This window comes from Meles meles, chromosome 13 (assembly GCF_922984935.1).
Source record: "Meles meles chromosome 13, mMelMel3.1 paternal haplotype, whole genome shotgun sequence".
Lineage (NCBI taxonomy): Eukaryota > Metazoa > Chordata > Mammalia > Carnivora > Mustelidae > Meles > Meles meles.
The window spans coordinates 6,239,803-6,499,227 of NC_060078.1; the positions used below are offsets into that span (position 1 = coordinate 6,239,803).

Below are 259,425 nucleotides of genomic sequence, written 5' to 3' on the forward strand. Positions count from 1 at the left end.
CATCCCTGCCGTGTTCCTGACCTTAACGGAAAAGCTTTCAGTTTTTCTCCATTGAGAATGATATTTGCGGTGGGTTTTTCATAGATGGCTTTGATAATATTGAGGTATGTGCCCTCTATCCCCACACTTTGAAGAGTTTTGATCAGGAAGGGATGCTGTACTTTGTCAAATGCTTTTTCAGCATCTATTGAGAGTATCATATGGTTCTTGTTCTTTCTTTTATTAATGTGTTCTATCACATTGATTGATTTGCGGATGTTGAACCAACCCTGCAGCCCTGGAATAAAACCCACTTGATCGTGGTGAATAATCCTTTTAATGTACTGTTGAATCCTATTGGCTAGTATTTTGGCGAGAATTTTTGCGTCTGTGTTCATCAAGGATATTGGTCTGTAGTTCTCTTTTTTGGTGGGATCCTTGTCTGGTTTTGGGATCAAGGTGATGCTGGCCTCATAAAATGAGTTTGGAAGTTTTCCTTTCATTTCTATTTTTTGGAACAATTTCAAGAGAATAGGAATGAGTTCTTCTTTAAATGTTTGGTAGAATTCCCCTGGGAAGCCGTCTGGCCCTGGGCTTTTGTTTGTTTGGAGATTTTTGATGACTGTTTCAATCTCCTTACTGGTTATGGGCCTGTTCAGGTTTTCTATTTCTTCCTGGTTCAGTGGTGGTAGTTTATATGTCTCTAGGAATGCATCCATTTCTTCCAGATTGTCCAATTTGTTGGCGTAGAGTTGCTCATAGTATGTTCTTATAATTGTCTGTATTTCTTTGGTGTTAGTTGTGATCTCTCCTCTTTCATTCATGATTTTATTGATTTGGGTCCTTTCTCTTTTCTTTTTGATGAGTCTGGCCAGGGGTTTATCAATCTTATTGATTCTTTCAAAGAACCAGCTCCTAGTTTCATTGATTTTTTCTATTGTTTTTTTGGTTTCTATTTCATTGATTTCTGCTCTGATCTTTATGATTTCTCTTCTCCTGCTGGGTTTAGGGTTTCTTTCTTGTTCTTTCTCCAGCTCCTTTACGTGTAGGGTTAGGTTGTGTACTTGAGATCTTTCTTTTCTTGAGAAAGGCTTGTACCGCTATATATTTTCCTCTCAGGACTGCCTTTGCTGTGTCCCACAGATTTTGAACTGTTGTGTTTTCATTATCATTTGTTTCCATGAATTTTTTCAATTCTTCTTTAATTTCCTGGTTAACCCATTCATTCTTTAGAAGGATGCTGTTTAGTCTCCATGTATTTGGGTTCTTTCCAGCTTTCCTCTTGTGATTGAGTTCTAGCTTCAGAGCATCGTGGTCTGAAAATATGCAGGGAATAATCCTAATCTTTTGATACCGGTTGAGACCTGATTTGTGACCCAGGATGTGATCTATTCTGGAGAAGGTTCCATGTGCACTAGAGAAGAATGTGTATTCTGTTGCTTTGGGATGAAATGTTCTGAATATATCTGTGATGTCCATCTGGTCCAGTGTGTCATTTAAGGCCTTTATTTCCTTGTTGATCTTTGGCTTGATCTGTCCATTTCAGTGAGGGGAGTGTTCAAGTCCCCTACTATTATTGTATTATTATTGATGTGTTTCTTTGATTTTGTTATTAATTGGTTGATATAGTTGGCTGCTCCCACGTTAGGGGCATAGATATTTAAAATGGTTAGATCTTCTTGTTGGACAGACCCTTTGAGTAGGATATAGTGTCCTTCCTCATCTCTTATTATAGTCTTTGGCTTGAAATCTAATTGATCTGATATCAGGATTGCCACCCCAGCTTTCTTCTGATGCCCATTAGCATGGTAAATTGTTTTCCACCCCCTCACTTTAAATCTGGAGGTGTCTTCGCGTCTAAAATGAGTTTCTTGTAGGCAACATACTGATGGGTTTTGTTTTTTTATGCATTCTGATACCCTGTGTCTTTTGATTGGGGCATTTAGCCCATTAACATTCAGGGTAACTATTGAGAGATATGAATTTAGTGCCATTATTAGCCTGTAAGGTGACTGTTACTGTATATTGTCTCTGTACCTTTCTGATCTACTACTTTTAGGCTCTCTCTTTGCTTAGAGGACCCCTTTCAATATTTCCTGTAGAGCTGGTTTGGTGTTTGCAAATTCTTTCAGTTTTTGTTTGTCCTGGAAGCTTTTGATCTCTCCTTCTATGTTCAATGATAGCCTAGCTGGATAGAGTATTCTTGGCTGCATGTTTTTCTCGTTTAGTGCTCTGAATATATCATGCCAGCTCTTTCTGGCCTGCCAGGTCTCTGTGGATAAGTCTGCCGCCAATCTAATATTTTTACCATTGTATGTTACAGACTTCTTTTCTCGGGCTGCTTTCAGGATTTTCTCTTTGTCACTAAGGCTTGTAAATTTTACTATTAGGTGACGGGGTGTGGACCTATTCTTGTTGACTTTGATGGGGGTTCTCTGCACCTCCTGGATTTTGATGCTTGTTCCCTTTGCCATATTAAGGAAATTCTCTCCAATGATTCTCTCCAATAGACCTTCTGCTCCCCTCTCTGTTTCTTCTTCTTCTGGAATCCCAATTATTCTAATGTTGTTTCGTCTTATGGTGTCACTTATCTCTCGAATTCTCCCCTCATGGTCCAGTAGCTGTTTGTCCCTCTTTTGCTCGGCTTCCTTATTCTCTGTCATTTGGTCTTCTATATCACTAATTCTTTCTTCTGCCTCATTGATCCTAGCAGTGAGAGCCTCCATTTTTGATTGCACCTCATTAATAGCTTTTTTTATTTCAACTTGGTTAGATTTTAGTTCTTTAATTTCTCCAGAAAGGGCTTTAATATCTCCAGAGAGGGTTTCTCTAATATCTTCCATGCCTTTTTCGAGCCCGGCTAGAATGTTCAGAATCGTCATTCTGAACTCTTGATCTGACATATTACTCATGTCTGTGTTGATTAGGTCCCTAGCCTTCGGTACTGTCTCTTGTTCTTTTGTTTGTGGTGATTTTTTCCGCCTTGTCATTTTGTCCAGATAAGAGAATATGAAGGAGCAAATAAACTACTAAAAGGGTGGCAAAGACCCCGGAAAAATGCGCTGTAACCAAATCAGAAGAGACCCCAAATTGTGGGGGGGGAGAAAGGGGATAAAAACAGCTTCTGAAAAAAAAAGAAAAAAAAAAAAGAAAGAAAAAAATTTAAAAAATAAAACAAATTAAAAATATATAAAAAAGAAAGAAAAAATATATATATTTAGATGAACTAGTCAAAAAATGTTAAAAAAGAAAAGGGTAAAAGTTTTAAAAAATTTAGCAGAAGAAGAAAAAAGAAAAAAGAAAAAAAAATTGAAAAAAGAAAAAAAAAATTGAAGTAGCCGCAAGACTAAAGAATCATGGGGAGAAAGCCATGAGTTCCTTGCTTTGCTTTCTCCTCCTCTGGAATTGCTCTGCTGTCTTAGGAATTGAATCTGCTTTCTCCTTGATAGATGAACTTCGTCCTGGCTGGATATTTTGTTGATCTTCTGGGCGAGGGGCCTGTTGTAGTGACTCTCAAGCGTCTTTGCCCAAGGTGGGATTGCACCACCCTTACCGGCGGCCGGACTAAGTAATTGGCTCGTGTTCGCTTTTGGGAGCTTCTGTTCCCTGAACGCTTTCCGTAGAGTTCCGGAGGACGGGAATGAAAATGGCGGCCTCCCAGTCTCCGGCCCGGAGGAGCCGAGAGCCTGGGGCCCCACTCCTCAGTGCGCCCCCAGAGGACAGCACCCAATCACTCCCGTATCCCCAGCCTCTAGCCGCGCTCCGAGCTCACCCAGCCCGCGACCAGTTCAAGGTAACCCCGAGCTGAGAGTTCAGTCCTCGGCTCTGTCTCTGCAGCCGGCTTCTCCGTTCTAATACCTGCGAGCTCTCCGACACTCCGACACCCCCGATCCTTCTGTGACCCTGCGGGGCCTGGGGCCCCGCTGGCCCCGCGTGGGCTTCACCCCGGTTTAGCCCCTGGAGCAATGTCCCTCAGTGGAACAGACTTTTAAAAGTCCTGATTTTGTGCTCCGTTCCTCCGCCGCTTGCCGGGAGCCGGCCCCTCCCCCCGCGGTCTATCTTCCCGTCGTTTTAGATTCACTTCTCCGCCAGTCCTACCTTTCAGAAAGTGGTTGATTTTCTGTTTCTAGAGTTGCTGTTCTTCTTCTCTTCGCTCTCCCGTTGGATTTGTAGGTGTTTGCAATGTTTAGATAAGCTATCGAGCTGATCTCCTGCTACCTGATGTAGTCTCAGGCTGCTACTTCTCCGCCATCTTGACTCCTCCCTCCCCTTTATTGTATTTTTCAGCTCAGTTATTCTTCAGCTCTGTGATTTCCTATATTTTCCTATTATTTGGTACATTCTTTTATTTTCCTTTTCTTTGTTAGAATTCTCACTTTATTCATGCCTGTTCTCCCAACCGTGGTGAGCATCTGTATGACCATTATTTTGAAATCTTTCTCAAGTAAACCACTTACCCATTTCATTAAGTTATTTTTCTAAGATTTTATCTTGTTCTTTCATTGGAACATATTTCTCTGTTTCTTCATTTTCCTTGACTTTCTCTGTTGGTTTCTATGCATTAAATAAAACAGCCACCTCTCTCAGTCTTGAAGAAGTGGCCTCTTGTAGGAGGTGAACCTTATTGTTCAACCCTGCCCTAGCTCCTGGCTGTCTCTTTGGAGCTTTGTGATTATCCAGGTGACTTAGTGGTTCTTAGTGGCCTCGATAGTCGAGGGTGGGCCAAGATCAGTGAGTGTATCTAAGGGAGGATCTCAGTCCGCACCTAGATTCAGGCTCACTGGAGGCCATACCTTCAGGCAGCAGCTTTTAAGGTATGCAAATATACTTCTTTCTTTTTTTTTTTTAAAGATTTTATTTATTTATTTGACAGATAGAGATCACAAGTAGGCAGAGAGAGAGGAGGAAGCAGGCTCCCCGCTGAGCAGAGAGCTCAATGCAGGGCTCGATCCCAGAACCCTGGGATCATGACCTGATCCGAAGGCAGAGGCTTTAAGCCACTGAGCCACCCAGGCGCCCCTGCAAATATACTTCTTTAATGGGAAGACTGAAAAATGGGTATTTCTATCTGCTCCCTCTGCACTGAGCCCTGGGGTGTTAGCCAGTTAAGAAGTTTCTTTGTTGCTAATGTCCCATTGAACCCATGAACACCAGCCCCACTAGAACCAAGGGCCCACCTCTTACAGGCGTCCCACACAAATAGGGATGCCAGATATGTACATAATCTCCTTTCTTGGAGACACTGGCACCCTGGGGCAGGGCCGAGGAGGAACATGAAGATGGTGCCTACTGCTCTCCCTGATCTCTGGAGAGGATTGCAGATGTGTTTAATTAGAAGCCTCCACACCCCAACACTGCTTGCTACAGCTATGAAGATAAGCTAGTAGACTCTTTATTAATAAAACCCCCCAGGAAAAGACTGTGGTTTATGCCTGCTGCCTCAGTACTGTGCCTTGAGCGGGTAGCTGGGTAGGGACTATTTCTCCATTTGTTACAGTCCTGTGAGAGCATTGAACAGAAGCCCCACCGGCCACCAGAGCCCATGATCAGGGGTGTTCCCTAGGTGGCAGCTGCAAAAACTGGGGACCCAGACATAAGCACAAGCTCCCGAGAGACACCTGGAGCAAGGCAGAGGGACAGTACAAAGGTGGTACTTGCCAGACTCCACAGTCTTTGAGAAGTATTTCAGTGGCCTCTAGATGTGTGTTACATTAAATGCCTGACAGTCGGGCTGAATCTTTTGAGATAAACACAGAAAGATGTGTTGCATTTCAGTCAGCTGCCTCTACACCGTGCCCCTGGGGTTTAGCCATGGCGAGTCCACAAGACCTCTTTAAGATCTGTTTCTCAGTTTGCTGTAAGCTGCGGTCTTGTGGATGCAAGCCCCATTGTTTTTCAAAGCTAAATGTTTTGGGGTCTCTTCGCTTAGCAGCAGGTCTTAAAATTTAGGTGTCAGGTGTAGGGTTCAAATCTTTGCTTCTCCAGAAGCGGCTCAGGGTTTGGAGTTCTCTGCTATTTGTGGGTTGCCATACTGAGTGTGGTTTATGCTGACATTGTGTCTCAGCCTCTCCTAACCATGTTGGTGGTGGTTGTTCTCACCTCCCCACCCCCTCAATAAGATCTAAGAGTTGCTCCGCCAGTTTTGGGATTTCTTTCACAGGGAATTTTCCTACATGTACGTAGCTGTAGATTCGGTGTAACTGTGGGAGCAGGTGGGTTCAGGAGCCTCCTTTGTCACCACCCTGAACAGGAACACCCTGTAGTTCTTTCTTTGGTTGAAATCCTAACAAGTCATCCAGAATAATGAGAAGCAGATCACCAGGTATGAGCTCTGAAGGGCTCGGATTTCCTTACTCTTCTCTTACCCGGCCCCACCACTGAGCCTGGGACTTGCGCATAACTGGCATTCGGAGAACGCAGTCCAAGGAAGATGTGATCTGAGATTTGCAGGTAAGGGGGGATATTTGGGTCTGAAGCTCACACTGCTAGATGCTACTCCTGAGTTCTTTGGGGGGCAGACACCTAGAAACAGGTGCTCTACTCTTGAAGACCCTTACAACCTCTCAGATGCAAGGCAGAGTAAAAGAATAATTCTGGGGTCTCGGGCTGGTGTTTGTTGCACTCACACACCCCTTTGCAATGCCCGCCAGAGAAGCTGAGGAGTGTGGCTGAGGCTCGCTCCTTCACTGGGCCTGGTTCACTCATGGTGCTGCCTTAGGCAGTCGTAAATGCGTTGTCTGGAAGGCATCTCCCATCCTCACTGTCAGATTTCTATTCATCCCTTTGAACAAAAATTTCACTTTCTCTAGAGGCTTTCCCAGATCCTCTTGGTCTGAACTCGAATCTTCCTGTTATATTTGCTCAGAGGACCCTACACTCCTCCTTAACGGCACTTGCCGTATTGTGTAGCCGCGCACACCGCGGGTTCCTGACAGCATGCTTCTCTCTCCAGCCAGTAACCTCTGGGAGCGCAGGAAACGACTGTGTGCTCAGCACCCAGGGCAGTGCCCGGACATGGCGCATCACACATCCGCTCTCGGGGGTGGGAGGGGCACGTTTTTGTTTTTTTTTTTTAAAGATTTTATTTATTTATTTGACAGAGAGATCACAAGTAGATAGAGAGGCAGGCAGAGAGAGGAGGAAGCAGGCTCCCCGCGGAGCAGAGAGCCCGACGCGGGGCCCGATCCCAGGACCCTGAGACCATGACCCGAGCCGAAGGCAGCGGCTCAATCCACTGAGCCACCCAGGCGCCCCGGGGCACGTGTTTTTTTCTTTAAAAAGTGTGGTTTGACTTGGACACTTCTGTCTAAACTCTATGTAAGGGTATTAAATAAAGCATTGATATAAAGGGTATTAAAATAAAGGGTTTAAATAAAATTTCTCATAAAAATACAATTAAGGGCCCCTGGCTGGTTCAGTCAGTTAAGTGTCTGCCTTTGGCTCAGGTCATGATCCCAGGGTCCTGGAATAGAGGCCTGTGCCCGGCTGTGCGCTCAGTTGGGAGGGCCTCTGCCTGCCTCTCTCCCAGCTCCTGCTCTCTCTCTCTCTCTCTCTCTCTCTCGCAAATAAATAAATAAAATCTTTAAAAAATATAATTAAGAAATGAAAGTTATCTTTTCTTTGTGACATCAATGTATAGGGGAGCTAAAGAGAGAACCTATCTGGGTTACAAAGCAAAAAAGCCACCAATCTGAGCTCTGGTCGTAAATATTTATACTGTATAAAGAATAGGTCTTTAAATCTATTTTTATGAAATTTATTCCCAATTTGAAGTGGCAGTGTATACAAAGATAACAGAGCTTGTGATATATTACAGAAATGTTTACAGCAACATGCACATTATGAAGTGTTTCAAACATATACATATTAAGTTTCATGCTGAATAAATAATCCCCCCAAATTTACTTTTATTTTTACATAAAAATATAATATTGCACTCTTAACAAGACCAGTTATTTTGCATATTTTCTCTTTAAATAAATGATGGAATTAGGCTTTAAAAAAACAAAGAAGACTGAGTAGCAACCCTATTCTAATAGGGCACTAATTCCAAGTTCTTGGTAGAAAAAAATGAAAGCCAGACAGTAGCTGCAATTTTTTTTTTTTTTTTTTTTTTTAACAAAGCAAATCACTTCAACGTGAATAGGAATAATGTCATCTCTGCACCCATCTGGACCTCAGAGCTCCGAGCTGGTCTGGGCAAACCACGAGCTGGTCTGGGCAAACCACGGTGTCAACGTGGCCCGTGAGCCGTTCTGATGGATGTATGCTGTTCCAGTGACAAGCACACGTGGCCACTCGGTTCCTCTTGCCCACATCTCAGTGGCAGAGATGTTGGAATTGTGTTTTATAGTTTTTAAGCAGAATGTTTTAGAAAGTCTGGAAGTTACAAAAGCAGTTCTGTAAACACCATATGAAGTGAATTTCCATAACAAACACGCAAGTTATTCTTAGGCAGGAATACATATTTTTAACCCCATGGCAACATCTTACTGAGCTTATTTTACAGTGTTCTCAAAGCCAATAAGCAGCACCCCAAGTCAAAATAGAGCCGTAATGGCAGAGACAGACTATAGTAGAGATTTTTAGGAATTCTGTCTTCATGGTGTGCAAGTTCTCTGTGGCGTATACCTAGACCTTTCTGATGTTTCCAGAATTCTCAGGTCGCATAGATTAGTAGAAACAGAACAGACACAGTTTCCTTCCAGAATTATTCAGCATCCTGTTAGAAACAGAGTAGGCTGTCTCCTTTCTTTTGTAATTCTGTTTTATGGAAGAAAACATACCCTGCCCATTGGATTTAATGTCTTATCTAGAATGGACTCTCAGTATCTGCGCCATCTTTCTCCACAGTGGAGGCTTTCTATTGCAAATTGTTCAGTATTCAGTGCTCTGTAGATGGCAGATATTGAAATAATTATCATTGTGTTTAAATCTTAGTGACTCAACCAAGGATAGTCAGTATCTAGTGTTATGAATTTTAAGCAGGATTTTTTTAATGCAAAAACAGAATGTATCTGAAATCAAATGTGTGTTTGTGGCTGTCAGAAAGTTCTGGTTCCTCTTTGAACTAAGCAGGCAACTAGAAGAAAACCTGCCAACACTAAGATTCATGAGTAGTTTGTTTTTAGTATTCAGATATTCCATAAAATGTCTGGTGCAGAGGCACCTACTGAATAATTTACTTCTCAAAGAAAGCACTTCGCAAGTTCTAACTTCTTACCCTCTTCTTTAATTTCGTGTGTCTGTGTTGGGGTGGGGGAAGGTGGATTATCTTGGCATAAAACTTTTAAAATATAATTTTTAGAGTATTTTATATAAACAACTTGCTAACCAATTTAAATTCTCCTGGTCTTTTTGGAATAATAGAAAAAAGGAGAGACCCCAATTCTTTCTTTAGAATAACCTTGCAGGTAAACACTTTAAAAATACAATTTTAATTTATCGTGTACGACTTACTCCTTGTTGGTTAGAACATACTCACACAACCCTCTAGATTATCACTAAATTAGAACAAATCTGTTCTCTCGGGACCTTGGGAGGCCGCAGAATGTCCTGCAGATGATCGTTATTGGATGATGTGTTTGGTCATCCATTCCTTCAAGTTCAACCTCCTAAAACTGGTGAGGGCCACACATCTAGTTTGGAGCCAAAGTGCTTTAGAGAAGTGAAGTTCTCCCTCATTCATCCAGCTGCATAGCTGCTAAGGAAGGAATAGAACATTGGCTGTTTCAGGCGTTGCTGGTCCTTCCGACACCAGGCGATCACAGTCCCGTCACTGTTTGCTGTGTACAGATGGTGGCCATCACAGGAAAACGTAAGGCTGTCAAAAGAAACCCCACATGTACATTATCTCTTAAAATTGCATTAGCATTTTGGTGATCATATAGAAATCGGTGTAAAGAAGCGAAGATATCTTCACTGGAGCAGAGAGACCAACTCTCTCTGCAGAAATGACTGCTTATAACTCACTGGTTTCTGGTGTAATTCTAACATAGTTTAATTGCCCTGCTGACAACTTCGTGAAGCTCATTCTAACTAGGGGACACAGAACAAAATCAGAGCGAAGAGATCAGTGCATTCTGTTCCTTCTTTGTACATTTTCTTTTACTACCTTGTTTATGCTCTTATTACTTATCAAATACTTGAGTTTAGGAAAGTTTAGATCATATAACGGGGCTATATTTTCTCTTTATAGAAATAAATGGTGATTATAGGGAGATATTTTATTTCCCTGAAAAAGGAAAAAGGAAAACTGTTAACATTAATAAATAATTAATTGGAGTTCATTAAAATTTTAATTTAGTGCATTGAAAATAAATTTAATAAAGTATAATTTGAACCACTTACTTCCGATTGATTTTTAAAGTCAAATTTGTTGGTGGAACAAAGAGTAACTGATTGTTTATCAGTCTTATCAAGCACATTCCTGCAGCTATCAGTCACCATTATAGTATTTTTAATAAGGAAAGAAAAAAATATAGTTTCTACAATTCAAAAGCTCTCTGGACACTCTCCCAGGATGCCTTCTATCCAAGTAGGAGCACCTGACTCAGATATTAAGCTCCACAAAGACATGGACTGTGTCTCCTTGTAAAAGGTCCGGGTCAACCTAGTGTTTGGTAAGTGGTCAGCTGTTTAGTAGACTCTCATCACACAGTTCAGTCTGTGAGCTTTAATCTCTAACAAAAGTAGAGTCACAAAATATATGATGAAGAATCTGGGGGTGGTTTACCTTACAATAGGCTTATTTGATTTAGGAAATGTGATTTCCCGCACCGGCTTTAGGTCCCATGTACTCCATAACCTAGAGAGGGAAAAGTCATCATCTAATTATGCAAACTAAAATTGCCTTTGCAAAAAACACCTATATATTTATTTGTTAAAAATCATCTGGAAGGAAACACAATAAGCAATTAACAGTAGCTACTTGTGGGAGGTTTGCAAGGGGTAGATATGGGAGTAAGAAAACTTGGTAAATTTTCATATTAATCTTTCATACAATTAATAGACAATATACAATTTCAAAACTACATGAAAGCTAAGTTTATTACTTAAAAATAAAACAGGGATCAGGGAAGAATCTGTATCTGAAGGTGATTTTAAATCTCTAAATATTAAATATGAACACGCCTAGATATTTAAGGCTAATTTTTGCAACTGCTGTGTCCTTATGAATAAGAGCGAACAAAGAGAATCAGAACTCCTCTTACCTTACAATTCCATTTTCTAATCCCCCGGCAATCACATTGATAGACACGCCCTCAGGCTGGTTAGAGAAGGCAACAGAACAGATGATCTCCCTGCAGTGGACATGTCCAACGAGGTCCCCGTTCACTGTCCAGAGTCTGAGGTCGCTGCCTCCACCAGCTAAAACACCGAGATCATCCTACAGGTCACCAGAGTGTGGGTATGTCAGAGCCCACCACCCCGAGTCCCAGAGGGGCATCCCTGCGCACCCAGCTTGATTGTTTCAGTGATAAAAAATTTATATGCAGTCAGGACTGAAGCTGTGTAAATAAAATTGCTATGTAATAAGTCAAAAGGTTCTGCAGATTTATCTAGAGACAATGACCAGTGGGAAAATAAAAATAAAAAGATTAATTTAGAAATCTAGAGCAACAAGGTAAATTAATCATATATCTTTGTGTAATCATATTTTGGCAAAGGAGCTGCCAAGGCTGAATTTGAGAGTACCCAGAAAGTTAAACAATCTCCAAAAACAGATGAAAATATTCTGTGAAACCATCTGTAAGAAGTGACTTATGTAACTTCTGAAGAAAAAAAAATAATAAAACTTAGTGGAGTTAAAAATTACTTCTTAAAGAAAGAAAAGATATCTAATTCCTCAGCATGTCTAAGAGTGAATCTTATAGGTCAGACTTATTAGACTAGTTTTTCCTTTTCAAAGACCACAAGTAACTAAACTTTCTGGAGTTTTCCAGGGGGTGGGAGAGGCAGTAATTGCTTGTCATCTTCTATATTTGGGGCCCCATGATGGTGTGCCTAGTGTTCTTTGGAGAAACATGCTCAAGCTGATAGGACAGGTTAAGAGGAGCAGTAAAGTCTGGGGGTCATGTTACTCCACTTACATTTATCTCTCCATTAGAACGAACAAAAAAAGTGCAAACTTTAACTCTCTCCTTTATTAAGGCAATGAAAAGGCTTCATAGATTTCCTATTTATAGCAAAGAAACAAATTGTGAAAATACTCCTTTATGTCAAGATATGCTAAAGAGGGCGCCTGGGTGGCTCAGTGGGTTAAGCCTCTGCATTCGGCTCAGGTCATGGTCTCAGGGTCCTGGGATCGAGCCCCACATCGGGCTCTCTGCTCAGCAGGGCCCTTGCTTCCCCCTCTCTCTCTGCCTGCCTCTCTGCCTACTTGTGATCTCTGTCTGTAAAATAAACAAATAAAATCTTTAAAAAAAAAAAAGAAGATTTAAAAAAAAAGATATGCTGAAGACCTTCAAATATCCCGAACCCAAATGCCTTCTGTGTTGCAGCATTATTCACAATAGCCAAGAAGTGGAAACGACTGAATGTCCCTCCACAGACGGAAGGTAGAGATTTACAAGGGGCCACTGCTCAGTTGTGGAAAGTAATGAAGTTCTGCTCCATGCTGCAGCACAGGTAAGCCTTAACATGAGGCTGAGTGAAATAAACAGACATCAAAAAGACATAAAAGGACACGGACTGTATGATTCCACTTAGATAAAATATCTAGAAGAGGCAAATTCATAGAGATCGGAAGTAGAACAGTGGTTACTTGAAGCTTTGCAGCAAGGAGGAATAGAGTTATGGTTACAGAGTTTCTGCTCGGGGTGATGAAGAAGTTTCTGAGATCGTGGTCGCACCACATGGTGGGTGTGGTGACGCCACCAGCTCACACGATGTAGAACGGTTGGGATCGCGACTGTAACGGTAAACGTATTTACCACACACGCAGAGAAGAGAAGGTTAACAGATGCTCAATGTTTTACTGAAGGCTTCCCACCAATTAGGAGAGATTACTGAAACAAAACATCAGATGTAGGAGTTCAACATACTAACGAAATGCAACTATACACGATAACCTCCTCTCTTCCGTGAGCTGACATTTCACTCTTGCTTTTGAATTTAATACTTGATAAAAAATTTATAAAATTTATAAAGCAACCGGATGTGTGCTAGTCAGGTTAGAAGGCTTCCCAAAGACACTGACGCAGGGGTTGATCACTGCCTGGAACTGACAGCTACTGCAGGCTTGGTCCTTCAAAACCACAAATCAAAATGTGGGCCTTGACTCTCTGCAATGCGGCACAGAACTCAACAGGCAAAGAACCACCCAAGCAGATTACCCAGGACCTTGGGCCACCTCAAAACCAAGTAACAACTCATCTGCCTAAGGTTGCAAATGTCAAAACTGAGGCCTTCACTCAACACCAGATAGCTTTCATGTGTAATTTAGCATGTCAACTAAAAGTCAGAAAGCTGGGCATTCCTGAAACAAAATTTATTCTTCCTATACATGGTCACTGAAATTAAAATAAATTGGAGAGTCACTGCCCATCCCGAATTTCATAATACTATATTAACTTTATAATGCCATTGGCAACACACAACCAGGCTATGAGCCCTAGTTAAAAGGCATATATTTTGATCCAGTGGCAGAATGATTTTTAAAAATACAAACACTGTCTATTATAATATTCACATAGTTTAATAAATTTCACATCTTATCATTATAAAAATCACACCCCATATGGGCTGGCTAATTATGAGGAAAGAGCTTGCCAGTGTAACATCAGCCCCGACACAGAAATTTTATATCCGTGTGTATAATGTGTATATAGGTGCACACACAAATATATAACATATATACATACACATACATATGTTTTATTTAAATTTTGATTTTAAAGTTACCTGGCTGGTACTCACTAGATGGGTCAAGATGTTTGGTAGGCTAAGCCTGATAACTTTCTTTCCTTCTTGGACTATAAGACTAGGAGGATGAACTCGAGTTTGGGTCACTAAACATAAATTTCACCTCTCTTTAGAAAAATCATTATTTTGGGGCACCTGGGTGGCTCAGTGGGTTAAGTCTCCGCCTTCAGCTCAGGTTATGATCTCAGGGTCCTGGGATCAAGCCCCACATTGGGCCCTCTGCTCAGCAGGGAGTCTGCTTCCCTATCTCTCTGCCTGCCTCTCTGCCTACTTGTGCTGTCAAATAAATTTTAAAAAAAATCTTAAAAAAAAAAGAAAAAATAATAAAGAAAAATCATTATTTTTACTATACTTTCTATATACCCAATTCTTTTTTTTTTTTTTTTTTTGATTTTTTTTTCTCATTTTATTTATTTTTTCAGCGTAACAGTATTCATTCTTTTTGCACAACACCCAGTGCTCCATGCAAAACGTGCCCTCCCCATTACCCACCACCTTATATACCCAATTCTTGTTATGACTCCTCTTATATATGCACCAAGAGGCCTTAAGAAAGTGGAGAAGGCCTTTTTGTTCATATTGAAAAAGAAAGTTCCAGCCATTACTCTATTATACTGTGCTCTCCCCAGGGACACCTGAATACCCTACTAGCGGGTTAGTAATTGCAGCAAAAGTAATTTTGCTTTTGTTCCCATAAGACTGGCTGATATAACATCACAGATATAAATCACTACTGGCAGCAAAAAAGTAATTAACTTTACAAAATTCAGCTCCCTAAGGATCCGTCCTAACTTCCAAATGTTGCCAAAACAAGAAAGTAGAGAACACTATATAAATAATCATTATATTATTCCCCCAGATTCCCCCTTGGTATGACAATACTAAAAGCTGCTAATGTACAAATCATGGGAGAACAATTAGCATAAGTCACCAATCATCGGCCCACACGTGTATTATCAAAGTCAATGGTTCAAAATCTTTCCCTTTACTTACGACAATTAGGAAATAAAAATGTTTCTATGGCACTATTCAATAGTTGGATGGTAAGATTGGCAAATGTCTCACATTTGATACCTTTAAAGAATGACCGAAGACATTACTTTTACAGAATACAAGAATGAATGAATGTTTTATAAAATCAACAACAAAACTCCAAGAGATAGCTGTAGTGTAATAAAAAAATACATATTTGGTCTTTGTCCCAGGTCCCTGGCATACAGCTCCTGAGACCCTTGTAACTTACCACCTTCCGTACGCTAACAAGCTGTAGGCGCTAGATAGCTTCAGGCTGGGGGCCTGTCACTAGACAAACCAGCCATGTGGTTAGGAGGTTAGAATTTACAGTACCTCCTCACCTCTGGGGACGGAGAGAGGCTGGAGATTGAGCTCAGGTCCACAGCTACTGCTTCCATCAACTGTGCCTACAGAAAGGAACCTCAGAAAAACCCCTAAGCAACAGGGTTAGGAGGGCTTGAGCTCGTGAGCACATTCGTGTGTCAGGAGGGAGGCACACTCTGACTCCACCCAGACTGGCCCTCTGGATCTCTCCCTATGTACCTCTGCAGCTGGCTGCTTACTCCTTTTTTTGAGAGAGAGAGCAAGAGTGAGGTAGGGGGAGGGCTCGAGGGAGAAGGAGAGAAAGAATCTCAAGTAGGTAACCTGAGCCCAAAGTGGGCTCAATCTCACAACCCTGAGATCATGACCGGGAAGAGTCAGGAGTCAATACTCAACCGAGCCACCGAGCCTCTGGCTGTTCATTTCTACCCTTTGTAGTAAACTACTGTAGTTAAGTATAGTGTTTTCCTAAGCTCTGTGAGTGTGGTGGCGGGTTGGGCACTCCCAAATTTGCTAGCTTCAAGTAGTTAGTGTCAGGGTCAAATGGCACTGTTGACACCCAGGTGGTGTCGCGGGATTGGAAAACTATTGGGTGTCAGAAAACACCAAACAATATAAAACACGCAAGCAAAGGATAGAGGGCCGCCCCCTACAGCTATGTCAAAGATAATCTATACGGAGTGGGCAGAAAGAGACAATTTTTCGATGCTATTAGGATCCTTAAGAATAGAAAAGCAACAGAAAATTTATGAATTTTCCAACTGTTCTTTCCTGCTGGATATATGTGTGTGTATGTGTATGTGTGTTTAAAAACACAAGTTTTTAAATATGTACTACTTGAAAAAACAAAAACTAAAAGCGAAATCTCTGACGAGGAGGTATAACTTCATCCTGTAAATTTCAAGGCAATCACACCTCCATGCATTATAATGCAGCGTGGTTCTCACGCAGGAACTGGAAAATACACATAGTCAAAGCTGATCATTGGTTTTGCTTTGCACTTATGTCACGGGGAGGTAGTAAAGTTGGTAGTTAAAAAGAAGAAGCCAAAAGAAAAAAAAAAAGAGAGAGAAACAAAAGCTAAGAAATTCAGATAATTATGTAACAATAATTTGCTTAACTTAGATGTGCCCAAATGCAATCTTTCATCTATCAGAAAAGGAGTTAAATGATGACAATATTAACTTTTGCATAAGTTGGCCCCTAAATTGATGACCTTGCTCTTGGACCTTACTGTATTTTAACACGCAAACACGCTATTGCCATGGTATTTAGATGTGGTTAGGGACCTGAGACATGGAATCCAACAGTTTAACCCACGCGGGCACCAGCTAATGACTCTGTGCTTTAGTTCTGGGCTTGCTCACCCGAATCACACACAGTGGCGATGTCCCCAGTAGTTTCGCTGGCAGAGACGGCCGTGACGGGGCTTTTGTGTCCCGCCAGGCTTTGTACATAGCACAACCTGAAAGATCAAAGACAAATTTGCATCTGATCATTAAATATCATTAGATTCTCTTGCATAATTCCTTCCCTTAGTGGTATGGACCTATTATTCATAAGGCATTCCCCACTATATCCCTAACTGATCTTTTGATTTCAATAGGATTACAAACTAAAGTTTGTATTTCATTCTTAAAATGATCATAAGGTAAAGATCTTATTTCAATGCACCTGTTTCACACAGGAAGAACAGAAACATAGAGGCGGTTGTGTCTGGCTGGAAACCTTCTGTACCTGTTTAAATCCCATATGATGCAGGTTCCATCTCTGCTCACACTTATCATTATACTGTAGGGTTTGCAAACAAATAAGCTGGTTATCTCTTCTGTGTGCCCGTACAGATGTATTTGAGACTCCATTTCTATCTCTGAGGGCTGAAATTGAAAAAAGTCGGTGAAGTACAAGATAAAAAGCATGACAAATGTTTCCCTAGTTCTTTGTTTCAAAAAGAACAATAACTCCAGGGACTCAAATGTTCTTCTCAAGCACATCATGTTCAATCCATTGCAGTTCAACTCTTTCCTAAAGGGTAAAACTAATTAAACTTTAAAACATTTTTAATTGTCCATAATTTCAAGAATTAAAATGCTTTTTTGTTTTTTGTCTTTTTGTCCAATCTTTGTCCAAATACATACACAAGTATTTTTATAGTTATGATTATTGCCACCCAAATAATTTTGTATATTGTATTTAAACATTCTCCCATAAGCATTTTCTATTTTTGACATTGTCTTCAAAATGAATTTAATGGTGTTACAATATTCTGTTCAGTTGGTATGCCATAATTTACTTGAGCATTTTTACTGATTAGACATTCAAAATTGTTTCTAATATTTTCAAAATTATAGATACCATAACTAAATACTTCATGTGTGAAAGTTTAGTTCTTCTTCTGAATGGTTTCTTCAGAATAAATTTCCAGAATCCTACTAGTAGGTCAGTGAGTACTAACAATTTTAGAGTTCTTGACAATGTACTTTCCAAAGGCATTGTACCAACTCATGATGCCACCAACAGTGACGTCCTCTCAAAACACCATTACCTGTCCATAGTTACAGACTGGTTTTCTAAATGAAAGGCCGCAAACTGATGTTCCACGGGCCACGCTGGCTCACAGATGCCAGCTGTTTATACTAGGTTTGAGTCTTGATTTCATTAGACTAACCTGTTTATTGTCTTAAAGTATTTCAATATTTCCACTTCAAAGGATACAGCAAAGTAGAAAGAGTAAGTATAATAAAAAGCTGTATGTTGACCACTCAGTTCAACTAATCCCAACATTTTCTACGATCGATTTATTTTTTTAAACAGAGAAAAAATTAAACATTACCCAGTTTGTGTACTGTTCTATTTCCTCTCTCATCAGAAGTTACTACCATCCTGAATTTTGTATTTGTTTCCCATGTGTATAGAACATACGTTCTACTGTATGTTGTCATAAACATGAACAACACACTGTATGGTTTCTCATGTTGATGAATCACTTTCTCTTTTTTTAATTTTTTTAATTTTTTTTTTAAAGATTTTATTTATTTATTTGACAGACAGAAATCACAAGCAGGCAGAGAGAGGGAGGGGGAAGCAGGCTCCTCACTGAGCAGAGGGCCCGATGTGGGGCTCGATCCCAGGACCTTGGGATCATGACCCGAGCCAAAGGCAGAGGCTTTAAGCCACTGAGCCACCCAGGCGTCCCCACGAATCACTTTCTGTAAGTGCTACTACTCTTTAGGTGTCTTTCGCACCTTGCCTTTTTGTTCACCACTGCTTTGGAAGCAGATCTGTGTTGATACAGCAGCGGCCGCTCACCTGTTTTAAGTGCTACACAGTCCAGGGTTTCACTCACATAAAAGTACTTATTTTACACTAAAACAATCAAATGACCATGCAGTACCAGGCTCACAGTCTTTCTTGGAATGACCGGCTGCAGTGGCGTGGCAGGTGCTTCTGTTTAGCGAGGACCCGTGACACTCAACCACACACAGTCACAGCCAGAGATGTGCTTTCACAAGGCCCAGAGTCCCGGGTGTGAGCACCTGCTGTCTCTCTTTGCACTGTGACCCCCTCAACAAGGGGAGGTGTCTGCAGGGCCAAAAGCCTGTGCCCAGAACCCTTTCAGACTGTGCTTCCAGGGACCTGGGACCAAGGAATGCCCTGATGGCAAAGGCCTGAGCCCCTTCTTCTCCTGCCTGAACTCTTCAGCACTGGAGTCCATGACCTACTTCACACTGTAAGTCTCTGAAAATTGCCCAACTTCTAAATGTCAGCGAAGGTTGCTCTAAATCACATTTCTCTTATTATAACCAAGTTTCACTTTATCACATACTCATTTTCTTGCATGTAAATTGTTGTGCCTGGTTTTGTGTATTTGTTACTATATATAAAAAAATTATTTGAGGGCACCCTGGGGGGTTAAGTCGGTTAAGCCTCTGACTCCCCTCTCAGGGGGGAGTCTGCTTCTCTGCCCCTCACCCTCTCTCTGTCCCCCCGCCCCCGCTCGCAAGCTCTCGCTCACTAAAATAAATAGTCTTTTTAAAAAATAAGAAAAAATTGGAAAACCCAAAAGACTCCACTCCAAATCTGCTAGAACTTGTACAGGAATTCAGTAGAGTGTCAGGATATAAAAATCAATGCACAGAAATCAGTTGCATTTCTATAGACCAACAGCAAGACAGAAGAAAGAGAAATTAAGGAGTCAATCCCATTTACAATTGCACCCAAAGCCGTAAGATATCTAGGAATAAACCTAACCAAAGAGGCAAAGAATCTATACTCAGAAAACTATAAAGTACTCATAAAAGAAATTGAGGAAGACACAAAGAAATGGAAAAACGCTCCATGCTCATGGATTAGAAGAACAAATATTGTGAAAATGTCTATGCTACCTCAAGCAATCTACACATTTAATGCAATCCCTATCAAAATACCATCCATTTTTTTCAAAGAAATGGAACAAATAATCCTAAAATTTATATGGAACCAGAAAAGACCTCGAATAGCCAAAGGAATATTGAAAAAGAAAGACAAAGTTGGGGCCATCACAATTCCAGACTTCAAGCTCTGTTACAAAGCTGTCATCATCAAGACAGTACGGTACTGGCACAAAAACAGACACATAGATCCATGGAACAGAATAGAGAGCCCAGAAATAGACCCTCAACTCTATGGTCAACTAATCTTCGACAAAGCAGGAAAGAATGTCCAGTGGAATAAAGACAGCCTCTTCAATAAATGGTGCTGGGAAAATTGGACGGCCACATGCAGAAAAATGAAATTGGACCATTTCCTTACAACACACATGAAAACAGACTCAAAATGGATGAAGGACCTCAATGTGAGAAAGGAATCCATCAAAATCCTTGAGGAGAACGCAGGCAGCAACCTCTTCGACCTCAGCCGCAGCAACATCTTTCTAGGAACATCGCCAAAGGCAAGGGAAGAAGCAAGGGCAAAAATGAACTATTGGGACTTCATCAAGATCAAAAGCTTTTGCACAGCAAAGGAAACAGTTAACAACCAAAAGACAACTGACAGAATGGGAGAAGATATTTGCAAACGACATCTCAGATAAAGGGCTAGTATCCAAAATCTATAAAGAACTTATCAAACTCAACACCCAAAGAACAAATAATCCAATCAAGAAACGGACAGAGGACATGAACAGACATTTCTGCAAAGAAGACATCCAAATGGCCAACAGACACATGAAAAAGTGCTCCACATCACTCAGCATCAGGGAAAAACAAATCAAAATCACAGTGAGATACCATCTCACACCAGTCAGAATGGCTAAAATTAACAAACGACAGATGCTGGTGAGGATGTGGAGAAAGGGGAACCCTCCTACACTGTTGGTGGGAACGCAAGCTGGTGCAACCACTCTGGAAAACAGCATGGAGGTTCCTCAAAAAGTTGAAAATAGAGCTACCCTATGACCCAGCAATTACACTACTGGGTATTTACCCTAAAGATACAAACGTAGTGATCCGAAGGCCACGTGCACCTGAATGTTTATAGCAGCAATGTCCACAATAGCCGAACTATGGAAAGAACCTAGATGTCCATCAACAGATGAATGGATAAAGAAGTAGTGGTATATATACACAATGGAATACTATGCAGCCATCCAAAGAAATGAAATCTTGCCCTTTGCAATGACATGGCTGGAACTAGAGGGTATTATGCTTAGTAAAATAAGTCAATCAGAGAAAGACAGTTATCATGTAATCTCCCTGATATGAGGAATTTCAGAGGCAAAGTGGTGGGTTTGGTGGGTAGGGAAGGAAAAAGTGAAAAAAGATGGGATCGGGAGGGAGACAAACCATAAGAGACTCGTAATCTCACAAAACAAACTGAGGGTGGTGGGGGGGGTGGTTGGGAGAGGGTGGCTGAGTTATGGACATTGGGGAGGGCATGTGCTATGGTGAGTGCTGTGAAGTGTGTAAACCTGGCGATTCATAGACTTGTACCCCTGGGGCTAATAATACATTATATGTTAATTAAAAAAATAAAATAAAAAAAACGTATGAACACATCAAAAAAAAAAAAAAGAAAGAAAAAATTATTTGGAGGGATTCGTCCTTGTTTCTGCTGGATGACCTGGACCACTATATGGGTCTATGCACACCTTAGCTTCATGAAGTCAAGTCTGGAGATCTGGACCACCCAGGGAACTGTAACCCAGGCTGCAATTCCATGCAAGAGGAGCCCCCCTGAACTCACCCTCACTCTTCCGGTGTAGTCCTTCTGTGGCTGGCCTTGGGAGAAGGGCCTCCTCCAGCCTCCTGAGCTTGCTCAGTCCCTGGGTATTAGGTATTCCTTTCACAACGGCTGTCTGAGGACAGTGTCAGTACTCCAGGAGTGACAAATGCCCTCCAGACGAGAGCTCCCCCTGCTTATTTACCTCTCTGGTTTGGGAATTCCTACTAGCTTGTCAGCAATTTGATGCTTTAATTACTACACACACGTACGTGTGCGTATTTTTTTTTAACTCCATGATCACGAATAATATTTATAGGGTAAACACAGTGTAGGATCCCTTTAGTGGTTATTGATAATTTTATAGACTTTACACTTTAAAATGACTGCAAGAGTTAGGGGTACTAGATGATTCCCTGACAGGTCAGAAAACAGTGTCCATGGGCAGAATAGAAACCACGGACTACTTCATTTAAAAATGCTCTTGAGGGCACCTGGGTGGCTCAGTCGGTTAAGTGTCTGACTCTTAGCTTCGGCTCAGGTCATGATCTGATGGGTCATGAAATTGAGTACCGTGTCCAGCTCTGCAGTCACTGGGGAGTCTGCTTGAAGATTCTCTCCCTCTGCCCCCTTCAATCTCTCTCTCTCTCTAAAATAAATAAATAAATCTTCTAAAAAACTGCTCTTGAATGACATACCACTACCTCGTATATACTCTCCGCCACCACCGATTCAGAGAATGGAAGTACAGGTGTTCATGTGCATGAGGACTAGGGGCCATGCTACTTAATTAGTGAAAAAAATGACTCAAGAGCAGCTATTTTAAAATCAGTTATCACTTTTGGAAGACATTCTTCTCTAATATGTAAATGGCTTATAGATAATTCCTTATAACAAATCAACTTATTCATCCTTACCTAGAATACATTTTAGAAGACAATCTTGGGAGACTGAACAGAACTTATGATGTTCAGAGTTAAATATGCTTCACTAGGTAAGGAATGTATTTCCTAAGATCCCCTTGAAAAGATTTTCTGACAGTCATTATTTTGGTCACATCCTACACAGCACTTGGGGAGCCTGTCTTTTGTCTGTGTTAAAGCTACCACAAATAAGAACATAAATACTTCTAGAATGCCGGTGCTCAGTGGGTTGGGAGAACAGCGAGCAGAATATGAGTTGCCTCCTGCTAGCCTCACAGGGACGGGGTCACAACGCAACCTGTGGGATGCTGAGATGGTGAGGTGGTCCTTGAGAAAAAGTTGCAAGAACATCCACGAAAACCCACGGCTCCTCCCCTCAGAGCAAACAGATCAAAGCGCACAGCTAAGATGCACCATGGGACGTGGTTTAACTAGTAACTTAATCTCATGTCTTGATGACCTAATACTATTACACTTAGGAGAAAGAGAAAACCCTCACAAATAAAGCTGAAAAACCTACTTTCAGGCAAATGTACAGCTGTGGGAAGGTAAGCAACATGAGCTTCGCAGGCTTACAAAGGCTTCACCTGTCAAGGAGGCACACATCCTGCTGCGCTCGCACTGTGACAGACGTGCCCCCATCTGGCGAGTCCCGAGCTCTGCAGGGCCCGGTGACTTACGATGACAACTTCATCTTCTCTCTAACCCTACTGCACACTGTGTCAGCGCACACTGAGAATTCTAACCGACGGGAAGAACAGCGCTAAGGAAAACTGGGAATAAGGCTATGCAAAGTGCTGTGAAAAGCGAAAGAAAACAAAAACAAAAGCAGCAGCTCCTGTTTGCAGAGCAGCTGGACGGCACGGTGCGCGACCAGGAGTGTTTGCAGAGCAGTCGGATGGCGCGGTGCCTAACGAGGAGTGTTTGCAGAGCAGTCCGATGGCGTGGTGCGCGACCAGGAATGTTTGTAGAGCAGTTGGACAGCGCGGTGCACGACCAGGAGCACCCACATGGATGGCTGCTCTCGCAGTGGGGATGAGAATGTATTCAGAGAACACAAGAAACAGAGGGTGCGTTTAGCAGATAAATGTGACGTCCGGAGTCAATATTAGAGATGTTTAAGAGTCCAAAGGAGACATTCCAAAGGTTAAGACACTTCCCTGCGGAGACCTTGGCATTCTTTTCATGGTGAAATATGAGAACTTGCCTCAGTCTCCCTCTCTTGCTCTGCTTTGACCCCCGCTCCCAGCATCTCATACTCTCAGCTACACATAAAAGTATCTGCCAGCCCCCAAGTTACCATGTCTTTGTTTCCGGGTTGTGGGTTTCCTGTGCTGAAATACTCTGTCCTCTTTCCTCCACTTCACAAAATGATCCTTTAAGATCCAGCTCAGGTGGAACTTTCCAGGCTTTCTGACAACTGGCCCCAGCTCTGTGCTCTTTGTTCTCAGAGCATACACATCAGTGCCCTGTAATAACTGGTACGTGCCTTTCTCCTGCAAAGAGCCCTGCACCAGAGCCCACCTGGGCCACTATGGTGGGCACCCTTGCCTCCAGTCTCATACCCCCAAGTGCTGTTTCTGGCAGGTGCTAAAATGCTGACTAGATCATATTACAACTGCTTAAGACATTTTGATGGCTCCTTAGGTTAAGAGATGGAAACTCTTATTATTTATACCCCAAGGATCATGGGAAAGAATGTTAATAAGAGTTTAAAAGGGAACAAACTTGGACAGAAAAGTAAGAGGAATACAGCATCATCCCATGCTAGGAAGACTGGTTTCACCCAGTAGAACATATTTAATAATTTCATGGAGAAAACTGTAATGGGGGGAGAAGCAAAAGAAAGTTCTAGACTAAAATAATTATCCTAGTTCTAGAAGGAAAAGATAATTACCACCCTAAATTTGTCACTTATCCTCAACAGCACCATTGAGAGTTGATTCAAGAAAGGAACAACAGTAAATTAAAAGAAGTGCTGCATAATATGTCTTTTCTTCACTAGACTGTCTTATAATTTAATTTTCAAATCCTGGAAATTCAGCAAATGGCTAAAATAAATTTCTTGCAGTAAGTGGTGGAAATCAAGATGGGCTCCTTGGATTTTGCTATAGTCCAGAGACTGTAGGAAGGTTAAATATTAGGTGTTCTAAGCTTCCAAATTTTACAGAATCTTGTAGTGTACTCCTAAGCTTGCAGGCTGACACTGAGAATACAGGAAGCATCACAGTGTCATGAAAAAGTCTAAATACAAAACAGATCATGATGCAAAATACTATGTCTTTGACACCAAAAGACAGGATTGCTATAATTATTTTTAAAATTTTTCATGATCCTAATAAACCTAAAACTAAAGAGATGTGTGACCTTTCACATTTTAAGAGCTTGAGGGAAGAAAAGATTAAAGAACAAAAAGATTGAAGTACAAACATTTTCAGTTAATCTTATACCAATGAATTATACTTCTGAAGCCTTTTCTTATTCTCATGAGCATGAAAATCCCAAACTCTTGACAAAATGAGCCCAGGACCTACCGTGCTGCTGGTAAACCTGTTGGCGTAAGCCGTGATGACCCCGCATTTGCTTCCAGTGAACAGCTGGCAGCTGTCAGGCACCCAGGCACAGCTCGTCACCTGTGGGTGAGGACAAACCAAAGATCATGGTGTTGAAAAGCATGAGAAATGTTTCTACTTCTCTGATGGTTATTTAAAGATATATAACCACTAAATTTAATAAATATTTTACTTGAACTGATTAAAAATGTGCAAGATATGATAACATTCATAATGTTAAGCCAGATGCTTAAGGCTAGTTAAAATGTGTTACATCATAGTCTATGATTTTACACTTTTCTCTACACACACACACACACACACACACACAGACACGTTCCTCAGAAATTGAATGATCCAGGATTGATGAGGTCCAAGGTTGAGTGTGTGTGTGATGTGCATGTATGTGTGTTTCACATCTATCTGATTTTTACTTTTTTTTCTTTTTGCTGCTTTTGGTGGGGAATTGGGGTACATACAAAGAGAGAGCTATTGCTTCTAACAGTTCTAAAGATTGTTAAATAGAAGACAAAGGAAAGATAAACATGGAGGAAAAAATCTCAGATGATTCCTTTGGGACTGTAAACCCTTCAGTCCTAACCATGGAGGTGCTATTCAGGACCACTCAACTCTCCGGCCCAATAAGTCTTCCTCTGGCTCTGGGAGCCCGCTGACCCCCGGCACGGGTCCCCAGCACCTCTGCTCCCATGGGTCACTTCTCCACTCCCACCTGTCCCATAGCCTGCACTCACGCTGCACTGCGCTAAGGGGACAGAGGCCATCAGCCACAGATCTCATCCCCTTCCTTCCTTTGTGCCTCAAGTGTCTTGGTGCTTCTCTTGATTTACAGGAGGAAGCTCCTCTGCTTTTAAGGGCAGTCCCCACCCTGTACCCAGAGTTCCTCCAAACCCTGTCCTTGCTCTTGGACTTTCATCTGTCTCTTGCTGGCTTCCTCCCCCGGACCTGCAAACGCGTGCAAGCGTCTGCTGCGTTAACAACGACCTTCTTTCATCCCGGCTAGTCTTAACTCTTGAAACATCCCCAGAGTCTGCTGGACCCAATTTCATTGCTTGAATTTCTTTCTTGAATAGTTCTAATTATTTGTAAGGATTAATATTTCATGACTTACATTCTTTTTTAGAGGCCTTCCAAAGAACAAAGAGAAAATATGTTTTTTTTTAATTTTAGAATAAAACTCAGTGTCTTAGCATTACCATATGGGTCTACTGAACCCTTTCATAAACCTAAGTTACATTACAGAGTTTTAATAATTTCATCTTCCCTCTGTCTTGAAACATTATGCTGTTTCATCACTGTAGGAATTATGTCATGACTATTTAACGATTATTCCCAACTCTGCTAGAGCAAAACAAACAGGGAAATGCAGAACAATGGATCTCCAGGAAGGATGATGTAATCTGTGAAATAAACCATCATCTTTTGGTTTTCTGATTGTACTGTCCAAAGAGTGGTGTCATCTTTCACGAAAATATAAAGGAAGACTGGAGACACTGCTTCGTACTCTGCTTTTAGCTTTCACTGAACGCAGCTGGGAATTCAGAATTTCTCATGTTCTACAGATAACAGAAAAGAGAATGAAACTGCCAGAGGACTAGTTTCACAATTATGAGATGAGTCAGAAGGCAAAGAGACGGCAGAACTCTAATCTCTAGCGATGAGACTATGATCATAGAAGTGAGATCTGAGTGTGGGTCCTCATATGATAACATCTTGGATGAATTTTCTCAAACTAGAGAACCACAAAGAGGACAATATATTCCTAAGGAAATATATTCCGTTTGGCACAAGTTCTTTATCACAGAGTATTTTGCTAGAAGAATCTGGACAATGCTGTTTTGCTAAAAGGACTTAAGACAGTTTTCTTTCATCTTTATTGATGCTGATGTGTCAAACTTTACATAATGGAAGTAATTTTGCAATGCTCTAATTCTTACTGAAATTTCTAATAAGGTTGTTCTTCACTGTCCTTATGCTTAGTTTTGTTAGTTTACTGATAATCAGATAACAAAAGGTGATGACCATTTTTTTAGGTATATTGAGGGTTAAATGAATAAGTCATTGCCTTCCTTTCCTTTCACTGCTAAAAATCCCCACAAGTGACAGCCTACTCCATTCCTAACACACTCAGGGAATGAGGAAATGTTAGGACACATGAATAGGCAAGAGATATTATGTAGGTAATGGGAATCAGGAAATGCCAAAAGAGTTTCCCATTGTTTAACATACAATTTAGTATGGGAAAAAATTGTGGCAGTATTGTGTGTGTGTGTCCATATAAATACATGCACACATATATATGTATACATACACAAACACAGTATATATACAATTTGAAATATTTTTACAACAGCTTTAGGAGAGAGTAGTGGGGGGTACTATTACCCCAGTTTCAAAGAAGAGAAGAGAACCTCAAGTTTGGAAAGGTTAAGGCGCTTGCCAAAGGCTACAGAGTAAATAACAAAGGCAGGACACTAACATAGATCAGACGGCTTTAGTTGGGCCCGATGCCTTTTCTACCCATTGTGGTGCCTGAACACCGACTCTAATAGCCAAAACCAGGTACAGAGGATTGCACTCTGGTTATAGAAAATGACACAGTGACAAAAGGCAAGTGAACCCTGAGAAGAAAGTGGCGCCGATTTTGTTCCAACACTGCCAGTCGTGAATGCTAAGTGCTTATAACACCATCTCAGTGAGATACTGGGGAGAAGACAAGTTTTGGGGACACAGAATAGCAATAGTCAGGAAGGTCTGAGCACTGTAAACAAGGCCTAAATCCAGCGCCATCAGCTTCCAGACTGGATTAACAGCAGAATATTAAAGACGAGCTGCTCTCAGCCCGACCCCTTTCTAGAGCATCACACTTAATCATGATGAAAAAGTGCTCCAGAACAAGGTTTACCTGATACTGTTGAGAACTTTGTATAAAGTTTATTGGAGGCTCGCTTTGTTTGCTCTTCAGCCTTAAAATGTTATCAGCATATCCCCAGCTCAGGATGGCCGACCACTGAATGTCAGTACTGTTCATGCTTCTCACACCTCCAAAAGGAGAAAGAAAAGTGTCAGACTGCCGCTGCTCAACTGTTATTGGATAGCCCCCCAAAATGGCGGGTTAAGAGCAAAGTTTGCGTGGCAGAACACAGTATCTTTCCAGAGCAAATCATCTTTGTATTCATAAGATGGATGGACTTAAGTTGTTTTATTCCTTTAATACTAATGGGATTCTAAGAGTGGAAACTAAATTCTTTTTCACTCGTGGTGTTTGGTTAGGGCTTATCTGATTTAGCACCAAAATGTCTTGTCCAGAAATTTTTATGGAAGACAATGGTAGTCAAGCTTATTCTGTTCATGTTCTATGACACTTCTACTTTTAAAAATAAATATAAACTAGACACTGTTTAAATAACTTTGTAGCTACCACCTGATGAAGAATCAGCGTGGACAACTATTGACACTAGAAGGAACACTGCCACCCTAGAAGCAACACCTGTCCTGGGAAGGGACCATTTAATCCTGTCAACTGCCAGGGCTTTGCAGAGCAGACAGATTTGACTGTCCTCTTTCTCTTTTTTTCCAACATAGTTTTATGTCTTTTGGGACAAAGATTTGGAGATTTTGATATCCCTTTTCAGTACTATTCATAATCTATGCCTTGTTGGTATGCTGGATATAGCTAATGCAACAGAAATGCTATAACTGGTGCTACCCTGGAAATTTGCACGGCTTAAGTCCCTAAAGGAGAGAGAACGGTCTTTATTTATTCCAGCACCTAGCAAAATAAGCCCACATATAAAGGAATGAAACAAATACAAATTTGTTGAAAGAATCAATACCACAGTGAAAATGTAATTCACAGATTTTTGTCGTCTTTTGTTGAGTATAGTACCAAATGCTGACATCAGTTTTGCAATAAAGGAACTGGAACACACCCACTTAATAAAATCCCCTCTAAATCTAAGCTGCTAGGGAAAGGAACCACATTTCATGAGTCTCAGGGCCTCTCAAATTCTACCATAACACCTGGCATGTAGCAGGCACTTCAATAGCCCGCGTGCTCAATGAATTAAGTACATCTAGTAACTGCCCCCAGTTTCTCATTCTAGCACTTACAAGATGCACCACCTCTTTTTTTTTTTTTTTTAAAGAAAAATAAACTTCTCCTATACCTAGTAGGACAGTGAATCTTAAATAGGCGTTTGCAAGAAAATGGTGTTTCTCGCACGTCTAGGCTTGGACTTGAGTCCCAGAGATTCTGACACAGTGTGGCTCAAATGAGAGCCAGGCAAGTATATTTTGGGAAAAAAGGGATCTCAGGCAATTTGGAGGCACAATTTTTGAGTAAGGATTTAAGGTCATCAAAACCATTGCAGTTACATTGTTCTATGCATGTATAGCTCAGCAAAACCATATGGTTACTTGATAAAGCAGCGCTCAGTACCTTGCAGCTGTAGCACGTGATCTGACCCCCATCTGTAAGCGGGGCTCTCACTCCTAAGGCTGCTATGGGGTGGGTGAGCCCTCCTCTCGCTCCTCTGTAATGTGGTGGGTGCAGCAGTGAGAGCTCACACAGTCCTCAAGGAGCCCCAGGGTGCTTATGGCCTGATGGACCTTTACTGAGCACTTAGGAGAAGTCAGGCACTTGTGCTAATCATTCCCTACATTATTTCATTAAATCTTTATAGTAAATTACTCTGAGGTCAATCCTTTTGTTATTCCTGATTTGTAGATCAAAAGCCAGGATTTAGAAGGTTTACGTAATTTTCTCAAGGTCAAACAGCTACTAAGTAGCAGAGCTGGGATGTAAACTCATGGCTCTGTGCCTCCTGAGGCCAGTGCCTTGTATCTGTTGTAGTATACTGTTGTGTATTATAAACTATTGTATTATAGTGCTTCCCCACACAACCTAGGTGCTGGCAAGCCCAAGTACCTTCTACAAGGGAATAAAGCATAATTTGAATGAACACTACTACTAAGGGCTCTGACTATAGTGCAACAAATAAGATAGGTTGACAATGACATTTGACATATTTACGTTCCATCATGGTAAGTGGTAACACCAGCCCTTTCTCTTCTGCTCAACAGAGACAAACTTCAATCCAGTCTAATTTTTTAAAAGCAAATTACTGACACATTTTGGTACTTTAAGTATTATTAGTAGTAAATTATTTGTCACACATCTCACAACTAATTGCGACACTGATATTAACAATAGTTATGATTAAACAGATTTACCCAATCCTACTAATTCATCAAAATTAAAGAAAATGATAAGCAGCCTTTCTTATTGCTAACAAGTATAAAGGCGATCATTGATTCTATGATATAAACAAGAGAAAGTCTACAAAGAACTGTGGTCCAGCCAGCACACTTAATTTCTCTGAGTGCCCTTTGCTCAGCACAGGTACCGCATCCGTACAGTGCAGAGCTGTACGTGGTGGGAGGGTACATGGACCCCCAAGGAGCATGGTGCGTCAGAAATCATGTTAAACCCCAACAGTGTGAGTGTCAGAAGGCATCTAGTCCACACGCTGGCTTTTAGGCACATCTGCACACGCCTGATACGAACAGTCGAGCGTCATCACTGATTTGAGTGGCCAAGCCCAAGCCTAGGAAGTAGGGAGAGTGCTTTCCCATTAAATGAAATCATTAATTACATTTACCATAAAGTAATTACAGCACTTTTCCATGTGTTGCTGTTAGCGAGTCAGTGTACTGAGGGTGAGAAAAGGATTGCTTTCCAGGCATACCTATTTTTAAAACCTGTTTTCAAGGCTAGCATGACTTCCTTGTTTTGTTTTGTTTGTTTTAATCTCCTGACTATACCTTCTGAGATATTAGCGTTGCTAAATAACTCTGCCTATTCTGCGATTCAAGAGTCTCAAAAGGTACATTTCTCTAAGACGGATACTCTTTTCATCTTGTGAGCCTAACCATTTATTCTTGTCTCTGACTCTTCCTCTCTCATTCCAAATGGCACTACATTTAATCTCCCCCCTTTTCCCCATGTGATGTGCTTAATTCCTACTTTGTACTAAATAGCCACAAATTTGAACGATTTTTCACCATGGACTCAACACTTGCAAATAAAATAGTGGCACGGAGGAGCTGAAAACATCAAATCCCATGAAAAATATACCTAGAGTGATTCTCATTATGTTTTCTTTTACCTTGTTCTTTGCTGTACGTCATCAGAAGACAGAAATTTTGGGACAAACCACAGATGGCTCTGGTGGGCAGAGCCTGAAGGGAACCAAATCTTTCTCCGTGGGGCTGGCTGAAGCAGACCACAGGTACGGGAGCACTTGGAGAGCCTACATACTCCCCCCACTTCAAGCCTTTTATCCAGGACAAAGGACTCTAAAACAGAGGAAAATAAAAAGTATGTTTTTTTTAAAGAAGGTAGTAAATATAGAGTGACTTCTAATTTGAATTCTAAACAAAGAGTAAGCAGCCTGATTATAAGCCCTTCGTAAGCAAACATTATTATATATATATATTTTTATTTCCCCCATACTTAAGTATATGCTCCTTGTTGCTAGACACAGTGATGACAATATAGACAAAGCCCCGGTCCTCATGGAGTTGCCCTCCAGCTGGGAGGAGGGGCAGACAAGAGATAAACAGACACAGGCTCAGCGGGCGCTGCAAGCTCTAGCAAGAGGGAGGAGAGGACTGAGAGCATGGGAGCTGCTATCTTACATTCGGGGTCAGGGAACGGAGGAGAGGATATCTAAGCAGAGACCTGAAGGAAATGAGACAGCAAAATGGGGCTCATCTGGGGACAGGCCATCCTAGGTGGAGGGAACAGTTAACACAAATGTTCTGAGGTGGGAATGAGGCCGGTCAGTACCAGGGTCCCATTGTGAGCGGACACACAGCTCAGATTTTTACACGTACCAGCTGCGAAGTTAGTTAGCACTAAGTCTAGTGTAGATTAAATGGCATTTATTACTTTTTAGGGATGTGTTATTAAATTATTTTGGCATGAAAAAAGAATAGAATAAAATCAACTATGAAAACACAACATTGGTGATCTGGTTTGGGCAAAATAACATTATACTAAGATCGATCTATCTATCTATCACATCATACTGATGTTTGAAATTTGAATTTTACTGGTTATATTGCTCTGGTTTGTGTTTAACATGCGAATTTAACATATGTGATCTCTGAACATAAAGGATTTACATGTCTCCTGTGTTCTACATTTACTGTATTTAGGTAACCTTATTTTAAGAAACAACTGTCAAGACAAGGTCTGTGAAAGCCATTTTCTCTTAAAATGGGTCACAGTTTCGGGGCGCCTGGGTGGCTCAGTGGTTTAAGCCGCTGCCTTCGGCTCAGGTCATGATCTCGGGGTCCTGGGATCGAGTCCCACATCAGGCTCTCTGCTCAGCAGGGAGCCTGCTTCCTCTCACTCTCTCTGCCTGCCTCTCTGCCTACTTGTGATCTCTGTCTGTCAAGTAAATAAATAAAATCTTAAAAAAAAAAAAATGGGTCACAGTTTCCTGCAGTTGGGGATGTGTTGCTTTATTTCTCCACGAAGGTTCTTCCCAACCTCTCTCCTGTGCCCTTCCATTTTCTGCTATTCCTCTCCACAAACCTTTACATTTTACAATTTGTGGTCTCCCATCCTCTGCTGCTTTTATGATGAAGAATTTAGCTGAGGGTTAGAATCCATTTTACTTCTATGGTTTGCCATTTTGTTTTTGTATTTCAAAGTAAAAACTATGCCTACTTTCCAGTTTAAGAGGCAATACTTTTTACTGTTACTATGGGCGGGGCGTCCAAAGACATACGTAAGGTTCTCCCTTCACTGTAGGCCACAACACCCACTTCTGGTGAGTATTTTTGGTGGAAGGTGGCCCAAGCCCTGCCATGCACGTGAGTACAGCCATACCCACGCTCGGACCACTCTCCAGTCCTGAAAGCCTTCTCTCTTCTGGTGGGCAGGTCCCTGTTAGGCCACCGCTCCGGCAGGCTTTCCCTGCTACTAGCCCCCTGGGTGCTGGCCGCCTGAACTGAGCTTCCAAGAGCCCTCCTCTTAGGGACAGGGACAGCCTTTACCACACACAGGACACTGCCACTCACAGCGCGTCTGTGTTCGCTGGCTGCAGTGCACCCTGCTGGCTGGGACCCTTCTGTTCACTAGAGCCTCGTAGGGGGCCTGACAACTATGGGGTTGAGTCAACTTCTGCCGAATTCTATTGAAATTCAAAACAGGAGAGACTGTAGACTCTGAGAAACACACTGAGGGTTCTGGAGGGGAGGCGGGGTGGGGGGGTAGGGTGAGCCTGGTGGTGGGTATTACGGAGGGCACGGATTGCATGGAGCACAGGGCGTGGTGCATAAACAATGAATTCTGGAACACTGAAAAGAAATAAAAGAAAAGAAAATGGGGGAAAAAGAAAGAAATTCAAATGACATACCGGATAGGTGATTTCTTTGACCTGTTCTCGGGTTTCCCTGAAAGCAAACTGCACTAGTAACCCCACAGCGGCAGGAAGCTCTCCTTCAAGGTTGAGCTTGGATCCAGGCCTGCTGGCGTGCGCCGACTGGAACAACTGGCGAGGGGTCTGGCCGTAGGTTTTTATCATGGTTTCCAGCGCTCGCCTCTGAACGGGATCTTCAACTGCGGAGACATCCATTCCAAAATACGTCTACAGGGTGAGAGAGTAGAAGAGAACAAGAGGTTTGTCAAAATCAAGGTTGGCAATGACATCAAAGGGGAAACAACAACTTGTTTTATTCTCTAGATAGTAATGTACTCTCCTCTATTTCAAATGGAAATGGTTTTTAAATGTTTTGATCAGTTAGCATCAGAAACTAAATAATGTTTAATATGTCAATTATACCTCAATAAAAAAATGAGGTTTTTCTTTGGTGTTTTCTTTCAATGAAGACAGATGAAAAAATAAGCAAGATTTTCACTTGAGTTGATTCAAAATAACAAGCAGATTAGCAAGTGGGTGTATTTTTTCTGTAGCTGTCTGTCCGATATTGGTCAGAAAACTAGAGTGAAGGGGTTTGTCAAAATCATTTCAGGGTCAACAAAACTGAACAAGACAATTTCAGTTTATGGCAACATAGAGGCAGAAGAAAAGTAGATGACCCCTGCCCTGCCCCGATTTTCTCAATTTGTACAAATGAGGACTAGAAGTTCAAAGCCATTTGTATCTGGCCTTTAATTATGTGATAGCCAAATACTCTTTTGTTCTTGGACATTAATGTGCTCAAAGAAAGAGTTGGATTACTCTTCTCTCAAGACACAACAGCTGGTTTCAGAGGGTGATTTTCTGTGCTAACTCATGTCGGGGCCAAGGGCCTGCTGCCCAAAGATGGACCACTTTGGCCTATTGATTTTATTTTATTTTAAAGATTATTTATTAGAGCGAGCAAGAGAGAAACAGAGCACATGCAGGGTTAGGGCAGATAAAGGGAAAATGAGAATCCTAAGCAGGCTCCATGTAGAGCCTGACACAGGGCTCTATCTCACGACCCTGAGACCATGACCTAAGCCAAATCAAGAGTCAGATACTTAACCAACTGAGCCACTCAGGCGCCCCAAGCATATCAATTATTTCAAATAAGTTACTTAGGAGACAGCTTGTGTAAGGAGACCCAGACCCTCCTCCGTTCCTCTGAAAGCAGGAAATAAATTTACCATGTGAAAGGTATCCTCCTCATAGCAGAGGTAAAGAGCTATCCTTATGACCAGAGATGGGAAAAGACTGTATAAACAACACTTGTTACTTTTCATTAATTTGCTGTCCCAGCTCAAATTCTGTTTAGAGATCTTTACTAACTGAAGCTCCCAAAGTTCAGTTTTCTTTGTCCTATCAATTTCTCACAGATTCATTGTCTCTCTGTCTAAAAAGTGTAAAAACTGTCTGCCTGGTCATTTCTTGAGGTCTTGATTTCATTATTGACCCTCTGCACATAATTGAACTCCAGTTTTTGTTGTTGTTGTTGTTGTTTTTTCGTATTAATCTGTCTTATGTGAATTTAACTCTTAGTCCAGCTGGAAGATTGTGAAGGGTAGAGAAAGAACTTCTCCTTCCCTTCACTCACACACACCATGTTGGAGATGTCCATGAATATCAACTATTGAGGCATCTATATAGACATTAGTAAGGAGCCTAGATTTTTGAGGTCTCTCTCTCTCTCTCTCTCTTTTTCCTGGGCAGAAGAGTTAGGGATTTGAACACTAGTATCACTGAGACCCAAGCAAAGTTCCTCTGATTTCCATTCTGTAAGCTCAAGACCAACGCATGTCGGCCTTACGCATCCTCAGAGAGGATTATCTGAATCTTGAATTCCTGTCTCTGTTTGCTTTGGAGGTTTTCACATGTGCCGCTAAAACAGAGGAGAAGGTTGGAGGGGAGAAGCCTGTGATGTGCTGCAAATCCCTTCAGCCTCCCTCAGCCATCTTGGTGTTGCTGCCAGCGGAGGAGGCCAGAGGACAGACAGCTTCACCTCCCTGGCGGGAGATGGAAGACTGGATAAGAAACAAAGTCAAAGTATCCCATTTTGACCAAGACACTGTAGGGAGAGGGGTGTCCTCTGTGAAGCACCTTCTTGGGACACAAAGCTGAAGAGAAAGGTGTGTGTGGGAGGGTGGTCAGGGCAATAACCAAACTGGAAGAGGAGTAAAGATTCAGGACTTGACATGGTCCTTTTTTTCCTTCCTCAGCGTTAGAATAAAAAAAAAGACCGTGTATAATGCTAAGTTATGGAAAAAGTCATCTGCTTAAAGTGATTACAGGAAAAGGCAAAAGTGAAGTTAAGATACGATGTTGGTAGGTAGTTCAAGAGAGTACTGTTTAGGTTCTAACAAAAACTGGGGGTGACTCTGAAAAAGTGCGGTGAAAACTGCAAGCTCTTTAAGGTAAAGAGCACCATTACACTCTTCCTCCTCATGTTATCATCCCCTGATGTGCGTTTCCTGTCTGACTTCTACAGAGAGAGTCAGGAGCTGGGTACAGATCTGTCATGTCCTGGGCGTACCCGCTTGCGCAATGCAGCTTTTAGCATTTCATCAGGCAGAGCAAATTTCATTAGGTATCTAGACATAACCTTTCTGTAAATGCCAAAATAAAATCTCAAAGATTCCTTGGAAGTTAAGTAATCTTCAACACTACTCTCCTTGCCACCCCCCGCCCCCCCCAGACTGCCACCACAAGGGATCAAATACTTGTTAGAAATGCTTATGCAAGCACGGTCATTCTCAATGGCTGTTTGACTTGGTATACTAAAAAATTCAAATGAAGATTGGAATAATCCTCCAGCCAGAGCTTTAAAAAATATATTTGAAAATAGTGTTTCTCTACATTCTATGGTATCAGTTTCTATGTGAACCTTATATATGAATAATGAATTATGATCAAAAGGCATTTCTAGGGCGCCTGGGTGGCTCAATGGGTTAAGCCACTGCCTTCGGCTCAGGTCATGATCTCAGGGTCCTGGGATCGAGTCCCGCATCAGGCTCTCTGCTTGGCAGGGAGCCTGCTTCTCTCTCTCTCTCTCTCTCTGCCTGCCTCTCTGCCTACTTGTGATCTCTCTATGTCAAATAAATAAATAAAATCTTTAAAAAAAAAAAAGACATTTCTACGTTCCTTAAAAAGATTAACGTTTCTTATATGTGGTTCTATGGTACACATTATCCTGTATGGGTTTCCTTCCTTATTTAGGAGGTTGGTATTATTGTTCACTTGTACATTTAGGTATGGAGAGGTTAAGCTATTTGCTCAAGGTCACACAGCTAGTGGCAGGGTCACAGGGTGAGGGTTTGAACTCAATTCTGAATTCAGAGACTGTGTAGGTAGCCACTGCACTTTCCTTGGCTCCGTGAATTGTTATCAAATTCCTAGAACAATGGCATAAACGCTATGGTTTTTAAAGTTCTAAAGTCCCAAAGAAACAGTGACAAAAATGGCAAAATGACAATTATATGGTATATTTCAGCATCCAGATACTTTTAATGTGAATTTTACATAAGAATAATTGAAAAGATATGCTAGGATCATAGGCGCAGAGTATAATGAGGTTAATGTCAAAATTCCTAGTTGGTTTTAAAGTTACATTTTAGATCAAATATGAAGGAAGGCCAAAAAGTATACCTGAAGCCTTGCTTTCCTTTATACTACTCTTATGCAGAGAATTATGATTTTCCCATGAAACTGTATTATTCCCCTTTTCCAAAACACTTTGCTGTAACACTTCTTTTATCAGAGTCATAGGTAAATTTGTCTTACTCTGTCTCTTAGACCTTAAGTCTCTTAAGGTATTGAATTTTCTGCTATTTTAGAGGTATTTATTTAAAATAATTACTAAGCAAAATGGACTAAAGAGATTTTTACTTTAAAACTGCTATTCAGGAATGGGTCTCTGGCATAAATCAGGTACAGAGTACATTCTCTGGGTTCATGTGCGCATTTTTGCAGCATTTGTCACAAACGCTTGATGAACCTACTCAGAGAACTGTAGCTAGAGGGGAAGTCCAAGATCCATCCCGCTCTACCTCCTAATTACAAAGCTGGGAGAGCCGAGAGGCTGAACGTCGTATCAGGGGAGTAATAGCTCCTGAGCTGTACTCACTGTCTTGGAGTAGCCCCTAGGCAACACCAGGCTATAGCTTTTTATAATTTGCCTTTTTGCCCCTTGTTCCTTGAGAAATTTCCTTCTAGAGGCCTCATCTGGATCCCACTATCATATCTAGGTAGGCACAACCACCCCAACTTTCCCTTCTCGCCCCGCTGTCCCCAACTGAATCTTACTCACCTTCACACACCCAGAGCCTACTAGGTGAAACGTTTCCTTAATAAATTTCTTTTTTCTTTCTTTCTTTCTTTCTTTTAAAGATTTTATTTATTCATTTGACAGAGAGAGATACAGAGAGAGAGGGAACACAAGCAGGGGAAGTGGGAGAGGGAGAAGAAGGCTTCCTGCTGAGCAGGGAGCCTGATTCGGGGCTTGATCCCAGGACCCTGGGATCATGACCTGAGCCGAAGGCAGACGCTTAAGTACTGAGCCACCCAGGTGCCCCAGATTTCTTTCTTTCTTTCTTTCTTTTTTTTTTTTTAAAGATAGCCTATCTAACAACATCAAAAAGTACATGTGAAAGTGTAACAATTCTACTTCTAAGAATTTACATTGTGCCAAAAAGAGTTAAGGTGGCGGGCCTGAACTGCTTTCCTTGGAAGGGCCTGCTTGCATGGTTGGCCCTTGGCTGGTAGATGGCAATGTGGATTTCAGGAGAGTTCCCACCATTTCCTAAGTGGGTAAGAGTGGCTTACTGTGTCTAAACTGTTTGTACAAACAGTGTGGCTTATACTGAACGCCTTTTCTCCTTCTGGAGTCCTGGGATTTCAGTACATGTAAGAGAGAGAGTGTTTCCACGACCTCCCTTAGTAAAAACCCTGGGCTCTGAGTCTCTAATGAGCTGCCTGGCTTGACCACATCATACATGTTGCTGGAGGAAATAAGCATGTTCTTTGTGATTTACTGGGAGAAGACTCTTGGAAACTTGTGCTTAGGGTCCTCCAGCTTTGTCCTATACATCTTTTCCTTTTGATGATTTTGTATTGGACCCATCACTGTCATAAACCTTCTGTAAGTACGACTATTTGCCGAGTCTTGAAGTCTTCATTTAGCCTGGGCAAGGTCTTGAGGAACCCCCAGTGGATGGCATCTTAGTTATTTTTAAAGAGGTGAAATATAAAACCTGAAAAGTCTTGGGCAGCAATTTAAGCTGTCGCCAATTCTCTTTGATAACTTGGGTTTTTTAAAGAAATAGCCCAACAGCTAACCTTTTATTCCAGTTTTGCCTTATATAAATGCATATTTTTTAAAAGAGTCACTTACAGCAGGATGAAAAACGTTGATGGCTTGAACAGAAGCCTTCCCTTTTTGCTTATACCCGAATACCAAGTCAATCCACTGACAGATGTTCTGGGACACGTAGTCAGACTCTAGAGCCTGTCGATGAATGAGGATAAAAAGACGAGGATCGTTACGTGCCCAAGGAGGGAGGTTGACGTGATTAACCCGTTCACCGTTCTGACGCACACCAAAATCAAAACCTAAAAGAGAAGATTAATATTAATGCTTATCTCCCCAAAGCACACCTCATTTGGCCCACTGAGCAGGTCTTAAGAGTTCCCCAAAACAGATATTATGTGCTATAACCAGGGAAAGCAGAGGCAAAGAGGAGAGTGACATCATTGTTCATCTCCTTACCTACATACACACTGACAGAAGTACACGGGTTAATGCTATCCTTCTTAAACTTGAGATCTTTCAACTTCATCGTTCTACCACTTTATATCATATTGAAAAAACAGCAGAAAATCACTGCCATATAATTTCAATATTATCAGAACTTCGAATCTAGTAAAGTAGTTAAATATCTATTCTATTCAATTATAAACTTGATTACAAAATCAAACTAAGGTGTTAATATCACAATAAATTTAAGACTATATTTAGTAAATATTAGCATTCTGTAGCTTAAATAAATCCAATTAATGCAAAGTATACACATCCTAAATGAACTATTAACTTTATGGTAAGTCAAGAGGTCTGTCCTAACATCATTTCCACTAAGTATTTCTATGGACAACAAATTTATCCCAACACATTGAATTAGAGGGTTCTTTTGTGATCTAAATAAGCTGTTCTCTAATTTTTTCATTTGTCTGCTAGTGTAAACAAAAATCTCAGAAGTGTTTGTTTAAAAAAAAAAAAAAACTGTCCTAAAAGAAATGTTACAGAGATGTTTTTGTGCTACCTTTTATGGGCAGAAAATGTGAACAGCATAACAGAATAAAAATTTAAAAGGCTCTCTTAAAAGCTGATTATACTCCATATAAAATTAAGTTGCTGTCTGCCTCCTTCTAGATCTTGTGAAAACAGTTAAAGGATATTTGCTAATTCTGGAAGTATTCTGAAAGGATATGATGTGAAACATAAAGCAAGGGCTTATGTAAATGAACACGGAGTGAGCGTGGGGGTCATCTCCAGAAGCTCAGCTCATCCTACAGGCAGCTGCAGAGTGATTTAAGACGGACTGGCCCAGAACCCCCAGAGCTCTCTTCGAGCAGCAGGGATCTACTGATGGAACTTCTAAGGGCTGAGCTGGGGAGGGGCTGAGCAGCAGGGGGTCTGTATAAACTCAAATCATTCTCAACTGTCAGATGCTCTGCGGGCATATCACGGGTGGGCACTCTTCACACACAGCAGCTGACTAGAGGACTAATCAAAGGCTTAATGGAATGCCGACAGCAAATGACATGATGTACATGATAGCAAACAGTGTTTTCCAAAAATAGCTATAACAACCGTTGCTGTGCTGCATGCTTTTCTGGAATCTCGCTACTCCCCCATCAAGTAGCAAAGTTTATGCTCCTTCCTTCTGAATGTGGGCAAGGCACTTGTGACCAGAATGCAGCAGGTGTGCCACTCTGTGACCGCCAAGGCGAGGTTTGTAGAGGCCGTGCAGCTTCTGCCCATTTCTCTCTTGGGACACTCGCCTTTCGAAGCCCCAGTTGCCGAGGAGAATGTCCAAGGCCTCCACGCCATGAGGAAACCCAAACTCGTCCACGTGGAGAGACCACACGGAAAACCATGGACACTACATGAGAGAGATGCCTGCCAGCCCCCAGCTGCTCTGATCCCGACTGGTCCAGCTCCAGCTAATCCGAATGCACACCCTGAGCCCAAACCACTGAAGGCTCGGGGCGGAGCTGCTCTTGAATTTCTGACCTACAAAACCTGTAATGATAATCAATTTCTTGTTGCTTTGAGGCACTAAGTGTTGGAGGTATTTGTTATGCAGCCAGAGATAACAGAAACATACATAGAAGAAACCATGGACAGAGAAAACAAGCATAGACTGAAACGAGTCCCAAGCCAAAAGCCACCAGGCAGATACTCCAAAGCACTGGCGCCGACGGCCCACTGAGGCGGTTCTCATCTGGGCAACACCGTGAACTGAGCTCCGGGTGAGAGCCACCTGGATTTATTAACGGTTCTCCAAACAGCTCCAGAGAGGCCAGTTAGCATAGAATAAAATTCTAAAGCAATTTTCCCAACACTAACTTCTCTAAAGATATAGTTATCAATTGCATATATTCCTAAAGGTCACATAAAAATATAAAATTAAGCAATGTAGCAAAATGACCCACAAACATCTCTCAAAGGGATACCTGATCTTCTACTAAAAAATAGGTAAGGTTGGCCCAGACTGTTGGTCATTGGCATTATGGAAAACTGGATTTTATCCTCTACTACCCCTTTTTGGTATTAGAAGATTCTGGCTTGGGTGTTTTATTTCTAAGTTGGTCACTCCGCATAAGTCATTGAGGTTTTGGTTAACTTACATTGTGCTTTCAATAAATTCATGACTTATTTTTTTAATGAGCATATGATAACCTTTGCAATCAAGAAGAAAAGCATTTCTGTAACAAAACTAAAGTACATTTTACAGATACCTTTAATAGGTAAAAGTTACCAATTTCCCACACATATTTAGTCCTATAAAATAGTTACAATCTTCATGCTTACTTGGAAATAAAATGATAGATACACTTGATAAATAAAGGTAATTCTCTTATTGGGGAACTCAAATTATAGGACTTAAAAAAGCTACTCTTATTTTTAGAAAAGTATAAAATAAGTACAGAATTATAAATCAGAAATGATGTACTGTTATACCTTCACGGTTGACTAAGAACTCTGGAAGATAAAAAAACTCTGGGATCAGTTCTTTGACATCAGTCATGGATTCAAAAGATGAAAGGCGCCAAGTTGTATTTGTAGAATGAAAAGTTCTGTCTGGAATGTCAAAACTTTGATCTATAAAGAAAGACAAACAATGCAATTAAGACACAAAGACCTTATTCTGTTTAAAGACTGTTATAATTAGTTTACCTCTGCTACTTTGAAAAGATTAAAATGATGTTCATTTTGGTTTTCAGTTTTAAAGAGGTTATTCCTGTTCTTGAAAATAAATATTTTTATGCATTATTTGAGACCATATTGTAGTATTGTTAGTCTGTATTATATCTTCCTGGTACATAGAAATGGATGAATTTATATCACTTTTTTGTTTAATGACTGCTATCTGTCTACCCAAGCAGAATTCAAGTCCCGTAACAGCAGGGACCTTGGGTATCACCCACAATGAGCACATACTAGGTACTTGATAATGACTTATTTACTGAATGAGTGAATAGTATAGAAGGAAAACTGAAGTGCAAGTGGGTAAAACAGTTTTTTTCCCCATCCGAAAGCAAAATTATTCCTTCACCTTTAAAAATTAAGACTACTTTTTTCTTTTCTTGGCCAGGGGAGCACTGCTTTTTAGATGTAACTGAACTAAAGAATGAAGTACAATTTCCTATAAATGAAAAAACTAAACACAGTCACTCCTCTGTTAAATTTTTCTGCTGTAGACTAATAATTAAGAACTGAGTTTTGACCGGTCTCTTTCCTGTCAACAGTTAGCAGAACATGAAATGGTATCCAGAGGCCAGCCCCTGAGAACACCAGTGGTATATATCGTACTATCTAAAACTCCTTTGAAGTTGCTGAAATTTTGTACTTATCTTTTCATTTAGAGACTGTCACAGACTAATCTCAGCATCAAGCAAGGCACAATTTTAAAAAGATAGGCTAAATTTCTTCCCCTAGTCTGTGCTACCCTGTCCAGCAAAATTTTCTATTATTTTCATTACTTTCTCATCTATTTTGTGGAGTCAGTTAGCTCAGAGGAAAAGTAACCAGTCTAAATGGCATCTAGAAAAAGCAATTCTGTACGGCTATGGCAGATTCATAGTATCTAGAATAGATACTAAGGAACTGTGGCATGAAAGAAGCACACTGCGGGTTCTGTTCACACTGTCAAATTCTGCATTGTTTCTTAACATAAAAAAAACTATTCTACAAATTCCTATAATCTAGAATGTGCGTGTACTAAATGAGGGGTTCTGAAGCTAGTACTTCTGTCCCCAAGCGACATTTAGCAATGCCTAGAGATATTTTTGGTTCTCACAACGGAACTGGTGGGGGAATGCCACCAGCATCAAGTGGGTAGAAGCCAGGGATGCTGCAAAAACAGCCTAGACTGCACAGGACAGCCTTCACAACAAAGAGGATGCGCCTCAAAAGGACTACAAGGGCCAAGATGAGAAGCCCAGGTCCAGGACCCGAGTCTAGAGATAAATTCAAAAGCCAACATAGATCACTTCTAGCTAATCAGATGAAGCTGACAGGACTGCAGTAGCCTCTGGTAGTTTTTGTTTTTAAATCGTGCTTAAATACACCGTGCAGAAAACTAGCATAATAGCAATATATATTTAAAAATTAAGAAATTTTAGCTGATGGGGAGTTTTATATTAATAGATTCTTGAGCTACATGAAATCATGCCCCCCTGTGGAGGGCAGAAAGAGTTCTGTTACCCGCTGCCGCAGGCCCAAACCACGTGTGAAGTAGTCTTTTTTATTCTGAGTGCCACTTTTTAACAAGGGCGTTTGCAAACCAGAACATGTCTAGAAGAATGATCGGAACAGTGACAGGTCTGGAAACCAGAACAAACAAGGATGGCTTCCGCGCTGGTTTTTAAAACTCTTCAGTAAGTACAGAACAGTCTTATTTATATTTTGGATTCCTTGCAGCAGCTGGGATACGACCCTGAATGTAGGAGGCTCTCAACCTGATGTCAAATTAACTAAGAATAATTAGCTCGGGGATAAACAAGACTGAAAGGGAAAAAGGGAACAGGGCAAGAGTCTTCAAATATTTGAACAGCTGTCATGTGGAACATTTGTTCCGTGTACTTACAGAAGCACAAATAGAAGAAAGCCCCTTCTACAGACCAAGCAGAGACAACGCAAAATTCATTCCTCCAAGAGGTGGTATGTGAGTAAAAATATATAAAGAAGTTCAAGCAGGGTTGAGTAAATGAATGGATAATGACCTCACAAAGGATTCTGAGTGCCATGAGGAAAAACTACAGAGTTCATACCACAGTCCTCATTAGAAACTGGGAGGAGAGAATGTCCCCATTTGCACACACATCGGTAAATTCACCTCCAAGTAATCTTCCGGCCTGCCAGCTGCCACTTGAAACACTGAGGTAGAAGATTATTATCATTCTTCTCTTTTCTTTTCTTTTTTTTGAGAGACACAGAGAGGCTGAGCAGGGAGGAGAGGCGGAGCGAGAGGAAGAAAGAGAATCTTAAGACGGCTCCACGTTGGGGGCTTGATCTCATGGGGCTGAGATCATGACTTGAGCCGAAATCAAGAGCCGGACACTCAAGTGAACGAGCCACCCAGGTGCCCCAGAGGCAGAAGTTCATTAACTAGACAGTTACTACGGTGAAGGTGGAAGTGTGGCTCTCTTCTTGACTACTTACAATAAATGACGGTAACATAGTCCCCCTAGAAGTAACTGTTAAATTGAACATCTTTAAAAAGTAAATTGCATACATTTGATAAGGATAAAGTTTGTGTGAATTACATCCTAATTTTTAAAAAGTGAATTGTATTTTTATAAACATACATGTCTAATCTGCAGCTAAAACTCAACATACTAGCAAGATAATCTGGTTCACTATAAATTTTTTGAAAAGAATTTTATTGAAGGAATAAATAGAATTATTTTTCCTGTGGTTTGGTTAGTCTCAATACAGTCTCAGGAAGTATGTCAAGTTTTTTTTTTTATCCCCCTAATGGCCCAATAAGATATTTTAGGTAGTTATAAAATAATTCTTACCTTGATAGGCTAAAAACATTTTTGTGAACGGAGGCATCCTGACCAGGAAGTGTAGCACGGTGCCACTGTTGGAGTAGTGGGAGCCGTAGTGGTAGGGCTGCACGGGGGGCATGGGGTCATCCTCCCGGGCCCCTTTGCGGTACTCCTCCTCCAAGTACTGAAGGGAACAGGCAATCAGACAGTGTTCAGGAGAGAGTGCTCCAGGTATCACTAGTTTTCTTTCCATCTTCTCTACTACTCCCTCTTTCAAAAAATCATAATTTTATCTTATTTTTTTATTTTGAGGGAGAAGGAGCACACGTGGGGGTGGGGGATGGGGTGCAGAGAGAAAGAGGAAATCCCAAGCAGGCTCCACACTTAGCACAGAGCCTAACACAAGGCTCGATCTCATGACCCCGAGCATGATGACCTGAGCCGAAATCAAGACCTGGATCATACCGACTGAACCACCCTGGTGCCCCATCCTACCCCTTTGACACCGTTTTCTATGGCTTGCCCTGCCACCTGTGTTTGGACCGCAACCATCTTTAGTGTCTCCTCCTCAGTGCCCTGCTGAGGCCTGGCTCCTCAAGAAGCATGTCACAGTCCGCACCTCTGCTCTCTCATTCCATCACAGGAAATTCACCTGCTCTGTACCCTGCCTCCCAGCACTGTAGCTCCCAACATGGCCTATCATGTGTAAGCTGATCCAGCGCTCGATAAAGGAGAGCTACTACTGTCACTAGAGACATCTGCATTTTATTTTTATTTTTTTTAAATTTTTTATTTATTTCTTATTTTTTTATAAACATATAATGTATTATTAGCCCCAGGGGTACAGGTCTGTGTATCGCCAGGTTTACACACTTCATAGCACTCACCATAGTACATACCCTCCCCAATGTCCATAACACCCCTCCCCCTCTCCGAACCCCCCCCTCCCCCAGCAACCCTCAGTTTTTGTGAGATTAAGAGTCACTTATGGTTTGTCTCCCTCCCAATCCCATCTTGTTTCATTTATTCTTCTCCTATCCCCCTAACCTCCCATGTTGCATCTCCACTTCCTCATATCAGGGAGATCATATGATAGTTGTCTTTCTCCGATTGACTTATTTCACTAAGCATGATAACCTCTAGTTCCATCCATGTCATCGCAAATGGCAAGATTTCATTTCTTTTGATGGCTGCATAGTATTCCATTGTATATATATACCACATCTTCTTTATCCATTCATCTGTTGATGGACATCTAGGTTCTTTCCACAGTTTGGCTATTGTGGACATTGCTGCTATAAACATTTGGGTGCACATGCCCCTTTGGATCACTACGTTTGTATCCTTAGGGTAAATATTTTCTATTTTCTACATTTTGAGGAACCTCCATGCTGTTTTCCAGAGTGGTTGCACCAGCTTGCATTCCCACCAACAGTGTAGGAGGGTTCCCCTTTCTCCGCATCCTCGCCAGCATCTGTCATTTCCTGACTTGTTAATTTTAGCCATTCTGACTGGTGTGAGGTGATATCTCATTGTGGTTTTGATTTGTATTTCCCTGATGCCGAGTGATGTGGAGCACTTTTTCATGTAGAGAATCTGCATTTTAAAAGTGAGTCTCAAGATACAATGCTATGTTCTTTAAAGAAACTCTCTAGTGTGGCAAAGCAATAGCAGTGGAAAAACTGTGCCACATTACTAAGGTTCTTAGGTATTAAGGCAACATTTTATGACTGTTTTGCAATGTAGTTTCACTGAGATAAAAACAAATACAGTGATTTCTCATGACTCCTGTCTTCCCATCATGACATAGGAAGCTCAACCAAATATTTAATATCTGTCACTCATCTCCCATAACTTCTGTCTGGCTCTGATAACAAAGTCAGGCGATAGTGAATTTCTGGAGTCACTTCTCCTTGATTCCATAGCACTGCCCCACTTTCGACTGCAGAAGAATCAAGGAGTGACCGTTTTAAGACACTTGGAGAGGTCTTTCTGGAACTGTGCTACAAAACATGTGAATGCAAGAAAACTGCTTCGGCTACTCTTACTTTGATACTGCTGTGAAGAATGCAGCATGTGGCTAATGAGTTTTTTAAAAATTTCCAACAGAATTCCATTAATATTAATTTCTCAGAAATAGATAAATTATACTTTTAAACTTCAAAATCTGGTAAATTTCTGCTAATAAACTAATGCATAATTTGCTGAATATGAATAATAAAGAATTATGGTACATTATAAATAGACCGATATTGTTCTATAAATAACACTAGGGGATACAAATAGCAGGATCCTGAAAATCTGTGATTTTTTAAAAAAGGAATATAATTATTTATATATGAACGTAACAATGGATTATTAGCTTCCAATTTATGCCACAACAAGTGTATTTCTTTTTCTGGGAAAAGTGTTTTCAGAGAACTGAGATAGACAACAATACCTAAAATCATATAATGATTTCCAGTTGTTTGTCACTCGAAGCACAAGAAGGTAAAAACAGAAAAGTCAAAATTAGGTAAAACACAAGTCTGCAGAATAAAACTTGAGCTCTCATGTATCAAAATATGAGGAAAAATGAAACCTACCTTGTAGGTGTCCACGTAACGATCTTCTTTTTCTTTATACTGCACGGCTATGGGCTTAGAGAGATTTCTACAAACGAAGAGAGGACAGAAAAAGATGAAGTCTTTTGATACTGTCAAGCTTAAGCTGCCTACATGCCTGCATCCTGTAAGTAAACCTGTGATCAGCAAACACTTGGCCCTTAGTTTTGGTGGTTACACATGTTGCTTTGCAAGATTATGACTGGATCAACTGGTAGACAGTGGGATTTTCCTAAACAGATCCATACCCACCCAGGAGTTCCTGGCTTACGAGTAACCTAGACAAGAAGGGCTGCTGGGGCCCCTGCTCTCTTCGCTTCCTCCATTTCCTCTAGAATCAGAACCGATGCTGCCCAGGGCAGCTGATTCCTGCTGAGCCCTGACATGCCTGTCCCCACTTTCCAGACCTACACCTGTCAGGCGGGGAAGATGGAAGGGCGATTTGGATGGAAATAGGACCATGAGGAGATGTTATAGAATTATTAGGTTATGTACTAAAAATTAATGAAATGACACTTAAGATTTTTTTTTTTTTTTAATTTTAAGCGGACCCCATGCCCAACATGGGGCTTGAACTCATGACCCTGAGAGTAAGAGTCACACACTCTACTGACTGAGTCAGCCAGGCACCCCAAAATGACACAAATTTTAAAATGACCAAGTGGAGACTAGGCGTGTGCGTCGTGAAATCCATGTTTTATTGTCTGACTCACAGATAGGGAGTGACATCTTCGTCCACACAGTACAGCTGTGTCTGTGCTGGTGTTCACACTCTGTCAGGGGCGCTAGAGAACACTGGGATGAATCCTCACTTTTCCAAGCCACAGAAGCAAGCAGCCTCCCTGTGTAGCACTTGGAAGAGCAAGAGGAAAAGATCCTCTGAGGCCGAAGCCTCCTGGGCTGAGGGGCCATCGGGGTAGCGTTGCGGGGCTGGGGGGGTGGGGGTGGGGGGTGGGCAGCCATCTGGAGTTCCAACCTCTGGCTCTGTAACTAGATCAACATCAAGATCTGCCCAAAGCTCAATGGATCAAACCAGGTCTGCTGAGCCAGAGAGTCATATGCCTATATCCTAGGGATACTGAAATTGGTGATAGTAAGCACTAATTTGGTTTCTGAGACCTTTCTATAATCTTAAAAAATTCATTAAAAAGTAAAAACAGTTTTATAGAATAGATACAAATTCACATCTCAAAATAGGAGAAATCATATTTAAGATCCAGGTATGAGTTTTTTTTTCTAAACAGTGTAAATAGGTTTTTTTTTAACATAAATAATACTGTTGCAGTTGAAAAATCAGAAATTCCTGATGAGCAGACACAAAAAAAACCCAAATCAGCTAAAATACCATTATTCACAGGTAAAACATTTTGGCATATACCTTTCCAGTTGTCTTTCTGGTTATCTGTATATGTACATTCATGTTTAAAAATAAAAATAACAGCCTTCCCCACCTACACTAAATATTTCTAAAATACCATTTTTAATGGCTGCAATGTAAAACAGTTAACTCAAACTTGGTGCTCGGCATTGAGGTCGTTTCTAAATTTTAGCCACTTAAAAAAATGATGTAAGGACTGTACATCCATATGGCCAAATTTTTGCACGCGGTGCCAGGCACTATTATCAGCAATGAACCAGACAGAGTTCTTGCCCTCATGAAACTTACTCCCAGTGGGAACCTTTCTGGTAAAGTACATATTCTTAAGTATTCCTAAAAAAAAAGTCCAAAAAGTTAAATTGCTAAAGCAGAGTATACATATTTGAGGAGTCCTTTGGCCATATATTGTCAAACTGCCTTCCAGAAAGATTGGATCTATTTATACCAGTAGTGCAAAAATGTCTGTCCATCAGCAGTGTCTAAAAATGTCTGGAAATAACATGCCACTTGCTATTTTTAAATTGACAAACATATTAAGCTGCATCTGATTTCTTAAAAACTGAGACTACGTCTCAGTAGTTAAAATATTCTAAAAAATATATTTTCTAATAAACCAAGTAGAATATTTGGAGTCAATTTTTCTTTAAATAACCTAAGAGAACTTTTTTTAAAAAAATTAAATAACCAGAATATTTCCTCATCAACCAGGGCTATGTGGTTACTCTAAAAGGCAATTCATTCAAGAAAGGCAGGATAAATGCTTAATTATTTCACTTTAATTGGCAAATGTCAAAGGTAAGAAACTGGTGCCCTAGTTATATCCAGTGGTGACCCAGTAAGTTTGTTTCTGGGGCCTTTAAAAAGCATCATTATTAACTTAAGTGTTTTTTTTTAATGTGTTTTAATCAATTGTAGTCATTATTTTTCCCAGTTCTGACTGTCCTATCTTTGGCAGTGTTAGCCACTTCAAGTTGGCTCCTGAGTCCGTTGTTATTTTTCTTTTTGGATGTGTTAAAAAAAAACACACACAATACAAAATTAATAATCATAACAATCCTCAAATAAACAGTTCAATAGTGTTGACCATATTTACACTGTTGCATGAAACATCTAAAACTTTTTCATCTTGTAAAACTCTACCCCCACTAAACAACTCCCCATTTCCCGCTCCCCTGTTCAACCTCGTCCCCTAGCAACCACCATTCCCCTCTCTGCCTCTAAGTCTAATGACCCTAGATAACTCACATAAGTGGAATGTCACAGTATCTGTTCTGCGGCTAGCATATTTCACTTAGCACAATGTTCCCAAGGTTCATCCATGTTATAGCGTATGACAGGACTTCCCTCCTTTTTAAGGCGGAATGATGTTCCATTGTATGTATGTACCACAAATTCCCCATCCATCCATCCACAGATAGACATGGGCTGCCTCCCCCAGCTGGCTGTTGTGACAATGTTGCAACAAACACAGGTATGTAAATATGGCCTCCACGTCCTTCTGACAAGATGATTAGTTTCCTTGCTTTCCTTTTTTTTTTTTTAAGATTTTATTTACTTGACAGATAGAGATCTCAAGTAGGTGGAGAGGAAGGCAGAGAGAGAGAGAGAGAGAGAGAGAGGAGGAAGCAGGCTTCCTGCTGAGCAGAGGGCCCGATGTGGGGCTCAATCCCAGGACCTTGGGACCATGACCTGAGCCGAATCAGAGGCTTTAACCCACTGAGCCACTCAGGCGCCCCTGTTTCCTTGCTTTCTGACAAAACAAATATACCAGGCTCATCTTGTATGTTTTCTTCTAAAAAATTTTAGAAGAAATGAGGTAATAGGAAATCACCATTTTGTGATCCCTAGTGAAATAAATAACCGACTTAAGAGATAGTCATCAATGACAGAAACAAATTCAGGGGAAGCCTGATACCATAGATCAATGTGAGCATCATCAGAGTGGACACCACGTGTCTCCTGAGTTGTTCAATATGAAGCTCACACCCCCTCTAAAGGATACCTGCCCGAAAAGGCTGACCCTCGGTCTAAGCGAGACTGCAGAACTAGTTTCCAGTCTCTAGGAAATACAGAGGCAGAAGAAAGAAGGTAATACTAACATGGGAATGGGGGATAGCCTACAAATAACTGACCTGCTCTTCACCAAGTCAATGTTAGGAAAAAAGGAAGAGGAAAATGCATACCAACAAACAACGGCTTGCTCTAGATGTATCTTCAGAAACAGAGCAACCAAAGGTGATACTGGGCCTGATACAAGCCAGTCAACTATAAAAAGACATCTTTCATAAATTGGGGGACACTGGAAAATGGGCTGGGTATTAGATGATACCATGAAATTATTGTTAATTTTCTTAGATATGATAGTGTCACTGTAACATAAGTAAGAAAATGTTCGATACTTTCTTAAGAGATGTGTGCTGAAGAACACAGGAATAATATAACAAAATGTCTGTGATTTGTCTTAAAAAGAAAAAAAGAAATGACACAAGTTTGGCAGAAAAATTCATAACTGTCAAGTTGAGGTTATGGACAGATTGGGGTTCATTGTATATTCCTTCTAGATTGGTGCATGGTTGAAAATCCCGATAGGTCTTTAACGAAATAAGGACAGCATATGGACAAAGCCAACAAGTGATACTGTTTTCAGTTACCTGTAAACTGAAGGATCATTGAGGTCAAGGGTCTCACTGACATAGTCAGCAAGTATGAACGGGAACACCGGATACTGCATGAGATCATTGAAGGATCGGCCGGCGTGTTTGTTTAAGTGAGTCAAATACTCAAAGTTAGTGATTTGTCCAGTATACCATAAATTTGTCAGAGCACTGATGTTGCCGTATTCCAGGAGATTAGGGAGGTTATTTGTTAGTATACTGTGGTACACGTCATCACGAACCTGCAAAGGAAGGAGAGAAAAAAAAAAACCCAGATATTCTTTTAGGTTACTGATACTTTTCTCCAAAGTCTCCATATTTTAGGCACATTAGTAACTTCAAGGCCACCGAGAAAATTCTTTTTTTTTTTTTTTTTTCCCCAGGGATATTCATTTTATTTATTTTTTCAGTGTAACAGTATTCATTCTTTTTGCACAACACCCAGTGCTCCATGCAAAACGTGCCCTCCCCATTACCCACCACCTGTTCCCCCAACCTCCCACCCCTGACCCTTCAAAACCCTCAGGTTGCCCCAACCTCCCACCCCTGACCCTTCAAAACCCTCAGGTTGTTTTTCAGAGTACATAGTCTCTTATGGTTCGCCTCCCCTCCCCAATGTCCATAGCCCGCTCCCCCTCTCCCAATCCCACCTCCCCCCAGCAACCCCCAGTTTGTTTTGTGAGCTTAAGAGTCATTTATGGTTTGTCTCCCTCCCAACGAGAAAATTCTTGTTGCCCAAATAACATCCACTGCTGGTGAACTGAGATTCAACTCCGGGGCTTCCTCCGAAGGCTGGACTCTTAAACGTTATGTTGTGTTGCCAGAGAAATCAGCTAATAAGGAGGTAAGAAAATGTCTGTATAGAAAAGTCACTTATATACAGATCCTGAAAAAAAATAAAGGATAAAGAAGAATCTTCATCTAAATAAATGCAACATGGTATTTAGAAAGAGCATGCTTGTCTTAATTAGACAGACATGGCCTTGTTTCCATCTTTTTTTTTTTTTTTTTTTATTTGGCAGAGAGAAATCACAACTAGGCAGAGAGGCAGGCAGAGAGAGAAGAGGAAGCAGGCTCCCTGCGGAGCAGAGAGCCCGATGTGGGGCTCGATCCCAGGACCCTGGGATCATGACCTGAGCCAAAGGCAGAGGCTTTAACCCACTGAGCCACCCAGGCACCCGGCCTCGTTTCCATCTTAAAACCTCTGTGTTACAATTACCACATCTGTAATATGAGAACAATAATATTTATTTCATGACTATGAAATAAAATATCCTATGTAAAGTACGATATTTGATTTTCACTACTGACTGAAAAGCACTAAACTTTTGTGTTTGTTTGGTTTTTTAAGAGATTCACAAAATGTCACAGAAAAAGGTAATCTGATTTTTTCTAAAGTCATTAAATGAGGATTGGTAATAAATGGGAAGAAACAGACAAGCCAAGACTTTATTAAAAACAAATTTGAAATATCTATCCTAAATGCATATGGACTTAAGGCATAGGAATGAGAGCCACAGTTGCAGATAACCAGAGACGGGACTAAAAGTAAATGAGGAAATGGAGCTATGGCTATGGAACAGGCAAGGTCACTGGGGGTTTAAAAATCTACACTACAAACCTGTTCCACAACAATGTGAATATATTTAACACATAAAAATGGCTAAAAGGAAGGCACCTGGGTGGCTCAGTTGGTTAAGCATGGGTCTTCAGCTCAGGTCATGATTTCAGAGTCCTGGGATCAAGACCCACATTGGGTTCCTTGCTTAATGGGGAGCCTGCTTCTCCCTCTGCTTCCCTCCACTCGTGCTCACTCACTCTCACTAATAAATAAATAAAATATTTTTAAAAATGGCCATCTTCTTTTATGTATTTTTTTACTACGATTAAAAAAAAAAATGAATTGGTTCAAGAAAAAAAAACAAAACAAAACCTAAACCTAAATTGGAAGACTGACACCTTCTAAAGCTAAGGTTGATAGGAGTTTATGACAGACTGCATACCAAACCACACAAGAAAAAGGAAGCATTCATTCATTTGACAAATACTGATCAGGCACATTCAAACTGTTGAAGCTATAGCCCTTAACAAAACAAACTGTTTACATTTTATTGGAGAGAAAATGTTGGATGTTATTAAGTCCTATAGAGAAAAACAGAACAAAGGGAAGGAGACTTGGGGATAGGAGTAAGAGAGGGGTTGCTATTTTATTAAGAGTAGTCAGGAAGGTCTGATAAGGAGACATTTGATCAAGGAACCTGAAAAAGTGAGCAAGTGAGTCACATGAATTTCAAAAAGGAAAAACATTCCAGGCAGTATTCCGGAGCAGGAGCAGTAAGTGCAAAGGCCCTGAGGCATTAGTGTGTCTAGTCAAGGAAAACAAAGTCGCCATGGATGGAGTGGAGAGAGCAGGGGATACAATGATAGAAAAGAAGGTCAGTGAGATAACAAGATCATTTAGTGCTTCATTCAGCTATTATAAGGACTGTGGCATTAACTAAGTGAGACAGGAAGTGACTGGAGGGTTATGAGTAGAGGATGACATGATCCAATATACTTTAGCTGTCATGTTGAGAATAGTCTGAAAGAAGGGGGAGCAATGAAAGCAGGGAGGACAGTTAGGAGGCTACTGTAATGATTTAGGCAAGAGATGATGCTGGCTTAGTAGTGTAAGTAGTCAGATTGTGGACCTATCTTGAGGGGAGAGTCAGCAGGACTGATCGAGAGCATGTAGGGCACAAAAGAATAAGGGGAGTCTAGGAGAACCCCAAAATTCCTAGCCTGGGCAATCAGAGAGATCAGAGTTGCCAATTTTTGAAATGGGGAAAATGGCAACAAGATTTTGAGGGCGCAGATTAGAAGTTTGGTTTTGTGCTTGCTCAATATGAGATGCTGATTTGACTTCCAAGTGGAGACGCCCAGGAGGGAGTTAAGTATTTGAGTGTGGCATTCCCAGGAGAGGTTTGGGTAGTGACAAAAATTTGTAAGTTGTTACAATACAGGTAGTATTTAAAGTCTTAAGAGTGGATGAGAAGAGAATAGGTCTGCAGAGTGAACCCAGAGGCATTCCACGCAGCATCTTCGAGAAGACTGAGAAGGAATGCCCTGACGGCAGGAGGAGAGCCAATGAAAAGTGATAACCCAGAAACCTAGTGGAGAAGATTAATTTTTTCTTAAAGATTTTATTTATTTCTTATTTGAGAGAGCGTGGCAGAGGGAGACGGAAAGGAAGAGGCACAAGCAGACTCCCTGCTGAGCATGGAGCCCAATGCGGGGCTTGATCTCATGATGCTGATCATGATCATGACCTGAGCTGAAACCAAGAGTTGGAAGGGCAGCTGCTCCATAGACTGCACCACCCAGGTGCCCTGGGAAGGTTATTATTATTATCATCTTTTTTAAAAAGGAGAAAATAATCAGTGGTGTCAAATGCTGCTGAAAGGCCAAGCAAAATGAGGACTGAGAAATGTGACCATACGGTTTAGACACGGGGGTCACTGAGAACCCCAACCAGAGCTCTAGGTGAAGTGGTGAGAAGAAAACCAGCCAGGAGCGTTTCAAAAGAGGATGGAGGCAGTGAGCACACATCACTTCTCCTTTCTATAAAGGACGGCAGACAAACTGAAGCCGAAGGGATGTGGTGGGGTTTCAGACAGGGTTTGTAAACAATGGAATCTATTCTCGAGTTTAAATTGCTCTTTTCAGGTCGATTATGTATTCACCTACTTTGTACAAATACAGTCACTCTGGAGAATCTGAATTTAACACAGTTTTGAAGGATAAAAATAATTCTAATATAGCCAAGGTTCACTTTAATTAGGACTAAGAAGAGCAATTTTTACTTGATGACAGAAACAGTGAATCAAAGTTTAAGTAAGTTAAACCTTGTTAAAATCAGTTTGAGTTAGTTACACTGGACCCATGATAACTTCAAAAATATGTATCTATTAATAAAGCCGAATTTACCTTGGTGTTATCAAATGCTAACAGGAGTGTTCTACCATTTGTTAAAAAGATCTCTACAGCGTTGTCTCTCAACTGCCACCAACGCTTGTGGACTTCTTTAATTTCTTCAAATGTCCAGGAGAAGGACGCTGGTTCCAATTCTCCCTGAAGGCTCTAAGACAAAAGAAATAAATGAAAGTGTTTGCTTCGTAGGAAATATAAATAATCATTTTAATCTTAGATTTTTTAAAACATCAAAATGAAAGAAGACATCTTCCTTTTGTGGCAATATGGCAGGTAAGATTCCCTGACCTGCCCCACTTCCTTACTACAAACACTTCAAAATGCTGGATGAAATTTAAGGAATTTTTAAAAAGACTTTATTTGTATTTTTAAAGAGACTTTATTTTTTTTAGAGCAGTTTTAGGTTTGCAGGAAACCGAGCAGATAGCGTAGAAAGTTCCCATGTATTCGCTGCCTGCACTCACAATTGCCCTATGATTAACATCTCCCATTAGTGTGAGTACTGTGGTGCCTTTGTAATAATTGTTGAGCCAACACTGAATACATAATTCTTAAGTAAAGGCCATAGTTTACACTAGGGTTCACTCTTGGTGTGACGCAGTTGTCGGTTTTGACTAACGTCTCCGGGGAAACATGTCCACCACCACCACCTCACACAGAATTCCCTCGTGCTCCACCCCCTCCTACCCTCCTGCCCCGAGGACCCCTTATCTTTTTACTACCGCCATGGTTTTCCCTTCCCAGAATGTCATATGGTTACACTCATACAATATGCAGCCATTCCAGACTGACTGAGTTTAAAGCTGAGTTGGCAAGAAATTAAGGGAAAATGAATCCCGGGAACCAAAAATAACAAGAAACGTGAAAAGCAGCCGTGAGACAGAGGTGACATTTCGGCAGCCAGCACATGCTGGGGTCACAGACTAAGTGATCAGGTTGACAACCACTGGAAGAAAGAAGATGAGGCACCGGCTTCTCTGGATCAGAGTAAAGGGGTGAAATTACTTCAGAAATCTAAAACCCATTAAGGGACATGTTCTTGGTTGTGGATAAACACACAAGCCCATCAATACAGAAAGAAGCAGGAGCTTGTCTCTCTTGGCCTGGGGTCTGGGCGGAGAGTGGAAAACAAGTTTTCCCTAAGAACTCAAAACTGTGGGCCTGTCCTCACATGGATTGGGGTTAAAATTCACCTATCTGCATGCCTGGGAGCTCGCCAGCTTGATGCATAGTTCCCATGCCTCCGCATCTCCCAGGAAAGGCAAAGCAGCCTCTGCCAGACAGCCCTGCTGACTGTAAGCTCACAGATCGTTGCCCACCAGATGGCTAAGTTCCTCTCCTATGTGGTCAGCAGAAGGAAGGAAGAGATACAGTGACCACCGGAAGGCTGGACCTTCCTGACAACATTAATCCCAGCCTCCCTCAACAAATCCCCACATTCTTTTCTTTTTTTCTTTCTGTGAAGTGTGTAAACCTTTTTCTTTTATTTTTTTAAAGATTTTATTTATTTTTCAGAGAGAGAGAGAGCACAAGCAAGAGGAGCGGCAGGTAGGGGGAGACGCAGACTCCCCACTGAGCAAGAAACCTCCTGTGGGACTCCATCCCTGGACCCTGGGATCATGACCTGAGCCACTCAGGTAACCCAAATCCCCAATCCCCAAATTCTAGAATGAAGGATTAGGGGCCATAGGTCCTATACTTCTTACCACCACTGGGCCCTTGCCAAAGTACAAGATCAAGAAAACTTTTAAAAACATGTCTAAGTCTTCTGTAAACTGCAACTGAGTGCATGAATTACATTACTCGGTGCTTTTAATAGAAAAATCACGATAAAAGCTTCTACTAAAGTTTTAAACTAGTTAGAATTTACCTCATCAAGTTAACCTGCATCCTATTTTGGTTTGTTTTCATCAGTCTTCCCTTTTGGAAAACTTTCTCCTTTTGTTGGAACGGGAGCTCAGAGCAAAACTTAGAACTCAGTCACATGACCGTCTTACCCCAGGCTCTTCATCCTTCTAAAACCTTATTTGAAATTTTTAAAATTTGACTTGTCCTGTTCCATATGTATTACAGTATTGTACTGGGTTCCAACTGGCTTTTAGAAGTAGGTGTTGGAAATATATTACAAATAAAATTAAACATTTTAATGAAAATCTAATATTCTCATACATAAAACTGAATTCCTTCTTGCTGAGCTTTTCTTTCTTGTTTAACTTTCACTCATTCACTCAACTCAGCAGATGTTAATTAAGTATCTAGGATCAAGGTGCTCTGCTAAGTGCTCTGCATGCAACACATCTGTGTAAGATAGAAAGTGTATAAACATTCAAAATGCAAGACAGCAAATGTCATATGTAAAGTGGGAACAAATGCTAAAGCATGGAGGAGAGAAGGCTCTTTCACTCTTAAAAAAAAAAACAAGATTATTTTAAGGAGAGTTTTAAACGGGGAAAATGGCATTTTTTGGATCCAAAAAACGTTGGCTTATATATCAACTATTAAATTCCTTGGTTGCTAAAAAAGAGACATCTTGAAAAATAGTTAACCATACTTCTACTAGCTAGGATAAATACTGTGGCAACTGCTAGATAAATCCCACACGAAAGAATGCCTACTCAATTTGGGGGGCTATATTAAATATTTTCATATTATGTTTTACAACAAAATTTTATGTTTTAGCTCATTTTTTAAAAATCAACTATGTATTCACTATTAAACCACATGCAATCTTATTTAGTATATCCTTAGCAATTCTTGATTTTAGAAATTTTCTGAAACAAAAAGCCTTATTTCTCTTATTAAAGGGATCTCAAAACAATATTTTAATGGCACACAAGCTAATTCATATGGACAAAAAGTCTTGAAATACAAAAAAAGTGAATTAAGAGTCATTTTTGTTATTTTCTAACAGCAGTACTTCCAGCAGAATAAAAATTATGGTACTAAGGCATGTGAATATCAGGATTACTTAAGTTATTCAATTATACAATACTTTCCTTTCTTTGTGAAGGTAAGTGTACCTGACAGTGAACTGGTAAGAAGTAGTTATTTGTTGCTACTGAGGATAGTGATAAAAAGAATAAATATAAATAAATTAACATAACAAGAATTTTTCTTTCATTTTTTCATTTTTTAAAAATTTTTGTACTTTTCAAGTTTTTATTTTAATTCTAGTTAGTTAACATACGGTGTTGTATAGTTCTAGGGGTACAATATAATGATTCAGCACTTCCCTACATCACCCGGTGCTCATCACAAGTGCTCTCGTTAATCCCCTTCACCTGCTTTACCCATCCCCTACCCACCTGCCCTCTGGTAGCCATCAGTTTGTTCTCTATAATTAAGAGTCTCTTTCTTGCTTTGTCTCTCTCTCTCTCTTACTTTTCTCCCCTTTGCTTGTTCACTTTAACAGGAGCTCTTTGGAATTTGACTCATAATACTAACTGCTATGAGATCAGACTTAAGCCAGATGAGATGGTATGGTCTTCTTTTTAAAAGTATCTTTAAAAGAAAAAGTTTGGAATTAAGACCAATCTATACATAGAGTGACAATACAAGAAGTCTTACAGCTCTACCTGCTCTCTCGTTATACCAAAGTTATACATTTTGGGAATTTGTCTAGATTTATGTAAGTGCAAATTTGAGACTCTACTCACCGAACTTTCAACTGTATCAGAAGCATTATCTTCCACAAAGTACATTCCACATTTACCTATAGAAAGCATTTGGACATTAAGAATATATGTGTACTATTACCATATGTGATTACAAATATGAGCTCTGGAGTCAGTTGGCCTGAATTTAAATCCTAGCACCCAGAAACTATTCCTGTCACTCAATAAACATTTTTTAATAATATCTATGAGATCTTAGGCAAGTTGTTTCTTTTTGTCTTAATCTCCTGATTTAAAAAAGGCTGGAGGGAGGACTTTATTTCACAAGGTTACTGTGGGAATTCAATTAGAATATATGTAAAGCACTTATAACTAGTGTCTGGCACTCAGTGCTAAAAAAAAAAAGTTGGCCATTTATTATTACCAGTACTCTTTTTATATTACTAGCATATTAATTTGCTTTATTTTCTTACTTATTAGCTTAAGTGAACTTGAAACAAATTTTCTAGCAAAAGAGGAATCCTTAATTATTTTTATTTAAACACTCAACACTCAACAGACCTTAAAAGATAGCCCCCAAGTTCTCCTGCTTTATAGGTTGGCTGTGTTAACACATGTCCCTACATCATATATCCAACGGGTAGGAATTTCTCTGGGGCTCGGCCCTGCACGCTGGTCACTCCTGAGCGCTGAGCACTGCTGGCTCAGAGAAGGGCACTATCTCCATGCTCACGACCATGGGGTTCAGTCCACACAAGCTGGAAGCTCTGCCTCTGGAGCCCTGGAGGCTGTAGCTCTAGCGTATAGCAGCGACTCTCAAAGTTGCGGGTGCATCGGAATTGCTGGAGGGCTCAAAGAAGTGCACACTGCTGGGCTCTGCCCCACAGAGTTTCAGCCTCAAGAGGTCTACACTGGAGCCCAAGGATGAATATTTCTATGTAGTTCCCATGTGATGCTGATGTTCTGGATTTGGGGGCCATGCTTCAAGAACTGGCCTACAGCATACACACTGGTTCCTTAAGGGAACAGAGACCAAGTGGTGCAACCTTATTCTTTCATATCTTGAGGAAGAAATGTCTGACCAAATGTAATTATATAGATATCCATGGATGGACAACCTAGAGCTTTCTCTCAGAAGCACAACAGGGAATATAAATTATCAACTGTCTCAAGGTGGATATATTTCTTAGTATTCCAATAATTCTTCACTTAAAAATAAAAAGTGGATATAGGTAAAAGGAATGATAAAATATAAAGATGTATACTTATGAGGAAAGTCAACTTTGTGAAAATTAAAATGCTATTCAATGTGCTTTTTAGTAAATAAGATTGTCATTTCTTCAGATTTGTGGGTCATAAGCACTATAAATAATGTTACGGCAAAATCACCTATGTGATGTTAGAGAAAGTTTATCTGATTTAATGGTATTACAACAAACAATGCTTCAAATTATCCAAGAATAAAGACAGGGTGATTATGTGTAAAAGTCTTTAAAGCATGACTTACCTAATAACAATTCACCAGCTGTCTCTCTAGATGGTGCAACGCTGATACATCTTCGATTCACTCTGTCAAAACATATTTAAAATCCCTATGATTAAATGTTTTGACCAATTTCAGTGAGTAGAGTATAAGCTTTCTTTATATAGTAAAAGATTTTAGCATAGCAGACTAGAGTTTCAAAAGTATGAGAAGTCTTGTCTAAACTCAAATAAAAATATTATCTCAAATTCCAATGCTCTAGCAGAGGAGAAAATAACACTTTAGAGAAGGCTCATAACTTCTATGCCATGTATATAGAATATAGGATTCCATTTTTAAAAAGAAACTTCAGTATTTTATGTTTTCTAGTAATTAAACAAACATTGGATCATGCCTCTGGTATTTTCTTTTTTTTTTTTTTTTTTTAAAGATTTTATTTATTTGACGGAGAGAGAGATCACAAGTAGGCAGAGAGAGAGAGAAATAAGCAGGCTCCCCGCCAAGCAGAAAGCCCGATGCGGGACTCGATCTCAGGACCCCGAGATCACGACCCGAGCCGAAGGCAGTGGCTTAACCCACTGAGCCACCCAGGCGCCCCATCCTCTGGTATTTTCAAAGACACTAAAGAATCCTTATATTCTAGGAAGAACAGAGGATTTAGACTCAGAAAAGACCTACTCTTTTGTCAAGTCACTCACCTTCTTCAAGTCCGAGTTCTTTATCTATTAAATGGGCACAATAATAACTGCCACCACCATAACGAATACTACCAATAGCTAACATATACCGACCCATTTGATACTCAACAATATGCTGATACTTTAGGTATTATTATCTTTCTCGTGTCACAGATACAGACACTGACACAGAGAGGCTAAGTAGCTTGCCCAAGACCAGATAGTAAGACAAGGAACTAAAATTTGAACCTTTAGTCACTGTGCTGGATTGCTTCTTGCAGACATGGCCAGCGTGCTATCTGTCTCACAGACAACTACAAAGATAGACACGTGCGGATAAGGGACAGAGCATGACGCCTGAACCTCAACGGATCCTCGCTATCAAAAATGTCTTTTCCTTCTCGATTTTGGTCATTCAACATTGTCTTCTCTTGAGCCATGAGCAGGACCTTTCCTAAAACCACAGCATTTTCTGAAATAAAATATTACCTAAACACTACAATAAACTATTGAACTCTTTAACTCCTTCAACAAAAGAAAGAGCATCTTACGGATTCACACTTACCTTATAGACTCACTTGCAGCTTTGTCTTTAACAGTCGAAGAGAAAGAAGAATGAGTTTTATCTTCGAACAGGAAAGAGAGTGGTGGTTTGACCACATCTGTTGAGGAAAAAAATATGTATTGTCTCTATGTAATGATCATAGTTATGTGCTACATTTGTATGTTGCGTCAAGAAGTCATTTTTTACCTTCTGATTTTTGTCTGTCCAGAAGGAGATACTTATTTGGAATGGTTAAGTAACACCTCTGTAAACGTCTCCTCTCTCGATTCGGCCCTTCTGTCGGATCCAATTGCCAGGAAGTTGGATAGTAAAGGGGGTCATACCAGGCTGCTCTGCAAGTGAAAATAAAAGAAAGTTTTAAGGAGCAATCTGTAGTACTTATAGCCTTGGATAAAATCATTATAGAACTTGAATAAGGAAATCAAAATTGATCTATTCAATTAAAAAAAAACCCAACTGCTTATGTAATTCCACTAGGAATTATGTAATTAGACTAGGGAATGCATACACATAGTACAGCAGAGTAAGATAAAAAATAAGTGTCCTTCTGCTCCTGAACCCCAGTCTTCCGGTTCCCTGCCTGGAGGCATGCTCTGCCACCAGTTTCTTATACCTGCTAAATTTTTAAAAAGATATATCACGACTATTCTGAATGCTTTAGCAACATATATGCTCTAGCAATACATTGGTTGGACTTAATACAGCCTGATAAGGAAAAAAATTAATTTTCCAAGTTAAGTTTCTGTATTTCTCATCTTGCCTACTATTTAATATAATAAATAAAATTAGTTCATTTTTGTAGTACAAGCCACATTTCTTAAAATGTTGAAAAATAAGTTCATAGTTTATTTTTAAAAAATATTTTATTTATTTGAGAGAAAGAGAACAAGCAGGGGAAGGGAGAAGTAGAAGTAGACTTCCCGCTGAGCAGGGAGCCTGACATGGGGCTCAATCCCAGGACCCTGAGATCATGACCTGAGCCGAAGGCAGGCACGTAACTGACTGAGCCACCTAGGTGCCCCCAAAATAAGTTTATATTTAAATGAAAGAAAATGGTAGAACTACATTGAATATATTTTTAGAAACAGATAAGAGAAAAGAAAAATCACCCTGAATCCTACTATTCTAAACATACCAATTACTGGTAGAGATTATTTTCTTTCCTTTTTTAAAAACATAGTTAGAATTATTATGTATATACATTTCTATATCCTTTCTTCTTTCACTGGACATATTTTTTTTTAAATTTATTTATTTATTTTTATTTGCTTATTTACAGCATAACAGTGTTCATTGTTTTGGCATCACACCCAGTGCTCCATGCAGTACGTGCCCTCCCTATTACCCACCACCTGGTTCCTCAACCTCCCACCCCCCTCCTCCTGCCGCCCCTTCATAACCCTCTGGTTGTTTTTCAGAGTCCATAGTCTCTCATGGTTCATCTCCCCTTCCAGTTTCCCTCAACTCCCTCTCCTCTCCATCTCCCCATGTCCTCCATGTTATTTGTTATGCTCCACAAATAAGTGAGACCATATGATACTTGACTCTCTCTGCTTGACTTATTTCGCTCAGCATAATTTCTTCCAGTCCTGTCCATGTTGCTACAAAAGTTGGGTATTCGTCCTTTCTGATGGAGGCATAATACTCCATCGTGTATATGGACCACATCTTCCTTATCCATTCGTCCGTTGAAGGGCATCTTGGTTCTTTCCACAGTTTGGCGACCGTAGCCATTGCTGCAATAAACATTGGGGTATAAATGGCCCTTCTTTTCACTACATCTGTATCTTTGGGGTAAATACCCAGCAGTGCAATTGCAGGGTCATAGGGAAGCTCTATTTTTAATTTCTTCAGGAATCTCCACACTGTTCTCCAGAGTGGCTGCACTAACTTGCATTCCCACCAACAGTGTAAGAGGGTTCCCCTTTCTCCACATCCTCTCCAACACACGTTGTTTCCTGTCTTGCTAATTTTGGCCATTCTAACTGGTGTTAGGTGGTATCTCAATGTTGTTTTAATTTGAATCTCCCTGATGGCTAGTGATGATGAACATTTTTTCATGTGTCTGATAGCCATTTGTATGTCTTCGTTGGAGAAGTGTCTGTTCATATCTTCTGCCCATTTTTTGATATGATTATCTGTTTTGTGTGTGTTGAGTTTGAGAAGTTCTTTGTAGATCCTGGATATCAACCTTTTGTCTGTACTGTCATTTACAAATATCTTCTCCCATTCCGTGGGTTGCCTCTTTGTTTTGTTGACTGTTTCCTTTGCTGTGCAGAAGCTTTTGATCTTGATGAAGTCCCAAAAGTTCATTTTTGCTTTTGTTTCCTTGGCCTTTGGAGACATATCTTGAAAGAAGTTGCTGTGGCTGATATCGAAGAGGTTACTGCCAATGTTCTCCTCTAGGATTCTGATAGATTCCTGTCTCACGTTGAGGTCTTTTATCCATTTCGAGTTTATCTTTGTGAACGGTGTAAGAGAATGGTCAAGTTTCATTCTTCTACATATCGCTGTCACTGGACATATTTTAATCTTTATTATTGTCACTGAGAAGGGCTGACTAATGCACTGGGTGGGCGTATTATAATGTATTTAACCCTATTACCATGACTATATATTTAAGTTGTTTTTAGTTCATTCACTAGTATAAGTAAAGCAGAGATGTAAACCTTTACATTTATTGCCTTTCTATATTTGGAATATTTTCCCTAGGAGAGAATGACTAAAATAGGGTAACTGGAGCTAGAAATAAAATGCTTACAGAGTTCCTGACATATGCTGTCAAGAGTGTACAATGCCAGTGAACCTCCGACCACCGACTAGGTTACATCTCTTCCTGCTGTGGGTATGTGAAACATAAAAGGTGAAATACGGTATTTAAAGGTTTTACAAAGTTAAATTAGACTCTAGCCATATTGAATATTTTCCTGTCTGTTTATTACTTTATTTGTCTTATGTGGAAGAGTGTATTCACATCTTTTGCTCAAATTCTTGGGATCTTACATTTTACTTTTAAGTTGGCACAAATGTTTAAAACTATAAAAATATTAACTCTTTGATATAGTTGGTGAAAATAAATTTTCATGTTTTGTTGTTGTTATAGTTGTTAAATACACTGGAAAAAATTAAAGCTCAAATCCATTTATTTCTTCTTGGTAGTTTTTTCTACGGTGTTTGAGCTCAGAGAGTTAACCATCTACTGCAGAGTTGATAAGCACCCTGTTTTCTTCTACTTTATAAACTTTTTATGAGTTTATTCTTTTGTTCACCTGGGATTTCCTTTAGAGTCTAATGTTTAGTGCATTTTAGCACCCCCAAGTCCTGCTAATTAGTTATCTTAACCAAATTTACAGAATAATACCTTAATTTCCCCCTTTTCATTATCTGTGATGCATCTTTTAAATTTTATATTAAAGTCTTATCTAGAAAAAGATCTATTTCTCAACTATCCTGTTTTAGTGATTTCTCTATTCTTCAGCAAAGATAATATTTTAAAATTAAAGCCAAGATATAAGATTTTATTATTTGGAAGAGCTAACGCCTCTCTTTTTCATAATTACCTCCTTTATCCCCAAGAATTTAAAGAAAGATTCTTATAGGATTATCAAAGATGAAATAAATCACAAGTGATTAAACCAAAAATATTTAAACTAATGAAATAATGTTATGATCTTTATGCCAAAATGAAAATAGCATTTCACATTAAAATATTCAATAGTAACGATGGACAACCTAAAATGTCCTCCCACTTTGCTTACCTATCATGTGTCAGCTGTTGAATAAGTTCCTGCCAGTGTCTGCTGGCACTCAGATCTACTTTATACATTCCTCTGATATGCTGGATCACCTTTTTTCTCTCAATTCCTTGGGAGAGAGACACTGCCTGGGTGATGTCTGCAGAAATTTTAGATATATCCTTTGATTTTGAGTCCAGACGCTGAAAGAGACTAAGTAAATAAATGAGACGGCCCATAAGTTAAGCCCAAGTGGACTGTTACACAGATACAAAAGCATGATACTGGAAAACTAAAAGTATGTGTGAAGTCGAATGAATTAAAAAAGGCATGACTTTTAGAATATACAAAAACCTACCTTTGTTGATTATTATTAACCGTTTTTTGCCAGGTGGCTTTATTTGTAGCTTCTTCAGTTTCATATTTCTTTTGTTCCTAAAAGATGTGGATAATAATATGTAATATAAAATGTATTATTTATAATTTAATGTTGGCACCAAGGCAAACAAACTAATTTTAAAACCAAGCTAACAAAGGGAAAAAAGATGCTGTCTCCAAGACACCAGAATTTAAAATACAATAACTACTTAAATAATGATATAATTCCCCTTTGTTTCTACACAATTTGGGGCACAGATATGAGGGCAGAATAGTGAACAAGGGTGACAAACCTAAGGGGTTTGCACAGTCGCTTGCTTCAAGGCTGACGCTTCAACTTGCTTGTCACATAAAAATCTGTCCTTCACTGAAAGCTACTGATAAAGGATAAGGATGACTATAACGAATAAAATTCTCCTTACAATGAGCCTATTTATTCTCTCATAGTAAAAAAGCCATATTGGGTAAAAAAAAAAAAATCATCATTTCAAAGTTATCATCCATGATATTCTATAATAAAAAAAATTCTTTCAATCCTCCTTTAACTACATTCGATGGGCTCTCCTAAGAAAACTATGTCTTATGAGTTCACTGACTCACCTCTTTGATCATTTTAATAAGCTCCGCTTTTGTTGCTGCCCTGGGAGGGATGCACTTCTGCCCACACAGTTTTAAAGCATTCATAAGCAGCTCCGCTGTGTCTAGTTCTTCCTCAGTCAATTCATCTTGGTGATTATGTATCAACTCTGACAAATACAAAACTAACTTGGCTCCATGCTTTAAGAGAAAGAAACAATTTTTTTAGTCATATAAAGTTTTTTATTTCTTACATTTAAATTATTTAACAGTAATTAAGTTAAATTATATCACTAGATTTATTTGGAAGAATCTGTTTAGAATAAAGCAGCTAAAAGAGACATTTTGGGAACAATCAAAAAAATTGGATTTTGCATTAGAAACACGGTAACATTAGGGTGTAAGCTAATTTTGTTAGTAAAATAATCTTATGTTACGTAAGACAATGTCTTTGGAAAAAGATTTCTATAATTTGCTTTAAAATACTTCCAAAAAGGAATGACGTCATTATGATAAAAGTATTAACAACTGTTAAATCTAGGTCATGGCTATTTGGTACTCATACTATTCTCTTTTTCTTATTACATTTGAAAATTTTCATTGTAAGAGGTAAAATAAAAAAAGAAAAAGGAAGGAAAGCAAGAGAGAAGGAAAAGAAAAGCAAGCAAGTAAGCTTTTGGGGAAAATTTTTTGGAGAAGATTTGCTAAAGGAATATAGGAAATAGGTGTGGATAAAGGAAAATAATTCTTAGTTCTTCTCATAGAAAAAAATGAACTGGAAGGGAAACTTTCCTTTAAATCTTCCAGGTAAGAGAATTATGCTTATTTCGTGTTTCTCCTTTGATTTCTGCTTGGTAGAATGAAGTTTGTGAAACATCCAAAACAAAACCCTTTCTTTAGATTAGCTTGTAAGCAGTCTTTACTCCCTAGGGAGAGCTAATGGTGAAAAACTCTAAAACCAGTGAAATGTCAGCACCAGACCTGTGCACAATGTCCGGAGAAGGGCTGGGTTAGGCCAGTATTATGAACTGCCCTGTAACCAAAATCAGAATGTTGCTTAAGGTAATGACAACTGTCTTTCATGGAAGAAACCTAAACCAAACTTTGATTCATGATTTTTTAAGTGGCCCTTCTATGCTACATATGCTTACACCTAATTGTTATGTTGTACGCGATGTATTCGTTAAACATTAATTATGCCAGCAAGTGAAACATGCAGAGTTTTACTTTTTAAAAACCTGCACTGATACAAATACCACTGTGTTTGACTTTATGACATTTTAAGCTGTGAATAGTATTAAATGTCAACAAATGAATTTGGAAGCTCTTACATTTTGGATGATATTTAAATTAACACATGGAATCACATCATGTCACTTCCCAAAAGCATAAGATGAACATATGCAATGATGAAAATAGCAAAGCTCATTTTAATGCAACATTTTAAATTAGTCAGGAGACAGCTGCTTCCTGACCAAAAGAGAAAAATGAACAGATACTCTGCAAGTAAAAGGCCTGAAGAGTTGGCAAATAAAGAAAAACAGTAAATGACTAGACTATGTTCTCATGTGTGTTAAAGGTAATGCTCTTGATATAATCTAAAAATAGTTTAGTATTCAGTGACATTCCAAAAATCGTCTTGAAAAGCTATCAAAAATATTTTTATTCATCTCAAATATCAAAAAAACACATGGTTTTCTTAGACACTTAGGTAAAACACTTAGGTAAGACACTTAGACACTGAAGTTGTTTCTAGAATCTCATCTTAACATCTGATCAATACTTTATTGACTGTAGTTCCTGGGACTAGAAAATGTGTGATTAGGGATGAATGCAAAAAAGGGAAAAGCCTTGTTTTCAGCCCTCAAAAAACTAATTTAAGGAACCAAATCTATTACATACAAATCCTTAGGAGATAATAAATGCTAACATGTATGGAAATAACATTTTCAGGGATGCGTCTAAGAAGGAAGAGCTCTGAATGGACTAAGAAAGATAGGTTTTGAAGGGGGGAAAGGGAGCTGGGTGTATGGATAAACTGACAGAACGGGTGTACAGACAGACAAGGAGAGAACGGAAGGCACTTCAGCAGAGGGGAAAGCATGAGCAGAGCGGCAGGTCAGTAAGAACGCACATGATGTGAAGAGGTTACATGAGACAAAGATGAGATGACATTGAAAAGAGGAGTTATAGACTGAGGGATTAATCAGACTCAAGTCATAAAAGCAGAAGAGAGGTGTTGGGCTTTAAAAATCAAGCAGATTACAAACAGAATACAGCTTGTAAAAAGGAGGCACAAGAACATCTCTATATCCTGCTTTGGAATGATCTCTAGGATGTACTGTTAGTTAAAGAAAGTCAATGCAGAAGAGTGTGTACTGTTCTCTTTCTTTGTATTGAGAAGGGGGCGGATAATACACACATGTGTATGTGCACATACATGTATGCATGTCTGTACAGATTTACTTATATCTCTCAAAAAAAAAAGTAATAATAAAAAAGATGGTGACCTACAGGGAAAAAGACATGAAGGGAGGGAAAGAGATTAAGAGCTAGGACATCTCTGAATGAGCCATGTTTCACAGTTTTGATTTTGGAACCATGGCGACATTTCACATAATTAAAAATAAAGTTGGGGCACCTGGATGGCTCAGTCAGTTCAGCGGCTGCCTTCGGCTTGGGTCATGATCCCAGGGTCCTGGGATCAAGCCCCGCATTGGGCTCCCTGCTGAATGGAGAGCCTGCTTCTCCCCCTCCCTCTGCCTGCTGCTCTGTCTACTTGCACTCTCTGTCAAATAAATAAATAAATAAATAAACAAATCTTAAAAAAAAAAGTTAAACAAATAAAAACCCAATGGAGGGTGCCTGGGTGGTTCAGTGGGTTAAAGCCTCTGCCTTCGGCTCAGGTCATGATTCCAGGGTCCTGGGATCGAGCCCTGCATTGGGCTCTCTGCTCAGCCCACCCCCCCGCTGCCTGCCTCTCTGCATCTCTGATCTATCAAATAAATAAATAAAATCTTAAAAATCTCTGCATCTGCTTCTCTGATCTCTCTATCAAATAAATAAATAAAATTAAAAAAAAAACCCAATGGAATCCCTAGAAATAGAAAACAAATGGCAAAAAAAAAAAAAAAAAAAAAAAAAAAAGAACATGACTAGTTATTTGGAAGTTGGTGGCACAAGTAAATACAGAAAATTATATGAAGTGTTTTTACAGTATTTTCATGGTGTGCTCATAATGGTATCCTAAGAACGAAAGAATTAATGAGGAAGTCTTAATCTGTTCACTGGGTTTGTTATTAGTGATAATGTTGGTCATCTTATTTTGAAAATGTTCTATGTATATACATAGAGAGAGAGAGCACACATACAAATAAATACACTAATGGTATCAGGAATCAAGGTTATCGACATTAATGAAAGGAAATACAAATATAAAATCCAAGAAAATGTGAAAATATCAACATGAACTCATGATTCATTTTTCTTTCTAAAAAGATTCATATTCCTTAGCTTTTCCACCAGAAATGCGAGAAGAAATAACAACCAAGTAGAAATGGCTGTCTCTCAGAATCCTAGAGGAGAACATTGGCAGTAACCTCTTCGATATCAGCCACAGCAACTTCTTTCAAGATATGTCTCCAAAGGCCAAGGAAACAAAAGCAAAAATGAACTTTTGGGACTTCATCAAGATCAAAAGCTTCTGCACAGCAAAGGAAACAGTCAACAAAACAAAGAGGCAACCCACGGAATGGGAGAAGATATTTGCAAATGACAGTACAGACAAAAGGTTGATATCCAGGATCTACAAAGAACTTCTCAAACTCAACACACACAAAACAGATAACCATATCAAAAAATGGGCAGAATATGAACAGACACTTCTCCAACGAAGACATACAAATGGCTATCAGACACATGAAAAAATGTTCATCATCACTAGCCATCAGGGAGATTCAAATTAAAACAACATTGAGATACCACCTAACACCAGTTAGAATGGCCAAAATTAGCAAGACAGGAAACAACGTGTGCTGGAGAGGATGTGGAGAAAGGGGAACCCTCTTACACTGTTGGTGGGAATGCAAGTTAGTGCAGCCACTCTGGAGAACAGTGTGGAGATTCCTGAAGAAATTAAAAATAGAGCTTCCCTATGACCCTGCAATTGCACTGCTGGGTATTTACCCCAAAGATACAGATGTAGTGAAAAGAAGGGCCATTTATACCTCAATGTTTATTGCAGCAATGGCTACGGTCGCCAAACTGTGGAAAGAACCAAGATGCCCTTCAACGGACGAATGGATAAGGAAGATGTGGTCCATATACACGATGGAGTATTATGCCTCCATCAGAAAGGACGAATACCCAACTTTTGTAGCAACATGGACAGGACTGGAAGAAATTATGCTGAGCGAAATAAGTCAAGCAGAGAGAGTCAAGTATCATATGGTCTCACTTATTTGTGGAGCATAACAAATAACATGGAGGACATGGGGAGATGGAGAGGAGAGGGAGTTGAGGGAAACTGGAAGGGGAGATGAACCATGAGAGACTATGGACTCTGAAAAACAACCAGAGGGTTATGAAGGGGCGGCAGGAGGAGGGGGGTGGGAGGTTGAGGAACCAGGTGGTGGGTAATAGGGAGGGCACGTACTGCATGGAGCACTGGGTGTGATACCAAAACAATGAACACTGTTATGCTGTAAATAAACAAATAAAAAAAAAAAAAAAGAAAGAAATGGCTGTCTCTAGTCCTTAAATTTATAATTTCTAAATACCATTATCTCATGGAAAGGAAACAGGGTCTTCTTGGGGGAAAAGTCTGGTTCCAGATCCAGGAAGGAATGTGCAAGATAAACCTGGGACATTCTTCCATTCCAGAAAGCAAAGCAGTTAATCATATTAGCTTGTTAAAAATTGGAAAGGCTGTGTTAAAGGCATGTAACAATCTGAGTCTACAGAGGTGCTAATGTGACTATCAAATGGAATAATAACCACAAAGATTTGAAACTACTTTTGTAAAAAATACCTGAATTCATAATGATACCTCAAAAATAAAAACGAATACAAAAATTGGAGGTTGCTAGGGCACCAACTCATTATTCTAATAAACAGGGAAAAGAAACAAGAATTGCCTTTCTTACACAAACTATACTTCAGGGTAGTCAGATAGTGGATAAGGGAATAGTCTTCCGACAGAAGAATCAGAGCTAATAGATGCTGGTGGAATGAGAAACTCTGAGAAATCATTATTTTGCAATTCCTAATGAAAAAAGTGGATCTTGAATCATATCAAAAAATGGGCAGAAGATATGAACAGACACTTCTCCAATGAAGACATACAAATGGCTATCAGACACATGAAAAAATGTTCATCATCACTAGCTATCAGGGAGATTCAAATTAAAACCACATTAAGATACCACCTCACACCAGTTAGAATGGCCAAAATTAGCAAGACAGGAAACAACGTGTGTTGGAGAGGATGTGGAGAAAGGGGAACCCTCTTACACTGTTGGTGGGAATGCAAGTTGGTGCAGCCACTCTGGAGAACAGTGTGGAGATTCCTCAAGAAGTTAAAAATAGAACTTCCCTATGACCCTGCAATTGCACTGCTGGGTATTTACCCCAAAGATACAGATGTAGTAAAAAGAAGAGCCATCTGCACCCCAATGTTTATAGCAGCAATGGCCATGGTCGCCAAACTGTGGAAAGAACCAAGATGCCCTTCAACGGACGAATGGATAAGGAAGATGTGGTCCATATACACGATGGAGTATTATGACTCCATCAGAAAGGATGAATACCCAACTTTTGTAGCAACATGGACAGGACTGGAAGAGATTATGCTGAGCGAAATAAGTCAAGCAGAGAGAGTCAAGTATCATATGGTTTCACTTATTTGTGGAGCATAACAAAGAACATGGAGGACATGGGGAGATGGAGAGGAGAAGGGAGTTGAGGGAAACTGGAAGGGGAGATGAACCATGAGAGACTATGGACTCTGAAAAACCAGAGGGTTTTGAAGGGGCGGGAGGTGGGAGGTTGGGGAACCAGGTGGAGGGTAATAGAGAGGGCACCTACTGCATGGAGCACTGGCTGTGGTGCAAAAACAATGAACACTGTTACGCTGCAAATAAATAAATAAATAAATAAATAAATAAATAAATAAAATAAAAAAAAAAAGGCAGGGCAATGAGACATTCTCTGTTTCCTGCTATGCTGTAATGGAACATGCAAAGTACTCTTAATAAAACAGTCTTAAAACAAACACACACAAAACCAAACAGGAAACCAGGAACTGGAATCTAGGAAGCCTTGAAACCTACAGCCACAAGCATATGATCCGCTCAATCCAGAATATGGGAAATTCTATAGAACAAAAGACTCAGTTTCATAAATAAATAGCTGACATTTAAAAAAATGGCTGGGGAGGGTACTTGCCAGGGATTAAAAAGATTTAGCATATATCAAACCAATGCCATGTGTGGGCCTCGTTTGGATCCAGAATCAAGCAAACTATTAAAAAATTATAGGACTTAGGAAAGTTTACACACTGAGTATTAGACAATGAAGAACTGCCGTCATTATTGAGTGTGACAAATTTTGTACAAGTCCTTGTCAGGCAGAGATATAGACAGGTAAAGGATTTACAGGTAAAATGATTTGATACCTGACATTTATTTCAAAACACTGCAAAGAAAAGTTAAAGTTGGGTAATGGTCAGGTGGGTCCTTGTTTGATTTCTCCCAACTTTTAGGTATCTTTGAAAGTCTCCATAATAAACTTAAAAAAAAAAACAGGCACAGGGGCACCTGGGTGCTCAGTGGGTTGAGCCTCTGCCTTCGGCTCAGGCTCTGGTCTCATGGTCCTGGGATTGAGCCCCGCATCCGGCTCTTTGCTCGGCGGGGAGCCTGTTCCCCCCGCCCCCTGCCTGCCTCTCTGCGCACTTGTGATCTCTGTCAAATAAATAAATAAAATCTTTTTTAAAAAAACCACAAAAACAGAAACCAGGCACAGTAATGTGGTTTTGAGGTAACGACGTTATTGTAGTGATCTGAGCACAGGGGCCAAAGTCTGAACTACGGTGGGGTGGGTAGAAGATAGTTAAAGACACTAAATAAATGACTGGCTTTGGTGATGACAAGATTTATGGGAGAGGAAAAAGTCAGCCGTGGATCCCATCTGCACAGACACCACCGACGAAATGGAGCACCGGAGAGGAGAGCCGGTGTGCGGAAGAGAGGGCTATCAACACCAGCCTGGGTTTCAGTGGATGGCAACTCTGCTGAGATTTATAAAGGCAGGAAAGAACATCCCTTCAAATTCTCCACAGGAGACGGTGGGCTGGATGTGCTTCTGCCTTGGGAGAGGGAAGACAATGGACTGGGGGCATCTGAGGGAATCTTAGTAGTAGAGAGAGCATCACTTCCAAACTATAGCCTTTGGTTCTTAATACCTGAGTTGCCTGAGTATTAAATTGAGTTGCTGGGTATTAAATCTGAGTTGCCTGGGTATTAAAACGGATGCCTGTCTGCACATCTCACCTATTACTGCACTTACAGGGATACAATTTACATACAGGAAAGCACACAGATATTAAGTGTTCATTTCTTTTTTTTCTTTTTTTTTTTTTTTAAAGATTTTATTTATTTATTTGACAGAGAGAGATCACAAGTAGAGAGGCAGGCAGAGAGAGAGAGAGGGAAGCAGGCTCGCTGCTGAGCAGAGAGCCCGATGCGGGACTTGATCCCAGGACCCTGAGATCATGACCCGAGCCGAAGGCAGTGGCTCAACCCACTGAGCCACCCAGGCGCCCCTAAGTGTTCATTTCTGAGTTTCGACAACTGCACACATCCATTTTAGCACTACCCAAAATAGGATGTAGGACAGTTTTATTGCTCCAGAAAGTTCTTAATTCCCCTTTCCAATCAATTCACATTCTCACTTCCCCCTTCCTCATGGACACAACTACTGTCCTGAATTCTACCCATATCTTAATTCTGTCTGTTCTCAGACTTCAGATGAATAGAATCACAGAATGTGTGCTCCTTTGTGTTTGGTTGTTCCTTTTGCTAACATAATGTCCTCGAACTTCGTTCATAATGGTAATTATATCAATAGTCTGTTTCCTTTTATTGCTGTGTAATAGTCTATTACATAATCATATAACATATCGCAATCTGGTTATACATTGGCTTGTTGATTGACATTTGGTTTATTTCCAGTTTTTGGCTATTAGCAAAAAGGTTGACATGGATATTCTTGTACAAGTCCTTTTATGGACGTATGTTTAATTTCTCTTAGGTAAATACCTAAAAATGGAATTTTAGGGTCAGGTTAAGTATATGTTTAATTTTATAAGAAACTGCTAAACAACTCCTTAAACTGGTTGTACCATTTAAACTCTCCATCCATCACTCTTTAAGTGTTAGAATTTATAGACTCTGAAATTCTTTTAAAGATTTCAATGTTGATCATTCCAAATGATTAACACATTTTTAAAAAATTTTAACTTACTATAAGCATTTAAAAAATATATCACATGTACTACCGTTTGAGCTACTCAATTTAGACATCTTATGGATAATGTAATGCTTTTAAAAAGGAAAACACTTGAAGATTTAGTTTAAAAAACTACAAAGGATCTTATAAGAGCTCAGATACAGAATTCTTAATCTCAGCCCTGGAAGAAGGAATGGGAAATAAACAAAGAGGTCAATTTGAGCCTGGTATGGAGCATCTGACGAAAGACTTCAATAGATTTTTGGTAAGAAAACTATGTAGGATGTTTGGCATGAAAATTTATCTTTGGTTCTTGTTTGTTCAGTTTTATACTTCACCACTACTTTTTATTATGAATTACTGAGATACTTACTTGCAGGGATGGGCTAAGACAGTCTCGTAGTATTTCCTGATGATTTGGTTCACGAACTATTTCGAGAATTTGCTTTCTCTCTTGAGAAGAGTGCGCTGGTGACAAAATGTGCGCTAGGAGTCTGCCAAGCTGCATTCGGAAGGTTTCCTTACAAGACCATAAGATTTTAGGCCACTGCTGCTTGGAACCACCCGTTTTACTTGAACCCTTCAATCAGAACAGGAATAATTAGGATCTGACTCCTCAAGCAATAATACACTAACCTCTCTACACAGCCCTAAAGAAGATCACGGGACATGTTTTACTGTAGATCGTTTTTTCAGTAGTAGAAATTAGAATGAAATATATCTCCCTACATATAGGTAGTTAAAAACAATAGACATACACTGACATTTAGAGCAGCATTGTTCAAAAGAGTCAAGAGGCTGAAACAATCCAGATGTCCACTGATGGATGAGTGGATAAACAAAATGTAGTATATACATAGAATGGAATATTATTCAGCCTTTAAAAGGAATGAAGTTCTGATACATGCTTTAACATGGATGAACTTAAAAATATCATGTTAAATGAAATAAACTACATAAAAAAGGATAAATACTGTATGAAATATTGTACTGTAAAACTTATATGAGGTATCTAGAAAGTTAAATTCATGGAGACAGAAAGTACAATAGTGGTTCTCAGGGGCTGGGGGAGGGGGAGTATGAGGAATTATTATTTAATGGGCACAGAGCATTTTGGGATAATGAAGCAGCTCTGGAGATGGAGAGTGGTAATTGTTGCACAACAATATGAATGCACTTAGTACCACTGAATTATACCTTTAAGATGGTTAAAACAGTGAATTTTATGTTATGTGTATTTTACCACACAAAAAAAGAGAGAGATGGGTTAAGAAGCGAAGGTCACTTAAATTACCTAGGACTTAGAAATTTTAAACTAAAAAAAAAAAAAAAGAACCATCAAAAAACAACAGTAGATTGATTTTACAGTATAAAAGAGAAGGAATCATAAGAAAGAATCACTGTTAAAATATGGAGTATAACAGTCACAAAATAGGAACAGCATATAAACTGACCACCAATATTCCATAATAGATTACAAAATAAGCTGCTTCAACTGTGGTCCAGCTAAAGCTAACTCAATCTTGATCATATCTCCTGTACCTGGTTTAAAACTGGAATCAGTGCATTTTAGAATTTATTCTGAGTTTTGGAAATGGCTCTCCAAATTACCACGAGTCCTAAGGGCCCTATGTAAATCATTTAGCTCTAAGTAAAACCCGCAGACACCAAAATCTAGTTTAGATTTAGAGATTGGCAGAATTGTGGTTCATGAGTTCTGCTAGAATGAAATTGACTTTTGGTGTCTATGAAGTGTACTAACTCATTTGCTCCCTAGGGTCAACTATATGTGACCCACAGATACCCAAGTGCACCAGTGATTAATGGAGCCTGATACTTGGTAGTATTCTCTTTAAAATTTTGAAGGTATTAGATATGTTTAAGCCAAGATTAACCTTTATAATAATTCATAATAATAATAATCCAAGAGTAAGTAGACACATAAAACCCTAATCCTTTTGTGCGTATGAACATGTCCCATGCAACTCATTTACTTACAATAGATACTTTGAATCCTTCTATCAGGTATGTGAGTATCTCCTTCTGAAATGGATTGAAAATGGAAGGCTGTTCATGATGAACATCTTCAGAAATTTCAGTCTGGGAAACTGAGATCTTGCTTTGAGTTGCATTTTCTGGAGTACTCAAAATGTCAATAATATCTGGATTGAACTCTTTGAATTAAAAGAAGAATAAACAATTAGTCACATCACTGATGCCTAGCCATTACAAATGGTCATGAAGCTAGTAAAAATATTCTATGTAATTACCAATTCAGTTGTCACAATATATAAATGTGTAGCAAGTGTATTAGGTATAGAAGATAACAATATAATAAATTCACCCAAAACAATGTAGAAATTTATGCCATATAATTCTAAACTAAATATTTTATTAACGAAGGTGAGTTAAATTGCAACATTATTAAAGTCACGAGGTTCTTGTACAAATCAAACCTAAAGACTACATGATATTTACATCAGGTGGATATGCAGCAGTGTTTTAGTGCATGTGCTATCCCATGATATCTGTATGTGATAAATGACTCAATTTCAGAGTTTAGCCTGGGATCTGGTTGACTCAAATACAATCAGAAAAGGTAAAAATATGAGCTTTGGTTGTATTATGCATTTCTAGTGATTAACAATTACTGTCTTCTTTTTCCTATTTTCTTGGGGTTACTTAAACATTCTTGGGGGAATTCCATTTGGACTTACCTATAGTGCTTTTTTTAAAAAAAAAAAGTATTTATTTATTTGACAGAGAGAAAGAGAACATAAGCAGGGGGAGTGGCAGACAGAGGGAGAGGGAGAAGCAAGCTTCCTACTAAGCAAGGATCTGGGGCTTGATCCCAGGACCCTGGGCTCATGACCTGAGCCAAAGGCAGATATTTAATTGACTGAGCCACCAGGTGCCCCTCTATAATGTTTTTGAGTATATTTCTTTGCATACCTTTTTAGTGGTTGCTCTAGGTATTATGTTTCATATATAAACATGTAAGTCAGTAGCCCCTATAAAAATGCAAATTGAACCCACAATATGATATCCCTGTATATCAGAATGGCTAAAATTAAAAACAGTGACCATGCCAAGTACTGGTTAGGGATGTAAGGAAAGTTGCATCCCTCATACATCGTTGGTGGGAATATAAAATTAGACGGTCATTCTGGAAAAGTCTGAGTTTCTTAACAAGAACAAAGCACACAACTACCCTTATTCCAGAAGAACAAAGCTTTATTTTCCCACAAAGCCTACACATAAATGTTTCCAGCAGCTAGCTTTATTTGTAATAACTGCAAGCTGGAAAACAACCCAGATGGTCTTTCAATAGGTGAAGGACTAAACAAACTATGGTGCCTCCACACCTTGGGAAACCACTCAGCAAAAACAAAATAGCAACTAACTGCCGATACCCACAGAAACCGGGATGACTCTCCAGAGAATGACACTGAGGGAAAAGAGCCAATCCTAAAAGGTTGCATACTGTATGATTCCGTTTAACAGAGCCCTTGAAATGATGAAAATAAAGAAATGGAGAACAGATTAGAGGTTTCCAGGGATGAAGGAAGGGGCAGAATGAGGGTGGCTATGAAAAGGCAACAGAGGGGCGCCTGCTTGGTTCAGCCAGTTGAGCATCTGACTCTCCTTTTCAGCTCAGGTCCTGATCTCAGCGTCATGAGATCAAGCCCTGCCTGGGACTCCACACTCAGCAGGGAGCCTGCCTCAGACTTTTCTCTCCCTTTGCTCCTTCCTCCCCACCTCCCACTCTCTCTCTCTCTTTAATAATAAATCTTAAAAAAAAAAAAAGCAACTTAAGGATCTCCTCTGTGATGAAATGCTCGATTTGTTGACTACATCAATGTCTGTACTCTGGTCATGAGCCCGGACTCTAATTTTGCACAACCCATTGGGGGAAACGGGGTGAAAGATACATGGGATCTCTCTGCAGTATTTCTTAACAATTACATGTGAATCTACACTGATCTCAAAAAAAAGGTTAAAAAAATGTACTGGGGGTGCTGTACTGTTTTAAACTCAACGGTCACTCTAGGCCAGCATATAACATATTAAAAATTGGATATTTATTCAAGACTCTTGGTTCCAAATAAGAAATTATTTAAATCGTGTGGATGTTAGGAATGAGCAATTAATGTTGCTTAAAATTTTGAAAACTAATCAGCTTCCTCTTAAATTGTTTTCCTTCTCGTTCCATATCTGACAAGCACAGATGCATCCTCTGGTTCCCACCTTGATAAATAATCCTGTTAACGGCTAAAATGGTGAGCCTCTGCAGCCTCTGCGCCAGCTCCGTCTCGCTCGCCTGGACCGGGTTCTCCTGGCTCAGTCTCCGCTGCATCATCACGTGCAGCTCGTCACTGGCCACCGAGCGCATTTTCATTAGCAGAGAGTCGGTCTGAGCAATGGGAAATTTTCGAGGACCTTCAAGTATATGAATTAAAAACATCAAATGCCAGAGTTAACAGGGATCAAGGAAATTATTTTTTCTTGCAAGCTTTTTGATTATTCGACCATGAAACAAATCTTAATTAATACCAAGGTAATTTACACAAAGGGAAGAGCATGATTCAGAGAAAATGTGGTTTCTCCCTCTTTGATGAAGTGCAACAGTATCTGTGATTTCAAAGTCCAAATAAGGATGTTGAAGCTAATGACATGGCTTTGGAGGACAGCCATCACTCAGCAAAACTGGAGTCTTCAGAAAAACTCAGAATTAGAACGGTGTATGTAAGTAGTTCAGAATGTTGAGACACAATGTTTTCAAATACTGTTTCACTTCCTTGTATGCCAAAATAATCAACGGGTTTTTAAGCACACCACGTTTCAGTAAGAATATGACTACTTCTGGATAATTACCATTGTTAAATTTTATAAAGTAGTTTTGAGAAGTATATATAAGCGAGATTAGTAGAAATCAGTCCAGTGAGAGTGAAGAGATCAGAAAAGTGAGTAGAATTCCAGTGATTTGCTATTGAAATGATTTGGTGCTTCTTTAGAATTCAGTCCTCTAAAAGGGTTTCCCGAGAAGTGTCTCCTTAGATTGAACAGTCAGGAGTGGCATCCCTGCACCATCACCGCACCTGCTCCGCGGGGTTCCACACAGCTGGTGGATCCGGGATGCAGGGAGAACGAGTCTTGACTTAATGGGCTGAAGGAGAAGGGCATTGGAAGTTGACCATAGGAACCAAAATGACGTCTTGGTAGGTGAGGAATAATGGAACCCTTCATTGGAATTGAACCTTTGTTTTAAATTATGAAAACAAACATCAATTTCCATAGATAGCCTCTATACACATTACTTACATGACTAGATTATGGTACGTTTAAATGACTCATTCTGTAAGATATTTAAATATTTTAATAGCATTTTAGATTGTAGAGTATTTTAGGCAACCAGTATTTCTTATCTGTTAATACATTCTGGTAAGATGGAGTTGCCTTTAAGACAAAAACGAAGTAAATAAAAAAAATTCATATCCAGGGTATATTCAAGAATGATATTGTCAGACTATGTTCTTACTTAATTTAAGCAGATTCTTCCTAGTGTCTACATCTCTGGCAGCTTTCACGCGGTATAAGCAGCAGATAATCCTAATTCAGAGGAAGAGCACTATACCGAATAAGGAAATGTTAAGTCTTCTTCACTACTGTGTACTTAAAAAAATGGAGGGGTGTGTGGTATTTCAGCATGCGTGTGTGAAGCTACACCAGCTGGGGTGGCCTCAAGTATATTTTCTAAGCCTCCATCCCCTCGTATGTTAATATGTAGATTAGAAAGTAAGCTAGAGATCGCCTCACAGATATTTGTCACTGTCTGACATGACATTAAACGTATTTGTTTACAGGGTTATTGACCAATTTCTCCAGCAAAATATAAGCTCCATGAAAGCAGATAAAACAATACCCGGTATGTGGCTGATGCTCAATAGACATTTGATGGTTGAATTAATGGATAAAGAGGGTTGTTCTATGGATTAAATAATAAACAAAATAATGGATGGGGCACCTGGGCAGTCAGTCAGTTGAGCATCCAACTCCTGGGTCATGATCTCAGCCTCGTGAGATCAAGCCCTGCATCAGGCTCTGCGCTAGTGGGGAGTCTGCTTGAGATTCACTTTCCCTTTGCCCCTCCCCCGACTCATGCACTCTCCCCTTCTCTCTCTAGTAAAATCTTTTGAAAAATTAAATAAATAATGGATGTAAAACACAATGCTTCTCTATTACAAAGCATCAAAAGTTGTTAATAGTTGGTATTATTACTGATGGTTGAAATGCAAAGGAAATTCATTTTATGTGAATCATATTAGTAACACAACATATATATTTATTTTTATTTATGAGATTTGTATGTTTGTGTATCATTTAAATAATACCCTAAAGCTTACATGTATCTTCATGCATTAAAGGGATGTTTAATAGAGATAAGCAGACAAGTGAAAAAAAAAAACCTACAAAAGATGGTACATTGCTATCCTGTTTATAACAGCAAAAAGAAACAAGTAAAAAAAAAAAAACCTTTGTTTATTGTTAAAGATTAGGAAACAGGATCATGGCAAGTCAATATAATAGATTAGTATGCAGTTATTAAACATAAAGACTATTTTTATTGTATGGGAAAATGTCTATAAATATATTGATAAGAAATAGAATCAGTTTACAAACAGAGGGCAGGGTGTCATATCATTTAGGCAAAGTAACATCTCTCTCTTAGCTATACCAAAAGAAGATGCAGAGGCCAAGGAATCCAAGCAGTTTCGTTAACTGGGGTCGTAGGAACCACGGAGGCTATGGAACAGGATAACGGCACACCAGAGTCAGGCTGTCAAGAGATGAACCTGGCAAGAAAGTAGTGCCTAACTCCTCCAAGAGTGCGAGAACTTAAAATCTGGATATGACAGCAGTGCTGCTGAAGAAACTGGGCCCAAGCCGTGGGTGCTCTGGCAGTCGCGTCTGAGACGTGTTGACGAGCAGAGCACGTGGTGTGCAGTGGGAACAGAAGCTGCGGCAGCTGGGCGTCCCCACAAGCCCTGCTGGAGGTGTAGGGGTGGGGAAGCAGTGGAGTTGGACGTGTCACTGTCTCAGCAGTTTTCAATAAATGTTGAATGATCTATTTAGGAAGAAACCATCTTCCCTAAACATTTATCACTAGTAAGAACAGCTTGTTTTAAATTTTGGAAGGAACATGTCATTATATCTAAATAATGGGAATGATGGAAATATAAATCCTTCTTAGTAACTTTAGCATTATGAGCAAACAGACCTTAATGAGCTTTTATGAGCACACTGCTCAGAAGCAGACGCGCTCCAGTATTTTGCATCTTTTGTATCTACAGTGTACACAGCCGATATACTTTGACTAAGAACGAAGAAACAAAACACTGTCTTTCCCAAAAACTTGTGTAAAATAATGTGGAAAGAATTACAAAGCAATATATAAAGTATTTTGTAAACTGGATTCAAAGAGACAGAATTTAAATAAGGGCCATATTTAAACCAGGAAGAACTGGTGGGAGAGGCCTGTGACAGCCGTGTCCTAAAGACATGACAGAGCTGGAATGAGCAGACGTGGTGTAGGACACAGAGGGAGGAGTGTGGGGGACAAGGGAGGAGTGTAGGTGCTCCTTTCCCAGTAGTCTCTAATTCCGGGCCTCTGTGTTTTTGTAAAACGTGGGAGCTGGTCTGGTGGTCTGGTAGACTATGAAGGTCTTTTCTCAAGCTCAAATTTTGTAGGACTCTGTAAGTCACATGTGGCTTACAGCAATGGCATTTACTTAGATACAGTGAAAAATATAAACCCAGGGGAAGAGGCCAGAGGAGGCAGAAAAAAGAAAAGGGAGAATGGTTTAAAGAAAGGACTAAAGGTCTGTCATCCACTTTTAAAGGATTCAAACAAACAAAAATAAACAATTAACGAACTTGGAGCTATGCAGGACTCTGAGGCTCCACGTGATAAAAATGCTGGTATCGAAAGAGAGAGATGACAGACTATTAGGGAAATCATAGATCAAACAGAGGACAGCAAGAGCGCCACTGTGTCATTCCAGGCACGAACTGATTGAAAGACTAAACCAGGGATCTAGGTATAAAAGCGCAGGAGAAATGGACATGAGAACGAGAAATGTCAGCAAGAAAGAAACAGCTCCTATGGTCTATAACACTGGCAAAGGCATATTTTCCTATATCAAGAGAGGGTGAATTCCGTCAAAGCAGTCCCTGACTATATAAGGAATCCTGCAACAGAAAAGTGGTGTGAAAGTTGTCTTCTAGTATGTGGTTAGCTAAGCATGACTGCTAGGCTTGATAAAAGGCAGAATTCTACCTGAGACCAGAGAGTTACTGGGACATCCGGTCAAGAGGAAAGACTGTGTTCGGATATTATATTGAAGGTTGTAGAGGGGCAATAAAGTTATGTGGGTATCTTGGGAGTTTTATTTATGTGGCTTATATTTAGCATAATTGAAACATACTGCTACAAAAAATGTGTATTTAATAACTTTTCTCTACAAATGAGTTTCTTACATGGTTTTAAAATCTGGCATAGCACTGAACAAAATAAAGTTAACACAAGTAGAAGATAGATTTGATTTAAAAGCCTTTATGACAGTAAGGGAGATAAACTTTAAACAAATTACCAACTACTCTGTTTGGAGATACATGTGTGCTCGTGTGTACACAGACATATCCACTGCACATACATACATGCTGCACATGTTTTTGCGCAGGTGCACGTGTACATCCTATGTGTGTGTGGGGAGGTGTTTATGCTAACTTTCTAGATTGTGTGCATAAAGGTCACAGAGATTCTTTGGGAGGAATAAGGAAGTGTAACCGTACTGACACTGACTTGGTGATCTGTTCACAGCAAGCCCCGAGGTGGCATGCTCATGCATTCTAGCCACACGCGAGACACCATCCTCTCCCGCCTTCACTGCTCGACAGCCTCCTACTTGGACCCCCGCTATTTTTCCTGCTCTCCTCTACCCACTCTCAACACACACACCAGAGTGGTCCTTAGAAAATGAAAATCTGCTTATGTCTTGACTTCCCAGTAGGACAAAAATCTCAACTCCTTCACAGTGCCTACGTGGTTATCTGTGCACTGGCCCCTGCCGCCTTGGACGGCCTTATGTGCTTGGGGCTCCTCGTTCTCTCCAGAGTGTCCCACTGCAGCTGAATGACTTCATAAGCCGTCCATTCTGCCTGTAGCACTGTTTCTCTGACCCCACCTTGCTAGATCCCGTCTCACCCTCTGAATCTGCACTGAAATCTCACTTCCTCAGAGACCTCTGGGACTCCTGATGGAAACCAGGTTGCCCTGTTATAGTCTCTACTGTGCCCCTCTGCATTCCTCTACTCTTTTTTATTCCTCAGCTCTGTGAGGGCAGACCCTACATCTCTTTTCTTCATCACTGCAACTTCGACATTTACACTGTGCTTGGCACGCGGTTGTTGCTCGAGAGATAACTGGTGAGAAGAGCACAGAAAGGAATCAGTAGGATGTCTTTTTCAGGGAGGAAACTTTTCTCAAATTTTGTAGTTCAATTTTTTTTTTTTAAAGATTTATTTATTTATTTTAGAGAAAGAAAAAGAGAGAGAATGAGAACAGTGGAAGGAGATGGCAGAGTAAAGGAGAGAACCTCAAGCAGACTCTCTGTTGAGCGTGGAGCCCTACAGAGGGTCAATCTCACGACCTGAGATCATGACCTGAGCCCAAATCAGGAGTTGGATGCTTAACTGCCTGGGTGACCCAGGTGCCCCTATAGTTTAACTTTTGAAACTAAAAACTATTTTAATAAAAGTGTGAGTGGCATCAGAATATAGGAAAGTCAAGCCACCCTCGATTTATAATTATTAAAATATTATTTCAGTACTCACCAGCAATGCTCTTCCGCTTGGGAAATACTGCCTGATGGGCAGCAGAGGGTGATGGGAACGTGTCTGCGAGGTTTTCAGAATCGTGACTTGCAGTGGTCCTTATAAATTCCATAGCAGCTTGGAGAACTCTAAACTGTAGTGCAACAGCCATATCTAAAAACAGAAGATACTAGAATGTTTTCAAGCCATGTGGATATTAATTTTTAAAACTGAATTGTTTTATATTTTCATGTGACATCTAAACTGTCAATAGATATTTTATTAGAGGTAAATTTTAAAATTTTGATCAACATGGGCTCTTGATAGTACTAAACATTTTTAAATGGCCTTTAAAAGAAATTTTAAAGCAAATTTCTAAATGGTCATTATAAAAAATTCAATTTTTTGTGAATTTTTTCACAATTTTGAGCATCAGCTCACAAAATTATTTCATTTTATATCATTATTTTAAAGAATAGGCTTTTTAACATATCAGGCAAAATTCACCATAAATTCTCACACTTTCCTGTTTCACGTATATAGTATTTGCCATTAAAGAAAACTAATGGGCATTTTTATTCAACATAAGCCTTTTAATTCTACTTGGTAAGAAAAATCAGAGGCTTCTCTTAATGATGTGTTGCCAGCTACTAATTATACCAAGGCATCGCTTCTTTACATTTGCCACTTAAAAAGACCTTTTAAAGCTGATAGGTATTATCACAAAATTAAAGATGAACCTTCAGTACAACAGTTTCCACAAGAAAGAGATTAGGTTCAAATAACATTTTTGGCTACTATATATTTTCCTCCCAAATCCATAAAAACTAAATCTTACTTTGTGTCCTCTTGTTTTTGCTATTTTGAAGATACCCAAGCAGTACAATGAGGTCTTCGATAACTCGAAAATATTGCGAGCCTGAGGAACTGCACGCATGAATTGTAACTGCTATGAGGAGTTGCTGTATATCACAGGCAAGCAATCTGTACTCATTCAAAGGAACGCTAAAGAAAAGGAACAAACAATGTAAGTCAAAGAACTCCTTTAAATTCCTGTTTTTACAGCATTCACCATTTACTCAGGCTACTTTATGGCAGGTCATTTGAACTACATGCTAGAAACAGAAATAAAAAAACATGCTTTGACTCCTGTCAAAAAGTTGACTGTTTCGCAGAGGACCAGACGAGTAAAGAGATAACTATGAACAGTAAATTCTGGTAAGGGTAAAAACAGAGATTAACACAAGATTCCATGGGAACATATAGGTTCCTAGACCGCACAGAAGGTGAAGATTTAGTGGCTATGGACAGGAAGGTTCTAGAAGGTTCCTCAGAGAAGGTGAATTTGAATACATTATCTAGCCTTTCTGAATCTCATACCAAATTACAGTTATTTTAAGGACTAAAAGAGATAATAGACTTGAACACATATTAATCACTTATAAATACTTATTAAATATTAATTAGTTACTTCTATCCCCCCAATTTTGAACCTTGATAATCTACCTCAGTGTATGATATTAAGCCTGAATACTTCCCTCCATTTATTTTTTTTTTCCAAATCAAGCAAGAGTTAGAAATGGTAACTGGTTGGGGCCAATTAGCATATACGCATATTCAGTAAGTACAATTTATTAAAAACAAAACAAAACAAAAACCAACAACAAACTACTTTAGAAGAAGTCTGTAGGCAACTCTTCCCAATTAGATATATTCTATTATAACCAAGACTGTCTTGAGGAAATAAAATACTTGGAGTTTGTCTTTCTTACATGCTTAGTACACAGATCCTGAATTTAATAGGTACCCAGTAACAACTGAACTGAACTCAGTGCAAGGAGTGTCTCTTGCTCACAGACCCTCCCTGGCCAAAAGAATTGTCAAAACTATGTGTTCTGCCTGCTCTTAAAAATACAGATTAAAATTTAATGCTTTAATGTGCAGTAAGATGGTGCTACTCGAGATTTATATTTTAACATCATGCTAATAAAAATGTTATGCTGTACATCATAAATGCAGACACCAAAGGCACAAAATACAAGTAAGAATATAATCTCACACATTTTGTAAAGCTGCTAATGAATTTGGTAGGGAGCCATTTGCCAATATACTTCTGGAACCAGGAAATTCATTTACAGTAGTAGAAAGCAGGAGAGTATTGTAAGTTGAAAGCATAGGTGTGTTTAAAGTGAGACGGGTTCAGTTTCAAGCCCTGTGCTATCTACTAGCTGGGTGATCTTCAACAAGTCACTCTCTTTCTCCAGTCCTCAGTTTCCTATTCCTAGTGGAGATAATAATTTTTATAAGGTCACAATGGAAGCTTGGTAAATGTATATGAGGACAGTTGAATTTATTCAACTTGTCTTCGGGTTCTAAATACTTAAAAGTAGGTCATATAAACATCTTCTTAAGTAAGCTTGTTGAAAATGATGGAATATGTTTCCCCCTCCAAATTCAATTCAACTTAATTATTTTAATCCAATCAGTTGGTAGGAAAGATATTCTTTGAAAGTGTTTTGGAAAGTCAGATGCTCTAATGTAACCTATTACTAAAGTTTTATCTTTCTAAAGTATTTATCAGATGGTGCCACTTTAAATAATGATTTAAAACTTACTTTTTTTCTAATCCATTCAGGGCTGCTACTGTATTACATAACACATACAGTAGACCATTATCCAGCAACATATCCGCTACCTTGGAACAAGAATTTAATATCTGGAGAAGTAGAAAGAGAGCACTATGCAAAAGCATATTGTCATATAAAGATGTCTCTATTAGTCCCAGAATAGGAATGACAGACCACTTCTGAAAAATGTCCATGTTTTTCACATCCTCCAGGTCAAACCTGTAATGAAAAATACACAGTTAAGAGCACGTTAGAAACAACTAACCATCAAATAAGGAAAGATGATGGCAATATGAATCTAGTTTTGCTAACTAGATTTTGAAGTTACAAAAAATTCATCTGGGGAGCGAGGAATCTCAACCTTTAAGATCATAGACCCACCCCCAATAAAATAAAAATATTGTTAGAAGTCTGCCTCAAGGTAAATATGCAAACATCCAAATGAAACATGTATACGATTTCATGGTTTTAATTGACTTGCTTTAATTCGCCCACAGGCTCCTCAGGTGTCCAAAGGACTCCTGCTTCAGAGATCTATGTAAGAGGTGCACAGGAAGATATTATTAAGTTATTATTAATAAAATAATTCATAAATTATAATTAATAGTATAATCATTAACATATAATACACAACATATATAATTTATATGATTATATGCTGTTACTATTACATAACATATAACAATAATGTATCTGAGAGACAGTGACCTAGTAAAAAGAGGTCTAATGAAAAGAATGAATCTTGAGTTCTTGTCCCAATACTCTTTGTCTCTGTGAGAGAAAGAAATTATTTAAGCGTTTTGTACTTATTTTCCTTATCTGTCAAATACGTGCGGAGACACCTGCCCTACTTTCTTCTCAAGGCTGTTGTTAGAATCAAAGGAGAGCGTGCAGAATTGCTTTGAAAGGGCTAACAGCTACATGCAAACAGAAGTGCTATTGTCACTACTGCGACTAATAAGTCAATTCCTCAAAGTCTGAATTGGTCTGCTTAAAAAGTAGAAGATGCTTGGGGCGCCTGAGTGGCTCAGTGGGTTAAGGCCTCTGCCTTCGGCTCAAGTCATGATCCCTGCTTCCTTGTCTCTCTCTGCCTGCCTCTCTGCCTACTTGTGCTCTCTGCCTGTCAAATAAATAAATAAAATCTTTAAAAAAAAAAAAAGTAGAAGATGCTTAATAATGATGATGATGAGAGGGGCGCCTGGGGTGCTCAGCTGGTTCAGTATCTGCCTTTGGGTCAGGTCATGATCCCAGGGTCCTGGAACTGAGTCCCGTGGCAGGCTCCCTGCTCAGGGGGGTGCCTGTTTCTTCCTCTCCTCTCTGCTCATGCTCGCTCTCTTGTTTTCTCATATAAATAAATAAAATCTTAAAAAAAGAATAATGATGATGATACACACATATCTCACTATGCTAACACAGAGAGTGGTAATAGTTTCACTTTTGGGCCAAACCAGGAATTTCAGGTGAGGAGATGTACTCTTCTCCCAGAAAACCTAGAGGCTGAGGGAAGTGGGGGAGCTTCTCTGGGGATCGCTCATGTGATCTGCTGCCGGGCAAACAGGAGCCACCTTCTCTTCAGCTACCCTTCTCATGTTAACTCTGTGTGCTAAATCTTAACTGATCACCTTCCTCCCTTTGATGAAGTTTGTGCCTAGTTTCTCACTAATGAATGAAATACAAAAGAAGAAGTTAGAAACAAAATCATGTGGAAAATAAAAATTGATTCACTTGGAAAATGACTTTTAGAGGGTTTTTTCTAAAAATGGCCAAATAATTTTATTAAGAATCAGATTAATAAATTTTCTTTTTAAGACAAAAGATCCCCAATTATGGTGGAGGAAAGAACCCACTTACTCTTCATCAAGGCCAATACGTCGACCAAAGAACATTTCAACGAAGCATTCTAACAATTCCTGTGTTCCCCGGTGAAGATATAACTGATTGGCGAGCAAGGAAAAGCCACGGTTCTTTAGGAATTTGTCTTTTTGTTCCTTAGATGCTCTATTAAAATATGCTTCTAACAGCTAAGAAAAAAATTAAGACAATTTATATAGTGCATTAAAATTTTCTATGATGTATAGAAATCAGGCAAATGCTTGCAAGTTACTATTTAATTTCATATGTACAGAACATAGAAAGCTCAAAAAAATGCAATCTCCATAGCAAAACAAAATAATCTGTGTTTTGGACTACGGTGGAATGCTAATGATGACTTCATCCTGGAGATCTTAATACTTTGGTTATGGGGAGACTACCTTTTATAGCTGAGCATGGGCACCTAAGTAGACTGGTGGCTCACTGGTAACTCACCCAAGTGTAAGTATATTTGTCCTTTATTCTGAAGGAAGAAGAAATGAGTCAACACTGTATCATCCCCTCTCTGTAAATGTGTGTGTGCGTGCGCACATGCGTGCGCGTGTCTCCTCGACTTCTATTTCTGGACTTGACAGAATTTATCCTGAGCACAGGCCTAAATTTCTACCCTTCCCTGGCATCTGAAATGCAACATGTGTAAAACCCAATCAATTATTTTCCTTCCAAACTCAATCCTTCATGGCTCCAATCTCAGAGCACGCAGTCGTGCCACCTTCCTAGGTTTCACAGTTAATCTCACTTTTGGCTTTTCCAGCCCTGATTGCCCACATGTAATTATCTTCTCTCGCCTTCATTCCAGTGAAACTCTCTCAAGTCCACGCGTCCTTCGGCTTCCCATTTCCCAGATCAGGAACTCATCCTTTCTCCCCCAGACTACTGTGCCGGGCTGTAAACAGGACACTCCCACCGCTCCTCCCCTGCAACCACTCCCTCACAGTGCTGAGAGGATTCTTGCCTGAACCCGCATTCATTGACTGACCTACTTACAAAGCTTTCTAAGTTTACAGCATGATACCAAATGCACCTTTTGCATGACTCTTTCCCTGGTTCCTCTGTCAGAATTAATTGCTTTTCCTATGCTCCCACTCTTCTTTATTAATACTGCCATTAAAGCACCCGTCACAAGAAGTCTTTACATTTCACTTAGTTGGGTAGATGTCTTTCTCCCTCACTAGACTATAAACTTTTGGAATGTGGAAATCACTCTACATTATGTCCCATATAGCAACTAGCCCAGTGCTTTGCACAGGGACAGAATCTCAATAAATACTAGGTTGAACAGCAAGAGTTTAAAAAAAAACAGCCTACTTCAGAAAAGCGAAAGAAAAGGACAATCTCTAAAAGACCATTTCAATATTGGGGTTTTTTTAAAATTATTTTTTATTTTTTAAATTTCTTTTCAGTGTACCAGAATTCATTGTTTATTAAGTATTGGGTTGTTTTCTAATGGTAACCATTCATATCAAACATTTATTCATTCAACACTATGGTTAGTACCTAGTGTACACTAGACAAAAGGTGCCCACCTCATGCAGCTGATACCTTAGTGTGGGAGAGTTAAAGAACAGGCACACAGACAGAATAAAAAGATAATGACAGGACATGGCTGGGTGCCAGAATAAATCAGTCGCATAGCAAAGGGAAGCTATTCTGAAAGGTGATCATGTCCCTGAAAAGGTGACATGTGAACAAAACCTGACGTGAATGTTTACAATTTGATACTACACTGCAGGAAAGATTTCCAAAGAACTATGTATTCCTTATAGTTGGGGGTAGACTTAAAAAGCATATGGGTATGAATTGATACAAAGAAGGAGAGCTTAAAATTACATGATAATACATATAAAAATATGACCAAGAAGTAACAAACTACAGTTGACCCATGAATGAGCCCCTCACAGCTGAAAATCTGCACATAACTTCTGACTTCCCCTGTACTTAGCTACTAACAGCCTCTTGTTGACTGGGAGCCTTACTGAGAACATCAACAATCGATGAACACGTAACTTGTGTGTTCCACATATCCTATAGTGCATTCTCACAATAAAGTAAGCTTGAGAAAAGAAAGTGTTATTAAGAAGACCATAAGGAAGAGAAAACATATTTATAGTACTCTATTATATTTATATTAAAAAGCCTGCCTGTAAGTAGACCCACACAGTTCAAGCCCATGTTGTTCAAGAGTCGACCACATATTGGCTCATTATTCCTTTAGAATAAAATGAAGTCTTAGGTCTACTTTAACACATATATTCAAATTTTAAGCTATACATATGTTTATTCTTTCTGAATTAAAACAACACATTTAGAGTTTGTGCTTACTTTAATAACTCCTTGTTGTATAGCGGGCGATGGGTGGTTAATGAGGACTAGAAGCGCATCTGCCTGAACGAGCTTGTCCATCACATCTTGAAGCATAACGTCGGGCAGGAGGAGAAGAACCCCACTTAATAGCTCGTATAATCCACAGCATATCGGTACCAAACAGTCTTCCGTTACACTAAAACAGAGACCCCAGAAGTCTTACTAACAGAGGATCAGGAAGACAAGTTCGTAATGATGACTTTAAGAACTATGAGGAGTAATAATAATTTTAACATGTGAAACGAAGTTCCTAAAATTATAAAATGCTTAAAATTATAAAATGTTTAACTGTGACTAACAAATGTGCCATGACTTTTTTTCACTTTTATCAGTGATACAGCTTAGGCACACAGCCTATGAAACACCATTCTATTCCACAGCTATGACATGCAGTAGGGTGGTGGGCACCAGCCACCTTTCACAGGCTCAACAGGCACATGTGGCCAGTGTCTGCCGTACTCCATGGCACAGGTAAAACATTCCCATCACCACAGAAGCTCTCGCAGGAGGTTGCTACTGGCTACTATAAATCTTAAGTTTCCCCAAAGAGTTTTTCTCTAATAACTCTAAGAATTAAATAGACCACACGGCATTTTTTTCTTTAGTAACTACTATTTAAGGTCTGGCCTTTGGTAAAACATGGAATTCAATATTATCTAGTATTCAAATAAAGAGAAAGATACCTTTCTGTTTGTTATCAATACGTCTGTTGCACATGAAAAGTGACATAATGAAGACATTTCTGGAGGGTAGAGGTTCTTTCAAGAATAGTAAGAAAAAGAGGAGCCTGCAAAACCCTGAGTACCTGGGAGTCCTTGCAGTCCGGCTGGAGTTTGGCTCATAACCCAGAGAAAAGGCGAAGTTCTCCCACTCATCGGAGTTCCTATCAATGAGACTTGGCCAGCGTCCAACGGCTGCGGATCCATTCTGGGAAGGAAAAGCTAGACCTAGGCTTGCAATAGTGCTGTGGCTTCGCTGGAATGAGGCCAGTCCCTTTAGGTAATCGGGTCGGCGTGGGCAGGACTCGTCTCCAGGACTGTCATCATCTGATCTGGGTTCTGCTGCCAATTCTTTATGATCGACTTTGACCCCCGGAAATCCTAGTGTTCCTTTTGGGACACCATTGACAGAGGCGTGGGCTGAAAGGGCAGCTTCCATTTCATATGCAGCTTTTGCAGACTCAGAGCTACTGACAAACGCATCCTCTCTGCCTTTTTTCAGGGTCTCGGAACTCACCAGAGAATTCAGTTTCTCTTCTTGCGAAGCAACGTAATTATCTGCAATATTTTGTAACTTGTCGATACTATGACCCAAACTTCCATTTAGTTTTTGTGGTTGTGTTCGAGGTGAAATGGTAGGAAATGCTGGCAGGCTTCTAGAACGTGGCATGTTGGCGGTCATCCGTTGTGGAATAATATTGCATGAATTATCTCCTGGTGAGAGCAGGCAGAAAAATACTCTTTAAAAATCTATTAAGTGGGACCACTTGCTTTTTGCAGTACCAGTCACAACCGTAGCAATGACCCATTTATCCAGCGATGTTAGAAGAATCTCTATAGGCCAATGTTCCTAGTAACTAGTGCTTCAAATTCTTAAGTGCTCAAACTAATTTTTCTTTTAACTACTTTTTATTAAAATCTTCCAAAAATGTATGTGTTTTCCTGTCTCCATAACAAAACACAGTGGTGACTGAATGATTCAAGGTCATTAGGCTTAATGGCTCTACTGTAGTCAAATTAAGTAAATTAAGTGAAAATTTACTTCAGGCTGGCAATCACTAGGATACAGTTTCAGATAGTGGAAAAGCACAGGCTTTGCAACAAGATATAACTGGATTCAAGTGATGGTTCTTTTTTATTTTAAGGATTTTATTTATTTGAGAGAGCACAAGCATGGGAGATATATATATGTACATATATATATATCTCAAATATATATTAATACATAACAATTATACTAATTATTATTGTTAGTTTCTAAAAATGTAAAAGGATGGTTCAGAATATCTACTTTGCAAGGCTGCTTTAAGGATTAAGTGTGATCATATCTGTGATGCTCCCAGCCTAGTGTCTGGCATATAACAGGTGCTCAATAAACAGTAGTAATACTCATACTTGTTACAATTACTAGACTAAATGGCCCTAGACTATTCTGTTTCTTGTCCTTTCTGTAGTCACTTCTTGATGCTATTAGTGAGAAGCAATAGTTTTTTGACTTCCATTATAGCTATCCAGTTTGCTTTTAATTCTCTACCTAAGGAGAGACCAGAGAAATCACTGTCACTCTAAGTGCAGGGGATAAAGCGACTGCTGTTCACAGAGTGGTTTGTGAGCCAGCAGTGTGGAGGACCCGCAAACACTACCTGTGCGACTGCAGCACATGCACCTTCTCAGGCTCCACCCTGGACCTCCTGAATAAGAACGTATGAGGGAGAGGCCCAACGGTCTGTGTTTTAACAAGCTCCCCAGGTGATCTCTTTTGCCTGCGAAAACTTGAGGACACTGATACAAAGTAAACAGGCACTGGATGAACTGTTTTAGAGCACAGGCTTTTTGGCAATAATAGCTCCATAGGTCAGAAGTTCTTCCTAGTTATTTCTGCATTTTGGCTGGAGGGCTAAGGTTGCCAAAAGATTCTGTTCAAAAGACCTTGGGGCAGTGATTGTATTTGAAAATGTTTTAAAGTGATGCACAATGATTTTAAGAATAGAAATTTCTGGGACACCTCGGTGGCTCAGTCAGTTAAGCAGCTACCTTTGGCTTAGGTCATGATCCTGGGGTCCTGGGATCGAGCCCTGCATCAGGCTCCCTGCTCAGTGGGGAGCCTGCTTCTCCCTCTGCCTGCTCTGCCTGCTGTTCCGCTGCTTGGGCTCAATCTCTCTCTGACAAATAAATAAAATCTTAAAAAAAAAAAAGAATAGCCATTTCCTATGAAATTCCAAATAAAACTAATTAAAACACATCCATGTTCTCTGGAAGAGAACAATTGTCAGGAAAGGAAAAGATACACAGCCAGTTCGCAATTAGGAGACACGTACCTATTTCTTTCTCTACAAGAAGTAGAGATGAGGTAGTCTGTTAAGTTAGGAAGACAGAAGAGTACTGTACACTTAAAAGACCTGAATATACTTGCTATGCAAATAGAAGAGGGAATTGATTTTGAACATACTGAGGAACAACAGGGCAGCATTAAAAGGGCAACTACAGTTGGAGACCCTTGTAAAGACAGGAATTCTCTCCAGCAGCTTTTGGCAGTATGAGGATAGTTAGATGGAGGCAAGGTTGGGGTTTTTAAGATCAAGAATGCCAAAATGCCAAGGGGAAAATGAAGCTGAAGGCAGTGTCAGGAAAATGACTGGTTAATGGGATCTAGGCTGGAGGGGGAAAACAGGCAGAAAGGAACATGGGATGGTGATGAAGTAACCAGAAATATAGAAGGTTGTTATCAGAGAGTGGGATACTGGAGTTTCAGAACAGGGAAGTATTCTTGTGATGATGAAGTCCACGCATACTGGCAGATAAAGTAGAAGGAAAGGCCCCCATAGTCCAAGAACGAGAGGCTGGAGTACTGGATGGTCATTGTCTAGAATGATGCTTAGGTAGAAAGGAGAGAGTAAGCCAAGCAAAACTTTTGAAGAAAATAGGAAAATAAATTAAAAACTTAATGACTGTAGTAAAAGGGGACAGAGAATTCCAGAGCAAGACAGCATGCACCTCTTCTGTTTCCTGATTCTCTGGAGTATCTCTTATTATACTGAGTGTGAGCTGCTGATCCCAAAAAGTAATGAAATGCATTCCTTAAATATATTCTACAATTTTGTTTTAACTTTCCATTTATCTGATCTGAATATCACATATATCATACTGTGAAAACATGCACAATTTATTTATCTGCTAATATTCAGAACTGTATCAGGAAGGGTTACACTTTCATTATTGTTATGCTTACCTTCAGACGGTGAAGCAGTAAAACCAGATGGGCTTATTACCATAAATTCAGGGCTAGGAACAGACTTTCCTCCACTGCTGGAATGTCTCAGGTACATGATGGACTGTACTTTCTCCTGAAAGATCTTGCCATCTATAATCAAAAAAATTTTTGAGACAGTAAATTTTTTTAAAGATAAAATGAAAATATAATTTTAAAAGTAAATCATTAAATGTAAATTTTTACAAAAAAACATTTGAAGTGAAAAAATGTGGCATGTTTTATACTAACCCACATTTGTTATGCAAGCACACGCTGTATCATTCCTTATATGCAGATTGTTATTGTGCTTGCCACATTAACTCTTATTTTCTTCGAATTGTAACTATACTTATTTTATTTCTATAATTTAGCAACTAACTGTTCACTCCTTGAGTTTCCTATATTTTCACATATCCCTTTTAATGTCCAATATGAGTCCAAAAGGAGTACCTCCAGCTTAATTTTCCTTTCTGAGCTGACTCAAACTTGTAGAATTGATTTCTTAAATATACCCACATGCTACAAACCTAAATCTGAATCCTCTTTCTGCCCTAAACCTAGTCCTTCTGTTGTGTTCTCTGGTTCATCTGGTGGAAGCATCCATTTCCTAAGCAGAAGTCGGGATTCACTCTTGACCACTACCTTCCCTTTATCCATGTGAAGTCCGTCTACAGGTTCTGCTGACTGGACTCTGCTGCGTGAACACCTCTCCCCACCAGCACAGGGCTATGACGCAGGTGCTTACTAACTCTCATCTGAAGGCCCGTCACACACTTCTAAATGGTGTCAGTGATGGACATCTGGTCACCCTCAAATCTTCACAGCTTTCAGAATTCTATCAAACGTCAACCCCTGCTAAGAACCTTCCAGTGGCTCTCTGTTGCCTCCTTACCACGTGGATAAAGCCCAAGCTTCCTGTCTACGGGAATCTCTGTGATCTGCCTCTGGATCCCTTCCAGCCTTCTTTCTGCCATGGCACTTTCACAGCACCCCTTTCTCACACCTCCCAATCAAGCTGCTTGCTTTGTTTGGAAGCCTCTTCCCTTCAACTCCTCCTCAGTCCTTAAGCAGGCATCACCTCTCCAGGAAATGCCTCCTCACCATGTTCTGTGCTTCCAGAAAACAATGTATTTCTCACTGTGCTTTCCACACAATGTCATTACCTGTTTATGTCTCTTTCCCCTCAACTAGGCTGTAAGCTTTGTATGGGAGTGGAGCACATTTTACTCATCTTTGCGACTAACCCTGTTTCTAGAATCTTGACAGTACTTTATTCCCTAAATGTGTGCTGAACCGAACACAAAGTCATGTTGTCTGCTTTCATTTGGATTTTTACTGCTGTTGAATCATTTTATTCATTTATTACTTTCCTAAAAGCCTGTTTTACAACCAGTTTTCCTTTTTACTATCTAGTTTTCTCATAGGTATATTCTTGCTTGCTTTTCTACCACATTACATTTTCCTGGTTCTTTTAAAACTCTGATTATTCCATCTTCCTCATATACTAATTACTCTTTCCTTAGTTCTAGACTTTGCTTCCTTCTCCTTCACTCTCTCTCTATACTTCAATGGTCTCATCTCGTCTCAGAGCTTCAACTCCCTTCTATGTGGGTGGTTTCTCTTTCCTGAATTTTATTGCAGTAATTTAATTCCATCATATTTCTTTGCTAAAAACAAACAAACACAACAAAATGAAACCCTTCAGTGACACCTAAATAAATATAAGTTCAAATTCTCTGGCCTCACATTCAAGGACCCATTTACTATGACCTTAGGGGAAAAACTACATAAGTGACGGCCCTAAACTCTATTTATGGTATATGTTTCTCAAGATCCTTTATAGATCCTTATACTTGGGTAAAATTCATCATTCTTTATTTTCTCTATTTTTTTCTCCCTTTAAGTCCTTCTCTTCACCTGGAATGCTAATTCTCCAATATACCTACCAAATTCTACCTAAATTCTTCAATGCCCAGGTCAGATATAGAATCTATTAAATCTTCTTTCTCCGCAGCTGTCTGATGAGACCCTTACTCTCCTAAAATCTAATCAGTCCTTCTTTTGAATCTAGTAGGTACTTACCAGACACTGCTTCTGACTATCGTAATTTGAGTATCTCTGTCTGCTCTCTCCTCTCAGCAGTGATGCTCTCTGTAGGCAGAGACCACATCTGGTTCACTCTAGAGCCCTCTCCCCTGTCCCGATCCCAGTCTGTAATTAGGGCACTTTCTGGCACATAGAAGTCAGTTAATGAGTCTCAAACAAATGTGGATTGAGTGGGAAGAAAAATAATGAAAATTGGGATAGCCAAAAATCCAACAAAAAATTATTATACCTACCTATGTGCAAAGAAAAGTAGAAGTTTGTGGGGTTGTGACAAACGTAAGTATTAGTAGGTGGGTGAACTGCTAAAAGGAAATTGAAGATAATTGTCAATAATTCCAAATCTGGAGGAGATCCAAGGACTTCTGCTATAATTTTCACAAATGATCTACAAACCTCTCGGGGCATGGAGGTAAGCTGCCCCTCTTTGTGTTCCTGAAAAAATAAAAATCGAACTCTCTTTAGATTTAAAGAGATTTAAAGAGAACTGTCAACTTAACTAACATTTTTCATTTAAGCGATAGCTCCTTTTTTTTTTTCATTTTTTTTATTTCAATAGCTCCTTTTAAGACAGAATTGTGTTGGTTTATTGCTCTAGTCTGACCATATTTACCATTAAACGGAGTTGCTACTTCCCAATTCAACCAATCCTGCCATGAAAAATTCATTAAAACCGATGGCACCTTACTTCCAGCTAATTTATGTTAATTAACAAGGCAAAGTTATATTATAGCAAACACGAACATGGCTCAGAAGCCAAACCCCCGAGCTTTGCATTCTGGCTTCCCCGCTCACTAGAAGGGTGATTTGGGGCATACTTAACATCTCCAGGCCTCAGGTCATCTTTAGTATGGGAATGATCCTGTTACTTCACTGGGCTGTAATAAAGATTAAATGACACACACTCTTGGAAGAGCACTTCACATATAGGAAGCCCTACGGAAATGCTAGCTAAGAACCATACTATTCCGACTACTGTCTCTGTACTACTACGATGGGATCACAAGGAGAAATGCCTGATAGGCAAAACTGACTACAGTACTGCTGGTGTGCTGGTTGACAATGCTCTTTCTCGCAACAGCTCTGAGAGGTTTGAGTCTTCACTTCTAGACTGGGAAATGCAAAGTGATTATATGACTACCTTAAACCACACCGAAAACAAGTAAGTAGTACGGCTGTAACTCACACCCAGACCTCTGAACCCTTTCTGTGATATCACTGATTGCCTGGTATAAGGAGACCTGGGAGAATGCCAAGCAATTACTAGACATAAAGACAGGAATAACTAAATTATTTATACTCGCCAACTCCACCCCCAAGAGGAGCAGTTGGCCTCTAAATCAAGACTGATCTAGATAAAAACTTCCTCATTTTCTCTCTCCATGTACATGTGATACATCCAAAAAATGATACATCTCTACACCCACTTTTCTTCATTTGTTCTTGTGTAATTGCTGCATCAATGCTGGTTCTGCCACAGCCATCGGCCTTTTTTCAGAATTGTGCCCCTGGTGTCTTCCCCCTTCCTGGTCACCATCCCAGCCGCTCATTCCCAAGTCCATTCCAGGCCATGTGTCCTCAATCTTGTATTTTCCACTAACCCTTCACAAATAGTCACTGGTATCCCACTTCATTAAAAAAAAAAAATCCGGGCGCCTGGGTGGCTCAGTGGGTTAAGCCGCTGCCTTCGGCTCAGGTCATGATCTCAGGGTCCTGGGATCGAGTCCCACATCGGGCTCTCTGCTCAACAGGGGGCCTGCTTCCCTCTCTCTCTCTCTGCCTGCCTCTGTCTACTTGTGATCTCTCTCTGTCAAATAAATAAATAAAATCTTTAAAAAAAAAAAAATCCCCTGGGCTCCCTGGGTGGCTCAGTTAGTTAAGTGTCTCACTCTTGGTTTCGGCTCAGGTTGTGATCTTCGGCTGTAAGATCAAGCCCTGCGTTGGGCTCCATGCATAGCATAGAGCCTGCTTAAGATTCTCAAAAAAAAAAAAAAAAAAAAAGATTCTCTCCTCCTCTCTCTTTGCCCCTTCCCTCACTCTCTCTTAAAAAAAAAAAAAAATCCCTTAACTGAACTTCAGGATCCTTTTGTTAACTTTCTGTTTCTCTTTTCTTTTGCTGCTAGACTTTTTAATCATTATTTGTTCTCACTGCCTCCAATGAATCCACCACACGTGCCACCTAAAGTCCCCAAAACTTAATTCTTGCCCTCTTCATTCTACTGAAACCATGTGAGTCATTAAGAATTTCTGTCAGTAGCCCTTTACCTGTCCATATCTTCTTTGAACTTTCCCCATTATTTGGGTCTGGAGACCACCTTTTTCTTTTCCCCTCTGCCCACTCTTGGCTTTCACTTTGCTGTTTCCTGATTCTTCTCTAAGCTCTTTGCTTACTCTTTCTACATCTTTCAACAGTTTCTTTTTCATGTTTCATACCTGAAATGGACATTTCCAGAAGTGCAAGCCACGACCCTCTATGATCCTTTCACTACACTGTTTATCTTATGGTGCTTACCTGTCTCTGTGGCTTCAATGCAGACAGTCCCCCATTTGTCCCCCTCATCTGTCCCTCTCATCTGTCTCCCTAGTTCCAATCTCGCACATCTAAGTGTCCAGTGGTCACAGCCACTGAACGCCCCACTGTAATCTAAGAGGCAGAATGGATAAGCTACAAAAACGTGTGTGTTCAATTCCTTCTTTCATATGCTATCATCCTTCTTGTCTCCCAGGTGGAAATTTTGCATTATATATTTCATTTCTCCTGCAGCTCCTATTAGATAGAATCAAGCCCTATTAATTCTCTTTACAATCTCTTTCCTATTTGCTCTCTACTTTTACACTCCCTTTTCTATCACCTGACTTCAGGTTCTTTACACTGTACCCATGAACTAATGAAGCTGCCCCACACCCAATATACTATCAATTTATCAATCTTTCTTAAACTCTGAGATGCTGTAAAGACAACAATTAAGTTCATTTCTTTATGCACTTCCTACAATACCTCACATAAAACATAAAACAAAAAACTGTTGACTTGATAATGGGCTCTTTGAATAAAGAAGGATAAGGAAATATACTTTTGAGGAAAAGGAATTGGTACCTTGATTTTTCTAGTATTTTTATAAATATATGGAAATGAGAATATATATAGGAATCTGGTTTACAAGTGTTACTTTTCTGACATGGAAAGACTGAGTAAAAATTTCACACTGTCTCATGAACTCTTTGAAAATTAGGAGGTTTCAAAATGGATATACAAAGAAATTGATTTAAAGAAAAATTGCTGTATAAATGTTACATAAACTATTTAGCAAGCAAGGGGCCTCAAAGCTCACCATATTGTATTCTTGAAGAAAGAAGTCCAATTCACCACATGGCCCAAGAAAGGCAATAAAATGTTTTTTTGTTGTTGTTGTTTTTGTTTTTTAGAATTCATTCATTTAACAAATATTTATTGGGTTCCTGTTACGTGCCAAGTACTGGAGTTACAGGGTGATCAAGAAAAAACATTATCTGCTGGAGGGGAGTGGAGTGGGAAGGAATAAGGTAACTGGGTGATGGACATTAAGGAGGGCATGTGATGTAATGGACACTGGGTAAAAGACTGATGAATCACTGAATTCTACCTCTGAAGTTAATAGTACACTATATGTTAATTAATTGAATTTAAATTTTAAAAAAGAAAAAGTAAAAGAAAAAACATATCCTTGCCCTCAGCAGGTTTACAGAGGGAAATAAACCATAATTTCAGAAATGACGACATGACAGTAACAGATGCAGATGCATGGAGCGAGTCAGAGGAAGGGCAAGGGCAGATGGATAGAGAAGGGAGAGGGCTTCTCTCAGGAAGCAAATTTCAAGTGGAGATACGAAGGAGAAGCAGGAGGTGGCCAGATGGAAAGAAAAGGATCAATAACTTCTCAGTCAGAAAAACTATCTTAAATTGAACATGTGCCCTGAGGCAAGAGAAAGACTCACTAGTTTAAGGAAGAGAACAAAAGCCAGGGGCTTTTTCTTGCAATGGCATGAGATGAGGCTGGCGCGGTGACCAGAGCACACAGGCTCTCTTTAGATACTGTCACAGATTCTGGATTTTGTCCCAAGTACAATGGGAAGCACTGGTGTCATCCAAACAAAGGCACTCAAACATAAATATTACTGCTCCCAGGGAACAGCTGAACTTATCTGATCTGATAAAGTTCTACTAGATGCCTCACTGAAAAAACAAACGACCTTGAAAAATATTCTCGTACGCTGAGGACATCTGCGAAGGCAGAGCAAAAGATTTAACTAGAGGCCAGGTCATAGCACAGAACTACTGGTGAACTGAGTGTGCTACTTTTTCATATAATACTTTAGATATATTTTCGATATGCTACTTCTAGTACACATAATAGATCTTTGGCAAATACAAACTTATTAAAACAAAATATACTCGCACTTGTTATTTAAGGAATGTGGAATTGAAGTTTCAGTTAGCAATAATCATTCCTAGATTAACCTCACTGGCCACCGTACTGCCACTATGCAAAGCTCACAAGAAGTTAAAATTTTGCTATTGTTGATATTCAAGAGATGATAAAATTATTATTATATCCCAATATGGAGACATCGCAGAAATCAGTAGTTGTTGTTCTTTTGTAATCAAGTTAGGAATGATGGAAGTGGGAACGTCAAGCTCTATGAGGCAGGGGTTGAGAAGAAAGAACCCAGGTGAATAGGGAAGATGGAGAAGAGGAAAAAAAAAAATCCTTCCATTGGAAGTTCCACAAAAATTTGAGTTCACAGTACTGAGTTACTAAACATATAATTGCAGAAAATATCTCCCAAAGTAGTTACATGAAAAGTACCTGCAAAACCTGACAAGTCAGCAGAAAGTGATGGACCACTCGGGCTTTCAGTAACTGCTTAATATTAAAGACCTGCTGGTGGTGATCTGCTCTGATGAGGACTTCCAGAGCCGCAAGCAGCGTTTCCCAAGCTCCTAGCTGAGAAAGCAAACACACACCAGTCAGCACATGGTTACTGAAAAACATGCTTCCCGCTTTTTAGAAGACAAATATCAGTTTATCACTGTGTATATTCAGGGTCAAAGATTAAATTTATCTGAAAAAGAAAATCTTAAAATTTACTCCACACTATTGTTATTAATATTTTTTAAAATCAATAGCTCATTTCTAAATACTTATGTTGAATGCAATATTGTATTAGGTGCTTCAGTACATTAATCTCTCTGTGACGTTATTTAATATATGGTATTTTCAAGATATGAATTTTCATGAGGGATTTATTCGATACAGAGAAACATATTATCAATGTAATTGTTTATAAATAATTTATTTTCAAAGAGCATTACTAAAAGTGCATAAACTTCTATAATTTGTGTATATAGCACTTAATTAAATAATTTTAGAACAAATCGCACTAAATCGAAAAAACTCAGACAATGTGAAAATTCTGCATTTTTTGATTGATTTACTTTTAAGTCCAAATAATGCAATTCTGTGCATGATTACTGTGTATTTTCAAACATCCTTTTAAGGTGACTTAAAAATGATTCTCGCACGTAGAATCAATCTTAAATTGAAAGAGGAACCTTCTATAGATAACTAGTACTGGAAGATAATCTCCATCTCATCTTATTGCCCCAAATAACCTTTCAGTAAAGCAGTTAACAGAAGACAAAATAAACTGGTTTGGGCTGCACGTCTTGCTACTTCTCTTGCCATTAATTGATGATAATGAACAATGAAAAGGCCAAGGAATTGACAGATTTAGGACTACTGTTAACAACCACAGCCTCTCTCTTCATAAGATAGGGGTCAAGATGAACAAGGCATATGAGAACTGGAGTGCAAGGCAGCCCAAGTACGAAAACTTGATTCAGGTCTGAAAAATAGTACCAAATAGAATAGTGGCAATGTAAACAACCAAAAACAAAAGACGATCTCAGTTAAAAATTATTCACTAGGAAAAAAAACCTTATTTCAAACTCACAGAAGTATTGGTGTATCACTACTGAATTCAGTAAAAAAATGTTTTATTTTTTAATCAACCACCCCAAATTGCATCCTCTTTTGACATATTAACTAAAACAACTGTCAGCCATTTGGTTAGGTTCAGTCTCCCGATCTACAACTGAGCTGTTCACTGTACACCTCATATTTATGCTGCCTTTGTGCGTTTACATCTGCCATCACCATACAGCTGCTTTTTCCTCACGCAATCTCACACACATTCTTATGCATACACGTATATGGTTATTTTTTATTCTGAAAGTGAGAATTTATTTGGGATGAGAAAATCATGACAAATTACAAAGTTTTAAAAATTAGTAAGTACCATAAAGTCCAGAAAAAAGCAATAGTTTAGTTAGCTGCTTATACTGCTAATACTTTCCCCTATGCGGGGCTGCATATTCTTTAATTGCTTTTTTTCTTTTTCTTTTTAATTTTTTTTCTTTAATTGCTTTTTTCTTTTTTGCATATTTTTGCACATTTCTTTTTCTTTAATTGCATTTTCTTTCTTTTTTTTCTTTTGAAGAGTAATTTGTTTCAGGTACACAACTTAGTGATTCAATATTTATATACATTACGAAGTCGTTATCACAAGAAATGCAGTTACCATCCATCACTATACAAAGTTGTTATCGTATTATTGGCTATATTTCCTATGCTGTACCTTACATCCCCATGTCTTATTTATTTTATAACTGGAAGACTGTACTTTCATACAACTATATGTAATATAATTTTCTATAGGAAGATTAGAAAAATAATTCTGTCTTTCTCTAGCATGACTGGTCAAAATTTATCTTTATTAATAATAGATTATAAAGGTTTCTTCCAGCTTCCCAACCCATTATTGATAACGAGTAAATATGGGGGGAGTATTGACAAATTTAGGAGTAACTGATAATCTAAAAAATTCTAAAGCTGTATACTTTAGTTTTTAATTAGGTAGATGGTAATGTTGTTATCTTTAAATAGCTCTAGACAATATATAGTCTACCCTAGAACCAAGGAACTTATAAGAACCTATACCATGTTTTGAACTAGAGCACCGGGCGCCTGAGTGGCTCAGTTGGTTGAGTGTCTGGCTCTTGATGTTGGGCCAGGTATTAATCTCAGGGTTGTGAGATCGAGCCTTACATTGGGCTCCACACTAGGCATGGAGACTACTTCAAAAACAAATAAACAAAAAAGCTCCCCACCCCCCCAAAAAAACCCTAAAAAATCTAGGGAAGAAAGTAAATATCCCTGTATTCGTTCCCTGGCTGGGTCCTTGTGAAGAAGAACAGTGCATCCATCCAGTTGTTGAGGTGCTATGCCTAGACCTAAGATCAACCATGTTCCTCAACTTACACCTGTAATGAAGCCAAGACTTCATAGCCTTGCCCTAAACACACTGAATCAACTCTATGACTCCTGGGCAACTTGGCTGCCCTGCTCAGAAGTGTGTACATTTCTCTCTCTTTGACTCAACTCTCCAGATTCTTCTTAGCAGGATCCCCTCTGAATGTTTATGGTAAATGCAAGTGCCCAGCCAATTTGAATGAGCTCCATGTTCTCCAGCCTGAGTACTGCTCTAGCTATTTCTAGTTAGGCCAAGTTCGGATCCTAACCCCCCAGCTCAGCATTACCCATGGCTGCTCAAAAACTTGCACAGAAAATAATCTCCACATTTCTATTTATAATCAACATTACACTGAAGGAATAAGTCTGTTCTGTTCTTCAGAAGAATGATTAGATAAATATTTAAAAGTACATGTCTCTTTGTGCAGCAAAGGAAGCAATCAACTTATGGAGTAGCTGAACCTAGGGAATGGGAGAAAGTACCTGCAAATACATGTCAGGAGAGGGATTAATATCTAGAATACACACAGAACTCCTACAACGAAATAACAACAAAAAAAATCAAATAATCCATTTTAAAAATGGGTAGAGAACTTGAACAAACATTTCTCCAAAGCAAATACACAAATGCCCAACAAGTATATGAAAAGATACTCATCATCACTAAATGTCAGGGAAATGCCAATCAAAACCACAATAAACTATCATCTCATACCCAATAAGATGGCCACTACCAAGAAACCGAATATAATTGTTGGCAAGGATGTGGAGAAATTAAAACCCTTGAACCTTGGTAATGGGATTGTAAAATGGTACAGTTCTTATGGAAAATACTGTACAGGCTCCTTGAAAAATAAAAAATAGAATTACTGTATGATTCAGCAATCCCACTTCTGGTTATATAGCCCAAAGAACTGAAAACAGGATCTCAAAGAAACATTCACACACCTATGTGCATTACAGTGTTACTCACAAAATCCAATATATGGAAGCAACCTAAATGTCTATGGATAGAAGAAGGGATAAAGGAAATGTAGTATACTTACAATGGGTATTGTTCAGTGTTACAAAAGAAAGAAATCTTGTATAATATAATGCAAATGAATATTTAGGACATACACTAAGTGAAATAAACCAATTCCAAAAAAACCAAATACTGAATGATTACACTTCTATGACATACCTAAAATAATCAAACTCATAGAAACAGAAAATAGTATGGTGGTTGCCAGGGACTGGAATGGGGGGCAGGAGAAATAGGGGTAGTTGTTCAATGGGGATAGTTTCAGTAAAGCAAGATGAAAATATTCTAGATACCTGCTGTACAACAGAGTGTAGACAGTTAATTCTGTACTGCACACTTAAAGATTGTTAAGAGGGTGATTTATGTCGGATGTTTTTACCACTAAAAATAAAAGCACATGGGGGTGCCTGAGTGGCTCAACTGGTTAAGCATCTGACTCTTCATTTTGGCTCAGGTCATGATCTCAGGGTCACGAGAGCGAGCCCCACATCGCATGCAGCTTTGCACTCAGCAGGAAGTTTACTTGAGATTCTCTCTAACTCCCTCTCCCTCTGCCCCTCCTCCCACTCACACGTGTGTGCACATGAGCACTCTCTCTCAAATAAACAAATAAATAAATCTTTAAAAAAAATAAAATAAATAAAAGCACATGCCTTGGCTTTGTTCCATATCTTCCAGTCAAGCAATAGCTCCTCTAGCAGTTTAACATCTTGGATTATAGCATTAGACTCCACATCCAACTTAAACTCCCCATTCTCATTGACATGAATAATATCTTCACCACAGCAACCTTCAAGAAGGGTCTATGGAAAATTAGCATTAACACAAGATGCATTAATAGCTGATTAATCCAAAAATTCAACAGAAACATTAAGCTTTCAATCTTAGCAGTCATAACATTAAATTCAAAGGAAACTAGTGAATAATTCAACATTACAGAGAGTATCTTTGATTATTTTGCAAAATATTTTGAATTAGAAAAATATAAACTTTCAAATATTTGTAAATGATAATTCAGTTTCAAACATAGGTAAAATAAGCCCTCTATTTTTATTTTTTATTTTTGTTTTCTTATTTTTGAAATTCAATGAATCTGTTAGGCTTTAAAAACTTTTACAAAAAGTACTAAGGATTCATGCCATGAATGTATGGATCTTGATATTTTAAGGAGTGGGGGTTGAGGGCATAGGTGGAGAGAGAGGCTTTTGTCTTACTACTTGAACCCTCAGAGAGAAACAGTTTCACAATGTTACCAAATGCTTTTATCTAGAAAGGTATTTAAATATATGATGATAGCTAGATCAAAATAAAAATTAGTATAGCTTTAGAAAACTAACTCTCTAGAAGCACTGCCTACTGGAAGTGGATTAATACTAGGTGTCCAGAGAACTGGGTTCTCTTCGTAACTGGGAACTGAGGCAATCGTCTCTGTGGATCTTAATTCCTCAATCTACAGAATGAGGGGCCAGCCCTAAGAGACAGCTCCAGTCCATCCAGATAAAAAATTCTGAGCTAATTTTTCTCTCTCACTCTTCTAAAATGCTTTAAACAAGACAAAAATGTAATTATGTACATGATGAAGAAAACCAGAAGAGTATCTTAGTTTGATTAAATATACACTGTTGAGTTTCCTTCATTTCTTCAGGAATAACTGAAACACAAAATTCTATTGTTGGAAGACTAATGAAGAGATAAGTATCATTGCATATGAATAATGCATATGAATAAGAATAAATTTTATGAGGACATACCTTCAAAACATGAAAGCCAACAATGCATTTTTGTTTAATCAACACCTGATGAATCATGGAAAGTCCATTACAATTTTCTAATTCATGTATTCTCTGTTGGTTATATTTAGTTAATGAAAGTATAACTCTCAGTGCTAATGCTTGAGTTTCTTCACAGCTGCTGAGTTCCACAACCTAAAAAATATACATATTTTCATTTACTGAGAGAAAAATTTAACATGTATGATTACTATTACAGAACATCAATCCATCAGTTTTACTTCAAAGCTATCTTTTTTTGCTCACACTTCCCTTATTATTTAAGCATTGTAATAAACAAAAATGAAAGACATAAATCCCATGATCTTTAGTTTCTTAAATATACTATAAAAATGAACTAAAATAACATGTACAACTGTTTAAGTCAGTACCATTTTATTAGTGATCTGAAATGTCAGCAAATCCCTCAGGTTTTCAACAAACAGACTCTGCATTACATGGTGTGGGAGGCAACAAAGAAGTAAAAGGCATGATATTTATCCCCAATGGGGCCTACTATCTAGTCAAAAGATAAGATATATATAAACCACAGATTTGCCTTGTACTTCAATTAAACCAATGCTTTCTGGCAACTACACTATATGAAACACACATCTTATTATCATGACTAAAGGCAAAGAAGAGGGCGCCTGGGTGGCTAAGTTGGTTAAGCAACTGCCTTTGGCTCAGGTTATGATCCTGGAGTCCCAGGATAGAGTCCTGCATCAGGCTCCCTGCTCAGCCTGACCCTCCCTCCTCTCATGATCTCTCTCTAATAAATAATAGAATCTCTTAAAAAAAAAAAAGGCAAAGAAGAACGAGATACGAGTGTTACAAGTGCACAGAAACTATTTTTGACTCTACTCTGCTTGGGTTAGCGAAGCCTAAATGGAGAGAAGATGGCTTGGAAAGGTGACAAAATCCCGGAAAGAAGGAATAGCGGGTGGCTGGGAGTGAGAGACAGGAGAGGGGTAAAGGTCTAAAGCTAGAAGGCCCTGGTACAGCGAGGAGGCTGCAAGTTGCCCATTTGGCTGGATGGCAGACATTCAGTTTAAAAGGCAGCCTAAGCATGCAAGGTTTTTAAGGAGATTAAATAAATTTTATTTTTGTAGGAGAGGAGGAAAAATAGTGAAGAAAGATCCCAAGTTTTGAGTGTGACAACATACTTTAGGATTCTTATTGGCAAGATCCTAAATTGGTAAAATAAAAGATTAACCATTTTCTCTAGGATATAGTCACTGTGTAAGAGTAATTATAACAAAATTACGTTTAGTATCTTGATGAAAGAAGGAAAGCCAAGGATATATATTTTGAAATTACACAAAGCTATAAAAGTTAGTCATGAAATGTTGATGAGGAGTTAAAAAGCTTTTTAATTTTGGAACACAGGGTGTGGTACATAAACAATGAATCTTGGAACACTGAAAAATAAAATAAAATAAAATTCTTAAATACTACAGGAAAATCTACTAGATATTGGATGCAAAAAAATTTGAAAAAGGAAGAAGAAAAAACAGTTTAGAGTATGGTGAGTCAATGCTGACAAAATATTTAAAAGAACAGTAATGATATGAAATTAAGACAAACTGAGGGTTGCCGGGGGGAGGGTGGTTGGGTTATGGACATTGGGGAGGGTATGTGCTATGGTAAGTGCTGTGAAGTGTGAAAACCTTGCGATTCACAGACCTGTACCCCTGGGCTTAATATTTAATTATATGTTAATGAAAAATAAAAAATTAATTTAAAAAAAGAACAGTAATGATAATATCAGATACTGATGTGCTCCTTATTGCAAAATCAGTCAGAGGTGATAGTCCCATCGAGGAAAGCAAGCCAGTTAAGGAGACTGTAAAAATTGGGGAATGATGCAGAAGTTACACCTACGAATCAAATTCTGAGAAAGAAGATCAAGGCAGCTTTAGTTAACAAGGATATGGACCTTGAGGAAGGAGAGATGATTAGTACCATTTGTACCCCCTATTTAGGATTTTAGCAATCCCTGTAAACAATCAGTATATACTGACTATTTTATGTCAGAAAAGATATCGTCCCTGCCCTAAGATGACAAAGTAGAACAGATAATAAACAATTTATTCTAATATAGTACTCATGACATCAAACTTTTTTCTTTTTAAAGGTTTTATTTTTTTAGTTGACACAGAGAGAGAGATCACAAGTCGGGAGGCAGAGAGAGGTGGGAAAGCAGGCTCCCTGCTGAGCAGAGAGCCCAATGTGGGCCTCGATCCAAGGACCCTGAGATCATGACCTGAGCCAAAGGCAGAGGCTTAACCCACTGAGTCACCCAGGCGCCCGGACACCAAACTTTTTATATTTCTCCTTCTCTTTAAAAAAACTTCAAACAAACTCAAATTATTTTTTGTACTTATTTGCTGACCCTTGTTTTTTCCATGTATCTGGAAGCTTGGGAAAAACAAGTTTTACAAACCATATTTTAAAGAATACATTCCTGGGGGACCTGGGTGGCAGGTGGCTTAAGTATCCGACTCTTGGTCCTGGTCTCAGGGTTGTGAGATCAAGTCCCTTGACAGACTCTGTGCTCAGTAGGGAGTCTGTTTAAGTCTCTCTTTCCTTCTGCCTCTCCCTCTGCCCCTCCCCTGTGCTCTCTCTTTCTTTCAAATAAATCTTAAAAAAAAAAAAAAAAGAATACATTCTTTACCTATGGCCATACTACCTTGAACGTGTCCAATTGTCCAAAGAACACCTTTCTTCTTTTGGTTACTATAACATGTATTTGTTTTCTCATTGACAATTTTAATCTTACACATTTATTTACTTATTTATTTAAATGTAATCTCTACACCCAATGTGGGGCTTGAACTCATTACCCTGATATTAAGAATTGGACACTGTACCCACTGAGTCAGCCATGCACCCCATTAAATCTTGTACATTCAATATTTAATTGTTCTAATTATATTTCTAGATAAAAGAAAACTTCTAAAATCTCTACAATTAACAGAAACTTTGACCATGTGTGGCAGAAAGCTTGATGACATCCTAAACAATATGTAATTTTATCTTAAAAGTTTAATGTAGTTGATTTATGGGGGCGCCTGGGTGGCTCAGTGGCTAAAGCCTCTGCCTTCAGCTCAGGTCATGATCCCAGGACCCTGGGATCGAGCCCCACATCGGGCTCTCTGCTCCGCAGGGAGCCTGCTTCCTTCTCTCTCTCTGCCTGCCTCTCTGCCTACTTGTGATCTCTCTGTCAAATAAATAAATAAAATCTTTAAAAAAAAAAAAAGTTTAATGTAGTTGATTTATAACTTTTTGTAATTTAAAAAAACCCACTGAAATTTATTAGTATTAAAGAACAAGTTTCTCTTCAGACAAAACTCTAATCAGTGATTCTTACCCTAGCAAAGAGAAAAACAAATATACCAGTTCCACCAATCTCATGCAGAACTCCTTGAATAGTTTTACATTCAGTAGGCCGGAGATTCTTTAGATGATGAGGTTCTAACAAAATGCTCTGCACTTCTTTTGAGCTGAAGGGTCTTTGAGAGAGTTGGGTTTTCATCTGACCTTTAAGTCTAATAACTGGCTCATAGATGGTGTACTGAGCAGGACAGTTAGTCGTATAAACAACTGAAAGACTTTCCTGAAACACAAATATTTTCCTTTAATAACTAAACAAAATTTTAAAAGTAAGGTATCAACCAACAAATAAATATTTCGAAGTGCAAACGTGCCCAACAAATTATTTTCTTTGACGACATCACACTAAATAAAGGTAAACATGAGGAGCGAGGCGGCCCCCCAGATAGGAAAAGATCAGTTTCAATTAGCAATGACCAATAATACAAACCTTGTCAAGGCTGAGAAAGATTCCGGCTTTAGCCATTGTAGAATAAACATGAAATTATACTTCCTATTGCTACTAAGAATAGCTGAGTCTTATACTGCACTCATTGCATACCAGGCACTGTTGTTTGCACTTACAAATATTAACCAATCATTACAACCCCAAGAGATGGGGACTCTGGATCAAGAATTCAAAATTTTTGCCTTGAATGTGTTCACAGGCTGGCTACTTGTTTAACAGTGACTGTAAGTCAGATCTTTCTACTAGAATAAAATTCCAGACTATCATCATTCCTAACGAAAACTGAAAAGAATTTACAAAATTTCTCCCCCCAGAGGGTAGTTTCGATCAGGTTCTGACTTCAGGTAGGGAGCTCAGGCTCAGGGAAATCATGTACTGTGGTCCGTGTCTTCGCACAGAGGCTGTGGGGGCCTTGGGCTTTGATCGCTTTCAACCACGGATGTTTAAATAGTTTCATCCAGACATCATCTGGCACATCTGCATACCAACTAACACGACTCCACAGTCTACTGTACGTGATTATTCCAGGCAAAACAGACCCTTCAACCTGCCAGAGTTTCCATCAGGAGGCTGACAAAATGTTCACCTGCCTGAGACGAGCCCCACCTGGCACCAGCGCCTTGATGGACCTTCTGCTCATGACATCAGAATCCCCCAGTTACTAAACCAGGCTAAAATGGTTTCTAAAAAGAGTTTTCATGTGAAACCCTTCGAATTTTCATTTGTGATCATTTATGTTAAATTTTATGACTTATATAATTCTTTTCAAGCAAAATAAAAGGATTAAGGTAATTTTGTGTGTGAAAACAAATGGAGTACCCCGAAACCAGAGCGTTAAGATTATTATTTGAACAAACGCCAGCTGTATGAACTCCTTAGTCTCCCTAACAAGGATCCCGTGCGTGATCCCAAACCAGATGCATCAGCATCATCTGGGATTTGTTACAAAGTCAAGTTCCTAGGCCACACTTCAGACCTTACTGAATCTGAGACTCTGGCCCAGCAATCTGTTCTAACAAGTCCTCTGAGTGATTCTGATGCACGCTCAGGTTTGAGGAACAATTCCCTCGAGCATGTTTTCTCAATGGTGAGGCATCTGGGATAATTCTTCACGGCATAATACTGCCCCTGCGCGGTGGAACATCTAGCATCCCTGACCACCACTCAATCACAGTGGACTGCCACAGTGCCCCCCAGCCCCTATTCTTAAACACTTCCCTGGGAGAGAAAGACCATATGCACAATATCAGATCGTTCGCTAAATTCCATAGGCATCTACCCTCTAGATACTTGACTGCAGACACATATTTAACACCACTTAAGACCTATCTGTGTTTTACGACATATCTACACTAGAATTTCTCTTTTCCTTTAGTCAAATGTTATAGCTTTAAAATAGGATTTATGCTGATTATGAGATATATATCTCATTAACAACAAAATACATTCCAAACTAGTAGTCTTCTTCAAATAAAAATGACCTCTGACCCCTAACCGTACCTCTTACAAGAAGCAAGAGAAGGCCAGTTCACGCTAGATCTACCAATTTTTCGTAGATCTTCTAAGAAAAAGGCTCAGCTTTCTAGTTGCTATAATGAAAAATATCTCCCCAGGTTCCTAAATTGTATGACTAGAACAAAATATTATAATAATGCATAAAAAACAATCCGAGAGCTTCATATAAGCAGAATTAGCAATATTTTGAAAGCCAAATTCCTGTGTTACTGATATTAAAGAATAAATATTCTAAAAACTGAATATATGTAATTAAAACTAATATTATAAAATAAAAACCAGTATTCATTTATATATATGGAAATGAAATGTAATGAACAATATTTTTAGGCTAACATATATTTTCACTATATCATAAACATTTTTCTTGAATGACTCGGAGGTATAAACTAAACTCATACTTAGTATAGAAATACAGTTCTAAGGGAAAGGGAATAAAAATTTGAAACCTGAAAACAAATTCTGGGCATATCAATTTTTTTTTAAGAAAAAGTCATGTTCTTAGGGAGCAAAAACAGTGAGAAAGAAAGAAGAGAAACTTTAGAAATTTAATTCATAGCTAATTATATATTTAATAAACATATATTATCAGTTACTATAAAGTAAAAACTTAGAAAATGAAAACTTACAATTAAGAGACCAATGTCCACTTCTTTCTTGGTCATAAAAAGTTCTCTGATTTGCTCACATTGCAAAATTTCTTTATTAATGTATTTGGAGTAGTCATTCACAGGCTTGCCATATTTGCATGGCATTATAGAAGTATGGTTGGGTCCACAAGCATATAGATAAAAGGCCTCTTGTGAATCAATCTTAGCTCCTGAATAGCAAAAAAATTTGTTACCTATTTATATCACTCCAATGAGAATTATTTTAAGCCTTTATTTTTATTTATTTGAGAAAAAGGATGTGCAAGGGGAGGGGCAGAGGGGGAAACAGACTCCTTGCTGAGCACAGAGCCAGAGTGAGGCTTGATCCCAGGACTCTGATCATGACCTGAGCTAAAGGCAGATGCTTAACCAACTGAGCCACCCAGGCACCCCTGACCAGAATTTTTCATAAGAAGCAAGAAATCATGAATTAATTTTTCTGCCAAATTAATTCATCTCTATAAAATTGATAAAGTCTCAAGCTCCAAATTGGTGTCATGAGCAAGCAACCTATGCCAGCTATGGACGGAAAGTGAATAAATATATATAAAGTTAACTGTGAAGCTTGTGATAAAATAAAATCATAAAATTCTATTTGTTCCTTAGAGAACAGTTATTTTGGTTTTGTTCTGCCTTTTTTTTTTAAGTAAATGGAAACTACACTTCAGTAAATTCTTTTTTAAAATAAATGTGGATTAATGTCTTGATACTTCAGTAAATCCTTTTCGAAAATAAATGTGGACTGACGTCTCTATTCCTTCTACTCGTCTTTTCAATAAACACTGCCTGAATGCTATTACGTGCCAGGCTTAGTGATATATCTATAAATTTTAGAACATGTACTTTTTTTCCTAAAATTTGGTATTTTTGTAGAATATTCTAAAATTATAAGAAAGAGAATCATTCTGAGGCACCTGGGTGGCTCAGTGGGTTAAAGCCTCTGCCTTCGGCTCAAGTCATGATCCCAGGATCCTGGGATCGAGCCCCACATCGGGCTCTCTGCTCTGCAGGGAGCCTGCTTCCTCCTCTCTCTCTGCCTGCCTCTGCCTAGTTGTGATTTCTCTCTGTCAAATAAATAAAATATTAAAAAAAAAAAAAAGAAAGAGAAGCATTCTAAGTTTACTTGTCATAATATTGCATTTTCCAGGATTATAAAACAAAGTTAATTCAACATAAGCTTTCTTTTGGGGGGAGAGGGGTAGAGGTACGATGTACCCCCTACATTAAATGTATATACCAATTGTAAGCAGCATCTCAATTACAAAACAAACAAACAACAACAAAAAAAGAAGCATCTCAATATAAAAATGTTAAAATATTTTAAAAGTGCATCTTGGTATCTAGATAATATAGTACTTTTTATCAAAGAAGGAACAGGAATTACTATCTTATGCAGTATAATTTACTAGTTTAATACTTGTTAATTGAAAAAAAAAATTAGAAATCCTTTGAAGGAGAAAAATATACCATTGAAGAGGAGTAAATTTCCCAGGTCCCATTTTCCAGCCAATTGCAAAAACTCTTCTTGGGATGATAAACAATGGCCAATCATGCAAAATGTCTTATTGCTGTCAGATGACAGACTTGTTCTTCTTGGAAGCACAAAATCCAAAGTAACATCAGGTTTCCTACGTTAAAAACAAAGTTAATTATTTCAGTGACCTAAGTATTTTGCAAGCATGAATGTTTAATAATGGGAAATTCTTTAAGAGCTTTCTTGGTTCAGCAGCATAGAGCCGCTGATAGGAAGAAAGAGAACGGATTCTGCTGTCTCCTGGTCCACAGTGCTGGCAATACCCAAACCCCACTGAGGGGAGTGGAACAGCGAGGCCTGCTAGTCCTGCAGCAGGCCGTGGGAAGAGGCACAGGACATGTGATGCAAGTTTTCTTTGTCACTGAGTTCTGTGCCTTCCTGATTTACAGATACAAACCAACCACCTCCCCCTAATTTTTCCAAGAAGTCTCCCACTGTGGCAAGCCATTCCTAAAATTTCTTCCTTGAAGCCTTCAAAGACCACTCAGAAAAAGATGATTACCTCTTCAGGTTTTGTTCTCACTAGCCACTGAAGTGCCAGTGCTTTCTGCATTTTCTGTTCTTTCCATGCTTAGTCACGGAGCTTTCTATTAGTCTCTTGTATTTACAGAAATCCTTATGAAAGAGTAGGAAAAGGTAAACTAACGCTTTCTCAAAGAGAGACACACATGAGGAGAGGACTTCATCATCTGGTTGGAGGTGCAGAGTACCAAGCTCTCCCCATACTCGGGGAACATTTTAAGTTCCATAATAAGATAATGACGGTAACTTAATGAAGGGAAGTTCATAAACAAGATGGCGTGCTTAGCTGTCAACGAGAAATTTCACATTGGTGCATCTATTTATTTAAACACTCTTCCCTAAGGCTTTCTGTTTCATAGTTAACATGTAAATTTAACTATTTTAATAGAAATATATTTCTATTAAATAGAAATATTTTCTGATAAAGATGTATGATAACTTTTATTTTTTTAAATTGAGGTATAGCTGACAAACACCATTAGAGTGAAGTATTTTCTATTGCCGCATCTTTCTTGAACCCAATACGTGCCTGGGACTGAAACACTACTGCCACCCATTGGCAGCATGACTTCATACAGTTGTTAAGGGTAAAGAAAGCTGCTTTACAAGATGAATTCGATGGACAAATATTAAGTATCCACCATGTGCCATATATTCCTACCACATTTGTGGGCTCATCATTAAATCTCAACATAAACTACTAATAATTTGTTTTTCAGTGTTATCATGTACTAAACATTTTCTTTTGAAATATATTATTTACAGAAATTATCCTATTAGTTCAGAAAGTATTAAAGATAGTACCAAATTTAAATCACGGGAATAATATAATTGTCCTGGTCACTTGCTTATCACTCTACTAACAGATGAAATCATTACTTACTTTGTACCAAATGGCAAAAAAATTCCTTTAAAGTAATGTAGAAATATGTGAACGAAGCGACTATGCTCACTAACTCTCTACAGTGAACATCTAAACTCTCCTATACCTGTTACATGGTCTGATGCAGAAGAAGGCTGTGGGGGTGGGAAAACTTCAGGTTCTAAAGCACGGGCTGTATCTAAGTTCAAGGTTCAGCTGTATTCTTCTGGCATGACTTTACTCCACTCTGGGTCTCAACTGTCTCATATGTAAAATAGAGGAAACAATATACTTACTTCCTGGTGCTGTCGGAAGACCAAATGGTAATCTGTGTAAAGTGCTGACTACAGGCCTGGCACATGTTGAAAGCTCAAGAAATCAGGCAAGAGTCCAGGAGAAAGAGATTCACTATTCATAGCCCTTATCCCCAACTCCAACCTATCTAACTCTAGGTTCTGAAAAAAAAGATTATTGACTGGCTGAAGACTGAGAACTTCTCAGAAAATATTTTATTTGGAATATGGAAACTTCAGTGACATACTTCCATGGATTTTAAAAATGAACACACAAAAACTGAAGCCTTGATTTTATTCCCAAAGCCTGTTCTTTCCTGTGGCAGACCCTGGGGACTGACTACTCTAGGCCACTCACAGCCCCTCTCCCCTGTCCTCCTCTAGCACTGAGTCTGGACAGCTGTAAGCCATCAACTTGATAGCCTCCCTGGCTTTCCCTTTGTTTCCATGGGCCCTTTCCTCTGCCTGAAAGGCCCTTCCCCCTCCACTGCTCACAATATGCTCCATCTCCCTTCAAGATCTCAGCTTAAATAATCAATCTTTTCCCAAAGAGGCCGTTCCTGATCCACCTGATCCATCTCTCTGGGGATCTGTTATATCTCCATAAAATTTGTCATAATTTGTATATGTGCATTTAATTGTGTTTGCTTGTTGTCTGCTTCCCCATTGTTTACCATTTCCCTCAGGCCTACTACAGCACATGCTGGGCGCACAGTCATTCCTCATTACATATTTAATGGGTGAACAAATGAATAAATAAAAATGGGTTCATTTACACTAAGAGCATATATGATTTCTGTGGGTCTAATCTACTTTGAGGGATATTTGAGAGAATTGGGAGACAGTGTTTAGAACACACCTAATAAAAGGTCTGCAACACAACAGGTATATAATATTTTACAGTCCGTTCAATTACACCTAGATACCTCATCTTGAAATTCGAAATCTGCCTGTCAAGTAGCTTTGCCATACACATTCGTTTCTCTTTCTCATTATTCAAGTTAGAATCTTCCTTCCAGCCAGCCTGACCCCATCCCATGCTATACCAGTTTCTAGTTCTGTATCTCCTTTTATGTTCTTTCATTCATAAACTATTTCCCAACTCTTATAAATCTAAGATATATTACAGCTCTCTCAGGGTTAAATTTTATGTTAATTTATTCCAGAAAATATTTCTTATTAACTTGACCCACAATTCTCCTGGTCAGTAAACATCACATAGTATTATACCTAAATCTATCACCTGGTATGTTTCAAGGACCCTATCTTACCTGACACACTGGCTTATATTTTTCCCTAGTCATTCTAATTTCTTTTGAAACCCTGAGTTAATTTAGGTATTAGCCTTTAAAAAAAATTAGGTTTTAGCCTGATTAGCCATTTAATTGAAATAATTCCTTGTGGATTCATTTTATAAATGTATATAGGCTTAAGTGCCCAATTGTTAGGTTCTGTTCTTAGATCTAACGTATACTCTGCATAATGTCTCAATGTCCAGATTTGTGCATGTTCCCCCAAACTCAAATATTAATTTTCACCAGTTACCAGTACAGGAAATTAATTTTGTATTAGAGTGGTAAGTAGAAAAAAAACATCCAACTGTGACACAGATTTCTCCATTAAATATAGCACATTTTATCTATAGTTTCCTATAATCCATTTTGGAAGCTATGACAAACTAAACTTAAAATTGTAAATGAAGTTAGTGTTTATTAAAAATGTTTCAGATTTCAAGCTTTACTACAAAGCTGTGATCACCAAGACAGCGTGGTACTGGCATAAAAACAGACACATTGACCAGTGGAACAGAGTGGAGAGCCCAGATATGGACCCTCAACTCTATGGTCAAATAATCTTTGACAAAACAGGAAAAAATATATAATGGAAAAAAGACAGTCTCTTCAATAAATGGTGCTGGGAAAACTGGACATCTATATGTAGAAGAATGAAACTCGGCCATTCTCTTACACCGTACACAAAGATAAACTCGAAATGGATAAAAGACCTCAACGTGAGACAGGAATCCATCAGAACCCTAGAGGAGAACATAGGCATTAACCTCTTCGATATCAGCCACAGCACCTTCTTTCAAGATATGTCTCTAAAGGCAAAGGAAACAAAAGCGAAAATGAACTTTTGGGACTTCATCAAGATCAAAAGCTTCTGCACAGCAAAGGAAACAGTCAACAAAATAAAGAGGCAACCCACGGAATGGGAGAAGATATTTGCAAATGACAGTACAGACAAAAGGTTGACATCCAGGATCTATAAAGAACTCCTCAAACTCAACACACACAAAACAGATAATCATATCAAAAAATGGGCAGAAGATATGAACAGACACTTCTCCAATGAAGACATACAAATGTCTATCAGACATATGAAAAAATGTTCACCATCACTAGCCATCAGGGAGATTCAAATTAAAACTACATTGAGATACCACCAGACACCAGTTAGAATGGCCAAAATTAGCAAGACAGGAAACAATTCATGTTAGATTGGATGTGGAGAAAGGGGAATCCTCTTACACTGTTGGTGGGAATGCAAGTTGGTGCAGCCACTTTGGAGAACAGTGTGGAGATTCCTCAAGAAATTAAGAATAGAGCTTCCCTATGACCCTGCAATTGCACTGCTGGGTATTTACCCCAAAGATACAGATGTAGTGAAAAGAAGAGCCATCTGTACCCCAATGTTTATAGCACCAATGGCCACGGTCGCCAAACTGTGGAAAGAACCAAGATGCCCTTCAACGGATGAATGGATAAGGAACATGTGGTACATATACGCAATGGAGTATTATGCCTCCATCAGAAAGGATGAATACCCAACTTTTGTAGCAACATGGACGGGACTGGAAGAGATTATGCTGAGCGAAATAAGTCAAGCAGAGAGAGTCAAGTATCATATGGTCTCACTTATTTGTGGAGCATAACAAAGAACACGGTGGACATGGGGAGATGGAGAGGAAAGGGAGTTGAGGGAAACTGGAAGGGGAGATGAACCATGAGAGACTATGGACTCTGAAAAACAACCAGAGGGTTTTGAAGGGGCGGGGGGGGGGGGCGTGGGAGGTTGAGGAACCAGGTGGTGGGTAATAGGGAGGGCTCGTACTGCATGGAGCACTGGGTGTGGTGCAAAAACAATGAACACTGTTATGCTGAAAATAAATTAAAAAAAAAAATGTTTCAAACCTCTGCCCAGAGATCCATATGGAGATTTTTCCATGGTTATTCTTTTTCCCTTGGGGCTGCTGTAAGTAGGTAAGAACTAAATGCTGCCATTTGCTTGGGATGAAAATATTCTCCTGTGATTCAACCTGTGCCAGTAAAACAGCTTTCGTATCATCATTTGAATCCATGCACATTCTATAAAAAAGAGACAAAGTACAGGTTGGAAACGTGGAATTTCTGATCTCAGCATTTAATAAATACATAACAACTATAATTCCAGATATTTAAATGAGATTAAAAAGCAGTTCTGTTTTTAAACTAACTAGAAAACTCAGTAGGTCTTTGTTTTGCACCATAAAATGTGCTTATTTTCTTATATTGTTGTCTCAATTCATGAGAAAAATAGCTCATGTTCATTTGCTGGTATTAATAATTTAGGCATTAATTTTCAAAATTCATTTAAAAAAACTTTATTGTTACTATTTCTACAGACATTGTCCTTTCAGAAATTACAATATAATATTTTGTCCATACAAAAATTAATACATGTTGTACATAGATGTCTAAATGCCAGGATGTACTGGACGTCTATCCTACTTGGAGGAACTACTGAGAGAATTAGGATACAATGTCTATAAAGTACCAAGTAAGATTTATAACAAAAAGCATATATCCCCTAAATAACATATTTTTATTTAGTTTTAAGTTTTATAAAGATAGTGTCATACTATTCATACTTACCCAATACAAGTAAAAGATTTGTATCTATACTAGTTAACAAAGGAGGTAGAAAAAAAGACCAGGTCGCGAGAATAACTGAAATTCATAAGATAACGGCTATTAAATATGTAATCTTCATGGAAAACAGCTGTCTGATAATAACATTTTAGGGTGACTGTGATCTGATAGAATACTGCTGTGGATAAGACTTCAGCAAGCATTTGTCTAAAATCTAATTGAGAATGAACACAATCTAGAGTTTAATTATAGATTTTTGGATAGAATAATATATTGTTACAGAGGTGGTATTAGTGACTATTAGAATGTATCTTCTATTTAAGTTATCTTTTTCTGATTTGCTATAATGATCTTTAATGGCATATAAATTATTTAAATACATGATCTATTCATGGCGAGGTTAAGGATAATCAATACCGAAAGATAAAAGTGCCATTGTGGGCATCAGCCCACACTTGCATCATCAGAGCTTTGGATCCCAATGAAATCATATGGATACATCCTTCTTCTATGAGCCTTTCACCAGGACTTATGTACTCTGCACCTTCCGGTCTGTTGTTCTCTATGAAAAAAAGATGTTAGAATAATCAGTAAAGCAGTTGATAAAAAGCTGAGTGGAAAAGTGAATTTGAAGGAACACAATGTGGTTGTCCAAATTATTTACTGAGATGTCTGAATCTGACCTGTTCCAAACAATATTCCCAAAGTTGAGACGTTAACTCCAAAAAAGCACCAGGACTGAAAACAGTAACTGAGTGTGATACACATTTCAAAATCTATGATAACTAGCAGCTAACTGTGGGAATGAACAAACCACCGACGGCACTACCAAAATCATCCTATAATTATTACAATAGCATGATTTTAGAAAATTGATCTTAGAAAAATTGTGGTGTTTAAATATATTCTGTTGTAGACTCCCTGATGAGTCATCTTTGAATATAATTGCTAAGTGATTCTGAAACTCTAAAATGTTCTCTAAGGCAAGCTAACGTAACGCCTTATGCTTTGGACTATTGGGTTATTAGTCCTGACTTTAAGTGGTTTCTTACCATGCTAATCCCAGTGCCATCTAAGTATGCATGATGACCTGAATCCTTGAGCCATCCACGCTGTTACTACGCTATGTGACTTTATGTAAAGCTATATTAATGAAGACATACCAAAATACAAAATGCACGTTTAAGGGTTCAGACTTTCAGAGAAGAGAAACACCACCAGTTATGAGACTGTATATATATATTTGTTGCCATTTTTCAACAGGTATAAATACTACCAATTTTTCAGAATACTGCCCCTAAACGACAGTAGTCTTTAAAAGGAAGAGTTAAATCCATTGATTATTTTGAGGACTACTGCTCAAGATATGAGATGTATAGAGAATTCATGGCTGATACAATACTAATGTTTCCATATAAAATCTGACTTTGCACAAATAAAAGACTAGAGCAAAAACCAGCGTGTACGCTGGTACCGTAAAGTAGGAATGTGACAAATGTTTCTTAATTTAATGCTCACAACAATCTGATGAGGTAAATTTTATTGTCCCCCTTTAGAGGGTGAGAGAACCAAGGTGCTGTGGGGTTCAATAACTTGCTCAATGTCACAAAGCTGGTTTAGTGGCAAAGGAAGTATTATCAATGTAATATTTTCTTCTCTGTTCCCTTCAAAATTTTGGTATATACACTATTTTTTAAATGTTCTTTTTAAATGTTTATGCAGAGTTGTCTGAAATATATGTTTTCTAATATATTTTTATAAAAAAATTTTTTAAAAATTCCCAATGCTGACATTTTCAGGTCGCTATGTATACTTATTTCATTTTATAAGAGCCTGTTTACATTGTGATTGCCCCACTTCAATGAGAAAGCAATGTGTACTGTTTATAGTGTCGTGGTAGCATTTAAGCTCTGGAATCGAATACAGGTGGGTTTAAGTCCCTTTCCATCACTTACCAGCTCTATAAATTGGTCATGCTATTTAATTTCATCTGCAAATATGGACAGTATGAGCACTTACTTTATTGAATTGTTGTGAGGATTAAAAACTATGTAGAAAGAGCTGAGCAAAGTGACGCCCACACAGAGAGCTCTCAACGCTCATGAGACAGCATCAGCACGACAGGATCGCATGTGTGTTGCTTTGGAGCTATCAGTTCTTAGGTGGCAAATCTCTAATTCCCAAAAGAAATGCTCTACCTACCTAAGTTTTTAGAAAGTTTGGCTTCCTAGGCTACCTGGCAAAAGTACACAAATACGCTGTGCTAATAACATGGGAATGTGTCTGGAGAAGTAGATGCAGAGCTCCCGACAGGGACATCAGGTGACCTTTCCTAGTCCTCAGTCTTGAGAGTATCAGTAAGGACTTTCCCTTCTATCTGGGAGTCAGTGGCAGAGGACCTGCCCTGAAGGCCTGGTGTTGTGAAGTGGGCGCCAGTGTGGCGTGTAAGCTCTGTGGAATGCAGAGCTCCAGAGGGACCTCCATGAAGCATAAATCCCTAACCATTTCTCTCCTCCAGTCATTTTATTCATCTCATGGCTCCTAACAATCAGCCCTGTGTTGCTTCTTATCACCATAAACTGTTTTTTTTAGAGAATTCATGGCTGATACAATACTAATGTTTCCATATAAAATCTGACTTTGCACAAATAAAAGACTTTTCTTTTATTTCTTCCTGACCTAGTCCTATGAGGAATGAGACAGTTTCGTGGAAACATAAAAGGGATTCCATCAGTTATAGAAAGGACTGGAATGGGAATGATTCTGACTCTGGAGAAAAGCTGATGCATCCAGACATTCTAGAGGCGCACAGAGGTAGGACGCAGCACAAGGAGGAGAGCTGAACGACAAGAGAGAAAGGACATGAAATGGGGCTCATGCTGGCTGGGGCGTAGGGAGCAGAAGGTCAGAAAAGTGGCTCTAGGGGACGCCTGGGTGGCTCAGTGGGTTAAGCCGCTGCCTTTGGCTCAGGTCATGATCTCAGGGTCCTGGGATCGAGTCCCACATCGGGCTCTCTGCTCAGCAGGGAGCCTGCTTCCCTCTCTCTCTCTCTGCCTGCCTCTCTGTCTACTTGTGATCTCTCTCTGTCAAATAAATAAATAAAATCTTAAAAAAAAAAAAAAAAGAAAAGTGGCTCTAGGGTTGCATCCTTTCCTTCTCTAACATCAGGAGTCACCCTAATCCAGTAATGGGAGCAGGAAAGAGGCAGGAAATGGGGCTGGTGACCGCCAGCTAGGGCAGTTGGATATGCAGTGGTCCCGCGGGGGCAGTAACCGAGTGCCCCAGCCCCAAGGCAAAAATATACAAGAAAATGAAGTCTTTAAGGCTATCTGACCACCCAGGCTTCGTAATCAGGGCCTGCCGTCAGGAAGGCACTCGGGGTGAAAAACATACTGGGAGCACATGACGACATTGCTGTGTTCTTACAGCTCAACCAAACCTGCAGTCAGGAAAGGCTTAGTGTAATAGGCAACAGGTAATGGCAACATCATACCTGTTCTATCCACACTACTGTCCCGTAATGTTAAGGATTTGTTTCTTTTCTTGATCTTCTTTCCTTTCTCCATGGTTCTCTCAGCTTCATGGACGCACTCCACATTAAACCACAGTGAGACGCTGAAGCCTTCCGACAGGTGGGGCCAGCAGTTCTGCCCCAGCAAGGCCAAGTGGACTGGGGCTACGTGCCAAGAGGAGAGCAGCTGCTGGGGGAAACTTCCGCTCTCGGTCTCTTTCCTGCTCCGGGAACTCCGTGCTCTTCTTAATAATCCCAGGGCCTTACTGTTTAGAATCCCAGGACACTTTTGTGATGAAACGCCATTGCTTAAATTTGGAGTATGCAGGAGAGGGAAGGTTAGGTACTGGGAAGGGCTCATCGTAATGTCACTTTCAATAATTTTCAGAATACCGAGAAGAAGTACTTCCTAGAGAAAAAGAATAAATAAATACAAAATGTACATTGAAAGTCAGGTTATAAATGAAAATACAAGCATACCTACACACATATCAGCATTCCTAGTTAAATGCCTTCCTACTTCCTATCTACCATACCACTAAAGTGTTCATAAAATAAAAGGATTTTATTCTTTAAATACGTAATCTCTCATGGTTAATATTAGATTTAGGTGGTTTTTTTTTTTTTTTTGGCACAAACCTGAAAGTTATGAATTGGTTTTAAGTATTAGATGTCAACTCTAATAATTATATCCAGAATCATTTCTACAAAGAAAGATGTATATTTCCTAGTAGGCTATAGTTGTTTCTTTAAATTATTTTTAAGTGAGGGAGAGAACCAGAGACCTTACAAATTCTCCAGATTTCTGAATGATATTTATAGCCTGACTGACTTCATAAAATTGAGTGGCTCAATTACTTTCTAACTTATTTTACATGACTTTTCCTAATCAAATTAATTTTCTTTCATCTGTTTTGGTAAACCAAAATAAGGGTTTTTATGTTTTATTCACAAATTATAAATTTGGGGTTAAATGTAGAATTATAGAGAATATAAGAGAGGAGTTGAGCATTTAATTAGGGGGAAATAATGACTAAGGAGACGAGTAGAGTAGAGAAGAGCATCTTAGTCCGCTACACTGCCGAGTGTGTGCCCTATGCACACAATAACAGCTAATGCTGCTGCTGCTGCTGCTAACTGCACTCAGGGAAGGTAAAAGAAACATTTCATAAATACAGTCAGTTATCAAGTGTCTACATTAGTGTTTGTTAACCTTGTGTTCCACAGAGCCCCTCGGGGTCTACAAGCTGGAGTAAGGTAGTGAAATGGGCAGGACTCAGGAACATTCAACCTTGCTTCAAAGAAAGTAGCTCCAAGCTTTTGTTTTATTTGCTTATGCTTCTAGCCAAGATTTCATTATGAAAATGAGTTTCTCAGCAAAGAACAGTTGAAAAGTCACTAAGCTACACCAATGAAAGAAGTGATAGAAGATACCTGAAGGGTAGATAATAACTTTCTAAAAAGAGGATAATCCTTAAAATGGTAAAAACTAATCACAATTAAGTTCTCTTTAGTAATTAAAATTATTTAGCATTTCTTAAGAACAACGACCTGGGGTGGGATAAGGCAAAGGGACTATGAGCCCAGTGACAGGGCTGGTTAGCCAAAACAGAAGTGAAACAGTTAAAATAAGTACCAATAATAAAATGATGAAGAACTTTCCACACATTAACATGGAGTTGACTGCATAATCATTACCACATTAAAAGACAGAACTTAGTGATTTCCAAGTCATTTTTTAAAATATTCTATTAAGTATCAGAGAAAAAAATTTTAAATTATGGCATATTTACTGTACAAGGAGATTTCTCCAGAAATATTCTCAAAAGAAGGGTTAACTCTTCTGAACATGTTCTTGAGCTCATCAAAGATACCAAAAGATCCACCAATACTCTCTGGCATGCTAAATTAAAGAAAGATAGAGGGGAAAAAATTAAAGCCAATACATAATTGAAGGTTCCAGACAAACAATTTCACTGAAAGAGATCAAATACTTTTGTCACATCTTCATTGGATTGTAAACAACTAATAATCCAAAAATGTGCTGAAAAAATAGCAATACGATTAAATGCAAACCAACCCACTGACAAAAACACAAAACCACTTTTCTTAAAGATGGGTCCTTTCCCAGGAGAGGTATTATTTAAAGAAGCATAAATTAACACAGTATTTGTTAAAGAAGTTGACACTGTCAGTAACCACAAAATAGTCTGCTACCTTATCTTGAAACTGTTTAAATTATAACTATTACTTTCTAAATTAGATGACATAAATGGAAGTGTAAATATTAAAGATTATGAAAATACTTAAATATCACAAGCAACTATTTTGAACACTTTCCTTATTTCATTGTGAGGTTTAGAATAAAATATCATGGGTAGTGCATAAATTCATAGAACTTTTTAGAATAAAGTAACTAATATCTGTAGCATACATTATAGTGTCCAAAGTATATTCACATGCATTATCTCAGCTAATCTTCACCCCTAAAAGCCCTATAGTGAAATCTTATCTCCCTTTTAGACACGACAGAAATAATCCCGATGAGAAAGCTGAGGAAAGCAGCCCTGTTTCAGCACCATGTTTTGTAGAGGTGTGAGCTGAGGCAGTAGTGGAACAGTAGGTATATCTGGAAAGAAACTTGAATCAAGACTATAAAATAGCATGGACTTTATCCTGTAAGAAACACGAATCCATGAAAGAACTATGAGTAAGAGTAAGAACTGTGAAAACTAGAAAATAAAGGAAAATAATGATTTCTCTTGCCTTTCCTTTATGAATTATTCTAACTGAGCATAAACCAAACAGTTGATGAAAGCAAGTTTTCTTTAAGTATTCCAGCTTATCCAAGAAGACGGAATGACAGGATGTTGCCATTTTGCAAGTCCCTAGGCTATGACCATCCATGGCTCCTAGTGTCCCCCAAAGAGAGACAATCAGACATTATGTGCCTCTGATGGAGGCAAAGATTCCTGCCTGTAAAATATTCCAGTCAAAAAATGGTCAAAATCCAAATCTGATTAGGTTTCTAGATCTTACTGCAACTGAAGGAAATGTAAGACAGAGAGGATCATGTTAAACAACTCCCAGGGACATAACCGCCAAAATTCAGAATGCAGATGCCACATGATAGATGACCTGGTTTCTTCAACCAAAAAAAAAAAAAAAATTGCAATGGTGGGGGGAGTAGACACCTACAGATGAAAAGATTTGAGATATATCTGCTAACTGTAATATATGAACCTAACTAGGATTCCGATTTTTTAAAAAACACTATAAAATAAAGTGTTAGCTAATCCCGGGCTGGAGGGGCTGGATAAAGTAGTATGACCAAAGTAAAGTATATGTATGTGCTCAGACTTTTTTTTTTTTCAGTCCAAAACTAAAAGGTCAAAATGAGGGAATGAAGATATGAAGATATATATATATTTATATATATTTGCCTTTGTCTACTACTGAAAACCCACTGAACTGAAAGTACACAATTATAAAAAGAAAGAAATCTGTAATAGCAAAAAGAGTGAGGAAATCAGTGGGCACTGGGGGCACAGCAGATTCAAAAATATTTCTTGAAGATGGAAGGGCAGAGAGATAAAAGAGAAAACTGCTGCTTAGAATCTCTTTAAATTACAAAGGGACTCCAAGAAGAGGAGAGCCCATAGGTCTGTCTACATTCCGGAGAGGAAGTAAGGATAGGGCTACAAATGCAGGGATTCATACAAGGTCTGTCTGGAAACACCTACTTCTCTCCTAAATTCTGAATACAGAGCACAGATAGCTCAGCTTTTACTTTTATGGCCCCAGCCCGATAACTGTTTAAAGAAACTCCCTGGATTGCCAGGCAAGGACATAGACGGAATGTGGGACAATTAGCATCAGGCTACCAGGTAGACATGTACAGTCTGCAGACAAGCCAAGTTGCTCAGCTAAGAGAAAAAAATACGAGCTAAAAGAAAACCGGAATGCTATTCACCAAGCCATGCCTCTTGGCATTGAGCTGTGTTGCCCAGATGAAGGGATGACTTTTTCTTGCACAAAGACACTATTCACTAGCCAAGCCCTACATGTGGAGGACATATTTTTCTAATGTACACAAAATGCCATTTGAGGTAACAGTAGCTCTAATGGCCCTCCCAAGTGAAGCTCTCTTTATACTTCCTGTATTTGGGGAGCCTCTATCTTCTACTGGCACATGCACACAGAGCTCTTGAACACACTGTCCATTCAGGGCAGATGCCAAATAGGAAAGCAAATTTATAACATTAGCTTCAACAGCTTTCTTAAATAGAAATGGGCAAAATAGGTCCACAAAATATTTGAGAATCAGCAACATAAATAAGAAAAACCAAGATATAAAAGACAAACAAATTGATTAACTGATCTGAGAGAGAAAATAAATAATTTAGGGTAGAGAAGATATCTTTCTAAAATGTTAATTGCTAAATCCAGATATATTTAAGAAGATATTATATCCTTATATGAAAATGGAATAACCAGAAAACAAACAAACAAAAAGAAGCTCTTAAATCCTAAGAGATAACTGCCAAAATTAAAAATTGAACAAAAGGTCAAAAGGTTGGAATAGAATGGAAGAAATCTGCCAAAACACGGCACAAAAAGAGAGAAGGAAGTAATGTGAGAGGAAAGCTAAGACATGCAAGACCAATTCAGGAAGACCCAAGATTATGATCAGAATGTAGAAAAGAAGAGAGCAGAAAACATGGAGAGGAGAAAACTACTCTTTTCTTTGTGACCGTAAGTTCGACCTTCCTAGATATGACACCAAAAGCATAGTGACAAAAGCAAAAACAGATAAATTGGTCTTCATCAAAATAAAATATGTGTGCTTCAATTAGACATGATCAAGAGAGTGAAAAGATAAGCAAAGGACTGAGAGAAAATATTTCAAGTCATACATCTTTGATAAGGGGCTTTTATATAGAACATACTTAAAAATTCTTAAATTCAACAATTAAAACCACAAATTACCGAATTTGAAAATAGGTAAAGGGGGGTGCCTTCAGTTGATTAAGTGTCTGCCTTCGGCTCAGATCATGATCCCAGAGTCCTGGGACTGAGCCACTCATCGGGCTCCCTGTGCAGCAGGAGCCCCCTTCTCCCTCTCCCTGCCATTCCCCCTGCTTGTGCTCTTTCTCTCTCTCTCCCTTGGTTGCTCTTAACTGTATCTCAAATAAGTAAATAAAATCTTTTAAAAAATGGGTAAAGAATTGAATAGAAATTTCTCTAGATATCCAAGGAAGATGCACAGATGGCCAACGAGCACATGAAAATATGTGTGACAACATTAGCCATCAGGAAAATACAAATCATAACCACAATGGGAGTAACACGGCGCCCACTAAGATGAATATAACGAAAAAGACAGGTCGTAACAACTGTTAGCAAGGATGTGTAGAGGTTAGAATCTTCATATACTGTATGGAATGTAAAATAATGCAGCCACATTGGAAAACACTCTGGCTGCTCATCTGAAAGTTACCATTGTACCCAAAAGAAAAGAAAACACGTGTCCATGTGGAAACTGGTAGATGAGTGGTCATAGCGTTATTCCTAAGAGCAAGTAAGTGGTGATGTTTGCACAACTCTGCAAATATACCAAAAAACACAGAGCTGTATATTTTAAATGGGTGAACTGTGTAGTGTAGGAATTCTCTCTTAGTAAAACTGTCATTAAAAGGTAATGTGACAGAGTTTCTCAGAGCTAAGCCAGAAATAAGTCTTCATATCTAACAGACCCACTAAGTGTCTACCACAATAAATACAAACATACCCATATACTAACTAAGTAAATGGAGAAGGAAAAGCTTTTCTTTACGGTATAATCCCAATTAAATATAAAAAGAATAATAGAAATAGAAAATCACTATTTGGCAAATACCACAGAATTAACAATTTCAGTCAAGAATCATCAATGGGTGCCAAGGATTAGTGAGTTCAAATATGATGAAAAGAAAATATTTACATAGTCTCAGGTTATGTACCCCACAAGATACTTACTAATTATAAAGAGAGAACAGTAACTTTATAATGGAGAAACCTGTCAAGACACCATCTCAACCAAGTGATCAAAGTCAACATCACAGTAATAAGATACAGACATCATGAACCACAATATGATGCACTGTGAAAGGCACAACATCACTTACAAGGTCTGTTTGCCAAAAATGCATCACTCAAATTTAATCATGAAGAAACACCTGACAAACCTGCATTAATGTTTCGTGTATGTTAGGCTTCTCCAACTAAAATATGTTTCTATTATAATGTCACCATATTACATATTCATTATGAATTCCTCAAATGTCTGTGAAAGTACAGAGTGGAGAGTGGCACTCAGTGTCTGATAAGGCAGGAACACAAGGCCAAGTCTATGTACATGACCCTGAACAACTCACTCAATCACTTGGAATCTAGACATTCCTCTCTATAAAATCAAGATACGATATGGTATGTCTATTGAACAAAAGAGATGATGCATATAAAGCGACTTTTGAAATCACAGGGCACTATGCCAATGGAAGTCATTATTAACCCCTCATTTCACATAACAACAAAATAATTTCAAAGCTATTGTGTAAAACTAACAGTTTCAACGCACCTTGAAAATCAGAATCAGCCTGTGTTAAAATACTCAAGAACCCTCCTAAAAGATTTTTCACAGTTCCCTGAAGATTAAAAAACAAAACATGAGAAATTAAATTTCTTACCTCATGAAAGCATGAAGTAACTGTAATGTCATGATAAATAATTTGATACTCTACTATCTATACATATATAAATATTTTCAAATAACTGGGAAGAATGCTTTGTGTATAATTACACACTTTTCATTTTCTTTTTTTTCAGGTGTTTTATACATTTATGTTCTTCATACTGTTTTTGTTTTCTGGTTTTTCAAAACCAGTGACTATATATTAAATGTAATTTATAAAATATTACCCATCTCAGAAATAATACAAGGATTAGTTAGCCAATGACATTAATTTTTTATGCTGCTTTAGAGAACTATGGAATTAGAAGATTTTTAGAATACCATTTGTACATAAAAACATACGTAAGGCACTTTATATAAAAGATAAATAATCATCTCAATTTTCAGACAAGTTGAGTTCTAAATAAGGAGATGAGTGACTGGGGCATGCATGTGACACACGTTCACCACATTTACTATATGCATCTTCTACCTGTTGCATGAGTAGAAAAATATTCTTTTCCTTCTGTCTGATGATTTTCAAAAAACTCTCAAATACGTGGGCAAGCACATCAAGTTTGGCTTTACCAGTAGAAAGCAAATTTAATTCCAGCATACAAATCTCAGGATATATGATTTCCCCTTCAGTGAAGGTTTCAATCACGTCCTTTGGACTGCTTAACACACTAAAACCTTCTGCTTCAGGTTTCAAGTCTATACCTGAAAGAGGAAAAGAAAAAGATGATTTTTATTCCCTAAACCCTGAATAAATATTTCAAATCTCACTTAACATTTTAGGAGATTTTGTAGCAAAGTGCTCTTTGTAAGAAGATTCTCACACAGCCTTTTCCTACACGGCAACTTTTGATTAGAATAAGTATCTTGGATAATCAAGTCTCATGGATATTTTGAAGATAAATGAGTGGCTTAAAAGTAATTTTGATCTTCATTAAAATTATAAATATCAACAGTAACTTTTATAGACATAAGATACAGATGTAACACATTTTCTCTGACACAAGTGGGAAAAACACTATCCCAAACTTTCTGACCCCAAAATATCTAAATCACAGGCTAGTTCATTTGCCTGTTCAGATCTTTGTGAAAATCGTAGCTTCAGCTATTGGTTGGATAAATTCTACACTTTGTCTTCTTCATAAGTGAGAAATGGACACTGTCACTGAATATTACATTTTGGAAAATTTGACTGATGTGCTCTTAAAACTGACTGTAGCGCTGTTTAAAAAATGTTCATGTAGTTAAGAAATTTATAAATGTCTATATGATTAAGAACTAATCAGCAAACCTATAAAAAGGAGGAGGTCTGTCATTATAAAATGTCAGTACACTGATAAAACCTACATCATTGAACTAGTATTTTTTCCAAAAGTGCCTGCTCAGAAGGTAGGAATGGGGGAATATGGGAGGAAAGTGGTCAACAGGTGCAAACTTCTAGTTACAAGATCAATTAGCACGATGGATATAATGGACAACATGAGGATGATAGTGAACACTGCTGTGTGATACATAAGAAAGTGGTCAGCAGGGGCGCCTGGGTGGCTCAGTGGATTAAGCCGCTGCCTTCGGCTCAGGTCATGATCTCAGGGTCCTGGGATAGAGCCCTGCTTCCGGCTCTCTGCTCCGCAGGGAGCCTGCTTCCTCCTCTCTCTGCCTGCCTCTCTGCCTACTTATGATCTCTCTCTCTGTCAAATAAATAAAATCTTTAAAAAAAAAAAAAAGAAAGTGGTCAGCAGAATAGAACGTACAAGTTCTCATCACAGAGAGGAATTTCTTTCTTCTTTTCTTTTTACTGTATGTGTATAAGATGATGGAAGTTAACTTATACTATCGTGATCACTGTTTCATAGTATATGTAAGTCAAACCATCATGCTGCATATCTTAAATTTCTACAGTGATGTATGTCAATTATTTCTTAATAACACTGGAAACAAGAATAGTTTAATAAACCAAGTAAGTTATATAAATCTGTGTGTGGCCATATACATATACACATATATAGATTCTTTCAATTTGTGGCTGCTTTTGCTCTCTTCACTCTTTATTATACACAAACGCTTGCTATGGGTCCAACAAGAACTTTCCGTTAGGACACCCACAATTATTCCTTCATGCAAAGGGAAAGAGAAACTAGACTTAGGAAGCCCAGGTGCTGGAAACGGTGAAGACTAGCAGTCCTGGGACGGCCATAGGGCCAACATTCAAGAGATGGAGTCTTCCAGAAAGCTCTTGGCTCCAATAGGCCCATCTATTCTGTTCAACCCAAATTTTAAGCCTGGAGACAAAGGATCATGTTCAATCTGAGGGACAAGCTGGGTTGTGGTGAGTTAAGAAATCTGGGCTGCACCATCCTTGGATGTCACAGAAAGATGTCTATATTCCTTACATTAATTCATCTTTCTAACAAACTGCCTGAAATGCTCTTCCTGTCAGTGTCTGTCTGGATAGATTTTCCGGACAACCTCAGTGAGACCTTCTCTGACTGCCCAATCACTATCACATCAGCCTGTTTTATTTCTTCATATTGTTCACTTCTGACACCTAGTGTTTGTTTTTTTCTACTGGAATATCGATGAAAGCAGGGACTCTCTCTATTCTCAGTATTCTGTATTCTCAGGCATTCAGTCAATTTGGCAATAACAAAATATATCTGTATGACGTTGCCTATACAAATGCCAGAATTTATTGTCAAGATCAAATAAAATGAAGCAATGCACTTTTTAAATGGCAAGGCAATATAAAATTCTAAAGTGGTATTGCCGCAGCCGCTTTGCTAACTGATAATCTGACTTGCAAATCCAAGCACAAGTACTTCAGTGATATTTTACCATCGTCTCGGGCTTCACTGTCCTCAGGATTGCTCTCACTGTCTGCTTCATAGCCTTCTTCTTCAACCAAAAGTTTGAGACTGCAACACCGAGAGTCCTCAGCGTCTTCTGGAAAATCGCCAGGTTGTGATGACAATTCTTCTTCAGATGGATGACTCTAAGATCAGCGCAATCAGAAGGCGAAAGTTGTAATATGTGCTCATGTTTAGTAACAGAATGTTTATTACTCAAAAATCATTTTAAAGATAGCTTCAGTGTTTTCTTTAAGGAAAAAAGTCTTGGGAATCAATAAGATGCACTATAAATTATGAAATTCATGCAGCAAAAAGTTTCCAGACTCTCTCAACTTTATGAACGCTTCAGAAATGGGGGTCTCTAACAGATGAAGCTATAAGTCATTTCAGTTTTACTAAAAAAGAAGTCTATGAAATTTCACTCTAGTTACATAATAGGAAATGTCTAAAAACCACAATGAGGTAGAATTATATTTCTTCCAACTTAATGCTAGAAAATAAATATTATTTTTACAAATTTGTTCAGGGAAAAAGACGTTTCCATAGGATTTTTATAAATAAAATGTTTCATAAATTAGGTAACCAGAGTAGACAAAAAAATTATTCAACAGGATTAATTTGAAGATTTCAGAATCCAGTTGTCCATATACAAGCATTTGGGAAATCGAGAGCAGTAATTCTGGTGCAATAACCTGCGGCATGAAATCTTCCTTTTCTTATAAAAATGCTACCAATGTCTTCACTTTAGAACATATTTCCACTTGAAGCATGTCAGAGTACTTTATCACTGCAACATTAGTGAAAGATCGAAATAAAGTAGTATTTTAACACTTTCCAATAAACCAACTGATGCAGGAATATGACAAAGGCAACGGTTGCTATTTCAGTAAGTTTTTTAAAGTTATAACAAACAGCAACATAAAATACTGTGGCAGAGGATTATAAAATGTCATGTATATGGCTAGACTGCAAAATTAAAAGAGAAGTTACATAAAGATAAAGGACAGTATTATTAAGAAGTTACATAAAGATAAAGGACAATTAGTTACAGGTTAAAGAAACTTGAAAGAAGAAGTAATTTCTATGCAAGTACTAGTCATTTTTGTTTGAGTGATGTAAAATTAAAATGAATAGAGGGTTCTGGAAATACTAACTATATTAGGAAAGGATCAGAAGACAGGATCAGAAAAAAATGGCCAAGTCCTCACCATCCCTGAACTATCATTTAATAAACTATCAGTTATATGTAAGACTTATCAAATCATACATTTCTGTCCCACTGAGAATAAGTCTCAGTAAATTGCCACATTGCTTTCCTGTTTTTTATGAGATAGGGCACTGAGTAAATGCTATCCTCCCCACAGATGGAGATATGACCCCCAGAATTCACCTGACCAAATCCTGGCCCATGTGTTCTAATCACATTCGTCAGGGCCCTACTCCCATCCCACACATGTCTGCCTCTGCCAGTCACACCCAAACAACACACCTGGATCATATCCATACCTTCTCAGTCATAGCATCATGGTTTTCAAAATCTGCTGAATGATTCCCCAGTGCGACTCGAAGCAGGGCATCAAATAAAGGCTTTGCTAATTCTGTTTCAGTCACCTTTGACTGGGAAAGATGGTCCCTCATTTCAAACAATATGTTTTCCACAGACAAGTTCTAAGGTAAAATAAAGGATACTAAGAATATTAATAACATGCTTTGAAAAAAAGTGACAAAATAAAGATTATTTACTTAATAAGTAGAAACCTAGTCCATTTATTTGCAGTAGATAAGAAAGTAAAAGGACTACAAATATCTAGCTCTTATACAAATACCCAGTTACAATTAATAATAACATTTTTATTTATCAAATGCTTCACTCACCTTATTTCATTCTGAATTTCAGCGGACCACAAATTAACTATATATACACAAAAAAGATTAGTTGAAACTTCAGAGTTTTGATTAACTATCCCTACATTTTACAAATGCCTTATTCTTAGAGATTCTGTAAGACTCTAAGAAGTGTTTATATTCCAATCCCCTCCTCTCTCTCCCTTCTCTATTCCCTCCCTTCTGTCCTTGAAGGAAACTCTTGCTGCTAGCCTGTGTCCCTATATCAGGTGACGAGGCCACAAAGATAGATATGAAACTGACCTCTCCCTTAATGAATTCCCTCCATCCAGCATCAGAAACAGATTCTTGTAGACAAGGCATGATGACAACCACACTAGAGCTATAAACAAAGTTCTAGGATAATCAAGAAGAGAGAAGGTGCCTGAGAGATCTGTCAAAAGTGTCCCAGGGGAGGGGTTGTATGAGATGGATAAGAACAAGGAGTAGCGGGCAGGCATCGAGTCAGAAGTCTGCTGGTCAGAAGAACACATCCAGAATTCCTAACAAGGAGTGGCATCTTGAGAAGCTGTTAGCTAGCTCAGTGAGGTGGACGGCAGCATGGTGAAGGGAGGCAGGACGTGAAGCTAGGCACGGAAGTGAACACGACACTGGGACCCTGTATGCTAGCCTACGGAGCCTGGAGTTTTAACTTGGAGCACTGTGGAGGCATCAAGATTTTTTAGATAGGAGGACACAAGGAGACAGGAACTGCAGTAGGGAGAGCCTGTTGGCTGACAGAACAGTTAGGGATGGCTATTAACAGGGGGTCTGCCATATTTGAAGTTTCTTTAGAAGCAGGGCCTGAAACTGAGGATTCTTGGGAAAAATCTGTAGGGTCATGAGGGAAGCAGAATATCCTTGGGGGGATGAGGGGGGAATGCAGGCAAAAATGTGGTTTCAGAATAAATGCTGGGCTCCAGCCTAATTCCATGGGAAGCTCTGGAGCCTGGACTGCACCACAAAGGTTGTCCCCACTCCACAGAGCTATATCCATCCATTACTGGCTATGAGCATCCTTCCCAGGCGTCTATAGAAGGTGTGTCTCCCATGAGCCAAGGGCAAGCCTTAGGAGAAAACTCACATCCTTGTAGCAATGGCAGATGGGTGCCTCAGCTTGGTAAAGGGGATCTGAGCAGGACACCGAACAGCATCACACTGAGATTATAAAGTCTGGACTTTGAAACACAAAGCCCATTACTACTCATCTGACACACATGCATGTCTAATGCCTTTCAGGGTTGGTAACTTCGATACGTGTGGTTTTGCATTCCAAACTGAACTGTAAGAGTCTTGAGGGCAAGACCTGGGTCATGCACTTCTCTGTCCTCCACAGCACCTGACACTAGGCTAAGCATAAAGAAGCTTCTCAGAACTTATCATCTTTGGAAAAACAAAATGGCATTAGTATTATGTTAGAACTTTAAAACAAGGAAAGTAAAGCACAAAAGCCGAACAAAGGAGAAGTTATTACCTGATTGGGTAACTCTAATTCCGTTTTTTGCTGACTAGCTCTGGTGCTGTGAAGACAAATGGCAAGAAGGGCTTCCAAAAGTCGGATGCTCTGCAGCGAAGTCTCACTTTCTCGACTCGTAAGTACCTCTGCTTCCTCAGTAGCTGAAACATGTCCCCCATTTACAGAAGAGAGATGCTGTGACTCTAATTTACCGACACCGTCAGCACTCCTGTTTAGACCACCCAGTTCCGATGGTGCGGGGTCTCTCTTTACAGTTGAAGATAGTAAGTCTTCCCTCGTGGTGATCTCAGACGGAGATGTTCCATTTATATCCTGGTTTTCATGTATATGGAGGTCTCCTTCCCTTTGCCCTTGCTCCTCTCCTTGACTTCTGAACAGTTTCTGTATGATCATAAATATTAATTTATGGCAAGCCTGGAAACCACCAAGCCTGTAGAACTGTTTCTGGAAAACCGGACTCAACATGTAGATCCAACGACACATGGACCAAATGTCTGCTGCTTGGTGCATGTGTTTGGGAGAAGGCAAGATGAGGCTCTCAGGAGATACACATGGCGGTGTGCGATGTAAAGGCTCACTGGCTGTACTGTCATAGCCAGAAGTATCTTCTGAGTCATTGGCTGACTCTCGGTCAGATTCTGCTTCCTTACTGACACATAAGAATGCCACGCAGAGGAAGAGGTTTATCATGTTGATATGAACATCCTGGTTAACAGACTTCCGTTTCTTTGGATAGGCTTCTTTGAGGCTGGCATAAAATTTGCTAAGACTCTGGGGAGAATCTGAGCAAGCTTGCTCGTTCCGAAAAGAAGTACCTACATTTAAAGACGACAAGTCCTTCTGTTCGACATCTATCCCATCAACACCTGGAATTGAAGAATCTTTTTGTTGTTCCCCTAGGCTGATTATCAGAGTTTCAAAGGCTTTTAGGGAATGACTTCGAATACCATCTAAGTAATTTAATTCAATTAGTTGATTTACTCCATTACAACTTAAAAACAAATCTCTTATTATCCTGTGAGAGAAAAAAAAATACACAAGATTTTACATACAGAAACTTCACTTATAAATAGGTATATATACTATTTAAATATGTCATTGCTGCACGTGGCATATATTGAACATTAATCTATTCATCAATTATCTGGCTGGTGTTCTTCATTACAGCAGGATCTCAAATTATTTTCTAATTACTTTCACATACATCCTTCTTCAAACATCACAAATATGACTCCAGCATTATTTAGGAAGAATAGATTACACACACACCCAAGTTAAATGAAGCAATTCAGGGAAGAATATTTTTCCCCAACTGGCAGGTTCTGTATAAATTCTAAACGACACAACCACCTCTGCACTTGAGATGGACAGACTCTGACAACAGGCAAGTCTGTGTGTGTCCATCTGTTTGTCTGCCTGCTGGCTTACTCAGGAATTTTTGTGTTTTACATCTGTACCTCATAATCGGAAGGTACCAAGCTGCAGATCTGAGTTTCAGGTGAGACTCACGGGTCTGGATCACTGGAGTCCTACTATTAGCTAAATAAGTCAGCTTAGTAAAGATCCAAGTTGTCCACAAATACACCAAAGAGTTACAAAACTTTTCAAATCAAAGTCAGTTTTATTTAAACTACGTGAGGATGTCAGAAATTTAAAAAAATTGTAAAGATAGTGATGACAGGTTACATATTATTATGTTTTTGAAATGGTATACACATTAATTTATAAAACCAGAAGAAGCAAGCTTTATTTATGTAATTATTTTTTAAGTACCAGACTGGATAATCACAAAATCTGAAAATTTACTGGTAGAATTCTAAGTAATTTGGATTTTCTTTCCTTTTTTTGTTTAAATTTTAGTTTATTTATTTGTCAGAAAGAGAGAGAGAGAGAGAAAGAGAGCACAAGCAGGGGAGGCAGAGGGAGAATAAGGCTCCCCACCGAGCAAGGAGCCCAACACGGGACTCGATCCCAGGACCCTGGGATCATGACCCTAGCCAAAGGCAGATGCTTAACCAACTGAGCAACCCAGGTGTGGCTTAATCTTCTTCTTTTTGCTTATCTGTATTTTCTGTTTTTCCTATATACATTGTGTATACAATAAATGTAAATGTGGTGTTTAAGAAATAATCCCCTTAGGTCTACTGCCTTGACAAATAATTATCGTTTTAGGTATGTGTGTATTTTACAAAGCTGTAAATAAATGGGTGATATTTTTGATTTTGTATGTTTTATTGATAAAATATTATTAGCACTTTCTCATGTCACAGCATGGTCTTTGTAAACATTATTTTTAATGGCTAATAACATTCTGTCAAGTAAATATAAATTAATTAATTTAACCTTGCCTGTGCTACTGGATATCTGTGTTGTGTCCATCCTTCCCTCAGCGGTATATATTTAAAACTTTTTTTCCACTGAGAAATTAAAATCAATGGCTCTATGCTCTTCCCTATAACTACTCCAGGAAACTGAAATAAATAGATCAATGGATCAACCAATCAATACAAGTAAAGCAAACTCTGACATGGGATGGGAACATTTTTTCTTGTTAAAATAAATTAAATCCTAGGAAAGAATAATGGGTAAAGACATTCAAAAGCACACAATAAGGAAACGATATCTGCGCAGATGCCCACATACAAACCTGGACTTAAGCAGAGTAGGCAGGGTTTTTAAATAAATCTGCAGCACTTCCTGGGGCAAACACTGGTCATGATGGGGACATGCGTGCGTCTGAGCTGATGTGGCGCTACGGTGTTGACAATGGTGTGCTAACTCGACGCCTCGCTGGAGTACAGGGTTAAAGACGGAATGATAGAGTTTCCACCGCACAACGACATTGCCCCTCTGCATTAGAGAGCAGATATGATGTGCGATCTGTATGCTACGTAACCTGTCTTCCTCAAAAACAAACTTCTGATATGCCTCTAAGGCGTCCCATTTCCACATCAAGTCTTCAGATCCACTGCTGGGCAGGATCCCCTGAAATCTGTAGGCAGGGCTGGCCAGACCTGGGCAAGGGGCGGCCTCACACAAGTTTCCCTGCAGCGTCTCTTCTAATTTGGCGAGTTGATCAGGGTCCATGGTACAAATATTGCAAGCCGCTTGTTTAATTTTTTGCGGGGCCTCGGCTCCTCCCAACTGATCCAAAATAAGCTTGTTAAGGACGTTCAGAATATTCTGCTGAATGTGCTTCAGCGCGGGCAGCTGGAACGCATGGAGCAGAGGGACGATCACGGATTTGGGGTCCATGCAGCAGCAGACTCCCACGCTCTGGATGCCGGACAGGACGTGGACGCAGGTGCGGCTCAAGGACGCCTGCCGCAGCAAGCGCAGGCACTGGTGGGCGCACACCGCGATGCAGCAGCAGCGCTCCGGGTAATGAACGTCTCCCTCCATGGTCTCCTCAAACGGGTTTTGGGAAACCTGGTTTTTAAAAGCCGAAACCAGGAGGCCCGAGAGGTCTCTGTGATGATGCATAAAGTGAGAGTACTCACAGCGCCGGTGCCGTCTCCTCGTACACAGGGAATGATGAAGCTGCTCGGATTTCACCTTCTTGACGGTGCTCATGATTTTCATCACACTGTTGACAAGGGCTTTCAGGTGTTCTGAGGCCTCGGCGGGAGCGCCGTCCCGTGCAGCCAGCCACTCCATCTGAAGAACGGCTGTTTCAAACAAACTGAATCCGTGGTGCTGAATGAATTCCTGAACCAAATCCATGGCTTGGCTGAAGAAGAAGGGATTGGAAGCTGCACTTTGAAGACAGCAGATTAGGATCTGCAGAACCCCTTCCAGAAGCTCCGGTAAAAGAAGAGCTCTGTGACGATACTTTGAAAACGCAAAACTTTCTCGAACCTCCTGTAGTGTTCTCTTTTGTCTCGGTGCAAAGGGGTCAGGCTGCTTTTCTAGGCAAGTTCTAATTTTTAAAGCTGCTCTCAGCAATTCCGTTAAGTTTTTCCTAAGGTTTTCTGGCATTGTCTCTGCAGTACTAATATCTACTGACATAAGATGCAACACTGTTCGAAAAAGCAACCGTTGAACCAAAGCCACTGGTTCTTCAGTCCAACCTGTAGAAAGCGTCTGACTCTCCAAGTTGTCACTTAGATTACAGCAGTCCCCAAAGCTTGCTAGAAATTCAGTCAGTGTGGGCACTACAGTGGCTGCCAGGGCAGAATTATGATTCAAGGTCATGTCAAACTTACAAACTTTCTCTAATAAAGATAACAAAACATGACATAAGTCAAAAGGAGAATTATTCATGTGACTGATAATAGACAAGGCAGCTGGCTCACTCAAAATGTCACTGTTTGACTCCTGTCTTGGAATAATCTCCTTGAAATGTTCCAAAGCCATGGTGTCAGGAGGAGTCTGTTCTTTGGTTGGTAAGTGGTCAAGTTTAGCCGTAAGGTGGTCATCTTTAGGTGACTGGGTTACAAAATGCTGTAGCAGACGGGGTCGTCGATGCTTATTCATTGCTATGCTCTTGTCATCCGAATTGGCTTCTGAGTCTGAGGTGGAGAGCCGTGTCTTTCTTGCGTCTCTTATTGAATAGCGGTGGGTAGTTTTACGCTGCCGTCTGCTTTTTTGAAAAACGTTTACTTTCGCAGAAACCTGACCAGATGGGGCACTTCCTTCTAAATATAATTTTTCCTGAGTAGATCTTTGTGAACTTGAGTTCTTTTCTTTGGTCAGGATTACATCAGCTGAGAATGGTAGATTAAAATCTGTTAAGATAAAGAACGGAAGTTTAGACCTTAATATTTATTTTCAAACTCAGTTTGTACAGATGATTACTCTCTTACTTATCTTCCACTTTTGGAGCTTCTCCTCAGTTTTTTTTCCCCTGCCTAGGGCTGATTTCCTTTAGCTATCTGTCATGTTCTCTGGATCATTTCCCCCTACACTTATTCTTCTCATGCTATGTACCGGGTAGCACCGGTTCAAAGGATACAAATTGATTTTGAAAACAACAAAGGAGAACAAAATTAGGGGCGTAAATCTGATTTGAAACCGTACATTGCATTCTCACATCAACATAAGAGACTCTAGATTATCTGGGATTTAGCACTACTGTTCACACCATCTTACGAATCTCCTCTAATAGTGCCATTAATTCAGCGTAACAGTATTCATTCTAAAAAAAAAAAAAAATAGTGCCATTAATTAAGATACAGGAGTATATTATATTCTCAAAAATAGCATTTAGCTTATATCCCTGATATAACTTAAGAACTTTAAGATGGTCCAAAATTATTTTAAAATCATATAATAGATACCAACTATTCTCTAAGATTGAGGTTAAAAGAGTTCTTCATTCCAAATATTTACCGAATGTGCCACACACTGAACTAGGTACAAGCATCCCTGTTTCATCCTCAGTGCCTAGAACCTAGGGCCTGGTACATGGACCACATGCAACACCTATTTCTTGAGGAAATGAATAAACTCTTCTTACTAATTAAAAAGTAAAATCAGTCTTTCTCTTTGCAATATTACATAGTAAGATCTATGTGAAAAATATAGTTCTAATTCAGAATGAATAAACAATAATCTATAAATAAAAGATCTGGGTCTCAAGAGAGAAGGGGAGAAATTAAAAAGAGTCTGACAAATTCCACCTATACAAAGGATGCAGGCCATGAAGACAACTTTCCTAAAAGAACACTAATCGGATAGCATAAGTGATAAATAATTTGTGAATTCTACAAATTCAAAAGAAAATGAGAGCGGAGTTAGTGAATCAACAAATAAGCAGTAAAACAATATTATAAGACCTTAGATAATCCCCTAAAAAGAGAGCTCCGTATCAGGAATGTATTAAACGTGCATATATGACACTGAAATACCAGACAGAAGGATTTATGTCTAACCTGATAGATCATTAAACATCTCACAATTCACATATTCCAGAAATGGTCAAGGCCAATAACTGTTAAACTGTTAATTCCTCCACTGAGACATTCACACTAAGTTTCAGATACTTAATATGAATAGATATATGTATGTGTGTATGTAATTAAAATTTTTTTTTCAAAATCAGATACTAAAAATATGTGTTGACCTTAAGTTGTAATAATTCTATCTAGTCTTGAAACAAAATATTACTTCAAATTAATCTCTTCAAAGAACAGTAAAAAAATTAAACTGAACTGCCAAAGTCCCCAGTAGAGTACTGATAATAAAAAGCAGTCTTTAAGGTAAGTGACTGAGTGGCACCTGGGTGGCTCAGCCGATTGTCTGCCTTCAGCTCAGGTCATGTTCTCAGGGTCCTGGGATCAAGACCCACATGCTGAGCAGGAAGACTGCTATTCCCTCTCCCTTTGCCTCTTTCTCTCTCTTTCAAATAAAAATAAAAATAAAAATAAAATAAGCAAAGCAGCTTTCATTTCTTTCTTCAAACTTTCCACTATCTATTTCTCTGATGGGGCTGCACACCTAGACTGACCCCTTCTGCTAAGTGTTCTGTTTCCTCGTATATTTTCTGATCATTGTTACATTTGAATAAACCCCTAAGAAGCACATGGTTTTTGTATTATTAGCAGAATAAAAATGCGTCTACCTAAAGAATTTCTCCTGTCAAGTATCATGCTAATCTATACTGTTCTGAATTGGAACTGGATCAACTATTAAGGCAGAAGGAGCTTTTCCATGGGCCTTCCTTCCCCAGTGGAATTTTGGTAACACAAGGGATGTGATAAAACAAACATACCTGCTGCCTTTTCTTCCTGAACAGGTATCTTCCATACCAGTGGAAGGAGCGACAGAAGTAGAGTAAGGAGTTCTTCTCTACATGTCAACGCCTGTATTAGAAACAAAGCAATCCTTCATGTCCTGAGGTCACGCGACACATAACTCCTAGTACCTTGTCTTAAACTGAGTCAAAAAATCCTTTTTCTTGAAAGGTTGCATTTGAGAAGTTAAGGATCAAATTAATCTATCTTAAATCCAGTGAAAGCTGTGGTACTTTTCAACTTATAAACCCTTGCAAGGACAGAAGAATGTAAGAGTATTTGACAATATTTAGCACATTCTTGCTGGTATTTCCCCAAACAGCTGTCATTACCACCATGCACATGGCAAGAATCTCTTACCTCTGAAGAAACAAATTTGCTAGGTGACAATGAAAAGTTAAGCCCTATTAATTAGCAAACCAATAAAATGAAGTTACTAGAAAAACAAAGTTTTCATGCAGTTAAATGTAAAACTCAGAGAACACAATTTTAAAAAGAGAAATTGACATTATTAATAAATGATATATATAAAGAGAGAAAGACTTATTAGTGAAGGTAACTAATAAATATGTATTGACTGTACACTACGTCCACAGCACTTACTGTCTTACCCTTTCTGGAGGATATGGTCCTGGAGAAGGTCCCCTCATTTGCTCCATCACATACATACACACAGACAGTTAAAGAACAACAGAAGGCATGTAGTATAAGTAAGTAGCTGGGTGTGGCACCGATACTCGGTTGAGGAGTTCAGAAAAAGGAGCAATCAGTTCCGGTTAGAAGTGTGGAAGTGGGCCTGGAGCTGGAGAGCGAGACGGGGCTGCTGCAGGGGTGGGGGGATACGGGTGGTCAGGGAATTAATGACAAATCAAGTTTAAGTTCCTCACTTCAGTCAGTGGGGAAGGAGCCACAGTAATATATTCAGATTTGCTTGTTAGAAAGACCGTTCCAGCCACTGTATAGAGACAGAATTGGGGTGGAACGGGAAAGGAACTGACCAGCGTTAGAGGAAGGGAAACAATAACCCAGATGAGAGACGATGGTAAACAGAAGTGCTCTACAGTAAAACTGAGAAACTGCAAAGAACAGAAATGACTTGCAGTTATCTATGGAGTGTAAGGGGGGAAAAGAAAGATCCAGAAGAACTCGAAGAATTCCGGTTTAGGCAACAAGGTGACTGATGAAGTCCTCACTAAGACAGGAAATTCAGCAGCGGTACTAGGCTGGGATAGAGATGATGGATCCATTGTTTAGACATAATAAGTTTGAGGCGTCTGTGGGATATTCAAAACCGAGAGAGCTTTTTAGTCAATAGTTATATATATAGATCCCGAGCTTAAGAAAACGACACGAAGTACATAAAAAGGAACTTGGAAGCCCCTGGGGCAGAAGTCAAGGGCACAGGCAGGAGATTTCCTAAGGAGAGAACGCAGAATGGCAAGAGAGGACGGATGGGAACGGAGCTCTGCAGAGCAACACTTCAAGAACAGAGACTGGTGGTGCCGGAGAGAGGTCTGCCAGGGAGGCCGAGAAGCAGCTCCCCCACAGAGACATAGAGCAAGAAAAATCAAGGGAAGAGAGCAGCTCCGGAAAGAAGAAAGTCAACCAAGTCAAGAGCTATTGTTCTTCAGTTGTGTAAGATGATGGCAGCAAAGGATTTGTCCAGTAGAGCGTCACTGGCAACCTTAGCAAGCTCAGTATTAAGGTAATGATAAGGTTACGAGTCAGAGGGTAGAGGGCTGGAAAGGAATGAGAAAGCAGGGACATAGCATCCAGACTATTCCCTCTAGTGCCCTGGTTAGGAAAAGGCTGAAAATACTTCAAAAGTAAAATCTGAACTACTTTCCCGGTTCCCGCCACTGTCCCTGACCCATCCCCACGTATCCAGTTCTGAAGGGTTTCCCTAACATGGCTTGGATTGTACTCCCGCCATGTCTTCCTCACGTGCACTACCCTTGCCGTTCTCCACCACCATCCTCCCACCTGCCAAATGTTGACTCATTCTTCAGGCAAGTCTTAGGCCTCTGCGGAGAGACTTCTCTAATCCCCCCCTCCGGCAAGTTAGATGTCCTGCTCCTGATTGACTTCTGGTACAGCAAACAACTTACTGAACTTCCCTGTCTGAATGCCAGCTTTCCTCCATGACTCAGCAAATATTTAGTGAGCCCCTGCCATGTGCCACTTTGCAGGGAGTGGCGAACAAGGAAGACACTATTCGCCTTCTCACAAAGCTGACATTTCTAGCAGGGGAGATAGAAAATAATGGGTACAAATAAGAAAATTTCACACAGAATGCTGCGCTATGACGAAAAGTAAACACGACAGGGATTCTAGAGTGACTAAAAGGAGGACATTTAGATGGGCTGTTCCGAATGGGCCACTTGAGCAGATGCTCAAAGAGAAGAAGGAATCCTTGCTAAGGTTTGAAGGAAAAGGGCTCCTAGGAAGTATACAAAGGGTCGGGAATGGGCTTGGTTATTTCACAGGACAGCAAGCAAGGCCAGTGTGGCTGGAATAGCAATGGGGAGTGCTAGGAGATGAGACCGGAGGGCAGAGGTTGGCAAGGTGGAGATCGAATGCGACCTGCGGGCCATGTGAAGGAGTTTGGATTTATCTCTAAATAGGATGGGAAACTTTTCCAAAAGTTCTTCCCAGTCCCCGCTCAGAGCGTGGACTCCCAGGCCCAGGCCCTAGTCCTTAGCAATCACCCCTCTTTCCTGGCATGCCTAGTACAGAATTGGATGTTAAATATTATCTCCTTGAATGACTTTAAATTCTGGATGAATAGTCAAAATTATCCCTAAAGGGCCTAGTTCCAGGTGCTTGACCTCAAAATTAGAAAGACAAACAATGTCTGGGTAACATTTCCATGTACAGCTCATACTCAGTATGTACCTTGGTATTTTTAAAGATGCCAGCAAAATGCCCAAGGTCTTTCAAAAAATGTAAACCAATTCTGGGCATGCCATTCCTGTAGAGTCCTCCCGATCTGAGTCTTTATCTTTGGTAGATGAACTAATACATTCTAGCAGAGCCTGAAGAAACCTTACAAGTGTGTGAAGCGCCCCAGCTCTTGCCCTGTAACAGTACACTGGCAAATCGTCATTGCCACACTAATAGGCATTCCTGCCTCTCAGCCTCTGCACGACACATGGTCTGCAACCTCTCTCACTCCTGCCCCCTTAGCTAAGGGGGCCCTCACTACCTTCAAGGCCCAGCTCCAGCAAAACCTCTTTTGAGAAGCTTTTTCTCCCACACCAACCCACATTTACCATTCCCCCATTCCACACCCCCCGCCTCCCACCCCAGCTCAGGACCTCATGCCTGTTTCCCCATTTCACCAAGTGCATTAGTTCTGGGAAACCATGGGCCTTTCCAAAAAATGAGACTGAAGCAAGTGCAGGATTTTGGTCTTTGCCACCTCTGCTGGAACTGCAGTCCTGTGGAGGACACTGCTTGCCTCCCCATGGCCTGATATGGCAGTGAGTGCACAACTCCTGATTCCGTTCAATCACGGTACTTTTTAACACATCCGTCATTGGGGAAGCTCTGGCTGTTCCTCTAGATCTATTACTTTTTTAGGTATTGCACGTTTCCAGATTTACTTATGCTTTCAAGTTCCAAAGAAACCACACAGATCATTCTATCCCTTTGCAAGTCAGAGAATCCTTTGCTCTTATTTGTGGGTATCCTGGCAAACTAGAACTTGCAGTCCTCTATTTCAACCCCAGCTCTGGTTCTTCTCTCCCAAGGTTCTAATGATAATTGTCACAGTGTCCAGAGGAATGGGGTGCTACCTCACGCCAACAAGGAGAAAGTTCTCAATATGCCATATTTGGCAACATAAGCCATAAACGGATTCCTGGCTATTCCTACACCGTCCGTTCTATAGAAATCACACCACTCTTCATTTAATACTTACATTTTTCTGTTTCCCCTTCTGCAGGAAAAAGGACAGCACCATGCCTTTTTAAATTCCCCACAGCAGTAATAAATAGTAAAATCACTCTCATTCAGGTGGTAATTTTTTAGCTTGACTCAAGAAACACATTTTAGGTACCTATCAGGTGTCAGGCACTGCTCCTTTCACAGTTCAAGTAATGGTGGCAGGGTCGGGGGGCAAATGGGTCTGGGGAAGGGCTGAGACGAGAGGCAAATGGATGGCCAGGACACTGCAAAGGCAGTTGAGAACCAAACCAGTGGGGCTCAAGGACCTCTGGATGACAGGCGAAGCTTAGGGCCTGGACTGGATTCAGAATGTGATGGAAGATGTCCAAAGTTACTTTAATTGGTATTAATGATATTAATGTAAATCTGGATTTGACATGCTAATTAAATTTAATGTTCCAGACATAGACAGAAATATATGTAAGTCCTTTATTTCTTCTATCAGAATTTTATAATTGTTTCTAATGTATGTGTGTATACACACACACACACACACACACATATAAGAACATTTCTTCATTAGTACTGTAAAAAGAATCTTTAAGTTTTGTTTTCGAGCTATATAGCTGTGGCTAAAGGAAACGACGATCTTCTGGATTTTTCTGTATATGCCACTTTAAGAATGGTATTTTTATTTCTCCATCTTTCTCACGTTTTAGCTGTCATTACTTTCATGATCCACTTTACAACTGTGTGTTTTTAAAACATGATAACGAATAGAAATAGTCATAAAGAGTTATTATGTTGATTCTATTATAGAGCTTATTCCTAAAAAATATTATTGGTTTTTCTCCTCTTGGTATATGGCATCTTCTATTCCTAATCTGTTTGAGTTTTTTAATGCATTCATTTCATCAAACATTTTTAATGTCCCAGTAGAGCTAAATGTACTGCTTTTTCCCATTTATGTCAAACATTATGCTCAGAGTTCTTGACTTACAACAGGGGTGGCAATCTTTGTTTGTAAACATCTATGCCTTTTTGAATCATATATGGCCTCTGCTGTACATTCTTCTGTTTCTTTTAACAACCCTTGAAAAATGAAAACCTATTCTTAGCTTGTGGGCTGTCCAGAAACAGATCACTGGCTACAGGATTTGGGTCTGCAGGCCCCAGTTCGCCCAACCAGTCCCTGTGGCCTTTCCTCCTCCCCTCCCAGCAAAGCAGGGTTATAAACTGGCTGTATAACTCTTTGTTAGGACTCGAGAAAGACTTTAGGTGCTACCTAGAAAATCCTATCAGCTAGACAAAAGTACTACCAAGAACCCTGTGGGCATTACTCCACACAAGCTTTATATGCCCGAAGTAGAGAGGTCTGTCTCAAAAGCAATTATAGACATGGCTGTTGGGGGATGGGGTAACTCCATTAAAAGTCAGAGGAAACCCGTAACACGTTTAAAGAAAGCCGTGTTATTAAAAAATGCCGACAGCTTGGACTAAAAGGAAGAGACAATTCAAAATGACACCACTGGGCCCCTCCTCTCCTGCAGGTGTGAAGGAGGGTGAGAATGCTGTGTCTTATGGAAAAGAGAAGACACCTCGGAGGACGGATCCCAGAGCTCTGGAGAACCATGGAGTAGGGAAGCACTCCCACAGGAGAAAACATCCCTTGTCCCAAGAACAGGGGCACCGACATGTCCGCTAGGACATCAGTGGGTCAGTGACGGCTCCGTGCCTCCAGTCACTCTCCATTTTGAATACAAGTATGTAGTGTGGTTAACTTGTCCCTGCTCATCACTGTATACTGTGAGTGTGGCTTTTGTGTTCCAAGTCTCTCAATCAAGAAGAGTTGTAACCCATCTTGTTTCATTTGGGTTACAACTCTTCTTGATTGAGAGACTTGCGAACACAAAAGCCACACTCACAGTATACAGTGATTGGGAGGGAGACAAACCATAAATGACTCTTAATCTCACAAAACAAACTGGGGGTTGCTGGGGGGAGGTGGGATTGGGAGAGGGGGAGCGGGCTATGGACATTGGGGAGGGGAGGCGAACCATAAGAGACTATGGACTCTGAAAAAGAACCTGAGGGTTTTGAAGGGTCAGGGGTGGGAGGTTGGGGGAACAGGTGGTGGGTAATGGGGAGGGCACGTTTTGCATGGAGCACTGGGTGTTGTGCAAAAAGAATGAATACTGTTACGCTGAAAAAAATAAATAAAATGGAAAAAAAAATAATGCATAAAATTAATAATAAAACTATGCTTGCTGAATAAAAAAAAAAAAAAAAAAAAAAAAAGAAGAGTTGTAACCAAAGCACTGTACCTGGAAGCCTCATCTGCATCCAGAACTGACAGACATCATGAGATCAGGAACTTCAAGCCTGATGCCATGATGGGACAATACTTTGAGAGTCCTGTGGGAGAGGAAGTGTGGGAGGAATGCTAATAACTGTGGCCAGAGAGGAGATGATGGTAGATAAATGATCTTCTCCTGAAACGATGGAGTCTATGTTCCTATCCCTTCATTCTGTGCTGGCCTGTGACTCGCTTTGACAACAGAATGTGGCAGAAGTGAGGTTATGCTACACCTTGCAGCCATTCTGCTCCCCTCCTGGGATGATGCTTCCACAACCACATAAAGAAGCTGAGCCTCGCCTACTGACATCAGAGAAGTTGCATGGATGAGAACTGAGGCAGCCGGGCTGACATCCAACAGCCCCCAGTCTTCTGCCAACAGACTGCATAGTCAGAGGCCCCAGCTGGCCCCACAATTAGCAGAGGCCATGATCCTGGCTGGGTCTGCCGGAGCTGCCAACTCACAGACACATGATGAGCAAAGGAACCCTTTTTCTTTCATGCCGCTAAGTTCTTAGACTGTGCTCTGTTATGCAGCAATTGCTTGCTGTACTCTGCTCGGATCATCAGCCTGGGTGTAAAGGGAGATGATGCACCAGATCACCAGCTCTCTGTGGGTAGCACCACCATCTAGTGGCCGAGAGGATACTCTCACTGCTCTGAAGAGCAGGAATACCAGCATCTCCCTACTCCTTCATTCCTGCCAAACTAATCACGCACAAATAGATCTCGGCATGTATGTAAACAGAACAGAATCTGCAGAACCAGAGTAAAATAAAGTTCATTTATTATAATTATCTCTACTAATTTAAAAGTTTGTATTATTTTCCTACTGAAATAATTCTTGCTAATATTTTCAATGACTTAACTTGTCAAATCTGAAGAATAATTTTCATTGCCTATTTTCTTGCTTCAAAACCTCCTCCATGTAAAAAACAAAACAAAACAAACAAAACATCCCCAGGGTTTTCAGAAAAAACTTACGTCTCCTTAATATGGTACACGGGGTTTGCCATCACGTGGCCTCTGCCTTCCAATCCTCTTAGCACCCCAAAACTGCACATACAGCTTTTGCTCTAACCCCGATAAACTACTCCTAGGTCACTGAATGCTCTTCCTTCTCTGGCTTCCAAGGTCTGCATTTGCAGTTCCCCTGGTTTAATGTTTCCCCCATTTCTACATTGCTAATCCCTACTTAGAGATGCCAATTTCTCTAAGAAGCATTTCCTCATTGCCCTCTCCTTTACACGCCCCCCAAAATGTTTTGTCATCGTTGCCTTTTTTCAATCTGTCTGCCTCTTCAAAAGCTAAGAGTTCCCGGTAAGGACAGTCTCTGTTCTTTAACCTCTGCATCTAGCAGAGCTGCTGATATTCCAGGCTCTGTATGGCCTGCTGAATAAACCAGTGAATGAATTGTGTAGCCCTACTACAAAAGGTCTGGTATTTTTCTATTATATGTATTTTATATATGACATTGATTGGCCATTTGTGTAGTACTATATATTAAAGTGATAATACTACAAAAATGTAGGAAGAAATAAGTACTCTCTCACAAAGAAAACAGCTGAAAAAGATACCTATTATAATTTTTAAGTGTTTTGTTATAAATACATAACCTCCTCCAGTAAAACTTCACATTTTACTCAGCAAAATAAGTAACAACTTTTTAGAACATTCATAAAGTGTGAACCGGTATGGAAATTTATATGCCAAAGTTTTAAAAAGTAGTTTTTATCACACTTGAGTTGATAATAAATTATTGTGATTTTCTATCCACTACATCAGAATTAAGTTGTATATATTTATAACCAGAGTATAGAAAAAAAATTAGAAACTGTTGTTATCAAATGTTATATGAAAACAAATACTTTTTATATTGGAAGACATCTTTTAAGTCATCCAACTAAATGTATTTAAATTATTCCTCCTTGGAACACTGAAAAAAAATAAAATAAAATTACCAAAAAAATACACATAACATTAAAAAAAATAATAAACTGGGCGCCTGGGTGGCTCAGTGGGTTAAAACCTCTGCCTTCGGCTCAGGTCATGATCTCAGGGTCCTGGGATCGAGTCCTGCATCAGGCTCTCTGCTTGGCAAGGAGCCTGCTTCCTCCTCTCTCTCTCTGCTTGCTTCTCTGCCTACTTGTGATCTCTGTGTGTCAAATAAATAAATAAAATCTTTAAAAAAATTAAATAAATTGTTCCTGATGAGGACACAGAGATCTGAAGCAGCTGGTTACCCATCTCACTGATGCTGGTGCCAAGATTAAAATTTAAGATAACTCTTCCTTTTCAGGCTGGACAAATTTTCTTTCAAAAAATCTGTAAAGGTCTGCTTATAAACTTCAGCCACAGTATCTTTAACCATTGAAAAGAACATATTTTTTCTATTTAAGGAGACTATTTTTTTCTGAAGAATAAACAGATTAATGTGTCTGTATATAAGAAATCATGACCAAATGGGGTTTATCCCAGGAATGCAAATGATGGTTTCAACATTTAGAAACCATCAATGTAATTCGTCCATCTTAACAGAATAAAAAAAAAAATATGATAGTCTCAGTGTGAAGATTCAGCAAAGGCATTTGACAAAATCCAATATCCATTCAGGATAAACTGTCTAGCAGGTTGGGAATAGATGAGAATTCCATCATTCTGATAAAAGGCATCTAAGAAAAGCCCGGAGCTAACATGATGGTTAATGGAAACACAGAACCCTTTCTCTCTGAAGTCAGGCACAAGGCAGGATGTTCACTCTCATCACTTCCACCTACCCTGGCACTAAAAGCCAATGCAAAAGGCAAGAAAATGAAATAATAGGTACAAAAACTGGAAAAGAAGTGACATTATTATTCACAGATGACTTGATAGTGTGCACAGAAAACCCTAGGAATCTGCAGAAAAATTTCAAAATAAATACAAATGAATGAATTTAGCAAAGGTATAGGATGCAAGGTCAATGTACCAAATCAATTACATTTCTATGAGCAACAAATGACAGAAAATAAAAATTTCAAATGCCATTGACAATAGCATTAAAAATAATAAAATATTCAGTGTAAGTTTAACCAAAAATATGCAGGACTTCTACACTGAAAATCAAAAAAATATGGTGGAGAAACTAGAGAAGGCTCAAACAGATATTTACACCATGCTGATAGACTCAGAAACTCAACATTGTTGCCAATTTTTTCCAAATTGATTTTTGGATTCAATGTAATCACAACGAAAATCCTAGCAAGCATTTCTATAGAAATAATAAGCTCCTTCTAAAATTTATATGGAAATGCAAAGAACTTAGAATAGTCAAACATTCTTGAAATGAATGAACTGAATGAAAATGAACACTCTGAAGAACTTATACCACCTAATTTCTAGACACACTATAAAGGCCACGGTAACCCAAACAGATGATTGATAGTGGAACAGAAGGGTCTAGAAATAAAGCCCAAGTATATGGTGAATAGATTTTCCACAAAGGAGCCATCGATTTCTCCATGGGGAAGGGGCAGACTCTCAAGAAGAAATGTAGCTGGGACGACCGGGTAACTGCACAGGGAGGAGGAGGGAGGAAGGAACCACAGCTATGGCCTCACACTGTACACAAATATTAATGCCACATGGAACACAGACCTAAAAATAAAAATACTAATTAAAAAGCTTCTAGAAAAAAAACCAGGAGAGTATTTTTGCAACTTTGGGATGCAAGATAAGGATTTCTTAGGATATAAAACACACTATATAAAAAAATCTGCTGTTCTATGGGACGCCTGAGTAGCTCAGTTGGTTAAGCGGCTGCCTTTGGCTCAGGTCATGATCCCAGCCTCCTGGGATCGAGTCCCACATCGGGCTCCTTGCTCAGCAGGGAGCCTGCTTCACCCTCTGCCTCTGCCTGCAACTCTGTCTGCCTGTGCTTGCTCTCTCTCTCTCTCTCTCTCTCTAATAAATAAATAAAATCTTTTGAAAAAAAAATCTGCTGTTCTAAAGGCATTGTTAAGAAATGAAAAGGCAAGCCACAAAGAACATATTTGTAATTCAACAAAGACATGTATCCAGGATACATGAAAAAAAAAAAAAAAACAACCTGCAACTGGATACTAAGCAAATAACCTGACTTTTAAAAATAGGCACAAAACTTAAATAGTGCCTGGAAACTAAAGAAAATATACAAGCAGCCAATGAACACATAAAATAGTGCTCAGATCATTAGTTTTTAGAGAAATGTAAATTACAATCACAATGAGATACTACTTCACATTCACTTAAGATGGTAATATGAAAAGGCTGGCAATGTCAAATATCATAAAGGATGCAGAACAACTAGAATTCTCATACACTGCTGGTGAGAATGAAAAGTGACACAACTGCTCTGAGAAGAGTCTGGCACTTTCTTATGAACACCTACCCTTTGACGCAGCAAATTGCATGCCTACATAGTTACCCAGAAAAAATGAAAATATATTCACACAAAGACTTTTTTAAGAATTTTCAGAGCAGTTTTATTTATAATAGCCAATGGAAATAAAAGCCAAATGGTTAAACAACAGGTGAATGGTCAAACAAATTGTGGTACATCCATACAACAAAACACCAGCATCAAAACTTGGTGAGTTACTGCTTCATGCATAACGGATAGAGCTCTGGGACACCAGAGTACATACTGCATGATTCCACTTACATGAAGTTCTAGGACAAGCAACACTACACTTAGATGCTGGAAATTAGAATTGTGGTTGTGTGGCAGTGGGGGAAGGGAAGCGGCTGCGTGCAAAGGGGCATGAAAACCTTTTACTAGAGTGGTGGCAATGTTCTAAACTTTGATCTCGGCTGTGGTTTACACAGGTGTTTGTCTTTGTCAAAACTCATTCAACTATACACTTTACATTTGTGCATTCACTACATGTAAATTATATAGCAATAAAAAGTCTGTTTAATTATTTATACCAAATATCTATTAATAAAATCCTTGCACAAAAGTGGAAGGGTAGCTACGGACTTCATTTGCCTCTTGCTTGGAGTACCCAAGAAATGCTCCCATTCGTGAGAGGCACGGATAACAAAGGCGAAGTTCCTCTTGAAATGCACAGCTTTGGATCTACTCTTAAATCCACCCTAAGTGATTAAACTTGCATAGTTAAATTTGCCTTAAAAATCCAAATTATCATTCTCCATTTCCTGGTTTAAATAATTAAATCTTAATAAGTCCTATTTTTTTATAATTTTTTTATTTTTTTAATGGTAAGTCCTATTTTTTAAATGGCTCTTTGTGCTCTACTTCTACTGTTCCTACTGGTTCCTACTATCATTGCTACAGATATTCCAAAGGTGAATGACTGGGGAAGAGGTTACCTTAATGTTTACACACGATATTACCTTAGGAAATATCTAAGGGAATAACCTAGGTTACACAAGATATTACCTTAGGAAAAAATATTGTTGCAATTATGACCTGGATGATTTCACACATTTAGTAATATATTAAGAGATATTTCATGACTTAAAAGAGAAAGCATACAATCTATAGAATCAGAAAGCAGATTAGTGTTTGCTTAGGTCTGAGGGTGATGGGAGGGATAGGGGAGTGACAGCCAAAAGGTGCCAAGTCCCTGTCTGAGGTGATGAAAATGTTCTAAAATTGACTATGTGACTATGTGACAGCAGCACATATCTGTGATTATGCTAAAAACCACTGATGACATATTTCACTTGGCATAATCTCCTCAAGTCCCATCCTGTTGATGCAAAAGTTGGATATTCATCCTTTCTGATGGTTTCATTTATTTGTGGAACATAAGGAATAGCATGGAGGATACTGAGAGAAGGGAAAAATGAACAGGGAGAAATCAGAGTGGGAGACAAACCATGAGAGACTATGGACTCCAGGAAACAAACTGAGTGTTTTAGAAGGGAGGGGGGTAGAGGGATGGGTGAGGCCGGTGATGGGTATTAAGGAGGGCACGTATTGCATGGAGCACTGGGTGTTATACACAAACAATGAATCATGGAACACTACATAAAAACTAATGATGTACTGTATAGTGACTAACATAACACAATTTTAAAAAGGGGGAAAATAAAGTAATATGTCTTATAAAAAACAGATCTATAAAGAAGAAAATAAAGATCTAGAAAGTGCAAAAAAAAAAATCCACTGAGTTGTACATATGAAATGGGTAAATTCTATGATACATGGGTTATATCTTAACAGCTACAGCTTTCATTAAAAACTTAGTGAAATTCTGATTAGGATTGCACTGGAATCTATATATTAATTAAAAAAAAAACAAGTATCCTTACAATACTGATTTTTCCAATACATGAAAATTATGTAGTACTACATTTATTTGGGTTGTCTTTAGTTTCCCTCAACAATGTTTTATAGAATTATGTACAGAAATTTGTACATATTAGATTTATTCCTGCACATTTGATATTTCTGATGCTACTTATAGGATATCCTAAAAAGAGAAAAACACTGAAATGTTCTAATGTGGGATGTGAAAATGAACAGAGCATGATATGCTTGTTAAATCATAAAATTGTGAAATAAAAATTACTACACATGATCTAACAAATAATTTTTCTAATTTTAAAATTTATTTGTGGAAAAGTCATACAAAATATAATAATTAAATTACATGTAGCCAGGCATTTAATAAATAACATTCATGAAAGGAGTAAAAATACATAATATTTTAGAAAATACTCTGGAAAATTTCATGACGAGTGGATACCACAGTGAAGAGATACGCTCTGATATTTGTTAGGTTCCTTAGTGTATAGTGAAAACAGGGTCATTGTTTAATTTTAGTCTCTGTAATTACCCAATATATGTATATATTAGCAAAATGCTTTAATAGCAAAAAATTTCAACAGTACTTAAGTTTCTACTAAAGTCAGTAAGTTATAAGTGTTGAAAAATGTCCATCATATTGGTGCTACAGAGACCTTATTATCTTTTCAAGTTAATTGAAATATTATCTAACTACATTAATTAGTCCCCTGAAAGCAAACAGTAAATTTTTTCTTTTGTAAAATAAATATTTTTTAATTTATTATTTTTTTTATTTTAAAGATTTTTGTTTATTTATTTATTTGGCAGAGAGAGAAAGAGATCCCAAATAGGCAGAGAGGCACGCAGTGAGAGAGGAGGAAGCAGGCTCCCTGCTGAGCAGAGAGCCCGATGTGGGGCTTGACCCCAGGACCCTGGAATCATGACCTGAGCCGAAGGCAGAGGCTTTAACCCACTGAACCACCCAGGCGTCCCTATTTGTTTTTTATTAAAATGAAGTAAAGACATAAATTATGTTTGGGCTGCGAGTTAAGCCTGTCTGAGTTACTTAATGTTCTGCATCTAGTTTTTCATCCACAAAAGAAAGTTGGATGACATCTCTATTTCCCAACTAGCTTTAGAGTTCTGTTAATTCCATAATAAGGAAACAGCAAAATACTGTATGTTCAGACCATACTTTGAGTAAACACAATGAGGTATAAAAAAAACTGGATGTATATAAGCTAAAGAACTCAATAATTATTGGTTTAAGGATTTTCTACTTTCAACCCAGAATTAGTAAACTCTCTAAGAGAATTTATACTAAACCTTTCAAAAACATATCTGACATTTATTGAAAGTGCAAATGTTTTTCTGAGTCAAAATCTTGGGTCTCTACTAATAATCATAGTTATCTCACACTGATATTAGGATTAAAAAGCTTAATATATACGAGGTCATTTTAGAAGAAAGGCCATTTATAATCCTAAGACATTTCAGACATTTTGAAAAGTATTCAAATAAACAATATGTTCATAAACTGCGCTATTTTTCTTTATTGGAGTGATGTTAGAAATAGGACATTTATCTCAAAGAGACTCTCAGAAACTAAACAACCCAGAAATTATGTATCTGTAATCAACTATAATAAACTGGTAAAAAAAAAAGTATTTGACATGAAAATGTTACCTGATCAATGATAGAATTTAGCTTGGTAAGTAACAGAAATCCTCGGCCGTGGACAAGGTATTGGCCAAGCGTAGCCATGTGTGTCTCCTCCTCTTCTTCCTCCCTGGCCTCCACCCTCTGGACCACCGCATTGCAAAGCCGGTTGACATCCGTCAGAAATTCACGTGCCAGTGAGTTACTGTCGATGCTCATGACCGAGCTATCAAATAAATATTATCAAAAAAGAAGATTAGAGAAATAAAAATTTATGTTTAAAACTAAGTGTTTTTAAGGTTGGTTGTTTTTAACCAAAGACTGACTTTACCGGGCATTGGTATTAACCCAATAATACTTCCAGACATAGTCCTGATCTAGTTGGGTGTTCCTTAAATATTCTCACATGGCAGAAATAGTCATGGGTGTAACAGTCCCTGAGCATTACCAAGAACAGGAAGTGAAAGCACAGTGAGAAGATACACAGTGAGTGGTGGCAGTTAAAGTAGATTCTGAACTTCTTTAATAGCCTCATCATAGAATAAAAATAAACCTATTACTTGTGCACTGTTCTTGCTCTAATGGCTTCAAAAAAATGAGTTGATCTTTTTAAAAATATAAACTGTTTTTCACATGAGGGAACTGACAATCATACACCCTCCCCCCAACAACCAGGGTTCAGTTAACGGAGGGAAAAGGATTTATCATCAGGTAAATAAAAACTGAAGAATTCTCGCAGCTGAAACTACGCCACTTCACTTCTTCCTATACATTTAAGTCAAAGGGCAATGCGACATTTTGAGATAAAGGAAGATAATAAGGTAAAGCAGACAGAAGAGAGGGAAAAAACCAATGTAAAGAAAAAAAATGAGCAATTATTTAGAAAGGAAAAATCATGAACAATAAAATTCCCAAAGAATTTCAGAACAGTTTCATCTTAGGGCAAAAAGTAATTTTGAGACATCCAATAATCTTTAAAAACGTTTTAACCTGGAGAGATTAAATAAGAAGTATACTGTGGAGTCTTGCTTCGCCCAAGGGCAGGGCAGGGGGCGGGGGGGGGGGGTGCCTCCTAGCCTCTGCGGAGAAGGCGGTGGACCATAGGACTGTGCCCATTCCCAAGGGGCAAGGCCAGCCTCTAAGCCCTAACCAAGCGAGGCACACCTGATTCAGGAGCAGCCGACATGCATCTGGCCGGCAAGATATGACCTGTCTGATGCCACCTGCAAAGAGGCAACCACCAATCGGGCTCTTTCTGTCTCAGGAATTTGAATAAAAGGACATAGCTGATAAGTTGAAAAGCCACATAAAGATGGGCCTGTAGTAGTCCTTGTGAGGTAGCTGAGGCGCAGAAGAAAACAACAGGGTGAAAATGGACTACTAGGATACAAAGGGAAGCAGATAGACATGAAAGAGGGAGACTAAAGAAATTCTTAATATTACTTTGGTTCCTGTCCATTTTGGGGCCTGATGATTTATGTCCTGGATTCCCATCAAAATACTAGGTGTTATTATAGTAACAGTCTCCTCTGTAGCATAACAAAGATCATTAGTTTCAATATTGTTGATTACTAGGAAAAAGTATAAAAAATAAAATGTACATTACTCATTATCCCAAAATATCCTCCCTTACATAAATATTGGCTTTTTATAAAGCTTTCATAAGGTAAAATTATTCAATAAATCAAATAATTTATAATTCATATTAATATAAATTATATATTATAATATGTACATAATATATAAACATCTATATTCAGTCCATAGTTACCGATTTTATTAACTTATCTCACCTACTCTGCCACGGATTTTAAGGTACATAATTATTTAGTACACCACTAAAACAAGTAACACTGCCAATTAGAGTATAACACAATGCCTTCTTATCTCACCTTCTAGGCGGTCAAGACTACCCACCATTCTTAAGAGTGCTACACTACTGTTCTTGGGATTTTCTTCCAAAGATGCTGACATCATTCTGAAAGTTTCAATGCTGGCACCTAATCTTAGCACATAGGATCAGAAGAAAGTTTCCGAAAATATTTAAAACTCATCAGATGTAGTACAGCAAGTGTGTAACTGAGCTAAAGCGCTGAAATGAACCACTAAGGACCGAGCTCCCCCGTAAGCAGGCAAGAGCGACCCCTTCACCAAGTGCAGCCGGCTCCCAGTGCTTAGTAGACACCACTGATTACAAGGCACACTGCAACTTTAGCAATATTAAAAATGTAAAAAACTTTAAAATTACGGTAATAATTAGGGTCTATTTTCTGGAAATGAAGATAATAATAACTAGCATGAATATTTAGGTATGACAATTACGGAGGAAATCATTTCAATGCTACGTCCTAAAAGCACAAGATGCCAGGTCGGCAAAAAACATTACAATAGGGGTACCTGGGTGGCTCAGTGGGTTAAAAGCCCCTGCCTTCGGCTCAGGTCATGATCCCAGGGTCCAGGGATCGAGCCCCACATCTCTGCTGGGCAGAGAGCCTGCTTCCTTTCCTCTCTCTCTGTCTGCCTTTCTGCCTACTTGTGATCTTTCTGTCAAATAAATAAATAAAATCTTTAAAAAAAAACCATTACAACATATGCAGAAATGTACATTATTCCTGATTTTTAAATGTATATAAAATAGACACAGTTACATAAATAGGGTATTATGTATCAGTGATCTGATCTGTTTTGATTCACGTAGATATTTTAGAAATCTTTTCACATGCACTCTCTCTTACTCTTTCCGCTAGCTTCTGGCACGCTGCTGCATGCATATGTAACATGTTGCTCACTATATAGAGGACTGTTAACTATGCAGCCAATCTCTTATTGAGTATTTAGGCTATTTCTAGTTTTGATTATCATAAACAGAGCTGCAATGAACATCCTTACACTACTTGCACATTTATTCTTTATGTGTTTGTGGTAGAAACTGCTGTTACTTCCTCCTACAATAGGTTTTACACATTTCTGGTTAGGTCTCTTCCAGGGTGTTCTGTAGCGTTTGCTGTTGTTCTGAATGGGATTTTGTTTCCATTATATAATCTAATTAGGAAAGAGAGCTGGTATGTAGGAGGCAAATGGAAGTATATTTATGCTGATACAGTAATCATATATCCAAACTTCTTACTGAACTTTCATTAATTTTTTTTGAGATTTACAGACATAAAACCCTATCATCTACAAATAACAAAAATTCTGAATTCTCCTACCAGTATTCACACACTTTCCACTCTTCAAAGTGCATTAGTTAGCACTAACAGAACATCGTCAGTAGGGGTGATGGGGGACACTTCTGCCTTGCACATTAATAAATATTCATTTCTTCCTGCGCATCTAATAGGGATGTTGAACTTCAGTGAATGCCTTTCAGCCATTCTGAATGCCAACTGAAAAGATGATTGCATGGTATATTTAATTTAATTGATTAATTAATATATTTTTTAAAGATTTTATTTATTTATTTGACAGACGGAGATCACAAGTAGGCAGAGGCAGGCAGAGAGAAAGCAGCAGGCTCCCTACTGAGCAGAGAGTCCAATGCAGGGCTCGATCCCAGCACCCTGGGATCATGGCCTGAGCCAAAGGCAGAGGCTTTAACCCACTGAGCCACCCAGGCGCCCCTGCATGATATATTTTAAAAATTTTTAAAAATATTTCAAACACCCATGTGCAAAAACAATGAATACTGTTACGCTGAAAAAAATAAATAAATTTAAATACTGAAAAAAAAATATTTCAAACACCCAGAAAAGTACAAAGAATATATATGAGGTAGATATAGCAAAAGCTCAGATTTAGCAAAATTAACATTGTGCAGTGTTCAGATCAGTGTGTGTGTATGTATAGTACAGGAAAGTCACACACCACCTCACTTCTTCCTCTCTTTAGTTGATGTTTATCATTTCTATACATGTTTTTATAAGTTTTTACATGTTTATAGCCACAAAAATATTCAATACTGTTTTAACTATTTTAACTATAAATAGTATAACATATGTATCCTTTTATAACTTTATTTTTCCTCTCAACATTGTTCCTTTAAACCATTATGCAATAGGCCATCGTATGGATACACTACAATTTATATATCCATCTCTACTAAAGGCAAGTTTAGTTGTTTGTACTTTGGGCTTTAATTAATGTCACATAACTATGTAGTTTCAAAGGCTTAGACAGAAACAAGTATTTTGGTTGCTTTTATCTATTACATTAATACTTACCAATCTCTCAACACTTCTGTAACATTTAGAGTCTTTATAATTTGAGCTCATGAACCAGATGAAACAAATACTCCTAGAATAAAGCCTCACCTATTTAAAGAAAAGACAAACATATTAATGGTAATAGTAAAACAAGTAATTTTAATAAAGTTCTGACACAAAAACCAATGGCCAGTCTTCATATTTGATGTGAAAGAAGCCAAAGAAGTTTTTGAACCTCAACAACACACTACGAAATTTCTAGAGCTCCAACAATGGAATCTTGAGACAGGAAGTGTTGGAGCATACTTGATCTGAACAAGGCAACTTGATCACAGATCCCTTCTCCTCCCTTCCTTCCAACTCCTCACAACCTCCAGGTAAATCACCAGTTAACTATAAGGGGAATCAGCGCAGTATCGGTCTTCCTAACACTGAGTCTAAGAGGCAGTGGAATACCATCGACATACATACTATGGGTAGCCAAGTTATTACTCACCTGTGAGAGTGAAAGGCACCTGAGGATATATGAAAACTCAAAAAATACTAAAACCAAACAATGAATAAACTACCACCAAACTTCATATCCTTGTTCAAGTTTTAAAAATGAATTAACCTTTTGTGTACAATACAATGAAGGCTATTTCTGAACACTAAAGGATAAATTCCTACTTCTAGGGTAGCAACAAATGCTTCTGTTTAGTTACCTGTTTTCCCTTCTCTATAGTTGTGCCCAGGCAAGGCATAAAAAATATTTTATTACAGGTACAAGGAAACCGTGAATGTTTATTTTGAAACAAGTGTTTAAATCAGAGTGATCTTTAATTCCTTCAAAATGCCCAAATCTAGAGAACTTTCTTGAATTCCCCTCAGTTTGGCAAACTACTTATATTCTAGGCACTTGAGGATAAAGGAGGCAGGAAATGGATTGGGGGCTGTTAAGACTACACAGGGCTTCGCGTGATGCAGGAAAGACACCTTTTCCCAGACTGGTCAGCCCCACGTTGGGCACACAGCTACCCAAGCACAAGCTAAGCTTCAGTCCTGCTGCCACACTCAGAGCACCAGGGGCAAGTGGGTCACTGCCCAACCAAAGGAGAAAGCCCTGGAATGAAGTCTCAGTTCACCCTCCGTACCTGCTCCTGCCGCGTCCTCAGCGCATACAAGCCACCCACATATTTTCAACTCTAAAATTACAGAAAGGCAAACTATCAATCAAATTATGAGTCTAAAGATGGTATTTCATTAACTGCTATGACTCCGACTACCCTCCAGTTTGGACTACTGCAAGGCAGAGCCATCCATCTGGGGATGCTACGGTGACTCCAGGTAACTCGGCACAGCCATGAGAAGTGGAAGCTGACAGACAACTGGATCCGTCTGCTTTTCTTTGTTACTGGGGGACATTTCTAGGCCATGCTGAGTGATTTCTCTAAATCTCTTAAACTGGAATGGCTTCTTTATCTGTATTTTGCACAGCCCAGCTTGGATGTCCATGGAGTTTCACTCTATCCGAGATCGTAATTCTACCAGCCAGCACAGTCAGCGTGACCTCTCTTACTCCGCCACCACCCTCGATAAACACAGCTGCATTCGAACTTTTGTCATCCTGCACTATGCTGGGTGTCCGTGAAGTCTGCAAATAGTTTTAAAAAATAGACTGAAGATGTCCCTAGGGCATTATATGTATTTGCCTTTGTTTCTAAACTACATAAACACCCTGTAGGTACTTATGACTGTCTTACCCCCAAGGTCATGAATTCCTTAAGGATGGGGACCCTGTTTTATCACTTATTCTACTTTATAGCCAAAATGCTAAATTTAAAAATCATCCTTGTTACTATCATATCCAACTTCCAATGCAATTATTATTATAATGTCATAATAAATAAAACCTCCTCACAACAATGTTACCAGAATTTTTATATTAAAATAAATGAAAAGCATAATAACAAAGTACCTATAATCTTATAAATGAACAAAGGAAAATAAGTTTTTCTAATACAGTGACTGGTAAAGTATAAAACATGAATGGCTAAAACAAAGAGCAAAAACCTAACAGTGTATTAGCTATACCTCTTAGTTTCATTTCATCAGAAATTTCATTAATATGGCATTTAATTCAACATATGTTTATGGGACATTTATTATCTGCCGGCTACTATTTTTGGCACTGGGAATAGGGCAAAAACAAAATCCCCACCCTCATGGATTCCATGAGGTAGAGACAGATGAAAACAAACATATTGTAATATCAGTAAGTGCTATAAAAAAATAAAACAGTAAGGATACAGAGTGACTGGGATGCTACTTCAGAGAGGGTGACAAGGACTGTCTAAGAGGTGGTATCTGAGCAGAAGCCTGAATGAAGTCAGAAAACGGGCCACGTGAGCATCTAGGAAAAGTATCCCAGGGCCTTGAGGTTAGTTTATGTTTGATGCATTGGATACGGAGCACAAGAGAAGTTAAAAAGTATTACAACGAGTGAGAGAAGTCACTCATTCCCACTTGCCAGGGATTGAAGTAAAGTGTGGAAAGGTGAAACAGAAGTGTTGCCCCGGAACTGTTTCTCCCCAACAACGGGAGTCTCCTTCCTGTCTGCCTCCCACCGCAGAGAGTCTGCAAGGCATTTTCAGCCAGTGTGAAGAACAGCACGGTGTAGTGACATTCAAGACTGGGAGGAGAGCAGGATAAAAGGGAAAATAAAGTTCAGTGTAAGCTATGTTAGGTTTGACAGGTGGTGTGGGAACCAAGCGAAGGACCCCGCAGATCTGCCTAACTGGAGCGCAGGTGGGGAGGCTGGACCTGGTGGGTCAATTCGGAAGTTACCAGCCTACAGATGTGTTTAAACAGGACTGGGAGGATGGCAGTAGCCAAGAGCGTGCTGTCCAACAGAGCGTTCTGCAACGACAGGACTGTAGCCAGTGGCTATCGTAGTGATCTGTGGGGACCTAGGAAATGCGTATAAATGAAGCAGAGAAGAAGATTCTAGGACTGAGCCCTGGGGTTAGCATCCCCGCGTCAGGGAGAGGCGTAGAATCCAACACAGGAGACTGAGCAGGAGCAGCAAGTAGGGCAGGAGAAAAATCAGGGCTGTGGTACCTCCGAAAGACCAGGTAAAGAAAGCTTCAATGGGAAAAGCTGACCAGACATGTCAAGTATTGCGGGAAGGCTGAGTAAGACGAGGACTGGGAACGGACCACTGGATTCAGCAACATGGAAGTCACTGACAACCTTGTCAGATGGTCTCAGTGGAGTGGCAAAGGCGGTGAAGAAGAGGGGCAAGGAGTTTAAGATGGTGCTTGACACGTTCTGCCATAAAGGGCAGCAAGGAGTTGGGGACAGCTCAACACAACATGGGATGGGGGAGGTGGTGCTTTTTCTTTTTTCTTAACAAGTGACATTACAGCATATTTGTAAGCTGAGAAACTATTATAGCATGTTTATATAGCATATTTCTCCAAAGAAGAACGGAAAATAGAAGAAAAACTAGAATGAGAGGAGGTCACTGCAGTGGGCAGTATGAAGGGGATGCGGCGTACACGTGCTAGGCACACCGGCAGTTCATGTAACGGAACCAAAAGGATGACAGGCCACGTGAGCACATGCAGAAAAATTGGTATATCTGGCAGTGAATGGACCAATATTTTGGTGCTTCTCTTTTCTTGGTGGAATAAACTGCAAGGCTGCAGGCTAAGAGTGAGAAGTAGGAGGAGGTGTTACCTGCTGAGTGGAATGGGGTCGCAACAGCTGCCCGTAAGAGACTTCTTATGAAGCTGTCATTAGTAATTAAGATTGAGTTCGGCTCTTCAATTCCTGGACCTGTACCTCAGCCAGTCCAATTCCCCAACATGTTTGCAAGCACAGAATGACAGAATGGAGGATGTCAAATCCCTTATGGGAGTCTAAATAGATGACAGGCACAGCATTCTCCCATCTGTGCCCACAGTGTCCCTGCCAAAGGTAGAAACTGGGTTATCCGGAAGGAATTATTCTTAGAAAACCCCTGTAACCCTTACTGTTCATCTTTTCCTTCTGTAAATATTTGAGAATCTTTTAAGTTGATCTCTAGAATTGTTTGTGGAGATAACATCAAGCTCACTCTATGTTCTTGTTTTATAATTTTGGAACTTTCTAATAGTGTTCAAATTCCCCAGAATTGCTCAAGGATTACCCACTCATCAGTGACATAAACACATTTTCTCAGAATCTGAATCTGAGATGTGAGCATTTAGGGCAGCCAGAAGTTCTGGTACCATCTCCTCTCTAATCATGGGCTTAAAGTTTCTATTATCATTCTTACATCCATCTTTATTAATCTGTGTGGAGAGCATTCTTCATGTCAGAGAAGTCAGTAACAAAACAGAAGCTGAGTTTCATTTACCCTCTGTATGCAATTATAGGGTCAGGTTTGTTTTTTTTTTAATCTTTAAATGTGAGTGGCGTTGACACACAATGTTACATTAGTTTCAGGTGTACAATGTAGTGAGGCAACTACTCTGTACTATGCGGTGCTCACCACAAGTGCGGCTACCAGTTTGTTTAAAACAAAAAATCTATTATCTGCTTGCTGTTTATCGTCTATATATAAAATGTAAAAGGTCAGCCTCAACCTTTTTCAAAACCTCAGCGCATTCTCTCTCAGGGCTGTATTCCTCTTTTACATGAGATTCCTGCATCCACATCTATATATTTTTGTTTCATATCCTCCTTTCCTTCTTCCGCACATGTTATTTTAAAATATGAGTTCATCTGGCCACTTGACCTTGCTCTTTTCTTCACATACTATTTCCAGTTGTTCAATAAAAACTCTGCCTATGGCCAGCTTACACACACTTTCCCTTCTGGAGACTACATCCATGGCATCATATCTATCTTTACTTGGAAATTTAGGGACTCTGTATTTCCTTTTTTTTTTTTTTAAATAACTCTGTATTTCCAATGCTCTAATTCCAGATTTCCTCCATATTCCTCTTACTGTTTCTTACTTATTTATTTACCATTTACTAAAACACCCACTCTGTGCTAGGTACTAAGAACACAAAATGTGAAAGTAATTTCAGTCTCTGCCTCTAAGAAGGTCCCATTATAGTGGCAAAGGCAAACCAACACACAGGGTGTTGTGTACTGATAAGGGGACACTAAATCCAATTTGGGTAGTCAGGGAAGCTTCATGAAGGGTGTAATCTTTCACTAAATGTTGAACATGTAAAGGAAGAGAGAAAATGGGGGGAGTTGGGGCGCCTGGGTGGCTCAGTGGGTTAAACGCCTCTGCCTTTGGCTCAGGTCCTGATCCCAGGGTGCTGGGATAGAGCCCCGCATCAGGCTCTCTGCTCCATGGAGAGCCTGCTTCCCCCTCTCTCTCTGCCTGCCTCTCTGCCTGCTTGTGATCTCTGTCTGTCAAATAAATAAATAAAATCTTAAAAAAAAAGAAAGAAAGAAAATTGGGGAGTAAAGGCATACAGACAGAGAGAGCAGCTCAAGTCAAGTCCCTGACAGAATTATGGTTAAGTTTGGTATCAAAATGCAAAACGAGAAGCAGGCAGATAAGGATGGAGAGAATAGTGACCAAGGGTAAGTAAAAAGAATTTCTGGTGGGCTGAGAGCTTGGCAAAGGTCAAAACCCATGAATTTTGGGTAGAATTACTTTTCTCGGGTGGTTGAGACTCTCTAGCAGGGCTCAGCTGCTTGGATCTAGCAGCAGGTAGCGCAGACTGTACCACCGATGTAGAAATGGGAGTTTTGGTGGGTGGAGGAAGGGAAAGAGAACTAAAGTACAAGCGGGAGAACAATCCATATGGTCAAAACAGGGATACAGACTGGCGAGGAAAGAGAAAGAGGCCAGGCAGATGTTGATACACAAGCTACAATACAGGCAGGCAGTCAATCTCTCTGAGATCAAAGAATAAAAAATGAGGGAATATTAAAAGGAAAAAAAAAACCCACGAGGGAAGAAAGGATACTAGAATTTTTAGATTTCTGAAACAAGAGTTCAGATGATAACACCCAGAGTGTAACCATACAAGCAGGTGTCTGAAATGCAGGTTAAGGTCACTGCCGTTGAGTAAACCATGAGGCTAGTTTTTTGGACAACAGATCATCGTTAGCTCTTAAAACAAAAGCTCCTTGATGACAGGGATTTTGACTGTTGCATTTACTGCAAAATCTACAGCATCTAGACCACCACGTGGCACAGCTATTTGCTGAATTTGTTAAATGAATGACCTGGGTTTCTCTCAGGGTTCCCATTATGTCCACTTGTCTAATGAAGCCCTCACAGTGAGTTGAAATTAGGCTCAGAGTTATAAGCTCTTCTCATTATCTCCTTAACCTTCTGGAAATAAAATGGTCAATAAAATTAGTCAGCAGCAGCTCTGCTTTTATTGAGTGAGACTCCCCACAGACATTTGGATAGTTGACTATGATATCTTAGCTCTGTTCTGGTTCTGTGATTAATTGCCATAACGCATTACCCAAAAGATCACAGAACTTAGCTATCTGCGGATAGCTCAGTCCTGTGGATGCTGACACGGTCCATTTCCTTGACATGCAGTATAAAACTATTACACTTCCCCTACACCAAGTCATCACTGCCTATGTTCTTCAGTCTTGGGCATTTTTAAATCTCTTGTCGTTTCTGTGTTTTAATCAGTGCTACCAAAAATATTACAGTGACCACTAAAAATACAACCTCAAGCTCAACAGCAGAATAAGGGCGCTTATGTCACCAAGCTTCTTCTCCAAGAACTATCAGATCTATCATCAATTCACTCATTCATAAATTCAACCAAAATTTATTATTCAATAAATATTCTAATAAATATGTACTGATCTCCTTACTCATTGTATTTTCCTAGGTGTTGAATTGGTTGTGATGGGGGTGAAAACAAAGGCAGAAGAGTGTGAATCTAGCAACTACTGGCCACCACACAACGTGAAGTTTGGCTTCCTTTTCCATGAACTGTCCATCCCACAGAGTTACTGTGTAGATCTATGAAGATTATATAACATCAGTAAACATTCTTGGAAAATAGAGTTCCCTCTAGGTACCCAGCACTAGGTGATGGTAGAGAGTGCCATCTGGAGGAGGAAAGAGATCATTACAATCCCTCCTTGGAGCAGTGTGTATGGAAATGTCAATGTTAGACTTTATGACCACACAGTATTCAAGGAAGCACTGAAAATAAAAGTAGGGAGTACCAGTGTATGTTGTTTTCTCCATGTCTTGTGACTTCTACAGAAAAGGAGTAGAGGAAAAATACAATAAGAAAGCTCATAATAACGAACTTTACTCTCAAAGCCTGATTAGAAATCATACCTTTTCCTCATGAAATGGTAATATCTGAAGGTCCCAACTCCTAATTTTCATCAAATGCCCAAAGTCCTAGCAAGTTCATTTTTAAAATAATATTATGTGCTTGCCTAAATTTCTTAATTAATATAATATTAGAGAAATTACCACTGGAAAGAATATTATTTTAGAAATGTATATGTACCAAAAAGGAGGAGACTGCTATCAACTAAAGGATTATTGAGAGGATCAAACACAACACGACACATAATAATAAGTATTCAATGAATTCTTTTGAACAGAACCTGCGGTGATTTGAAGCAGCCTTCTTGAAAATAAGGGCTGGTCGTTATGGACTATTAATTATGCTAAATCCCATCTCTCCAGAGTTTAATATATATGAAATACAGACTGATTAATGACTTTCCCAAAGATCTCATATATTCTTTGCAACACAACACTAAAAAAAACCCCTTTGGGAAAACAATAATAACACTATTTATGCCATTTCATAAGTGATATAAATAAAGGTAGGAATGTGAATGTTAGAATCACACATTTTCACAATGGCAGAAACTTTAGGCATCATATTCTCCATCCCCACATTCTACAGATGACAAAAACTGAAGCCCACAGGTCTGCTCTCCCACGGTTAAGTCCCATGACAGTTGCCTTAGGAGTTACATGATATTTTTAGAGCTAATTAATGAGAACTAAAATAGCCAAGTTTAGAAGACAAAGCCTTTCTTCTTCAGTCAGGTCAATTAAAAATTAGACAATGGGCAAAGAAGTTTCCTTAACACTAAATACTACCTCTAAATGTTATCCAGAACCTTTACTCAAATCCACTAGACTGCAATCTGTACACCTGGAAATAAGCTTCAAAAACCTCTCTCTGCAAACTTCTGGCTGTTGCACTAAGTGCAACTGCAATTAGGCAGTAATCCGGTCACTCTGTCCTATGCAGTTTCACTCCTCCAGGCTAATATCCTGCTACCCCAAACTTCTCAAGGTCTTCTATAGCTTCATGCTATCTTTCCCCATGGGTTTCCACATTTCCCATTTACATCAAGAAGTAAATGAACTGGGGGAAAAACAACAAGAAGCAAAACACTCTGCTCCTCCTCGAAAGAAGTATTTACATTTTAACAAGAAGCAACACCTTCAGTCTAACTGGAATTACAACAGAAGAGGGGTAGAAGTTGGCTCTGATATAGGTGTTCCATATTAAAAATGTAGGACAACAGGGGCACCTGGGTGGCTCAATCAGTTAAGCATCTGCTTTGGGCTTAGGTCATGATCCCGGGGTCCTGGGATCAAGCCCCGCATCACGCTCCCTGCTTGGCAGGGAGCCTGTGTCTCCCTTTCCTGCTCCCCCTGCTTGTGCATGTGTTCTCTCTCTCTCTCTCTCTCTCAAATAAACAAACAATAAATAAAATCTTTAAAAGAAAAATGTAGGACTACAATAATCCTTAACCAGTAAATGTGGGGTGGGAAACAGTTGTACTGTTCCTACTTTTATTCTGCACTATGCCTTTAGGCTAAGTTAAAGTACAAAAAAATGTGCTGAAATATTTTCAATTTATGTAGAATTGCATAGGCTGATAAAGAAAACTCAATGAAATGAAAAGGACAGTGGTTCAGAGCAACGGGTAGAAATCTAAGAAAGCAGTAGCCCCAGGAAAGTGAACATACTATTTTTTTTTTCATATTTCAGGGAGTCCACAAACAACACTGCCTGCTTTCCTCCCTCTCTCTAAGCCCATGACATTTTGGTTAACACTCTCAATTCTCTCTGTCGTGCTTGCCAGGACACCTGTGACTGGCCCAGAGAGAAATCATCGTGGCTCCTCATTTGACAAAACTGGCCCAGCCATGGTGTAGCAAGGCAGAATTTTAAAAGAAATTCAGAGGAAGTGACACCAAAATGTATCAAAGTTAAGCCCTTCAACAAGCAGTTCGTTTTCCCTAAAACAGAATGGGCAACTAGATATCTCTGATGAGCCTGCATTTGATCCTGAGCACCATAAAAGAATGGAAATTGAGACACCTGTGGTTATAGTGAGGTGGCAATAAACAGAACCATGAAGGCTCATCCAGGTAGATCATCCCTCCTCTTCCCCGCTTTACATCTCTGCTGGAAGAATGTGCTAAAAATTTTATACTGCATAGCTGATATGTCCTCAAGACAGATCTCTGGGTTTCTACAGAATAATGATAATGATGATGACGACGTAGCTGCCATCTACAAGTGACTACTACCCATCAGGCACTCCTAAAAGAACTCCCCTACAGCTGTTGGTTTAATCCTCACAACAATCTCATAAGTATAATTAGAGTCCTACTTGTCACATGTTAAAAGCTGAAGCACAGTAAGGTTAAGCAAGTGCTTCAGGTCACAGAGCTACTAAGTGTCAGAGGCAACATTCAGACGCAGGCAATCTGTCTGTATTCTGCGTTAAGACTTTCTCTTCTCCCCCCCCCCCCCCCCCCCCCCCCCCCCCCCCCCCCCCGCAATCATTAACTCCGCCCTCCAAATAACCAGCTCCTCCTCCCTCACTGCTATTTCCATGGATGGCCTCTACCCAGTCGCTCAGGGAGAAACCGAAACAGCACTTCATCTAGGCCCAGTCAGTTCTTTGGCTTGACAGCAGCCACTTACTACCTCTACGAACTTGGCTTCTTGGCTTCTTCTCTCTAAGCCTCAGTCTTATCTAGAAACGCATCAAGTTGTTGTGGATATTTAAATTACAGGAGATAACGCACATAAAATGCATTGCACAGTGCCCAGCACACCGTAGGAAGATCAATACTTACTCCCGATTATGATCACGACCTTGAATCTGTTTCTCTCCCTGCAACCTGAGGCCTGAGCGTCCTCGGCTCCTCAACCCCTCTCTCACCTGCAATACCACCACCCTCTTAACTGGTCACACTGCCTGGTCTACTTTCCATCCAATCCAAATTCTGTAACTGCTAAAACTGTCATTCACGTTTCTTAAAAATAGTAAGCGACACTCTAGTTCTTAGGGAGGAAGTTTCCAACTCATTATTACTATTATCATTATGGTGCTCTGTATTTCCCTCACTGTCCAACCTTCCCAAGCTCTCGGTACACCTCAGGACACCCTGTCCATAATTCCTCCTAAGGGTACTCACTTTCTCAACACTATTTCACTAATGCTTTTTGTCATGTTGCTGCTGCTATAGAAATTCCTATTAATTCCCAGTTAATTACTTTCTACATGCCTCTTAGGACTCACCGTATTGTGTTACAGTATTGTATTGTTTCTTTCCAAACTAGATTATACTTCCCTTAAGAAGGGGAGTCGGGTCTCATTTGTTAAAACAAACAAACATACAATTTTTTTTTTTTTTTGCCTAGTACAGTATTGCCACGAATAGTAAGAGCTCAACAAATAAAAACTAATTCGCTTAATACTAACTATGATAGAAAATATTTTAATATTCAAATTACTTTAGGAAATCTTCCTGCCCCTAACGCTTTCAGAAATAGCCACATATACAAGACTTTTTCCATTCCTTAGCAAACATTTAAGATACTAAGGAAAGCGCTACAGAAACATGTAGAAATTTCCACAAAATCTTTTTAGATTAAAAACAAAAAACTTCAGCAATAAAATCTTGCATGTTTATTCTTCCTATGTTAAAGATTATAACGCAGTATATACAGTTTAAGAGCTTTTTAAAACCGATTCTAGAAATAATGGTTTTCCATACCTCTTAAGGAGACACTATAAACAGAGCTTGGCATCTTATCCTAAATGTGAAATGAAAATAATAAAAATAATTTCTAAGCAACATCATAATGATCAGTAGTTTCTAATATATACTTTGTATAAGGTAAAAGATTTTGTAAAATAAGTTTCTGAAATACTGAGCACAGATATGTACAAGCTTTGAAGATACCACATAAGCATACATAGCAATAGTTTCCTCTTACTCATAATAATCTATAATTCTTATAGACACAGTGAAAATTAGCTTTATTCTAAAAACCATTTAGTTGGGGCAGTCAAGTACAGAAAAATGCATTCACTGCTATAAAACTTTTCACATCAAGAAAGATTAACAGTGAGATCAAATTCAGATGCTGCTGCTTAATCTACTGCTCTCTAACCAGCCATGAAGATGGACAGATAGTAGGAGAGAAGGGCATAGTGAGTGAGAGTGATAGATAACAGAAATAAAAAAGGAATGTGTATATATATATATATACACACACACACACACATACACACATACATAAAGCAAATGCATTTCAGATTCAACCTACACTTAATATTTTTTTTTCTGCCTCATTGAGTATCATCACAGTTTAGTTTCTACCACTATGGTAAAAATGTGCAAAGACACGTGCAAAGACAAAGGGTTAAAGTTATAAATGAATTATATACAAGAAACCAAACACTATCACTTTGAGTAGTGTATAAGGCATTTTTTGGCTATGAGATTATTTTCTTAAAATCCATTAGTTCAAGAGATTAATGGCACAAAGAATACTACACTAAAAGTCAAGGGACTTTTGCTTTTCTATTTTGCCTCAACACTCTAGGATCTCAAGCAAAATGCTTAACCTTTCTGATCCCGATTCTTCTTATACATATTAAAACAAAAATAAAACTAGATGATGTCTATCTTTAAGACTGTGAACTTTCATAATAGTATAGCATTCAGAAAATAGTAATACAGTAACAGTAAACATCAAATTTCATTTAAGATTAAAATTACATATTCTAGGGACACCTGGGTGGCTTAGTCCGTTAGGCGTCCAACTCTTGGTTTTGGCTCAGGTCATGGTCTCATTTCAGATAGACAGAGCCCTACCGGGCTCCACCCTGGGCAGAGTCTGCTTGAGATTCTCTCCCTCTCCCTCTGCCCCTCCCCTGACTTTCTCTCTCAAGTTAATAAGTAAAATCTTTTTAAAAAATTATACATTCTAAATGTTGCCCTAAATTGTGCATAATCAAGTTTTGTCAAAACTACCTTACTGGATTCTATTTTTCAGAAATAATGTGTAGAGAAAATAAATATCTTTCCGCTGTATGGAATATATGATTTCAAAAATAGTCTCTAAAATATTCAAATACAGCAAAAAAGAACAGTTACCAGCATTATCATCTTTGGAAGAATTATTAAAGAGGAAATCCAGAGAAAAGTAAAGGATTTTAATCTTTAATGAACTCTAAGTTATAATGCAATAAAGATCTAATAAAGTCTAAACACGCAAATATTAATAAGCAGCATAAAAGCAAGCTGATAGGCATAAGCAGCTGTTCTACAAGTTACACCAGTAAAACCTCCTTTTGGCATTGGCCAGGATACACTGAACTGTGCACTTCAATGAATCCATACCCAGAAGCAGTAACAATGAATGCATTTTATGAACTGATAAATGTTTTGTTGCCCTTTCAAATAAGCCACATTAATATAATAAAAGAGGAAATCATTCTCAGGATTGCTTAATTTTACACTCATCCAAACTCAAATAATTACACTGCTAAAATAATATGTATGCAATTATGATTATTCTTCTTCAAACTAAGGAACTCAGACAAATGAACTACAGAACTAATAAAAATTCTATTGTAGCAAATCACATTTTGATCAGAGCAATCTTAAAGATGGAAGAGAAAGGAAAAATTAATATACTATTACTGCTCTTTAAAAGTTCATAATACTCAAATGAGCATGTGGAATTGGTTTCACTTATGCTAAATAAATAACTGAAAACACATTTAGCCAAAAATCAAATGCTACAACAAAAAAATTTAAATGTACTTAACCAAAATATATTTCCAATAAGCAAAGATACAGTTACCTTTGAAACAAACAGTTAAGCACAAGAACAAGTTCCTAAAAAAATAGCGAATCCATCCCAACAACAATCCTGGGGGTGGGACATGGTTAAACCATGCCAAAAAACAGGCTTGAAAGTAGAGAAAAAATAGCCAACATTATTCACAAAATTAGAACAAATAATACTAAAATTTATATGGAACTACAAAAGAACCCAAATAGCCAACCTGATCTTCTGTTTTAATGTTTTTATTTACTTATACACATACACATCACATCACATCTTCTTTATCCATTCATCTATTTATGGATACTTTGGATGCTTCCATAATTTGGCTAGTGTAAATAATGCTGACATACACACGGGGTACATGAATCCCTTTAAATAAGTGTTAGGCAAACCAGTCTTGAGAAAGAAGAACAAAGCTAGAGGTATCACAATCTCAGATTTCAATATATACTACAAAGCTATACTAATCAAAACAGTAGGGTACTGGAACAAAAACAGAAACATATATCAACAGAACAGAATAGAGAGCCCAGAAATAAACCCATGCTTCTATGGTCATATAATTTACAACAAAGGAGGCAAGAATATATAATGGGAACAAGACAGTCTCTACCAGATCGCTTTCTTATACTATACACAGAAATTAACTCAAAAAGGACTGAAGACTAAATGTGAGACCTGAAACCATAAAAATCACAGAAGAGAGCTCAGACAGTAATGTCTTTGATACCAGTCATAGAACCATTTTTCTAGATATATCTCACAAGGCAAGAAAAAACAAAAGCAAAACTAAACTATTATGATTACACCAAAATAAAAAGCTTCTACACAGTGAAGGAAACCATCAATAAAACAAAAAGGCAACGTGTTGAATGGCAGAAGATGTCCGCAAATGATATATCTAATAAGGGGTTAATATCCAAAATATATAAAGAACTTATATAAGCCAATACCAAAAACCAAATAATCTGATTAATAAATGGCCAGGCAACCTGAATAGACATTTTTCCAAAGAAGACATACAAATGGATAACAGACACATGAGAGAAATGCTCAATATTGTTAATCATCAGAAAAATGCAAATCAGGGGGCGCCTGGGTGGCTCAGTGGGTTAAAGCCTCTGCCTTCGGCTCAGGTCATCATCCCAGGGTCCTGGGATCGAGCCCCACGTCCGGCTCTCTGCTCCGCAGGGAGCCTGCTTCCTCCTCTCTCTCTGCCTGCCTCTCTGCCTAGTTGTGATTTCTCTCTGTCAAATAAATAAAATATTAAAAAAAAAGAAAAATGCAAATCAGAACCAGAATAAGATATCACCTTAAACATGACAGAACAGCTAGAATCAGAAAGGCAAGAAATGACCAATGGAGGATGTGGAGAGAAAGGATGCACAAACCAGAACTACCCTTTGGTCCAGTTATTCCACTACTGGGTATTTAACCAAATAAGGTGAAAACACTAATCAAAAAGATAGATGCCCCTTATGTTTATTGCAGCATTATTTATAGTAGCTAAGATGTGGAAACAACCCAAGCATCCATCAATAGATGAATGGATAAAGAAGATGTGGTATATATACAGAATGGAATATTATTCAGCCACAAAAAAGAATGCAATCTTGCCATTTGCAATGACAAGGGTGGAGCTCGAAAGTATAATGCTAAGCGAAATAAGTCAGAGAAAGATAAATATTAGGATTTCATTCATATGTGGAGTTTAAGAAACAAAATAAATGAGCAAAGAAAAAAAGAGAAACAAACAACACCAGACTCTTAAATACAGAGAACAAACTGGTGGTTGCCAGAGGGGCGGGAGGTGAGGGAGATGGGCAAAATAGATCAAGGGGCTTAAGAGTACCCCCAGCGTGGTGAGCACTGAGTAATATTCAGAATTGCTGAATCATTATAGCACCCAAAACCAATATAACACTGTTAGTTATATTTCAATAATAAATAAAGAATAGCATGTCAAAGAAACAAAAATCCAAAAAGAAGAGGAAAGAAAATTAATATACATCAATATTTATCAAATGTGTAACTAGGCTTCAAGCATCATCCCAAATATATATGACATACAATATATAACATATATAAATTACATAATTATATCAGATATAATTATATATAACTTAATATTCAAAAGTATCACATAACAGAAATAGTAAACTGTTATGATTTTAGACAGTTGAAATATCCAGAAATAGTCACAAATGCTAGCCAGTAAATTCGAAAAGTTGCTTCTAGAAACCTCATTTCTCTGGTCTAGAAGCCTATATTCTTTTCAAAGGCTTCTTAAGAGAGAAGAGACTTATTTTAATTTTAATTTTTAATTTTTGAAAAATGTCTTAAAGATTTATTTACCCATCCGAGAGAGAGAGTGTGAACAAGCCTGCACAGAGCCCCATGGGGGTGGGGGTAGATCCCACAACCCTGAGATTAGGACCTGAGCAGAAACCAAGAGTCACATGCTCAACCTACTGAACCACCCAGGCACGCGAGAAAAGAGACTTTGCAGGGGCACCTGGGCGGCTCAGTCATTAAGTGTCTACCTTCAGCTCAGGTCATGATCCCTGAGTCCTAGGACTGAGCTCCAAATTGCTTTTCTCTCCCCCCTCCCCTTGCTTGTGTTTACATTAATAAAAAAATAACTTTATAACATCTTACGGTTTTCAGGTAAGATCTCAAGAGCGTTTTGTTCTTCTACCAGAAGAAGTCCATATGTTAAGACCTCTACTTTACCTATTTATAAAAAGTTGGTCTTCTACAATCTGTCAGAGTCAAAGAATGAAAGGAGAAATTGACTTAGCAAGAAAGTAGCAGGAATAAAGTTTGGCCGGTTGTAGGAGATACAATTCTGGAATAAGAGTCAGACTGAGGCTCTGCCTCAATCCCTGCTCCAGCACCCCTAGATCTTTGAATCCCCATGCAGAGAACAAGAAGATGGAATTTATCTCTTGTTACTTTTTAAACTCTAAAACCTACGGGCAGTGTTCCTGAGATGTGTTAATGTTGCAATATAGAGAAAGAAACTTTGGTTAAAGCTATTTGATAAAAACTAATCAACACAAATTATAAAAAAAAAATCAGTGTTATGGGATCAGGAATCCTGCACTAATAAGCCTTATGCTTATGTGTACACACCATCCTTCCCCTAAAAAATGAAGAGAAAAAAAAAGTGGAACCCTAGAGTTAGTCCACAACCTAAATGTCACCTTACAGTATTTCACCAAATTAGGAATTCTCTCTTCAATAAACACTTCCTACCTATTTCAGCTTCTGATAAGTTGTAGTTATTACAAAGTTTGTCATACTTGATTTAAAATGTATCTTCCTCTTACTTTCACTATTTCCATTACAACAAAATTACTAACTAGACCTTAACCAGGAGGCATTGGTTGGAAATCCAGCTCCCTCCTAGTTTTTAGCCCCTCATCTCCACTGGCTTCTCTACTACCTAAAGTAAATATCTATGTATATCCTGTTAATACCTCCCTCTTTCAAGGTTACTCAAGCATGGTCTCCACTGGAAGTGGTCTTCCCGCCTCGCTTCACCTCTCTATGTACCTCAGTCTGACTTTTGCCCACACTCCTTTCCCAAAACTAGTCAGGCCAAGATCATCAACAACTTTCTAATTGCCAACGGACACATTCCAGTTCTTATCATATTTGACCTCTCTGAAGAACATAAGGCATATGAAACGACATTCATTCATTCCTTGAATCTCTCCTTTCTGGATTTATGAGATAACAAATCTCTTTTGGCTTTCCTTCTACCCTGCCTAACCACTCCTGTTCAGTCTCCTTAGTTGGAATCTTCTTTACTAGCTCCTTCATGCTGGTGAGCTTCTGGATTCTGTCCACTGCCTCACTTCTCTTTCTTTGTGTTTTCTTTTGATGATCTCATCTACTTCTAAGGTTTCTAGTATGACCTATGCGTTAATGGATTCCAAATTTTCATATAGAGATGGATAGATTTTCATATAGAGATGAATCCAGAACTTCTTTCAAATCTCCACACTCTTATAGAACAAAACATACCCAGAACATTTTAGGGCAGTATTATAGAGCTAAAGAGAATAATCTTAGCCTAGTAAGCTCCATTCATGTCCCTCTAATTTAGGGGTCCATTCATTCTCAACATCCACAGCCCCTTTCCAAGGTGATAGCTCCTCTAGTTACCTGTCACTAATAAGACTAAACATCTTGATTTGCCTACGACAGTTCTGGTTTGTGCCTGCTGTCCCAGAGTAACTATTAATGACATTCTTTTCATTTTCAAAATAACACTTGTTTGGTCAATAAATTATATGATCACCCTACTTGCCCATCTATCCTTCCTGATTTTTTTACACACAACTAGATGAGTCTTTCTTCCTCCCTGGATTCTTTACTACCTAGCTTTAGGAACCCTAGTTCCATTTCTAAGAAACATCGTGATATCCTTCACCTTTACATAAGGCAATCATTTCATCTCCTCCTCTTAAGACATCACTGTATACACCCAGATTCCAGGCCAGGAAGACAAGCTAGCATTATTCTGGTTATTACCTGGTTTCCAAGGTGACTTGTGCATCATTATTATGCCATTTTATCCATTTCTAAGGCTACATTACAGCTATATTTATAGTTGTCAACTACTGACTTTGAGTCTTTCATCTCCATTTATGGAGAACTTGGTCATACAACTCCCGCTTCCTCTCCATACAACGTCTGGAGCCCTTATTCTGAGGGCTGCATTATCTGTAAGAACAAATAATCTCTATATACTAGGATTCAGAGCTCTTTTATTTCCTTTTCTTCAATGACCTCTACTTTGTAGAGTGTAAGCATAGTTTAGTAGGTGGTTGTGAAAAATAAGTATGATAACCTATGGAAGGCATGTAGTATGGTGACTAGTATACAGTACTCAATAAATGGCAGCTTTTATTAATATTACCATTGCTGTAATTAGCACTATTAATCTTGGCTACCTACTATCATTGGCCGTACATTGGCCCATACCATCACCCGCAACTGTTTCCACTCCAGAGTCTTAGAGTTAAGACCTCCCATCATGTGCCTATTCTTCCATCCCTTAGTAGTCCTTCCCTCCCACAAATCCCACAGCTCCTCATTGAGATTCTTCACCTTCTTTGTTCTGCACACTGCTCAGACCCATCCTGGCTTCGCTGTCTTCCTTAATCAAGCAGGATACCTCTGGCTCAGCCTTTCCATTAGCAACCTCATCATCACTCAGTCCCTTGACTTTATACCATCCCCCAACCCAAGTTCTACATCATACCCTCCCTTCCAATGCTCATCCAGATTCAGTCTAACTTCCACTCCTCATCCAGATTCAGTGCTTTCTGCACCATTACATAGAGCTACTGGAGAAAACTCCTTAACCATTCTGATTGGCTGCTTTCCTTATTTGTGATTTCAAGGGTGTTTATCACTATCCAGCAATTAGGTCAGTGGTCCCTGGTCAAGCCCCTTTCCCAATCACAACAGTAACTCTTCCCATGAACATACCCCAATCCATGCTCTTCTGCCTCAATTTCAGCAGATAAACTGGCTCCATGGAGACAAGAGATGCCATCCTGGACTTGTACCTATATTATATCGGTACCTACTCTATTTCCTTTTCTTTTTTTTAAACAGGAAGAGGCATCACCGCCCTTCTTCAGGGTAACCCATTCACCTGCACTCTTGTTCCCCACCCTTCCATTTCCTCTGAGGTTATTTCTGATTGTCTTCTTTCTCTTGAGACTTCAATTTTGTGACTTTAATTTTCTTTCCTCTTCAATGGACCCTTCTCATCAGTCCACGAAAGTTCCTTAACTCTTCATGTTTAAGGAAAAACAAAACTTCCCCAATCACATCTCCCCACTCAAGCTTCTACCCACTGTCCTCTCTTCCTTACCAAAAGTATTTGAAAGGATGTGTTTGCTGGATGAAGGAAGACTTATTTGGTTAAGACTTTTCTGAGTTCCAGAGTGACCTACATATTTTGAAAATTTTAATTACATGTGACTTGGTTCTGATTAAAAAATAACTATTTTCACCAAACTGATGTGAACTGATGAATTTCACATCTCCAAATCTGTTCTTTCACCTATATTTTCAAATTTAAGATCAATTACCAGCATCACCATTCACCCAGTCAGACAATCTAGAATCCTTAAAGCCCACTTTGTTTCCTCCTTTTCTTTTATCCTATATCTAAGTAAGTCCTTTCTAAAATCTACCACATCTGTCCCCTTCATGTCTTCCCTGGGCTCCTACCATTGAGGCCTCCTCATCTGATGCTACTTCACAGAGAGGTTGTGAGAGTTAACTACAATAATAAATGGGAATGCACTCTGTAAGATGAGAGGTACTTAAAAAGATTATTTAATATTATCACACCTTTGGCAAAGTGAGCAAGAGGTTAGTATAACTTGTTCTTAAAACAACAACTCTGTGTCTTAATAATCAGTGCCTTGTTTTCTAATCACAAATTACAAAGCATCTGCTTGGCAATCTGATTTATAATTTTTCTAGGAATCACTTAGTGTCAAGATGTTCAGTGTATAGATTCTAGGCTTCACTACCCACCCCCGACTCCATTCTTAAATTTAAAATACGTGATTCTTCAGATTTCTGGCAAAAATCCTCTATCCTCTTTACTTTGTAAAGACGAGTGGTTACAGTTGTATAAACATTTCTAAGTATGTGCAGTATTCCCCCTTATCGTTCATCTATTTCTTTCACTCATTTAAAGTGGCTAGAAGTTCTCTTATTTCCTCATGCATTTGGAGTTTCAATTTCAAGGAATCACATTTGGTTGCAACAATAACTAGCCTTCTGGAAAACTGTTTAATTCTTTTCTTGATGAATTAAAAGGATCACACTTTAAGCATTACGTTTTCATATTATTAAATAAGATCCCCCCCTTTATTGGACCTGAAAAGCATTCAAAGTTTCCAAATGTATCAGGTCTCTCTCAATTACTATAAATCAAGGCCAAGAGAATTAAGAGAAACAAGGACAAATACTGGTGAGAAGAAATAGCAAAAGAAAGTAGGATCCAAGAGAATATGGTGTTCCCACTGATTCCAGGTTCATCTTATAACTAGTTATTAATCTGACAGTTTTAAAAATATACGGTCAGAATATATTTAGGTTGAAAATCCACTTAAAAACATGAGTTTATAACCTGGGTTCTTAATGTGAGTGTTAGACCTTAAACTCTAGGAGCCCGATATAGTTTTGATACATATTTTACAGGCCAAATTCTATTGTTCCAAATACTGAATAATTTGATGAAAAGATCTCCATTTAATGGGATGGCCCATTTATCTCAAGCCATCTTTAATGAAACTAAAGAATTAGGATAATCCCTCTATATTACTGACTCATTAATAAAGTATTAAAAATACAGGTCATTTCCATTGTAATTTCACAAATGGCCAAGTGAAGCCACGTTTGATAACAAGATTTCTGAGGCTTAAAAAAAATTCTTGAACTTAAGCCAGTCATCTAAACATAATTTAGGAAAAGATTAATCATTTGAGGTGTTCAAGTTACAAAGGTATTCTGAAACTCTGGATTATATGGCCTTCTCTACAACTGAAACTAACAAACATGCTCTGAGGGCAAGCATATAAGAACAAAACTGCCCTTGGTGAAATGAAATGACTAAGGTGGTCCAAAAGAACTAAAAAGAAAATGAGTATGGAAAAATATTTGGCAGTTTATGGGTGAAAATATTAAGCCCCTGGTAAAGTCAAGGTAATGTAACATCTTCAGTACAAAGTCACTGCAATCTACAGCTAACAATCTCTACTTGGACATCTCATTTTACTGTTTTCTGACCAACCCCTCGTAAACCTCATCTCAGTACATGTGTACTTCATCTTTACACTCACTTAGGAAAAACACTGTGATGACTGTAAGTCTCCTCTTGAGTCTACCCTCAGTTCATCCGAAATCAACCACTCCATCAGTTCCACTCTGGTCCAAATTATAATCATCTCTGGCCTGAATTATGGCAAGAGTCCCAGAGCTAACATCCCTGCTTCCACTTCTGCCCAATCCCTCCCCCTGGCCCAAATTGCCTATTCTCCACTCCAGCCACCAGGGTGACCCTTTAAAAAGCCTGTTGTATCTCTTCTCTATTCAAAGGGATGACTCCCCTTCTTACTTAGAATGTTAGACCAAGTCCGTCTAAAGGCCTACAAGGCTTCACCCAACCTGATTTCCCATTCCTACTTAACTGACTTCAATTCTACTACTCCTACTTTACTCACTCCACCATAGCCAAATCAGCCTTTGCGCTGTCCTCTAACATGCCCTGTACACTCCTGCCTCAAAGCTGTTGCAAGTGCCTTTCCTGCTGCTTCAACACTCTTCCCCTAGAGAGGGGTATGGAGTACTTCCCCACTTCTTCTGATCTTGTGCTCAAATGCCACGTTCTCCAGGAAGTCTCCCCTGGCTACCTCTCCTTAAAATTGCAACCCTCTCCCCTTATCCACGTTCTCCAGGAAGTCTCCCCTGGCTACCTCTCGTTAAAATTGCAACCCTCTCCCCTTATCCTCCCTCTTTCCTGCTTTTTCCTCTGAGTCCTTAACACAAAATGACATAGCACATATTTTATTATCTGAGATCCCCCACTAGGATGTAAGCTCCATGAAGGAGGGGATATTTATCTGTTCAGAAAACGGGCACACAGTCCATGCTCCATAAATATTTACTAAATGTATACATCATTTTATAGCTTTCAAACTGCTGCCATGTGAGTTAAATTATATAATAACTCATTTTCTCCTAATTCCTCCAATCTTTAGGCAGTAACAATATGGAAGACAGCAAAGAGCTATTAGGGAAAAAGTTGCTGACTAGTTGCTAAGCTCTGTAAAACAGATACCCCAGATTTATAACTGCATCTATAAAATGAAAGCTCAGAGTCAACATCTTTATTAGCTTAAGGTTTCTGGGTGTGGAAGTTTAAAGCAGCAGCAGGCCCGCCAGGAACCATCAGGAAGAAAAGCCCAATACAGTCTGTGCTATCGATGTGTTCGACAAAGCCGGGGAAAATTAGAGCTGAACTCGGTGTTCAAGGAAATGCTGGTCCGCATTCAGCACGAGACTCAACATTTTCTATCTGCTCCAAACAAGCCTCACCCACCACCAAGTGCGGTCGGGGGGGGGGGGGGGTGCGGAGTCTGCCGAGCACACGGGGCTGGTTTGTTTTGTTCAGCCCGATAAGAGCCAAGGCCAGGGAGCGGCTCCTAACGCCTCGGACCCGGGCCCTCCACCGCCCCACAGCCGTCGACCTGCACACGGTGGGGTCGGCAGGGGCGGAGGTCTCCTGGGTCGTTTCTCTAACCGCTGGATCCTACCGCAGGCGAATGGGCCCCTCGGCCGGGCTCCAGGGACGCCCGCACAGACGGCAGACGTCTCGGGGACTCTCCGGAGTGTCTCGCTCCCTGGCCAGGGGGTCACAGGCGCGGGGAAGGCGGGAGAGCGAGGCACCGGGGGAGATGACAGCTGGGACCGCGCGGCGGGACCGGAGCGCAGGAGCGACCGCAGGGTGGCGGCGCGGGAACCGTCCGCTCCCGCCGTCGACCTGCGGTCCGGGCCGGGCGGGGGGACCCGTGCCCCCGCAGCGCACCGCACACACGACCCCGCCAGCAGCGGGTCGCCGCCGGCCGCCCCGCCCTCCGCCCCGCCGGGAAATAAAGTTGGTGGCGGGTGGCCGCAGCGAGGGTCCGGGGGCAGCTCCCGCCCGCCGCTCAGCGGCTGCCCAGGGCTGCCCGGGCGCCGAGGGGGACGTCTCGGAGAGCCGCAGCCGGGAGGACGCCCGAGGACGGGCTTGGGGCCGAGTCCCCCGCGCCCTCAGCCGGGTGGCCGCGAGCCCCCCGCCCCGGCTGACCTAGAGCCCCCCGCCCTGGCTGACCGCCGCCGCCCCCAAGCCCCCGTCCCTCTAGGCCGCGGACGGTGTTCGGGACCCCCCAGCCGGCGTCATCGGCGCCCACGGCCGCCTTTACCTGCTGTGGGGCCGCCGCCGCGCGCTTCCACTCACCGAGAGAATCCCCCGTCGTCGTTGCTGTCGCCGCCGCCGCCGCCGCGAACTCCCCACCCCCGCCCCCTCAGGTAACCCAGGAAACCGGGAACACCGCCCCCTCCCCTCCCCCGTCCGGACCCGACCCGACCGCCTGCGCGTGCGCGCCTGCCCCGCCTCGCGCACCCCGCGCCCCGCCCCTCGCCGGTAGGGCGCGTCGACGTCGCAGGCGTGACGCGTGGGGCGGCCGAGCCAATGAGGCGGGGAGGGGGGGCGGGCCGAGCCAATGAGGCGGGGAGGGGGGGCGGGCCGAGCCAATGAGGCGGGGAGGGGGGGCGGGCCGAGCCAATGAGGCGGGGAGGGGGGGCGGGCCGAGCCAATGAGGCGGGGAGGGGGGGCGGGCCGAGCCTCAGGGTGGGGGCCTCTGGGGTTTCTCCCAGCGCGGGGTGAGGGGGGCTTGCCTGAGGCGGTAGCCCTGTCTGCGGTCCCGGCTGTGTCAGACGCAGGAGCGAGCGACCGCCGTCGGAAAGCATCGAGCCCTTGCGCGGCGCCCGCTTCCCCCAGTCAGCGTAGACCCGCCCTGTCCCCCTTGTGTGGGGCCGGCGGCCGGGGTGCAGGACGCGTGGGGCGGGCGTGGGAGCGGGAGGGCTCCCGCGGGGGGCCGAGCTCGCCTTCGGGCCGGAGAAGGCCGTTCGCGGGCCGCGAAGCCGCCGTGGAAGCGACCTGGCGCGAACGCGCGTCTTTCGGTTCCGCGCTTGTGCACAGCGCGCGGCCGCGGCCGGTGCCTCCCAGCGGCGGCGCCTCTGGCCGGGGGCCGCGGGCCAGCACGGGGAGGCTGGGCTGCTCAGCGGAGGGCCTGGCCCGGCCCGTGCCTGACGGGCCGCTGCCCCCAACGTCCGGTGTCGGAGAGGACCCCGCTCCCCGCCCAGTCTCCGCGACACCGCGCCTGCGGCCTGTCGGACGCGCCCGGGGAGGCCCGGAGCGGGGTTCGCGGCCTGCCTCGTCGTGCACCCCGTGAGCAGGCGGTCTGCGAGCGGACGGGAATTGCGTTAGGATCGGCAGTTTATGTATTTTTTGCACAGGAATCGAGAAATAGAAATAATTCAGGACGTGGTGTGGTAAGGCGGTGGACCAAGTGCCCCTTTCGCACGGCCCGCGACGAGCGAAGGAGATAGTTCGTCAGGGCTGGGACCGGTGCTGTGGCCAGCGGTGGTCCCGGGGAGAAGTCCGCACTTTAAAACACTCCCCACCGACACTCGAAGCTCAACCCTTAGCTAGCAACTTCGGGCAGAGACTGCCCACTCCCTCCGGCAGTCCGTTAGGATGCAAGAGCTCTAGCGGTGCACGACCCCAAGTCACTGACGGGTCCGTGTGGGAGATGTCCGAGGGAATTCACTACTCGTTACACGAATAATAATAAGTACCCGCTAGGGGCCAGGTACCCGGTACCCCGCTAGGGGCTGGAGATCCTCTGATGAATCTCCCTGAACTAAAAGAGGAAGAGGAAGCCAACTTGACCTGCTTTACGGTTTTACCTAACAGTGAACCTACTCTTGTGCTCGCATCCACGTTTACCCACTATCTTAAAAACATGTTGTTGTTGTTTTTTTTTTTCATGTTGTTGTTTTAATGCACAAAGAAGTCATAGAAATGATAATTAACAATCCAGTTTCTGTTTCTTTTGAATGCAAGATAGTCAATGACCATGATTTTGTTAAAGCCAAACAGAATGAAATAGACTTTGTGTTACAACGGTACACAATTAGTCCTCAAAGTATTCTTTATTTGTAAAGGGCACGAAGTAATGTCATTTCTGACGATTCTCTTCTCTGTGTATCTGCATAACCAAGCTACCACAGAATGAACTTTGTTCTAAAGTATCTTAGAATACAGATGTTAAGTATACGTAATTAGATAAAACTTAGTTCAAAAGATTTCAGATGAACACAGGAAATGTGTAACTGTACATTCAATAGAAGAAAGAAAAAGTAATAGATATGTAGAAGGAAGGATTACTTATGTATGTATCACACTTTGGAAAATTTTGTAAGTGGGAAGTTCTTCAGATACTTTGACTTTAAATTTAGGCTCATCAAGGTTATAAAAGATGCAGTTAATCTACAGTTGACTTGGACAACACAGGGTAAGGTAGGGGTGATGACCCTCCCCTTCTGACTTCCCTGAAACTCAACTATTGATGGCCTTCTGTTGACCAAAAGCCTTACCTATAACATAAACAGTTAATTAACATGTATTTTGTATACTGTATTCTTAAAGTAAGCCAGAGAAAAGAAAATGTTAAGGAGAAAATTAGTAAGGAAATTACATTTATCCTAGTGTGTTGTACTTACTGAAAAAAATCTGTGTTTAGACCTATGCAGTTCAAATCCATCTTGTTCAAGGGTCAAATGTAAATGTGCATTCCTCATTAATTATTCACCAAAATGCCTCAAAATAATAATTTCATGATTACATGGATATATAAATCACACCATGTCACACCTCCACTCAAAACCCTGAAATGCCTCAAAATAATAACTTCATGATTACATGGATATATAAATCACACCATGTCACACCTCCACTCAAACCCTGCAATGCCTGGGTGGCTCAGTGGGTTAAAGCCTCTGCCTTCAGCTCAGGTCATGATCCTAGGATCCTGGGATGGAGCCCCATATTGCGCTCTCTGCTCATTGGAGAGCTTGCTCCCCCACCCCCACCTACTTGTGATCTCTGTCTGTCAAATAAATAAATAAAATATTTAAAAAAAAAACCTGCAATGGGGGCGGCTGGGTGGCTCAGTGGGTCAAATGTCTATAGTATTTTGTTAAGGCAACCCTAGTAGACTAATGTACCCCCAAATAATTTTAATAAAAATGTGCTACACAACTTACACATCTATTATGTTCATTTTTATTCTTTCCCTCATAGAGACTTTATGAAGGCAGCCCCCTCTGTTCTCTTTATGATGTATCCCAAGTGCCAGGACAGTACCTGGCACATAGCGAACATTCAGCAAAGATTTACGGAATGAACAGTTTAATTGAGACACGTTGGTTTCAAGTCAAATAAATATCCAAATAGTTATTCATAACTTTAGATGAAGCTTGAAACTTTAATGCCCACTGAACTGTACTCAAACAGAAATGGATTTTTGAAGAAGTGATACAGGAGGCAGGACTTTCCTTTTTGTAACAGTAACAGTAACAGACGAAATTACACAGATTTCCACATTTGACTACAGACGGAGCAATTGCTATATTAAAAAAATTACAGGGTCACCTGGGTGGCTCAGTCATTTAAGCATCTGCCTTTCGCTCAAGTCATGATGCCAGAGTCCTGGGATTGAGTCCTACATCAGGCTCCTTGCTCAGGGGGGAGTCTGCTTCTTCCTCTTGCTCTCCCTCTGTGCTCCCCCTCTCTCAAGTGGATAAATAAAGTCTTTTTAAAAATTATAGGGGTGCCTGAGTGGCTCAGTTTTTTGAGCATCCAACTCTTAGTTTTGACTCGGGTCGTGATCTCAGGGACATTGGATGGAACCCATTTGGGGCTCTGCACACAGCAGGGTGTCTTCTTCTCTCCCACCTTCTCTTAGGTGCTCGCTATCTCAAATAAACACACTTGATCTTAGCCAAAAGGCCAAGAAGCGATCGCTACCTCAAATAAAGAAAGAAAATCTTTTTTAAATTATAGATAAACAAATTTGGTTTTGGAAGGCTTTATGTTATTAGAATGCATATGACTCTTTTTAAAATGTGATTTTAGTAGGCACCTTAAAACTTACTGAAGAAGTCAGTTCTTAATGTCTCCATTAAGTGGCTTAACAACATTTGCTCCTTCTCTTTGCAAAACAGACCAGATTAGGTTTTAATAAGATTTTTAAATTAAATTTTCTCTACTAAATCACTGCTTTTTAAATTTCCCAAAGTATGTATGTTTTACTTTAAAAACTCTTACGTCATTATATTACAAGACTTGTAAACATCAAAAATACTTTATAAGGTGCTTTTTACAGCCAGTTAAAAGGGCGCCTGGGTGGCTCAGTGGTTTAAGCTGCTGCCTTCAGCTCAGGTCATGATCTCAGGGTTCTGGGATCGAGTCCCACATCGGGCTCTCTGCTCAGCGGGGAGCCTGCTTCCCTCTCACTCTCTGTCTGCCTCTCTGCCTACTTATGATCTCTCTCTGTCAAATAAATAAATAAAATCTTAAAAAAAAAAAAAGTGTTAAGACAACCCAAATCCCTCTTCTTTGTTGTGGAAACTTCCTGCTGAGTGTGTTTTAGTGTCCCACTTTCGTGTGTAGGAAAGACTGTACTTGTGGACAGCTATGAGACTCTCATAAAAGTTTTTTTCTTTTTAAATTCTGAATTGTCTTTTTGCTTAGAATGGAAAATACTTGCTATAGTAATAAATGCAAATGTTAAGACAAATATACAATCTAGAAAATGTTAAGTCTTCGGTGATCTCATCCCAGAAATAGTCACTAGTAAGTGATGTACATGTCCACAGATACACACGCACACTCACACACTCACAGACACACAGCTATAAAGTTGTCACCATCATTGAAAAATGAGGAATTTTGTCCATTATTGAGCACAATTCTTACCCAAGTGACTTACTTCCCATTTCTTATTTTAACAGTTGATATTTTGTCTGTTTTAATCCGCAATATATTCCTGTGCTCAACAAGTTTATGATGAACTTTAAGTTGTAACCTGCATGAGCTATTTATTTTGAAAGAGCAAACCAAGTCTGTCCTATACAACAGGATAAAAAGTGGGAAGAAATTAAGAAATGTTATAAGAAATGCATGTTTGCTATCCATTGTCAAGAGCCCAGGGGATCATAGCAGATTCAAAAATCACAAGAACCCTTTAAAGCTCATGGTGTCTCATTTAGAAGACCAGAAAAATGTATCTGCAAGTTCACAGAGCAGAATATCACTTGGCCAGTTCAAAGCAAGGGTTGGAAAGGGCTGGTCAGATTCAAGGTGAAGAATAGGTGAAGATCTATATGTTTCACTGCCCACTCAAAAAACATGCTACATGAAAAGATTCTCAATGTATACACTTTGTCTCTAATTTCATATACACCATGATTTTGGACCACTTCACCAAAATGTCTCTAATGCTACCTAATACCAGACATCGAATTCACCAGTAATACTGTTAGATTGACCCATTATTTCAGGCGTTGATTCAACTACAGGGTATTTCCCATGTACTTGCAATGTTCGAGGCTTTGGGATACAAAGGTAGAGGAAAGACCTGGGACTGCCGGGGACCCCAGACAAGAAGACAAGCAGTGGCAATGAAGACTGATGATGAGGACGGAGTCACGCATTGGGATTCCTAGGGTGTGGTGGAGGGACATCCATCCCATGTCTGGGTTGAGAAAAGCCTTCTTGGACAAACTGACCCTAGACCTGAGACTTAGAGACACAGCAGGCTTCAGGCAGGCCAATTTTTCCTACATACGCCTTTAGTGCTCCCAGTCTAGATGGACCAAATTTTAAAAATTAAAGGAGTGTTGTGAGCTTTTCACAAAGTTAAGTTTATTCAATTCAAAAAGTCCCCTTCTGAAGCTATGGCCTTTCTATTTCTCTGGAATTGAAATAACCTTCCTTTAGGCTATGGCAGTCATACTCACGTATATGTTCAGTGTCTTATCTTGACAAAGCGATTGGCCATGAAGAGTTGGCAAGCTGATTTGTCCCTGAGAGGGTTTGTTGCTCGGTTCTTTCGTTGATGCAGTGGCTGTTACTATTACTGTTGTGGCTGTCTATAAAACCACGTGTCTGGAAGCCACTGGCAGCAAGGCCAACACTGGGGCCATGACTCTTCTCGGACTGCCTGGGAACTTGTAAAAAATCCAGAATCTCCGTCCACAACCCCAGACTTCCTGAGTCGTACTTGGCATTTCAACAAGATCCTCAGATGATTTATATGCACGTGAAAGATAAAAGCTCCACTCCAGGAGAGGGAACGGCGTGTGTGCAATGTGTCCCTCCTGATGAGGGAGATCACGGTGGCAGGAAGATCCTTCCCAAAGCTGAAAGAGTAAAGGCCCCATTTCAAGGAGGGTGGGGGTGATGTTGGCAGGGCAGGCAGGAGGTGGGTGATGACTGATATCTTCCCTCCGCATCACCTCTACCCAGATAGATAACTGCTCCATATTTCATCCTGGTCCTCTTATTTTTTATTCTAATTTTGGGGGGGCAGGGGAGGAGCAAAGGGAGAGGGAGACAAAGAATCTTAAGCAGACTCCATGCCCAGTGCAGAGCCCCACGCGGGGCTCCATCTCACAACCCCAAGATCATGGCCTGAGCCAAAATCAAGAGTCCAGCACTTAACCGACTGAGCCACCCAGGCACCCCCATCCTGGTCATTTTAAACTAAGCCGTGTTCCATATTGTCTACATTGCTCAACCACAGGACCTCAAAACATAGGTTAAACTCTCGTGGGGCAAATAAATATCTTCGGTCTATTGGGTGGTTGTTAGTGGGATGCATTATAACTATAATAACAGGTCGTGCTGACTCCCCAGAGTGGCTGGCGGAGAGTCTGTTTTAAGGTGGACCAGACACCAAAGGATAAATGTTTACCCTAAGCCAGGGTGGACAGAAGGAGTTTTTGTCCCACCTAACAGCTTTGCTATCTCAGACTTTGTCCTATGCTGGCCTGAGGCCGCATGGAATGTGCAAGAGGCACTTGGTAACCACAGGTTAAGGTATAAATTAAAGTATGCATTTTCTCTCTCTCTCTCTCTCTCTCTAATTACTTATTTATTTGAGTGAGTGAGAGAGAGAGACCATGAGAGGGGAGAGGTCAGTGGGAGAAGCAGACTCCCTGCCGAGCAGGGAGCCCAATGTGGGACTCCATCCCAGGACTCCAGGATCATGACCTGAGCCGAAGGCAGTTGCTTAACCAACTGCGCCACCCAGACACCCAACATTTTCTCTCTTTTATCTACCAAAAGAGAAAGTGTATCCCAAGTAAGTGCGGCAGACAAGTGAGAACACAACCTCCGATAGTCTTCCTTGATTTCCCTACCTCCCAATAACTACTCCTATTCTTGTTATCTGTTAGTCTCAAATACACTTAGAGTTTATTATGTCGTGGGGACTCTAGTTTATCTTTCGGTGCTCATTCTGAACAGATAGAGGCTGCTCAATAGGTTTTTTGAGTAAACAAGGAAGATAATGACACAGAGGAACACAGGTAGCTGGGAGAATCTTCTATGACCGATAGTCAGTCATGGTCAACAGTTGTTAGGTGACGTGTCTTTTATATTTAAGGAGATTTTATTTAAATCCTTATTTTCGTGCCTAGAATATCCACATAGTTTATATCTGTGAGCCTTCTTACATGACATCCTATTTGTCAGTAAAGCAGTGTTTTTTGCAAAAGGAAATCAAACTTATAATAATTATATGATCATTTCTCCAATTTACCATGTAAACTAATCTGAGAGGTAAAGAACTGTCACATATTTGGAGCCAGAACTGGGTATTAATGCTAAAACACAGCCTAAGCTATGTTTACCTATGGAATTCAGACAGTGGGAGTTGTAGGGGTCCCGGTGGGGCCCTTCGGGAATAGGTCTGCATGCGGGAGGGAGGAGTATTCTGGAGAAGTGGGAACACAAGCTCCTCTAACACTAAAACTTGGGCTGCAGAGGGAAGGGATGCTTATACATACGGCACAGGGTCTGGTAATCAAATTTGTTCCCCGCCAGCATCCTAGTTCTAACTCTGTCTTGAGATTCAAAGATATTTGAAAGGCAGGGCTCAGTGGGTTAAATCCTCTGCCTTTGGCTCAGGTCATGAACCCAGAGTCCTGGGATGGAGCCCCACATCGGGATCTCTGCTCGGCGGGGAGCCTACTTCCTCCTCTCTCTCTGCCTGCCTCTCTGCCTACTTGTGATCTCTGTCTGTCAAATAAATAAATAAAATCTTAAAAAAAAAAAAGACATTTGAAAGGCATCTGAGATTAAAAATGGAAAAAGACTGTTTCTGTAGAATCCCTGGTCCCAGGCAGCCGTGCATTAGAATCCATGCAAACAAGTAGTCATATCAGAGAGCAAAGTCATATAGAAAGCAAAAATGACCCCATGGGGGCAGGGGAGGGTCTGCAGTGTGTCAGCCGCAGCAGAGGGAGGTCCTTCATCAGTTGTCTGCCTGGAATCTAGAATCATAGCAAAACCCTTCTCCCTGACCGACCAGGTGCGCTGACATCCAAGCCATGCAGAAAACACAAGGCTCACAGGAACCTAGAATTCACCTTGGAAACCCTTGACTCGGGGCCAGCTTTTGTGTTTCTGATGCAGCTATTCCGTGAGCAAAGTTCTGAGAAATCGGTATCACTTAGCAGAAGAGACGCAGCCTGCATGAGCCACCTTACTGAAAAAAAAAAAAAAACTAGAAACTGTTTGGAAGTAGATGGTCTGACACAAAAAAGGGGCCCGAAACACACGATAATACTGGGAAAAAATCGCAGACCTTGAATAAATGAAATGAGATGGAATTGGGAGGGAGACAAACCATAAGTGATTCTTAATCTCACAGAACAAACTGAGGGTTGCTGGGGGGAGGCGGGGTTGGGAGAGGGCGGTGGGGTTATGGACATTGGGGAGGGTATGTGCTATGGTGAGTGCTGTGAAGTGTGTAAACCTGGCGATTCACAGACCTGTACCCCTGGGGATAAAAATACATTATATGTTTATAAAAAAATAAGAAATAAATAAAAAATTTAAAAAAAATCGTAGACCTTATATTGGAAAATCAATCACTGAAACAGGAAGTGAAGACTGGGTGTTTCTAGATTCTAGGACTTGAACGGAGAAAATGGTATATCAGAGACAACATATTGAAGCATCATTGTGAACTACAAAGGACTTTAGAAAAGCAAGTATCTAAAAATATCTGGGCCATTTAATAACATAATCTTCTGGATTTTTATCCATAAACTTAAAAAAAATAGAAATCATCCTGTCACTTTCCACACGTTAGTGTGGCAGAATAGTTGAATCAGCAAAACGCCAAGGCAGCATCCCAGGAGCAGGTAAGCTCTGCCTTCAGTGGGATGAGGACTCCCAGCCGGGAGATGGTTTCACCAAAATGCATTGCCTCCCTGGGCAAGGGGGAAGTGACTCTGTGACAAGAACCTTGCCCCTATGGGTGGACTTTGTGGTCTGTGTGCAAGCTGCCACTTGACTCCCATTCTCCCGAATTCCGTGATTTCTGAAAGATACTCCTCTTTCCATCTTACCCCCCAGACACCCCCAACATCAGACACACTCTTGCAAAGAATCAGACACAGCAACTGGAAATAAAAAGAGTGACTATAGCCCCGCTTCTACGACGGCTGTTCATATAGCCCAAGTGTGTTCTCAGACTCTAAATGCACCCGCCAAGAATGTGAGGTCACCAAATCAGAGTAATACATGACCAGGAAATGTTGCATAGAGCACCCCTCTCAAGGTCACGCACCCCTCAGGATAACCTCCCTGACTTGTTTCCTGCCCAGCCTATAGTGCTGTTTCTGGAACTCTGCTGCCGACCGATAAATCAGGTCTACTACAGAGCGAGGGTTTCCTGATGGGATACAGACAGCATGAATTTACTGTGAAGTGTACCTCCCCTCGTGGTTGGAAGCCCAGCTCGGAATGCCCCAGTGGCGATCCTCCATGGCCAACTTAGGCACTCTAGTGGCCTGGGTCCTTTACACGTTGAAGCAGCTACGAGGTGAGGAGCTATCCTACCCACCGGGCTGATTCTCAACAAAGAGAAATGGAATTAGAACGTTCATCCCTGGGGAGGATGCGCCGGTGTGTGTGTTTGGGGGGGGGGTTGCTGAAATTTGGTAGATTCCAGTCAGATATATAAGGGAGGTCTTCGAAAATAAGCTGACTCGGTGGTCACTGGGGTCTGGGCTAGCCAAGGTGGTGGGAAAGAGTTGAGTGCCAACAATATTCACCTCTAGTGCCCCCGAATGGCACCCTCCGTGGCTGCCTAACCAGATGCCTGAGAACCAGTGTGACAGACACCACTTACAGGGAAGGAGAGCAGGGAAAGGACATTTGCCTCCTAATGGGTCGTCTCTCGTCTTAGCACCAGGCACTGCCCTCATCTTTTCCCCACAACTTCGAAACGTGACCCTGTTTCACACCAAATTCCTTTCTTTTTTCCAGGCTGTTTCTGAACCCTCTAGAATAGAGATGCACAGATCCATAAACCAAGAGCCCCCAAAAGGGGTATTAGTTGTCAGAAGAAGTGCTGTGTCTCATTTTTACCCCTTTCATGTGTGCGACCCTGGGCTTTCTCCCTTCCCCATGCACGTGATTGGTCATATCGCCCGAATCCCGTAATCGTTCCAAACAGGAGTTCTTTTCCCTGACGGCTTCTTCAGTGGCAGGGAGTGAAGAGGGAGGAACGGAGTTAGGGTGACAACATCCCACTCAATGTTAATTTATCAGTCTATGTGGAAAACAGAAAATCAGTAGTCTTGGCTTATACTCCCTTCTGGAGACCTGGAAATGTGGAGGAGAGGGATGTCATTTGGAAGATCCGAAAGTAACTTTTTTACAAGAATCAGGGGGAATTGGAGGGGGAGGCGAACCACGAGAGACTGCGGACTCTGAGAAACAAACTGAGGGTTCTGGAGGGAAGAGGGGTGGGGGAAGGGTGAGCCTGGTCGTGGGTAATAAGGGGGGCGTGGAATGCACAGAGCACTGGGTGTGGTGTGTAAAGTGAATCTTGGAACACTGAAAAATAAGATTTTTAAAAAATCCAAAGATCAAAAGAGAAGGAGACAAACCAAAATACAGACTTTTATCTAGAGAGAACAAAATCTGGTTACCAGAGGGCGCGGGAACTGGAGGGATGGGTGGAACAGGTGATGGGGATTAAGGAGTGTGCTTGTCGTGACGAGCACGGGGTGAAGTATGGAATTGTTTAATCACTATATTGTACACCTGAAACAAATATAACTTCGTATGTTAATTATATTACAATTAAAATAAGGTTTAAGAATTAAAAAAAGAAAAAAGAAAGTAACTTTGTCGGTCAGTTCTTTGAAGGCAAGGAGCTGTGCTGGTTTATGACACAGTAAAATTGTCGTAATTTGGCACCAACATCCCAACAGTGACTACGAAGACATCTGTGGCACACTGGTACTACAGGCCAGAAATAACCATGTGAGCAGGCTAGAATATTCTACCTGCAGGTTTTCATAAGAACTCGTGCCAATACTGCCCAGATGGGATGTGCACAAAAAGCATAGGACTTACCATCTATTTTTACCAAGAGTATTTTTTTTTTTAGAATTTTTTTTTTTTTTAATCAACTTGGCTCAGGGCTTTCTTTCTCTGTGCCTGTTCCTTATTTACAAAAACCGATCTCCTCAACGGTCATGTTTTAAAATCCTGCCTGCTACTCTCCTATCAGATACGCCTCCAATGTCCCTGGAATTCTGCTTTCTACTCGAAGATTTCTTTTTTAATCGGAATAGGAATGATCAAGTATTGTTATACTCCACCCTTTAAAGAACCCCATTTAGCTTCCTTTGAGAGATGAATACGGATCCTACTGTCGGCTAAAGATGCGGCAGCGTCACCTGGGGTGCCCGTCGCTATGATATTCGGATGATCTCCGTTTGTGTGTTTGTTTATTCTGAGCATTTGGATCGGTCTTTTCTTATGAGTGTACAGGAACATTTGTTATTTTACTGATGGCAGAATCAGAGCCTAGAGAACTAGTAGAGAAAGATAAACTGTATAGGAGAGGGCAGGGCTGGAACAGGGGACTCTTGTCTCTACACTCCCAAGTGTGTCCTAACCAAATAGTCACTGCCAAACGCACTAACTGGATTTCTTGAAAGGATTTTCTTAGAAGCATCTTGCCAGAGTCTAATTTTAGAGTTCAAGTGTTATTAGCACTTACACGTTTCGAGGGGTTTGCAACTTCTCTACTTGGGAAACATATTTCACTGCAGGGCACAGTCAAATGTTCTTCGCGGGGCGTTTGTTGTGCTTTAATGTTCCTAGCGTCACTGCAAGGGAATGTATATGCGGCTGCGTTCCCGTGTTGAAGGTGACAGTTACCAGGCACAATGACCTCGGAGGGAGGAAGACATGAGTCAGAATGATCATATGACCCAGCAATTCTGCCCTTAGGTGCATTCACCAGGAACCGAGAGCAGGGCCTTGAGTGGATGTGTGTAACGCGGCTGTTCACAGCACCAGCACTCGCAGTAACTACCGGGTGGAACGACCGAGGATCCATAGGTGAACGAACGCACAAAGAAAATGTAGTAGATGTTTTCTTTGTTAAACGTACAATGTTTAAACGTATGATGTTAAACATACAATGGCGCATCACTCGGTCTCAAAGAGGAAGTTCTGCAAAGTGAACTTTGCAGTGAACACATCATGCAAAGTGAAGCAAACCAGTCATGAAGGGAACTAGGGCGTACGATTCCACTAATAGAAGGCACCTAGTTTAGTGAAATTCATGGAAATAGAAAACAGAATTCTGCTTGCCAGGAGCTGGGGGGGGGTGGAGAGTTCGTGTTTAATGAGGACAGTTTTAGTGGGGGAGGACAAGAAAGTTCAGTGACCGCTGCTGGTGATGGTCGCCAAACGATGTGAATGTACTTAATGTCACAGAACTGTCCACTTCAAATGGTAAAACTGGGAAAGATTCGTGTGATATGTAGTTTATCTCTCTCTCTCTCTCACACACACACACGCACACTCACACTCACACCAGGAGACAGACCGATTAACCTTGATCTGGAAGGAGAGGGATGGAGAAGTCTTCTCAGAGGCGTGGCTTTGTCTTGAGAAATGAGGAGAGCCGTGGTAGATGAGACAGAAGAAGAAGGTATTTGGGGCTAAGGGGATAACATCAGGAAGTCATATGGCAATTGCAAGGTCGTATTCCAGGAAGAGCGACTTGTCTGGGAGCCTGGATACTCACAGGTAAGTTATAGCAGATGAAATCACAACGGCAGGGTGGGGGGACAGGTCTTGAATGCCCCCACCTGCCCTGCAAGATGTTTCAGCTTTATTCTGCAGGCAGTGGGAAGCCACTGGAATCCTTTAAGCTTGGAGACATGACCAAGCTTGCATTTTGGAAAGATGATGTTTGGCAGTTGTGTGAGGAACGGATTGGAGGGGAAGAGATGAGAAGCAGGGACTCTCGTGGTAAGACCATTGCAATAGCCAAGGATCACGAGAGCCCAGCTGAGAGGATGTGGGAGGGGAGGGGCCATTCAAAGGTTTGTGGGAAACACTGAGAAGTGGGGAAAGAGGAGGCTTGTGGAGTAGGGTTGGCTCCCAGGCTTTGGGGTTGGCTTCATCCATCCCCCAGCCAGGCTGACCCATCCACAGGCTCTTCAGGTGTCCTGGCTCAGAACAATTGCTCAAGACCCACACAACCATGATCCTAGCTGGGGCTTCTTCTCGACTCCCACTCTCTAGAATCCCATCTTCCACACTATCCGCAGTTGCCTCCCAGCTGGGTGGGCATTCTGGCTCCTCTGAGCATTCCTTCGAATCTCCTCCAGACTTCCCACTCCTCCTCCCCCACAACGCCAGCCGTGGGATTTGTCCCTTCATAATTCCCCACTCCCGTCCTCAGCTCTGTGCTCACTCCCTCTTCCTCACACACCAGCGTCTGGCCTCCAAGATAGAGGGGCAGGGAGAGACTTGAAATCTCCTTAGCACAAATTAGGGATATAATAGAGGCTGGAGGTCAGACGGGACTAGCAGCAAGGGGTGAGAGAAAGAGTGAGTGCCCTTGGGGTCTGCTGGGCTTCAGGCACCCGGGGGTCCATCTGCACCCATTTCTTAAACGAGTCCTTGGAGTTACGACGTGCCCCAGACCAACCATGCCAGTTTCCTGGCATCCAAGAACCAGAGCTGCAGTCTTTCTAGCGAGGGTCTTTGGCTCAGCCCACTCCACAGGCGTATCTTCATTCTCCTCCTCTTTCTGCACAGTACCCGACCACTCTCTGAACAAGCAGCCTGTCGGAACAGGCTCCCGGGAGCCCCAGCGCTGCCCGGACCCCCATCTGCTGATCCCTTGACTCAGCGGTTCTTGAGTTCTCCTCCTGTCCCCAGCCGGCCCACCAAAGCAACGCACACGCTCAGCTGGCGACCGGGAAGTCTCAGAAACACGGTAACCTACCTGCACGGTGATTCCCTTCTCCGGGTGAGCGAGGAACTCTTCCCTGTGGGAGCCCACGGCAGGCTGATTAGCAACCAGCCTCTGGGTCGGCTGCAGAGAAACAGGTTCTCTTCGGCGCTTGTTTGCAGTTAACTTCTGGCTTCCGTTCAGCTTAGGGGAGGATCATTCTCCTGGCAACGCAAGAACACGCACAGTTGAGTCAAACAGCCCAAGAGATGGCAGAGGCAAAGCCTGCGGCAAGGTCTGATGTCACCAGAGGAAGATGCGGGAGCAGATAGGGAAGGCGGTAGCTCCATGGACCGCAAGAAGCTCAGAACTCAGCCTCCCCATTGAAGAACGGGTGAGCTGCTGGAAGAGGCGATGCGCCAAATGCGGGCACTGAAACTACCCTCACCCAAGCCAGACTGTCATTGGAAATGGCTGCGTGTCTGCCCGAGGCTGCTTTTGCTTTGGTGATGGAGCTCGGCAATGTCTGTGTTGCCAGGAAAGCGAGTGGCCCTCTCTGCCCCTGGCTCTTTGGCAGGTGGCCACATTCAGATCACATGGGGCATCTGGCAAATCAAGCCCAGTTCCTTTGCAGTGGGGCTGCAGCAAGGATTTCCAGTTAGTGATTTCGTGGTGGCTCCTATGAGTCACGGCGCCCTGATTCTCCTGCAGAGGGGGAGGGCCCAAGTTTGTCCCGAAGAGGATCGTTACTACTCTGGATTTGAGAATTCTGCAGCCTTTGGAGGACAGAGAACGAAGCTAACCATGAGAAAGAGAATCCTGAGCCTCGCCACTGCCACCAACCACCCGGTCACAAACTTTCACCCAACTCGTAGTGCAGATTTTCACCCTTCCTTTGTGCTGACATCTGGCTCTCTCCTTTTTAAAGCTGCTAGTATTTCTAGTTTAACATTTGGATTAAAAAGAAATACATCATAAAATGAAATGACTTTTTGATTAAAAACTGCTGTCGTTCTAAATCCCACGCCTCTTATGGATTACTGAATTTATAGTTTTATTTTCAAACCCATATGCAAGTACATATAAAAACAATCAGTCACTCCCCTTTATTGAGTATTTAAGTCAGGGCCTGGGCTAGCGCTTTAGAAGCATTGTTGCTTTTAATCTTCACAACAGTTCTGCCCCGGAGGCATTTTGTTCCCATTTTACAGATAAGGAACCTGAGACTTGCCCAATGTCACATGCTTTTAAATGGTGGTACCAGCACTTGAGCCCAGTCCTGTTTCACTTCCATTATCATGCTCTTAACTACAGACTAGACTGCTCTGTGTGTGCATGTGTGCATGTGTGTGTATGTGTGATACGTATCTACACACACGTGTGTGTGACACGATCTACAGACATCATAGTGGATGTGCAGGAAATATTTGTTGAGTCGCTATTATATATTACCTGTATTTGCTCAGAACTCTTAGAATTGTTGCTGTACCTGGAAATTGATGCCAAGCATACTATTTTCCAGATGAGAGCTAAAGAAATTCATATTATAACATCACGGTGGAGCCTTGAACAATGGCTATTAAAGTAGATGCTTATAATAGACGTTATCATGCCATTTACGGTTCTCAATTTCCACGCCTGCCCGAGCACTGAAACCTGGCACAGTCTTCATAATTAGTTTCTAAACAAGTAACTGTCAATATATTCTGAGATGTTATGTGCCCTGCGTGTTAGGTCCTTGATAATGAACGGTGATTGCAACTCTGCGCTGTGATGGCTATTACCGTGGTCGGCTCACGTGACTCCTCCCGCCACACTCAGTGACGAGTGCAGATGCCTGTATTTGCCGTCCCTGTGTCAGGTCTAGTATAATTCAGGGACACACACCCAACAGAGATGTCAGGGTCAAAGGGACCATAAGAAGCTTCTTTATCTTTCCAACATGGAAACCACCTGAAAGCTGTGGAAATAAAGTCTCCAGGAAAATTCTTCTTTCCCTTGAGAATTTTGTTGGCTTGTTTCACATTGTGACACATAAAAGAAGCCCCGAAGTATTTTGATACATTAAAGACATTCCTCGGGGCGCCTGGGAGGCTCAGTGGGTTAAGCATCTGACTTCAATTCAGGTCATGATCCCAGGGTCCTGGGATCTGAACCCTGCTTTGGGCTCCCTGCTCCGCGAGGAGTCTGCTTGTCCCTCTCCCTCTGCCCCTCCCCCTGCTCATTCTCTCTCTTTCTTTATTTCAAATAAATAAATAAAATTTATTTTTTTAAAGATTTTATTTATTTATTTGATAGACAAAGATCACAAGTAGGCAGAGAAGCAGGCAGAGAGAGAGGGGGGAAGCAGGCTCCCTGCCAAGCAGAGAGCCCAATGCGGGGCTCGATCTCAGGACCCTGAGATCATGATCTGAGCCGAAAGCAGAGGCTTTAACCACTAAGCCACCCAGGCGCCCCTAAATAAATAAAATTTAAAAGAAAATAAAGACATCCCTCTCCAACTGTGCCTCACATGCCTCATGCCTCATTTAATCCTACCACAACTTGATGGACCGAATTAACGTTTTCCTCCTGAAAGCTTTGTGGAGGAAAATATATCACGGCCCTGTTAGGAACTTACGAGACCTTGTTCATGACTAGGATGCAAATGCTTCATTTGGAAGACAGAGGACCTTTACGGGTTGCTACCATCAAGTAAAATATTCTTCTGACTCATGGACGGACATCAATGGCTTCCAAGAGTGGCTGCAGCGTCCAAATGCCTGATTTATATTTTCGGTAGCAGTGATCCTTTCTGAGAGTCCTGATTTTGCCAGATAAACAGGTCAGTAAAGTCAAAACCAGGAAGTTAGATTTCCCCTAAGATGCTTCTAACTCAAAAAGTGGCTCAGTCAGTTGAGCATTTGACTCTTGGTTTCAGCTCAGGTCATGATCTGGGAGCGGAGGGATCCAGCCCCGGACTGGGCTCTGTGCTCAGCATGGAGTCTGCTGGGGATTCTCTCTCCCTCTGGCCTCCCACTCTGCAGGGGCGGGCACGTGCACACACACACACACACACACACACACACACACACACACACACACTCTCTCTCTCTCTCTCTCTTAAAAAAAAGGTGGGGAGACTTGACAGTTTCTCAAAAACTTAAACCATACCATCCAGCAATTCCATTTCTGGGTATATACTCTGAAGACTTGAAAGCAGAGACTCAAAAAGGTATTTATAAGCCATTTTCATAGTAACATTTTTTACAATAGTCAAAAGGTAGAAATAGCCCAAGTGTCCACGGATGGATAAATGAAATAGAATGTGGTTTATCTACACGCTGGAATATGGACGTCAAGTTGTGGTAGGATTAAATGAGAAAAAAAATTCTGTTGGATCTTGAAGACATTATGCTAAATGGAACAAGCCAGACACCAAGGGACAAATACTGTATGACTCCACTTCTGTGAGGCATTGGAATAGGCGCCTTCCGACGTCTGGAAAGTAGAAAGACGGTTTCTACGAGCTAGGGTTGGGGAGGAGCGGGGAGTTATTGTTGAATGAGTCCAGAGTTCCATTGGGGAGATGAGAAAGTGCTGGAGACAGACAGTGGTGATGGTCGCACAGCATTGGGAACGTACTTAGTGCCACCGAACTGTGCACTTCAAATGATTAAACCAAAAAAGAAAGAGGGGAAGCATCAGTGTCTCGGGATGATAACCACGGACACTGCCCGAGTTGTGCTCCAGTTAGTAAGTGTCCTTGAATCTCCAGTTCAGCCCTGGGGAGGAAAAGTTCCTCCAGGCTTCCTCACTACACATGCTCTCGGGAAGAACGCCTGACCCCCTCATCCACGCCCCTCTCGCGCGCGCTGGGACCGGCCAAGCTCTTACGGTATCGTCCCTTGCTCTAAATAATGCAGCTTCCTGGATCCCCTCCGGCCGAGCTCCCTCTGCGACCCCGAGTTCCCCACCAGCGCTGCCAGGGCAGTTGTCCGACCGCTCAGCAGGCTTCCCCCGCCCCCTTTATTTCTTCCTTCCTTCAAACTGAGAACCCTTGAATGCTGCGTGTGCCGTGATGTGTTAGGCTGAAGACACAACAGAAAAAAATAGTAACACGGCGTGGGATGTTCTATGACACGGATAATAAATGTACAAAGGAGATTGCGATTTTCTTTTAAAATGGGATCCAGAGAAGCCAAAAGGAGCTTTATTTTAGTTTAGTTATATATATATATACAAACATATATACACACACATACACATTTTTTTTTTGAAGAAGTGGGGGGTGGGGGAGCGAGGTGTAGCGGGGGCTGGGTGGGGAGAGAATCTGGAGAATCTTGAGCTCTGGAGATCCCGGAACTCCATGTTCAGCGCGGAGCCTGCCGCGGGGCTTGATCTCATGACCCTGAGATCATGACCTGAGCCAAAATCAAGAGTCAGATGCTCAACTGACTGAGCCCTCCAAGTACCCTCCAAAGGGGATTTTTTAAAAAATTGTGAAACGTTATAGATGTAAATAGTAGTAACAGCTAATATCTATTGAGCACTATTCTAGTTGCTTTACGTGAATTCATACATTTAAGCCTCAGAGTGATCCTAAGAGGCGGGTACCATGATGACCCCTATTTTTCCAGATGAGGAAATTTAGTCAATTTAGTCACAGAGAGATTAAGAAGCCACATAGTGGGGCGCCTGGGTGGCTCAGTGGTTTAAGCCTCTGCCTTCGGCTCAGGTCATGATCTCAGGGTCCTGGGATCGAGCCCCACATCGGGCTCTCTGCTCAGCGGGCAGCCTGCTTCCTCCTCTCTCTCTGCCTGCCTCTCTGCCTACTTGTGATCTCTGTCTGTCAAATAAATAAATAAAATCTAAAAAAAAAAAAAAAAGAAGCCACATAGTAGCACAGCTGGGGTGTGCCTGAGTCCGAATTTGAAGCTGGGCAGTCTGTTTCCAGAGCCTCCCTCATAACTGCCACATTATACTTCCTCCCCTATATTAGCCAGAAAGTAAGATAATGAACTTTCTGTTCTTGCCAGAAAGTTTAATAGAATCTTAGTACCTGCCAGAGCTTCTGCAGACTTCTAAAAGATAGGAAAGAGTATGGCTGTGCCCAAGGAGATGTGGTATCCTGGGCTGGACCCTGGAATAACAACAAAAAAGACATTAGTGGAAAAACCGAGGAATCTGAAGAAACTGTAATGTTTGGTGGTACCAAGGTTAATTTCTTAGTTTTGATAAATGTACCATGGTTAGGTATGATGCAAACAGTAGGAGAATCTGGGTGAAGACTATATGGACCTTTCTGGACTATCTTTGTAATTTTTCTGTAAATCCAAAATTATCACAGAAGAAAACATTACCTAAAATAACAATGTTTATGGATATGAAACCTCACCGAAACCTTCCTCTTGTAGCCCCTCCACAGAGGAAATCATTAATTGTCTGGAATGTGGAGCCTATCAGTTCAAAAGGCCTAACACAACTATTAGTATAACTAACTTGTGGGCCAAAAGAAACATATTATTTTATTTTTTAAAAGATTTTATTTATTTATTTGACACAGAGAGAGAGATAGAGAGATCACAAGTAGGCAGAGAGACAGGCAGAGAGAGAGGAGGAAGCAGGCTCCCCGCTGAGCAGAGAGCCCGATGCGGGGCTCGATTCCAGGACCCTGGGATCATGACCTGAGCCGAAGGCAGAGGCTTAACCCACTGAGCCACCCAGGCGCCCCAAGAAACATATTATTTTAAAATGTAACTTTTTAACTTTATTTTATCCAAGCACAGTTAATATATAGGGTTGTGTCAGTTTCAGGTGTACAATGCAATGATTCAAAAATTCTCTGTATTTCTCTGTGCTCCTCACGATAAATGCACTTTTCATCCCCTTGCCGGTTTCACCCATCCCCCCTCCTCGTTCTGGCAACCACTAGCTCGTTCTCTGTAGCTAAGTTTGGTTTTTTGGTCTCTTTTTAAGATTTGTTCACTTGTTTGTTTCTTAAATTCCACACATGAATGAAATCACGTTGTATTTGTCTTTCTCTGACCAACTTTTTTAAAAAAGATTTTTTTTTTTAAAGATTTTATTTATTTATTTGACAGCGAGAGAGAGAGAGAGATCACAAGTAGGCAGAGAGGCAGGCAGAGAGAGAGAGAGGGAAGCAGGCTCCCTGCCAAGCAGAGAGCCCGATGTGGGACTCGATCCCAGGACCCTGAGACCATGACCTGAGCCGAAGGCAGCGGCTTAACCCACTGAGCCACCCAGGCGCCCTAAAAGAGATTTTTTATTTATTTTTGCGAGAGAGAGAGCGCGGTCTAGGGTGTGCGCACGAGTCGGGGGAGGGGCAGAGGAAGGAGCAGAGAGCCGGATGTGGGACGTGACCCCAGGACCATGGGATGATGACCTGAGCCGAAGGCAGATGCTTACCTGATTGAGCCACCCAGGCGTCCCTGACTGACTGACTTCACTCAGCGTTATACCCTTTGTGTCCATCCATGTTGTCGCAAAGGCAATAATTCCCTGTTTTAAATGGCCGAGTCATAGCCCATTATGACAATATAAATACATATATCCCATATCTTTCTCCATTCACCTGGCAATAGACACTGGGTTTGCTGCTGTATCTTGGCTATTGTAAATGATGATCTGATAAACATGGGGGTGCACAGACCTTTTCAAATTAATGTTCTCATTTTCTTTGGGTAAATAAATACCCAGTAGCAGAATAACCCGACCAGAGGGTATTGTGAGGAACCGTCACACTGTTCTCCACAGCGGTTGCACCAGCGTACACTCCCACCAACAGTGCATGAGGGTTTCTTTTTCTCCACATCTTTGCCAAGTCTTGCTATTTCTTGCCCTTTTGCTTTTAGTCATTCTGACAGGTGTAAAGTGATATCTCATTGTGGTTTTAATTTGCATTTCCCTGGCGATTAACAATGTTGAGCATCTTTTCGTGTGTCTGTTGGCCATCTGCATGTCTTCTTTGTAAAAGTGTCTATTCAGATCCTCTGCTTTTTAATTGGATTATTTGGGGGTTTTTGTATTGTGTGAGGGTTTTTTTTTCATATACTTTGATATACATAAAAGATATATCATTTGAAAATGTCTTCTTCCATTCAGTAAGCTATCTTTTTTGTTATGGTTTTCTTTGCTGTGCAGAAGTTTAATTTTGCTTTCCCTTGCCAGAAGAGACCCAGCTAGAAAAATGTTTCTACAGCCAATGTCAAAGAGGTTGCTGTGGGTTCTCGTCTAGGATTTTTATAGTTTCCAGTCTCACATTTAGGTCCTTAATCCATTTTGAGTTTATTTCTGTGTATGGTGTGAGAAAGCGGTCTGGTTTCATTCTTTTGCATGTAGCTAGCTGTCTTGTTTTCCCATAGCATTTCTTGAAGAGACTATCTTTTCCCCATTGTACAGCCTCACCTCATTTGTCATAGATTAATGGACCATAAAGCATGGCTTTATTTCTGTAGTCTCTATAAAAAGCAACACCTTACAAAAAAAAAAAAAAAAAAAAAAAAAACCACCAAAAAAAACCCCCAAAAAACAAGAAAGGAATTCTGAAGGCTTAAGGCCTTAAGACTTCAGGGAAAAGTCAGGAGTGAGGTTTCCCTGCCCCTCCTACCATGAAACCCTGTCCTTGATCAACCCTCCTTCACCGTGACCAGCCACCCGCCCACACGCTTTGTCCCACTATTGACCTCTGCAAGGACTAACCTGTAGGTCCATCCCCACTCCCTGCAGCCCCTTTCATTCAATTTTTCTTAGAAAAACTGGCACTGAATTTCTTTGAGGTTAAATGAAGAGTTGCCACTTTCCAATAGTCTGGGTCAGCGGATAAGAGTCTCAGCCCTTTTCTGTAGGAGACATGATACTGATACCACATGACATGTCTTACGTGGTAGAAAGGCCAGGAGGCTCTCTATTCACTCAGCACTCAAGCTGTGCACCTAGACCCCCCCACCCCACTGGGACAGGGGGCTAATCCAGATCTCTGAGGGACCCTTTATTTGCTCCTGAGGCTGAGTATTTCCCTTATGTCTAAAGGTCATTAGAAGTGACAGTTCCAGGACCTCATTCATCTGTTTCTCGAGAGATGTCCCCACTCTCCACATCTATTTATAAAACGGTAACTGTGAAAGTGGAGATTCACAGACACTCTCAAAGAGGAGGCAGAGAAAACCCTCCAGGGAGGAGAGCGGGGACCACCTGGGTCCTGGAAAGGTTCTGGAAGGCTGACTTGGGACACATTAGAAGAGGGTAAGTGCCACCAAAGTCTCTGGGAAACTAAACAGGCTTATCAACTGTTCTCTGACCTGCAGATACTGTGTCTTTTGTCAGGAAAAACAGTCCCTCCAGTTTGGGGAATTCCTGAAAGGTAACCAGAGGAATGCAGAGTGCACTTCCTGGGGAAACAGTGTCCTAAATTCTTCCACAGGCACTGTATCTGATGCTAGACTCAGAGTCAGAGAAACTACAGATGTGAATTGTTTACTCTTTAAAAAAATAAAATTGATACAAAAGACATAATGTCCAGAGGAGAAGTAGGGATGGGAAGGAGAGGAGTTCAGCTTCTCGAAGCTGACAGCTCTGATCCGTAATACAAGGACACCGTGTTCGTGCTTAAGTAAATATTTGGGGTGATACGTTCTTGTTTTCTCTGCTAATTCACCTGATTTCTTTTGAAATCTCTACAAAGTGTACTGGATTGTGAAATGTGTTACAGACACCTAGAATCACAGGTTTAAAGGAGGATCATTCTAGATCCTAGACTGAGAGATGATTTTGTGAGACATAAAAGGAATTCATGTGTTTCTACTTTTCTTGGGGGGAAAAAAACCACTCACAGTTTTATTAACAACTGGGACCATGACTGTTTGTTTCCCGGTAGAAAAAAAAAAGTTTCTCACCTAATGCAGGGCTGTGTGGTCGAGCTGGCTGTGAGCTGTAAGCCGGAGACCCGAGTCCTGCCCCAGTGAAACCAGCTATCTGACAGCGGGACCCAGCTTTCCCATCTGTGAATGAGAACTAAAACTCTCACATGTGATCACTAAGAGGCTGAAATCAATATTACTCCCAAAGCTGGAAATTGGACGTATGCAAATACAAAATCCACATGACAAGGAGGCATAGGTGTATAGCAACTATAAACTGTAGTAATGAAGGTATCACAGTTAGTAGGGTTAAATGAGAAATGTCACCAGAGATTTTTAGTGAAGGAAATTCTTGCCAGAGATTATTAGTATTGAAACTGATTGAGTATTGATGAGACATTCATCTTCTGAACAAGAAGCGTCTGTGTCCTCTATTCTAGACGGTTTTCAGAGACAGCTGAAAGCACCTTCCCTGGTAATTGCCTCAATGTTTAAAGAGCCTAGTGGTGGGGCTCCTGGGTGGCTCAGTGGGTTAAAGCCTCTGCCTTCGGCTCAGGTCATGATCCCGGGTCCTGGGTCCGAGTCCCACATCGGACTCTCTGCTTGGTGGAGAGCCTGCTTCCCCCTCTTTCTCTCCGCCTGCCTCTCTGTCTACTTGTGATCTCTGTCTGTCAAATAAATAAATAAAATCTTTAAAAAAATAAAAAAATAAAGAGCCTAGTGGTGAGCAAGTTATTCCTGTCATTTAGTCCACTGCTACCTTTGCTCTCAATCCCATAGAGTGGGGCAAGAAGGGTCGGGCTGTAGCGTGACGCTCTCCTGCTTTTGCCACCTACTAGCTCTGTGTGTGAGCCGGGGCAGGGTGCCTTACCCCCTGCACCCCTGGTCCTTTTTTGGTTAAGTGAGGATGATAATAATGCTTAGACCTAGAGTCTACGGGAAGTGCTCTATAAGGTGACGTGGTGATTATCATTTTGAGATATCATATTTACCACAGACACGGTGTTAACATTCTAAGATTTTAAATGATTAATACTATTAACTTGTTGTAACTCAGTGCAGTCTCTTGGAAGAATTGCACGAAGTCACACTGAGTGAAGGAAGCTGGGCACAATACAGTAGGTTTAACACGATATTACAAAGTGGGCTTCTAGGACGCTGGGAATGTTCTGTTTCTTGATCTATGTGTTGTTTACATGAGTGTGTTCAGTTAGTGATCACTCATCACATTGTGAATATAGGATGTGTGCCCTTTTCCAAATATATGCTCTGCTTTAATAAAGAATAAAAATTTTTGATTTAGTAAAATTATATACCACTGGAAAAAACAACAGCAGCCAACAGCCAAAACCTGCAGGTTTTCCATCTTCCAGAGCTAGTGAAGGGGTTCAGATCAACATCTTCAAAATGCGCCACTTTGGCATGTCGATTATTTTGGACTGAAGGCCATCAAGGCCCAGTGGATTAAAGAAAAGTAAAAGCTTTTCTTAAAAACTGAACTACCCAAAAGAATTTAGACAGGTGGTCTGACCAAGAAAGATGGCTTTTATCAGAGATAACTTTTTATCTGAAAGACCATATACCAGGGTGAGCATCCGATTACCAAAGATCTGTCTGTAAAGTCCTGTGAGCTACCCTCCCCATCTGTGAGGCCCAGGTCCCTCCCCCATTCCTTAGCTTTGGAGGCTATAGAAACCTCAACTGCCTGACTTGTCCATGATTTGCTTTGTTTTTGTGGGGCTTTCGTACATATATAATTAAATTTGTTTTGCTCCAGTTATCTGCCTTCTATAATTTTGCTGTGAGACCACAGAACCTAAAAGAGTGGAAGGAAAAATTTTTCCTCCCTGACAATAGCCACTCTTAATGTCTGGATGTAGATCCTTCCAGAACTTTTTCTCTGTATACAAACATACATTGCAAAACAGCATCATACCACATCATCTGGTGACCTAATTTTCTCACTGGACAATATGGTGTAGGCTTTCTGCGCCAATAAATTACCACTCATTAACCACGTAGTACTGGAGTCCATTTTATTAATGCCCTATTTTGCTGTCACAGATACTGAGACACAACACTTGTTCAGACAACTTTGTTCAATAGTTGGTTTGTTTTCATAAGGATTCCTAAAATGGGAACGGGGGGCCTCTCGGAGGACACACGTCTTCAAGGCACTGGCTTTCTTCTAGAAAGACTGCACCAGTTTGCATTCTCATCTGCAGCGGATGCAAGGCCCCCCTCTCCCCTGCTAAGAGTGGATACTATCATTCTTTTTCATCTTTGCCAATCTGGAATTTAGGGGTAACCAAGCGCAAGGGGCCACAGCAGGGGGCTAAGCTCCTACTCTGGGACAGAACAGACCTGGGTCCACTTTCCAGCTCCCAGCCTCAGTTTCCCTGTGCTATAAAACGGGGTAAATGACACATTACTGAAAGACCCAAAGAGGAGCATTCAGTAGATTCCCAGCCACTTCCTACTGCTCTCCCTTCTTCCCGACCTCCTCTGGGGTCCCGTCTCCACCCAGCAGCCTGGAAGTCCTCCCATGAACGGAAGCCACATCCCGTCACTGCATCATGCCCTCTCTTCAACCTTTTCCTCGACCACCATCCATGGAACTGAATCGAAACTCCTTCATCTGAATACCCTATGCTGCGTTTGCCAACCTCCCCAGCAAATGGTGTCAGGCCTCGCTTTCCCTCGCCCACCTTTTTGAAGCCACGCTAGGCTGTTCCAGTGCCTTGCCCAGGCCAGTCCCCAGGGGCCTGTGGGCTCCTGCTCCTTCCTGCCTTTGCCGACTTCAGCTTGAAAAACCACATCCTTAGAGAGCCCTTCCCTGCTCTGCTGTTTTCTCTCACAGCATCCTGTTTCTTCTCTCCTCGCTTCTCATCACTCTGTGTAATTATACTTTTCTTTGATTGTGTTGGTATTTTCTGTCTCCCCGCCCCCTGCTTGGCTCGGAGGGAAGAGACAAGGCCTTTTTAGTTCATTGTTTAGTGCTTGCTGCGTTCGTAGTTGTTCAATAAACATTGACTGAATGAGTGAATAACCTTTTTACTTTTCCTCTGGTTGGGTGGCCTGGAAGCCTCTAGCACAGCAATAGGGCGAGGCAGCTGCCAAACCTTGGTGACCTGTCCATCCTGGCGGCTCTCTTTCTGTTCTGAGCCTCTGCCAGGCCCTTTCTGATCCCTCCCACGCCCCACCCCGAGACTGGTTTCTGAATTGCCTGTGCTGCTCTGGAATGAATATCTGTGATTTTAGGCTGTTTGTGCAGTGTTTGAAGTGTTCCCCCACCTTAGGGAATGACCTCTGATACCAACCTAGTTTCTCCCAATGGCGCTCTGTTGTGAGTGGGGCCGGAGGGAGGCTCAGTAAACAGTCACTTGGTCCTACTTATTTATGCAGTGCCAGGCACTATATTAAGCCTCAGGATACAAAGACGTATAAGATACAGCACTGCCTAACTTCACAGAGCTCACAGTCTAGGGATGGAAGCATGATTGTCCTGTGTAGCAAATACAAGACAAAGAGCATATCCTAAGGAAACGGGCTCTAAACTAGTGTGAGAAAAAGGAAGATCCAGGACGCTTCCTGGAGGACATGGGATTTGATCTGAGCCAGAAAAAGAGGAGGAAAGCATTACAGGCAGAGGAACAGCCTGAGCCTAGATATGGGACTGAAAAAGCAACCGTCTGTGGGCAGGGAAACAGTCAGCAGTTTAGAAAATAAAGCGCACATCAGAAAACACAGAAAAAGAATTCAGATGGGCAGAGGCTGACCAAGGAAGGGCCCCGGAAGCCTGGTTGTGAGCTTGGATTTTGAAGGGATCCCTGGGTTTTATCGGAGGTGAGCAGCGGCATGGGGAGGCAGGACAACCAGATAAAACATGAGGATCTGACCTGGGGCAGAGGTAACAGTGAGAGAGAGAGAGAGAGAGAGACAGTTTTGAGAACCTTGAAAGGTGGAACCAGCAGGACCTGGTTACTGATGAAATGCGGGGCAGATTGGCTGGAAGGCTGCTGAGAAAGGGGAGAGTCCATAGCTTGGCAGATGCAGTTATGATGGAATTCCGTCCACCAGGAGAACACCCAGGAAGCAGGTTCGGCGAGCTTGAGGGAGTGAGGTGACACGTAATGCTGGAGGTATGCGTCTGAGGTGCTCGTCTTGCAAACTTCTTGGTTCCTGCCCAGGAGAAATGGGCCCAGAGACCAGGGCAGCAATTCTAGGTTTTGGAGTCATCAGCCCCTGCCCCCAAGAGCATGTAGGATGCACAGAGCAGCAGCCCAAAGTGGATTCTGGAGAAACCCCTACATTTGTTCTCAGCTGGAGGGAGAGAAAGATAGAGGTCATTAGCACCCCCTCTAGTTATCATTCCTTCATGGTTGTTAACTTTGTACCCATCACTTCAGACCTCCCCTAGGTTGGGTGGCCGATCTCTAACGGCTAACAAGAGCTATGATTTATTGAGCACCTACTATGTGCTTTGTATATTCTAAGTGCTTTCCTTGTACTGATTTCTTGACTCCTCACAAGAGCACCAGGAGGTAGTTTTCTTTTCTTTTCTTTTCTTTTTTTTTTAAGATTTTATTTATTTATTTGACAGACAGAGATCTCAAGTAGGCAGAGAGGCAGGCAGAGAGAGAGGAGGAAGCAGGCTCCCCGCTGAGCAGAGAGCCCTATGCAGGGCTCGAGATGCAGGGCTCGAGATGCAGGGCTCGATCCCAAGACCCTGGGATCATGACCTGAGCCGAAGGCAGAGGATTTAACCCACTGAGCCACCCAGGCGCCCCAAGTAGTTTTCATTTCTTGAGATGGCAACGCTGACACACGGATAAGTCACTTGCCCAAGGTCAAACTATTGACAATGGGGGAACCACCTTAACTGGGGAGAAATCCTTCTGTTTGAGGACGTTTGCTGCATTGTCCTCCCTAAAGCACTTTCTTTACCTTTCCCTGACTTATGCAGCCACAATACATTGTCCGTTAACACGGCCAAGACCTAAAGAATTACTAAAGGAAGAAATAACTTTTTAATGAGGTCAAGATTCCAGTTAGCCCTATAAAGAAAATTCGGCTTTTCTGTTAAATGCTAGTGTTTGGAACGGAGTTCCAAGCTGAGTATGGCAGGGTGGCACCATTTTGATGTGTGACACAATTCCTATAAACATCTCTTGTTTTAGAATGAGCATAGTGGGGAGGGGAATGCAAATTGTGTAAGTATCAGTGGAACTCTCACATGTTATAAATACTGCATGGTTGAATGGGGCACCTGTGGGACAAGGAAAACTGAAAGGGTCTTCCCCACCCTCCCTTTGTAATTCCGAAGATCGAAAGTATATTGTAAAACACTTTTCCGGGGCACCTGCGTGGGCCCAGTTGGTTAAGCACCTGACTCTTGATTTCAGCTCAGGCCATGATCTCAGAGTTGTGAGATCAAGCCCCTTGCCAGGCTCCACACTGGGCATGGAGCCTGCTTAAGGTTCTCTCTCTCCCTCTCCATCTGCCCCTCGGTCCCTACTCATGCTCTCTCTCTCTCAAAACAAAAACAAAAACAAAACAAAACACCCTCCCCCCCCCAAAAAAAACCTCACAACCAAAATACTTTTCCTGTAAAACAGTGTCATTATATAGCTTTCCTATGTAGCTTCCTTATGTCACTTTGGAGAACAGAGCCAAGACTCACTTTATCAGTTAGTCATCTTAGAGAAAGCTTTTTCTGTATATTTTATGTTATGTTATATTTTCTGAAGTTATATCCAAAGCTGGATAATGATGACCTGAATAGGGCAATCAAAGAAAAAATATACAATCCTAGGAACACGAACATCTTATTGACCTGGAAATATTCTAGAACCATTTTATATGCTTGCTGGTATAGGAGTGTAATTAAGAATTCTGCTTTTAAATTAGAAGTTAAAGCTTTATGTACATAAAACAGGTGGTTGCCCAGAGGCCATAGTTTGACAATTTGATCTTTTGGAAATAATCCATTAAAATATTACTTATCTAAAAGCTTTCACTCTAAGATCAGGAATAGGACAAGGATGCTCACTCTTGACACTTTTATTCAACATAGTATTAGAAGTCCTAGCCAGAGCAATTAAGCAAGAAAAAGGAAAAAAGGCATTAAAAGCAGAAAGGAAGAATTGAAACTATCTCTATTTGCAGTTGGCAACATATTATATGTGAAAAACAAAACAAAACCAAAACAAAGCAAAAAACCCCTAAAGATTCCATCAAAAAACCCTATAAAACCCCATAACTGTTAGAGCTAATAAATTCAGTAAAGTTTCAGGATACAAAATCAATATATAAAAATTAGTTGTGTTCCTTACACTAATAATGGAGTATCAGAAAGAGAAATTGAGAAAACAATCCCATTTATAATTGCACCAAAAAGAATAAAACAAATAGGAATAAATATAGCCAAGAAAGTGAAAAACTTATACACTAAAAACTATGACACTGATGAAAATAATTAAGAAGATACAAATAAATGAAAAACGATTTCATGCTCATGGATTCAAAGAATTAGTATTGTTAAAATGTCCATACTACTGAAAGTAATCCCTACCAAAATTCCAATGGCATTTTTCACAGAAATAGAACACAAAATCCTAAAACTTAAAGAAAAAAGTCCTAAAACTTCTATGAGGCCACAAAAGACCCCAAACAGCCAAAGCTATCTTGAGAAAGAAGAACCAACCCAGAGGCATCATATTTCCTGATTTCAAACTATATCACAAAGCTGTAGTAATCAAAACAGTATCATATTGGCATAAAAACAGACACATAGATTAATGGAACAGAATAGAGAGCCAAAAAATAAACCCATACATATATTATTAATTAATTTACAACACAGAAGGCAGGATTATATAATGGGGAAGGAACAGACTCTTGAATAAATGGTGTTGGGAAAATTGGACAACCACACACAGAAGAATGAAACTGCCCTCTTATACCACGCACAAAAATAAACTCAAAATGGAAAGAACCTAGATGTCCATCAACAGATGAATGGATAAAGAAGGGGTGGTATATATACACAATGGAATACTATGCAGCCATCAAAAGAAATGAAATCTTGCCATTTGCGACGACGTGGATGGAACTAGAGGGTATCATGCTTAGTGAAATAAGTCAATCGGAGAAAGACAACTATCATATGATCTCCCTGATGTGAGGACATGGAGAAGCAACATGGGGGGTTAGGGGGATAGGAGAAGAATAAATGAAACAAGATGGGATTGGGAGGGAGACAAACCATAAATGACTCTTAATCTCACAAAACAAACTGGGGGTTGCTGGGGGGAGGTGGGGTTGGGAGAGGGGGAGGGGGTTATGGACATTGGGGAGGGTATGTGCTATGGTGAGTGCTGTGAAGTGTGTAAACCTGGCGATTCACAGACCTGTACCCCTGGGGATAAAAATACATTATATGTTTATAAAAAAAAAACTTGGAAGGGGAGGCGAACCATAAGAGACTATGGACTCTGAAAAACAACCTTAGGGTTTCGAAGGGTCGGGGGTGGGAGGTTGGGGGAACCAGGTGGTGGGTAATAGAGAGGGCACGTATTGCATGGAGCACTGGGTGTTGTGCAAAAACAATGAATACTGTTACGCTGAAAAAATAAATATTAAAGTAAAAAAGAAAATAAAAACAACTCAAAATGGATTAAAGACCTGAATGAAAGACTGGAAACCATAAAACTTGTAGAAAAAAACATAGACAGTCAACTCCTTGACATCAGTTTTGCACATGATTTGTTCTGGATATGACTTCGAAAGCAAAAGCAACAAAAGTAAAAGTAAACAAGTGGGACCACATTAAACTAAAAAGCTTCAGCATGGCAAAGGAAATCATCAACACAATGAAAAAAATAACCTACAGAATGGGAGAAAGTATTTGCAAATCATATATCTGATAAGGGATTGATATCTCACATATATAAAGAACTCATACAATTTAATTAAAAATCTGATTAAAAATGCACAGAGGACCTGAATAGACATTTTTCCAAAGAAGACATACAGATGGCCAATAGGTTTATTGGCACCTAGTGATTGGTGCCACTAGTCATCAGGGAAATGCAAATCAAAACCATAATGAGATATAACCTTACACCTGTTAGAATGTCTTTACCAAGAAGACAATAAAAAACAAGGGCTGGCAGGGACTGGGAGAAAGAGAACCCTTGTGCACTGTTGGTGGGAATATACATTGGTGTATCCACTATGGCAAACAATATGGAGGCTCCTCAAAATATTAAAAATAGAATTACCATATGATCCAGCAATCCCACTTCTGGATATTTATCTGAATAAAATGAAACCACCAACTCAAAACACTACCTGCACCCTTATGTTTATTGCAGCCTTCTTTTTTCTTTTTTTATTGTGGCCTTATTTACAATAGTTAAGACATGTAAACACAACCTAACTGTCAACTAATGGATGAATGGATAAAGAAAATGTGATATACAATATCTACCTATAATATCTATATAGATATATAACATGCAGATATAACATTATTGTATTTTTACACACAATGGAATATTATTCAGCCATAATAAAGAAGGGAATTCTGCCATTTGTTGTATGTATGGACCTTAAGGGCATTATGCAAAACAAAAGAGGTCAGACAGAGAAAGACAACTACAATATGATCATACTTATATGTGGAATCTAAAAAAAACCAACAAAACAAAAAAACAATTCATAGATACAGAGAACAGGTGGAGGTTGCCGGCCGGGGTGTGGAACAGATGAAATGGGTGCAGAAAGTCTAAAGGTACCAACTTCCAGTTATGAAATAATAAGCCATGGGGATATAATGTACAGCATAGTGACAATAGTTAATAATATTGTATGTTACATTTAAAAATTGCTAAGAGAGTAGATCTTAGAAGTTCTCATCATAAGAAAAAAAAAGAATTTGTAACTGTGTGATAATAGATGTTAACTAGACTTATTGTGTTGATCATTAAATTAAAATTAAAACCATCTTGAAGAACTATTGTATGCCATAGGATTTGAGGCACAAAGAAATTTTTTTTCCAGTCTCACATTCAAGTCCACAAAATTTCTTCTACCAGTGTTCTAATTTATGACTTAATCATTATTGTCCTTTCTCACGGGACACATATAAACACTAATACAAACACATACACATTCTCTCTTTATAGTCCTTTATTAAAACGTAACCATTTCCACTATTATAAGAATAGGTAAAATCTGCTAATGAAAGTTGACTTTGTGGATGCCTCCTTTATGCATTATGTCACAAGGTCTATGGGAAACTCCTGTGAGGAGGTGTTTGTGGTCCCACTTTGTCCCTAGGAAACTGAGGCCCAGAGAAGTTAAGAAGTCATGCAGCCTCTGGAGACTGATCTGAACGTCTCTCTGTCAGACTTCATGTGACTTTACCTCCTGGAGCCTCAGGTTGCTTCCGGGGAAAGCAAGATGTATCATGACCTTGGCCTTTCCCCTCAACTGAGCTTGCCCAGAGAAGTGGCAGCCAGGCCAGCTCTCTGGACCATCTAGAAGCGTAGCCCACAGGGAGCCCCGGGCTCTGCAGGCTACCATCGCCGGCTCCCTTTTTGTCTCACAGAAGGAAGTTACTTGCAAAATGTTTGCTGGATGATAAAAATGAGAGAGTAAATGAGTGACTCATGTTACCAAATTGCATAAGTTTCGTGTGGAAGGCAAATTGTTATCACTTGTACCAAGTCCCTTTGCCTTTTTGTTTGCTCTACCTGCTTCCACGAATGGCAAAGACTATGTCTTCTAGTTCCGTTTGATCCCTGCAACAGACAATAGAACTAGTGTTTGATTGGCGACTCAGTTTTGAATATTTAATCAATCAGTCAACATTTATTCAAACAAAAATTACTTCAAGGGTACTTTCAAGATGGGGGTTTAAAGAGAAATAAAACCCAGTAAGCGGTCTCTAGGAAGTTCATGGTGACCCGATGGTTCTTCAGAAGAGCATCGTGTTGAATGCAAAACCGAGATCAGTTTCATGTTTGTTTCTTTGTTATACTCTTCACAGAAGAACATTCACAAATCATTGAAAAGTTTCTTCTCCAGACCACATGACCCCATTTGGTCATCAAAATGGTGGGTATTCCAATCACGCCACGGCTGTTCCTGCAATCAGTGTACGCTACCAGTTGGCCAGAGAGTCAGGGCTTCAGGTTCAAGTCCTACTCTGTGTACCTGTAGGGGAATCACAGTCCCTATGGCAGGACATGTTTGAATCTGAATCCAAGTCATAGAGGTAGGCAGGCTCCCTCTAAACAGTGTCTACCTTTCAAGTTCTGGCACTGGGTCCCCTGCTCCATGCTTTGAAACGAAATCAAAGCTTGCTTTGGTCTTGACTTCAGCTTTGGTCTAATAATAGTCTGATAGGTAGGTCTTTGGCAGCCTTTTTAATTTTAACTCTTCCCATTTAATGACAGGAACACAAAGTCTTTGAATTTCTGGGCATCTGTGAGGTGAGTCATGCATTTTATAGATAGAGAAACTGACAGAGGCATGACTTGCATAAGGCAGGACAGCAACTCCAAGGATCCAGTGAATTCAGGGCCACGAGGTTGCCAGGAATGACTGGGCGCGCTGCCCATTTTCTCATCCCTCCACTGTACCAGGTGAGAACATGCAGAGAAAAGCAAACCGTGGCCCACTGAGAGGGGAAGAGACAGAAGCCAAGAGTTCACAGCATTTGAAAGGGTAGAGACAGACCCAGGTCGCATTTCTGTTCTCCCTGTTTGGGGTGGACAACTGGGGGTAGCGGGTTTCTTCCTTCTTTATAGGCCATTGTCCGACTTGGCCCTTGGAATTCTGCCAGCACTCTTTCTTCAGCAAATGTATGCTGGCTTCTGGGCAAAACAATGTTATAATGAAAACAGAAAAGGTGAACCAAGACATTGCTTCTAATTGCCCCACAGGGGGTCTTTTTCTCCGAGCTAGAAGGTAAGCAATCTTGCATTTTCCTGTTGGGGATGGAGACATTTCACTTGTCAGCCAAAGAAATTCTCCCACTTTCTTGCGAATATGGGTGTTAGCAAAAGCATCCATGATATACTGAACACCAATTTGAGCCAGATGCCACTGGGTATTCTGTGGGGTCTCATTTAATCCTCATGACAGCAAATCTTTATTGAGCAACTCCCATGTGCCCGACACTGTATTGGAGACAGGAGATACGGAAAAACAAGTTGCGCATAGTGCCAGCCCTCCAAAACTGTAGGCTAGTGTGGAAGATATGATCAAGATCAGTTTTATAATGCAGTATTACAAGGGCAAAGAGGTGAGCCTAGATTGCTGGGGGGGCACATAGGAGGAAACCCCAAGCCAGGGTTGGGTGCCATGGACCTCTGCTTGGATTAAGTGATATCTAAGCACTATTTGATTGAAATTACTATCTCCAGAGTTACCTTTCAGCCTAATAGAGTTTGAGGAAGCAGAATACTGGCCCCCAAAGACACCCACATCCTAATCCACAGAACTTGTGAATATGTTACCTTGTATGGCAGGAGAAGAAGCTTTGCTGATGTGATTAGGTGAAAAATCTCGAGATGGGGAGATTATCTTGAGTTATCTGGGTGGGCCCAGTGTAATCACATGTAATCCCCTATAAGCTCAAACTCAGCAGTGGGATATAGAAGCAAGAAATTGGAGTAGTGGCAGGAAGGGGCCATGGAATGTGGGCAGCCTCTAGAAGCTGGAAAGAAACAAGAAAATGGATTCTCCTTCTGAGCTCCCGAAGGAACCCCTCTGCCAACACTTGGTTTTATCTGCAAGACTCATTTTGGACTTGTTCTAGAACTGTCATAGAATAAGTCTGTGTCTTTTTAAGCCACTAGGTTCATGGCAATTTATTACAACGGCAGATAGAAAACTTGTCCAACGTCACGAACCAGAGGAGATGAAGCCAGGATTAAAACCAAGAGTGATAACAATTATATCTCCATAAAACTGTGGGGAAACCCCCCAAAACCCAAGAGTGAATATTCCAAAGCCTGGACAGTTTTCCCCAAAGCTTCTGTTACTTGTTGAGATTCCTTGGGTATTTGCTCGACATGTTTTGAAGAACAAGTCTAACAGTCTCCTTCTCTGCTCTCTTGCCCACGGCAGAGTGTACCCTTGGGGGGATGGCAGGAGGTATCAGATGATTCCAGCATGCTAGAATGCTAGCTCATCTACGGGCCAATGAACTGTTTTTTGAGTAGTATGGCGGAAAGAGAACTGGATTAATGGACGCTCCAGTCCTAGTACTGGTACTAATTAGCTCCAAGGCTTGAGCAAATCTTTCACATTTCTGGGCCTCATTTTACTCATATGCAAAAAGGGTTTGTGTAGGATTTTTTTAAATTTAAATTCCATTAATTAATGTATAGTGTATTATTATTTTCAGAGGTGGAGTTTAGTGACCCGTCAGTTGCATAGAACACCCAGTGCCCTCCTCCACGCCCATCACCCAGTTACCTCATCCCCCCACCCACTTCCCCTCCAGCAACCCTGTTTGTTTCCTGTAGTTAAGAGTCTCTTACGGTTTGTCTCCCTCTCTGATTTCATCTTATTTTATTTTTCCCTCCTTTCCCCTCTGTTTTATTTCTTAAATTCTACATGTGAGGGAAATCACATGATAATTGTCTTTTTCTGACATATGTAGCTTATCATAATGCCCTCTAGGTCCACCCAAGTCATCGTAAATGGTAAGGTTTCTTTTTTTGATCGCTGAGTTATACAATGTATATACAATGTATATACAATATACATTGTATGTATATGCCACATTTTCTTTACCCATTCATCAGTTGATGGACATCTGTGTTCTTTCCATAGTTTGGCAATTGTGGACATTGCTGCTATAAACACTGGGGGGCAGGTTCCCCTTCGGATCACTGTATTTGTATCCTCAGGGTAAATACCTAACAGTGCAATTGCTGGGTCATAGGGTAGCTCTATTTTTAACTTTCTGAGGAACCTCCATATTGTTTTCCAGAATGGCTGTACCAGCGTGCATTCCCACCAACAATCTAAGAGGGTTCTCCTTTCCCCACATCCTCACTGACATCTGTTGTTTCCTGACTTGTTAATTTTAACCATTCTGACTGGTGTGAGGTGGTATCTCATCAAAATCCCAGAGGAGACACAGGCAGCAACCTCTTTGATCTTGGCTGCAGCAACTTCTTGCTAGACAAGTCTTCAAAGACAAGGGAAACAAAAGCAAAAATGAACTATTGGGACTTCAACAAGATAAAAAGCTTTTGCATAGCAAAGGAAACAGTCAACAAAACCAAAAGACAACCAACAGAATGGGAGAAGATATTTGCAAATGTCTTATCAAATAAAAGGTTAGTATCCAAAATGAATGCATCAGACTCAACACACAAAAAAACAAATAATCTAGTCAAGAAATCGGCAGAAGGCACAAAGAGACATTTCTCCAAAGAAGACATACAAATGGCCAAGAGACCCATGAATAAATGCTCAATATCACTTGGCATCCGGGAAACAGAAATCAAAACCTCAATGAGATGTGACCACGCAGGATGGTTTTTTCATGTTCCTTTAAATTTAACATTCTACACTTTCTAAAGTCTACCAGTACATCCTATCCCTCTTCTCCAGAACACACGCTCTGAAGCCATGAAGCCCCTGACGAGAGTTCAGTCATAATGACCTGGATGTCAGTTCATGTATTATTAACCAAGGAAAAGGAAAGAAAGCTCTCCTCTTCCAAAGGGGATCATCTTAAATTCCCTGAGTTTCAGGAACTGGGCAGCTCAAGCTGAAAGATGACTTAGCAACAAGCAAGTTTGAAGGGGATCATCTTAGTTTGTAGGTTCTGCCAATGTGTATAATGAAGTCGTATTTGAGTAGTTCTAGATGAACGAGAGCTGTAGCTAATTCTGGAAATGGCCATACTCCGTGCTTCCTGGTGCTGGAGCCTGAAAGTAGAGCTTGAAATCAGATCTGGATCTTCGGCAAATGATCTTAGGGGCCCCCGTGCGCTGGAGTCAAGGCTCTCCCAGATTATGTTCAAACTAAACACCAATTTGCTAACCTACCATGATCCTGAGGCTTTAGCTAGACTGGAATGACACCCTGTGGGTTCCAAGCAACCTAATGATGATACCTGCCATGTTACACCTTTTCGTCTTTGAAACATGGAAGCCACAACACACATTCCCCTCTACTTTTCTGGGCTGGTCCCCGGTACAGTTCTGTGTGTGCTGGTCCTTGATGTTACTCTGCTTTCTGCACTGTGGATGCCTGGGAACCCTCAGGAAAACATGCTGATTATTAACCTGACCATTGAACAAATAAGAAACAATCTCTTGGCCTTAACATACTTTCTTTTCTTGACCTCTCTTTACAGCACTTGACACCTTCCTTGTTCTCTTCTAGAACATGTTTCCACCTTATTCTGTGATGCTGTACTCTATCCACTTCTCCTGTTAGCTACTCCTACTTAGTCTTCCCCTCTGGCTTCTCTTCTTGCTTCCGCCTGTCCATTTTCCCATTTCCGTTCTTGATTCTCAACTCTCCCCCCTGTAGGTCATTTCCCTTGATGACCTCGTCCCATCCCAGGGCCAGGAGGTGTGATCAGCCTCCCAATGTGTACTGCCCTGTGATCGCAGAGAGCTTAGTGCCCCCGCCCCCACCTCAGGTTCCACCTACCGGATTCACACCGGGGGGAATCCCACCCCTGCCATCCAGAACAGCTGTGCGAATGTGGACAAGTGAGTTTAGCCTCAGCTTCCTTGTCTATAAAATGGGAGGATAATAGACCGGACCTCATGGTGGTGTAATAAGTGCTACAGAAGTGGATTTTGTAACGTGATTGGCACATAGGAATCATTTGATCTGTGTTATCTGTAATATTTATTTGCATAATTGAGATTTTCAACTCGCAGACTCTACTAGCACACCTCTCCTCCCTCAAACACCACCACCTGACACAGGCCTTCTCAGGATTCCTGTCTCTCTGTGTGGTATTGCCTGCTTTCCCATTGTCTAGACTCAAGAGTTTGAAATCAACTTGAACCTCTTTTTCTCTTTTGTCTCCCTATCTAACAAATTGCCAAGTCCCTCCTCTCAGTTCAAATCTGGCTCTTCTGCTCCGTTCCTACCCCCGATAGCCTGATTTATGCTGATTATTGTCATGCTTCCCCAGCCCATCTCTCCGGCGCTCACAGTTTTCTTACCGCTAACCCATCTGATACCTTGTGGAAGCGTTCATCTTGGCACACAGCTGTAATTACACACTTCACTGGTCCTAAACAAACTTCCACTGACTCATGCTTCTTGTTGAATAAAAGTCAATTCCTCAAAGTAACATTCAGGTTCCTACACGGTAGGGTTGAGGCTTGGCTCAGAACGTGTGAGGGGGTGGGGAGAGGGCGGCCTTCCGGATGGCATGATGAGGCGTCCGCTCAGGGTGGGAGAAAATATGAGTCACTTGCTTGTTCTCAGTGAGCAGCAGAGAATATCTAAAGAGAACGGATAACTCTGTGAAACAGCAAAAAAATATCAAAAGTCATACGGGCATGAATAACATTCAGTCACAATTGACCAAGTATCTTCTAAAGTGCAGACGTAGGGCGGGGTGTGGGGAATGTGGCAGTGAAGGGAAGTAACACTGTCGTCGCTGTCAAGGATTTAAGGTCAGAGAGACAGAAGGGTAAATTGACGCTGTTACATCACGGTGTGAAAACCGCTGAACCCTTTGGTGGGAATATGGAAGAACGTCACCCACACGCGTGGGGGTTGGCAGGGCAGGGGAACCGCTCTGAGAGGAAATGGCGTCTTAGCTGAGACAGAAGTGTGAAGACTCACTTAGCCAGGGGAGGGGGAGGGGCCAGGGGGTTGGGGTGTTGTATGGTGAGGGGGTTCTGTGGGCCCACCAAGACACAGAGAGGCCCTGGCGCGTTGGTCCTGTAGGACTGATGCTTAGCTGCGGGCAGAGGTAAGGGGTGTTGAGCGATAGGGAGGGGGAAGTAGAGGATGGACTATGGAGAACTCTCTTCACCACAACAGTGTTGGATTTTACCCCAGGGCCGAGGGGGAGCCACTGACAAGGGAACATCCTCATCGGATTTTCTCCATTCTCAGAAGCTGAGAAAAAAGCCAGGATTTTAGTTGGAAAGAGGTTAAATATATCAATCGTTAGAACTCAAACAATTTCTCAGATAATTTCAAAGCGTTTAATTTTGGTAAATCTGTTTCAACAACTCAAATGACTTCAGTTTCAAGGCACTTAATTGAACTTGGCTCTTTACCTTTGACCCTTGCAGTCTGTAAACAACGAGAGGCGTCCACTGATTTGTCCACTGATTTACCTGCCATTGGCGGATAGATGTGTATTGGGGTCATAACCTTAGGCTGTTGGAGACGAAAGGACCTCAGAGGGAGTCGGCTTGCATATAAAAGCACTTTTTAAAAAATGTAAATATTTTTATTTTTTTATTTACATTAGCTAAGGTAGAGTACATTATTAGTTTTTGATATAATGTTCAGTGATTCACTAGTTGCATATAACACCCAGTTAAAAAAAAAAAGCACTGATGCTTTTTTCTGGTTTGCTGCCTTAATTTAGCTCCGTCTGGCTTCCGCACCTCCCTCTGAGGCACAGACAGAATCTGGGAAGGCACTGAGGTGGCCTTTATTTCGGCCTGGCCGGCCCTGATATCCCTGCTTCTCGAGGTCATGGTGAGCTCCCCACAGTGAGACCAAAGCAGGCTCACTAGGGAAGAGGCGAGACTGAGTCGGAGGGGTTGGGCGTCCCAGAAGAAGGAGCCCAGCCCCCATTACGTTCATGGGTACCACCACTTTTAACCCAATTGTGAAAGGCAGAGATACAATCACCTCCTAGGTCCAGACTCAGAGGCTGGCTTAATAGAATTTGGTCCTTGCAATATGTGTCATTAGGAAAAAAATCTTCGTGGCTTGGTCATTACAGGGGCTACAGTAGCATAATTCGACAGCCCTGGAAAAGAGTATTAGTCACAGAGTGAAGATGACTTAGATTTGATTATTTCCCACAGTGAAGGTCGAAGAAGTATCTCCTGCAAACCCCAAGTACTTTTTTAAGGTTTCTGGAAATTTCCACGTCACCATTGTCCTACAATAACTGGTGTCACCTGTTATCTGTAGAACATGAGATTGTATAGATGTGACAGCTATTATTATCCCACTTCAGACAAGAGGTTCTTTAACAGAGAGGTTAAGTAACTTGCTCGTTGTCACACAGCAGGTCCTGGTGCCAGACTGAACCCAGGCAAACCTCTAGCAAGATCCTGTACTATCAGATATTGCTTGCTCCTGAAATATCAGTGCTGGATGAAATTAAGCAAAGAGAGAGAGAGTTTAATCACTTAGTAGATTGACAAAGACTGGGAAGCTGGATGATGTCCAGGGTGTGGAGGGCTTGGGGAAAAGTGTGCTCTGCTACCCAGTGTAGATAAAGTGATGGATGTCTGTCCCTCCTCTCTCTAGCAGGACTCAGAAGTCCTTCAGGCAGCTGCCTATCTCCACACCAGAAAGGAATCTGAGTTTGCAAAGCCAGAGCTTTGCACACTGCAACATAACATTTGTCTGGTAGGTCACAACCCCTGTGGGTTTTCCTTTCCCAAAAAATGACATTGGGTACAAATAGAGAATGTGACACCTTTCATCTGGAGTTCCGGTTTATGCCAGAAAAATCAAGCCAATTTGTGTTGGGATTGTTCCTTTGCAGCCGAAAACTTCCTGGATGATTCAATGGAAGTGTGAACTTTTAAAAGTGCACAGTCTTTCTGGACGGCAACCGGACTTCACGTGTCAGAATCTACCAGACCTACTCAGCAGGACTCAGCAACACCCCCTCTAGGAATGGATCTCAAAGACGGCAGTGGATGGTTGCACGGGCAAGGCTGAAGGATGTTGATGGAAGCAATATTTTTAACAGTAAACAAAGAAAGAGAAATGACTTGAACCATCATCAAGAAAGGTTCTATAACCTACGTTGCATTCCAGGTTCTATGCAGCAGAGTGCTACGGCACCAGCAACACGATGAGATTTAGGAAGCAGTGAATTGTTCACATCCGGTCTAAGCATAAAAGACACAAACAGGAAATCAGTCAAGCCATTGAGTTAAAATGAAAAGTTAAGACGTGTGTGTTTTCTGCAACCGCTGATGATAATCGATAGAGGCGAAGATCATCACTAGACACTAAAGCCACCGGGTCCGTGATTGTAGGAGGAGGATGTCACATGGTCTCAGAGGATCTCCCTCGAGGTTATTTGCTGCTTGCAAGGGAGGAAAGGCACCTTTTTATCAAAGAGATCTGGCAGATGCCCCTTAACCAAGTGATCAGTCTCTGTAATCCCAGTGAGACAAATGGGTATGATGCCTTCTCGAGTTACCAACCCCACTTAGGATGTATTCTTGTTGGAAAGACTGAACCAGAATCTAATCAAGGGAAACAGACAAATGCAGATTATAGGCCATTCTACAAGACAACTAGCTTGGATTCTTAAAAAATGTCCATGCCCACAAAAGAAAAAAAAAAAAAGGCAAGAGAGAATATTCCGGAACAACATGATCCAATAGAAATACAATGAGAGCCAGACATGCAATTTAAAAATTTTACATGGCCACATTAAAAAGAAAAGAGGTAAAATGAATGTTAATAATTTTCATTAATAATTATTAAACATTTTAATCCAGAATTCTAATTTCCTATTTTTTAGTCCAGTGTAGTGTGTGTTCTATCACTGCAGTATGCAGTCAGTATCCAGGGTTGCTGATGCGATCACTCACAGTATTTTGTGTGTGTGTTGAGTCTTTAGTACAATCAGACTGGCCCAGCCACCTTGGCCATGCTCTGTAACCACGCTGGCCAGGGGCTTCTGTGTTGGATGGCATCGTTCTAGATTACAGGGGATTAAAGAGTCATAACAACCACATGAAATGTGGGGGCCTGTTTTGGAAGGAAAAAATACCTCTAAGGGAGATCGTGGGGATAACTGGGGAAATTTGTAGATTGCACGGAGTGTAGACTGTGTATTTGCCATATACTTGTATATACATTAAAGTCCTTGGTAATAAATGTACTCAGTTATGTAGGAGAATGATGTTATTCCTAGGAGGTATTTGCTAAATTGCTTAGGTGTGATGTCTGATGTCCATAACTTATTTTTTTTTTAAGATTTATTTATTTGAGAAACAGAGCAAGAGAGACCGTGAGTGGGGAGGCAGAGGGAGAAGCAGGCTCCCTGCTGAGTAGGGAGCCCAATGTGGGGCTCCATCCCAGGGCCCCGGGATCACTACCTGAGCTGAAGGCGGACGCTTAACCAACAACTGAGCCACTCAGGTGCTCCGGTGACTTACTTTCAAACGGCTTGACAAATTACAGACAGGCCACAGACAGACAGAGAAAGAGGTAGCTATAGATAAAGAGTGAGCAAACGCTACTAAGTGGCAGATCCAGGGAAACGACGGTCAGTTGTTCATTGCACTGTTTTCTTCCAACTTTTTGGAAGGCTTGAAATTTCTAAAAGAAAAAATACTGATCGTGCTAATACCATCCTACGTGACTTTATAGTTTAGTGTATTTTCACATATATCGTGAATCAGGTCCTTTTGGAAGTCCCTGCAGGTAGACACAGATGGTGTGTTTTATCATAATTTTACAGTCAACAGAAACATTCCTTCCTGGGCTGGGCGCGGTAGGTACACTTTCTCTTCTAATTTCTGCAGGAGCTCCCAGAGACAGGCTGAGTCTCTCCCATTCACCCAAGCAGACACCCGAGGCTCTGGGAGGTCAGGGGACTGCCAAGGTCACCAGACAAGCAAGCCCAGGGCTGGGTGTGAAGGCACCTGTGATCCAGTCTGTGGCCTGACCTCCTTTCTCTCTTTGCTTCCTGTTCGTAAGTCCTCCTGGACGGATGCAGACATGGGAGACCAGAGACTTAACTAACCTGTAGGACGTTGCACAGCTACTGAAGGGCAAAGCCAGACTTCAAACCGGACCTCAGCCTTCCTTTCCAGGGCTCTATTTACAGATGGCCCTCCTGCCCAGGAACGCTCTGAAGTAGGTTCAGGCCCTAAAGTGGTGACTCACGTGAGACATCTTGGCTCGAGGGCATCTCAGCACAGGAAAGTCCTCGAGCTCTTGAAGTGGAGCCCAAGAAAAGGCCCACAAGCTCCGCGAGGGCCTCGCCAGGGAGCAGCTTTTTAAAAATAAAACACAGCCGCATCGACTAGATCATCTGATGCCCTGATTAAGAAGCATGAGTTGCCGCATCATGTGATCGAGAGGCGGTGAGCACCAGCCCTGGAGACAAGACTGGGCACAGATTCGGCCATGGGGGTGGGAGGCTGGTGTCTAGGAGGGATGACGTTTCAGGGTGTGGGGGGCGGGGCACGGTCAGGCCTCCTGTCTCACAGCTAGGCTGCATCTTTAAATGTTTTTATTTTTTAAAGATTTGATTTATTTATTTGAGAAAGAGAGAGAGAGAGAGAGTCGGGCGGGGGGTGCGGAGGGAGAGGAAGAAGCCGACTCCCCGCTGAGCAGGGAGCCTGACTCGGGGCTCGGTCTCACGACCCTGAGAGGGTGACCTGAGCTAAAATCAAGAGTCAGACTCTTAACCAACTGAGCCACTCAGGCCCCCATGCTGCAATTTTTTTTTAAAGGAAACAGAATTCAGTGGTCATTTAACTTTAAATGAAATTTAGGTTTTTTAATGGGAATTAAAATTTTCATTTAATTTTAATTATTTTTTTAAATGGAAATATCTTTTCTTAAAAGATTTTGTTAATTTGAGAGAGAGCATGAATAGCGTGGGGGGCAGAGGGAAAGGGACAAACATACTCCCCACTGAGCAGGGAGCCCAACACAGGCCCGATCCTAGGCCCCCAAGACCACAACCCAAGAGGAAGGCAGATGCCCAACCCACCGAGCCACCCAGGCACCTCTAATTTTAATTATTTGATTAAAAAGCCACGCTCTTTACTGAAAGTCTTAGGCTGGAGAGCAATGAAGTCATGTGTCAAGTACTCAAGTAAGGAGACAACAGCAATCATAAATGGATTCTAAGAGAACTGTGAGTTTTGCATCAGAACAGGCTCTTCTCGGGCTCGCTCTCTGTCTTTCAAATAAATAAATAAAATCTTAAATAAAAAGTCCCAGAAGAGGCTCTGCATGAGGACTACTAAAGAGGGCTTGATAGATTTCATTCCTCAGAGGACGGTCCCCTTCTCTCGCTTTAGGCAGGGACTCCAGCAATGATCCTCCAGGACCACTTAGCTATAAAGCTAAGAAGGTCACCCACTGAGCATTGATCTCAAACCGCCAAGCACTGCTTGAACCTCTGGAAGGAGCTGCCTGGCTGCCCCGGACACAGCAGGGTCCTGGTCTGCAGGGGGCCGCCAGCGGCTCGGCTCTACAGGACCGCAGGCACACGGAACGGCGAGGCCCCCACCACGAGACCCTGACTCTGACTGTGGCAAGGCCCGGGCTTTGGAGTCATGCCTTCCTCTTTTCAAATAGCTTCTTAGCCAAAGATGGAATGGCGCCTGTCAGTCTAGGCCCCGAATGCAGGGATGGTCAGAGTTAGTGCTGAGCCCCCGTGAGCAGGACACAGATTCAGCCAGAGACCCGGGAAGCAGCCTTGGCTTTAGGGTGGTGCTGGTGGGTCGCTAGAGCCTACCAGTAGACTCCAAACCCCTAGCAGGGCGGTCTTGGGGGTGTGAGTCCAGGCAAGCAACCGAGATCAGTGGTTCTGCCCGCCGGTGTGGGCTGGACTGGCGCGTTCATGAATCCTGCAGAACTGTCTTCATTCTGAACCACGACCTTCATCCGGGCCCCTCCGAAAGGAACCCGGCTGAAGACCGGCAGAGCCAGTGCTGAGGGGCTCGTGTAGAACGTGTCCCACGTGAACTCCCACCAGGCGGCTGGTGTTTGATCCAGTCTTCACCCTGCCGAGCACTGGGAGAGAGAGGACGCACACAGTTAAGAGGTGACACGAAGGGGTCCCTACATGTGGGCTAGTGACTCAGCAGCCCAGAAGGGCTTGCTCTCCCTTGGGACCTCACAGGCCCACTGAGCCTCAGGTGCTTGACCAGACCTCAGGGCCGGAAGGACCTTGTGTGTGCATCTCAGAGGAGAGTCCTCTGAGCTGGAGGCGCTTATGAGGGAGAAAGCCAGAGGGGCCTCCGCAGTCGAGCTGTCGGCGTCATGGCGGCCAACACGTCTTGTGACTTCCAAGTATCCAAGCTGCTCCTGGTGGAAGGAAGGCCTGGAGCTCCCCACGCTCAGAGGGGCTCAGTGGAGGGCTCTGTTCTATTTTAGGGACACAATGGTCTCATTATCCTTAAGACGAAGAAAACGCTCTCTGGGCATCCTGCTAGGGCTTCCCTCGTGCTCTGTCCCACTCTTCCTTCCTGTCCCTCCACTCCCTCCCTTACTCTTTGCTCTACTTTTACTGATGTGAAATCCATAGAGCGTACAAGGAACCACTTTAAAGCATAGGACTCAGTGCCATTTAGTGCCTCGCACTGTTGCGCAAGCATCACCTGTCTAGTTTCAAAACTTTTCATCACCCCACAACGTCCCCGAAGGCATGACGCGGTTGCTCCAGCTTCCCCTCCGCGTCCAGGCCCTGGCAGCCACCGCCGCTCTGCTCTGCGTGGATGTGGCTCCCGCAGACATTTCATAGGAAAGGACTCCTGCAACGTGTGAATTCTTGCGTCTTGTATCTTTCCCTTTGTGTTGTGTATTTGAGGCTCATGTAAGGTGTAGCATAGAACAGGACTCGTTCTTTTTTTACGGCCGAAGACTATTCCCTGGCGTTGATGTACCACAACTCAGCCCATCCTCGCCAATGGGCATTTGGGTGGTTTCCACTTGGGGCTGTTATGAATATTCACACACACGTTTCTGTGTGGGTGTTTGCTTTCCATGCCCTAGGGTCAGAGGTAACTGCAGGTCGAACGCTTTAATGAACTGCAGATCTGTTTTCCAGAGTGGCTGCCTCACTGTGGACCCGCCCCTCCCCCAACACAGTAGGGGGTTCTCTTGCCCTCTTGTCCAAGGAAACAAAACAAAGTCAAGAAAATAATTGGCTCATCCTAAAACACAGAGTCTGCCAAGGGAATTTACATAGCCCAGCACATTTCCTAACAATGGTCACAAAACAGCCACAATAAAAGGTGAGCCTAAAACCAGCTGGTCGGCCAAGTCCCTTGAAAGGCAGAACCAGCTGGTCTGTCTCTCTGGGGTCAGGAAGAAGAACAGTGCTGAGGTCGTTTGGCTCCTGCACTAGCTCCCCTGGCCAGCCGCCCTTCTCCCCATTTGAACAGGTCCGTCAGCGGGTCAGCCTGGCGAGACACCAGCTGAGCACGGAACACCCACCTCTCCCGCAGGTGGGAGGACACGCGGATGTGGAAGGAGATCCGACAGAGTTCAAGGAGCAACGCAGACAAGTCTGAGCCAACACGGACAGGGATGGCATCTGCAAGCTGGAAAGGACTTGAAGATCTCAACTCGAAGGCAAGCACAAGGTCAAAGTTGAGGAAATGGAGGTTCCCCCAGGTTCAACGACTTCAACGGGGCCAGTCTGCAGCAGCGGAAGCCAAGGTGAGGAGTCCGGTCCCACCATGCCTGTGTTCCCAGACTTGCCCGATGAGGCTCACCTGAGGAGCTGGTAAAATGCAGATCCTCTGACCCTGCCCAGGCCAACCAGGCCTGACTCTATGGAGAGAGGGTCTGTGCTTTCAATAGGTCTGAGGTCTGATCAGGAAGTCTGGGGATCATGCCGCTAATTGTGAAGAAAATGATAAGGCTGATTCTAGGTGCACCAAAAGCGCCTCTTTCTTGATTGCATTGCTGACATTCCCTTGCATTTGAGTGAAAACTTGAAGTCATCACATTGGTGGGATACGTGGTCTCCGTTAGTCTGCCTTGGGCTCTGATGGGCTGATGATTTAGATAGTCCCAGCCTTTGAGGCACACCTGGGCACACATGCACCGCACACATGCACGCAGACGGGACGGTGAGTGGCCCATCTCTCGGCGCATCTCTTTTAACCCAGATTAAAGCAGCTAACTCCATCATTCTGTACTTCACTTTTAAAAAGGAAAAAGAATATCTACCATATCTAATCTGATAAAAATTAAGAAAAAAAACTTGTGGTAATTTTAATAGGTATTTTTAAAATCCAGATTTCACAGATAAATTGAGATTCTGTAAGTTGTGATTACTTGCTCCAGAGTCATGATTCCAGTTCCTGGTTATTATGGGTTGAACTGTGTCGTTCCCCAGTCCAACTTCACCCCCCAACCCCCGCAAAAGATTATGTTGGTGTCCTAACCTCTAGTCCCACAGCGTGTGACCTTTTTGGAGACAGGCTCTTTCCAGAAGCAATCAGGCTAAGATGAAATCATCGGGGTCGGCCCTAATCTGACTTGTCTGATGTCCTTATAAAAAAGGGAAATTTGGACCCAGACATGCACCTAGGGAGAGCGCCCCATGAAGACGAAGACGGAATTGGGATGAGCCTCTATGAGGCAAGGTATGCGGAAGGTCGCCACCACTACGTAAGCAAGGGGAGATGCTCCTCCCAGTCTCGTTAGGAACCAGACCTGCCAACAATTGATTTCGGCCATCTGACCTTCCGCACCACGAGACAATATGTTTATGTTGTTTGGAGCCACGCAGTCTGTGGCACTTTGTATGGCAGTCCTAGCAAACTCACACACCAGCCAAACTGAGGGGCGAAACCGGGTCTGTCCCCATCCAATTCAAGTGCCCATGTCCCAGCACGGTGACCACCTCAGCCCGGAGTACGATGGGGGAAAAGACAGGGGAGCAAGTGACCACCTGACAGTTCCACACAGCTCTGTGGAAAGATCACAAGAGAGCAGAGTAGGGAGTGGCTGGGGCCGGGAGAGGCTGGTGAAGGTGGCTTCTAGCAAGTGATGCCTGGATGTGGCCTGTGCGTTCAAGCTGGTTCCAAGGTTATGTTCTAGAATGCGGAACAGCAAGCAGGTGTTGAGGGCTCATAGATCTTGCCCCCCCCCCCCACACACAAATACGCACATGCACACAGGTGCACATGGGGACAGTACCATGAACAGTGGAAAGAGAAGCCCTTAGAAGGCAAACACACTGAGTCCTGGCCTCATTCTATCTCTTGAACAAGTCACACAGTCTCTTGGTTATTCCTATAAAATTGCGATAATAATACCTACCGACCCTAATGCAGGTAATGGATTGATGCCCACTGAGGGACCATTTATGAGGTTTATGTCTGGGTGGCTTGCCTTTAGGGTAGTGGTTTCCAAATGCGGTTCAGTCTGCTGAGTTGTTGAGATACACAGATTCCAGGGGCTTCTCCCAGAGCCTCTGATTTGTGGTCTGAGGGGCTGCCACAGAACACGTGGGCAAACACGCTCTCTGAGTGATCCTGATGGGCTGCCGGGGAGAGGGTTCTAGATCATTGCTGAACACTGGCACAGACAGGCTGTGGGTGTTGTAGTAAGGTAGCTTATGTATGCGGGCACAACCAGATACAGTTTGTCTGGCCCAGTGCAAAATGAAAATGCAGAGCCGCCTTGCTCAAAACTCGAGCGCTGCAAGACAGCAGGAGAGCATGCAACTGAACACAAGCTTTCCTGAGTGCACGTCCAGCACAACTGTGCAGGTCATTCGCCAGGGAGGCTAACCCTGTGTGCTAGCTTCATGGGGAGGGAAGGCAGTGAGCTTCCAGCTCCATGTGTTAGAGCAGAAGCTGTTGGGCACCTCAGGGGTGACACCGGCACCGGGGAAAAACAGCTCCGAGAGTGCCCACTAAAGTCACCCTAATGCTGAGTCTTTCATTTTATCAGCTAAAAACCCTTCAGGGCTTTGTCAGTGACATAGCATGGGCCAGGCAAGTCAGCCTAAAAGACAGAGCAAAACGTCCCACAAAGTTCCTATCCAACAATTCAATCACAGGGAATTCCTATATCAAATTCTGCAGCCTGTCCCAGCCAAAGATTACCGTTCTGCTCTAATTTAGACTGGGGCACAGGGACAGTCGCAACGGTACAAATAGTCCCCAGGAGGCAGGGTGCTACTGGCCACGTTGGTTACTTTCCTCATGTTTCCCACACGGTCTTGGCCCCAGAGATCACAGGCCCCTCATCTCTCCTGAAGGGTCTATTTCCTTTCTGTCGTGAGCACAGCACGGCTGACGGGTAGAAGAGTGGCAACGTGGTAATTGGATTCCTGCTCTGGTGTTGTAACACTCCTGCCTGAGAACAGGTCCCGGGGAAGATACCTGCTTCCATCAAATTCAGGAGTCGAAGGAATGTGTTATCTCCTCTCCTTCTGGAGGGAAAAAAAAGATGATCTAATTGTTGAGGATAGTAGCCCGCAGATCTAGCTCAGAGGGGACACCTCTGTCCTTTAGCTGTCTGTATGTACATAGGTATGCGTATGTGCTGTGTGTATATGGATTGTGTGTGTGTGCATATGTATATACAAATATTTGCATATATGTGTGCACATTTGTCTATATTGTATCTATAAAACACTGACTATGAAGACAACTTTTCAGTCAATATTTATTTGGGGGGAAAGTAATGTATTAGGGAAGCCAGAAACTCCATTCTGAGAAATCTGTCACTGTATGGGGGAGACTGGGCTCCCCCACGTCTGCTTGTAACGGGGGACTGAGATCACCCATGTGCAGATCTCAAGCTCCCTTCTCTAACTCTGCCCACCCCACAGATTTGCCAAGTCACAAAGTTCCTAAAGCATATTTCTCTGTCCTGCAAAGAAACAGGAATTGGGAGGTTAGTTCGAAGACCATGAGCTGGGAGTGCCAGGAGCATGACCCGTAGCACATTTTCCCCAATGTTTGAATTGGCAGGTAAAAGCCCCTATGAGGGGCTCCTGGGCCGCTCACTCTGTGAAGTGTCTGCCTTCCGCTCAGGTTGTGATCTCAGGGTCCTGGGATAGAGCCCCACATTGGGTTCCCTGCTCAGAGGGGAGTCTGCTTCTCCCTCTCCCCACCGTTCACCTTCTTTCTCTCAATATCTTTCTCAAATAAATAAATAAAATCTTAAAAAAAAATAACAAAGAAAAGATAAGAAAGAAAGGCTCTGTGAGCAAAAACACACCTAAAAAGATCTTTGATGGCAGGCCGGCTCAAAGCCCTGCTGTAGCAGAACTGTAACTCAGTTTTACATACTCGGTGGGATTTGGCTCCAAAATAAGGATGGGGAGCCTTCATGGTCCACTGACTGCGTGAGGCTGATGATGTCTGGTTCAGAGAAATCAGGTATTGAGACAAACAGCTCAAGAGTGTGAAAGACACCTGCTAGGTTTTTCCCTGTGTTCAATGGAGAATTGTCTTACACGTCGTAGAGCCAAGGTCTCCCACAGAGAGTCAGTAATAGCTCAGGCCATTTCTTATGTTGTTTTCATGACATACCAAAGCCGTCTATGTGTACTGACAAAGAATGAGGAAACTGAATGCACATGTACTGTTGCTCATGCCAACCGGCCACTGTTGGGTTTGGTCCCTGCATCGTCTAGGGGTTCCACTCCACCAAGAAAGAGGAACTAGTTCTTGCTATTTGAGGAGAAAATAATTCATTGTTTGGACAAATCTTGAAACCCCAAACCTACAAAATCATGATATTTATAACTGCATGTTTAAAATGATATTAGAATAAGAGAAAAATCAAGACAGAATATGAAGATCAATTAAACAGCTGTTATTTTCCTGAAAATCGGACCCGCTGTTTTAATTTCCCTCTCTGACTCTAACTCCATGAAGGCAGGGTCATTGCCATGTTTATGCAGAGTTGACCGTTACTTGCAAGGTGGATCCGTTTCCTCTAGGCATTGGACACAGACAACCTTCAGAGGGGAGAAAGAATAAATTGACAGCGGCATGAAGAAAACATTTTGGGACTGGAGAGAGTTGGTGAATGTACTTCCTGCCTGACACAATAGTTAGACTGGTGGTTTTTATCCTACGTGTACTTTATCATAATCAATTAATTAATGGGTGTCCGCCAGACACAGATTCAGAAAAATGGAATGAAAAGAAGAAAATTGCACAGGAGTCCTTGGCTTACACTGTTTCCAGATACACAAACCACATCCACTTAAGAAGACCCCCACAGGGCACCTGGGTGGCTCAGTGGGTTAAGCCGCTGCCTTCGGCTCAGGTCATGATCTCAGGGTCCTGGGATCGAGTCCCACATCGGGCTCTCTGCTCAGCAGCGAGCCTGCTTCCCTCTCTCTCTCTCTGCCTGCCTTTCTGTCTGCTTGTGATCTCTCTCTGTCAAATAAATAAATAAAATCTTTAAAAAAAAAAAAGAAGACCCCCACATACGTTGGTGTGAGCCTACAAGGCTAGCGGTAAGTTGAGCACCACATTAAAAGAAAAAAAACAAATAACAGTGTCTAGCCATCCAAAGGAAATCCTCTAAACCAGGAAAGAGATTTGCAGAGATTGGCAAACTAGGGCCTCCTTGCCAAGTCCAGCCCCGTGCCTGTTTCTGTGTGACTTGTGAACTAAGAATGGTTTTCAGATTTTCGAATGGCTGAGAAAAAAAATCAAAAGAAGACATGCATTTCGTGAGCTGTGGAATGAAATGCAGTTGAAATTTCCGTGCCCCTAAATAAACTTTTCCTGGTAAATGCCCATTCGTGTAGGTATTGTCCTTGGTGACTTGGAACTCTAAGGCAGAATCAGGTGACAGTGACAGAGAGCATATGGGCATATGATCGCCAAGTAGTAAAGGTTTCTTCTGTGGCTCGCTTTTTTTTTAAAATTTATTCATGAGATACAGAGAGAGAGAGAGAGAGAGAGGCAGAGGGAGAAGCAGGCTCCCTGCTGAACAGGAGCCTGACCCGGGACTCGATCTCAGGAACCTGGGATCACGACCTGAGCTGAAGGCAGATGCTTAACAGGCTGAGTCACCTAGGCGCCCCTCTTCTGGGGCTCTCTAAGAAGAAGTTTGCCAAAGCTTGCTCTGGAGGATGGACAATCCTTCAGATGAACCGTAGACCGTCCCAGAGTCTTGGGCTTGTGCTGGGGGCCACCTTGTTGATCTGGCAGCCCCGGAGGCAGGTTCAGCAAAGAGAGGGAGAGTCCGGTCCAGCGCCTCCTAGGGACCTGCCCTGCGGAGCGGCAAGGCTGGAGGCGGAGGGATGGCAGAGAGGACAGGGGCCTTGTGGTCCTAGGCAGCTGTGGGCAACAACACTCCCGCCTCCCACATGCTCCGACACACTGTCGCCCACAGCACCTGCTTCCTGCTTTTCCTCCTGTCCCAGCTCCCGCGCGTGCTCGCGGTAAGTGTGTGTCTGGGTGCCCCAGCGCCGGAAAGGGAGGGACGGAGGCACAACTGAGGGCCTGGTGGGTGCCCGATACGGAGCTGGGGCTCTTCGTGCCTAAGACTCTCCCGTGAGGTGGGCGATACGAGCCGCATTTTATACATAATGTCAATTCCTTTTTCCTTTTTCTGAGCCATTGCCCTGGTCCCTGGGGTTCTTCTACGAGCTTTATGTAAAACAAATCATTGAATCCTCAGGACCAGTCTGTAAATAGGTACAATTACTGTTCTCCTTTTATAATCGTGACAACTGGGGCAAAGATGTATGATGTTGAGTTGATCAAAAAGAAAACACAGAACCGGGATTTGAACCCCGGCGCGTGGGCACGGAGGCCAGGCCCTCGCTGCTCGCTAGAGCGTCTCCCACTGCAGACAGCCCAGGGAGCTTCTCTGTTCTGCTTGAGGCAACGCAGATGGCCACAGCAGAGCATCATTTCAAACCACGTTACCCACTTCAGACCCCACGCCCTTCACCCGATCTTCCACGTGGGCGCCGGTGCCAGGACACGCACAGCCAGACACGGCTCTTTGATCAGGAAACCACTACACCGTCAATTCTGTATCTCCTCTGATACCTAGCGATGAATTTGACGAGGAGCAAAGGGAAAAGCTGTCTTCCTGGATCCGAGCTGGAATCCTGGCTTTTCAGCTGGTTCTTTCCAGAACTGAGAAGATCAGCTCTATTACTATTGTCTGTAAGACACTGACTGGACAGTGTCTACATCACAGATGTAGTATATCCAGGGAGGGAGGGAGGGAGAGAGAGAGAGAGAGAGAACTTCTTTGGCTCTAAACTGGCTCAGAAGGCTGGGGAAACTGAGGGAAATTTTCCATGTGTCGTCATATATTTGTAGTCATCAGTGATTCTGGCAGCAAAGAGGTGCCATTCTAAACATTCATTCTAAACAAAGAGGTGTTCACAGTAAACAGCCTAGTAAGGGGGTCCGCAGGGAAGGCAGTGTGAGAGTGTGGGTTCACGTGACTCCTGTCTGCCCAGCACGGACTGTGGTTTGTCGGCAGCTGCTTGGAAGAACAAGACACCTTGAAATGATCTGGAAGACCAGACGCGAGACACCAGAGAGCAAAATGAACCTTTGTTTCTTCTTTCTTTATGTGTGTGGGGGTCTGGCTCTGCAGGTTTAAGGAAAGACAGGACCCCAGGAGGCAGGAGAGAAGGACCCTTTCCTCTTCTCCTTCCCCAATTGCCACTCCTTCCCCGCTGCCCCCCTGCCCTACTCCCAGGAGGCGCCAGCAGTGTAGACTAGAGATGCTCCAGTGACCTGGCTTTGGTGAGTGTGGGAACGGAGAATCAGAGCATTTGGCAGGTGCATACATGCTATTCCATCGACGCAAACAGGAATATAGGGTTGAGCTGGCGAGAACGTTCCTGGTAATTGCACCCAGGGAGACCCTGCAGTTGGCCTTTCCAAAGGGAAAGAAGATCTTAGAAGCCGATAAGGTGGTGGTTAGGTGCCCTTCTGTACATAAGAGCTGGTATTCATTATGACGGCAGCCCTGCAAAAAGATATGACAGCTACCTTTGTTTTTAGCTTTAATCAAATTCCCTCAACCCTTGATTCTATTTTGCAAACACTGAATGGCTGCTTTGAGCCAGGCCTGTGTCAGCCTCTGGGAGAACAAGGTCCATTAGTCACAGTCCCTGACCGCAAGGAGTTCGCCGTCCAGCACCTTCTGCGGACCTCTGAGGAGTCAATCCCAAGTGTTGTGCTCGTCGACTTGTGCTTTTGAGGGCAGAAATGCAGCCGCCTGGGACTCACAGCTGCGTGTCCCTCTCCTCCCAGGGGGCCCTTCTCTCTGTTCCCCAACCACTCAGCGGGCGAGCACTCGTGACAGTTCCGTAATCTCAGCCACAAAGAGCTGCCCCACCCTTTGTCCCGGTGAAACTCTGGGTCAGCCTGTAATTACCGCCACGCTGCAACCTGGAGCCTCTGATAAGTACAGATTTCCAAACAGTGCTCATAATTCCTGCCAGAGCTACCCTGCCAACCTCAGGCATAAACACCGGCCTGAGCTGAGGCTTGAGTGCCGGTGCCATAACATGAGATTTAGGGCCATACAATAAACTGTTGGAAACTCAGCAAGCACCTGGAGAAAGCTGACACACCCGTATTCACACACACCGCTTCTTCCTGCGGCTCTGACCCCGTCACTTGTGGAATCTCACTGCAAATTTCTAGAAAAAACAATCTGTCTTGAGCACAGTCTGTTGAAAAATAAACACGAGCAATCTGATATGTTCTCAGACAGATCAGCAGGGCCGTGCTGGGTTTCCTCTGGTTTCTCCATAGGAACATGCCCAGGTGGGGTTTGTACCAGAGTGATCTCCAGCCCCCGATCTTGGGAACTGACCAAGAAGGGTCAAGTTTGCCGTGTTTAGAAAGTGAAAGCCGCAGGCATCATTTGGCAAAAGTTACCAGACTCTATCAGCCGTCTCCTGACAGACTCTGGCACCCAGCGGCTTTGGCGATCTTTTCACGGCAGCAAAAGATAAGGACGCTAATAAAGAATTTCCAAGAATGCACTGTGAGCCAGGTCTTGTGACGAGAGCTTTCCAGGCCTCGGGTCCTGGAATCCACAGAACCACGAAATGATTGCTCTTATCATTCCCACTTCACAGACGGGAAAACTGAGCTTTCCCAAGTGGAGCCAGTGGCCCCTCTTCCTGTTACCATGCTCGCTCCTGCTGCTCCGGAGGGCGCTGAGCAGCATGGACAGAGGGAGAAGCACAAAGACTGCAGGCTGCCCTGGTTCCAGAATGCGGGGAGGAGGGGGAAGGCGTCCATTTCCTTGTACTTGGCAACAGAGTCTCCCTTCCGGGGCTTTTGGCCTCAGTACATTCAGACACCTTGGTCCCCAGCCTCCTGTCCTTCGTCTGGGCGGGGCTTGTCTGTTTCATGTCCTTCTGTCCCGTCTATCCCCTGCCGACTTCTGTCCTCGCCACTGTGTGGCTTCCATACTTACACGAGAACGTACCTGTCCCGAGGTAAATGTGCACTCCTGCCCGTGCACGCGGTATACGTGTGTGCGTATACACACAGACACCCACGTGTGACCCTAAGTTCTACAGGTGGGACTGCGGCGTCCCTTCCGTTGCCTTCTCTCAGCTGACTGTGTTCTTAAGTTTCCTTCACATTTCTGTTCGCGAATCTCGCTTATTGAGTCTGGTGGCCCAGGGTGTTGTAACACTGTGCCTCTCTCTGCACCCCGATGTGTGTGTATGAGTGTAAGTGCGCGCCCACGGGTGTGTGCACGTGGGGGATAGTTGTGCGTTGTCAGCTAGCCGTCACTCAAGTGCGTGTTCCTTCAAGGTAGGGACGTCGCTTTATAGCCTCCGCAAATAGAGCCGTGCCAGGCCACAGAGGCTCTCAGTAAATATTTGTTGAATAAATAAATGAATCCACATCCACTACAATGTGTTTTATCTCCAGTGAAGGACACCCAGGTGGTCTCTTACTCTGCTGCTGTGAACCCAGCACAGAGGAGAGGGGCTGCTCAGGAGGTGCGTTTTGCATTGAGCCCTCCCTTCCCCCAGCCCCAGCCCCCTTCCCTCCCGCTCCCTGCCTTCCCCTCTCACTCCCTCCCCCAACCCTCTGTCTCTCCTTCCCTCCTTTCTTCTTTACATTCATTCCACTCCAGGTTCTTTGTCTGAGTCCCCCACAGGCAGATGAAGCAAAGAATGTTTGTGTTCCTTGAGGCCTCACTTCAATTCACTGTAAATGAAATCTTTCTTTACGTCGCCATGATTGAGGCATTAATCCTGACCAGATACCCGGGACCTCTGATCACGTATGTTTAACATTTATTTAGATTTAACAGGTATTTATGGAGCCTGTCTCTGTGCAAACCTCTGCGACAGGCAGGGAAGGGTGAGGAGGAGGCATGAGGAGCCGACCCTGTCCTCGCAGTGGGGGAGAAGGGGACAATGCAGGGGGACCCACAGCAGGACATGGGCGGACATGGGCAGCCAGGCGCAGACTGGGTGCCCGTGTCGTGGAATGTGTCGCTTTCTGGATTGTGCTAGAAACCCCTAATAGGTGCAAATTTGAGAGGAACAGCATATATATAGTCTCCTGGTATCTCCCCACTAATTCAAATGAACATCATGTCCCTTTCGGCGTGATGCACTAAGGACATAACGTTATGTAGCGGTTCTGCCCAAAGCGCGTCATCTGAACCTAATCACAAGGAACCAATCAGACAGGCCCAGCCGAGGGGCGTTCTAGAAGCCCTGTGTGGTTCGACATGAGCGACACCGCAAGGCTGAAGTGCTAATCCCAGAGTGAAGGAGAGGAGCGCAACACGTAACTGCGGACAAAGTGTGATGCTGGGTTGGCTCCTGGAACGGGGAAAAGCAATTTCTCTAAAAGATAGTACTGGGTTGACTGGTGAAATTTGAATATGGGCTCTATAGTAGATCATATGTTGGATTAATGCCGAATTTCCTGAATACGACAATTGTATAGTCACTTTATACGTGTGTGTGTAGTCCATTAACTTATGTGTGTGTGTGTGTGTTTATGTATATCTAGAAACTGAAACCTGAAACTAGCTCTTGTAGTCCACCAACCAAGGCTAGTGCAAACATAACAAGGAATAGGTTAGAAGAAAGTGAACCCAGGAATTGGGAGATATATGTATACATATGCCTAATTCCTAGAAGCAAGGGGCAAAATACTGCAATTACTGCAATTCACTTCTCAGATGGTCCCACAAAAATATCTGTTACGACGCCATGTACACAGAGGAGGAAAAGATTTTAAAAGGCGGCAAAACATTAGCACTCGGAGGGCCTGAAGGCTGTATAGAGTTCATTGTACTTGTCATTTTCAGAATAAAACGTTGGTCAGTCTGTCTTGGTGTTCATAAACACGGAGGCAGGGGTGTATGAGCCACATGACGACGAGCGGACCCGTTATGGCCCTGAGAGTATCATTTATTATCTGTGTCCCGTGTCACAGGTGCGGAAACTCACCGAAGACTCGCAGCTAGTGTGCAACGAGCGGGGACCGAAGCCCGGCGGGTCGGCTCCAAGAACTCCTTCCTCAGCCAGCGGGGACCGCAGCGGAGACTCCTGGGACCAACCCCACCCTCATCACGTTACTGACGGGGTGGCCGTGCGTAGGCTACTAGCCTCAGCTGCCGAAAGTGATTTTTTAAAATTAGGGTTTACATGAGGTGCCTGGCTCGCTCGGTCAATAGAGCATGTGACTCTTGATCTTGGGGTCATGAGTTCAAGCCCCATGCTGGGTGTAGAGTTTACTTTAAAAAAAAACAACAACAAAAAACAACGAGGGTTATAAAAGCACTGTTCTGGGGTTAAATGAGGTAGAGCATGTTAAGGGCCCCCAAAAGTGTTTGGGGCACGATAAACATATGATCGTGTGGAGCTTTTTGGAACCTGGGCCTGGCAGTGGTTGCTCCTAAATTGTACTGGTGCCCAAGGGGGATTAGACGGAAATGAGTGACTGCAGAGACGAAGCCGGCTTGAGACAGGGAAATCGTCATGTGCGAAATGCACGGAGAGCAGGGGTACCTGCCACGGAATGACCGGAATCCACTGCAGAGCGCTGGGCGTTCTCCTGACCACTTTGGCTTCGAGGCCCTTCCTGGATCGTGGGGGAAGTGTCCAGAGCCAGGCTGCCGTCGCCTGCAGGGAATGCCAAAGAGGGGCCCCATTTCGTCTGTCCTGTGAACAAACAGCTTGTGCTCGCTCTGGCGGCACATGTACTGGACGAACAGCTCCTTCGCTCCTGGGTCCCATCTATGCTGACAGAAGCCCCTGGTAAGAATGCTCGACTCTGTCTCCATCTCTGTCTGTCTGTCTCTCTCTAGACACACACACACACTCCGTCACACTACCGAGGGGTCCTTTGGTCCGAATCCCCCATAAACACGTACAATAACACCGCCCTCTGCCTGTCCACGCTAACCGCCATGACTCCGCGGGTCATTTCTGTTGGAGATGACACAGTTCCCAAGAGTCCCTGTGACAAGCACCCGAGAGGCGAGCACAGGAACCGTGCTGTTCAGAGGCAGATAGGGTCAGTGGGCTATCTTTGACTACAGTTGTTCCTTTAGGGATAGAAAAAGCTGAAGCTGGAAGTTGTTTGTGGAGATTGAATATATATAGAGAGAGAGAGTCAGACAGAGAGACAGAGACAGACAGGGAGACAGAGAGAGACACAGACTCGATTAACAGCCTGGAAATGGATTAGCGACCCGGAAGTCAAGGTTTGGCAAAAGTGGTAACCCGCAGGCAGTGGTGTTTGGGAAGTTTGGGATCAGGGTATCCACAGAAAGGGGAAACCTGAAAGGAGCGCCTGTAGTCCCTCAGACCAAACTAGCCCAAACATAAGTAGGAACAGGTCGGAAGAAAGCAAACCCATGAATTTAGGCCTTTTTGAGGCGACCAACTTGGCCAAGGGTTTCCTGTTTTTCCCCAGGGCCAGGCGAGGCTGGTGGAGGGTCCTGCCCGGGGTGCTGGGGGCCGGGTGGGGGCCTAGCAGCTGGGCTGGTGGGGGACCTCGAGCCTCAGCTGTCCTGCAGAGGAGACACAACTTTGAAAGGGAGGCTTCTTCATGAGAGTCTTGGACCGCTTCAGTGCGGGGTTACACTATTTTTAGGTGGCTGCCTGTGGGACGTGAGCTGTCCTCTGGGATTTGTTGTGACCCTCATTAGCTTAAATCTGCCATCACACCCTTCACTGTCCCTTGCCTCCACCTTGCCCATCAACATGACTCAACCTAGCCCAGGTGTTTAAGAGTTTTAAGGTGGCCAAACTTCGGTAAATGTCCCGCACGAGAGAGAGAGTAACCATGGGCCCAGCTTCCTCCCGACAGTGCGTGTACGTTTGTATGTCACACGTACAATCACAACCGCTGTGTGTTGCCGGACTTGCCTCTGTTGAAAGAGAACACTTTGTTGAGGAGCCTGAGTGTCTGGAAGGAAGTTGCTCAATTGAAGTGGAAACCAAACCCTGGCTTCGGTTTCCTCGGGAAATTTTGCAGTAACTGTTTCTCTGTAATTAGGTAGCACGGGCTTGACCAAGGGCCCAGCCTAGACCCAGCCACAGCATAACAGACGAGAGCCTTTGTGCCATCCTGGAGCCCGGAGGCCTTTGAGTCTTGCAGGAAACCACCGAGGATGGGAGTGTAGCAGCTTTTTTCTAAGTCTGCCACAGATCCGAGAGAAGGAGGAGGAGGGGGGAGAGGGAGAGGAGGGTTTGGTGCAAAGCAGCTTCGCTTCCACCTATTGTCTCTAATAAGCCCACATTTGGAAGGGGATTCTGTTGTCAGTAAAAAGGGACAAGGAGTTAACGATTACAGGTCTGCCTTCGCTTTTTCACTGATGAGGAAGTAAGTCCTGAGACGTGAAGGGGCCCGAGGTTGTGAGTTTACAGTAAGTGGCCAAGGCTTCTGGCTTCCCGCCCAGGGCCTGTTCTCACGAACCACCCCCCCACTCCCCCATCTGTCCACAAATAGTACTGAGGACAGCAGAGTGACAGGTGACAATCTGTCAGTCACTCACTCATCTATCGCTGTCGGTTAGGCTGGCTTACCGTGCCGGCACCTTGAGGTCCAGACAGGCTTTAGATCATGTCGTCGTCCCCACAAAGAGCTTCGTCTGTACTCTGAGATGTGACACATTTTCAGAAGGTGTAACTTCCTGCAAAACCAGGATGAAAGAGTGTGGACATCGAAGCCATGACAATCAGAGGAGGGAGAGTGCTCTCCCTGGTGGGCTTCACGGAGGAGGTGAGCCCAACCCTGGGCCTTGGAGATTGCCTTCCAGGCACAAGGGCAGGAGGGCAGCCAGCGACCCTGTAGGCACAGCGTCAGCAGCAGAAACAGAGGGGTCTGTGAGGACCTAAGAGGGTATCCTGGTGTCGGGGGTACGTTCACACTAGAGGAGATGGCCCGCACCTGCTGGGCTCCCCCTCCCACCTGGCTGATGGGAAAGTCACAGTAATACAGTAGCTTGTCAACAGCCACTGCTGGGTCCTTAGGTCAGACCTTCATCACCCCTCTGCCCTGGCCTTCTCTCTGCTCTTCTAGCCCGTGACCTGGCTTCCCTACCCTTCTGATGGCCCCAGAATTCTCTTGCTAAGTAGCCAGTTACTATGGCCTCACTCTGCTTTTAGACCCAAGCAAGCCATTGCCTGTAGGATAAGTCCATACTCCTTCGCAGACGAGCCTGGGCTCATGTCCTCACAGCCACTTCCTATAAACAACACGCATTGCCCCCCACAAGGCAACGACAGCTGAATCCTCCATGCCTTCCTGGCATAGTTCCTGCCTCAACAGAAAGTCTTTGGAACTATTTATCTGCTACGTTTTCTTTGAGACTCACCTCAAGTGCATCACCTCCTCCAGGAAGCCTCCCTTTCTTTCAGCTCAGATTCCCAGCCCCGAGCTCCGATATCACCTCATTGTTCCTGTTCCCATATTTGTTTAAATATCTACATCTTCTAGAAGCCAGAGCCGGGCGCTGGGCCCTGATCCTCAGTCTGTCTTGCCCAGGGCCTGGGGTAGCTCGTGGTTCACAGAGTGCGACTGAACAAAGATCAGCTGAATGAATGAATGAGTGGGAAAATATGACAGAGAAGAGTGAGAAATGGAGGCAGATTTTCAGGTTATTGGGGCAGAAGGTGTGGAGAACACACTGTGCACATGTGGACCCTACTCTGCCCCGAGAATGGCTGGATTTGCCCGTGTTGGGGTCGTCCCCCTTGCGCTACTGAGCCCCCATCCTGCCTCTGGGGGGTGCAGGGAGGCACTCCTGGTCTGAGCTGACGGCAGTGACCACAACGCAGACGTTTCACACACTTTAAATAACCTATTTTGATGGTAAAAGCCAAAAAATAACATAGAAAGTCAGGACGAAAAAATGAAGTTAGCCATATTCCCATGACCTCGGTATGATCAATGACCATTATTTTTTTATTTTCCATCCAGTCCTTTTCCTCATGTCTTGTGATGGTTCATTTTATGTGCCTGCCTAATGGGCTAAGGGGTGAACAGAGGGCTGGTTAAATATTCTGGAGGTATCTCTGAGATTGTTTCCTAAATCAGTAGACTGAGTAACGATGGCCTCACCAATGCCCGTGGGCATCATTCGTCCATGAGGGCCTGGAGAGAGCAGAAAGGCAGAGGAAGGGTGAATTATCTCCTCCCGAGCTGGGACGTTCATCTTCTCCTGCCCTTGGCCATCAGCGCTCCCGGCTCTCAGGCCTTCAGACTTGTATGATACTCACACTAGTGTCTCTCCTGGATCTCAGGCCTTCAGGTTTGGACTGGGATGGCCCCGTGAGCTTTCCTGGGCCTCCAGCTTGCAGACAGCTGACGGGGGGACTTCTCAGCCTCCGTAATTGCTGAGCTGGTCCCTCAGGATAAACCTCTTTCTGAAACACCTCTTTGTTGTACATCTTAAACTTACGCAGTGTCATATGCCAATTGCATCTTGGTAAACTGGAAAAGAAATCTCGTTTTGTGTCCTGTCAATATTCCTAATGGTTCTGTTTCTTCGGAGAACTCTAATTCACGTCTAGAGTTACAATTACGGTTTTTAAAATCCAGCACAGAAGCAGGAAATAAAAATTCTTGAGAACATCTCTTTTGTTTCCCTTCCAGGGCTCTGCATACAATGGGCGCTCAGTAGGGAGTTTTAGGTAGACTGACATGTGTCCTGTCCAAAAGCTTTTCTCAAAGGCAATGTCACCATGGCAGTGACCCTTCCAGAAGGAAGCCTGTGATCACATCTCTCCAGCTTTCTCTTTTCCTCCCTTTACTTCGAATTTTTCAGTTCTCAACCAGTCATTGGGTCAACAAACGTTTAGTGAGTGCCAGTGATGGCGTGGACCCAGTGACAGAGTGAGACTAGTAAGCCAGTCCCCACACGTACTGCCCGGTGGCTCTGCCAGCCTGCAGCCTGCCGTCCACCCTCATGACAGTCCTGCAGCCCCAGAGACCCCTCAAGACCTTTTACTGGTGGCTCATTACTCAGCACTTATCCGGTTCAAAAGAAGAGTCCCTGTGTACTCAGGTCCTTGCTTTTGTGCGTGCCGCACCCAGAAGCAGAATAATCGTCCAGCTGTCCTGGGAACAGCCAACAGTTGGGATTGTGTCAGCGAGCCTTTGTTCGGTTCCTATAAAGGATGGTCTATTGGGTAATAATCCGTTCCAAATGGAAAACACGCCTTTCAGAAGGCCTGAAATTAATTATTGCCACATCCCCCTTCAGGCCCACAAACAGTTCTTTCTCTATGAAAGAACAAGCTTTCCTAACTAGAAGGAGTCTCGAAAACATCTTTTCTAGCTTTAAAAATCATGGGATCTGGCCTCGGAGACAAGCAAAGGACCAGAGCGTGTGAGGAGCGCTTGCTGACTGAGGCAAGGCCGCAGGGGCTGGTGTGGGCAGAACCAGCATCCTTGGAGGGCGGCCATGCCGCTCAAACTGCTCTTCTGCGCAGGGAACACTAGCGAGGGCGGGCTTGTGAAGGCAAGGCTGTCACAGGGCAGTGCTTGGGGGAAAGCGTCACCTAACGCAGGTGACACGCTACGGGAACTTAGGAGAAGTTCATCTCAAATCCTGACAAGAATCACGTGAACCTGTGGCAGGTCAGAGCTCCTCAGCCTCCCTCATAAACTCACAAGCCCAGGATGAGGCAGATTTCTTACATGCTAGGGCTCCTGAAGGACAGGCAACTGATGAGCGTGTTCTCTGAACTTTCTGGAAGCACAGGCACACACACACACACACACACACACACACACACACACACAGTCACAAGCCCAACTCTCTCCCCCTGATATTCCTGTGTTGAAGTCTTGACTGTCAGTAAAGTGACAGCGTTTGGACACAGGACCTTTAAAGGAGCATTTAAGGTTAAATGAGGTCATTAAAGAAGGAGTTAATCCACTCTAATTGGTGTCATTATAATAAAATGAGATTAAGGCCCAGACACACAGAGGGATGACCATGTGAAGACACAGGGGAAGGCGGCCACTTTAAAGCCCCGGAGAGAGACCTTAGAAGAAGCCAAACCTGCTGAAGGGGAGAGTATGTGACCCCAGAATGTGCTGCTTTTTGATTATTTTGAGCTGAAGGCAGTCAAGACCCAGAACATTCAGAGAAAAAAATTTCTCTCTCTCTTAATTGCCTGGAAGAATTTGCATGGGGTCCTGGCCTCCAATGACAGCAATGGCCAGAGATAACGGTCTTATCTGAAAGACAAGCCTGCAAGGCACGACGAGCATCGGTTCTTCTCGTGGCCTGTGCCATAGACCACCCCTCCTCCGCCAAAGCCCTAGGCCTCTATCTGCTCCAGCTTAGGAGGGCACATAAGCCTCAGCTGTCAGACTCCCTCAAGGTCTCATATTTTTATGGGGCTCGTGCACATGCAAAGTTAAATTTGATTTCTCCCTGTTAATCTATCTCATGTCCATCTAGTGCATCGGCAAAGAACCTAGAGGGGTAGAAGGAAAATATTTCCTTCCCTACATGGTCAGCGCCTTGCTCTCAGACCTCTAGCCTCCAGATCTGTGAGAAAATGAACTTACATAGTTTAAGCTGCTTGGTCTGTGGTACTTCGTGGTAGCCCAAGCAGACTAATACACCCACATTCACACGTCCTCACATTCCTATAGAAACACTCTCATTCACACACACACAGTCACATACTTAAACACCATCCAGACTCATGTACTCGAACACACTCACACACATATCCTCACATACTTATACCCACACAAATCACACGCCTTCTATACTCACCCACCCAGATATGCTCACACTTATCTCAAACACACTCACTCGTGCTCTTGCTCACTCACACTTATTACGCAGACTCGCACTTGAACACTCACATACTCATTCACATAGATGCATACACTCTCTCTCTCACACACAGACTCATATTCAAACACACTCACTCACACGCTTGGGCACACAGACACACACTCATCTCCCATCCCCACCCACAGTATCTGTGTAATTCTTGATCTACTCACACACCCACGCCTTATCCTCACACACACATCCTTGAGCCCAGAGACTTAAGCTGCTGTGGCTCAGGCCTGCATTGAGTCCTCTTCCCTTCCTTTGCTCCCTGTCAAGCTCAGTCCTCTTGCTAGAACCTTGGATCCATCCTGGAGCCCTTTGCCTGGACTCTGACTTCTTGCATCTGGCGCTCCGTGGGTGCCTGGCACATTGCTCTCCTGTCTCCCACCTTGGCCTGGACAGGAACTGGGAAGCCTAGATTCTGTTGACCGTGGGCAAGGAGCAAATGCTCTGCGCCTCAGGACTCCTACCTCTAACATCAGTAACGGTCAGAGTGTGGTCCCGGAACCAAGAGCATCAGGATCACCTGGGACTTGTTAGAAACACACATTCTCAGGCTCTCCCCAGACACACTGAATAAGAACCTCTGAGGGGTAGAGCCCAGAAATGTACGTTTTAATGTGTCTTTGGGTAGTTCTGATCCAGGTTAAAGTTTGAGAACCACTGGACTGGACGATCTCTAAGATTTCTGCAAGGGAATCAACCTCCCAGACGTGTTGTACACATGTATGGTAATTAAGATGGGCGTTATTCATGGAATGCCTCCCATGTGCCCATTCCCTTCCAGACATTATGTCTACCATCCCCTAAAAGAGGCATCATTAAAAGTGTTTCCCAGATGAGTGAAATGAGGCCCAGAGAGGCTAAGTAACTCACGAGGGGACACACAGATGGAGACGAACAGGAGGAGGACTGACATGGGACCTCCTCACCCCGCAGTTCCCGCACCCGCCACGGGTTTACCACTGTGACGAGTGCCTGACCTCCTCTCTGCACTCAAGGAACATCATTTTCTGGTGGTCCTGTGACCCTCGGGTCCCTGCTCTCCCCACCTCACCTGGCCTGGCAGGCGTCCAGCTCCTCCCCACCCCCGGCCCCAGATCCACCTTCCTCTGGTTTCCCCCGTAGTGAACACCAGGGCATCCCTGCTGCTGCCGCTGCCCAGTGCCACACGTCTGGAGTCAGTTCCAGGCTGTCGAGGCCTGGAAAGAAACGCATCTTCTCTCCTCCCAACCTGGCCTTAACAGAGAGCGGCCTGCAGGCAGATGTGGAGACTCTCAGAGATCCTCGCAACGTTCAGACCCTGGTGGGAGAAACAACGCTTTCCTAACGTTCCCCTACATGAGGCCGAGGCCTGTGGGCACTGAGCAGAAGGCGAGCCCCTCCCGGGACGGGTGTGTGTGTGACTGGGTCTGCCTGAGGCCCGCTTTGACTTTTTCCAGCGTTAGCGACATGGCCCTGCCTGGTCCTGTTGCCTCAAAACCCTGCTCTTCTCAGCAGTGGCTGCCGAGCCGTCCCCCACCGGAAAGACAGGGATTTTTGTCTTCTCACTGCTCTAGCCCTCGGCCATGCACATGGAAGTTCCTAATCAATGTTTGTTGACTGACTGACTGGATGTTGTCCCATCTACCAGCTTCTGCCTCATGGGGGAACGTCTCTCACACACACGCACACGCACATGCTCCGGGGCTGCTGGAGGACAGGGAGGCTTGACAAGGAGGGTGGCGAAGGCCCTGGGCCAAAGCCTGAGGGTGCTGGGGGTGAGAACGGGTCTTTCACAGTTGAGGTCTGGAAAAAGAAGCTCCACTGAGCCTAAAGGAAAAATACCATAAATTGAGAAAATTAGGCCTGAGACCCGAGAATGATGTTTTTCAAATGACAGGTGAGGCCTGCTTACAAAAATTAGGATTTGTGTCGAGGGCAGAAAGGTCACTCAGGGGTGAAGAGGGCCCCAGGCCGGCGCACTTCCCTGGGACTCTGGGTCCCAGCCACCGTGGGGTGGCCCCGCAGCCAGCGCTGATTTGGTAACATGCAGCAGCACAGCGAGGGGGTGGCTGGACTTTCACCGCAGGGACAGAGCTTCAGTTCCGCTTTCTGCCCGCAGAGAATTCCCACCCGCCTGTCCCTTCGGGGAAGCGTCACTTTGCATCAGGGCGCTCGGCCTTGCCCAAGATCGCATTGCGACAGGGCTGGGCGGAGACTCCAGGCCTTCAGGACGAAGACCCTGTCCTCCCAGTCCTCCCAGTCCTCCTACCCCAGCTCTTCCTCTCCGCTGGGGTTTGGCAGCTCGTATTCAGCGGGTCATCCAGAAATCCCGGCAATTCCGTGACCAGGGCCGGGGATCAGCAGCCTGAGCTGGGCTTACCTTCCCTTGCCACGCTGCCCAAGGCCAAGTTCTTGGACCTGCTCAGGTTGAACCCATGTGTCACTACTGCCCTCTAGATGCAGGTCATGGTCGCTGAGAGAGGAGGATTGTGGAAAAAAGCCCAGTGAAGGCCGGTGGCCCAAGAGGGTGATACATAAGCTGTTTTGCAGAGATAAGCCTGTGCGTGAGGTTAACGAGTTAACATTCACGGAGGGCGCACACAGTCCCGCCCTCTGCCAGCTACCTTCCTGCGGGCAGCTCGGTCGTTATAAAGGAGGACACATGGCTGCGGCTGCGGGACAGACTGGCTCCCTTGAGTGCGATCACAGAGAGGTGGAATTGTCCCAGGGATGGATGGACTCAGTCCGGGCAGAGGCCGCACAACCCGTACGATCCATTTTCGAGAAGAGCCTCCCCAGTCGTGTCGTGCTCCCGGCTTAGGGGTGCACTGGATGTCAGCCGAGGCTCTCCGGCACCAGCACCGGGCGCGGAGAGTAAACACCTGCACGTGCTGGGTTCCTCCAGCCCAGCCCCGCCGGGAGTGTGGATGCCTCCTAACAACAGTTTTGTAGAGCAAACGATACATGTTGTTGGGAATTTAAACAACTGTGAAGGGGCCAGAAGATGCAACCTTCCACTTACTAAACGAAAAAAATAAATCCCGGGCTCGTCATGGGTGCCATGCTGACTGTAGCGTCAACGATACCGTACTGCACGTTTGAAAGTTGGTAAGAGATGCTGCAAGTTTTCATCACAAGGAAGAGAACATGCAACTCTGTATGGTGATGGCTGTTATCTAGATTTACGGCGGTGATTGCTTCGCCACGTGTGCACATGTCAAAGCCTGATGGGGGACACCTGGATCTAACACGACAGATATCGTGTTATCTGTCAATTATAGCTTGAAAAAAAGGCATTTTTTAAAAATAGCCACGAGGTTTGTAAGCAACGTATAGCACGGAGTGGATCTTTGAGTAGTGAATGAATAATACAAAAAGAATACGGCAGAGGAGCTCTAATCGCTGACTAACCCCTGCTAAAATCCCGATTCTCCTCCGTGTTCAAAGTACTTGTTAATAATGAGCACATGATACACTGCCCCGGGGAGAGGAGCTTCTATCTTTGCTTAAACTCCAGATGCACAAGCAAATACTATTAAAAAAAAAAAAAATGAAATGGGTGACCAGCAAATTCTAGCTTTTCAAAATAGAGGAATGATTCCTCAATTGTATCACCAGGGTACGTCAATGGCAGGAAGAGCGAAGGAAATAAAAGTATTAAAGGAGTCAGTAAGCTCAGGGCTGGGATGATCATAACATCCCAGTGAAATGAACAGAATTTGGCTTCTCCAGAATACGGCCACTGGGGTGGCCAGTTTCTGGCCTCTGAAGAGGGCAGTTCAGTTATCTGATCCTCCCCCCAGGACCGCAGGACCCGCTGAAGAGGGAAGCCCACAGCGGCGTTTCCTCCCCAGCTCCTTAGGCATCCCACGTTCCGCCTGACACAGTTCACTTGGCTTAAGGCTGCTCTACTCCCCACGTTCCCTTTCAAGCCAGGGTCACAGGAATCTCACATGCAAATGGCCACAAAGCCTTTGAGCGAAGCCTGAAGCCTTCCAGAACACAGAACTCCCTAACATACCAAAACCCACTTCCCTGAAGATGTGGGCAGCTGTCTCAATTTCTTTTTGGCAAGAGGAGAAGTATAAAATATTCATATTCATTAAATAGAATCATTTGTCCTAAAATAACATGTCCGCTTACCTCTGGGCAAAAGTGTCATCTGCTTATACTTAGGGCCCCAGTGCCTGGCTTCTGAGGGGAGTCTTCAAAAAGATATGACCACCAGTTGACCCATGAGCCAGGCCCAGGCAATCAGAAGCTTCTGGCCCCTCCCCCGTCCTCGGAATGCGGGTCTTGCTTGCCTCTCCTATTCCTAGGCTGCTCCAAGGACGCAGCCTCGAGCGAATGACGTGGTGTTGAGAACACCTGCCTGGTCTACTTAACTGACCCCAGTTAAGGCCTCTCTGCAGAAACTGTTAAGATCTGGTGAGCAGCCGTAGGGATCCATTTGCCTTGCTGCTGCCCAAGATGAGGCTTGTATGCAAGTTCCCTTTGTGTATTAAACCTGACACCAAGGGCTCCTGGCTGGCTCAGTCCGTGAAGCATCTGTCTTTGGCTCAGGTCATGATCTCAAGATCCTGGGATCAAGTCTTGCATCAGGCTCCTTGCTCAGCGGGGTGTCTGCTTCTCTCTCTCCCTGCTTGTGCTCTCTTTCAAATAAATAAATACAATCTTTAAAAAAAACAAAAACAGGGGCACCTGGGTGGCTCAGTGGGTTAAGCTTCTGCCTTTGGCTCAGGTCATGATCTCAGGGTCCTGGGATCAAGCCCCGCATCGGGCTCTCTGCTCAGCAGGGAGCCTGCTTCCTCCTCTCTGCCTGCCTCTCTGCCTACTTGTGATCTCTGTCAAATAAATAAATAAAATTTAAAAAAAACAAAAAACAAAACAAAAAAAACAAAAAAACCACCTCTCACCCACCGACCTGGAGTAGCCTGCCTCTTCCTTCGGCCTCCCCCTGACCTCCGTGTGTCGGGGCCAGTCTCAGATTATACTGGGGAGGCTCCCACGAGTGTTAAGAACCAACATCATCCAGTCAAATCACCCCCTAGGCGGCGGCCGCACTGTTCCCTAACCGGGCTCGGTCACCAAAGCCAGGTTCGCGACTCCCGAGGCTCACCCAAGACCATGTTTCAGGACTCGTGTTGCGCTCAGTCTGTGTAGCTCTGCTCTGCGATGACGCAGGTGTGACTCGGGAGCCGGCCAGCACCACGCAGACTCCCCGGCCCTGGGCCCGCACAGCCTGCACCTGCCCTGCATCTGTTTCCCATTTAGTGACCCCCCGCAAATAGTGACCAGCAGTGCTCATGGCCCACCTGTGCCATCTGGGGCTCTGCAAACCAGCTTTCGTAAGGCTGCTCTCTTCTTGGACACCTGGGAGCACCAGTGAGGACAGACACCCAGTGTCTCTGGGGTGTGTTGTGTGTGCAGAGCAAGACGCACCTCTCCCACCCACACTCACGGGGCAACGGGCTGGTGTGTGCGGGGCCACGTCTAGGCGACAAGAGAGAGTTTGGGCTGGAGGTACGTTCATTTTGGTGAGAATATGTCAGCTTCCCCTGCATTAGCCCCGTCCGTGCCTCCGTCCCTCCATCCAGTACTTAGGGTGCGCCTGTTCCGTCCCTGTTGTTTGCCTGCAGGATTCCAGGCATCGGGAAAGCAAAGAGGAGTAAGACAGAGTTCTTGCCTTCAAGACACTCGCAGCCCAGTGCGGGATGTGGACACAGAAATAGGCCATTTCAGGGGTGCCTGGGTGGCTCAGTGGGTTGAGCCTCTGCCTTCGGCTCAGGTCATGATCTCAGGGTCCTGGGATTGAGCCCCGCATCGGGCTCTCTGCTCAGCAGGGAGCCTGCTTCCCCCTCTCTCTCTACCTGCCTCTCTATCTACTTGTGATCTCTCTCTATATATCAAATAAATAAAATCTTAAAAAAAAAAAAAAAGAAATAGGCCATTTCAGTGCTGTGTGAAAGTGCCCTGGGGAGGGTGAATTGTTGGGTACAAGTGGCTGCGGGCGATGACACAAGGGAGAGAGAGAGCCGGGGTGAAGACTTCATCCACTCCTGGGTCTCCGGGGACCCCCGAGACTGCACTAGGGGGCATCGCCTGTCCTGCTGAGCCTTTTGCAGGAGACTTTCATCCCCGAAGGGCAAGGAGCAGGTGGCCCTCCCAGAGCCACTGGCTGATACAGCCACAGCTTCCTCTTTGTCACTTCCACATGGTGCCCTCGTCCGTGGACAGGAACTGCTGCAAGCCCTTGCTAGCCACGGCTGAGCGGCTCTGGAGATGGGGTCAGCAGTCGGTGCACACCCCAGGGACAGCCCACAGCCTCATCCTGTGGGCGGCGTTTATAGCGACAGGCCCAGTCTGCCTCCCGGGGGAGCATGGGGCACGACAGGGACAGGTCTGTTCCCACAGGTGTATACACCTGCCTCCCCCGCCCCTGCCCCTGCCCGGCGCAGCCCATACCCGTGACCTTCAGGACGGAGTTACTCCACAGTCACCACAGTGGGGAAGGGGAACCGAGGAGCTTCTCATTTTCAAGATTCTGTAATTGGCAACATGGGCACCCTCTTCCCCATCTCTCACAACTAGAAATTCTTCTAATTGTAAAGGTAACTCATGCTTATAATAACGCACTCTGAAGACAGTAGAGGATAGTCTACAATGGAAAGTTAAAATCCTTCTCACTAACCCCGCTAACCCCACCAGCACCCAACCATCCCCCACCTTGAGCCACTGTGAAGAATTTCTCGGGTCCCCTCCAGGCCTTCCCCACGTGCAAACACATGTGCTTGGTTGTTCCAGAATGAGTAGTAGGATACACAGTGTTCTGTGGCTTCCTTATTCATTTAGCTTGGCATTTTGGACATATTTCCATGTTACCCTAGATAACCTGATGTCTCTTTTGTTTTTATCAATCCCTCATCTCTCTTTAAAGGCAATTGATTATACCAATAAAATGCCCTAAACCAGAACTGGCTGGGGGCTCTCTGCCTCCCTACTAGTGAGAAGAGGCAATAGATTGAAGGAGAAATAGCATTAGACAGATCAAGCTCGGAATTCTGGCATGCTAGCTGTGTGGTCTTTGGAGGTGTCTTAACCTCTCTGGGCCCAGGTGACACATCAGTAAAAATATGATTATATCCATGATTTAGGCTAAGGACCAGAGTGTAGTAATTGCTCAGGAATTGTAGTTCTTCTTAAATAAATGGAAAGACTTCCATATTGGTGTACTGGAAGTCTTGGTGTTATCAAGACGTTGATTCTCACCGTGCCTGGGTGGCTCATTGCATTGAGCTTCTGACTCTTGGTTTCGGCTCAGGTCGTGATCTCAGGGTCGTGCGATCCAGCCCCGCGGGGCTCCGCACTCAGTGGAGGGTCTGTTGAGAGTCTCTCCCTTTGTTCCTACCCCCAACGCTCTCTCGCAAATAAATCTTTAAAGGAAAAAAAAAGATAATAATTCTTCCCTGATTTATCTATGGCCGCAACCAGCTCCCTATCAACATCTCATAAGGTTCTTTTTCTCCTCCCAGAAACTTTTTCAGTGATTCTCACCTTGCCGTACCTCAGAGTCGCTCGTGCAGAGCTCAAAAGAATACTGAGCCTGCTCCCAGCCTCCGAGGCTCTGATTTAAAACTGGGCTGGCCCGGCTGACTAGGGTCACCGGACTGCGTCCACGGGGTTGCTGTTAGACAGCAGCATGGGCTGGAGTCACCTGGGAGGTCTCATCACCTGAATGTCTGGTGGTTGATGCCTGCTCTAGGCTGGGGCGTCAGCGGGGCCACCAGGCCAGATGTGTCCACGTGGCCTCCCCATGCGGCCTGAGGCTCTCACATTGTGGAGGCCGGGATGCTACAGAGAGAATACAGTGCGATCTCTTCGATCTCAGGGAAGCTCTTCTATCTCGCGCAGTCTAGCCCCAGGCATGACAAGGTAGCCCCTCTCTAGTCACGGACCCCCTTAGATTCAAAGGAAGGAACGGAAGCATTCTTCTCGGTGGGAGGAATGTCAACATCACATCAAGACAAAACTGTAAGAATATGTGGGATGCGGGGCGCATGGTGGCCCAGTCGGCTAAGCCTCTGCCTTCAGCTCAGGTCATGATCTCAGGGCCCTGGGATCCAGCCCCATGTTGGACTCTCTGCTCAGCAGGGAGCTTGCTTCTCCCTTTCCTACTACGTATAGATTAAAGCTTCTTGTAAGGTAGAGAAATCCCGAACCCAAAAATCCCTGGGATGTATTATTTGCAATATATGAGACAAAAGGCTAATTAACTTAAAAATGGATAGGGTGGGGGTACCTGGGTGGCTCCATGGGTTAAGCCTCTGCCTTTGGCTCAGGTCATGATCTCAGGGTCCTGGGATTGAGCCCCGCATTGGGTTCTCTGCTCCGCGGGGAGCCTGCTTCCCCCTCTCTCTCTCTGCCTGCCTCTGTGACTGCTTGTGATCTCTCTCTTTCTGTCAAATAAACACATAAAATCTTAAAAAAAAATGGATAGGGTGCTTACAAGTCAATAAGATTGTTCCAATTAAAAAAAAAAAACACAACAAAAAAACTTGTACCAGCAATTGATAGAAGAATTTACAGTGATAAATATACATTTAAAAAGTTGAACTCAACTAAGAGAATGTAAGCTTTACTAAACAACCACCCCTCGATGTTCATGTATCTGACTGGCAGAGATGAAAAGAAAAAAGAACTCTTCAAGAATAAAAATTCAGGGAAGTAGGTGCTCTCAGACACTCCTGCTGGTGGGAGTATAAGTTGGTACAAACTTCTGGAAGGCAGATGGACAGTATGTATCAAAATCTTTAACATTTTGAATAATATTGAGTCTTATTCTAGAGAAGTGAATAAGGACATTTTGATAGAAGTACAATGTTGTTTATTAACTGTTATTTACCATAGCAAAGAGAGAGAGAGAGAGAGAAAAGAAACATTCTAAATGTTTGTCAATAAGAGAGTTTGTGAGAGTTGATTGTCCATTCATAGAATATAATACTATTACGGGCATTAAAAGTGATGTTCCTATGCACATTTATTTAAATGGAAAACAAAATATCTAAAAGTATATTAAGCAGGATCCCATTTTTTGTTACATACATTTTACAATATACACGTAACACGATTGTATGTGTATGTGTCTGTTTACATTTCTGGGATAAGATATCAATGTATTAGTGGGATGATTGCTAAATAATGAGCTTTCTGGTGATTTCTTTTTCTTGTACTTAACCTTGACTTTCCAGTTTTCTTAACGTAAATGTGTTAAGCACAAAGAAATAAAAGTATAATACCATAAAATTTTTTAAAAAATTAAAAAATACAGTAAAAATAAATCTCTAATTTCTACTTAAAATGTTCTATAAGAAGGGAGGTGGGAAGGGATGTGGCCTGTATAGCAAACCAGATCCAGAGGCACCTTCTGCCATGATAGTTACTGACTGACTGGCCTTTGGGGAGTTACGTCACTTTGGGCCTTAGCTTCCTGACTCGTGCAATGGGCACAATAAATTCTACTTCACAAGATTACTGTGAGGAAGGCACCCCCTTTCGCTTTTACATTCAACGGATGAAAGCTTCTTCCT

At 41.5% G+C, this 259,425-nt stretch overlaps 2 protein-coding genes across 5 annotated transcripts; one reads left to right on the forward strand and one right to left on the reverse strand.

Annotated features, from left to right (window-relative positions):
• Positions 1-7,677: 7,677 nt before the first annotated feature.
• On the reverse strand, positions 7,678-185,682 carry LYST (lysosomal trafficking regulator). Of its 4 annotated transcripts, XM_046026229.1 has the most exons (55): positions 185,621-185,643; positions 166,184-166,414; positions 162,482-162,571; positions 158,289-158,487; positions 144,060-144,150; positions 139,995-142,074; positions 137,345-138,362; positions 135,493-135,654; positions 133,973-134,129; positions 131,619-131,845; positions 131,033-131,099; positions 126,207-126,316; positions 124,396-124,822; positions 121,320-121,464; positions 120,186-120,359; positions 115,248-115,408; positions 113,760-113,950; positions 111,145-111,390; positions 107,754-107,927; positions 106,656-106,805; positions 102,474-102,611; positions 97,863-98,061; positions 95,503-95,634; positions 92,360-92,987; positions 91,513-91,690; positions 89,170-89,339; positions 87,307-87,537; positions 85,530-85,696; positions 84,713-84,865; positions 79,918-80,076; positions 79,067-79,258; positions 76,817-76,992; positions 75,192-75,398; positions 66,338-66,514; positions 65,718-65,794; positions 65,384-65,572; positions 61,812-61,957; positions 61,626-61,722; positions 60,408-60,469; positions 58,943-58,998; positions 55,284-55,436; positions 51,315-51,559; positions 47,268-47,334; positions 44,710-44,866; positions 41,648-41,788; positions 38,798-39,015; positions 33,364-33,594; positions 31,102-31,291; positions 27,837-27,973; positions 24,896-24,994; positions 16,978-17,117; positions 16,608-16,705; positions 11,193-11,349; positions 10,715-10,786; positions 7,678-9,802 (listed from the first exon to the last, which is right to left on the reverse strand). In XM_046026229.1, the coding sequence occupies exons 4-55, from the start codon at positions 158,478-158,480 to the stop codon at positions 9,664-9,666; spliced, it is 11,550 nt and encodes a 3,849-aa protein (XP_045882185.1). In that variant the 5' UTR covers positions 158,481-158,487; positions 162,482-162,571; positions 166,184-166,414; positions 185,621-185,643; the 3' UTR covers positions 7,678-9,663. The 4 variants fall into 4 exon arrangements, with proteins under 4 accessions (XP_045882185.1, XP_045882184.1, XP_045882183.1 ...); XM_046026228.1 differs by lacking the exon at positions 166,184-166,414 and having other exon boundaries at positions 185,621-185,682; XM_046026227.1 differs by lacking the exon at positions 166,184-166,414 and having other exon boundaries at positions 185,586-185,659.
• Positions 165,324-185,695, forward strand: LOC123955560 (basic proline-rich protein-like). The gene is made up of 2 exons (XM_046027740.1): positions 165,324-165,422; positions 184,796-185,695. Exons 1-2 carry the CDS (start codon positions 165,324-165,326, stop codon positions 185,693-185,695), a joined length of 999 nt encoding a protein of 332 aa, XP_045883696.1.
• Positions 185,696-259,425: the final 73,730 nt, after the last annotated feature.

Bases quoted from the DNA above. Each gene is read 5' to 3' on its own strand.
- LYST (XM_046026228.1), bottom strand. From the start codon at position 158,480: ATGAGCATCGACAGTAACTCACTGGCACGTGAATTTCTGACGGATGTC. The intron at 58,999-60,407 runs GTAAGTCATGCT...TGCTTTCTATAG, and splicing joins AGCTGGTGAATTGTTATTAG to GTAAATGTGGAATGTACTTT. The intron at 10,787-11,192 runs GTAAGAGGAGTT...TTCCCTCTCTAG, and splicing joins TTAGAAAATGGAATTGTAAG to GTTATGGAGTACATGGGACC.
- LOC123955560 (XM_046027740.1), top strand. From the start codon at position 165,324: ATGGCAGTAGCCAAGAGCGTGCTGTCCAACAGAGCGTTCTGCAACGAC. The intron at 165,423-184,795 runs GTATAAATGAAG...TGTTTTGTTCAG, and splicing joins TGTGGGGACCTAGGAAATGC to CCCGATAAGAGCCAAGGCCA.